This window comes from Eucyclogobius newberryi, unplaced genomic scaffold (assembly GCF_026437365.1).
Source record: "Eucyclogobius newberryi isolate DKJ021-1_F unplaced genomic scaffold, fEucNew1.0.hap1 SCAF_13, whole genome shotgun sequence".
In the NCBI taxonomy this organism is placed as follows: Eukaryota; Metazoa; Chordata; class Actinopteri; order Gobiiformes; family Gobiidae; genus Eucyclogobius; species Eucyclogobius newberryi.
Genome location: NW_027315757.1, coordinates 25,442,735 through 25,687,199, shown reverse-complemented (window position 1 = coordinate 25,687,199; position 244,465 = coordinate 25,442,735). Strand labels below are relative to the sequence as shown.

Below are 244,465 nucleotides of genomic sequence, written 5' to 3'. Positions count from 1 at the left end.
ATTGAATAGTATACGGGGCCTGGGCAGCTTGAATTGTTGCTCCCACTGATAATCTTCATAGCCCGGGCTAAAAACACTCTGGACCAGATTCAACTGCAGCAACAGTGCTGAGCAGGGAACAGTGGGACACCAAAGCCATTGTAGGGCAGATGGACCTATGAACATAATGCAGAGCAAATATCTTCATAATGGTTATATGGTTGCTTCATAATGATAAAGAGCATGGTAGCTGCTCAGTGTGTCTCACAAACTTTTAATGTTGCTTAAAATAACACATCTTGTGTCTTAAATTTCACAACAGTGACAGATGAGCATCGACATAGTTCACTCCTTTTACAGACCAATAAACAAATCCACCAAAATAACATGTTTACTGCTTTGCTTACATAATCCGCAGTATATGTTTGCAGAATACTGTATGTAATAGTAATACATACTGTATGTAATAGTAATACATACTGTATGTAATAGTAATACATATACACAATTTATTGAACCACAGGGAAAATGACATGGACATATAAATGATACTTAAAGATAATACTCAAATAATACAATATAATAAATCAGAACTAGCTTTGTTACAGCTCTGAAATAGGTTGTTCATCTATTTATTTATGTATGTATTTTTTTATTCAGAGTGTCTCAGTTTATCTTTGACTTTTATAAATAAACATTTTAACAAGGAAATGCAACCTTTCTTCAACCCACCTCATTATTTTCTTATAAACTGATGGCATCTTCCTTTTTTCAAAGAGACACAACTGTCTGCTCTTGCTTTCATGTTCAACAAATCTTGTGGTTTCAAAGGTTTTTGTTAATTGCGTGCCTATAGCTGTATGAAATATTAATGTCCGATAATAAATGATTCAGCTTGCACCAGGGCCTTGTTCTGCAGGCGACTGAATGCACATAGTGGGCAGAGGGCGGTAGAGAGTTCCCCTCCTGTAGCCTTTATGGAGAAAGAACCATGCCTTTTTCCACATTTCAAGTCCACACTCCCAGCCACAGGTATAAACACAGAGATAATTCCATCTGTGCGTGCTGCTTTTGTCTGCGCCAATGAGAATGAGCACTCCTTTATGTTACAGCCTCTTGACCACACAGGTTTGTCCTAGAGAATTACAGATGCAATACTCAGCGGGTTCAGAGAGTTCATTCTGAGCTCTAGGCAACTTAGTATTTGATATGTTTGAGTTTCAGTGTCAATTTGAAAGCCTTTTTATTGAACCATTCACTCTCCTAAAAGCTCACACATTCATCCACTACAGACATGAGTTAAATGTCTTGCCCATGGGCACAATGACACCAATAGTAAACCACAAAGCCTCATAAGCTTATGTATGTTGTTTAATACAGATGGCCTTCAAGGAAAAAGTACATCATGTGTTGATAACCAGAGAAACTATTTTAACCTGTACCTTTAAAATGTCTGGCTATAAGATCTGAGGCACTCTCTATACACAAATTAAAATGTATATTATTATTATTATTATTATCATTGCCATTTTATTTTTCTGTTAACCCTTTTATTTATTCAAAGCAGAACATTTACTGTATCTGTAACTTAGATTCTCACTTAAATATCTGTGGGTTTTGAAGTGAATTAGTACTGTTGCCATGGCAAATAATTAAAAACAAACTATCCATTGGGTAAAAGTTCTCAAAATGTCCCCTATAACAGGAAGTTAAAACCCATGAATACTGTGTTCCTGATTAGATGTTGAACTCATCTTTGCTTACTCTCTTGGTCTTTGCTCGTCCAGTGCGTTTCATACAAATACCATGTGACGACTGTATCGGTTGATCATTATAACTGCTCTCCTGGCCCCAGCTGTGTGTTTTATTGATGTCTTTATGCTCACCTGACCTTTCTCAACCCGCCTCTGACAACAGCGCCCTTGTCTCGGCTCACACCTGCGGATGGCACTTGAGTCAAACAGAGATTTCAACATAAATCCACTCAACTAAGTCAATGCGCCTTCTGTCCTTCTTCTGTCATCTGCTTTGGTCTTCAGCAGCAGCCGGTTTCTTTTCCCTTGACACTATGGACTGTCAGCAAACAAACCCAATGCGTTTTTCTTACAAAGTGGCATGCTTGAGAATCTCTTTTTGAAGAATTTTGCTGGCGTAAACAATGTCAAACAAACTCTTCACCAGCCACAAATTGTCTGAAAGAGGAAACCGTTTATGGGCTGCCCGACAGTGTTCTTTGGGTTAAACATTAGCTTTGCAATGACCCTCTTTATCTGAGCAAGATGGATTGGACTTGAGGGAACCACGAGCTTTCCTACAGGTCCCGAGTCACTTCCTAATTGCTGGGTCTGCCCTGAGGCTTCAACTTGTGTCCATCCCAGGGGGAGAATTAACCATTAATTACTCACACTTCATGCTATATCGATCAGGGACAAGCCACAGGCCCCCAAACAGTTCATCTGTAGCATGAGTTAGTCAAAGATGTATTCAGGTAATCTCAATCCTGAAGAACAACCCCTCTATTCAATTTAATAGCCTTTAAGTCTTTGAAAACGGATTGTCTTGTTGCAGGCAAACACAGGGACCATTGACAGAGAAACGTGTGTGCAGAGTTTTGCTAAAAGAGTAAGGTTGTCAGTTTTATCTAAGAGCAATGGGGCGACACGTTGTGCTGTCAAAAGTTCTATGAAGACCCTGTATCTGACTAAACGGCACAAAACCGCAAGATCAGGAATTCACGCAACTAATAAATATGCCGATTTATACAGAAAACTATAAGTAAACAATATATGTATCAGTTAAACGGCAGATTAAACTTCCCAAATCTCAGAACAACTCGCTAAGACTTTTCTGCTGTGATTCATATCAATCATCATAATCCCAATAAAATAATTAGGCTAGTTGTCTTAAACGACTAATACAAGTAGGTAAGACTCCATTGATTGGTTAACTGACTAAACGACTAAAGGCCTACAGCCCTAAAGAGCACTGACGTAACTTTTTTAAATTGTGTTTGTGTTAATTATTATTACATGTGTACAATTGAAAAGTATCACGCGGTGAGGAAATGTAATGTAAAGGTTGATTGTACACTACAGCCAAGATTAAAGAACTATTACAAGATTATGTTATACCCTTCAATGCCACCACTTTTAATTTAGAGTTTTAATCATGAAGTAGATCAAAGTGACCACTAACAAGTTGTGTTTTAACAGGAACTCGAATCTCCTTTACCCTGAAACCTCATCTGAGAAGTGTCTACGCAGGAGCTCCAATGTAATGTTTTTTTATTACAGTGTAAAGGCTTGTCACATTTATTTTAAGTACTTGGGGACAGCAGACTATTGACAAGACATTGGTCTGTTTTGTAGGTGTAAACAAAAGGACCAAGTCTGGAGATGTCCTTGTATAAATGCTGCAATAATAGCTGCTGATGCTTGATATTGATAGATCCATTAGACCTAAATTGGCACTGCAGACACAGTAACCTGACTGTTGATATGAACATTTAAAACTTCAAAAAGGACCCTATACCGAGTTTGATACCACTACCATGCTTAGCTCTTTTTAAGGGCAAGGCATTTTCACATTTTCAGCACAAAATAATAGTACGTTTTTTTTATTCAACCCAGTGGTCTTAAACTAGTTCTGAGAAAACGTAAGATGATTCTAAAACTGTTCAGGAATTGTCACATTTTGTTCTGTTACTGCACTGATATTTTTTTCCAATAAATATCTAGTTTTTATTCTGTTTTAGTATGTACAACTCAATAAATGTGAAATAATCTAGAGATTTTCTTGTTCATGGTGGTTAAATATCTATCATCATTTGTTCACCTGGATAATCCAATGGATTACAAAATAAATAATATTAAGAATTGTTGCTGCATTAACTATTCAAAATAAATCTTTGGAAAGGCCATAAAGAATGAAACCAATGAATTTGGATCCTGAAAATTCCTGGCTCAAACATTAAACTAAGAATCTAGTCCAAAATTATGACTTAAAACTAAACCTAAGCAATTATTTTAAAAAACGTTGGCGCACACACAAATATCTTCCTATAGCCACTAAAAGCGCTCAACATTTTGAGCCGAATACTGTCCAGATATGGTTGGAGAGCAGAGGAGACGTTGTTTTGACTGAGTGAAATGGGCCTCACTTGACATCAGCAGACCAGACCTCAGACTCATATGACCCAATGTGCGGCGCTCACAATGCGAACACTCATTGAGCAGAAAAGAGTTCACATAATAGGAAAAAGACTGTGATTTTGTTCCCTGGCTCACTGTTAAGGCATATATGGCAGTGTAATTAAGTCATCTGATTCGGTCCTTTTGGTGTGACAATCAGGGTTTCACGAAAGATTAACTAAAGTAAAGATGCAGAAATGTATTTAGTATTTGTTTAAGGAAAGGCTACTCACCAAAAATGTGTTCTAGTGTAATGTGTTTAAATACATCAATCTAAATCTACCATTATGACGCGCTTTACGGTGAAAATGTTAGACTGAACAGGTCTCATGGTAAAGAGTCTACATCTATCAACTTTCCATTAGTGTAAAAGAGTGAAGTAACAAGGGCTAATCGTTCAGTTTTACTTTCATGCGTTCTCTTCCACTTAATCACCCAATTCTTGCTTTCAGGCTTTTGGCACAGTAATCACTTCAGCAAAAAGCCTTTTTATCATGTGATTGTGCCCCAGATTTCCTCCGCATTTTGTGCATTGGAGAAAACATGTTCCCTCTCTAATGCTTTTGGCTTCTGCTTGTTAGCCTTTAATGAACCCAATCATACAAACGGGTAACAGGTTAAGGCTAATTTAGATGATTACTCGAGGGCAATTTAACATCTTTGCCCTGCCTTGACTAACGTTATGTGTGCTTTAGAATTCGAAAATGCATCTTGTTTTAGTTCTGTTTTCCTTAATCTGGTGATAATTACACATTTATATACTCTACTATCTGATCTCTAAAAAAGTAGGCTTCTATTGCCATTGCCAGGGCTTTGAGACCTGAATAACTGTGATTAGAACAGTGGAATTGGCTTCTGCGTTAGGCTTCTGGCCAATTGACTTTATATGAAAACATTTAATATGTTAAACTGCTCCAATATTATGACTTTCAACAGCACCTACAGGCCTATTTCTGTGTAGCCTGCAGCCTATAGAACATTTCTGTGAGCTTTCTGCAGTGCCATCCTTCTTGATCATGGACCCCTGACAGTCTCCAGATGTGGCTCCTACAAGTTCTCCTACCTGCCAGCAAGTAGTTTCTTTAAAAAAATACATGATATGTTTTGTTTTTAAGTAGGTAGTATTTATTATGACATACTTAGATCAGAATTTTACATTTTGTGCATTGCAAATCCCAATTTACCTGTTTATAGGATTAGAAAAGGGCTCAGTGACATTTTTGAACTGTAGTAATCTAATGATGAAGGAACACCATTTTACACCTACAAGCACCACGCCGTGTCCGCACAATAACACAAACGCGTACCCCTCCTGGACTGAACGCGGCGATGAGGATATCGCTTAGTCACCGGCGTAAACCAGGCGTAAATCATGGCGTGATCCCGGAGAAGCAGCGCCTCCCTGCGCACCGCCATTGGTCGGAGCTCCCCGTCTCCGCGGCCCCTTCTCCACAGGGCGGGGCCGCCTCTCTCCGCACACCGAACCGGGCGACAACCGGCGGAAAAAAGCAAACTTAGCCCCGGCTCGCTCCATGGGGCAGTGTGTGGGAACACCGTGACCGCAGGAGGGACCGCGCACTTCGGCCACAGCCCCCAGCACCGCCCCGGCTTCCGCGCTCTCGGAAAGTGACTCCGCGTAAACGTAAGAGCGCGTCTCGTGCTCTGGACACATCCCGCGGGGGGGAAAGACGCGCGCGCGTGTAGGGTCCAGTGCCATCGCTTGTCAGCATGATGTGACCAATCATTCCCCGCTGCCGGAGGAGGACATTCATTCAAACGGGATTGTGTTTCCCCCCACACACTCACACAGTCGGAGAATACGAGAGGCGGCTGGTGAAAAGGGTAAGTTGTGACATTACTGCATATTCTCGCGGTGGTGCGGCGTCTCTCTCGCGTGCGGCGGCGGCGGCGGTGTGTCTCTCTCGCGCGCGCGGCATACGGAAGAGACGGGCGAGCACAGGCACCTCCAGCGGGATAAACGAGCTGCTACTACGGGGCGCTGCGTTGCTTTACCTCGCTGTCATTGACGGGTCCGCGGCGCAGGGTCAAGAGAGCAACGCTGACTTCACAATCACATGGCTCGCTTAAATGCACCGCGCCCGGGTCCTTATTATGGTAAAAAAAATGTGGCAATTAAAAGTCTAGCGCAGGCCCTGTCATTAGCCCAGTGTGTGTGGCACATACCTTACCACTTGCTCTCAGAATAGACCAATGAGACACAGGCACACACACTTTTGAACTTGAGCCAATTCATTCATAACGTGTAACCATTTATCACATAGTCCAAATGGCACTTTTCCCACTCCAGACAGTGGATTTGATATGGAAATTACGACCAAACATGACTATTTTGAACCTGTTTGGATAAGGCAGTGGGTCACATGTGTTTTAGTCACGCCATTTCTTCTTCTTCTTCTTCTTCTTCTTCTTCTTCTTCTTCTTCTTCTTCTTCTTCTTCTTCTTCTTCTTCTTCTTCTTCTTCTTCTTCTTCTTCTTCTTCTTCTTCTTCATCACCTCCTCCCACTCCAGTTGAGCATCAGTGTAGTAGGACTTAAGGCCCTACATGTGTTTCTCTAACTCTAAAACTACAGGGTGTCACGCTTCCTGTCTCTGACCACACTACAATGGCATAACTTAAGGCCTAAGGTATGTTGCCTGCACTTGGTGGTGGTTCACATGGCGTGCCCTGATATTTACGGCGAGTCTGTGCCCTTTATGGAGATTGTTGTAGCAAATAATTGGGATTTTGTCCTTGTGTGTAGGGCTGCTTCATGCGTGACCTGTTTTAGATTTGTTTTGGTGTTGGTTCAGTCCTCGTTTAGTTCAGTGTGGCTGTTGTTGTGGTGGCCGCGCTCGCTCGCCCACCTACTTGGAGGTTTGTGGTTTGATTCCAGCTCAGACCAAAGCATGTTGTTGTTTTTGTTGTTGTTGTTGTGGTGTCGTTTGGCAAGATGCTTTACCCACCTTGCCTGGATGCGTTGAGTGATTGGTGGTGGTTGAAGTGGCCAAGGAGTTGGTTTCACGTGACATCACAACATTCACAATAATCTCAGGGGAGGGCAAACTGCGGCCCGCGGGCCACATGTGGCCCGTTTGTCTTTATAATCCGGTCCGCCAAACATGCCAAGTAATATTAAAATATGAACTTGCCCTTAGGCATCTGTCTGCACTTGTATCCTTAATATATTTGACGTGAAATGAATTAAATAATAGATAAAATAGCCTATAATTGACAGAAAAGTGATATTTTATTTGATATTTAATTTTTTTGATTTTTTTTTTTTCACACCAATGATCGTGGCCCTCCGCTACTTGCCTGGATTCGAATATGGCCCTCGGAGGAAAATAATTGCCCACCCCTGCTCTATAGTAAAACTGAGTCCAAATGGTGGAATTTAGACTTAGACTTATTGATCCTCAAGGAAAATTACTTTTGCTGTTAAACTGTCAGAGTGCAGATTTGTTGACCCGTTTTATGGTTGATATAATGAATTACTGGGCTCATCAACATGAAACGAAAACTGGCACGAAGTTCAACGTCTTCTTAATAATAAGCTAATAATACAAATAATAAGCTTTAGAAAGTGCCATTGGTCAATTGATTGTTGTCAATTGAAAATCATTTAAGATTTAAGATTACTATGGCAAGTTATTTTGAGTTCCATTTGAAATTATGAAAAATAATTCTTGAACATGAATGTCACCTTTAGTGCAGTTTTACCACTCTTTTTTTTTAGAGCTACTTTAATTCAGGCTTTAGGTTTGTATTGGTTAATTCTTGTTTTGGATTGTTCCTTTAGTAGTAGTAGTAGTTCCTTTAGAGCTCCAGAGAACTGTCTTAGTTTTGGTAAAAGGGGTTAAGTAGAAAATTGTGGTCCGATCTCCATGAGCCTGCACTTCATATTCTCTAAAATAAATGCACATTATCGGCTTTTGGAGGGCCCCTTTCCTGCCCGGGTAAACGCGAAGCCCCCTTTACTTCCAAGTGCCGAAGCTTTGGTGAAAAAACAAACGCACCATGTCTCAAACTGACTCATCCCGTCACAAAAGGCCTTTGAACGCATTGGACACTATGGACCACCTCTTTGTACTTTGACTCATCTGAAAAAAAAAACCTCTGCGTCTTTACAAAATCGTATCCCATTGTTTTTTGAAACTCCTGACTCGCTGGACTACAATGTGTAAAGTGCAACCGAACACTTACTGTATGAGAAACTGCTGAGTTATTTTGGCAGACGGGACATTGGAGCGCATGGCCTGGTTCTGTGCCCACAGTGAAAGCCTGTCACATGGCGAGCGAGGGGGTATCATCATGGCTGGAGGTGATGTAATCTGACTGATAAAGGTGGGCCATCTCCAGCTTTAATCCGAGACGACCCCGGAGACACAGGCAAGAGTTGTAATACGCTGGTTATTACCGTAGTTGCATAATACGGAGCATCACGCAATATATTAATAATTCATTTTATTTGTTGGCGCCTTTCAAGCCCCTTGAGGACACCATGACGCAAGTTAAAACATGGCCAAAACAGGACATTACGAGACACAAAGTTACAGTGAACAGGCTGATTTGACAGGATTTTAATATAAGTATACAGTCCCTTTTGTCAGTGAAATTATTAGGCCCGAGCCCCAGCAGGGCGGAGGGCCTATTGCACCCTGCAACTGTCTGACCAAACATGCGGGCGCAGCCCGCATGTTTGGTACCCCGTCGCCCCTGGCAAGTACAGTGAACTAGCCCATGCCGAAGGCATGGATCATGCATACTTACTCCTGCTATGACAGAAATAGTCAACAATGAGTGAATTCAGCGCTTTGAGCTCTAATTTGACCCCCTGAACATGCTCAAAAACTCACCAAACTTTGCCCAAAATTCAGAATCGGCGAAAAATTAGATTTTTTCTGGGCCATTTTTTGTTTCGTTAAAAAATGGCGCGACAGCGCCACCGACAAAAGTCAAAATACATTGCGCCTATGGGAGACGCCCCGAGGTCAACTTTGTCTTAGAGCTACGAATTTCGGGACACGCATTCCTCTTGTGAGGACAAAAAAAAAATATTATTGTGGCCACGCCCCCAGACTTACCCTATGCCCGCCATCTTCCTTTGAAAATGAAAACAAGCTGTGTTAGCCATTTTGTTCACGTCAAACTTTGACGAACTCCTCCTAGGGCGTTTTGCCCACCGACTTTAAAATCAGCGTACGTCCTCTGGACATGTGGGGCATCTAAAGTTATCCAATTTTTTGAGATACCTTTTACGGTCTGTGTGCGGCGCAGCCGCAAAGTTGGACAACTTATTTTGGAATATTGCAGATCTAAAAAATTTTCCCATTTGATCAAAACAAGTCCGATTAGGATCAAATTTGAATCAGTTGTTAAACTTTCTAGTTTGGACCAGTTTAGGCTGACAAAATTGAAATGGGCGCGATAGCGCCCCCTACAGAGTGACCTTTAAATTAACATTGAAGGTCAAAAATTAGTTTTACCAACATTTTCTAAACTTGACCCAAAATTCTATTTTGGCGTCCTGATCAAAAAAGCCAATCAGACAAATGCCTTAATTTTTACGGCGTAGTCGTAGCGATGACATAAACCTCCCATGTTATCCCTATGGGAAAACCGCTAAATCTCTCGAATATCCACATTTTTCTGTTTCACACTTTAACGAACTCCTCCTAGTGCGTTTTGCCCATCAACCTCAAAATCGGTGTACGTCCTCTAGACAAGTGGGGCATCTAAAGTTATCCAAATTTTAAGGATAACATTTACGGTCTCTGTGCGACGGAGCCGCAAACGTTTCCCAGAATTCTGACTATTTGGCCTTCAGAGTGGCCTATAAACAATAGAGTTTTTCCAAATGACATGATATTTTGCACAAAATTCTAATTTGCCATCCTGAAGTATGAGAGCCAAAGTCATATTTTGTACGGCGTAACCGTAGCGATGACAGAAACATCCCATGTTATCCTTATGGGAAAATCGCAGAATCGCTCAAATCACCACATTTTTACGCTTCACACTTTAACGAACCCCTCCTAGTGCGTTTGGCCCACTGATCTCAAAATCGGTGTACCTCCTCTAGACAAGTGGGGAATCTAAAGTTATTCAAATTTTATGGATAACATTTACGGTCTCTGTGCGACGGAGCCGCAAACTTTTCGCAGAATTTGGACTATTTGGCCTTCAGAGTGGCCTATAAACAAGAGTTTTTCCAAATGACATGACATTTTGCACACAATTCTCATTTGCCATCCCCAAATTAAAAGTATGGGAGCCAAAGTCATATTTGGTAAAGCGTAGCCGTAGCGATGACAGAAACATCCCATGTTATCCCTATGGGGAAACCGCAAAATCTCTAAAATGACCACATTTCTACACTTCACACTTTAACAAACTCCTCCTAGGGCGATTACCCGATCAAGTTCATATTTGGGGAGAATCATCTACACAAGCGGAGCATCAAAAGTTATCCATATTTTGATTTTAAGTACTAGGGTCTCTGTGCGGTAGAGCCGCAAATATATGTCATAAATGGGAAAAACGCCAAATCCTTGAAATGTTCACATTTATGCTTCACACTTTAATGAACTCCTCTGTGGGCAATAGCTCGATCAAGCTCATATTTGGGGAAAATCATCTACACAAGCGGGGCATCAAAAGTTATCCATATTTTTATTCCAAGTGTCACGGTCTCTGTGCGCTGGAGCTGCACATTTGACCGATATTTGTGTTCATTTGCACTGGTTAAGCACAGCATTGTACATGTACAATGTGTCGCTGTCTTAGTTCTTAGACAATTGCGTTAGCGCCATCTCTGTAAAATGCAGAGAGCAGAGTCGGAAGGCCGGCGGCCCGCGAGGGCCGTTGGATGCCGCTTGCGGCTTTAATTTATTATTATTATTCTTTTTTTGTTGTTTCCACACTTTCACTACGGCTGTGTAATTAATTAAACATGAATAAAAAGCATTACTTAAACTGTAAGCCTTTTTGCCTTTTTAGTCGATTTATTTATTCATGGGGACTCATTTTATTTTCTCAACAGCAGAAAGGAGAAGGCGTTTTGCTGGAATTAAGGAAGTGAAATGTGACTTTTAGCTACCCTTTCGTATGAAAACGCGGTTTACTGGCACATCTTTGTTTTGTGTGATATTTTGTGTGCAGTTCTGGTCAGAAACAGCCGATACCTCAAGGGCCTATATTAAATAAAAATGTAGTTAATCGACAAAGGCTTTCTTTAGTCGTCTACAACCCTAATGATTACAATTGCTTCTTCAATCATTAATAAAAATGTATGTGATCTGTGCTTGCTCTTTCACTCAAAAACAAATAGTTAGCATTAGATATAGTACAACTGACTTATGATATATTGCTTATAAGTCGATAATAAAATCCCAAAACTAAAAAGAGGACTACCTGGCCAATTTTAAATATCTTTTTTTTGGTCATATTGCATTCGCCGACTACTGTAAATATGTGGGTTACGCTGTGCAGCGGTTTATTTGCTTGTACGTGGGCTGAGGTATTCTGGAGAGCCGAGGCAGGTGGAACATCAGGACCTGTGCGTGTGTTGACTGGCTGGCATCGTGGTGGTATGTGAGGTTTTTGGGGGACTTTAGCGTGACTCACTTCGTGGTATCTGTCTGTATCTGTCCGGCCCAAGTGCGCCGAGCTCCACAAACGCTCCACGGTTGTTCCCTCTTCAAAGGACGGCAAAAAGCAGGTGTGGGCGTTCACATTGTCAAACTTAATTCAAACCAAAGTCCAGTGAAGCAGGCGCGCACGGTTCCCTGTGGCACCAAATGTGTGTCCTAATCACTTCAAGATGCCTTTTTTTTGCACTCTATCTACAAGCACAGGACACAGCAACCAAACAGGAACGAAGTCTCTTTGATCCTCTGATGATGAGATGACGGACATTTACCAAAACACAAAGCCACCATGTTTCCTGGGAAATTAAGCGTGTGTATCTGTGCACCCTTTTGCAGATGTGCTCTTTGTGATTGTAGGTAATTTTGCGCATTAGTCTTGACGGCACATGAAAAGAGCGCCATTGAGCTGAACACTTCCATGTGTGGAGATTACACGCCGTTAATATGTATAACCCACGGCTCTGACAAGTACATCATGTGTCACTAGTGGAGGCATCAGCTGTTAACACTGTAATTGTGGATGACTAATAACAAGTCTGATGCCTGTTATATGCATTACACTCATATATATATAATATACTCTTGCACTGTATTGACAATAAATCAATTGCCACTGGCCCAGAAAGTGAAATGTGGTGCGAAATTTAGCTAACTTAAAGATTTCAGGGAGAAAAAAAGAAGATAAATTTAATTGAAACCTGTTAATTCATTAAGTGCAACTATTCGATTATAGAGATAATTGTCATCATGTGCTATGAAAAGAGGTTTTGTGGCTCAGACAAAGCAAGAATTATATTAAAATGACACCATATTGAGTATACACGATTGAGACGCCCTCAAACATTACTTTTTATTATTATTATTATATTATTTTTGCTTTTCATCAGGGTTCGAATTTTATTCAAACATCTTATAATGACGGACCTTTCACTATTCAAACAACTAATCCATTAATCAAAACTAAGAATAATTGATAGAAAAATGTTTGTTGCAGCTCTAAAATAATGTATTTAAGAGTCTCCAGGAGCAAAGTAAAAAGTAAATTTTAAAAAATGCATTCAGTCAACAACTCAACTAACATAATACCTCAAGCACTTTCATATTTTTAGATCCTTGCATAAAAGTTTTCTCCTACGTTTTTGTCACGTTTCTTTTGTGTCAGTGTCGCTCATAAATCACATCCTGGGTTCTCATACATTCTTACATAATGGTTACTATTGAGTTGTGTGTCTGTAATTACAGCAGTGTGCGCTTTGTAAGAGATCTAACAATAGTTGAGGCTGATTTGTGGATGTGGGGCACGGCCGCTGTGTCTGAGGAGGTCAAACATGTTAACCGACTGGTTCTGCATACTTCCTGACATAATATATTTGTTACCGTTTCCTACCACTGTAAACTCTAGCTGACGGGCTGAAAGAAGCATGTCAAGTATGTTTTAAGAAAAAGAACCCAAAGCAAACTGTGGATGAGTCAGTTACAATCTCAATTCAAAAGTTGGAATGCTGTAGCTAGGACTATAGTCGACTAAAAATATGACCCAAACGATGAAGTTTCTCTAAGATCGTACCATGAATCTGACCCAAACTGCACTCACAAGATCACAAGCTCAGGGAGGTTCACACAATAACAACATGTAAACAGAAAAGTACAACAGATAATAACAACATATTTATACTTAAAAAAATGAAAGTATTATATCTGATATTCCAGCTAACTTACATGCCTACTCCTGCTCTCCTGCTGGTGTGTATATTTTTTTACGGTGAATATTAGGTTGATTTGTGACTGTTGGTTTGAAGATAAATAATACAAAATAAGTATATCAAGTATATTGTTTTTAGTTTTAAAAAATCTACAAAAACTGCTGATTAAAATTAAAAAAGTTATGTTGTAAAAAGTGATATTTTGGGATTTTTGGGTGTCATTTTCATGACATCTTGCATTTGTTTGATGATTCAATTCAAACGTATTATGTTTAAATACATTTCAGAGGGATTTGCATCATATTCTATTGACTATTGAAATTATAGAGATATACATTTTTGTCAATATCGCCCAATCCTAAGGTCGACCAATGAATAAACTAAATACCAAAGCCTTACAGCCCTTACATGCTATGTAAAATGTATATATATAGTTTCAAATTTCTTTTTCAACCAATGTTTTATAATGCTATTCAGCCACATCATATAACCTGTACTGGAAATCCCTAAGAATTGCAGCTATAATTTGTCATTAATCGAAAAAATATGTATAAACATTACAGTATTTTATCATGAATACAAATAAAAGCATTTGAAATGTGTTACTGGTGATGCTTATGACTGTTATTGCGTGACCTTAAATATTGTGGGATTCATGCGAAACCTGAATCGATGTTGTGTCTGGTGCGTGTCTAATATGGCCTGTGAGCTGATTGCAATCCAAGCAAACATTGATTTTACCCAGAAGTGCACTTTTCTGTCGCTACGTCGACGGATCTATTGTTCGTTGTGAGTAGCCGTTCTTCTCCTGTGGCGGCCCTGAAGTTGGCAGTCCGTTCTGCGATCTGGAAATACTGGATGTTCCTTGAGCTTCCCTCCTCAAAGGCCGGCAGCGTGACTCACGGGCGCTTGCGTTCCGATTGTCCCATGACACTTTGGCAGCGGTGGCCATCTTGGTGCGGTGAAGTCACTTGTTGATGTAATGCTGAAATGTATTCTGGTACCAACTCCAGGTCTCTCTCCGCACTCGCCCCGTCACGCACTCTCTCGTTCGCTCCCCCCCGTCTGCCAACATGCCATACACCTCCTGTCTCTCCCTCCGTCAGCACCTCGTCCGTCAAAATGCAGACTGCCACGTGAAGCCCCCGTCACAGCTATCAGCACAGGCTTGGATGCAACTTGTTGACAAAAACACAGATTACAAGCCATTGTTTAAAGGGCTGCACGGTATTGACAATGATATGACTGTTAAGTGCTGCCATAACAATATTATTGCAATATGGTAGCTAGGGGTGAGCCATATTGACAAAAATGTATATCTCGATAGCAGACGATATGACTGTATGTCAAGCCAAACGTCAACAAAAATGTGTTAAAGCATGTATTTAAACATATAAGTTGAGGTTTGATAATCAGACATATGTGATTTGTCTGTAAAACTGATCACAAAAGTGCGGAAATATCAACTTTTATATATAGTGAGTATACAACATCACTTTTTTCATTTAAAAAAAATCAGCTCTTTTTGTAGCATTTTTTGCTATAAAAGAAATACTTCAGATGAACATTTTGCATATCTTCAAAACAATATTCACAATGTTCGATGTCAATGTAAAATTCGATATATTGTCCACCCCTAATGTTAACTTAGGGGTGGACAATAACTTTTTGACACAATCGTTCCAGTTTTATAATAGAACAAATACTGTATATTCACGCTACAATTTATTAGTCAAACTATCAGAATAAAAACATAACTGAGACAAAACCAACATCAAATCAAGGTTAATTCTGTCTGTAAAAAGCATCCAGCCATTTTAATTTTGTTTATATTATTTGATATGGGACAGTGAGTGCACATTAACTAATGTGCAAATGCAGGCTCATTTTCCTCCGTTCATTATATAAAACCGTACATTTCTGTCAGAAGATTTTGTCTCGTGTTATAACAACATATTTAGTTTGCTGTGATATCGATAATTGCATTTGCCAATAGTGAGATATCGATACCTTTGCAATACAATGTACAGCAGTAAGTGTTTCCACAGTTACTTGGCTATATTAGGCTCATTGTGTATAGGCTGTTTTGAGGAGTAGCTTGACGTCTTATTGGCATGTTGTCTGGCTCTGGTTAACCCCAGGGCAAAGCTTATGGGACTGTGGGAACGCTGTGTGTTTTTTCCCACATGGTTAATGCGTGTAGAAAAACCACTGCGGCCTGTTGAACCTTGAGTTTCCTCTTGCAGAATATTCCAAGTGTGAGAGCTGTCAAACGCGCAGTGTCTGAAGATAATCCGGTAAATGCATCTTCATCTACTCGAGCCTGCGGGCAGTAACCTATACATTAGATGTTTATGTTTGTATAGTAAACCAGGCGACGTCTCATGAGGGAGGTTGGGTTTCAAAAGTGCATGGCAGTGTTGTTTAATGTTCTTTGTGTGGTAAAAAAAAGTCAATTTAAGCTTTCAATGTGGCAAGCAATCGAATTTAGACGAGATCAAGTGGCTGTGATTTCTAATTACATTTCTATGATATGATTTGGTCCACAGACAGTCAGTAAAAGCATGTGGTGTTGAGAAAGTCTGTATCGTTGAAATGTTTTTGAAAGCCATTTTAATTTGTTTTTAGTAATCAGCCAGACTCCTCTGCATGTATTTGACCGGGTTTTGTCACAGTTACCAATTTTGAATGCTTACGTCTACCTTGTTCTTCACACTTATTTAATACATTTTTTCAATATGTCGGCTACAGCATGTGACTCTGTACTAGTCACATGCTAGACCTAGAAAGTGGCAAAATTGTCTCTCCCGTTACTGTCATTCCTGTTACCAAACTATTGATTTAAATTGGACAATCCCATACAAAAAAATGAAAAAACACTTTTGACATGGGCCTTAAACATTTTTGTATGAAAAGAGTAATCAAACTGCCTTTATTTTTTTCTTTTCAACGTTGAAAAGGCATAGATTTAGCAGGAAAAACACAAATAATGATGTCACGTTAGGAGTGGTGCTGACATGGAACTTACAACTACAATCCATATATGTTGATTTACAGCCCACCTCTCTAAACAACACACTACTGACAAAGCACAACACATTACATAGAGGACTCACACGTAACAACATCTGCAACTTTAGACCTGGCAACCTTCCAAAATGATTGTTAAATCAGTTTACATCAGGTCCCAGCATTGGCATGGGGGAATGGTGGTGCGGTTTTAAATAGGATGCCCCGCCCTCATGCACACACACACACACACACACGCACGCACGCACACACACCGATGCCCTGAGGCTGCATATCCTCCTTTTACTACCGTTCTTCTCTCCTTTCCCTCAGCTGAACTTGCACAAAGTTATATCTGGGCAGTTTCAACACAAAATGACAAACCACGCGCCGCACACTCTTCTCAGAATCAGGGGTGTGCTCTGGCCCACGCTTTTCGGAAGAGGTGGATCCCGCAGCTTCTCATTCATTTTGACTTCCAAGTGTTTTTTTTGGGCATTTTGGGAAAACCTGAACCCATGACTTCCTTCGTTCTCTGTTGCCTTCTACTCTTAAGTCGCGTGCCAACTTTCCTCATGGCCTTTGCCAGAGTTGTAACGCAGCGTGCCAGGGATATTACGTAAAAGATTGCGGTGCCCATTTTGATCACACCCACCGAGCTACAATGGAGGCATTATATACGATGTGCTGTAATTTACTGCAGTCGCTCGACAGAACTTATGGAAAAGGGTGTTGTACATGGAGTAGTGCTGTAATTCTAGAAGAGTCTCCCATTCATTTTTATTTGCAGACAAAACTAACTTTCTCTGTCATTATTGCCCACTAACCAAATGTTTTGCAGTTCAGTTTTTCTGCTGCCAGTGTCCTTGGAACGAGACACTTCACCCACGTCGCTTGTGTAAGTGTGTCAGTGTGACTGGCAGTGCGTGGAGAGGCAGCCCACCAACACAGTGTCGGAATGAATAATGCGCCAAATTGTAAAGCGACTTGGGCCTTATAAAAGCATTACAATGCTCACTACTATTGTATAAACTTCACGAGTCCCAATGTGCACGTTTACCACTTTTGCACTTGTTTCCTGCACACTTGTAGTATTTAATTTCCAGTATAATGTCTGTTTTTAGATGGGAATTTCTTCTGATGATGGTGGTTTTGCAAGCCAACAAGACTAAAGGTGCACTATGTAACTTTTTGTTGTGGAGGTTCCGTCCTGAAGCTGTTTGTTATTGCTTTGCCTAGAATGATTCACACTATGGCATTAAACCTATCTATCGCCATGAAGACAGGCAAGTGAGACGCATCCAGGCCAAGTTACAATTCAGATCTGTGGAAAGAGAGCCTGTTAATAGAAAGAATGAAGGCTTTTTCAAGGTATTTGATCGATAAAAACACCTGTTACTGATGAAGGAGGGGACTAGACACGTGATTGGGTCCACAAGAATGAGATTTTGACAGTATATATATAATAAATAAATAAATTGTTCTGTTCACTTCACAATTTTGGCCTCACAATTGTTTTTTTTCCATCTTAATTTACTATTTTTTTGATGTCAATATTGCACTGCTTTTTGAAACTACTGCTTCTGAATTCGCCGGAGCTTGACCTTCTTTTGTCCATGCCAAAAGTAAACAGTAAAAAAAAAAAAAAATCATCCTCGTGGCAGTCAGGTTGAGTACAGTCCTAGTTAATGAATAAATGGAAGAAATGTTAAGTATAATTGCCAGACTGTGGAACATACGTAGGCAAAGCAATAACATCTCCATTGAAACCAGGTTGCCTACCCTTACAATGTGCACCTTTAATGTGGACCAGACAAAAAAAATAAAAATTAAATTCGATCTAATTTATAAAAGCAGTCTGCACTGTGAGTTGGGGGAAAATCTGACTTTATTTTCTCACAAAGCCGAATTGTTTTCTTGAGTTAAATCAGGACTAAGTCAGGCCTCGCCGCCCCCCGCCCCCCCGTCTGTCTTTAGACCTGGGACTGTCCCGTAGGACCCGCCGCAGCCTTTTCCTGTGCTTTTGTCAAGAGTTTTCCACTGATCTCGAGGCCCAGATGGACGACTTCATTCTTCCTTCTTCCTGCGCGGTCATCCATCGCAGTAAAGTGCAAAAATGTCTTGACAACAGGGAGTTCCCCACAATTAACCACACAGACTTTCATAATACACCAAGACAACGAGATGAAGCCAAAATGTAATGTTTTATTGTATATAGTTTTCAGCTTCCTGTTTATAGGCAATGTTTTGATGATCTTTGACCATTCAGAAGTTATTTAGTGCTTTGGTGACGGCAAATTTTCCATCACTTTGAACTCCATGGACCGGTTTTATTCTGGGATCCAAGTTTGTCCTTCATAATTTATGGCGCCCCACTTTTTACACATTTGGGAGTAACTGTAGCATTCCCTGTCCCTAAACAAGTCCGCTGGGAGTGTGAATGGTTTGGGTCTTTCTGGTTAAAGAGATAAATGAACGTGCAGAGTAAGTAAACTGCAATTAATGATACATTGTCTACCAGATTATAGCAACTGACTCAAATTCAGTTTGGATTATGGATGTTGTGATTTAGCAAGAACAAGCAGATGATTGATTGATGTGCTCTTTCCAAAATGTGTTCAATTTGCAGCCATGACTAAGCTCCAACACTTTTGTTTAAGCTTTAATGTCAAAAGGCTAAATAGATTCAAAGCTAAGCTAAGGTAGTTTTGTAATGTCAAACAAACATATTCACCCCACCCTCAAATAGAGAGAGGGCCCGGAGGACTCCAGGTTTCCAGACGTTGGCTCAGCTCCTGTCAAATTAAATTTTCCTTCCTTTATTACTGCAAACCGTAATTTATGTGACAGCGTGTGTGCCGTTGTGACGCATGCACTGTTGATTTTGAAGCGTGTCCTTGCTACAGACACTAGCGCACACACCTACACAGGCAAAACACTCACACACACATACGGATGGATTCATTGCACGCCTTGGGAAAAATCAATGCGGCCAATCGACTTATTTGTGCTCTGTTTTCTAGGGCGCGTCTCCCAAGGATACAGTTTGTGAACACGTGAGTGAATAGGTCTTTGTAGTGACTTCATAACTGTAGTCATGTTTCAAAAGACTTTTGGATATTGAAATGTGAGTGTTGTCATGAGATTAAAGCAGTTGATCTAAATGCGTTATCATATGTAAATGTTAAGGCTGCACTATGTATACATATTGATATCGCATTATTGTAAAATAAATAAATTAAACCCCATTCTCCACAAAGTTCTCCATCCAACAGAGATGTAACCTTTTTTGACTGCAAAATGTAAATATGGCACAGGTTATTCATGATTTTGATTTCAAACTTTCTATGCACTTTATACCAATTTCAGTACCACAATGACTTTATTGTCATTGTGGTAATAATGCTCTCTTTTTAGAAATCAGACTGACATTTTCAACACAAAATAATAGTACTTCCTTTATTATACCATTTGGTCTTATATCTCGTCTTATTAAGCTGAAGCATATTCTGTTTTTTGTTAATTCAGTGTCGATGCTTGTTCAAATAAGTATCTAATGTTGATACTAGTTTTAGTATTAGAATCTGACTTTTGATACTATTGACATTACGTCCAACTTTAGCCTTCTTTTGGTATTTTTAGTTTGATATTTTGCCACATTTATGGCATGCATGTACATTTTTGTTTTCAATTAAATTAACCGTCAAACATTTTGTCATAACACAAAACAGTTCATATTCATGGACTGCAAATTGAAACTAGCTATTTAGCTTCGAATTTAAGTTACAACATATCTGTTTTTTTAGCTTAATGTCTCTCAATTCATTGTCACTTCAAATAAAGACTAAACTAAACCATAGAATTCTGCATATTTTTCTCATGCAGCACAAATATAAACATGTGTTTTGGCATTATGAAAATCTATACTTTACTATATTTCAGAGCTGCTCTTTGAAATTAAGCTGCATCTTTCCCTCCATTAAAGCTTATTCATTGTGTCTCAGACCTAAAGACACATTTCTTCAATAGATCCACCTTAAATACACATGGTCTACTCCAGTGACATCTGGCCAGCGTTACATCCAGAGCTGTAATTGTCTTCCGGATGTGATGTGTTTGTTTCTGAAGTCCCAGCGTGTATGTGTCCTTCTGCATGTAAGCGGGCGCGTGTTGTTTCCGTGGACGCGTGGACTGGATCACGGTGAATGCGTCCATTTCTGTGAGGTGTTTCCTGACCCCCCCTTGGTCCTGCTCTGTTCTGCACTTCCTTCCTCAGTAAAGTAAGCAGTAACTTGACCTCTCACAGAGCTGGTGGTCGAACGAAGTGTGTGGGAGCGAGGGAGGATGTGACATGACAGCACTGATAGCTCGCCCTTTGTGCTGCGGTTTTAATCCTGGTGATTGATTGAATTGCAAATGTAGATCAGATAGTGGGTCGGCTTTGGCGTTCTGTTGGTGAAGAGGAGCTAAAATTGTCATCAAGAAGGAGTATACTAAGTGTTGTTACATCAAAAGTTAATATTATGCTTGTGCAAGCTGACTATTACTGAAGAAAATTGTGTTTTTTGGTAAAGGTTCGCACATTCTCTAAAACACAATTACTTCCACTGTTGGGGGTGGTCTGTTGGTGAATATTTTGATATTTCTTTGGAATTATCTCGATAACTATATTCATATTTTAATAATGCATCAGTAATGTGCAAAAATGTGCCTGTAAATGACTTGGTTGAGGTTAAATTTAGATAAGATAAGATAAGATATTCCTTTATTGTCCCACATGGGGAAATTTCATTGATGCAACGCAGGTAGATACAGAGGTAGATACAGAAGAAAAGAACAGATCACTTATAGGAAGTTTGAAAAACACTCTCAGTAGAAGATCTCTTATAAACAAAAACTCCTATAGACAAAACCTCCCATTTCCCAACAAGGGATGGAGGGGAAAAATAATAAAGATAATAAAGATAAAAAATAAATAAATAAATACCATTGCATGTGATCACGACAGTAATTGCACATGAATATGTGTCACGACAGTAATTGCACATGAATTGCACATGAATTGCACATGAATTGCACATAAATTGCACATGAATCACGACGGTAATTGCACAGTAGGACTAACAGTGTTTGTTATAAAGTCTGACAGCAGCAGGAAGGAAAGACCTGCGAAACCTTTCCTTCACACAGCGAGAGTGGATCAGTCTCTCGCTGAAGCTGCTCTCCATTTTTTATGTGAAAAAAATTATCACACAAAACGTGAATGGACCATAAATTTAACCACAAAAGTGCAAAAATATCACTTCATTAACTTGTTTGTAAGATTAAACTAGACAGCTTTTTTCTTTTTTTTTTCCGTTTATTTTCGTTTTTTTGCTGTCATTTGTAATATTTTTGTTTTACTTATTGGCGACATATTCTTGATATTCTATAACAAATGCATCCTGCATCCCTTTTTCCATGTATCTCCCACTGTTATGACATTAAACCTATCTATTCAGAGACCCTAGACTGTATATAGAAGAGTTACAGGTGAGATCTGTGGCGAGGCGAGCCCATTCACAGTAAGAATGCATGTTTTCAAGGTGTGGGTGCTGTAATTTTAGTTTGACCATTTTTGTAAAGTTTATATTTATACTTTCTGGTTGAACATGGGCAGCAAATATGACATGGGTAAATATAATTCAGAATAAAGTTTATTGCCATTTGTCAATAAACAGGATTCACGGACATAGGAACTTGTCCTTGCAGTTCGGTGCAACACAAACATCAAACACTGAACAATTAATACAAAAACAATGGACAATAAATAACTACCGGGTATTAAAAATAGGTAAGTAGAGTTATAAATAGACATGATGTGTACATAAAATAAAGTATGTAGTGCAATGAAAAGTGAACAATGAGTGTAAAGTGCTTAGGAAGTGTTCATGAGTACAACGGCAGAGGTAAAGAAACTTCTTATGCCGGGAGGTTCTGGTCCGGATGGACCGTAGCCTCCTGCCTGAGGGGAGTGGCTCAAATAGTCATGGGTGAGAAGGGTCAGCTGTGATCCGACCTGCACGTCCCAGAGTCCTGCAGACGTACGGGTCTTGCAGAGATGGAAGTTCGCAGCCGATCACCTTCTCAGCAGAGCGCACAATGCGCTGCAGTCTCTGCTTGTCTCTGGCTGTGGCTCCAGCGTACCACACGGTGATTCCACAACTGTTACCTAGCAACCATACTGAAAACAAGAGCCAAATCCATATAAATCACACAATAGTTATGATTTGACAAACAATACCATATAACACCTCTATTTCGTTGAACGATCGTTTAAATTTGTTCTGTGTTTTCATTGGTAAGTCACATATTGATGACATCATGGAGGGAGTCTGTTTTAGAACTCGGCTCTACTTCTTGAAAAAAAAAAAAAAGCTCTACTTACTGTAATTTTAAACTTTTATTTTTTTACATTTCTTAACAAACTGCTACTTCACAAAAGTAAAACTATGATACATATTTACCACATGTTCTATACCACCAAACCAAGTCATTAGAACCTTTAATATAGACTTAAATGTCTTACCAATTAATATCACATTTTTAATGATAAATGTATGCAGTGAACACACATTTGTAGTCTTAAGTATTGAAATAAAAAAATAAAATTAAACACGTAACTTTGAAACGCATGGCCACACATGAGTCAGCCAAATTGTTGCTACGTCAAAAATCATCCATTACAATAAAACCTGTGGTCAGCATAACTCATTAGCCCCTGCAGCTTAATAGCATTAACGTGTCTTGTGCCTTGCCGTGATGATTAACCGCTGTGAATTTGCTTCGTGTGTCGTTTCTATTGCCTGCGGACATTTCAGGCCTATATCTCGCAATTCGGCGGACCGCACAATGACCCAGCCTTGTTCCGTCTGGGTCCACGTCGAGGCCACACAATGCCGTCTTTTGTAGAGCTTGATTCACGCTGATATCGTGCTGGAAACTATTTAGATGGGGATCACATGTTGTCAGGGCACGCTGTCTGTCTCCAAGACTCTCCTCTTACTCACTTAAGCGGAGAATGTCAGGCCTCCGCGACACAATACGGCGCTTGTGCTGAGTCCGTGGGGCTCTTTCGGGAGGATGGAGCTCTGTGAGGACCATGGCTGGCGTATCTTATGCAGTTTGCTCTTTAAAGTTATTTGTTTAAACTTGTCCAGGGTCAAAGGGTAAAAAACACTAGGCCTCACCTGACACAGCCTTAAGCTACACATTGTTTTGCTTCTTCTGAGCTTGCGAAGACAATTTAGCCGTTGATAATTGTCTGTTGCCGCCACTACCATCACCACAGGGTTGTCCATTTAAACTTGACTGAAGTATTGATTCTAACACAAAACGTTTGGTTTTGATCAATATCAGAACAAATGTGAGACCACATGGTAATATTAAATAAACTAGCATTATGTTGTGTTGAAAATTACATACTAATGTCTAAAAAAAGTGCGTTTATATTATCTTTGTTGTCTGTACTTTAGACTACTAATACTACTACAACTGAAATACTACTACAGTAAGCTACTAAGTGTAAATTGTTGTTTTTTTTTACATTTTTTATTGTGTTGACCCTTCGCTGCTTTCTTTTTGCACCGAAAAGGAGAAAGGAAGAGCATGTCCTTGGAGATTTACGTTGTGGTTAAAGTGGAGTGGGTGGTTAAAACCCAACTCTCCAAAACACAACGGCAACGATCATTTCACCCTGTTTGTCTTTGCTGATTCATTGTAAAGACATGTAAAAAGTCTGATTGTCGTGACAGGACCATCAGATAGGGGGATGTGTGGTTTCTTGTTGGCAAATTGCTGATGATGAAATGATTTAAGACGTTTTTGCAAAGTTGCATTGCTTGTAACTTCAGTGCCTGTAATATAAAACTGAATAATTGCTTAATATGTTTTATTTTCGAAGTAGAACCATCAGTGTGCGATATTAAACAAAGTCCCGCTCAGTTTGTCACCACACTGTGCTCCAGTCCCAAACGGACTCCTGTCACAGTGACGTGAACTCGTAAACGTACGGTAAATTGCCAACGGTAAATTGCCCCCAGTGACTGATTGTGATGGTGAATGTTTGTCTGTGTGTCTCTGAGTTAACCCTGGGGTTGGCGCCAGTCATATGCAATAGAAAATGAATGAAACTTCAAAATCTCTGCAATTGCGTACGACTCGGCCTGACAAATCACACGGTGCACATTTACGGCCGCTGTATAAAGGCCACAACTGTCTTTTTTCTGAGGTTTCACGCTCTTGTTACGCTTCATTTACGCCATTAGCTTTCCTCGTCTCGCACACATCCTTCGCGGGGACTGTTGCAGTTGTAGCGGTTGTTTCCAGCTGCTGCAAAGTCAATAAAGGATAACAAACAAACGGTGTCATCTCTTTATCTGTAGGTCAAGCCGGTAAATACGATTCTCAGAGTGACCTATCGAAGCGTAGCTAGTTGTTTTTGATTCTAGGTATATTTAGCCTGCAGCCAGGGAGTTTTTACTGTCAGCTGCTTCCTCGAGATTAGAGGCACAGACGCCGTTTTGGACCCAGACACAAACCAGATTTTACAAAGTGAGCATCATTTTTCCTCAAGACAGATTTGTGTTATCTATCTGCTGCCCTGAGCTAACAATAGCAAGACAGGAAGCTCTTGGTCTTGGAGTTTGTTTAACAACTGATATTTTTATTAGATCAGGCTACTTACTGAAGTTTGGTGATTAACTGTAATGCTGTATGGTTTGTTTACAATACAGTTCGGTTATTAAGGGAAGAACAGGATTTATGTGTGCAATTATTCTTCACAAGTAAGATTATTGAGGCATAATTATATTTAAAACAAAATTATATTTCCAGGAATTGTGTACTATAAATAAGAAATAAGAAAGAAAATAGTGACCGAGAGAAAGCTCATTGAAATACACACTGTAAATAGTTCAAAGGACCTTGTCACAATTTTTCCATCATGACATGTAATAATTGATCGATTGCACATAATATTTTGAAATATATTACTATTTTTTAAGAACCAAATACATTTTGACTATAGTATTTCGTATTATCATCAAAACAGTGAAGGTGTCACATGTATTGCACTATAAGTTGCACCTTTTTTCATAGCTTTGGCCGGGGTGCGACTTATACTCCAGAGCGACTTATGTGTGATATTATTCGTTATTTTCACAATGGCAACAGCATTTCACATGTTGATTATTTTCACACTGACAACCGAGGAAGATTTTGGGAAATACTGATGCTTTGGTAAACTTGTTAGTATGTTCTTTATGCTATAGTTATCTAAATTACTGTTAATTTGTTACGTTAACATACCAGACACTTACGACAGTTCATTGTCTGTGCGTCATGTAGCTGAAGGTGTTACGTTAGCATACGTTCATCTATTCACCATGTTCTCTAATCTGTTATTATTTTAAATAGCATTTCAAGATGAAATGTCTGTTCTTGGTCTCGGATTTTATCAAATAAATTTCCCCCATAAATGCGACTTATACTCCAGTGCGACTTGTATACGTTTTCTTCTTCTCTATTATGCATTTGTTGGCTGGTGCAACTTATAGTCCGGAAAATACGGTACATACATACATACATACATTTCTTACTATATGTTCGGCCACTGACGTAACAAAGACTATCTAAGAATTGTTAGGCTGACGTCTCTCCTTCTTGTATTTTAATCTTCCTTTGTTTGTTGCACTTTAACATGTCCATCCAACAGTAGACAGACTATGCAGCTGCTATCTGTCTGTACACAGAAATGTTTGGTAAATAATTGATTTGTGCTGAACGGCTAAATAATTAAAGCGCAGAATTAGCCTTGCCCGTGCTAACGATTTACCTGTGAGTGTGGCAGTGGAGTTCGCCCTCCGAGGAGCTATTCTCAGCTGTCGATACACACCCTTCTTGGATGGCTATTATATCTATGTCTGGCCTTTGCTTCATAATATTTACGTCCTGTGCAGGATATTGCAGTGGCCTGATAAAATAAGCATTGTGCTCTTCTCGGCCTCGGTTCAGGTGGAAACCCGAGCCTCTGCAGTGAAACTTTGATAGAGGACGGATATTGCGGCTGTTGGAGATAATGCACGTTTATGAAAGATGTCCGAAGGGTTTTTATGCTGTATTCATCACTGCTCTATATTCATTTTTGCACTGCTTTGCCAGGTATTGAGGAAGTCTGTGTAAATTAAAACCCCAGCTTTACATTGATGACTTTTGTTATCTGCCCTTATTGAAGTGTGCCAGCTGAAAGAAATGTATTCATGAAGGTTAAACAATTAAAATTAAATCAAAAGTGCTACAGTCAAAAGCTTCAAATATTCAGCTGATATTGTCATCTATAAAAACAGGCTCCAGATATAATCCAGACAGTTGCAATAAAAAAAAAAAATCCAAAATCATTTATCCCTACAATGCAAAACGTTTAGATGATTTGTATTGTAGAGTTGATGAGCGGTTCACTTAGCAACCATTTTCATGTCGATTTTTTTAAATGTGTAAGACACTGTGTCATCAAAATGTGCCCTTCGGGTTTGTCATTGATAAATAATGACACCATTCAAAATGTGTTAAATAGTGGTGGAAAGAGTACTGAATATTTGTACCAAAATAAAAGAACAATTACATTCATAAAACATTACTCAATTACATGTACAAGTACTGGGACCAATGTACTTAAGTAAAAAGTGCGCATAAAAAAACAACTAACCATGAGTACTGGTTGATGATGATTTTAGTATAATTTCACACCAGTCTTTTATATAAAACTTGATTAAACAAACAGTTTAAAGCAGAATTAAGGCAATGCAGTCATGTTTGGGTGTTTGTCGGTTTACAAATGAGCCGAGACAGAGGTGAGACAGCTGCACATCTGGACGATTAGGACAATTACATTCTAAAATGATACTTAATTATAAATACAATACAGTGAACCCTCGTTTATCGCGGGGGTTACGTTCCAAAACGAACCCGCAATAGGCAAAATCCGCGAAGTAGAAACCTTTATTTTTTTACAGTTAGTATACAATGAAATACTCGATAAAACATTGAAGCTCGCGCGCGCCGCTCTCACCGATGTGTCCCGCAGCTCACACGCGCTCTCACCGGCCTCGCAAACTTCAATTTGGCAAGCGGTTTTACGTACGTGTACATATTAATCCATAACGTTATTGACACAGGTAGAGAAAACGCGGAGAGACTGTTTAGCCAATCAGAATGCAGAACACAATGCATGATGAAAATCCGCGAAGCAGCGAGACCGCGAAAAGTGAACCGCGTTACAAAAGAATGTACAATTACTCAAAAAATTGACTCAATTACAGTAACGTGAATATTTTTTTAATTAGCTAATTTAACATCCGCAGTTGAAAGTAAACTATGTCATTACGTAAAATGTTTGTTATGATTATAGTGAGAAGAAATATCACAGTTTAAAGATGAATTACGATTATAGACACTGTGACCAAGCAACTGTGAAATCCCTCAATCGTCACCATATCACGACAATTTGACCAGCTTTATAAAACCAAACTTTCTGAATTATAAAGGAAAGTTAATGTGACATAAAATACCAGGCAAAAAACAAAACATTTAGGTTAACATTTTTGAGCATATTGAACCCTTAAGAGATTAATCACAATCAAATCGAATTTTAATAGACACAGACAAAAAAAGGCTGCAGTCTAGTACCAAAAATACCATATTTTCCTCAAACAACAACACTGCTAACACTGTTGTTTTTATAAGATAAGATAAGATAAGATATTCCTTTATTGTCCCACATGGGGAAATTTCATTGGTGCAACGCAGGTAGATCCAGAGGTAGATACAGAAGAACAGATCACTTATAGGAAGTCTGAAAAACACTTTCACTAGAAGATCTCCTATAGATAAATAAAAACTCCCATAGACAAATAAATAAATACCATTGCATGTGATCCCGACGGTAATTGCACATGAATATGTGTCACGACAGCACATAGACTGCACATGAATTTCACAGTAATTGCACATGAATTCCAACAGCAATTGCACATATGACAGAATTGCACATCAGTATTAGGTTAGGTCAGTATTGCGACGGGACAACGTGACGATCTCCGGGTAAGACGACTGTTCTCCGCAGTTTCATGAGTTCCTCCTTTGTGGAAACGCGGTACGGCGCCGGCCGGGGGGCGGGGGCGGGGCCGGGGGACTCAGAGCCAAGACACATCGCCACGACACGACGAAAACACTCAATCCAGCCGAATAAAGTCAAAACAAGTTAATTTAAAGCGATTCCAGTGCGTGTCCCGATCGTTCGTGAAGTTCCTCTTTCATATAAACGTGTATATAAACGTGTACCGACGACACGCCGTACTTTTGCGCGGCCGGAGGGCGCGGGGGGGGGGGGGGGGGGCTGGTGGGCTCGCTCGGAGCTAGCTCACGTCACAACAACACAACGAACGCAACGAAAAACGCTCAAATCCAGCCGAAAAAAGTCAAAAACAGTTGAATTAAAAAACTATTCCAGCGCGTGTCCCTATCGTACAGTAAAATAGAAAAAATATACTAACTATATTTACAAAATATAGGAGATAAAGCACAATAAGTGTGAGAAAGAAGAGAGAGCGTTTACACCGGGCTGCCAGCTGTACCAGCGCCTTATGACGATGCGATGTGATGTTATCTGTAAAAACATGTCTTTTTTGCCAATTATCCTGGCCAAATTCAAAATGCGAACGTTGAAAAGAAATCCAATTATCACAACACAAATCTAATTGCAATCGCAGTGTTTGTCAGAAAAAAAAATCAATTCGATATTCCCCCCAAATCATCCCGCCCTTGCAGAAAGATAAGAGTTGTCCTCCGATATTTAATGAGCTCGTGAGACTGAGTTTTGCAGGTTGGTCATCAGAACAATCACCGAAGCAGCCTGTCATCCAAAAGAATAACAGAGGAATATTTTTGTGCGTCTCTCTCTCTCTCTCCTGCAGTATACGTGTCAAACGGAGAGCCAAAAATAGACTACGCCACATGCACCAGTCTGCTGTTAGGAGGCCATTAATACTTCCATGAGCTATTCATAACGCTGGCAGAGGGTCCTGTCATTTAGTAAACACTGTTATGACAGGGAGAGGGGTGCTGGCTGCCGTCCAAATTCACACAAAAAAGGCCCAAGGCTCAAAAGGTTATGTCTCTGTAGTGAAAACGCCTCCTTCGTGTGCAAATAGGGCGCTGGAATAACGTTAAAAAGTGGTCCCGCTCGTCTGCACGGAGCGCGTCAGCCGTGACATTTGATCCCGGGGTCAGCTGTGCCCGATATTCCTGCGGCCTCTCCCGCTCCCTGTGTTTTTTAGTGTTTGCTGTTTTGGTGTGGCGGATTCTCACATGTCATTGGGTCAAATCGGATGACTTACTGGCACCGCAACTGGAGATGGCGAGTAACGAACGGCATTCACTTGGGCAGCGATTTCAATTAACTGCACCAGGAGTAATTTTGTTGTGTACTTTTTAACATTGACAGTTCTACGGCTGTCGTTATTAATTATCTTTGTAGTAGACTTATTTTTTTGATTAGTTGACCAGTCAAACGATTATTTCTAGTGCACGTCGAGGCTTTTTTAATACGTTGTCAAGCAATTGAAGGTTGAAATATGGAGACTGGAGGCTTCTGGATAGAGAATATTTACATTTAAAGTGAATTACTTATGAAAATGAGATCTTGTTTTTGATATAAAAGGTCAACTAGGATTCTTTTTTATAGTTGACTAATCAAAGATGGTCACAAATTAACAGTGGCAGCCCTAACTTATGGTAATTAGCTTGCAATAAAAAATATAATAAATAATACAAAAAAATGAAGTTTTTAAAAACTGTTTAAGTGCTTCTGAAATGCATATCATTATTGTTATAGTTTTGAATTTCATAAAGATTCAAATGACCCGAACCACATTTTTGTCAGAAAAATCACAATTAAATATTTGACCAAAATTGTTCAGCCCTAGTTTGAAGTGACAAAAAATAATAATTAATTAATAATTTTTGCATCATCTCGATAACAATATTCCATGAAGGTGTTAAAATGTGCCTGTACATGTGTTGATTGAAGTCAACGTCTCGTAAATATACACTTTATACCATTGTTTGTGAGATTACATCACACGTTTTTGTCTCTTTTTTAGATCATGTTTGTTTTTTTAATCATAGACGATACATTTGCTATTGTAATTTTGAACAGCTACAAAATAAAAATTCCAGTATTGTACTTTTTTCATTATATCCTCATTTGCAAGCACAGAAAGTTTCTGAAAATGTGTATATTCGAGTTTGTGATTAACTGAATTTGCAGATGACACGTTTTGTCTCTGCTCTTCTACTTTTTGGCTTCTCCGCTGCACGTCTCCTCCCTGGCCTACTTTCCCTTTCCAGAGTTAGTAACAGTGGGGCATTATGAGTTGACATCACCTTGGCTAATATTATATTCTGGGAGTGATCCGAGTGTAAACTGACGTGCCGGGCCCTTCTCAGTCGCCTCCAAAAGAGTCGAGATGTTACACCAGTGTCATAATTGCTCCCCCGGTGAATATTAAAGCTGTATCAGAATCTACTTTCACAACTGCTTTAATCACCTGCATTAACAACTCCGCTGCCGTCTATATTTATCCCCTGCTTCAGTGCTCCTAATCCAAAGTATCAGATTCAGGATAAAGGTGCACTATGTAACTTTACTGTCGTGTGAATGTGCCACGGTATGACAGTGAACTTAAGCATTTATGTCATAATGTGGTTTTCTTTCCTGTTTTTATGAAGATTTACTCAGATATTTGTCAGGAAATATGATTTATATGAAAATTATGACTTGTGACTGCTAATGTAATATTCAGATAATATAATATCATAATCATCTTTTTTTTATATAAAGCATCTTTACAAACAGCATTTTGAAAGTGCTTACAAAATATGATGTAGAATTTAGAAAGAGTGCAAAGAAGGAGATAAAATATATAGAAAATATATGTTTGATTTATTTATTTTTTATTTAACCTGGTAAAAAAAAGCAAAGATAATGTAGAAGTAACTTTAAAGATGTTACGGATGATACTGATGCATGTAAAGCCTTGTAAAGTTATTTCCGGACACATAACATGTTTTACGTCAACTACGGCCGAGCGATATTGACAAAAAGAAATACCGATATTTTTGGGGGAGAATCCCGATGAGCATTTTTACTATAAACAATATACTTCGAATTATTGCATATCTTCAAAACAACATTCACAATATTGTCTATATTTTGATATTTTGCCCATCTTTTTGTGTAACCAATGTCAGCTTGGATCTTCTCACAGTAAATGATAGGCCTATACTTAAACAGATATAAATGCTGCTAAAATACTTTTTTATTGCAAACAAGTTGGTTTTGGCTGCACAGCTTTAAGGATAAAAGACATAGATTTTTACAAAGTCTTAGTTTCCGGTTTGTTTTTCCGGTTTGTTTCTCACCATTGTTTGCATTTCACATTTTTCCCTTTGTGAGACGTAAAAAACATTGAAAGAATTGATAGTAAATGCATTCAGAGGAATACCAAATAACAAAAACACCATTCTAAAAGGATGTGGGCAAATATAAGTACCGGTAGTAAAGATTTTAAAGTGCTTTAATATACCTCGGTCAAACAATGTCGGAATGTAAGATACAGGAAGCACTAAAAACACATGGAGGAATGAGCCGAGGCCCAGGATGCACTGCGCTGTTTCCCTGCAAATAAATGAAGTTGAAGTTGTGATGGAGGGGAGAGAGAGTGTATTTAGTGTAAATTAAACTGGCTTGAGTGTAGGGCAAGAGGCAGTAGTAGGGTTTGCAAAATAGAGCAAGGAAAAAGCACAAGTACAAACAAAAAGCAACACACAGGATCCATATCAACTGTCAGCCCATGATCCATGACTGTCAGGCATAAACGAGGACGCATATGTCATGTTTATTCATTAATTGTTGCAGATAGTGACGTTTGAGAACTTAAAACGGCGGTTAATTACCCATGTCCACACTCAAACACAAAAACTTCACTTTAGTTTTCTAAAAGCACCGTTTTAAAAGACATAATCCTGTGGTTATGTGTGGGCGAATTGTAGAAAAATGTATGCGTTTTATCAGATACTACGTGTGTACATGGCAATAGAATCAAATGTCATAACATCATAACTTCATCATTTGTTTGGAGTTGTATTTTGATAGATGCATGTTTGAGTAATGTATGCTGAGAAAATTTCGATTGTCACCTACCCCCTATCTCTGCCCCCTGTACTTACTTGCCGTTTTTCAAAAAATAAGACTCTGATGCTCATATAGGCGCAAAAAAAATTTCTTCTTTAAGCGGTCAGAATCGAATGAACTTTATTGTTTGGTCGATTCTTAGTTGAAGCCTTACTTCAGAGTAGAGATCTCCAGATTTTTCAGTGAATCAGTCACAATATCATTATAGAGCTAAAAAAATCTAAACTGTGAGAATCGTAGGCAGCAAAAATGTGTTATTTCAGTTCAATATATTGTCCCAAAAAGTCAAACTACATGTAGGGATGCCAAGATTATTCGGTTAATTGTTAATTTTGTGAGTTCTCTTTCTTTTCGTTCTTTTAAAAAATACATCTAAATGTTAAGTACTTTTTATAACTTGCTGTTTTTGTCCTTTTGTTTTCTCATTCAGACAGTTACATTTTGTTAAGCTGGTAACAAACTTGAGAAATAGTCATGTTTTCAGACGAGATTCCACACATTCACGGTAATAATCTTGAATAATTGTTATAATGTGATGTTTTCGTCTCACCACAATCATAACAGTAACATCAAATACTTCATGACATCCCAACTACATCTAAAATACCTTTCATCTGGCTTTTAATGTGACAATATCATTACTTTTTACATTCAGAACGTTTGGTTTCATAAAGCTAGACTTGTGACTGAAAGCAAATGAAGGCTTTCACTGTTGATTGGTCAAAGTGCCGACCATCATCAATAATTAAATCGTGATGTACCTTCTCACTTATTGCAACATTAAAAATTGATATTGTGACACCTTTAGTTTAGAAGTAACTGAGAGCAAATAGTTGTCAGCAGCAGCTTGTGCGTCAAGAGATAAGAACGAGGAAACGTCTGTTAAATCAGTGAATTAAATGACACAGCTTTATTTTTTCCAGTTTTAACCTTGCTCTGGTCAAGTAAAGCCCCTCTTCTCGCCACACGCTCGGACCCTGTTGTGGCCAAGCGCTCCGGGCCCGTCTGACTGTACCGTCCCCTCCTGTCCGTGAGCACAGCAGTGGACCGTAGCCAGCTCCTGCCCGCTGCGGCGAGTCCTCGTGCGGTCGTGCGGTCGAGCGCTCTGCCGTCTCCCCCGCTTCGGTTTCAGCCACGGAGCTCCGGGAATGTGTCCGTGGCATGCGGCGAGATTAGCGATGGCCCTGGTCAGAGGAATGCGCGGAAATATTTCACGGGAACATCTGAAGAACGCCAGAATCACGATTGTAAAAAGTGACCTAGCGTGCTGTAGTAAAGGTGAACAGATAATGGATATAAACTATGAAGGTTAGAAATTCACAGTTTAGATCATGGAGGAATAATGCTAAGTGGTATTTATTGTATGCTACTGAGGGCAAATTTGTAAAAATGTATACCTAGATTCTACTGTAATTTCTGGACTATAAGTCGCACCGGAGTATAAGTCGCACCAGCCAAAAATGCATAATAGAGAAGAAAAAAAACATATAAGTTGCACTGGAGGATGAAATGCGGTTGCAAGTGTGAAAATAACAAATAATATCACATATAAGTTGTTCCGGAGTATATGTAAATATAAATATAAGTACAAGTCGCACCCCGGCCAAAACTACGAAAAAAGGTGCGACTTATAGTCAGAAAATACGGTAATCAAAATAAGATAATCAAAACTTAGTCTAGTATCAAAACTACATTCTCATTTGAACTAGTTTTGATATTTAAAGGTGGTATGGACGATTTTTTTCAGCAAATTTTTTTTTAGATGCGATGCGCTCCGTTGCGCTAATAAACAAACGCACGTGTGTGTTGTATCAGTCCGCACGGGGGAGTGCGCATGCGCACTTCCGCCTGCGTTCTCAAATCGCCGAAAAATCGTCCATACCGCCTTTAATATTAAAATAATGAATTCCTGGATAGTCTTGGTCTATATCAGAACTAGGGTTGTCAAAATATCGACAATAAGACTAAAATACTAAAACATGCTAAAACATTGGAAATAAATAGTGCCAAAGCTAAAATAAATCACACAAACAAGTCAAAATTTTACCTTTCCTGAACAGTATTAGAAAGATCTTGAGCTTTATCGAAATGGCAATATCAAGAATTATGTTTTACTAGTTTACTAACTATTGTGTAAAAAAGAGCATTCATTAGATATCTTTGCGGTATTGAGTTTGGTATCGGGTATCGAACACTAATCAGTATAAGACCACATGATAATTCTAAATAAACTCATATTTTGTCTTTAATTGTGTGAAAAAGAGGGTATTTGATTATTATTGTGGCATTGAAATCGAGTATGAAGCTCTTTCCTTTCTACTGAGTCACATAACATTTCAGTATCAGATCAACACTAATTGCGTGTACTCAAAATGTTGACATTTTATAGCATTTTTGAATTCCTTTGAGAAACGTACACACAATAGACAGATGTGTAACTCTCTGTGCCGCTCTCTTGTTTTATCTCACAAAATAACTGTTAAATTGTGTTGCTGCTTAATCTTTCAGCACTTTGTTGCGTGTCTTGTTTTCGCGGTGCTGATAAATGGCTTGGGCAGCAGAGATTTAATGTTCTCCTCCGAACCAAGAACCAGAGCGTTACAACAAACTGTAGTTTGCCAAAGCATTCTTAAGTAATCATACAATCAATCAATCAAGCAATCTCTTACAGTTCTGTGCAATTAGTTAACCTTTATGTGAGTTCGAGATTCAGTATTTTCTAATCGCGAACGATCAGCTTGGGTCTTTTTTATCCAGGGGTCAATCTTCTGTCTGTAAAAGCGTTTTGTTTGGCGCAGTTTTGAACAGTTTGAAGGAAGAAATTTGAATTTTGTTGTGTTAAACTGCAATGATTAAAAGTTTGTATTGCTTATAATTGACAAAGAACAGCGAGTGCTTCCGGGATGATTCAGCTGTACTCATCCAGGATCAATTGGAAACGTACAATAGAAAAAATCTTTATTATACAAGGGACATTCCATAATCTGTATACCATATTTTCGCACCGGAATATAAGTCGCACCAGCCAAAAATGCCTAATACAAAAGAAAAAAACACAGATAAGTCGAATTTTTTGAGGGAAATTTGATCAAATCTAGGAGCAAGAACAGACATTTCATCTTGAAATGCTATTTAAAATAATAACAGATTAGAGAACATAATGAATAGGTTTACGTGTGCTAATGTAACACCTTCAGCTACATGACGCACGGACAATGAACTGTAACGAACTGTGGTAAGTCTCCAATATGTTAACGCAACATATTAACAGTTATTCAGATAAGTATAGCATAAAGAACATGCTAACAAGTTTACCAAAGCATCAGTTTTACCCCAAATCACTAAATCCACTGATTTCTTCTTCCTCTGTGTCACTTCTAAACAACTCCACAAACTCCGGAGGTAGAGGAAGTGCCGATTCTTCTTCTGCGTCGCTTAGAGCCTTGATCGCCCTCTTGTGGTTGTCAGTGTGAAAATAATCAACATGTGAAATGCGGTTGCCTGTCTGAAAATAACTAATAATATCACATAAAAGTTGCTCCGGAGTATAAGTCGCACTCCGGCTAAAACTATGATTTATTGTCCGGAAAATACTGTAGTTTATGTTTAGTAAAGTTGTATTTGATTAGTTTTTAAGAAGACGAATATCAACACAGGCATTTTTTGGGTAATATTTCCCAGCCCTAATCTCTTAATTTTATTTCAGCTTTAGCTTTTGGGTTCATCCTCAAATAGCTGGTGGTATTTCAAAAGCGAGTTGTTGAGGGCCAACTTAAAAGCCTTTGATGATCCTTGATGTAGAATGCAGGCGTCTGTTTTATGTATGAAAGCGTGTGAGACTGGAGAAGCAGGGCCTTTTTTTGTAATCCTTTGTGTGAAGAGATAGACAAAAAAAGACTGCTGTTATTTTCTTTTTTGCATCGGCGTCTACAAGGTGCCACTTAGGGCTTTTATCTCTCTATCTCGTCTTCTGTTTCGCTCACCGCTCCACCTGTCCCAGCTGCACGTCTTTTGTTCACTCCTTTCTGATGCACGACTGGAAACCATTTACAAAGAATAAAAAACTCACTACGCCTCAGATTTATATGCAGATTATAACTCTGTGGACAGTGGCAAAGTATTAGTTACGTATGTTTTTGTCCTTCTTGTTTAGGGCCTATTTTACCTAGACTGATGGAAATGACTTGAAAACAATTCTAAAGAAAATGGGGTAAAACTATTGTAGCTTAAAGTAGTGTTTTGATTTGAAATTGCTCGACACGCAATTACATTTTTAAAAAAGACAATAGAAGATAATTGGGATTCATCAAGATTAATCACAATCGTTGAAGAAAGTACCATAATTTCCTCCTTAAACAACAAATTATCCAGTCTTACTTTGTAGTAGTTTAGATCTGTTAAACATGTGCTGGAATACATGCAATTATTTTACTAGTTTGTGAGTTTATATTTGAGTCCGTTTGTCAAATCTTCTGGATGAATTTAAAAAGTGAATCCTATTATTAAAGCATACATTTCATGAGTTCATTGGGCGAGATTAGATTAGTAGGAATCAAAGTAAAATTTAAATGGTCACAATGACATGATGATTACATAATATCTTAAGGAAATATCCTCATTATGTTATGAATAACGCTATTGATAGAACTTAATCAATAATCATAATTATTCAGATCAGGATTACAAATGCTAATAATAATAGTGACAATATTAGAAGCAAAATTAGGGATGTGCCGATATGGATTTTTACTTTATTACTTTTACTTTTATCACTTTTATTTTTTATATGCGATATCTGGCTTGCTGCTGTTGCCGTAATTAAATCCATAGCAAGACCCACAAAACAATTTTAAGTTAAAGTTAAATTCACAAATGTACTTTTCACTTATCAGTATATAAAAACAATCAATCGATAAATAAAAATAAATGACAAAAAATTGCACCAGGATGTATTTCTCTGGGATATAAAATAATTTGATGCATGATTGTGTAAACATATACAGCCATATTTTCAGCCTAATTTCTCATAGTTTCCAACTCAAACCGCAATTTTATATTTTTCCCAAATTGTGCTGCCCTAGAATGTAATTTTCAACAAAAATAATAGTAGTTAATAGACAAGTTAACAATTATTCGATGGCAAAATTAGTTTCAATAATCGATTTGTTGTGATAAATCGGATTAACTACAATTTTCCAGTGCAGTGATTCTGGCGTGACCGTGTAGCGGAGGAAGCCAGTGTAGCGAGGTACAGCAGGGCTACAAGGGTGTTTCCCCCCCTCTTTAGATCAGAATCAAAGTCAAAACAAATCTCCGTGAAGTAGAAAGATGTAATCGTCGTTGTCTGAAGAATGTAAATCTGAAATCCCAGCGTCGGGAATGTAATCACTGTGGGAAACCTTTACATGCAGCCGATGCTCAGACGTGTGGCGAGTGCCAAAAGGACAATCACACTCAGTAATGTTGGAGATACTGTAACCGTGTGAAGGCCAATAAGCAAAGCAGTCTGGTCAGTCATTTGAATGGTTAACTGTGTGTGTTATTGTACTGTGTGTGTGTACTATTTCACTTGCAAATGTGATCAACGGATAAAATGAGGGCGTGACTTTGAGTCAAAAAGCAGAATTCAAGTTCCTCAAGTTTGTGACCAGCTTTACAAAATGTAACTCTCTGAATGACAAACTAAAGTTTGTTTGTTATTGTGACAAAAACAGCCAGACTACAGATTGTCGGGACGGTTCCGTATTGATGTATTGGTTCCGGTATTGGTATCGGCCTTTTCTTTTTTTCCGAGTTAAAGTTGGAAACTATGAGAAATTAGGCTGAAAATATGGCTGTATATGTTTACACAAGCATGCATCAAATTATTTTATACCCAGAGAAATACATCCTGTTACAATTTTTTGTCATTTCTTTTTATTTATCGATTGATTGTTTTTATATACTGATAAGTGAAAAGTAAATTTGTGAATTTAACTTTAACTTAAAATTGTTTTGTGGGTCTTGCTATGAATTTAATTACGGCAACAGCAGCAAGCCAGATATCGCATATAAAAAATAAAAAGTAATAAAAATAAAAGTAATAAAGTAAAAATCCATATCGGCCCATCCCTAATAGATTTATTCGAAATGACTTAATTTTGCTTCTAATATTGTCACTATTAGTATTAGCATTTGTAATCCTGACCTGAATAATTATGATTATTGATTAAGATAAGATAAGATAAGATATTCCTTTATTGTCCCACATGGGGAAATTTCATTGGTGCAATGCAGGTAGATACAGAGGTAGATACGCTATTGATAGATTAAGTTCTATCAATAGCGTTTTTCATAACATAATGAGGATATTTCCTTAAGATATTATGTAATCATCATGTCATTGTGACCGTTCAAATTTCCCTTTGATTTCTACTAATCTAATCTCGCCCTATGAACTCAGGCCTGAACGCTGAGTGTGAAGTGATTCAGCGAGTCACGAGCCGCTGGTGTCAGAGTGTCATGTTGAGGAGGACTGAGAGGGAACAGGTCTTACTTTTATAGTTTTACATTGGGATCCGACCAAAGGCATTACAGGTCATTGAGGAAAAGCTGTGATGACGGTTATAGCTTGTTATTGCTTGTTTTTGTTGTAGCCTCCACATATTTTAATAGGCTTAATTGTGAATATTCATATATCTTTGCACGCCAAGAAACAGAAAGTATTTAGCGCTTATTAACTTTACTTTCAAGCAATAAGTTGTGTTTAAACCGTGACAAAACTATAGGTCTGTTTTGTTTCAAGCGAAGAAGCTTACATTCCTTCAGTTACGTAGTTCCCACACACAAAGCATTATTTCAAGTTCTCTTTTGTCTGCCACCCAAATTGCTTTTGTCACGAACATATAAAGCTGTCAAAATACTTCACCCACTTGTTCCATTCTCTATCTCTTAGTCCGTCCAGCTTAAAGACGAGGCTGTAAGCGAGGCTATAATTGCCTTCAAACGATCACAAATTCACAAATACCTAACGCAGGCAAAAACGAGATGTGTGGGAGAGGAAACAGTTTAATGAGCTTTTGTCTATTGTGTGTTTATTGAAGTCGAAAAACTGTCTTTGTAGTTGGAATTTAGGAAAATTAAAACACACAAAAGTACCACATTGTTTAACAGTGTCATCCCTGTGTGTTTGTATCACGCTCGAGGCCCACAGTTACTGGCACTGACCTCAGCACTACATCATCTGAAGAAGCATGTCATTATGAGAGTGATATGGTGAAATCTAAATTTCCTGTTCATGACAACCACCAAACATACAAGATGAAGCCTGCAATTCTGAGCCTTGGATAGGTACATCATTCTGGTGGGCTGACACTAAGGCTGTCATTGAGAGTTTCTTAAATCATTATCAACTAAATAAAGGCTTAAACATGGTGAATGAAGGCTTCTAGACAGAGAATATTTATTTCAAAAGTGTATTGTTGAAAATCAGAAAACAGTTTATTCTTTTTTGACATTTTCTCACATTAATATTGTTGCTGTCTTTGTAAAAGGTGTTTTAAAGCGAGCAAAATACTGACTATGATTATTTTTCATAATTGTCATCGGGGACAAATTTTGTAAAAATCACGTGGCATTTGCGTTCTAAACAGTTAAGCAATTAATCAAAAGACTAATCGCGAGATTAATTAGACAATTAGAAAAAATATTGTTAGTTGCAGCCCTAAAAACACAGATTAATACAAATACAAATACCATCACCACAGATTAAAATACTGTACACTTGTGTTAAAAGCCAACATTTAGATCTGGGCACATTTAATAACAACTGGTTTATAGTTGATTAATTGCAGCCCTAGCCCACACTACTTGTCATCTATATGTTTTTAGGTAGTACATTCTTCATTTTAGTGTCGCCAAAAAGAAGTATGACGAAATAAATGCGAGCTGGAAATAAAACTAGCAGTAGGACACGCTTGTTTCCTCCAGATGTCACTTTCCCTCGTCTGATGAAACCGTTGTGACAGCCGCACAGACTCAGACTCATTTCAAAAGGAAAGTCGTAGTCAAGCATGTTTCAAATTGGCCTTGTTTCGCTGTTTGCTCCTCTCCTGCTCCCTCCCCCTGGTCAGATCTGCTCCACATCAGGATCCCCGCTGTTTGAACCGATGGCCAGAGTAATTAAATGTCTGGTGTTCTGTCCGCGGGGCAAGAGAGGGTGCTATTGGTGCAGCGGTGACGGTGATGCAGGTGGCAGCGGGTGCACAAGCGAATTACATTTGCATGATTTGGTGATAGTCGGAGCCAGTCGATGACAGGAGTGGCGGTGTTCACTTGTCGGGACCGTTTGACAATGATTCTTTATTATAAACTGGTTCAAAGCAACAGATTTTTGCAGTGAAACGTTTTGGGATGTCATACATTGTTGAGTTTGAGTTGAAGAGTTCAAAGAGGCATCCACTTCTGTGTATCGTGCTTTCACAAATAACAATATAACCAACAGATGAACATGATACTGATGTTTGTATTAATTGAAATGCTTGCAAACCAGGAATTTCTTAATTATTTTAAAAAAAATCAAGTTGAACAATTTAAGTTCTTTTGACAATAAATAATTGTATCCACATTAAGCAAAAAATTATGCCGCTTATTGTCATCCAAGTTGAGCATTTTTAGGTCATTTTTCTGTCATTCCTGCTTTGCTTTGAGTGATAAAACCTCTTTTCTCAGCACATGACATGTCCAGATAACGATTATGTGATGACTAAATAAGTTGGCGATGATTTCAATAATCAATTCATTTTAACCGAGTAAGGCAGGTCGATATGACAAAAAAATGTATCACGGTTATTGTTATGTACATTTTAGAAAAAGGGTTCACTTTGCTTGGCATGTTTTAGGCTTTGCAGTGACATAAAATAGTCATTTTTGTCATGGTATTTTTGATTGTTGCAATATTGCTCTTTTGTTTGTTTGTGTCACAGGGATAAAAGAAAAAACTGATTGCGAATACGTTACAATAACTACTGCTTTTGAATGACTTTACCGGCACAAAAGCACCATGTCACTGATTTATTTCTCTTCACTCTGTCATTTTTTCAGTTCTAATTCTTTTATATTGAATTACACAGTCTCGTCTGGTTGTCTGACTCTAAACCAGACTGCTTTGCTCCAGACTGCTCTAATCTGGGACCAGCCCAATGACACTGAAGACGTAACGTTATTAAAGCGTCGTAGACAAGTAGACCTCAGCGTGACAAAGTGAATGATTTATGTCTCCTTTAACAATACCATATGTCAACAGTCATTGTAGCGCAGGCAGTAAGTGTCAGTTTGCGTTATTATTGAGCACATGGAGTGAGCTGACTGCAGGGGTCGGGTCAGTTTTGAGCATTTACACACTGGAGATGATGACCCTCTGTGGCTTGCGTCTGGGGTCTTTCTTCCTGCTCCACTGAGACGCCCTGACGACACTTCCTGTCATCACGCGGCTCTAAAACAGGAGCCTGTGGTGCCTGAAAAATGGCAACGCAAAACAGATGTTACAAAAGCAAAGTACGCAGTGTTTTGAGGAATTGTGAGATATAATCAACAACATTGTCTGTGTTCCTGTAAAGCTGTAAAGCAGTTTGGTATTACTATTATTAAAGATGACCTATGTAACTTTTCTGTTGGGATTTCGCCACCTGCTTGTGTCGATGAAAATCGTATTGCTCTGCCTGGAATATATCAAAATGTATGATTATTGTGAGAAGAAATGTCACATTTTTATGATTATTCCCCAATTGTCGACAAACAACATTGAAATCCTTAATCTGCTTTCTTTCACAAGTCTAGCTTTATGAAATCAAACTTTCTGAATGAAAAAGTAATGATGTTGTCACATAAACAGCCAGACAAGAAGTACTTCACATGCAATTATAATTTTTGTTAGTTTTTTCGACCATATTTTGCCCTGAATAATCGTGATTATCGATTGGCCGAATGATCTTGACTTCACTATTTGCGAGATTTGTAATGCAGTTAATATCGCTTCAATAATTTGCTGTTCTACACGACCCTGCACTCAAATGTAGCGATAATGAAGGAGCACAGTGACTGACGGCAGGACTTAGATGGTGGCACTGTTGAATAGCGGTCTGTTGGTAACAAGGCCACAGCCACAGGGAGCTGGCTAATGGCTGGGTTTATGGAGAATCTCCTGCAGCCAAGCCTCGTCATGGGAACGCATACAAGCTCATTAAAGCAGGGCTGCAGTCGACTGAAGAGGTTCTCAGTCAACTAAAAACACACATCAAGACAGTAATAAAATACAGGCCTTCGATGCCAAATTGCTAAAATTACATGCTGTTTGTTATATTGTTGCTTTTTTAAGTGATCACAATCAAAAAAGTTGCATTTAATGGGATGTTACGGCTCCCTCTTGTGTGACTCACTTTGCATGTTTTGTTTTAGTCTTTCATTTACTAAGGATGTTGCGTATTAATAAGCTTCCGTGCAGTTAATCAGATTTAAAACGAGATTGAAATGTTTCTAATTGTCAATCATCAGCTTGTGTCCTTTTAATCGAGAGCATGTGGTTTGGAGCAGAGTTCAGACTGTGGAGGAATAAACGTAACTATATTTGGGATAAATGGCACTGATTAAAAGCATTTACCCTTTACGTTCAGGAATTTCATGTCGAAAGCCATTTTCATTTGTTTTTAAAAAGACGACATGCTGCTGATGGTGCAGTGGTGAAGGGCGTTGCACACGTGTGATTACTGCCATCACAGAGGATGTGGGTTTGATGCTGGGCCTCGACCATTTGCAGAACGTCTCGCCCCATTTCACGCAACAAAGAAAAAAGTTTTTAAAATGTATCAGTCAATATAAGTTTAACATTTTAGATTTAAAAATTGTCATACCGCTTGCCCTAAGCTAAAGTTCCCATCTGTTGTCCCTTTGGCATGAAACACAAAAACGTTACAAACAATAGAATATCAATAAAAGGAAACCACCTCTTCAACTGTCTTAAAATTATTTAGATACTAGGCTTTATAAATGTATGATTGTATGAATGTATGCGTATGTGTGTTTGGGCGATTTCTGACGCTTTGACCCTCTTCTGTGTGCAGCTGGCAGGCCTGGGGTGGGACAGGGACCATGGCTGAAGCGCGGAGGGAGAGCACGAGCAGCCTGCAGAGGAAGAAGCCTCCATGGCTCCGGCTGGACATCCCGACCGCTCAGATGTCCCTCGATGAGCCCCCCACTTTTGTTCAGGTCGATACACATCACAAAAACACCTATTTTAAATATTTTTCTGTTCCTAATAGTGTTAAAACAAAACGAAAAAAACAATAACAGATTGTAATTGATACTAATGTTTTATCATTGGAACAGGTAGTAACAGTTATTCTCATGAAATCTTACAGAGGTTTGTCACATTTTGGTTGAATCTTTTTATGTAGTGTGACCAAAGGATGATATATTTAAAAGAAACTTTAAAAAAATGCTATTATTAATCTTAGTTGAAAATTACATTGTATTACAGTATATTAAGAATATCATTTTCAAATGAAAATTGAGTCGGTGTTCTTTGAATAAAACTTTTGAGGTGTCAAAAATTGTATGTTTTCATTGAAGTTAGTTTTAAATGTTAGTATTGTGGCAACACTATTTCCTAGTAGACTAAAGAAATACACTGTTGACTATTGGCATACTGCGTGCATCAATTAATTGACTAAAAGAGGACATGATGCTGTCAAATGTTCTCAAAATTATCAGGATTTTAAGCTAAAACTACTATGTGCACAGAGAGGTATTAGTAAACAGCATCTTCATAAGTGAAAAGGCAGATCAAATACCAAAAACTCCAGATAACCGCATGCTTTCTCCTTTCTGCTGTGCTACATATAAATCATTAAATCCTTATAAAATAATTAGTTGACTAAGAGACCACTGACAGATGAAACGACTAAACGACTGAAAAGCTGTGTTTGTGTTGTGCTGTAGCCCACGAAGAGGCAGGGTTTCCTCCGCAGCATCAGCATGCCAGTGGAGACGGTTCACCTCCAGTCTCCGCCGCGTGACTTCTTTGACACCAGGCGGCCAGTGTTACAGCGGCAGTCGTCCATCACCCAGACGATAAAGAGGTAACGACAAGCAGCACTCAGCTACTGTTCTGTGAGCTTTACTGTGTGCTACTGTGTACTGCGAAGAGTTTTCACATTGGTAAACACAATACAGTTATTCTTACGCAAAACAAAAGGAAAAGCCTATTTCGCAGTTAGGCTGAATCCAAATTCTAACCCTTTAGTCCTTCTTCTTTGCCTTTAATGAACAAGCATCTGCAAATAACTGTAGCAAAACTTCGCAAACTACTATTTTTTTCTTCTAGTTTCTGCGCTTTTAAAATTTTTTCTGAATTCCATCACTTTTGGATTAACATCACATCACTATAATAGGGCCGCAATAATAAATATATATACCGTATTTTCTGAACTATAAGTCGCACCGGAGTATAAGTCACACCAGCCAAAAAGTGCATAATAGAGAATAAAAAAACATAATATAAGTTGCACTGGAGTATGAAATGCGGTTACAAGTGTGAAAATAACAAACAATATCACATATAAGTCGCTCCCGAGTATAAGTATAACTATATGAGTATAAATATTATTATAAGTCGCACCCCGGCCAAAACTATGAAAAAAGGTGCGACTTATAGTCTGGAAAATACGGTAATCATGAATTACTGACCGTTAACAGCCGTCAGTAATTGTTATCAAGGCTGTTTTTTAATCAAAGAAGAGTGTACATGTTGTGATTTTAGCTGGTACAAACACTATACAAACACAATATAGATAATTGTCTGAACTTTTGAAGAATCAAGAAGATAATTGCCAGTTACTATAGTAAAGTAATCACTGGTCGCAGCCCCACACCTTTCCTCGCACTGAAGTCTTTGCCTAACTTTGCCTCTGTCTGCATGCAGCTCTGCACACTTCAGCTGCCCTCTTCACTGCCTATTGTCTTTTCTCTCCCTCTCGTCTCCCACTCGTCTCCCTTCTTCTTCCTCTTCTCCCGTGTCTGTGGCCTGCTTTGGCGGTCGCAGCAGCAGGAGAGTGCACTTTGAGCGGATTAACACAGTCCCCATAAAGGGCCAGCGAGCTCTGCGCCGCAGCGTCCGGAAGCACCACTCTCTGTCTCGAACACTGCTCAGGTACGACAGGGAGGGGAACGTCAAGCTGCTGCTGTTGTTTGCAAACGCTCTATGGGCTCATATTGTTTCACTGTCTTATGAAAATACATGGATGCATTCTAGATTTGGAAAAGTGCAAATGACTGCAGTTCTTCACATTTAAATAAAGTTACTTGTTAATATTATGCAGATACTCGTTGGGGCGGGCGATATTGTTAAAAAATGAATCATCCCGTAACGATATTCAAACTATAGAATGTCAATCCAACAGAAATGTGTTAAAACATGTCTTTATTTTTTTTAGTTGAGGGTGAACTATCAGACAAATGTGAAATGTCTGTAAAATTAATCACAAAAGTGCAGGAATATCACCCTATACACTTATTTTAAACAACATAACTTTGTTCATTTGTATTGTTATTTCTTAATTTATTATAAATTATATACATAATATTCAAATGTTGCATATATTTTTGCATAATAATGTGTAATAATGTGTCTAATGTAGATGTTCAAGTTAAATATTTGATCATTTTATGTGTATTAGATGAAGAAAATATAATGCAAGCATCAATAATGAAAATTGAACATGAACATTATCTAGAGTTTCGTCTTCTGTGAATCATTGCCCCAAATAAAGCTGGGCTAAAATAATAACAGGAACCAAAACAACGGTAACTCTTACTTCCTGTTAGAAATTCCTCTTAATTTGAGTAATAGAAACATCCCGCCTGGTCTTGGGAGAAGCTTCACATTCTTATCCACATCTGTGCAGCAGAATTCCCCGCTTGACATGCTCATGGTTTGAGTCATAGTCTCATCTGACATTGTGTGAAACTGTTGTGCCAAATTTAGCTGGGATTGTTGTCATTTAAAACGTGCTGCGTTTAAAATCTGATAATTGATTGATGAAGTTTTACATGATTGAAATGTCATGTAAAATTAAAATGAGTTAATTCTGATTCTGACCACATTTGCACAGGTTTTGACATGAATGAATTAAATGGCAGTGCATGATGTAAAAGGCTTTATACCTGAACTGGAAGAAGCTAAAGCCAGGCACAGGTTTAAATGGGACGGAAACATGAGTACTATAGATTGTAACATTCAGTCATGACAACGTACATGTTTTAATGAAGTAGCGTATGCGTCTATTAACTAGACCTGTCACGATAAGTACTGTATCAACTTCAGTATTTAAAAGCTGGAGCATTATTTTGGTGCGTTCAATATTTATCTTGTGTGCTAATTCTTTGCACATTTCTGTTTGTTTTGCTTTTTTTTTGTGTCGTATGATAAGATTTGAACTGCAAAGAGTGAAATAAATAACTTCAATGACTTATTACCCAGTCTAAATAACCACGTTGTGCTATTTATTTGTTACAGTTTGTGTTTTCTTTACGATACAGTTCTTAGAAAAGAGTTTACTGGCATTATCCTGCTTTAAGATTATTGTCTCAGCGGCATAAAGCAGTTTAACTAAGATCATTTATCGTGATCTGTAGCAACGTAGTATACTTCAACATGTGTTATCGTGACAGGCCCGTCTTCATCCACCCGCAGTTATCCAATAGCAGACAGAACAAGTAACCGAAACTAAGAAGTCCACTCAGCGGTTTGCAGTTATAAAAAAGAAAACTCTCCACATCTTCCCTTTGAAGACCGTCTCCACTTCCTGCCCACAGGAAAGCCGCAGTAATGATGTTTACTCTGCTAGTTATCAACTTTAAGGTCAACAACCTCAATACAAAGAGGTGCCGCCGCGCATAAAACACGTGGAGCAGTCTGTAATATTTCCACAGCAGAAAAAAAAGAAAGAAAGTGTAACCCTATCTTCATGTCCTGCGAGTTTACTCCTGGTTTTTGTGTGTCCTGTCAAAAACATGCCCAGACTAGTTTCCTTCATAATATTGGCCTTGGACACTTTCACATTTTGCCATTTCAAGTGTAGAGCCACAGCTGTCAATGCCTTTATTATGATCGAGCGCCGCGTGTTCAACTCACTCGTAAACAACATTGATCTAACCCGTTTATGTTTGTTGCCTCAGGGGCACGGCGGACTGGTTTGGGGTGAGTAAAGATGGCGATGCGACGCAGAAATGGCAGAGGAAGAGCCTGCGTCACTGTAGCCTCCGATACGGGAAGCTGAAGCCGCAGGTGATCCGCGAGATGGACCTGCCGAGTCAAGACAACATCTCGCTAGCCAGCACCGAGACCCCGCCGCCGCTCTACGTCCCCTCGTCCCAGCATGGGATGCAGAAGGTAAACACCACATTGGGGTCAGGTTTGAGCCTAGGTAATACAACAATTTCAAGCAAATTACTATGATCAATCCCGTCATATTTATTTCTATAGCACAATTCATACCAAAGCACCACGCATAGTAAGCCTATTTTCATCCTATAGCGGATTTAAATTGTTTTTCTTTTTGACTTTATATAGGTTTATATAGGTTTTATCATTGTTCGTTGTTTTATGTCGCACCGTATCACCAGAGCAAGATCCTATGTTTGTGAATTCTGTTCATTGACAATGGCAATAAACCTTTTTCTGATTCTGATTCTGAAAGCAGATTAAAATCACAATACAATATAAACCATAATACAAAAAAATATCAAAAATAAATAAATACTGAATGAGAGAAGGGCGATATTGACACAAATTAATATGTCAAAAAATGTGGACAGGTGCTCTTCAAGTGACGTGAGAGATAAAACGACTGAATCTAAATGTGCAAAAAAGCAGTCCACCTTGATAAAATTCTGTAATAAAATAATACAACTGTAACATGGACAGACAGTTTCAACACACACATATGCACACGTTTTTTTTTAGATAGCCCTTAAACTTATAAATTGACGTTTAAGTATCAGACAAATGTGAAACGACTGTAAAATTGCCAACCAAAACACAGAAATATAACTTTATGCCTTAATTATAACATACATTTTTCCATTTTAGTTTTTAATCTGCTCTTTTTGCATATATTCAACAACAACATTCACAACATTATCTATTTTGATATATTTCCCACCTTACTTTGGGATTATTGCTGTTCTTCATTACAGCTCTTTTCCCTGCTCACTCTACTATTTGTCAGCCTATTTAATGCGAACATTTTACCATTTTCAGTAGTGTGAGCCTCAAGAAAAGCAGAACCGAAGCTTTTAAATGTAGATTTATGAAACATCAAATTTAAATCGTTATGAAATTAGACAGTTATGATATGTTTCGCTATATCACCCACCCACTTTATCTCACTTGATCTTTTATTGATTTATGTCCTCTGGTTTATGTTTAAGCCATGAGGTAATTCTTCTACTCCGCTTTTAGCTTTTCCCCTTTAAGACAAATGATCAACAATCAACAAATGTTACGAGATATTAAATGTGACATAACGGTGTCATTTGAGTAGAAAACAACCCCCTCAAGCGCAGCGGTTCTAGAATTGGACACTAGCTTTTGGTGTTGTTTCAGATCTAATATTAATGCAGTCATGTGTTTGAAACGGCTATATTTGCAAACGCTACGATTGTTCAAGTATCAAGATTTTCTCTGCATACAACAAAATATTATGTCAGCTTATTATGCACAAAACCTGCTAACCCCATAGTTCATACTTTAATGTTTTCTCAAATGTTAAAGCTCCTGTGTGTGTTTAAAATGCCTACATTGCTTGCCAGATTAGATAAATTAGATATTGTTTCCCCAATTTTTTTTGCCCTTTCACCTCAAACCGTCATTATATCATGCAGACAAAATATTGTAATATCAATGTTGCAATGTCTTGTCACCTCTTTGTCGTCTAGTTCAGAAGTTGGTCACACAATGGGCACTTACAACGAAGAACTGTGAATCAATTAAGTGAAATATAGCTTGGCACAGTTCATAAGGCCTCAAAGCACATGAGTTTAAGTCTCTCAATCAAGAACTGTGGACAATATCAGAGTTCACAGCACTTTTTTATAAACAATATACTTGATAGTCACATTTTGCATATCTTCAAAACAACATTCACGGTATCTCTACATTGACAAGTCAAACTAGTGCAAAAGAAAGGGTCTTAATGCGTCTGTTTCATGTTTTCTTCAGATCGTGGACCCCTTGGCCCGCGGGAGAGCGTTCCGTATGGTGGAGGAGGTGGACGGGTACAGTGTTCCTCAGACGCCCATCACCCCCGGGGCGGCCTCGCTCTGCTCTTTCACCAGCTCTCGCTCCGGACTCAACCGGCTGCCCCGACGACGCAAGAGGGAGAGCGTGGCCAAGATGAGCTTCAGGGCGGCAGCGGCACTGGTCAAAGTAAGACACAAGGCACAGTAAAAGATTAGAAGTTATAGTAGAGTTTTTCTCTCTTTGGTTGAAAATATTCTGTTCAGGACGCTACAAAATGGTAAAATATTTAGAATGATATTATAGTGTGAATCCGTTACCTTAAACTGGAATGTTTTCTCAAGGTACACTATTGTTCCCTGGTTTAAAATCAATGAGTTATATTACTGCTTTATACTAATAAACTTAATACTCAAGGGTGGAAATTAGGTAATTACAAATACTCATGTTACTGTAGATTTTTTGCCAGATTTTTGTACTTTTTTGTAGATTTTTGAGGAGTTTTTAAACATGTATTGTATAATTACTATAACTGAGTTTCTGAATTCTTTAATTGACCAGCTTTTCTATGAAATAATGACGTAAAATACTTGTGTTAAAAAAGTAACTGGTAACTTAGTATTATTTGTAGTATTTCAGTAGAATTTTGTATGCAGACAATTTTTTTAATATATTTTTTTACTATTACTCAAGTACAGTTTTGACAAGAGTTTTATTTGTAATTTAATACATTTTTAGCTATGTAATTTTCAGTTCTCTTTCCATTTCTGGTCATTTTGGTCTGCACAGTGGGACATTAAGCTGGTGTCACACAAATATTTATATGTAATTGCAAAATTACAATTTTAAACAGACTTTCACAGATTTTAAATTGAAATGAAATGATCTTGCAATGAATAAACTATAACGATAATACATTTATTTTTATATAAGTGTTATTTACACTTTACACTGTGGTGTTTGCATGGTTATTGTGGTTGTTACGGCTCAAAATGTTATAGAAACCTTGATCTGAAATTAGAAAACGTCAGTAAATGTGCCTTTGTAACTTTTGAAACACATATGAGGAAATACCACAGAGAGCATTCGGTGTGATTCAAACATCTGTGTGTTGTCGCAGGGTCGGTCGTTTCGAGAAAGCACTCTGCGAAGAGCTCATCGGCGCAGCTTCACTCCGGCCAGTTTCATGGAAGAGGATGTGATGGACTTTCCTGATGAACTGGACACATCCTTTTTTGCCAGAGTAAGTGTGAATTGATGTCGAAGCTCGCAGAACGTGAGCTACAGTCGAATTGCACAAATCTAATATTGTTCTTATCATAAATCCAGTCACAAATCACTGTACTGTGCTTGTATTTGTTTGTCCTCAGTCCAGATAAATGGAGAAGGGTTTGTCAGGAAGGGCATCTGGATTAAATGCCAAATTGAAATGTAAATATCAAAATGTACGAACGTAGAAAAACATCATAAACCACCAAATTACATTAAATATATGTTTTATTTTATTATATATATATATATATATATATATATATATATATATATATATATATATATATATATATATATACTCGGGATGTGCATTATATTGCAATCAAATTATTGTGTATAATAATTTGAGTTGGTGAAATTATAAAATTATTATGTTATGCAATTATTTAGATATTTTAACGGATTTTTATTTATTTTTTATCTTAAAACACAGCTCAGATAGCAAACATCTTCTACCCCCTGTTACATCCCCATCTTTTTCTCTCTACTTCTTCTGTCTTGTTCATTTTATCTGTATATTAATGTGTATTGTACGTGTTGTCCCCCCTGTCTGTAAATACCCCCCCTTTTTTTATTATGTTCAGCGTCTTTGGGTCACTGAAAAGCGCTATATAAATAAAAGTTATTATTATTATTATTAAACAAACAAAATCAAGACCTCCAATAATAAAACTAAAATGACGTCTTGTCCAAAGTCTGTCAAAAAGGTTAAGTTTCAAATTAAGTCTGACTTTTTCCAGTTTTCTAAGGTCAATGTTATAATTTGGTTCCAGTCCGTGATTTTTGGTGCAGTTTGAGTCATCACTTTTTTGTAATGGCCTTTCCTGCAGCCAAAAGTATATATTTGGACTTTTTTATAGAAACAAATATGTTGTGCCTGTAGAAAATCTTTATAAACATGTTCTCCATTGTATAGGATTCTTGTCTTGGTTTATCAGTTCATATTTTAGTCTTCTCTCAAACATTTATGCTCCTGGAGGTGTTGACATTGTGCACGCTGAACAGAATCCTACTTTCTACACATATAATTGCAAATCAAATCACAATCGCACTACTTGTCAGAAAAAGTGCTATTAATTTCCCCCCTTAATTTTGCAGCCCTAATTTCTACCTCCTTTTTCACACAATAGGACAATATGATGCAGGAGGAGATGTCCACATACGCTGACGAGGTCTTCGAGTCCCCCTCTGAAGCCGCCATGAAGGACGCGGAGCCCAGCGCCAAAAAGGACGACACAGAGCTGACGGGCAGCGCTTTGGGCAAGTCTGAGCTGGAGAGAAGTCACCTCATGCTGTGAGTGTAGCCGCTTTAACACGCGCTTTACATTAACACAGATTTACCGCGCAACATGTGCAGCCGCAGATAAGTCCACGGGTCACTGAAGCGCTGACCAAGGTCTCTTATTGAACAAGCGAATCAGACCCAACTTAAGCCCTTCATCAACTGAATCTAATGTACAATGTAGAGAACATTTCACATTAAACACATTGATTGTTCCATCAACTATTAAAATTGATTTGTTTTAGGAAAGGCCAAAATTGTCCTATTGTGAACAAAATTTATACATACAATATACATGAAAATTGAAAGAACTGAACTTGAACCATCAATAATAATTAGAGGTGGGTAGTGTGACCAACCTGTGTAAATAAGTATGAGTAACGTTACTTTAATATAATATTACTCCAGTAGAAGTAAAAATGTAATGGCTCAAATAATGTAATTAAGTAAGAGTAAAAAAGTGTTTGGAGAAAATTTGGAATGTTTAGACGTAAAATGCATTTAAAAGCTGATTTATAATAATAATAATAATAAATATAGCCGCAAGCGGCAATGATCGGCCCTCGCCACGCCGCCGCCACGCCGCCGCCACGCCGCCGCCACACCGCCGCCACGCCGCAAGAGGAGGGGGCGCTAACGCGCCCCAATTGTCCTTTTATTACGCCTACTGCTGAATCTGTGACGCTGTCACATCTTCTCCCCTTTGTTTTACCATCAAAAAGCAATTTTATTTTGAATTCTTGGCAAAATGTGCGGCTTTGCCGCACAGACACCGTGACTCTTTGAATGAAAATGTGGATAACTTTTGATGGTCTTGAAGATGAGTCTCACCAAATTTCAGGTTAATAGGGCTGACGCCCTGGGAGGAGTTTGTGAAAGTCTAAAGTGTAAACATGTTCTGGCGATTTCCCCATTGGAATAACATGGAAGGTTTCGGTCATCGTTACGGCAACGCCATAACAATTATGACATGAGTCATTGACTTTTTTGATGGGGATGCTAAAATTGAGTTGTGTGTCAAATTTCATATAATTTCGCAAAACTAAACATTTAACCTCCATATAAAATCTGTAGGGGGCGCTGTGGCGCCAAATGAATTTATTTCACTTCAAGTGGGTTTAGGGCAAAGAGTTTAACAACTGATTCTAATTTGACGCAATTCGGACTTTATCTGCGCAAACGGCAGAAATTTTAAATATGGGAGATTTCTGAAATTCTAGCTACAGTTTGCGGCTTCGCCGCACAGAGACCGTGAGAGGTATCAATGTAATTTGGATAACTTTTGATGTCCCACTCCTCAGTAGCATTTTCACCAAATTTCAGCTTTTTAGGGCCAACGCCCTGGGAGGAGTTCGTAAAAGTACGACGTTTGGAAAAACTCCAAAATCATGTTTAGCCATTTTTGAAGCAATATGGCCGACATTTGGTTGGGCGGACGGCGTTGCCGTAATAATATTTTTTACTTCTCTTGTCACCATCTACCTCTGCGCCAAATTTCATGATTCTACGATCAGATTTTTTTTGGGTCATTTCCCATCTCTCAATGCATTTTTGGTACATTTGGGGGCGCTGACGCGCCAATTTTTTTTATTTTAGAAAAGGGAAATAGCCAGAATGTAGAGAGGCACGATTTTTAGAGGTGTGCAAATTTTTGTGACTTTTCGTCAATGTTCACTGGGTGAAAAATAGGGGGGTTGGTCCCGAGAAGAAGAAGAAGAAGAAGAAGAAGAAGAAGAATATTAAAGCCGCAAGCGGCATCCAACGGCCCTCGCGGGCCGCCGGCCTTCCGACTCTGCTCTCTGCATTTTACAGAGTTGGCGCTAACGCAATTGTCTAAGAACTAAGACAGTGACACATTGGACATGTACAATGCTGTGCTTAACCAGTGCAAATGAACACAAATGTCGGTCAAATGTGCAGCTCCAGCGCACAGAGACCGTGACACTTGGAATAAAAATATGGATAACTTTTGATGCTCCGCTTGTGTAGATGATTCTCCCCAAATATCAACTTGATCGGGTAATCGCCCTAGGAGGAGTTCGTTAAAGTGTGAAGTGTAAAAATGTGGTCATTTTAGAGATTTTGCGGTTTCCCCATAGGGATAACATGGGATGTTTCTGTCATCGCTACGGCTACGCTTTACCAAATATGACTTTGGCTCCCATACTTTTATTTTGGGGATGGCAAATGAGAATTGTGTGCAAAATGTCATGTCATTTGGAAAAACTCTTGTTTATAGGCCACTCTGAAGGCCAAATAGTCCAAATTCTGCGAAAAGTTTGCGGCTCCGTCGCACAGAGACCGTAAATGTTATCCATAAAATTTGAATAACTTTAGATGCCCCACTTGTCTAGAGGAGGTACACCGATTTTGAGATTGGTGAGCCAAACGCACTAGGAGGAGTTTGTTAAAGTGTGAAGCGTAAATGTGAACATTTCAAGGATTTGGCGTTTTTCCCATTTGTGACAGTATAATTGCAGCTCCACGGCACAGAGACCGTAGCACTTAAAATCAAAATATTGATAACTTTTGATGCCCCGTTTGTGTAGATGATTTCCCCAAATATGAGCTTGATCGGGCAATCGGCCTAGGAGGAGTTGGTGAAAGTGTGAAGCGTGAAAATGTGGTCATTTTAGAGATTTCGCTGTTTTCCCATTTCTGACATATATTTGCGGGTCCGCCACACAGAGACCGTAGCACTTAGAATCAAAATATGGATACCTTTTGATGGCCCGCTTGTGTAGATGATTTTCCCCAAATATGAGCTTGATCGGACAATCGCCCTAGGAGGAGTTTGTTAAAGTGTGAAGTGTAAAAATGTGGTGATTTGAGCGATTCTACGATTTTCCCATAAGGATAACATGGGATGTTTCTGTCAACGCTACGGTTACGCCGTACAAAATATGACTTTGGCTCTCATACTTGTATGATCAGGATGGCAAATTAGAATTTAGTGCAAAATGTCATGTCATTTGGAAAAACTCTATTGTTTATAGGCCACTCTGAAGGCCAAATAGTCAGAATTCTGGGAAACGTTTGCGGCTCCGTCGCACAGAGACCGTAAAAGTTATCCTTAAAATTTGGATAACTTTAGATGCACCACTTGTCTAGAGGACGTACACCGATTTTGAGGTTCGTGGGCAAAATGCCCTAGGAGGAGTTCGTGTGAAAGTGTGAAACATAAAAATGTGGATATTTGAGAGATTTTGCGGTTTTCCCATAGGGATAACATGGGAGGTTTCTGTCATCGCTACGACTACGCCGTAAAAAATAAGGCATTTGTCTGATTGGCTTTTGTGATCGGGACGGCAAAATAGAATTTTGGGTAAAGTTTAGAACATTTTGGTAAAACAAATTTTTGACCTTCAATGTTAATTTAAAGGTCACTCTGTAGGGGGCGCTATCGCGCCCATTTCAATTTTGTCATCATAAACTGGTCCAAACTAGAAAGTTGAACAACTGATTCAAATTTGGTCCTAATCGGACTGGTTTTGATCAAATGGGAGCAATTTTTAGATCTGCAATATTCCAAAATAAATTGTCCAACTTTGCGGCTGCGCCGCACACAGACCGTTAAAGGTATCTCAAAAAATTGAAAAACTTTAGATGCCCCACTTGTCCAGAGGACGTACGCCGATTTTGAAGTCGGTGGGCAAAACGCCCTAGGAGGAGTTCGTCAAAGTTTGACGTGAACAAAATGACTAACACAGCGTATTTTCATTTTCAAAGGAAGATGGCGGCCATAGGGTAAGTCTGGGGGCGTGGCCACAATGATTTTTTTTTTGTCCTCACGAGAGGAATGCGTGTCCCGAATTTCGTAGCTTTACGACAAAGTTGACCTCGGGGCGTCTCCCATAGGCGCAATGTATTTTGACTTTTGTCGGTGGCGCTGTCGCGCCATTTTTTAACGAAAAAAAAAATGGCCCAGAAAAAACAAAATTTTTCGCCGATTCTGAATTTTGGGCAAAGTTTGGTGAGTTTTTGAGCATGTTCAGGGGGTCAAATTAGAGATCAAAGCGCTGAAGAACAAGAAAAATAATAATAAATATAGCCGCAAGCGGCAATGATCGGCCCTCGCCACGCCGCCGCCACACCGCCGCCACGCCGCAAGAGGAGGGGGCGCTAACACGCCCCAATTGTCCTTTTATCACGCCTACTGCTGAATCTGTGACGCTGTCACATGTTCTCCCCTTTGTTTTACCATCAAAAAGCAATTTTATTTTGAATTCTTGGCAAAATGTGCGGCTTTGCCGCACAGACACCGTGACTCTTTGAATGAAAATGTGGATAACTTTTGATGGTCCTGAAGATGAGTCTCACCAAATTTCAGGTTAATAGGGCTGACGCCCTGGGAGGAGTTTGTGAAAGTCTAAAGTGTAAACATGTTCTGGCCCCATTGGAATAACATGGGAGGTTTCGGTCATCGTTACGGCAACGCCATAACAATTATGACATGGGTCTCATTGACTTTTTTGATGGGGATGCTAAAATTGAGTTGTGTGTCAAATTTCATATAATTTCGCAAAACTAAACATTTAACCTCCATATAAAATCTGTAGGGGGCGCTGTGGCGCCAAATGAATTTATTTCACTTCAAGTAGGTTTAGGGCAAAGAGTTTAACAACTGATTCTAATTTGACGCAATTCGGACTTTATCTGCGCAAACGGCAGAAATTTTAAATATGGGAGATTTCTGAAATTTTAGTTACAGTTTGCGGCTTCGCCGCACAGAGACCGTGAGAGGTATCAATGTAATTTGGATAACTTTTGATGTCCCACTCCTCAGTAGCATTTTCACCAAATTTCAGCTTTTTAGGGCCAACGCCCTGGGAGGAGTTCGTAAAAGTACGACGTTTGGAAAGACTCCGAAGTCATGTTTAGCCATTTTTGAAGCAATATGGCCGACATTTGGTTCGGGGGACGGCGTTGCCGTAATAATATTTTTTACTTCTCTTGTCACCATCTACCTCTGCGCCAAATTTCATGATTCTACGATCAGATTTTTTTTGGGTCATTTCCCATCTCTCAATGCATTTTTGGTACATTTGGTGGCGCTAACGCGCCAATTTTTTTTATTTTAGAAAAGGGAAATAGCCAGAATGTAGAGAGGCACGATTTTTAGAGGTGTGCAAATTTTTGTGACTTTTCGTCAATGTTCACTGGGTGAAAAATAGGGGGGTTGGTCCCGAGAAGAAGAAGAAAGAAAGAAAGAAAGAAAGAATAATATTCCGATGCGAAAACAATGTTTCCCATTTTTCAAATATCATAAACTATACATTTTCGGAAAGCGCTCGCGCTTTCCTACCTCATGGTGTGGGTCCCTGGTCACTGACGGGTACTTTCGATAATTTTGAGTGGGCTCCGCCCACTTTGTGTTTTTGGCCCTCTATACAGTAATAATGTTCAATTTTTGCATTACATGCTTATATGCACGGAACATGCAAGAGATGGGGAACGTATTCGTGAGCTACTTAGCGCAAATGAGTGCTTTATATGGGGATGACGACCGCTTCGCGGTCGTCATCCCAATGTAAAGTGCTCGTTTAGTGCGAACTTTTGCACGGGCTTCGCCCGTTTACAACGGTAATGTTCCATTTTCCTACAACTAATTAGTATGCACGGGGCGTGCATGAGTGGAGGAGTGCGTTAGTGAGTGTTTGGAAGTGGGCGAGCGCTTCGCGCTCGATTTCGTGCACACTACGTGCGCACTTTCGCAGCCGTGCTTCGCACGGCCTTACGAGATTAATAGGCCTCTCGCCAGCTTGTGGCGCTCGGGCCTAAATATAGCCGCAAGCGGCAATGATCGGCCCTCGCCACGCCGCCGCCACACCGCCGCCACGCCGCAAGAGGAGGGGGCGCTAACGCGCCCCAATTGTCCTTTTATTACGCCTACTCCTGAATCTGTGATGCTGTCACATCTTCTCCCCTTTGTTTTACCATCAAAAAGCTATTTTATTTTGAATTCTTGGCAAAATGTGCGGCTTTGCCGCACAGACACCGTGACTCTTTGAATGAAAATGTGGATAACTTTTGATGGTCCTGAAGATGAGTCTCACCAAATTTCAGGTTAATATGTCTAACGCCCTGGGAGGAGTTTGTGAAAGTCTAAAGTGTAAACATGTTCTGGCGATTTCCCCATTGGAATAACATGAAAGGTTTCGGTCATCGTTACGGCAACGCCATAACAATTATGACATGGGTCTCATTGACTTTTTTGATGGGGATGCCAAAATTGAGTTGTGTGTCAAATTTCATATAATTTCGCAAAACTAAACATTTAACCTCCATATAAAATCTGTAGGGGGCGCTGTGGCGCCAAATGAATTTATTTCACTTCAAGTAGGTTTAGGGCAAAGAGTTTAACAACTGATTCTAATTTGACGCAATTCGGACTTTATCTGCGCAAACGGCAGAAATTTTAAATATGGGAGATTTCTGAAATTCTAGCTACAGTTTGCGGCTTCGCCGCACAGAGACCGTGAGAGGTATCAATGTAATTTGGATAACTTTTGATGTCCCACTCCTCAGTAGCATTTTCACCAAATTTCAGCTTTTTAGGGCCAACGCCCTGGGAGGAGTTTGTAAAAGTACGATGTTTGGAAAAACTCCATTTTTGAAGCAATATGGCCGACATTTGGTTGGGCGGACGGCGTTGCCGTAATAATATTTTTTACTTCTCTTGTCACCATCTACCTTGGCGCCAAATTTCATGATTCTACAATCAGATTTTTTTTGGGTCATTTCCCATCTCTCAATGCATTTTTGGTACATTTGGGGGCGCTGACGCGCCAATTTTTTTTATTTTAGAAAAGGGAAATATCCAGAATGTAGAGAGGCACGATTTTTAGAGGTGTGCAAATTTTTGTGACTTTTCGTCAATGTTCACTGGGTGAAAAATAGGGGGGTTGGTCCCGAGAAGAAGAAGAAGAAAGAATAATATTCCGATGCGAAAACAATGTTTCCCATTTTCCAAATATCATAAACTATACATTTTCGGAAAGCGCTCGCGCTTTCCTACCTCATGGTGTGGGTCCCTGGTCACTGACGGGTACTTTTGTTAATTTTTTAGTGGGCTCCGCCCACTTTGTGTTTTTGGCCCTCTATACAGTAATAATGTTCATTTTTTGCATTACATGCTTATATGCACGGAACATGCAAGAGATGGGGAACGTATTCGTGAGGTACTTAGCGCAAATGAGTGCTTTATATGGGGTAAAGTGCTCGTTTAGTGCGCACTTTTGCACGGGCTTCGCCCGTTTACAACGGTAATGTTCCATTTTCCTACTACTAATTAGTATGCACGGGGCGTGCATGAGTGAAGGAGTGCGTTAGTGAGTGTTTGGAAGTGGGCGAGCGCTTCGCGCTCGATTTCGTGCGCACTACGTGCGCACTTTCGCAGCCGTGCTTCGCACGGCCTTACGAGATTAATAGGCCTCTCGCCAGCTTGTGGCGCTCGGGCCTAATAATAATAATATTTTTAGCAAAAACAATATAGCCGTTTCCACTATAACAACAAATTATACATCGTTTGAAAGCTCTAAGCCTTCCCGATGCCGCCATGGGGTGGAATCATCATTACGAGCGCTTACGCGCTCGTCACTCCCTATTCCGTCGGGATGCCCCGCCCACTCCCCATAGACTTCCATTGATTTGAGCAGATACAAGCATGGCCCATGCCTTCGGCATGGATTCTCGCATACGGGACGATGCCAGGAGGGTTTTTGAAGGAATGCAGCGCTTCGCGCTGCTGTTGTCAACAATTAGTGAATGGGCTACGCCCATTCACTAATTGTTGACTATTTCTGCTGCGCTGACTATTTCTGCTGCGCCCGCATGTTTGGTAAGACAGATGCAACGCTGCCTTCGGCAGCGTTGCGGGAGCAATAGGCCCTCCGCCCTGCTGGGGCTCGGGCCTAATAATAATATTTTTTAGCAAAAACAATATAGCCGTTTCCACTATAACAACAAATTATACATCGTTTGAAAGCTCTAAGCCTTCCCGATGCCGCCATGGGGTGGAATCATCATTACGAGCGCTTACGCGCTCGTCACTCCCTATTCCGTCGGGATGCCCCGCCCACTCCCCATAGACTTCCATTGATTTGAGCAGATACAAGCATGGCCCATGCCTGCGGCATGGACTCTCGTGTACGGGACGATGCCAGGAGGGTTTTTGGAGGAATGCAGCGCTTCGCGCTGCTGTTGTCAACAATGAGTTATTGTTGACCATTTCTGTCATAGCAGGAGTAAGTATGCATGATCCATGCCTTCGGCATGGGCTAGTTCACTGTACTTGCCAGGGGCGATGGGGTACCAGTTGCAACGCTGCCCCTGCTGGGGCTCAGGCCTAAATATTCAGATGCGAAAACAATGTTTCCCATTTTTCAAATATCATAAACTATACATTTTCGGAAAGCGCTCGCGCTTTCCTACCTCATGGTGTGGGTCCCTGGTCACTGACGGGTACTTTCGATAATTTTGAGTGGGCTCCGCCCACTTTTTGTTGTTGGCCCTCTATACAGTAATAATGTTCAATTTTTGCATTACATGCTTTTATGAACGGAACATGCAAGAGATGGGGAACGTATTCGTGAGCTACTTAGGGCAAATGAGTGCTTTATATGGGGATGACAATGTAAAGTGCTCGTTTAGTGCGCATTTTTGCACGGGCTTCGCCCGTTTACAACAGTAATGTTCCATTTTCCTACTACTAATTAGTATGCACGGGGCGTGCGTGAGTGAAGGAGTGCGTTAGTGAGTGCGCTCGATTTCGTGCGCACTACGTGCACACTTTCGCCGCCGTGCTTCGCACGGCCTTACGGGACTAATGGGCCTCTCGCCAGCTTGTGGCGCTCGGGCCTAATAATAACTTTTATTTATATAGCGCTTTTCAGTGACCCAAAGACGCTGAACATATATAAAAAAAAAGGGGGGGGTATTTACAGACAGGGGGGGACAACACGTACAATACACATTAATATACAGATAAAATGAACAAGACAGAAGAAGTAGAGAGAAAAAGATGGGGATGTAACAGGGGGTAGAAGAGTAGGCAATGGGATATGGTATGTGCACAGATTCTGATATTTCCAAAAACTCAACACAACAATGGTAAAAAGACATTTCTATATCCGTAGGTGGAAGAAGTGCAAATGTGATGATAATAATGATAATGTTGTTCACTTGAAACTTTTGTCACTTGTAGACTTACTCACAGGTGGATGAGTATTATTACTGAAACAAATCGTAAAATTACTCTGGAAAGTATAGATTCTTCAAGTAAACTATTAACTAAATAGGACAAATTATCAAAATATGGTTTATACACAACAACAACAACAACAACAACAATTATGATCATGATTATTATTAGCACTTGTAATGATTTGAATTTCCTGTGTCTTTTCCAGGCCGTTGGAGCGTGGGTGGAGGAAAGCCAAAGAGGGGGCTCCCATCCCGCCGAAGGTGCCTCTGCGTCAGGAAGTCATCAGCACCTACGGGCAGCGGCGTGGACAGAGGATCGGACTTCCAGTGAAGAAACTGTTTGCTCGAGAGAAGCGGCCGTACGGGCTCGGGATGGTGGGGAAACTCACCAACCGGACGTACCGCAAACGCATCGACAGCTACGTCAAGCGGCAGATCGAGGACATGGACGACCACAGGTACAAACGCGTCGATTTACTGTCCATAACTTACCATTGAATTGAGTTAAGACGCGTTCATTTGTAAATACTAAACTAGGGCTGCAACTAACGACTATTTTGCTAATTGGTTAGTCTAGCAATAATTATTTCAATTAATCTATTAGTTGTATATACGATTTTTATATGACTAGTAAACGATAAGTTGACTAGATGAACTAGTTATGAATCGATTGCTAACTTGTTTCAGCCCCTATACTACATATTAATAATTGAGTGTATTTTACAGGCCTTTTTTCACTTACTGGATCACCTCAGTCCATTTACTCATCACTATTTTGGCCATTTGCATCTATGGTTTTGCACCTGTGGGTTTTTCCCAACACGAGACTGTTGATTCTGTAAGTTTACTAGTCACTATCAGCGAACTGACAAAGTATTGATGTATAATGTGTTGATTTCATATATTGTATTGTATTTCTTTTAAAGGTTTTAAGAAACAAAGCTGTGTATGAAAATGTCAAGTTTGTGCAGCAGGAGAACTTTTGGATTGGGCCTAGTTCGGTGAGTAAATTGTCCATTAACAACCACAATTACAAACGACTTTATGTATTTATTTTCTGACCTGTCTAATTGAAGTCAACACAATTTAACATTTTATTTACAACAGTTTTAAATCATTTCTTAACAAGGCCCATATCAGGATTACACCAGATCTAACCCGGCTCAAACAGGGACTAAACTTGAACAAATTCAGTCCAAAACCAGAACAAACTCTAAATAACACTTCCTCCCAAGCACCACGTTTTAATACGTTAAATACTGTTTGAGAATCATGGCTCGTGCGCACATTTTTCTGTTGATTTTTTACAACAACCGTCTTTACTTAAGAGTTTAACCGTCTCTTACAGGAAGCCCTAATCCACTTGGGGGCCAAATACTCTCCGTGCATGCGTCAGGATAAGCAGGTGCACGATCTTATCAGGGAAAAGAGAGCGCTCGAACGCAACTCCGCCTGCTGCGTGCGCAACGACCGCGCCAGCTGCGTCCAGACCACGGAGGAGGAATGCTCGGTAACGTCAGCCCGCTTTTTAATTATCTGAATCCTCACCTCATTAACTCGCTGCAGATTAAACACTGAGTGCCTCTCTCGTGTGCTGGATTCGCAGAGTACGCTCGCGGTGTGGGTGAAGTGGCCTATGCATTCCAGCACTCCACTTTTAAACGGGAAAGTCAGACAGCATGGCTCAGTCTGCCGTCAGGATCCAAGGTAATTTAATATCACCTAGAATATATTATTTTCTCAACTAGAGTTCCATTGCAAAAGCAGATATGTCCATTTGGAAATATTGTCAAGAAGTATTTTCCTTTTCAGTTGCATCTTCTACAGATATAATGTGGATTTTGTCAAGGAGGGATTCAAATCAAATCAAATCAATTTATTTTTGTAAGGCCCAAAATCACAACAACAGTTGCCTCTGAGGGCCACAGGGAGAAATGAATCAACAATGTCTGTGGTGGCGATGGAGTCAGACAATGTCTGTGGTGGCGATGAAGTCAGACAATGTCTGTGGTGGCGAGGGACGATGTCCCAGGGTCCTCTGTCCTTAGACTCTCCTTCTCGGCCAGGAAAAACTACAAAAAAAACCTCTTTGGGAAAAAAGCGTAGAAACCTGGAGGAGGTCCAGTGAAGGAGAGATCCGACTCTCACAGACGGACAGACGGACACGAGGAGACTGGAGCTGGACCCACTCTTCAGGCAGAAGAGGGACCGTCTGAGTCGAGCTGGACCCACTCTTCAGGCAGATGAGGGACCGTCTGAGTCGAGCTGGACCCACTCTTCAGGCAGAAGAGGGACCGTCGGAGGCGAGCTGGACCCACTCTTCAGGCAGATGAGGGACCGTCGGAGGCGAGCTGGACCCACTCTTCAGGCAGAAGAGGGACCGACTGAGGCGAACTGGAGCCACTCTTCAGGCAGATGAGGGACCGTCCACACAGGGCAGGGACCACTTCACCAGGGGAGGGGCATCTGGGTCCACAGGTCCTCAGGAGTGAGAGAAAGAAAAGAAGGCGGTGAACAGTTTGCAAGTGGAATCAAAAAATAAATATTGTTTGATAGCATAAGTAGTCAGAAGAAGAAGAGGATAGTGCTCAAGCTGTCATACTTCCTCCAGCATAGTTACTCCTAGGGCAGCATAGCTGAAGCTGTGGGTTTATCTTTCTGTTCCTAACTACTCTGACCATAAGCGATTTCGAAGAGGAACGTTTTAAGCCTGGACTTAAATGAAGAGACTGTGTCAGCATATTTAACATGGGTCGGGAGCTGATTCCATAACACAGGAGCTTGGTAGCTAAACGCTCTACCTCCTACAGTACTTTTAGAGACTCTTGGCACCACCAGAAGGCCAGCATTCTGAGAGCGAAGAGCTCTGTTTGGATGATATGGTTCTATAGCATCTTTGAGGTAGGATGGGGCCATGTCATTTATGGCTTTGTAGGTCAAGAGTAGAATTTTGAATTTGATTCTGGACTCGACGGGGAGCCAGTGAAGAGACTTCAGCACTGGCGTAATGTGCTCTCTTCTTTTTGTTCCTGTTAGTAATCTTGCTGCTGCGTTTTGAACCAGTTGAAAGCTTTTTATGGAGCTTTTAGGACACGCTGCAAGCAGGGAGTTACAGTAGTCTAATCTAGTCGTTACAAATGCATGGATAAGTTTTTCGGCATCACTTTTAGGCAGGATTCTTCTGATTTTGGCGATGTTGCGCAAATGGAAATAGGCTGTTTTACAAGCTTGATTTATATGAGCTTTAAATGAGAGCTCCTGGTCAAATAAGACTCCAAGGTTTCTTACAGTAGAACTGGAGGCTACACTGACATTGTCCAGTGTGACTATCTGCTCAGATAGAGCGTCTCGTAGATGCTTAGGGCCAAGCACAATGACCTCGGTTTTTTCAGGGTTAAGAAGCAGGTAGTTTAGTGTCATCCAGGTTTTTATCTCCTTCACACAAGTACTAAGTCTGTCTACTTGATCGCTCTGATCAGGTTTCATTGATAAATACAGCTGAGTGTCGTCTGCATAGCAGTGGAAGTTAATGTCATGCTTTCTGATAATGTTGCCTAATGGCAGCATATAAAGAGTAAACAGAATTGGACCGAGTCCCGAACCCTGTGGCACACCGTAAATTACTTTAGAGCTTGGTGAGGAGCTCTGGTTTACATTAACAAATTGGAACCTATCAGATAGATAGGATTTAAACCAGCTGAGGGCTGTTCCTCCAACACCTACATCACATTCTAACCTCTGCAGTAGAATGTTGTGGTCGATGGTGTCAAACGCTGCGCTGAGGTCCAACAGAACCAGGATTGAGACCAGTCCATCGTCAGCGGCTAATAACAAATCATTTGTGACTTTAACTAGTGCAGTTTCAGTGCTGTGGTGGGCTCTGAACCCTGACTGGAAAACTTCAAATAAGTTATTGTCCTGCAGGTGGCGACAAAGCTGTTTTACTACAACTTTTTCAAGGATTTTAGAGACGAAGGGAAGATTTGAAATAGGTCTGTAGTTTACCAATAGGTCGGGATCTAGATTAGGCTTTTTCAGAAGAGGTTTAATGACTGCATGTTTGAAGGACTGTGGAACATAGCCACTTTCGAGTGAAGTATTTATTATATTAAGAATAGAGTCTATAATTAGGGGAAGAATGTCTTTGAGGAGTCTGCTTGGAATGGGGTCTAGGACACAAGTTGAGCTTTTAGAGGACATAATGGCTGAAGTTATCTCTGCTTGATCAACAGCTGTGAACCTTTCTAGGTTTACAGGTGGATTTATATGGGACGTTAGATTTACAGCTTGGGCTAGTTCAGGGCTAATAGCGGGGGTAATTTCATCTAATTTATCTCTGATTGTTTTTATTTTATTGTTAAAAAATAGGAGGAAATCATCAGAGCTAAGTGTAGCTGGGATTGAGGGCTCTACTGCACTGTGACAGTTTGTTAGCCTAGCTACAGTGCTGAAAAGGAATTTAGTGTTACTTTTGTTGACTTCTATTAGATTTGAATAATATCTGGTTTGGGCCTTACGCAGAGCCTGCTTATAGGGCAGCAGGCAACTTTTCCATGCTTTTAGGGATTCTTCTGTGTGAGAGCGACGAAATAATCCCTCTAACTTTCTAACTCTTTGTTTATGTGAACGCAGTTCTTGGTTGTACCATGGGGAGGCGCGCTTTGGCCTAATGACCTTCTGTTTTAACGGCGCGACAACGTCAAGAGCAGACTTCAGAGAATTCATGGTCAAGTCGACACATTGATCACTTAAACTGGGACTAAAACTGTTCTCATCAGGATCACATGACATGTCACTGAATATTGGCTCTATTATTTCTTTGAATTTTGAGATAGATTTTTCAGATATTGTCCTTTTCATTATAACTTTATTTTGTGGGACTGGGTGATCTTTAAGAATAAACTGAAAGGTAATTAGGAAATGATCTGACAATATAGGGTTTTGAGGGAGGACACTGAGGTCACTAATCTCTGTTCCATACGTTAGGACAAGATCCAGAGTGTTCTTGTGAGTGTGAGTCGGTTTATTTACATTCTGAGTGAAACCAATGCTGTCTAACAAGGCGCTGAAGGCATTACTGAGAGCGTCATCACTCATGTTCACGTGGATATTAAAGTCTCCAACTATAACTATTTTATCCCAGGCTAACACTAAGTTTGATATAAAGTCAGAAAACTCTGTTAAAAACTCTGAATAGGGACCAGGAGGTCGGTAGATAACTATGAACAAAACTCCTTTTTGGTTTTTCATATTTGGACATGTGATTGACAGCATAAGGCTTTCAAATGAGTGAAATGCATTGTTAGTTTTAGGGCTCATGAGTAGGCTTGAGTGGGAGATCACTGCCACACCACCACCTCGGCCTGTGCTCCTGGCAGTCTGAAAGTTAACATGGCTGGGTGGGGTGGACTCATTTAGTCTGACGTAGTCGTCTTGTTGAAGCCACGTTTCAGTTAGAGCTAGAAGATCTATGTTATAGTCACTAATTAATTCATTAACTAAGAGCGATTTGGAGGAAATTGCTCTAATGTTTAGCAGTCCACATTTTACGTGTTTATTCATTTGTGTATTTGTGATTGTTATTTTCCTTAAGTTATTTGGTCTGACGCCTGAAATATTTTTTCTGAGATGTGACTTTTTGGCATTATTTGTACGAGGGACACGAGGGACACGAGGGACACACACAGTCTCTATCTGTCTTGAATCTGAACACTTCACATGTAACAGAACGGGCGAGAGTTCAGCGACAGAGGAGCGTCTTGAACTGCTGCTCTGCACCTGGGGCTCATCCCTAGATGGTCACTTAACACGACTAAGACTATCGGTCAAATTCCGAACTAATAGGGATGTACCCTCCGAAGTCGGATGGATGCCATCCCTGCGTATGAGCCCGGGCTTTCCCCAAAACGCACTCCAGTTATCAATAAAGACAACGTTGTTTTGAGGGCACCGTCTGGATAACCAGTTGTTGAATGCTGAGAGACGGCTGTACAATTCAGCATTGATCCGATTGGGCAGGGGACCAGAAAATATTACAGTGTCCGACATCGACTTCGCTAGGTCACACACCGCGGCTACTTGAACTTTGAGCACCTCTGATTGTCTCCGCCGGACGTCGTTACCGCCTGCGTGAACCACGACTCGCCGGAAACGGGTCCTACTCCGCTTTAAGATCCTAAGGTTTCCTTCGATGTCACCCATTCTGGCCCCCGGGTAACACCTAACGCTAGCAGCTGGCAGCTTCACGTCTCTAACAATAGAACTCCCGATTACAAGAGTTTCTCTCGTGTGTTCAGCGGGCGTGTGATCGCTGAGGGGAGAAAACCTATTATAGACGTGAAGCTCACGGCGCTCTGAGGTTCGGCGCTTAGCGCCTTGTCCCCTCCGAACTGTCACAAAATGGTCCCTATTCTGTTCCTGGTCTAGTCCCGGCTGCACGGGAGACGCTGAGGATTGAATCTTATTGTTGTTTAATAAACAATATATAATCTTGATTGCCATATGCAGAGTAGGGGAGTCACAATATCGAGTTTTAGCGCCATAATTATTGTGAGAAGAAACATCAGTGAAAGTCAAATTCTTCATTTTCTACTTAATACATACAGAATACATTACTGTTCTATTAGTCTGTGACCAGTTTTACAAAATCACACTTTCTGAATGCAAAAGTAAAGTCAACAGCCACATAAAACGCACAAAACATGTAGGTTTGCTTTTTTGAGTATTTGATGTATGTAACATGTACGGTATATTTTTTTATTTCAATTGTATTTATTTTTTTAACACAGGGAAAAATCTCAATACGAGCAACTCTTTTTCACGAGTTCCCTGTTCAATACAAAACTCATAAAACAAACAGAACTGAAAACCTTGATTGATTAAATTCTATTCTAAAATAGTACAATATAATATATTAATTATATTGTGGCCTGAATAATCAAGATTATAGATGAACCATATCATTTGGCACTACTAATACAGAGTAAACAACTGTAAGCCTTCAATTAGGTTTTTAAAATGGCACTTATTTGCTTTTACAAAATTTAATGTATAAAGCAGCAGGAGTAAGTTTGCTCTTTTTTTTCATACTTCTTTTCAGTCATTATTTACCTAAAGGTGCACTTGAAGATGTTCAAGTGCACCTTTAAATTTATGGGATTTTTAGATGTCGACTTTGATGTTAAAAATGCAGATTTTAATGTTTTGTCTGCAGGATATGTCTAGAGCCTGCTTCTGTGTCGCCGCACGAATGGCCAGATGACATCACCAAATGGCCAGTAAGTTTGGTTTTCACTTTACAAATACGTCTCTTTGCATTCGATACCCGACGTTTACGATATAATCAATATTGTGAAGTCCTATGTCGTTATTAATTCAGTTTTTCTTGAACGGTGTGCTATTTTTGGTTCAAATGAGCTCACATTTCCTGGACCACCTTTCAAAACCTTAAAGCACGACAGGTTCTCAGTTTTTTCTAATTATTGTTCGTTTTTCAGTGGGATAAGACATATGGTAAATGTCTGTCATAGTTTTACAACAGTCAAGTGGCAGTTTGTGAGGACAAATCTAACTAAATAAAAGTGGACAATTTCAGAAAATAGAATCCTTCATCAATAAGCGACATCCCATCGAAAAATTCGGGGACAATTTCCACGCAACGGACAACATTTTTGAAAAGTTTAAACATGAATTTAACCAAATAAAGCCATTTCAAGTATTATTATTATTTGCCAAATCATAACTATGGGTGAAGTGTCTGGGGAGAAGGAAATCTGGGAGTCCCTGCTTACACTGCTGCCCCCGCTACCCGGCCCCGGATAAGCGGAAGATGGTGTCATTTATATACATTTTTGGCCCTTGTTTACTGTATGGTTGCTAGGTAACAGTTGTGGGATTACCTCTATGTCCCATCTGCTGTGGAAGTAACATAATGAACGTCATAAAAATGGTCGAACTGGAGTCAAATTGGTCAAATCTTTAGTTAAATGTTAAATAAAATGACGTTCACTACATTCTAATCTGACCGTTCATACGCATTTAAACATTACGTGACAGACTTTTTGCTTTCCGTCCCAGATTTGCACCAAGTACAACACAGGGAACCACACCAACCTGCCTCACATCGACTGCGCCATCACCGGGCGACCGTGCTGCATCGGAACCAAAGGGAGGTGAGTGGACGTGCAGGGCGAGCGTTTCATCTCACACAGAAGAGGCGTCCTGCTCACCAAATAATGCCACATATCTCCACTCTTAAAGGTGTGAAATCACGTCTCGAGAATATTGTGACTTTATGAAGGGCTATTTTCACGAGGAGGCCACTCTCTGCTCTCAAGTAAGTCGCTTTCCTTTGGACTCAAGCCTCAAGTATAACATGTCTGCACTTTGTGATGAATTTAACCGACATTTCTCATCTGTCGGATAATTAAACCTGATTTAAACACATTTAAAGACACGTTTTTACACATTTTGTTTGGATAATATTGTCCGACTATTGTTGTCATGAAAAAATGTATATTACTTTTTGTCCGTTTCATCTACCTCTTATTAAAACAGAAACATATTGCTGTTATTATTTTCAACTTTTCTTGCCCCACTAGGGAAATTAGAAGAACTGAAAAATGTGCAGCACCTGTCAACACATAGAAACCATTTAAAGAAACATACACAAAACAAATATTATATAGAAGGTGACATCCTAATAAGCAAAAGAAGACATATATAGAATGTATTAAACACAGAGACACGTTTTCCACATATTATATTGTATTTTAAGATAAGATAAACTTTATTTGTCCCACAATGGGGAAATTCTAGTGTTGCAACACAGAAGTATAATAATAAAAACTCAGAAAAAAAACTCTTATAATCTTATATAATACTTAATAATAATAACACTCTTATTTACAGCTGTTATATGGACAGAAAATATTGCACCAGGGATGATTGGCATAATGTCACAGTATGCTTACTTGTACACACAAATCTGTTTTATTTCCTCCTTTTTGCTTATTTTATTTGATCATATTTCATTAAAATTCTAATTGTATGAATGTTTTTATTGTATAACATTTTTTTTCTTAACTTTTATTTTTTATTGCTTTGTTTTTTATGCTACTGTGCCTATGTCATTTTCCGTTAGTCTAATAAAGTTGATCTTGTCTGATATGAAAGCCCACACTGTTTCCCGCAGGTGCACTGTATGGATGATGTCTGTGGGCTGCTCCCCTTTCTTAACCCTGAGATCCCAGATCAGTTTTACAGACTCTGGCTCTCACTTTTCCTTCACGCTGGGTGAGTCCAACTTATACAAAGAGTTTCATTACGTTGTTGATTCGTCTATATACAATAATACAATATAATTTTCTACCTTTAGTTTGTGCTGTATCATCTCGTTAGTGTCCTCTCGGCTCCTGAAGAAAACAGACAAATCAGTGTTCAAAATAGTTTTCATATCTAGAGGCAAAAACGTGGTATTGAAAGATCTGAATCAGAGTTGTTTGTTCAGTTTGATATTGTTACTCACAGCTCCTATTTCAGTAGATTTAATCATAAGCAAAGAACGCCCGATAGATGCGATTATTTTAACTTTAATATGGTTGAATAGTCACAGCTTGAATGAAGCAAAATTGCAAAGAAGATCGGATATTTTTAGTGTTACATGGTCAAAGAAATTTCTAAATGTGTTAAAGTTATAAAGAAAGAGTTGAAGTCAATAATAAAGACTGGATGTAACAAAGAAAGATCCAGTCAAGAACATATTGTGTTTTTTTTTCTCATTTTGTTCTTTGTAAACTGCAATATTGATCTAAAGTGGGGAGCTATTAATGTGGCTAAGAATTGTTTTAATCAAGCTAAAAATAGTCACATTCACTACGCGCCCATTTGCCATAATTTGTCTTAAACTTGCGGGAAAGTATTGTTAAAAAACTCTAAGCTATATTAGTTGTCAAATTGGAAAAAATAATCACAAACTATTCAACTACTCAAAGTTAGTTGCAGCTCTATATTCAATAACTTTTTTTCCACTTAAAAATGTACTAACACTGCGAATAATAACAGAAACCTTCTTTAAGAGTAAGAGTACTGCCATCTCAATGATCTCGATGATGATGCTTCTGCAGTCCACCAGAAAAATGTTGCCTTCAAACGTCTTTTTAGGGTTGAAATCTTGCTTAAAACACAACAGGACTGAAATGAACCAAAAACGTGCTGAAATATCGCTGCACACGGTGTTAGTGGGCGAAATGACAGCTGCGCAGTTCAACAATAAGAAACGTATTTAAAGCGGTGAATCTGATTGTAGATTACGCCCGCGCTGTTACATGTGAAATTGCCTGTAACCTCACTGTAAAGAAGAGCGGCTCCCTCGTCTCGCCTGCCTGTTATCTGCCTCGGGTAATTAAACAAAGTGCCCCACACCTCCAACTCATTAAGCCTCAATGAGATATGGAGTGATTCGGGCCCTACTGTTGAGAGCTTACGAACAGGGATTACCTTTCCAGCACGTGCGGGTTCTTTACCGAAGCTAACGTCACCTTTGTCACCCATTGAATCCACTTTTACTTACATAAACCGGGGACCACCCAATGGCTCTGTTGTCTTGTTGTTTTTCGCTTTCCACTCACAGACACTGACTCTAATTACTCATTTTGTCAGGGGTTATTTTGGTTGAATTGGATGTGTTCTAAAATGTAAGACTCGATGTCAATAACTAGAACCACCGTAGTAACACAGGATGTCTGTAATGGCTCATTCAAAATAGCCTTGTGTTTGTAAAAAGATGGATATATTCTTAACTTTATGAGAAAAGGGGGAAACACAGACGAGCGTGCCCACTTCTAAAGCTACGTTTGTTAAAAGAAAACGACAAAAAGGAGTAACGCACCAATAAATCTTAATTGAGGACCAAACAATTCAACAATTTTACTTTTTTAATTGCTTTCCTCAGTTATTATTATTATTATTATTATTAATATTATTATTAGTATTAATCATATTATTATTTTAATATCATTATTTTTATTATTTATTATTATTATTATTTGGTTGTATTTAGAGTATTTGTGCTTTTCTAGACTTGATGACATCTTGCTATATATATTTTATTTGTAAATGCTGCTTTTATTGTCTTGCTTTTTCTTGTTCAGCACTTAAGTAAGCGTTTACAGTTTTAAATATGCTCTATAAATAAATGTTGATTGATTGATTGATTGATTTAGGATCCTTCACTGTCTGGTGTCTGTGGCTTTCCAAATGACCATCCTGCGGGACCTGGAGAAACTGGCGGGATGGCTGCGAATATCCATCATCTACATCCTCAGCGGCATCACCGGCAACTTGGCATCGGCCATTTTCCTTCCGTACAGAGCAGAGGTGACACAAAACTACCCTCCATCATTACAGACATGCCTAATGGAAGCCGCGAGATCCATCCATCCATCTATTTTCTACCGATTGTTCCCTTACGGGGTTGCGAGATACAGTACATATTTTGACTTCCGTAAAAATAAAGCATATTCTTTTTTGACATTATTTTCAGTTAGTTATGATACTGCAATCTAATTATGGTTTTGCTGTGGAATAATCTTTACCTGGAGATTTGGAAAAGAAAACGTTAGGAGGGGAGTCTGTCTTGAAATATATGACAAATCTATATATCGTACAGAAGCGGGCCAAAGTTTTTCTAAAACCAAAGACTTTTATATAATCAGTAGGTTTGGTGATATGACAAGTATCGACAAGTATGAATCACTTTTTTTCTCATCTTGATCGATAACAATTTTCTTTTTGATTCAGTTTTAGTTTGTCTAATAAATAAATAAAAATGTCTTTCAAGACTTTACGTTTCTGGACCAAAACAATCCAGACTTTTACCATTTATGTCACAAAAATAGTCAAATATCTTCCTACAAAGTCTCAGCTCTGCTCCAAACCACTTGATTTTGCTGATTAAAAACATCACAGACCAAATCTCAATGTATTTTAATTGCTATTCTGACCCATTTTGATTGCAAATTGCACTGATACTTTGGATTTTATGTGGAAAAAACTCAGTGGGAGACACATTGTATATTTTATTTTGAGTGTGTTATTTGTGCGGTGAAGAAAATATATACCAAAGTTGTATTTAGAGCGCCCTACAAGAAATATATTTGTATTCATGCTTCAAACTGAAAAAAATAATAGAATCATTAGTAAACTTGGCTCTATCTGAAAGGCTCCTTACGTTGTATTGATAATGCAAAGTTGTCTTCTAGCGTATTCTATGTTGTCATGTTTGAATAAGCTTATGTTTACAATGAATACAACTAAATGAAATGAAAATGAAATTGCATAACAGTCACATACTACAGAATATATACTGCAATCGTGCGACTTTGTTTCTCAGACCATACCCTCCTTTTCTTAACCCTTTTTTCCCCCATTCCCAGGTGGGTCCGGCGGGGTCACAGTTCGGGATCCTGGCCTGTCTGTTTGTGGAGTTGTTTCAGAGTTGGCAGATTCTCGCCCAGCCGTGGCGGGCCTTCACCAAACTGCTGTGCGTGGTCCTCTTCCTCTTCGCCTTCGGTCTACTGCCCTGGATCGACAACTTCGCCCACATCTGCGGCTTCATCTCGGGCTTCTTCCTCTCCTTCGCCTTCCTGCCCTACATCAGCTTCGGACGCATGGACATGTACCGCAAGCGCTGTCAGATCATCGTGTTTCTGCTGGTGTTTTTCGGGCTGTTCTCCGGCCTCGTGGTGCTATTCTACGTCTACCCCATCAAGTGCGAGTGGTGCGAGTTGATCACGTGCATCCCCTTCACGGACAAGTTTTGCGAGAAGTACGATCTCAACGCCCACCTCCACTGAACCAAGGGATTTTGCAAGTAACTACTAAAACATTATATGGATGTCAGTGTATGTCTCCAGCAGGGGGCGGTGTATGTTTCCTGTGAACTATGGTGAAATGCTTGTGTTTTGTTTTTTTATCAGACTAAATATTGGATGGACTTGCTATGTGTTTACTCGCCATTGTCGCCACCGTCAAAATAAGTATATTTTCTAAGCCTCCTCGAGCTACCCTTTACATGTGAGGTTGTAGAAAAACAAAGAGAAACTTTACTCTATAACGTCAAAGATAGGTTTTATTGCAATTCAGGCAACGTCACAGATTATGCAGGGACAAAAATGTAATATTCACAAAAACCTTTGGTGCCTTGTTCAGAAAATGTACCAACTACTGCCATAATTTTGTTAGTTTGCTGAGCACTCGAATGTTTTATTTGTTTATTGCTTCTCGAGAAGTGATGGTTGTTCTGAATGTGGTAGTGTTTTAGCTACCTGGCTACTCACATGTAACAGAAAATAACAGTAAAACAAAGAACTAAACTCAAATCATGTGTGATGTGTAAGTTCCTCATTCCCAGTGTGTTTTATATTGCACAGTTAGGGCTGGGTGGGATCAGGCAAAGAATGTATGTGACTTTTCTCAGGAAATCTATCTTACTTTCACTTTCACACTTTGCTGTGATTGGTTTAAACCTTTCAGACCCTCAGAGCCTGATCTATAGAAGGATCGGTCCATGTGCGAGCGTTGAGCTGAATTAAACGGAGCACTTCATCTTAAATATGAAATACTATTACTACAATAGTAATACTAAAATTTTGAAGTTTAATGTAATACTGTAACTGTGATTAAAAATAACATCACAATATTTATTCAAATTGCCGGATATTATTATTATGGATATCAATCATTATAATTTTTACATTATGAATAACTTACCTGTTTAAACAGCTTGTATAGTATTCTACTTTGTCAAAAGTTAAATCAACAACTATCTAGAAGAGAACATCATGGACAAGTAGCTTTTCCCTGTGCAATCTGGTGTTAAGATGTTGATTAGCTTAGTTGGCGGTAATCCCAATGGTACAACATGTACCACAAGCGACTGTTGTCTTCCTTTTCATCGTAAATAAACAATATTATTGTTTACTGTCCCATCCCTAAGCACAAAAAAAATCGTCTAAAATATGTCTAATACTAACAGGTACTTTGATGAGATCTGTGTTTTAATATTTATTATATTTGTTTCATTTGGGCAACTCAGTCAAAAACATGATTCATTCCAGATAAACATATTTACATATACATAACATATTATGATACTCAAAAGGTGAAAGCAGGAGAAACACCAATAACATGCCAACCCTGTCTTACATAACTGACAAAACAGTGACAGCTTGATTGATGAATAGTTGACATTCTTGACTTTTTTTTTCACTTCCCACGCCCTCATAATCTTGGAAAATAACACCAAATTACTCTCTGTAGGTTTACAAAAATAAAAAAAGTATTTCTAGAGACAGTTCAGTATTGTACAGCACTCACTTTAACTTAACCCATTCATGGCCACAGTGACTAGCAGCGCTGTTCCTCCGCGTGTACGCCTGTCCTCCGAGCGAGTACTCCATCTCCTGGAAGTTCATGTTGGACACTGTGATGGCGGAGGAGCCTTTCTCCTTGAAGCCGGCCTTGAGGTAGAACGGGACCAGGAAGTCTTCGCAGATCAGCAGAGCTCGGCGGATGCCCGGCACGCAGCGCAGGTACTGGAGGTAGCGCCACAGCAGCACGGAGCCCTTGCCCTGCTGCCGACAGTGACGGTGGACCGAGAGGACGTGGATGTGGACCGTCGGCGAGTCCGGGACGTGGCGCGTCATGGCCTCCTGGGAACAACGAGCAAAGGAAAGTGAGGCAAACGTGCACAACAGATTTTTATCCTTTTAGTATTTTTGTCAACTTTAATGTCCCTATATGTGGTTTTAATCCGACGTGGGGCAACTTGTCTGGAGAAACTGACCCTTGTCTGCTACAGGAAGATTAAACCGATTGGTAACATCCAACGCTTGATCAAGAAACCAAACATAACCTGCACCCTATTCTGAAAAAAACGATAGAACCTGGTCTGGTCTGCTTACTAAAAGACTCAAGTGGCCTTCAAAACACTTCATCATACTGTGTTTTATTTATGAATTTGTTTTACGTTGCATCCAGTGATATGTTCTTACTTGTGAGAGTCGTTCTTTGTCCCAGCCAGAGCCGATGATGAAAGCCACTAGCTGTCCCTCCTCGAACCATCCCACGGAGAGCTCAGGACACTGCCCGAGGAAACTGAGCACTTCATCCAGAGTGAGTGGACACTCTCCGGAGACGGACACGAACGCTGGGGATAAAGGAGGCGACATCACGTAAGTTCATTCAACCTGTGGCAACCTGCTGCGTGTAACCTCAACATTTCAACATTTTAAACTCTCATTTTAGCGTTTCAAAGTCCTCCCACCTTCTCTCTCGATCTCGAACACACTGATGGCGTCCTGTGGCGTGAGATTCCTGAACTCGCTGGCCGGTAGCGTGTGCCGTCTCTGCCGCAGCGGACTGACCCCGCTGACTGGAGTCTTCAAGAAGAAGGGCTTGAGAAAGGGCGATCCGCTGCTCGCCGGCTGCATCATCGTCGCGGTGTGTTGTTTCAGCTCGTGGTCACTTGAAGATGGTCTGTCGTCCTCTTTTTCTGCTGCCCCAAGCCTTCGAAGACGTTCACCCGGTTCTGGCTGTGACCCTCTTGTGCTGGGACGGTGGTTGTGGCGTGCGATCATAAGGGCTTGTGTCTCCTCCTCCTCTCCCCGCCTTCTTTTCTCATCCTGCAAAGTGGTCGTCTTTAAGTAGGATAACCATCAATGCACGTGTGTCCATTTCAAATAAGACTCCACATTTCAGCTTAACATTATTACCAACGTTGGAGCAGCACTTTATGCCTGTTTATAGAGACTACTTTACATTGCCACGTTTATATGACGCTAAATGTTAATTGTGTCCCGAATAAATGATATTTTTAGCTGATTGTTTCACGGTTTTAGGGTGGATTAGTCCGACCACATGTATGTCCCTGTTTGTGGTGGGCATGTTCTTGTAGACCAAGGGCATGTGGGTTAAGGAATGGCTCACTGAAATGTACTATAGACTAATTAAAAGAGAGTACCACCACCAGACCGGGGCTAAAGCAAACCAGCCAATCTTAATTAGTCCCCCGTATCACCCCAGCCTAGCCTTAATATTGTTTAACCGATTCTCCAGATATAGTCGTGTGGATTAAGGACTTGTCCTCCGTTTGGGGACAGCTTTCAACTTAGTCCTTATACCGCTGCTGTTCTGGCCGCACTGATAGTTGTGGTGGTAACTTATTTAGGTACATTATTATTTTATAGCAAGGGTTAAGACTTTTGAACATGCCAAGATTTTTATATTTTGACCAACAAAATATTGACAAATGCTGGAGCTTTAAGGATAAAAGGTGCAAATACTGGTCCAATTTGTGTCTGTCAATCTCTAGGCAAGGCAAGTTTATTTGTAGAGCACATTTCATACACAAGGCAATTGAAAGTGCTTCACACAGCAGGAAAAATTGCATTAAAATGACAAAGAAATTACAGACCACATACAAAGCATTCCAGACACTCTTTCCCATATTTATTTGACATTGCAGCATGACAGGTGTCTCCGGGATGGACACATCACTTTTAGATTGATTCTTTCCCATATCAGCGCGCTATCTGCAAACTGCACACATCTGTTTGTCTAAGGGACAAACTGACATCGAATTGCTCATTTCATCTGACTGTAATTTTGCGATCGATCAGAAATGTGCTCAAATGTTCCTGAAACAGAAGAATGTAATTTAGTTGAAGCCTTAGTTTTAACCGATGAACACTTCAGGTCCGGCCTCGATCGAGTGCTGCCTGGACGAGGCTCTGGAGCCGGTCTGTGAGGACATTGGGGGCTGTGGAGGTTCAAGGTGAGCTCTTCATAAGACTTTGAGGGTTTGTGGTGGTTGGCAAGATCATAGAGCCTGGCAACCACACCCTTCTGGTAATCTAGAACAGATGTGTGACGGTCCAACCATGGATCTATTAAATATTGGTGCCAAAAGTAGAATATAAATCTGCAGCTGCACTAAGAGACCCGCACTCAGAGGCCCAAAATTATAACTTCTTTACTATAGTGATAAAATAAATTATTATTATTTAGAACTATTGCTATGGTACGACAGAGTATAAGGACCATTCCAAATGAAAATCAAAAATGCGGGCACTAGAAAAATATAGTTGGAACAGTTTAACATTAAAGTAGTCATTTTATGAGATTAAAGTCGAAGCCAGAAGAAAATCCTAATTTTACGAGAATAAAACCTTAAAATTTCTTAAAGGTTGAATGGACGATTTTTTTGGCATAAATTTGAGGCATTTCCTCGTGGCGTGGATTAGTCCTGCCACGTATCAATCATAAAACGCACCTACCGCTCACCTGCAGCCGCGTGCGGTTCGTCCCCACGTTTCCGCGTGTCTAAGCGCATTGATCTATCATAATATAGTTCCCTCAGTGTACGGGGCAAAATGAAGACGGAGAAAGACAGTTCGAGCTGCAGAAGTGGACAGAAATCTACGGGAGACAAGAGATGCGATGCGACACGTCGCGCTAATAAACAAACACACGTGTGTGTTGTATCAGTCCGCACGGGTGAGTGCGCATGCGCACTTCCGCCTGCGTTCTCAAATCACCGAAAAATCGTCCATACCGCCTTTAATTTAAATTGTAATTTTATGAGAATAAAGTAGAAGTCATAAAAAAATTTCTATTACGAGAATAAAGTAATAATTTTACGGGATTAAAAGTAATAATTTTAAGATGATTAAAATCATAGTATTGTAAGAATAAAGTCGACATTTTAAAGTTTCAGGTATTGACATCATGTGATGCAGAAACCCAATTCACTTTCAGCACCACGGCCAGGATGAGTTCAAAGTTATCAACCCACAGACTGTTCTTGGATGTTTAGTTTGTTTCTGTGCTTGGACTTAGTCTCCATTTGTCCCTTTAATTAATGTTTTTTTTTTATTATTTTTTATTATTATTTGGTGAAAATAGTAAGACTTTTATAATTTTTCATTTAATTTAATTTAAGACTTTGGCAAAACGATATTTTAGTCTACAGAATGAACATTGCTTGATTGAGGTTCAGTTATCGCTCACACATGAATGAACTCCACACGTGCTAAAATATCACTTTATACTTCTGTTTGCAAGTTTCTGTTCATTTCCTTTTTGTCAAGCCTTTTTGACAAGTACTTCAAATTTGCACACCTTCAAATTAGTTTTAAAAAGATTTTCTTGTGAACATTGAATCTCCAATAAGCAGTTATACAGCAGTTTTTTGGAATACTGGCTACAACAATATATATTCCATCACTGCTAATAAAGTAAAACATCTATATGCGGAATCTTTATCATATGAAAACCACTCACTCTGTTATCATATTGATTTTAACAGGAGGGAATGTGGAGCAAATGTGCAATTAAAAACACATTAAACTTTACACCTCTTGTTTTATTTGGGCAGTTTAGTTTTGGGCAAATTTGTAACCACGTTCAAAACATCATGAGTCACTGGTTACAAATGTTAAAATTCAGACAAACCTGTTTATAAGAAGGTATATCTTATGGCCTGCCTCCCAATGACGTCTTAAAATTAGGTTGTTTGGGACATTACGGATTGGTTTGGCTGTTGTGGTTTGTTAAGCCACTGTAAACCCATTAACAATTTCCTAAAAACATGGTAGCACAATGAGGTGGGTGTGTCTGGTCATCCTTACTCATCTCACTGATTAATTTGTTGTTGGAGGATGTAATCTTTTTTCCTTCGCCTTTTCGTTCCTCTGTAAATGTGTCCATCAGTGTTTGCCAAAAGATCAAGGTCAGATTTATGTATTTTTCTTTTTTACTAGTATAAACGGCTCTATGGGTGACCACTAGAGGGCAGTATTCAGAGGAATTGTCAGGGATTTGGACTTTGTACAATAAACAAATGTAACCTCTTTTCTCACAATGAAAGGTAAAATGTTTTTTTTGAGCCTCATCAGATTTAACATAATATTAACTTGAACTTCAGGCAACATTTGACTAAATCTTAACTACACCACCAGATTTAAAATGGGATTATAACACCTAAACCCAAAGTAGATGATGACTAAGGCAGGTCACAAAGCAGCACAAAGAGTAAATAAAATACAGAAACGCCAATTGCTGTCCTTAATATTTAGTAGTTTATTGTTTTACACATGCGCCTTAACAGACAGGAGTTAATTTTAGCCACAACCGCACTAGGTGGAGTGATCCTGGATACCAGGTCAACAGTGGTCAAGACAATGACAGGAAGGCACCGTATCAAAGCTGAAATGCACAGAAAAAGAGGGAATGCAACATGGTTTAAACTTTTATATTATCATGCAAATGCAAGCTTATAAATCAAGAGTTTTGACTTTGCATTAAATATGTTTTGGAAAATTAAATATACATGATCAAAATCTATTGACTTAATGCATATGACATAACAGTACGATACATTTTCAATAGAACACAATAAAAAGGACTGTACAGTTTACAGTAAAAGAAATAAGTCCGATGCAACAAGCGCCGCTGTATCAGTTAAAGGCACAGAGATCTAAACAAATGGAGCTACATCACAGAAGCAGACACTCGCATGGCCACATAAACTATACATAGATCTGCAATATAACTGCACCTGTGAAAAGCAGCTTTAGCCACATCTTTGAAGACAGCTGTTGAGTAAATCTGTTGCTCTTATGGATTATTACAGTATTAAATAACTTGTTTACAGGATCAATAACTTTCATATGAGGATTTGTTTCTAGATAATAAGCAATTCTACACATGAGCAAATAAGCGTCTTAGTACAGTTATAATACATAATCACATTATTTCAAAAATTAAAATATTGTGTTATTATTTGATCATTAAGTCTTGTTAAAAGATCCAAAACCCAAACAAAACTTTAGTCTTCAAAAGCTCCTAAATTTAGTGTCACAAAATGGTCAAGGTTAAGTGTGCTTAAATGCACCACCATATCAGGCAGTGAAACATTATGTCTCTATACGTCATAAGAACGAGGAATGAAATGTATTAAGACCTACAAAAAACACTGTCAACTCAGGAATATCGATGACAAAGTCAATTTCTCTTTTCTCGACAGACTGATAAAAGATTGTGTCTTGGCTCTTGTCCAGCGATGGAGCTCACACTGGGACAGGCTGATGTTTGTGAATAATGAGACTCAGGGGCTGAGGCGCTCGTCCTCCAAACGATAGTTGCTCGTGGAACACAGGAGAGGCTGGCTGGAGCAGTTAGTGCTCTGACTTTTCAGGCTTTCAGTGGACTCAGATGACCCTAAAATGAAACCAAAAAATGCGTTCAACATAAAAGAAAGCCCATATACCAGTACAATTTTAGTAACTATGACTGGAAATAGTACAGCACACTTTAGAAAGAAAAGCTGTGGAGAAGCGGGATAGATAGGAAAGCTAACATACCAGTTACTCCTCCATACCAATGGAACATGAGTCAGGACCGAGAGCTGCCCAGAAGGAGGCAGTAGAGAGTAGCAGGATAACAGCAGTGTTAGGAAACAGAAGCAGAAGAACACACAGGTTAGAGCTAAAGCACCAGAAATGGTAGACAGAGATCCAAACACATCAAGTTTAAGTTCCAATTTGCACAACATTTAGGAAAAGAAAGTGTAAACAATATAGTCAATGCCACTGTGTTTATTCTTTATAGGCCACAAATTATTGTTTAGCTTTTTTTGTTTTTGAGAGGTTGCTCAGGATACTCAAAACATGGTCAATTATTCAAATAAATCCATTAATTTGTTTACTCAAATCCAAATTTTCTTTTAAGGCACTTATGGAAAAACCTCAACGCACACTAGACTTCCCCAGCACACATCGAGATCTTATGGTGTATGTGTTTTGTAAATTGTTACCGGGAAGAGAGAGGTCTCCAGGAGGGTCGCTCTCGGTTTTGTTCAAGCTGCTGTGCTCACTATTACAGTCCTGCAGGATGTCTCCTTCCACGGCCAGCCTGTCCTCTGGGTGATAATAAAATAAACACTGTGTAAATTCTCAGCATTTGTTTAAGCATTTGTGTATCGTGTGTCTGAAGATAAAACCTCACCGTCATCTGGAGACAAAGACTCCGCCACATCATCTGTAGCAGTATTCTGTAATGACAAACAACAGAGTCAACGCTTGTGTCCAGAACACTTTGTGGCAATTCTGTTTCATGTTGTAAAACGCACCTCGGTGGGAGCAGGGCTGCTGGATAGAAGAGTATGCGGATGGGCATCAGACATCTCCGACAGCTTCTCCTCATCCTCCTCCTGGATGGGCGAGGAGGGAGATCTCAGGGTGCTAAAAGGAACAAAGCAACACGTAAATGGCAGAGTGGCCCATGTGACAAAGCGCTGTAAGGACATCCTATTCTTTTCATGCTTTCTACCTGTCGGGAGACTTGCTGACTTTGCTCTTTTGCAGGCTGCTGTCGCTCAAATGCTCTGGAGAGCTTAACTGCCCCCTCTCTCCTCCTACTCCGCTGGTGAAATTGATCTCGTCATAAAGAGGAGCGGACGGGATAGCGGGGGACACGGACCTCAGGCCATTCAGAGCCTCCAGCAAAGAAATTGGCTCAAATCCAGGAGGAACGGAGTCCGAGCTCTGCACAAAATACACAGCACAAACTATAAGTCCATAAGATAAGACTATTTTCATTGCCGTGGATTATAAAATGCTTGCTTGATCACTCTTCCAGTGTTTTTAAACAGAACGCTTGCATTCTAAAGACTTCAATGCATTTTCAAGAGATGGCATTAGCATCAAAACATCGCAAGCTATAAAACACATAATTCTAAACAAGTCCCTCCTGGAAGAGTCCGCACAGTGGTTATAAATGAAGGGCGTCTCACTGAGTGTTCATCATGATCCATAGTTTGGGCCAGAACAGGGCTGAAGGACACAGGGGACAGAGCACCAGGTTTTTTCCTCACAGCTCTGATCTGCAACAGCGCTCTGAAAGCTGAAAAACACAAAGTACTTTACGCTTTACACATTCGTCTTAAAATGTTGACAACATGTCGCCTTCCTTACGCAGCCTGCAGATGGGGCAGTTGTTGGCCTGATAGCGAAGGGTGTCAGCGCACGAGTTACAAAGACACAGGTGTCGACAGGGCAAGATCAGAGTGTCTCTTAGGTCGGACAGACAGACCACACACTCATTACTGTTGTCACTGTTTTCATCATCTGAAGGCTGCGAAACACAAATACATAATTATGATAAGAAAAGAGCTGCATTGGAATGGATGGCATTTTGTGTAGCTCTCGTTCAGGTTCACCTTGGTTTCCTGGTTGTTTTTATTCTCAATCCCATAAATCTCTTGTAAAAGGTAGCTTACACGGTCCACCTACAAAAACAAAGTCACTTACAAAACATTTTGGAGGCGCTGAATTAAGTGTCAAGAATGCGTTCAAAACAAGATGGACAAATCTCAATACTTTACTTTATATTGCATTAAAACATAATATGAACAAAGCATAAATCAACTTACAATTTGCTTCTGTTTCAGGGGCTTGACAGAGAAGCTGCCGTCAACGTGCTGAAGGAAGAAAATATCAGCTCAAAATTATTAATTCACACTTATATTATTATATATGTACAAGTCAGTGTAATTCCCAATTCATCCAGAAGTGATCCAATGTAGAAAAAGATTCAGTTGTCGTCATCTTTTTTGTTTTTTCTAACTGTATCCAGATGACTAAGACTGAATCTTTTTTCACATTATATATGTAGAAAGTTTACACACTCGTTCAAAAGCCGCCAGAAGCACATGGGCATGCCCCAAACAATCTGTAAAGAGAAAAAAAAATACGTTGTGACTTCCTTTATCCTTTCTCTAGTCCTGAAAAGAGTGTATTCTGAACGCAATTCACAGAATTGTTAGAACTTACAACAGTTCAGCCATTAAAGCTGTGAAATAATATATTTTCATACCATCTCCTTCGTCGACCACAGCTTGGATCACCATGGGAAACACTCCACGGTCCAAGTCAAAGTTCAGCTGTAATTCAAAGAATGCATTAATTAATGAGCAATGAGGGATCAGTTGTCGTCTGCTCTCAAACACCAACAGCTAAAGTAAAATTTGACTTTTTAATTCATAAAAAGGTGACAGGCTTTGTGTAAAAAACTCACATCTTCCTCTTTCCACTCGGTGAAGTCTATTTTAAATGATGGCATTGAAAACTGTTGGCTCACACCTCTTTTATAGTGCACTGTTTCAGAAACCATGGATGGGTCCTTGGGACTGTACCTAAAGAGATGACAGAAGGATTACATAGCAACATAGTTACAAAACAACAATATCACATGCATTTTGCTTTATATAATACAATGACAATCTAATAAGAAAGAAGGAAACTATTTTATCTCATCTGACCCTGTGGTATTTATAGGAAATATGTGCATCTATTTTAGCCTGTGTTAAAACACAGTTCTCCAGATCCAACCCTGTCACTTTAGTTAAAGATATGAAACTATGCTGATGTAGGCAACATTATATTTTTGTCTGGTAATTTTTTTTTAATTGAACATATTCTTATCTATATATACATATTCTTCTTGTTGAGCATCGTCCTCAAGACCCTTACGATTAACAGAAGAGCAGCCAAGTTTAAATATCCCTACCAATTCAATAAAAACACCTCTCTCCGTACATGTCACACAAGATTTCCTTACACTGCCATCCCATTGGAGAATTCCTCAAATGCTTGGCAATACAGAGTGATGGCAACACGAGCGTCGGCATCAAAGGTGAACTCTACTCCGTACTGAACTTTGGGCTTCCCTCCTTCCTCCACCGGTGTATCAGAGTCATCTTTATACCTGGTAAACAGATGATACAGTCATTATAACCAAATTTACCCAGCATGTGTTTTACTGCCACACTTACCTGACCAAGCGTAAGGAGTCCTTTCTAATGTTTACCAAACTCCGTAGGGTTTTCACAGGCTCATGGGGCGCAGGTGTAACATATGGAAACTATTTTGCAGACATTTATAGCATCAGAACAATAGCAATGGGTGTTAGGTCTGTATGGGAAACACAGGAAGCAATGATGCGATAATTACCTGCACTGGCCGATTGCCAAGAAAGTTAAGGTCCATGTTTTCACCAAAAAGATACCCTTCTGGATGGGGTGTGTCAAATTTTTCCCCTCCCATGAAGAAATGGCTTGCAAAATAATTCCCTGAAAAACAAGAACGTCTCTGTACTTGGAATGTATTGCTGCAGCCAACAATCATTTTAGTAGTCATTAGTCAACTAGACAGCAATATTTTTTGTATTAGTTGACACGATTATGTCACTTTTGTTGAGACTTTTGTTGAGACTTTTTTGTATGGGAGTGTAAGTATGGTGACTGAAGTCTTCGAGACTGAAAATATTTACAAATAGTGTATCATTGATGGAAAATCTGAAAAAATGATTCATAATATTATACCATTGGGATATGATTAAAATAAACCTTTGTTATAAAGGGGTATGTTTGTTTGTATTTTTAGAATCGACTTAGTCCAGATTACGATGATCAAAATACAGTTACAATCATTTTTAATAGTTGAATAGTCACAATTTGATTGATTAATTGTTGCAGACCTATTGTAAATAATTCAGATTAAACAAAAAAAAAGGCGAAATGTTATCGTATTTGATCAACAAGTGTTTTTGTGGTATATCTTACATCATCAACAATGTTTTAAAGGATTATAGACATTGCTATAATTAAAAACAGGAAAATATAATAGTAATCATTGGCAACATAACAATTGTAAACACATTTATTTGCCTAGCGCCTGAATGAGGTGGTAATTTGAGTCAGAGATGAAGCTAAGGGGTAATTATTAGGATATTGGTTGGAGATCTCTAGTGAAATGACTAATTAGTGTTAAGTGGCTGACTTCGATGTCAACCAATACAGACTTTCAGCAATGCCACGCTATAATACTCACCAGATTTAGGTGGGAATCGATAAGCCGAGTTGGCCTGGATGTCGATATCCTCAACACCAGCGATTCTACGGCTTAATATGGACCCCATCTCTGAGGTTGGATCTCGAAGTGTTAGCTTTAGCTAGTTAGCCTGAAGCTCAGCGGCGAAATGACGACGAGACAACTCCTGTCGCCACGATCCCGGGTGCGCAGTGACCCCAGAACTAGTGTATTGTCACCGAAATATGTCCAAGTTAGCTATTTTAACATGTTATCGTTTGGTTCAACCGACACCGTCTCACTACGCAGCGTACTCGGCTAATGCTAACAAGGCTAACACGGAGTCGGGCTGTTGTGTTTTGCCAATGTACTGGCTTTGCCCTCAGTAGAAAGCAGCGCATCTGATTGGCTCTCTCTGCATTTGCGATAGTCAGACTTTTAATGTTAGCTAACAACAACAGATCCGCTTTTTAATAGTACTTTATATAATGCGTTTATTACATTAGATAGTTTTGTTTTGTCTGTCGGCACGAAAGTTCTGGATTTTGTTTTAGGATCACATAGGGTCCTTTTACATAGTACCAGATGTGTTGTTTCCATGTCGTGTCTATACAAGAGAAATAGTATGAATTTGAAGGTTATTTTGTTGTTTTTATTTATTTATTTTTACATGGATTTTTTTTTTACATCGAATTCAATTTTTTTGACGTCGTATTTTTTTTTACATCGAATTTAACACCGCGGTGAAGTGAATTTAACTTTCTTTTTTTTTAACCTCGAATCTTTAAATAAATGTTATCGTATTTATATACAATGGATATTTTTACTAGATTCGATGTAAAAAATAATAATAATTCAATGTAAAAAAAAGAAAATAACCTTCATATACCATTAATTATTATACATAATTATCATTTCAATATTTAACCTAATTTTTGTCTCAGCCACTTTACTTTACCTTTTCACACAATGTTCCTTGTCAAAACAGGATTGCGTGAACGAATAAATCTAATTTCATTCATGGGTTCATCTTTTTTCATTCAAAAGATAGAACGAAGTCTATGGATTAGATGTAATTTATGGCCAGTAAAATCTGACGATTAACTCTGGTAAAACTGGTGAATATGTTTATATGCACAAAATGAATCTGGCCATCAAAACGGCTTGTAACAGCTTATAACTTTTCATGATATCTCAATAATCTGTTAATTTCAGAAATCAGATAATAATCAGATTTTGGTGCTCTTATTATAAACATAAATTGTGTTAAACCCGCGTTTTTCCACAAGGATTCATCCAGCTGCCTTACAATTCATTCTATTTGACACACAATCCATTATTATCTGATTTGTTTTAATATTTTAACACATAATGGTGCCCATTGAATAATTAACGTGCCGCCGTAAAGTGATAATAAATTACGTCAGACGTAAATCCAGCGGATGTTGTCGACTGTCACTGCTGCAAAACCAATTCAGTATCTCCGTGGACGGGCTGTCAGTTTCCCGTAAGAAAGGCAGGTAATTACACTTTTATCACCGTGACAGCCGCATGAAAACAAAAGAGTTACACATTAAACCGCACCGAGATGGATTGGGCTTTTTTTGCGTGACTTCCGAGTTTTCTGTGTTTGTGTGCGCCTACACTAGCGACGCTGACCACGTAACAACATCACGAATCATGCGTATTATTTAGATGGAAACGGATCATGCACTTGTAAAATGACTCTTGATCGTTTGGTGTAGATATTGGTCGCTGTTGTAATATTTCTCAATCTCTGTCAATGTAATGAACTGTGTAATATGGTTGTTATTAACGATACGACTTCGCTAGCAGCTTTAGCTAACGTTACAACAACAAATGGCCTATCATCACTGTGTTACAATCAATAACATCTCAACATAAATTACGCACTTATAATGACAATAACATCAACAGCAAATGCAACAACGGAGTAGTCGTTTGAAATAAACCCCTTTAGGTTACGTCACAAAGTTATTCAGAGTTAGGTCTGCAAGTAGCTTTGGCTTGGATTAACAGGCTGAGGAGGATTAAACAACAACTAGCCTGGGTTATTTGGACAGTTGAAGATTTACCTGAAATATGTTGGTGCATACTTTAAATTGGTGATTCAGTGTGTTGTATTATTTGTTGTAATCATGGTGTATTCATTTTTAATAAGCAAGTATTTATTCATTTACACAGCAAAGAGATGATCTTCTGAGGCCCAAAAGCAAACTGCAAAAGAAAGGTACATTTTGAGATTGATACAATCTAGACTGAACAACTCTAGATACTTGAAGATTATGTTCATATCTAACTACTCTTCATAAGTGCATTTCTATCTGTTTTTCCTGTTGTTCTTTTTGGATAAAGCAACACACTTGACTGTTTGTGTCTTTATAGAGGCCAATAATTCATGGTATTATTCAGACCTTTTCTGTTTCTCTCTCCAGATCAAAATAATAGACATCAGTGTGGCGGTTTTCTGCATCTTCCTTGGTTCAAACATCTGGCAATTATGTCGAGTGATCCTCCTCCGCCTTATCCCGGGGGACCCAGTGCACCACTTATCGAAGAAAAGAATGGGCAAACTGGTAATGGATGCAATTGTTACACGAGATCAATTTTCAAACTGTTTAATATCTCACACGGGTTTCTCGATTGATGTAAGTTCAGTATCCATGGCTTACTGACCTGTTCTCTTTATGAATATGTGTTTTTGAAATAGTAAGAACAGCCCAGCCACAGCAAGGCCCTCCGCCTCCAGACTATGGTCCCCCTCCATATGAAGGACCGCATCCGGGGTACCTTCCTCCTCATGTTCCTGGAGAAGGAGCTATGCCCATGCCGATGCCCATGCCTATGCCTATGCTACCTCCACAAGGTGCTCATAACACATACGCCTCTTTTTAATGCAGACATGCATAACTAACCAGTTCAAAACAGTACAGAGGATTTTGGCATTCTCAACTAAACATAAACATAGTTAAAGTTACTTTCATAGTCCACCCTAAAGGCATAGTTGATAATAATAAGTGTTGTGCAATAGTTATATAATATAACCCATATCTTGGATCCCGCTCCCCTACCCGAAAATGTAAACGGCTTGTTTTGAGATTCGCTATCACGTTGGAAAGGAGAAAGGAAAAAAAGTGTTCATTATGCAAAGGGCGACATGGTTGCAGGTTGGCTAGCACTCTGGCCTCACAGCAATGAGGTTGCGGGTTCAACAGACTGGGCCTTTCTGTGTGGAGTTTGCACGTGTCTCCCTCTCTTTGGGTTTCCTCTGGGCACTCCGGTTTCCCCATTAACCCAAAACGTGCATCATAGGTAAAATCCTCCAGCTACAGTAGTCCTGACCATGCTTAGCACAAAGATCTAGAGATGGAACCCCGAGCGCTGCACTGGAGCGACCACTGCTCTTGACAGGTTGTCCCACTGGCATTAAAGGATAGGTCAAATGCAGAGGACAAATTTCCCTAGGGGACAATAAGTTGTTACTTAACCTTATTGTACATACATACAGTATTTACTTATTATTTAAATAACCTCACAAATGTTGTAGTAATATTGTAAAAGTAAAACAAAAATAATGCCTTTACTAATAGTGATGCATCATAGGTTATCGATCATGTGCAATGTACTACATTGATTATATTTATGTAATTATTATTATTATATTATCTGTGTTGTGTGGGTCATCTATTATCTATTGTATTGAATTGTATATGACTGTGCAGGTGCCCACTACCCCCCTGGACACTTCCCTCACCCAATGCCTGGACACATGGGCCCAGGCCCTGGTCCCTTTGTGCATATGGGGGGCCACACAGCCACAGTTTTGGCCTCTCCGGGAGCAGCCACCACTGTGACTGTGCTGCAAGGCGAGATGTTCCAGACCAGCCCAGTGCAAACCGTCTGTCCACACTGTCAGCAGGCCATCGTCACCCGCATCTCCCATGACATAGGCCTCATGAACACACTCTTCTGCCTCTTCTGCTTCTTCGTGGGGTAAGTCTGATGTGTAACATGAAGAGCGTGCATGAGTGCATGAGTTCAATTATTCATTTAGAGACACTATGTTGATTCTAAGGGAAGAAATACTTTTAAGTCAGAGTGGTTTCATTGAGATAAGAAAACCTTAATCTGTCCCACAATGGGGAAATTATTATTTTCAATTATTTATTTATATATATATATCAACAAATCAACAATTTATTCATACTTGTTGATGAATAAATTATTATTGATTTGAGGGATTATATATATGTTATATATATATATATATATGTTATATATATATATATATTACATATATATTACATATATATTACATATATATATATATATATATATATATATATATATATATATATATATATATATATATATATATATATATATATATATATATATATATATATATATATATATATATATATATATATATTATATATATATAATATATATATATATTATATATATATATGTTATATATAGTATGTTGAGAAGTCCTCTGGACTCTTCATAATTCTCTTCATAATTAATGGAAAGGTTAGTCACTAAGTTTCTTTTGAATATCCCAATTGGCCCATGTGTTTCAACTTGATATTGTCTCCTCTTTTCCAGGTGTGATTTGGGGTGCTGCTTGGTTCCCTGCCTGATCGATGACTTAAAGGATGTGACACACTCTTGCCCGTCCTGTAAGGGATACATTTACACATACAAGCGTATATGCTAAACACCGACAGCTATTTGATACAAACATGCACCTGAATAAACTAGGTAGACAGGCTTCTTCAGTTACGTGTTGTGTCCATAACATTGTATTCACACCTGTCCTCATTTGTTAATATTTATTGTATATATAATTTATCTTTTCTTTGATCTAATCCTTCACTAAATACCGAACCAGAAGGCGTCCACTAGGGCTGGGTATTGCCAAGACCCTCGCGATACGATACGTATCCCAATACAGGGGTCGCGATACGATACGTATTCCGATACTTGTATATTCCGATACAATTCCCTCATTACGATACGTATCCCGATACATTTTTAAAAAAGGGTCTTAAAAATCTACCAAATGGGTAATTTTTTTACTCTGGATAAGAAAATGTATGAAATTTCATGTTTATCCACAAAGTACTTATTTATAAATCCATTATGCTCTAATAACTTCATACATCCAACCAACTGATCCAAATAGAAAAATATGGAACCCATTCTAGTAAAGTACTGCATGTTTCTTGACAAACAATTGACATGGTCTGAACATGCTGCAGCAGCATCTTCTGCACTGATCAGCTTCTGATCAGGTCCACAGCTCCTTCTCACCTCGGCCAAGAGGAGCGCAGCACAAACAGCATAGCAAATGTACTATACCACCTCGTTTAAAGCCTACGGGCCACACAAAAAAAAAAACTTTTTTTAAATAAAAAAAATATTGATACTGTGACTCAGTAACGGAGTCCGTGACAATAAATCATCGTATCAAAATTTTTAACACAACCCTAGCGTCCAGTGGTAGTTGACCCACATTTGCAACTGAGCCATAATGCAAAAAGAATTGTAATTTTATGCTTTTACTGTAGGAAAGACTGTGAACACTTTACTCACTCATTATTTATTTACATTTTTAAATCTTAGAGTATTTTATGTTGAAATGCTGGTATGTCTTCAAATCATATTTTATTTTTAACAACTCCATATGAAAAACTGTGATTTTCCTTTTTTTGTTTGTATGTTTATTGGTTTTCCCCTATATCCTTTTGAATGTGAGCAAACTAACATGTTATCAGCTTGTTGTGGATTTCCCAAGGTTGCTGTTACTTGCTAAAATGAATTCTGTACTTTTTGGGCCATAGTATGACAACACAGCATTTAAATGATGACAGGCAATTAGACACTAAACATATGCACTTTAAGTTTTAAAAACAGAAACTGTGTTTGATCATTTTAATTGTATAAAAAAAGTCTGGCCTTTTTTATGAATTCAGAATGATAAAAAAAAACAGAAATAATGACAAAATGCAGCTATTAGATAAAGATTTAAGCTAAACAACAGGGACATGCATGACATTTGAGCAACTTCTCTTTAGCATCTTGTCACTCAGTGCCAGTCAGACCTCTTAGTGCCACTGTAAAGTTTGTCATAAAAAACTGTGCTTTTTGTGGCACAATCATCAAAAGACAATGTTACCTTTCTGATAAGAAACTCAAGATGCATGTTAGACTATAAAAAATGTTTTTTTTAACAAATAAAGTACACTAGTAACTTCTGTACAATTTAGCTTTAACTGAAATTTATTAAAAAAGTGACTCCACTAACAATCATTGCATAAATTCAAATTCAACAAAAGCATGCTCCAGCTACACTCACCCATGAAATTAAACAAAAACTCAATTGTTAATAACTGAATTTTACAAATGAAGATGTGTCAGAAAAATTGCTGAAGGAGTTTGAAGACAATGTATTGTATGCCATTGTGGATTATGCTGGTTTGCATTGCTTTGTAAGCGTCTGATATGTACGATGTAAGTCAAAATTGTTGAACTGTTGTATACAGTTACTATTTTACCAATAAAAAGCAAGAACATATTTTGAAAGCAGATTTTATTTCAGTTTTAGCTCTGTAACAAAGAAGTAATATCACCGGTTGAGTTTTTGAATATAAATAAAAAAGTAGACGAAGGAGCAAAGTAATATTTCAGATAATAGAAGTGCCAAGAGTTAATCTCTCCATCTGTGTCCACACTGAGCTTTACAACATTTGTAAAAGGTTGTCATGGGTTCATCTGCAGATCTGGTCTGAATCTGCATGAAATACGCCCGAAGATGCCCACATTTGGGGCAGGTTTCTGAAACAAAAGAAACAAAGGGTCTTTACAAGTTCATTCATGTATAGGGCAACCACCGGTCTCTCATTTGGTTGTTCTGCACAGCCATTTAGGCTCCTGTCCTTTGTCCCACTTATATAGAGAATGTTCTACCTTTTCAGTGGTGTCAAATGAATTCAATAAAAAATGAAATTGACTGAATTGAAAGATTTTTTGAGTGTACTGGGGTACTGAGTTGTAATATTTTGGCACCTATCGCTATTGCGATGACATATACTTCTCATCTATACTGTAATTATATGGTTTTGTTGCAGTTATGACGTTAAATTTTCCGTATGTTCCTCCATGAAACACAGCATTCAACAACTTGTAGAATTTGAGGCGCTCCACTTATTTAACGATTTTTTTTTACTAGAACTAGATTTTGTTATTTTTTTTTAAACAGAAGAATCACCTGGAGTGGAGTCCACGTTTTCCCAAGCTGCAGCTCCACCGAGGACATCATCTACCTCCTTTAGCTTTGGGTACTTTCTGTCGTTTACCTGTGAGGAAAGATCGTAAACATATTTTTCACTGTAATTCTTAAACACAAAACCTAGTTACAAATTCAATCAATGTAAAGACCCACCTTTCTTGTGATGTTATGAACGTAAGGACATGTGTTACAGGCAAATCGCATACACTTTTGTCCTTCTTCGACAATCAAAACGTTTCCACAAGTTGGACAAAACAAAAGCATGTTTCTAGTGAATTACTAACTGAAACTATTTGAACATTACCGTAATTTAAGGGGTGCAATCACGCAAATATGTTTCATTTCACCGTGGTAAACAAACGATGGCATGAGGTTGGAAACACCGGAAATAAGCTCTGTGAATGAAATAAACCGCGTTACCGCCACCTACTGTTTCGACTAACTAACGTTTGTATTTCTAAAATTATTCAATTACTACAATATCAATACATTTTATATTCCCCCCTGTTTTGATTCGACTTAGCTTAATTATCTGCTAAGATTTGGCTCATATTTGAATTGTGCGTGCTAGCGGAATAATTTGTTTTTGCCAAATGTCGTGTCGGTAATATTTAGATGTAACACACAGTGTTTAATGGTTATTTCCATGGATCTACGGTTATTTCTGAGGCTGAAAGCTTTGCCATAAAACTTTTGTGATTTATAATAGATGTAAATACGATTATACTTTACTAATAGTTAGGTAAACCAGGACAAAAAGTACACTAAATGGTTTGAGGGGACGATGGAGGAGAAGCAGAATGAGCCAGGTCAAAGTGTAAAAGATGAAAAGACCGAGGAGGACAAATATACTGTTGTGGACAAAGACGAACCCGCAGTAGACTCAGAAGAAGACGAGGATGCTCTCCCACATTCAGAAATCCTGGATATTTTTGAAGAGGGACTGGCTCGTCTGGTGCAGGACCCTCTGCTCTGTGATCTTCCCATTCAGGTCTTTAATGTTAAATTCATGTGAAAACATGTGACAGTTTAAGTATGTCATGGATTTATTTAAGTTTAGGATTACTATGTCAAGTCTAATCTATGTGGTGTGAAGGCTAAATGTCCATACATTAATCATAGAAAAATGTGTTCATCCAATAATGAAGAAATAAAATAAAATGCTTTACAATAATCTAATAATAAAAATAACTATTTTTAAAAAAACAGGGTGAAATGGGGAATGAGAGAGAAGGGAAGACGTGCAGTAAATCGTCAAACTTACGACACTGGATTTGAAGTCTTACATAGTGTGCTGTGCCTTAACCATCCTATAATATAATGCTAATTATAAAGACCCACCTTTCTTGTGATGTTATGAACGTGAATGTGTTACAGGCAAATCACATACACTTTTGTCCTTCTTCGGCAATCAAAACGTTTCCACAAGTTGGAAACGTTTTGATTATATTATTATATAATTAGCATTATATAATAATATAATGCTAATTATATTATTATAGGCTATAACTACTTAAAGGTGCACGTTGTAACTTTTCTTGAAGAAAGTCCTTCACCTGCTTGTCTCTATATAGATGATATTGCTTTGTTGTAAATGTTCCACAGTAGGGTTAGAAGTTACAAGTCAGGTCTGTGGAAAGGCAACCCTGCCCTCATTAATATTTTTTTTTAGATATTAAACCCCTGTAATTGAATAAATGCAAGATAGACAGGTTTATTGCAATACTGTGGAACATTTCAGGCAAAGCAAGAGAATCTCCATAGATACATACACCACCCCATTAGAAAAGTTACATAGTCCCTCTTTAATAAATGATTTCCTTTCCAGGTGACACTTGAAGAAGTTAACTCCCAGATCGCACTGGAATACGGCCAAGCCATGACAGTCCGAGTCATAAAGGCGGATGGTGAAGTAATGCGTAAGTTATGTGTAATGTTAAATAGATACATTTGATTTTTAGTTTGTTTTTTAAATATCTTTTTGGCCTGAAGGCTTTATTAGACTGGAAGGGTAAGCGTGAAATCCCGACACTTCGGCCGGCTGCACTTGGAGCCTGGCATACGTGTGCTGTGACTTAACCACTCGACCACCGGGCAGTGCATTATTTCAAAATGTTAATACACTGTTTATCTTTTCTTCCTCAGCAATTGTGGTGGTGCAAAATGCCACAGTCCTTGATCTTAAAAAGGCCATATGCAGATACATGGAGCTCAAACAGCAGCGTGAAGGAGGAGTCAAATATATAAGCTGGTAAGTGCTTAAATGACCTTAGAAACTACATTGAAAACACGACTTGTTGAAGAATGTGTCTCTTGTTTCTAGGCGATATGTCTGGAGAGCATATAATTTAGTGTTTCAAGGGGAAAAGCTGGAAAGTGACAATATGAGGATTAAGGAGTAAGTGTTTTTATGCACTTATTTATGCATTTCTTATAACACATGTTTCAATGTAATGAACGTGCATATTTTCTTTTTACGTTTTAGTTACGGCATCAAAAACCGAGACGAAGTGACGTTTATGAAGAAATTAAGGAAAAAGTGACCTCTGCAGCTTCCTGGTATGACGGCACCAAGTCTGTTAAGGACATCTACGAATGCCAAGTATATACAATGTGTTTTTATTTGACCAATTTGTAACTTACAACATGTATTTTTATATGTACACATTATATTATAGTTTTATTTTGTTTTCTAAATAAACTTCCCACTGCTGTTTTACTATTCTCATTTGCATTTTAAATATGAAAGGAGGAGCATTTGCTTTACATCTCTTGGTTGGTCACATATTGATGATTTGAATATCTCCCGTTCGGGGCAAACAGAAGCCTCTTTTGTCTTTTTTTAACTATATCATTACCTCGCATATTAAAATTTGAAGGCAGACACGGAACATACAGGTAACGTTTTCTCATTACTTCCATAAGAACATTTAAAGTTTCACACGGCACAATGTTTGCAAATGCCTTAATGATTTGTAAACATAATTTTATCCTTCATTTTATGCTGGAGCTAGTAATATCTATATTTTAATTTGTTTTGGTGGAAGTTACTGAAACCTACTGTGAGTTTTTGGTTGTTTATTCTGTATTAGTGATCTATTTAGTTTTTTATGCTTTATTTGGACAGCTCACATTCTATTTTAGGCTTTAAGATGACTTCAACAGAGAATGGGGAGCAAGAGACAGAGTTAAGAAATATAGTGATGAAGATGCAGCAGCTTGTTGAACGTAAAAAGATGTTGTACATCATGAAAGAGCTTAAAAAAAGAGTTGGCAATGAACAGACAGGTGAGAGCCCGTGCAATGTGTTGTTTTAAGAGCTTATTAAGCGCCATGCAAATCAGTGTATTACTGCTTGATCCACTAGACGAAACAGATGAAATAGATGAACAAGAATTAATCAACATTGACGAGAAACTTAACCAGTTGGAGACAATCAGAGCTGAACTTCAAATGAGAACAACTGGACAACTCAACCATGATGAAATTCAAAAACCTAAAAAAGGTAGGTTTAAAACATGTCACATTTTGTCTGTTGAACAATGAGGAATAATTGCCATTTTGTTACAGTTAGTTTGAGTGAAGATTCATTGCCAGGTTCAAGTTTTGAAAGCTCAACACCTCAGGTTATCATTTTGGAACCCCCACCCAACTATCCAGGTATTTAGTGATTGTTGTATATCATTTTTCTCTCATTTTGATAACAACAAACCAATGTTACTGACGTTGAAATGTTATCATTGTGGCCTTTTCAAATTAGGCAGATTCAAAATGTTATGCCATGTCATAGGTTTCGTGGGGTAATAGTGAACAAGCAACGACTCAGATGCGTATCCTTACCAAAACGGTTCACCTGGACAACGTTTTTCAGATGACGTTTTGGCTTCCATCTATGAATCTTTTCTCCAGCAGTTGTTTCAGAAATGAGAAAGACTTCTGAATGGAAGCCAAAACACCTATTCAAAAGATCCTGTCCAGTAACACCTTTTTGAATCATTTTGTTATATATTTTCACAAAAAACCCTTACAGTATTTACCTTATCTGTGCAATACAATGTTGGATACATTTATTTTAGATGCATTTGTTTCACCACAGTATTAGATCATTTAAATATGTTATCCTATTTTAAATTCTTGTTCTCATACAGCGCCTGAAGTTATTTTCAATCATCAAAATATTCAGTTTAAGCCAACCAAAACTCAGTGTCCCGGGTGCTCAGCGTTCATCACCACAAAGACTTGCACGACTGTGAGCAGTATCACTTGGCTGGCCTGCATCATGATTGCCATGATGGGGTAAGTTTGCCAACACCCATACAGCTGATTTGCATGAATAAGTAAGTTGATTTCAAACAGGTTTTTGGTTTTGTTTTAGGTGTGTTGCCGGTTGTTGTTTTCTTCCTTTCTGTTTGGACAGCTTCAAAAATACTTCACACAAATGTCCCAAGTGTAACACGCTGATTTCCACTGTGAAGAAACTTTAATTGCAGAAACGGTTGCCAAACCTTGAAGGCGATTTTTCGCCGCTTTGAGAACTCAAGCAGAAGTGCGCATGTACACTCCCCCGTGCGGACGCACAAAAAAGCCTCGTGGCTAGACGTGCGTTTGTTTATTAGCGCGACGGATCGCATCGCATCTCTCGTCTCTGTAGATTTCCGTCTCTTCTGATTCAGCTCGAACTGTCTTTCTCTGTCTTAATTTTGTCCTGTACACTGAGGGAACTATTTTATGACAGATCCATGCGCTTAGACACGGAAACGTGCTGCTTTCCTGGGGACGAGCCGCACGCGGCTGCAGGTGAGCAGTAGGTGCGTTCTATGATTGACACGTGGCAGGACTAATCGGCAGTACACGCCACGAGGAAATGAGACTCAGATTTGGGCCAAAAAATCGTCATTCAACCTTTAACCAATTAGTATTTTTATTCAGATAGTTTAATTTGATATACAATAATAACTTTGCTGCTTAAAAATATAGTATGTAAATAAAGGGTGCTTTAGAGTAAATTTAAAGTGGCACTCACTGTGTAATATTGAGAATAATCATATTTTGTATTTGACAGGGTACTCATGAAAAGGAGAGTTTCTCTCATTGAGTAGTTTCCTCTGTATAAACAATTATCCCTCCTTCTTTTGAAATGTGCCAAGAGGGAGCTAATATACAGCTGCACACTCATTTATGCCTCTTGCATATGTGTTTAAAGGTTTGTGTGTTAGACATAATATTTTATTTAGGTTTTTATATTATTTTTGTAAATTGAACAGACCAGCCTGCGTGCTGGGAGCTAATGTACAACTGCACACTCATTTTGCTTCCTACATTAAAACTAAAAATCCCTGTTCCTGCTTTCAGTGCCTTTGTTCCTGCTAATGGTGACCGGTTAATTCATGCTACATAAGCTTCACCTGAAGATAATCTTCTTTGTTAAGATAAGATATTCCTTTATTGTCCACACATGGGGAAATGTCATAGTTCACCCAGCCCTGTAATGGGCCATAGATATCCTATTGTTTGTTGTACCTGGCCATATGACTGGTCTGTGCTTTTATACACATCCAGTAAATTGAACCTCCATTTCTGTTAAATAACGCAAACCATTTCTTCTCCCGCTTAGAATCTTCACCTCACTGTCCTCAAAAAAGTGGTTTGTGGCTTGAAGATGCACGGCGTTCTGTAATCCTGAATTTGCATGCCTTCTGTGCTGATGAAACCTCTTGTGAAGTGGCTGTTTAGTCTCCCTTGTCTACCACACTTTATAACTTTATTCACTGCATTGGATAGAATACACTACCTTGCTCTGTTTTTGTGTAGGCATCTTGTCCTTAGGGTGAACCAGTTTTTGCCCTGTTTAAAATAAACAGGAATGTCTAAAAAGCCTTTGTAGTTTTTCAGACAGTCCAGACACATAAGGGATGTGGTTCTCTTTCCCTTTTGTCCTGTTTTCTGGCTCTTTTAACTTTGTTGAGAGCCCAAGCGGAGTAAACACAGGGTGAGAGAGCATTCTGGACATGTGCTTCATTCTAAACTACGTGAACTAATACCTAAACTGAGTAGTAAGTAAATAGTAAAAATATAACTAACCATTGATTTGATTGTGAGATTGATACAGGGTTTATAGTAGCGTTTGGTCTGTATTTCAAAATGGTACACATTAAAAACATTTTGCTTTTAATGTAAAGCACTTAAGAGTATAAAGCATATGAAAGAGCCTCATGTAAGCCATGTTTACAAATTTGTATAAAAGGTAAAGGTACATTACATACATTGATGCAATACAATACAATTCGGTGTTGTTGAGTTACATAATATAGTCTTCTTTCCAACGCTCAAAGTGCCACTTCTTATCCCCAAAGCGCTGTCAGGAAAAGAGTGATGACAAACGGACCACAGCGTCATTAGTGAAACTAAGTCTTGAGCTGATTTGATGGGAGCTGCAGATGTCATTGGAAAACAGCTGGAGGTGGTTTCAGACAAGAAGGTTTGTGGTCAGAGGTGGCCTGGAATGTTCATACGGTAACGTCCAATCCACCAGTTCCAAAACCTCGCATTCAAAAACGAGAGATGACTATTATAGGTACAAATGAAGCTTTTAGTGCAAAAAAAAAAAAGTGCAAACTCTGGTCCACTGACGAATAAGCTTGTCGTATATTTGAAACACGTTGAAAAATGGACCAAAGAAATGGATGAATATACAAACATGTTCTAAAAAAAAAAGAAAGTCACACAGAAAATCCATTGCTTTCTTGTCGTCCAGTACCACTCCTATGTCAAAGCATTGGTCATTTGGAGATCATTGTCACAAAGTACACATTTCTGAAAAGTACCGTGACATTTTTTTTGGTCTATTTAACAAAAGGGAATGCACGCGAGTCACTGTCCTATTCCCAGTTTAAGTGCATTTCATTGGAGTCTAAAAAGTCTGAGGAGAAAATTCCCACGTGTGCGGACATCTCTGTGAGGTCCAGCCAGTCCATGCTGTCCTCGTTCTGGATGTGTGAATCTGCAGTGTGTTCATCAAACTCCATGTGAATGCCGCTGAGGGCCGAGTGCAGCGCCTCTGTCTGCTTCAGGGCGGGGGGCTGCGCCGACGGGACGGGGAGCTGAGCGACGTGGACCACAGCCGGGGGGCGACACAGCACTGTGTTCACGGGCAGAGTGGTCACACTGGCGGTGACGGGGAGAGGCTGCTCCAGGCTGCGAGGTTCTGGTTTAACGAAAGGTAGGATTTCTGGAAAACCATTAAGTAAACATTTATTATTTATTTATTTATTATGTTTCTTAACTATATATTTATATCAAGCCCGGCCTCATCATCAGCCCGGATTTTCTTTGTGGAGACTCTGAACAATATTCGGGAAATGGTGACATTTTCTATGGTGCGTTTACACTAAATCAAAATTGTGACTTAACAAGGAATAAACCCAAAACTAAACCCGGACTAGACCCGGACTAAACAAGGACTAGAACAGGACTAAACAAGGACTAGACCAGGACTAAACAAGGACTAGAACAGGACTAAACAAGGACTAGACCCGGACTAAACAAGGACTAGACCAGGACTAAACACGGACTAGACCCGGACTAAACAAGGACTAGAACAGGACTAAACAAGGACTAGACCAGGACTACCCAAGGACTAGAACAGGACTAAACATGGACTAGACCAGGACTAAACACGGACTAGAACAGGACTAAACAAGGACTAGAACAGGACTAAACATGGACTAGAACAGGACTAAACATGGACTAGAACAGGACTAAACAAGGACTAGACCAGGACTAAACAAGGGCTAGACCCGGACTAAACAAGGACTAGACCAGGACTAAACACGGACTAGACCCGGACTAAACAAGGACTAGAACAGGACTAAACAAGGACTAGACCAGGACTACCCAAGGACTAGAACAGGACTAAACATGGACTAGACCAGGACTAAACACGGACTAGAACAGGACTAAACAAGGACTAGAACAGGACTAAACATGGACTAGAACAGGACTAAATATGGACTAGAACAGGACTAAACACGGACTAGAACAGGACTAAACAAGGACTAGACCAGGACTAAACAAGGACTAGAACAGGACTAAACAAGGACTAGAACAGGACTAAACACGGATTAGAACAGGACTAAACAAGGACTAGACCAGGACTAGCCAAGGACTAGAACAGGACTAAACACGCACTAGAACAGGACTAAACAAGGACTAGAACAGGACTAAACAAGGACTAGACCAGGACTAAACAAGGACTAGACCAGGACTAAACAAGGACTAGACCAGGACTAAACAAGGACTAGAACAGGACTAAACAAGGACTAGACCAGGACTAAACAAGGACTAGAACAGGACTAAACAAGGACTAGACCAGGACTAAACAAGGACTAGAACAGGACTAAACAAGGACTAGAACAGGACTAAACACGGACTAGACCAGGACTATACAAGGACTAGAACAGGACTAAACAAGGACTAGAACAGGACTAAACACGGACTAGAACAGGACTAAACACGGACTAGAACAGGACTAAACAAGGACTAGACCAGGACTAAACAAGGACTAGAACAGGACTAAACAAGGACTAGAACAGGACTAAACACGGACTAGAACAGGACTAAACAAGGACTAGACCAGGACTAGCCAAGGACTAGAACAGGACTAAACACGCACTAGAACAGGACTAAACAAGGACTAGACCAGGACTACCCAAGGACTAGAACAGGACTAAACAAGGACTAGACCCGAACTAAACAAGGACTAGAACAGGACTAAACAAGGACTAGACCAGGACTAAACAAGGACTAGACCCGGACTAAACAAGGACTAGACCAGGACTAAACACGGACTAGACCCGGACTAAACAAGGACTAGAACAGGACTAAACAAGGACTAGACCAGGACTACCCAAGGACTAGAACAGGACTAAACATGGACTAGACCAGGACTAAACACGGACTAGAACAGGACTAAACAAGGACTAGAACAGGACTAAACATGGACTAGAACAGGACTAAACATGGACTAGAACAGGACTAAACAAGGACTAGACCAGGACTAAACAAGGGCTAGACCCGGACTAAACAAGGACTAGACCAGGACTAAACACGGACTAGACCCGGACTAAACAAGGACTAGAACAGGACTAAACAAGGACTAGACCAGGACTACCCAAGGACTAGAACAGGACTAAACATGGACTAGACCAGGACTAAACACGGACTAGAACAGGACTAAACAAGGACTAGAACAGGACTAAACATGGACTAGAACAGGACTAAATATGGACTAGAACAGGACTAAACACGGACTAGAACAGGACTAAACAAGGACTAGACCAGGACTAAACAAGGACGAGAACAGGACTAAACAAGGACTAGAACAGGACTAAACACGGACTAGAACAGGACTAAACAAGGACTAGACCAGGACTAGCCAAGGACTAGAACAGGACTAAACACGCACTAGAACAGGACTAAACAAGGACTAGAACAGGACTAAACAAGGACTAGACCAGGACTAAACAAGGACTAGACCAGGACTAAACAAGGACTAGACCAGGACTAAACAAGGACTAGAACAGGACTAAACAAGGACTAGACCAGGACTAAACAAGGACTAGAACAGGACTAAACAAGGACTAGAACAGGACTAAACAAGGACTAGACCAGGACTAAACAAGGACTAGACCAGGACTAGGACTAAACAAGGACTAGACCCGGACTAAACAAGGACTAGAACAGGACTAAACAAGGACTAGACCAGGACTACCCAAGGACTAGACCAGGACTATACAAGGACTAGACCAGGACTAAACAAGGACTAGACCAGGACTATACAAGGACTAGAACAGGACTAAACAAGGACTAGAACAGGACTAAACAAGGACTAGACCAGGACTATACAAGGACTAGAACAGGACTAAACACGGACTAGAACAGGACTAAACAAGGACTAGAACAGGACTAAACAAGGACTAGAACAGGACTAAACATGGACTAGACCAGGACTAAACAAGGACTAGACCAGGACTAAACAAGGACTAGAACAGGACTAAACAAGGACTAGACCAGGACTAAACAAGGACTAGAACAGGACTAAACAAGGACTAGAACAGGACTAAACAAGGACTAGACCAGGACTAAACAAGGACTAGACCAGGACTAAACAAGGACTAGAACAGGCCTTAACAAGGACTAGACCCGGACTAAACAAGGACTAGAACAGGACTAAACAAGGACTAGAACAGGACTAAACAAGGACTAGAACAGGACTAAACAAGGACTAGACCAGGACTAAACAAGGACTAGAACAGGACTAAACAAGGACTAGACCAGGACTACCCAAGGACTAGACCAGGACTAAACAAGGACTAGAACAGGACTAAACAAGGACTAGAACAGGACTAAACACGGACTAGACCAGGACTATACAAGGACTAGAACAGGACTAAACAAGGACTAGAACAGGACTAAACACGGACTAGAACAGGACTAAACACGGACTAGAACAGGACTAAACAAGGACTAGAACAGGACTAAACACGGACTAGAACAGGACTAAACAAGGACTAGACCAGGACTAGCCAAGGACTAGAACAGGACTAAACACGCACTAGAACAGGACTAAACAAGGACTAGACCAGGACTACCCAAGGACTAGAACAGGACTAAACAAGGACTAGACCCGAACTAAACAAGGACTAGAACAGGACTAAACAAGGACTAGACCAGGACTAAACAAGGACTAGACCAGGACTAAACAAGGACTAGACCAGGACTAAACAAGGACTAGACCAGGACTAAACAAGGACTAGACCAGGACTAAACAAGGACTAGACCAGGACTATACAAGGACTAGAACAGGACTAAACAAGGACTAGAACAGGACTAAACAAGGACTAGACCAGGACTATACAAGGACTAGAACAGGACTAAACAAGGACTAGAACAGGACTAAACATGGACTAGACCAGGACTAAACAAGGACTAGACCAGGACTAAACAAGGACTAGAACAGGACTAAACAAGGACTAGACCAGGACTAAACAAGGACTAGAACAGGACTAAACAAGGACTAGAACAGGACTAAACAAGGACTAGACCAGGACTAAACAAGGACTAGACCAGGACTACCCAAGGACTAGAACAGGCCTTAACAAGGACTAGACCCGGACTAAACAAGGACTAGAACAGGACTAAACAAGGACTAGAACAGGACTAAACAAGGACTAGAACAGGACTAAACAAGGACTAGACCAGGACTAAACAAGGACTAGAACAGGACTAAACAAGGACTAGACCAGGACTACCCAAGGACTAGACCAGGACTAAACAAGGACTAGAACAGGACTAAACAAGGACTAGAACAGGACTAAACACGGACTAGACCAGGACTACACAAGGACTAGAACAGGACTAAACAAGGACTAGAACAGGACTAAACACGGACTAGAACAGGACTAAACACGGACTAGAACAGGACTAAACAAGGACTAGACCAGGACTAAACAAGGACTAGAACAGGACTAAACAAGGACTAGAACAGGACTAAACACGGACTAGAACAGGACTAAACAAGGACTAGACCAGGACTAGCCAAGGACTAGAACAGGACTAAACACGCACTAGAACAGGACTAAACAAGGACTAGACCAGGACTACCCAAGGACTAGAACAGGACTAAACAAGGACTAGACCGGGACTAAACAAGGACTAGAACAGGACTAAACAAGGACTAGACCAGGACTAAACAAGGACTAGACCAGGACTAAACAAGGACTAGACCAGGACTAAACAAGGACTAGACCAGGACTAAACAAGGACTAGAACAGGACTAATCAAGGACTAGACCAGGACTAAACAAGGACTAGACCAGGACTAAACAAGGACTAGAACAGGACTAAACAAGGACTAGACCAGGACTAAACAAGGACTAGACCAGGACTAAACAAGGACTAGACCAGGACTAAACAAGGACTAGACCCGGACTAAACAAGGACTAGAACAGGACTAAACAAGGACTAGACCAGGACTACCCAAGGACTAGACCAGGACTACCCAAGGACTAGACCAGGACTATACAAGGACTAGACCAGGACTAAACAAGGACTAGACCAGGACTATACAAGGACTAGAACAGGACTAAACAAGGACTAGAACAGGACTAAACAAGGACTAGACCAGGACTATACAAGGACTAGAACAGGACTAAACACGGACTAGAACAGGACTAAACAAGGACTAGAACAGGACTAAACAAGGACTAGAACAGGACTAAACATGGACTAGACCAGGACTAAACAAGGACTAGAACAGGACTAAACAAGGACTAGAACAGGACTAAACAAGGACTAGACCAGGACTAAACAAGGACTAGAACAGGACTAAACAAGGACTAGAACAGGACTAAACAAGGACTAGACCAGGACTAAACAAGGACTAGACCAGGACTACCCAAGGACTAGAACAGGCCTTAACAAGGACTAGACCCGGACTAAACAAGGACTAGAACAGGACTAAACAAGGACTAGAACAGGACTAAACAAGGACTAGAACAGGACTAAACAAGGACTAGACCAGGACTAAACAAGGACTAGAACAGGACTAAACAAGGACTAGACCAGGACTACCCAAGGACTAGACCAGGACTAAACAAGGACTAGAACAGGACTATACAAGGACTAGAACAGGACTAAACACGGACTAGACCAGGACTATACAAGGACTAGAACAGGACTAAACAAGGACTAGAACAGGACTAAACACGGACTAGAACAGGACTAAACATGGACTAGACCAGGACTAAACAAGGACTAGACCAGGACTAAACAAGGACTAGAACAGGACTAAACAGGACTAAACAAGGACTAGACCAGGACTAAACAAGGACTAGACCAGGACTAAACAAGGACTAGACCAGGACTAAATAAGGACTAGAACAGGACTAAACAAGGACTAGACCCGGACTAAACAAGGACTAGAACAGGACTAAACAAGGACTAGAACAGGACTAAACAAGGACTAGAACAGGACTAAACAAGGACTAGACCAGGACTAAACAAGGACTAGAACAGGACTAAACAAGGACTAGACCAGGACTAAACAAGGACTAGAACAGGACTAAACAAGGACTAGACCAGGACTAAACAAGGACTAGAACAGGACTAAACAAGGACTAGACCAGGACTAAACAAGGACTAGACCAGGACTAAACAAGGACTAGACCAGGACTAAACAAGGACTAGAACAGGACTAAACAAGGACTAGAACAGGACTAAACAAGGACTAGAACAGGACTAAACAAGGACTAGAACAGGACTAAACCAGGACTAAACAAGGACTAGACCAGGACTAAACAAGGACTAGACCAGGACTAAACAAGGACTAGACCAGGACTAAACAAGGACTAGACCCGGACTAAACAAGGACTAGAACAGGACTAAACAAGGACTAGACCAGGACTACCCAAGGACTAGACCAGGACTATACAAGGACTAGACCAGGACTAAACAAGGACTAGACCAGGACTATACAAGGACTAGAACAGGACTAAACAAGGACTAGAACAGGACTAAACAAGGACTCGACCAGGACTATACAAGGACTAGAACAGGACTAAACACGGACTAGAACAGAACTAAACAAGGACTAGAACAGGACTAAACAAGGACTAGAACAGGACTAAACACGGACTAGAACAGGACTAAACAAGGACTAGACCAGGACTAAACAAGGACTAGAACAGGACTAAACAAGGACTAGAACAGGACTAAACACGGACTAGAACAGGACTAAACAAGGACTAGACCAGGACTAGCCAAGGACTAGAACAGGACTAAACACGCACTAGAACAGGACTAAACAAGGACTAGAACAGGACTAAACAAGGACTAGACCAGGACTAAACAAGGACTAGAACAGGACTAAACAAGGACTAGAACAGGACTAAACAAGGACTAGACCAGGACTAAACAAGGACTAGACCAGGACTAAACAAGGACTAGAACAGGCCTTAACAAGGACTAGACCCGGACTAAACAAGGACTAGAACAGGACTAAACAAGGACTAGAACAGGACTAAACAAGGACTAGAACAGGACTAAACAAGGACTAGACCAGGACTAAACAAGGACTAGAACAGGACTAAACAAGGACTAGACCAGGACTACCCAAGGACTAGACCAGGACTAAACAAGGACTAGAACAGGACTAAACAAGGACTAGAACAGGACTAAACACGGACTAGACCAGGACTATACAAGGACTAGAACAGGACTAAACAAGGACTAGAACAGGACTAAACACGGACTAGAACAGGACTAAACACGGACTAGAACAGGACTAAACAAGGACTAGAACAGGACTAAACACGGACTAGAACAGGACTAAACAAGGACTAGACCAGGACTAGCCAAGGACTAGAACAGGACTAAACACGCACTAGAACAGGACTAAACAAGGACTAGACCAGGACTACCCAAGGACTAGAACAGGACTAAACAAGGACTAGACCCGAACTAAACAAGGACTAGAACAGGACTAAACAAGGACTAGACCAGGACTAAACAAGGACTAGACCAGGACTAAACAAGGACTAGACCAGGACTAAACAAGGACTAGACCAGGACTAAACAAGGACTAGACCAGGACTAAACAAGGACTAGACCAGGACTATACAAGGACTAGAACAGGACTAAACAAGGACTAGAACAGGACTAAACAAGGACTAGACCAGGACTATACAAGGACTAGAACAGGACTAAACAAGGACTAGAACAGGACTAAACATGGACTAGACCAGGACTAAACAAGGACTAGACCAGGACTAAACAAGGACTAGAACAGGACTAAACAAGGACTAGACCAGGACTAAACAAGGACTAGAACAGGACTAAACAAGGACTAGAACAGGACTAAACAAGGACTAGACCAGGACTAAACAAGGACTAGACCAGGACTACCCAAGGACTAGAACAGGCCTTAACAAGGACTAGACCCGGACTAAACAAGGACTAGAACAGGACTAAACAAGGACTAGAACAGGACTAAACAAGGACTAGAACAGGACTAAACAAGGACTAGACCAGGACTAAACAAGGACTAGAACAGGACTAAACAAGGACTAGACCAGGACTACCCAAGGACTAGACCAGGACTAAACAAGGACTAGAACAGGACTAAACAAGGACTAGAACAGGACTAAACACGGACTAGACCAGGACTACACAAGGACTAGAACAGGACTAAACAAGGACTAGAACAGGACTAAACACGGACTAGAACAGGACTAAACACGGACTAGAACAGGACTAAACAAGGACTAGACCAGGACTAAACAAGGACTAGAACAGGACTAAACAAGGACTAGAACAGGACTAAACACGGACTAGAACAGGACTAAACAAGGACTAGACCAGGACTAGCCAAGGACTAGAACAGGACTAAACACGCACTAGAACAGGACTAAACAAGGACTAGACCAGGACTACCCAAGGACTAGAACAGGACTAAACAAGGACTAGACCGGGACTAAACAAGGACTAGAACAGGACTAAACAAGGACTAGACCAGGACTAAACAAGGACTAGACCAGGACTAAACAAGGACTAGACCAGGACTAAACAAGGACTAGACCAGGACTAAACAAGGACTAGAACAGGACTAATCAAGGACTAGACCAGGACTAAACAAGGACTAGACCAGGACTAAACAAGGACTAGAACAGGACTAAACAAGGACTAGACCAGGACTAAACAAGGACTAGACCAGGACTAAACAAGGACTAGACCAGGACTAAACAAGGACTAGACCCGGACTAAACAAGGACTAGAACAGGACTAAACAAGGACTAGACCAGGACTACCCAAGGACTAGACCAGGACTACCCAAGGACTAGACCAGGACTATACAAGGACTAGACCAGGACTAAACAAGGACTAGACCAGGACTATACAAGGACTAGAACAGGACTAAACAAGGACTAGAACAGGACTAAACAAGGACTAGACCAGGACTATACAAGGACTAGAACAGGACTAAACACGGACTAGAACAGGACTAAACAAGGACTAGAACAGGACTAAACAAGGACTAGAACAGGACTAAACATGGACTAGACCAGGACTAAACAAGGACTAGAACAGGACTAAACAAGGACTAGAACAGGACTAAACAAGGACTAGACCAGGACTAAACAAGGACTAGAACAGGACTAAACAAGGACTAGAACAGGACTAAACAAGGACTAGACCAGGACTAAACAAGGACTAGACCAGGACTACCCAAGGACTAGAACAGGCCTTAACAAGGACTAGACCCGGACTAAACAAGGACTAGAACAGGACTAAACAAGGACTAGAACAGGACTAAACAAGGACTAGAACAGGACTAAACAAGGACTAGACCAGGACTAAACAAGGACTAGAACAGGACTAAACAAGGACTAGACCAGGACTACCCAAGGACTAGACCAGGACTAAACAAGGACTAGAACAGGACTATACAAGGACTAGAACAGGACTAAACACGGACTAGACCAGGACTATACAAGGACTAGAACAGGACTAAACAAGGACTAGAACAGGACTAAACACGGACTAGAACAGGACTAAACATGGACTAGACCAGGACTAAACAAGGACTAGACCAGGACTAAACAAGGACTAGAACAGGACTAAACAGGACTAAACAAGGACTAGACCAGGACTAAACAAGGACTAGACCAGGACTAAACAAGGACTAGACCAGGACTAAATAAGGACTAGAACAGGACTAAACAAGGACTAGACCCGGACTAAACAAGGACTAGAACAGGACTAAACAAGGACTAGAACAGGACTAAACAAGGACTAGAACAGGACTAAACAAGGACTAGACCAGGACTAAACAAGGACTAGAACAGGACTAAACAAGGACTAGACCAGGACTAAACAAGGACTAGAACAGGACTAAACAAGGACTAGACCAGGACTAAACAAGGACTAGAACAGGACTAAACAAGGACTAGACCAGGACTAAACAAGGACTAGACCAGGACTAAACAAGGACTAGACCAGGACTAAACAAGGACTAGAACAGGACTAAACAAGGACTAGAACAGGACTAAACAAGGACTAGAACAGGACTAAACAAGGACTAGAACAGGACTAAACCAGGACTAAACAAGGACTAGACCAGGACTAAACAAGGACTAGACCAGGACTAAACAAGGACTAGACCAGGACTAAACAAGGACTAGACCCGGACTAAACAAGGACTAGAACAGGACTAAACAAGGACTAGACCAGGACTACCCAAGGACTAGACCAGGACTATACAAGGACTAGACCAGGACTAAACAAGGACTAGACCAGGACTATACAAGGACTAGAACAGGACTAAACAAGGACTAGAACAGGACTAAACAAGGACTCGACCAGGACTATACAAGGACTAGAACAGGACTAAACACGGACTAGAACAGAACTAAACAAGGACTAGAACAGGACTAAACAAGGACTAGAACAGGACTAAACACGGACTAGAACAGGACTAAACAAGGACTAGACCAGGACTAAACAAGGACTAGAACAGGACTAAACAAGGACTAGAACAGGACTAAACACGGACTAGAACAGGACTAAACAAGGACTAGACCAGGACTAGCCAAGGACTAGAACAGGACTAAACACGCACTAGAACAGGACTAAACAAGGACTAGACCAGGACTACCCAAGGACTAGAACAGGACTAAACAAGGACTAGACCCGGACTAAACAAGGACTAGAACAGGACTAAACAAGGACTAGACCAGGACTAAACAAGGACTAGACCAGGACTAAACAAGGACTAGACCAGGACTAAACAAGGACTAGACCAGGACTAAACAAGGACTAGACCAGGACTATACAAGGACTAGAACAGGACTAAACAAGGACTAGAACAGGACTAAACAAGGACTAGACCAGGACTATACAAGGACTAGAACAGGACTAAACACGGACTAGAACAGGACTAAACAAGGACTAGAACAGGACTAAACAAGGACTAGAACAGGACTAAACATGGACTAGACCAGGACTAAACAAGGACTAGACCAGGACTAAACAAGGACTAGAACAGGACTAAACAAGGACTAGACCAGGACTAAACAAGGACTAGAACAGGACTAAACAAGGACTAGAACAGGACTAAACAAGGACTAGACCAGGACTAAACAAGGACTAGACCAGGACTACCCAAGGACTAGAACAGGCCTTAACAAGGACTAGACCCGGACTAAACAAGGACTAGAACAGGACTAAACAAGGACTAGAAAGGGACTAAACAAGGACTAGAACAGGACTAAACAAGGACTAGACCAGGACTAAACAAGGACTAGAACAGGACTAAACAAGGACTAGACCAAGACTACCCAAGGACTAGACCAGGACTAAACAAGGACAAGAACAGGACTAAACAAGGACTAGAACAGGACTAAACACGGACTAGACCAGGACTATACAAGGACTAGAACAGGACTAAACAAGGACTAGAACAGGACTAAACACGGACTAGAACAGGACTAAACACGGACTAGAACAGGACTAAACAAGGACTAGACCAGGACTAAACAAGGACTAGAACAGGACTAAACAAGGACTAGAACAGGACTAAACACGGACTAGAACAGGACTAAACAAGGACTAGACCAGGACTAGCCAAGGACTAGAACAGGACTAAACACGCACTAGAACAGGACTAAACAAGGACTAGACCAGGACTACCCAAGGACTAGAAAAGGACTAAACAAGGACTAGACCCGGACTAAACAAGGCCTAGAACAGGACTAAACAAGGACTAGACCAGGACTAAACAAGGACTAGACCAGGACTAAACAAGGACTAGACCAGGACTAAACAAGGACTAGACCAGGACTAAACAAGGACTAGACCAGGACTAAACAAGGACTAGAACAGGACTAAACAAGGACTAGACCAGGACTAAACAAGGACTAGACCAGGACTAAACAAGGACTAGAACAGGACTAAACAAGGACTAGACCAGGACTAAACAAGGACTAGACCAGGACTAAACAAGGACTAGACCAGGACTAAACAAGGACTAGACCCGGACTAAACAAGGACTAGACCAGGACTAAACAAGGACTAGACCAGGACTACCCAAGGACTAGACCAGGACTATACAAGGACTAGACCAGGACTAAACAAGGACTAGACCAGGACTATACAAGGACTAGAACAGAACTAAACAAGGACTAGAACAGGACTAAACAAGGACTAGACCAGGACTATACAAGGACTAGAACAGGACTAAACACGGACTAGAACAGGACTAAACAAGGACTAGAACAGGACTAAACAAGGACTAGAACAGGACTAAACATGGACTAGACCAGGACTAAACAAGGACTAGACCAGGACTAAACAAGGACTAGAACAGGACTAAACAAGGACTAGACCAGGACTAAACAAGGACTAGAACAGGACTAAACAAGGACTAGAACAGGACTAAACAAGGACTAGACCAGGACTAAACAAGGACTAGACCAGGACTACCCAAGGACTAGAACAGGCCTTAACAAGGACTAGACCCGGACTAAACAAGGACTAGAACAGGACTAAACAAGGACTAGAACAGGACTAAACAAGGACTAGAACAGGACTAAACAAGGACTAGACCAGGACTAAACAAGGACTAGAACAGGACTAAACAAGGACTAGACCAGGACTACCCAAGGACTAGACCAGGACTAAACAAGGACTAGAACAGGACTAAACAAGGACTAGAACAGGACTAAACACGGACTAGACCAGGACTATACAAGGACTAGAACAGGACTAAACAAGGACTAGAACAGGACTAAACACGGACTAGAACAGGACTAAACAAGGACTAGACCAGGACTAAACAAGGACTAGACCAGGACTAAACAAGGACTAGACCAGGACTAAACAAGGACTAGAACAGGACTAAACAAGGACTAGACCAGGACTAAACAAGGACTAGAACAGGACTAAACAAGGACTAGAACAGGACTAAACAAGGACTAGACCAGGACTAAACAAGGACTAGAACAGGACTAAACAAGGACTAGAACAGGACTAAACAAGGACAAGAACAGGCCTAAACAAGGACTAGACCCGGACTAAACAAGGACTAGAACAGGACTAAACAAGGACTAGAACAGGACTAAACAAGGACTAGAACAGGACTAAACAAGGACTAGACCAGGACTAAACAAGGACTAGAACAGGACTAAACAAGGACTAGACCAGGACTAAACAAGGACTAGAACAGGACTAAACAAGGACTAGACCAGGACTAAACAAGGACTAGAACAGGACTAAACAAGGACTAGACCAGGACTAAACAAGGACTAGACCAGGACTAAACAAGGACTAGACCAGGACTAAACAAGGACTAGAACAGGACTAAACAAGGACTAGAACAGGACTAAACAAGGACTAGAACAGGACTAAACAAGGACTAGAACAGGACTAAACCAGGACTAAACAAGGACTAGACCAGGACTAAACAAGGACTAGACCAGGACTAAACAAGGACTAGAACAGGACTAAACAAGGACTAGACCAGGACTATACAAGGACTAGACCAGGACTAAACAAGGACTAGAACAGGACTAAACAAGGACTAGACCAGGACTATACAAGGACTAGAACAGGACTAAACATGGACTAGAACAGGACTAAACATGGACTAGACCAGGACTAAACATGGACTAGACCAAGACTAAACAAGGACTAGACCAGGACTACCCAAGGACTAGAACAGGACTAAACAAGGACTAGACCCGGACTAAACAAGGACTAGAACAGGACTAAACAAGGACTAGACCAGGACTAAACAAGGACTAGACCAGGACTAAACAAGGACTAGAACAGGACTAAACAAGGACTAGACCAGGACTAAACAAGGACTAGACCAGGACTAAACAAGGACTAGACCAGGACTAAACAAGGACTAGAACAGGACTAAACAAGGACTAGACCAGGACTAAATAAGGACTAGAACAGGACTAAACAAGGACTGTTCTAGTCCTTGTTTAGTCCTGTTCTAGTCCTTGTTTAGTCCTGTCAATTTAGGACACTTTTAATGGCCTTAATAAACCATATACAAAGAATTATTTATGGCTAATTATTAAGTGTTACTGTTGTATCTGCCAGTTATTGTACAGTATATAGGCTAATGTTTTTGTTTGCATTTTAATTTAAGCAACCAAATTCAGAAAACGTAGCATTTCATTATATAGATATAGTGCACTACTGGGATATTAAAGTGAAAATAAAACTAACATTCACCAACTCATCATTTGAAACTTACGAACAATCTTTGTGATCAATAAAGTACCTATCTATCCCTTTGCGCTGATTCAATATCGCTCAATTCGTTTATTTTCTCATTCTAAAGCAACTTACGTTTCCACACTACACATACTTTTACTAACCTCCAGTTTCGATCAGCACATCAAAAAGGTCGTCCATCTGCTGACTCGAGATGGACGGACACTGAAAGGCAACAGTGAAACAGTGAAACAAGACGGTCGCGTTGCAGTTTCATGCATTATACATTCACTCCCCATAGTGGCAAGCCATTTTTGTAGCCACAACTGCCCTGTGGTAGATGAACGGACACTTGGCTGCCAATCTGACCAACATCACTCACACATTATACATAATAAGTGCCCAAACTAAAAACGTATTTGTTCATAATTGCCTTGAATAAAACTGTACAGGGATTTTTATTTGTATTTTTTATGCATTAATGTGTTGTCTGGGACTTGGATACAAACACTGTACATGTTTATTGATTGATTGATTGAACTGTCCACTCTGCGCACACTTGTTTACCTGTGCGATCAAGCCGCGCGTCTGTTTAACGGCCTCTTCGTAGCGCGGTGGGTCTTTGGACTTGTGCCGCAGCAGGAGCAAAGACGCCTCGCCGCGGGCCTGCTCGGACGAGGACACAAGGACACAATCGTTTACATGCAGCAGTGTTTGGGATTTCGGAGATGATCGCGTTACGTACCTTGGCCGCAGATGTTTGGTTGGAGGAGAACGTGCTGAGGGCCGCTGCATCTGTCCACGCCTGCACAAATATTTACACTGGTCAACAACACACGGCTCCACCGAAATGGGTTCAGTGTGGTTCAAACGAGCCTTCTGCAACTGCTTATTCATGGTCATTCCCAAACAATTAGCTGGTATTTAGCTGTAAATGATAATGTAAATGCTTGCAGACGTTCCAGGACGAAAGGTTTGGAAATGTGCACTAAATTATCAGAGTAAACAGAAGAAGCCTGTACATCATTTGTTTATGAGGAAAGCTTATTAACCTTTTGCAATCAATGTCGTGGCAAATAAAAATGAAATTATACCCAAATTACATATAATTTTATAATGATTAATAATATAAACAAAAAACATATGCAGTGAAATTACAAAAATGTACACAAAGTATTTGTTCCCTTTTTGCCAGTAGAGTAAAAACATGATAAAAATGATAATAATGAGCATAATAACACTTTGCAGATTATTATCATGTGATTATTATACTTTTAATTACCATGACATTTCCATCCTATTACCATGCTAAATTTGTGCTGTTAAGTTTTATTTGTAAGATTAAATTGAATAAAAGAGGAGGATTTATTAGAATTCTGGATAGTCATGGATCTGGATATTATGGATACATTTTCTGGTACATTTTGGCCATGTATTGCCTATCTACTCAACAGTAATGGGTCTGGAGCCGTGGTTCCTGGGGCTCTGTGCCTGCTGTTGCTAAATCGGGTGCTGGTCTCAGATCAGATGGAGCACAGAGGGCAGACGGGCCGCTACTGTCGACACCTGCTCCTCCAACACGGACGAGACGAGAACCAGGGCATTTCATCACCAGCTCGACTACAGCGCCGGGGCAATGCACGAGCGGCTCAAGACTGGGCAGGAAACTAACAGGAACACCACTGTGACTGACTGTATTCAAATCCTCGGTAAATCATTTATATATCTGTTTATCTCTCATAGTTTAAGCATTTCTTATAAGAGATGAGTCAGTCAGTGAGTTCCTGTGCAGTGAACCATGTCTGACATCTGACTCTAAAAATAGAAACAGTCTATTATTCAAATGATAAACAAATTATTAGCAAAATGCACTTCCTTTTTTTGATGTATTTGTTCTTTATATCATTTTTTTTCATTTTAAGGTGTTGTTGACTAAAACTCTGAATAAGCTATAGTTTATGTAACATTATCTAAAATCTAAAACTTCTATAATTGAACTTACAAATACAAAGTCAATTTTCATGTTGAAAAAAGAAAGAAAGCTGTGAGGATTGTCATCATTCTGCATATAATTAATCGATAAAACAGATATTTCTCAAATTTAGAGCACTAAAATTCCATCTCAATACAGCATTGTTCATGTTTAAAGTTAGAAAACAACTTGTGCCTGAAAAATCATTGTGTTTGTTTGAAATCAATTAAGCTAAATATGATCTAAGAGGAAAGTATAGTTACAATAAATGTAAAAAATAAGTTTTTGTGTTCAAGGGGTCAACTTGTGGAATGGTCTAACAGATGAACTTAAGAGGAGTAATTCTATTTTCCATGAAAAAACTGTTCAAGAAAATAACATATCAAAAATATAAGATGAAAAATGAATAATGTATTTGTGAAATCTGTAAAAGATAAATACATTCTAATGGAGATGGCGTGATTGGTTGATTTTGTTTTATGTAAAATTACGCAAAGACATGTATGCCTCAGGTACTCATTTGTTTTACTCATTCAAAATAAACTCATATAATATCATAACTTTTGTGTCTGTCCAGTGCAAGAGAGTCTAAGTGGAGTCACTGTATGAAGTGGACGTTTGGCGCCAATGTCTCCACTCCACATTCGGTGCCAAGAAATCATTTTTGTTGAAGCTGGAATCAATTTATTAATTTAAAATAGCAACATGGTTGTTGTTTAATTAGATTAAGGTTATAGTTTTGTGCAGCTAGTGGAGTTTGTTCTGATCTAGCGAGATTTTGTCAATACAAAATAAATGCATCCAAAAAGGTGCACAATGTAACTTCCATGGAAATGTTGTTGCTTTGCTCAGGAATGTTCCACACCGCGACATCAAACATGTTTAGATTTATGACCCTGCTCACAGTAAGAATAAATGTTTTTGTGAGCAATAAAAATACAATAAATGTTATAGATAAGTTTGATGCAATACTGTGAAAGTAATAACATTTCCATGGAGGAGAACCAGACATTTGAAAAATAAACAAAGTTACAACTAAATAATGAGCCTAACGTTTTACTCTTTCACCTTCTGAGCAGTGCCTCGGTGGTGTAACTGTGCAGAGACGTGTGTGGCGTTTGGTCCTGTATTCTGCACCAGTCCTGGGGGAGATGACTCCGGGTTGAGTAAATTCATGGACATTAGGACAGGATTGGCGATGCTCATCTGCGTGACCTCTTGCTTGACCCCCGAGGGCGGGACAGGACACATGTTGGACGAGCAGTTTGAAAGTGTAATGAATTCCTCTTTGACCTGGATGAGAGCGGGACATGACGCGGGAGGTGGGGAGTCGCCCTGTTGAAATCTCTTCTCCACCTCCAGCTGCATTTTCAGCTCCTCCACCAGCCTCTGCTCCTGCTCCAGCTTTCTCATCAGCTCCTCAATCTGCCGCTCTTTCTCAAACAGGCGCTTGTCCTTGTCCCCCTCTTTCGGGCCCTCGGCGGGACCGTCCTGAGCCTCGGGTGGGATGCAGTCTTTGAGGCCCAGTTTGGACACTTTGGTGGCGATAGGCGACACGGGCGGACTGAGTATGTCCGCACGGTTGTCATGGTACGACCGGAGTCTCTCGATCAAATCTATCTTAGTCCCAGAAACAGGCAAAGTGCGCAGTTTCAGCTCCGTCTTTAGTTCAGCGACCTGTCAATCAAACAATATGCACAATGCCAATCAAAATGTGTACATAATATAGACAATACACACTAGAGTTTATATAGTGACATACTGTACAGTTTGTTTTTGATCAATGATGTAGATGTAGGAGAGGGATAAAATTGACAAAAAAAGAATATCCCAAAAAGAATATTCAGATGACATTATGTAAATCCAACAGAAATGTGTTGAAACATCTCTGACATCTTTAAATGAATCTGTGAATGAATGAATCTGTGAATCTGTGAAACCACTGAAATATTGCTGAATTTATTTGGAAGTTAATATTCAATTTGTCCATTTTCACTTTGAATTGGCTCTTTTTTCAGCATTTTTATTATAAACAATATACTTTAAATGAAACTGAATGAAATATTTACACATTCTCTAAACAACATTCACAATATTTAAAGTAATTTGCCCCAATACCCAAGTTCATCCTCTTAGTTTGGTGGACCCATAGTCAGTTAACTTTGAAATTCTTTAAATTTATCTATCTTAGTGCCAGAATTAGTTAAACATTTTACTTTTACACATTATACTATCTACAAAAATCACTAGGTTAAGTTTTATCAATTCAAAGTATGATAACCTAACTATATGAATACACTGATGACCTCACCTTCATGTCCTCCAGATTGACAGGTAGCTCCGTCCTGTGATTGGTCGGGTTTGGAAGAGGGTTCAAAGATGCGCCGTTTCCACTGCAGCAGCTGCTCTGTACTTCAGACGTCTGCCTGAAAAGAGGGAGTAAAGCCCAATTTTAGAAACTATTACCCATTAATCACAATAAACTTCTGTGTAAGAAGCAGGAAATGTGAAGTATTCGAGACACAGAGCAGCTGCTGGTCTGGACGGTAAACCAGGTGGGACCGAATTGGAATCCACGTTCGTCTATTTACGTGTGAATAAAACCAATTCACGTATTTGTTGTGGCACCTGTTGTGGGACATTTTAAGCAACTTAAATGAGCAACGCTGATAATTGTGTTTCTGGACTTAATTGTGCGCTTATCTCCACATCCTGAACCAGAATCTTAGTCAAGATGTATTGGATGTATAGGAATGATGGGAAAACTTGAGGGAAAACACACAAACTCAAAACAAAAAAGGCGGAATTTAACCCGTGACCTTAACAAAACCCACATTCCAGAAGACATCTTACTTGAGAGTTGCAGGTGGGACGGTGTTATAGCTGAACTGCTGCTGGCTGAGTATCTGTAGATGTAGAAACTGCTGCTGCTGCTGAAGGAGACGAGCGTACGCCGAGTCCATGGGCACGTCCTGCTCCTGTTTCTGATGTGGAGGAATGTACTGGTGATACTTCAGCTTCTTCACCCGCGGCTTCGGCTCTCTGCTCTTTTTACTGCGACTCTTTTCCCCCTTGGCTCTGGCGAGGCTTTGCTGCAGGACAGAATGTAGACTTCTTTTTAAACCTGCTTGACGTTGATGCACGCAGACTGACTGACTGGACAGGATGGCAAGTGGTGCGAAAGAGTGGTGAGAGACATTCGGTGGATTGTCAAGACTGGAAATCAATCAGACAGCACTGAGGCCAGGGCAGAGCCTAGCCAAGCATATATCTTCCACGTTGTAGATAAACTGGGGGGGTAAAGATAACAGGAGGCACAACTCTGTCGGAAGCTTTAATCTGATTTTTGTTTTCACACAGTTTGACCATAAACTACTTTTGTTGTTGTTGTTGTTGATGTATTCATTCATTGAGAACCACAGTATTGATCTAAAACAGCTTAATAACAGGGTTTATTGACTTCCTGTTTAAATCTGCAGCACTGATAGGCCACGCCTCTTCGTAATGGCGTTTCACTGTAGTGAGCAGCAGAAAAGGGCTGTTTCTGAATGTATGTGATAATAAAGAAAGTACAGGACTTTGTGAGGAGAGGAGAAACTTTTCAAGACATTTTCTGAGCATTCAAGCCTCAAATGCAGGACGATACATTATTATTACTCAAACAGACCTGAATCAATCACAATACAACTTTGAGTAAACTATGAGGAAACACATTATAGTTAAAATGTTAGAAGTGCCTAAAAGTTGATTTTGCACATCTAAAACTTATGTACGTTCATAGTTAAAGGCTCCAGATTTGATTAAAAAAGGTCAACTAATGAGTGCTAAATATGAATATGGATTTGCTTTGTTAACACTGGACAAAGGACAGAAATGAAGTTATCCAGCAGTAGCTAGAATAATGTAGAAGGACATTAAGACAAATGAGTGATGAAATCTAATCCAGATGGAGGGAAAGAAAAATAATGTTCATAATGGTAACATATTTCTGGAGGGATTAATACAAAGTTAAATGAATTGACATTGTTGAAGCAAATGACGTCTAAGAACCAGCCATGAATTCAGTAGAACTGACATTGTTTGTATAAGGTGGGACGTTTGCAATATCAGGAAACTGGTACAGAGCCGGCTCCCTTTTTCTTTTAACACCTGAGATCGCAGGATGCAGATGGAAAGGGCTTGGCGTATTAACAAGTCACACAGCAGTGATGAAAGCTGGGCCTGAGGTGGACTAACCCCAACCAAAAACGTTCAATTTATCTTGCTCTCATGTTCCAGGGAGGATAGCGGCGCACTGATAAATGTCCAGACCACTCTCCCGTCCTTTGATTCCTGGCTTAGGTTTTGCACAGCCTGTCATTCGAGCCTAATTGAAGACAAACTCAGCCTGGCACAGAATAAGCACTCGAAATCCCCGTTGTCTTTGAACTCAGCAGTGAATAGTGACTTTTAGTTCACCCCTAAAACGATGTGACTGTAAGTATGACAAAACACAGGCCTGTATCTTTTGACACGACACGTCGCGTTACTTTTCTAAAGAAAACACACAATAAATCGGAGTCGGAGCGAGAGGTTAATGCCATGAACGATGTGTGCGACACGCGCGCCACGAAACAAAATACAAAATCATTACCGCAAGAACGTGGTTGGAAGGTTTGATGTGGTCGTGAAGAACGTGATACTTATTGGAAACCTGATGATTAACTGTATGTTATGACCTAATTCAGCTCAAATTACCAAAGGGCTTTTGAAGAAGTTGAATTTGAAAAGTAAAGTTGTTTATACAGTATGTTCTCATGTTCTTTAAGAAATCACTTGCATTGTTACTGTGGCAGGTTTGATGACGCAACAACGCGTGCACAGTGTAACTTCTACACTATGGCTAAAGTAAAGTAAAGCAAGTAAAGTAAAGTAAAGTAAAGTAAAGTAAAGTAAAGTAAAGTAAAGTAAAGTAAAGTAAAGTAAAGTAAAGTAAAGTAAAGTAAAGTAAAGTAAAGGAAAGTAAAGGAAAGTAAAGGAAAGGAAAGGAAAGGTAAGTATGGCATTAAGTTGACCTATCTTTCATTTGTGATTGTTTATTGCCGAAACATGCATTATTACTAGAAGCAGTGTCACCACAGTCCACAGATTAAAGTTAAACTGTGGAACATTCTAGGCAAAGTAATAACATCTCCATGGGGGGAAGCAGAAATAGCCAGAAATGTTATTATGCCTCAATTGAATTAAAATATAAAAAAAATGAATCAAAAAATGAAAAAACAAACAAAAAAAGAAAAAAACAGACTTCCTATTAATTGGTTTGCTAGACTCACCTTAACCAAAACTGGACCTGGTGTGAGTGTCTGAACCGACGTAGGTCTTGGAGAAGTATTCTGACAATTGCTCTGCTTTTCACTGCTGCGTGCTGCGTCGCCCGCTGACTGTGCCTTAGGTGAACACTAGGAAAAACAAAGATTCATGCTATTATTTCACGTTCTGTCGATGAAAGACACCATCAAATCCTGAATCTACCTGGTTGTGGGGGTTACAGGAGGGTGACTGTGCGCCGTCCTTGTCTCCACTTTCTTTTGAAGAGCTGGAGCTGTCAGACTTTTGGCTTCTCGGTGAGGAGCCATCGCAACTGTCCTCGTCAAAGCTGTACACGTCTGGAGTCTTAACGCTGGCCAGCTCAACGCCTAAACAGAAGACGTCATTGAGACCAAGGACCAAATCCACAAGAGACAACACAGTAATTATGACTGAGATAAAACACTGTAGAGACTAGATATAGATCGACTCCTGCACAAAGAAATAAAAGCCTGACAAAGCCCACAAAGGCATGTTTTTGCACATTTTGATTGATTGTTCAAATTGAGATATTACTGATCTGCCAAAGGTATGTACCATTTCCAGCCTCTTTGCCCTCAGGTTGTACGGGTAAGATGTTCTTCTCCACTAGCTCCATGGGTCCGGGCCGCTGGGAGAGCTTCTCATTCAGAGAGTCAGCGAGTCTGGCCCTCTTGAGTCTCAGCTGTGCAGCCTGGAGCGACGAGTCTGCTTGGGTCTCTGTAAACATAATGAACATCAGCTCTGCAGCAGAAAAATGTAATACTGTGTTAAACGCTAACACGCAGATGTTGTGTGTGTTAAAGGCAAAGCTGTAAGCAGTACTGAATATCTATGTGCATGTAAAAGACCTGAATTAATACACAATCCCATGTAAGTTTAAGAGCCCAAAATTACTACTACCACTGTTTTTACTACAACCGCCACTGTTTTTACTACCCCTACCACTTTCACTTCACCACCGAGATGGAAAATACTTTTAAGGGAATTAGCTATAGAAAATGCAATTCCTTTCCAATACATTTCTCAGTCAGAGTGACCCAATAATAGCAGGCAATGAATAAGATGTGAAACCTTCCCCTCAATGGGGAAATTCCAGTGTTGTGACGCGGAGTTCAAGAACAGCAGGAGAATAAAAATAAAACAAATATGCAATAAAAAAATACCAGAATATAACCATTTGACTAGAATACTAGAATATACTTTGAATAGATAGATAGATTTGTTAAGATACATAAAGGCATACAAATAATTGAATACAACTGTGCAAGTAGAATGAAAATATAAGGCTACAAAATTATTACGTACGATATGGCTATGACTATGTACAGTACTGCATATGGACAAGAATAATCATGTGTCTTATCAGGAGCAGTGATGGCCGTTACCTTGCAGGATGTGCATCCGGACCAGCGCCGAGCGTTCAGGTCGACTGCACAGTTTATGCTTCAGGAAAGTCCCAGTCTGCAATAAAATGTCATATTTACACGAGTCTAAACACTGTCAGGTTCTATGTTTTGTTGATGATTCTGCTTTAGTTAAAGTCTCACCCGCGCTCTCTCCAGGCTGCGGATCTGCTCATGAAAACCAGCTGGGGCTTTCAGGGCTAAACAACACCAACAGCAAGTATTATATTTTTATTTTGAGTCAGAATGTCATACTGGCCACAACAAAGACATATTATAATGATGTCATGTGAGAGATAACTTGACCTTTGCTTAAATGTTGTTGTTAACAACCCACAGTCTATAATAAACAGCCTTTTGTTTTCCCTCGCTTTGCACATGCATAAACTGACTTGCAATAATCCAGTAGTTGTATGATCTCTACTAGAGGCAAACTTTTATTTTGTTAACATTTTGGCTTCGTCCTTCTGTGATCGCCAAAGCAAGAGGAACAACTTTTTTTTTTTTTATTTGGAGCCAGCACAATTTGATTTGATGTGTGAATCGGGATGTCACAGTATCAACGTTTGGTGTTACAATTATAGTGAGAAGAAACATTGCAATTTTAAAATTACTACCACCAAACAACACTACAATCCTCAAATTGCTTTAATTTGCTAAGTCTGGCTTCATAAAATCAAACTTTCTGAATGAAAAAGTAATGATATTGTTACATAAACGGCTTCACATGTAGTTTTGTGGAGAACAGATTGAAGTGAAATTACTATTGCTGCCTACAATATTATCATTTACTTAGTCCTTGCAACTATATTATAATCTAAATAATCAATTATCGATTAACCACATAATCTTGACATCCGTATGTGTGAATAGTAGAAAGCATTTGTTAGTAACTTACTACACATATATTAAACTTTAAGATTAAATGTACATATATGTATCTACCTCTGTATCTACCTGCGTTGCAACAATGAAATTTCCCCATGTGTGGACAATAAAGGATTATCTTATCTTATCTTATCTTATATATATAAACCAAGAGTGGTGTATACATTTGTCAGTTTCCAACCTTTTGACCTTGGAGAGCTACTTTTACAAGATGTCAGAGCGCTACTTCTGTTAACGGTCGTAAGAGTCTATAAAAATAAAGCGCTGACAGCAAGCTTTTGATGGGATAGAATTAGACGCCTATAAAATTAACCATTATCCATGCGTCTAAACAAGTATACTATTACAACCATAGGCATGTTAATGTCTCGAGCCACATGTTGGCGACCTCGACCTCGAACGTCACCAGTTGTCCCTGTTTAAACATACAGTTACGTCAATACAATGGAAACCTCTGCGATTACTAATAACCGACTCATCGTGCGTCCCGTCACCTCTGCTGGGATGGGGGGCTGTTTGCTTTAGCACATTGCGAGAGTGGCGGGAGGGGGGGGGATTGTGAAGAGTGTGTCAGCGCTGAAACCAAAACATTCCTGACGGAGCAGAGACCTAAGCACATACCTGACATAAGCTCACAAGTGCAGACTGCAGGGGAGGAAGGGTGCGAGTTTGAGTGGTTCATAAGCGTGAAAGGTCTCCTCTGATGGGACAATCTGTGGCTGTGACAGCGGCGCTAAAACCTGACCATCACATTCATAAAATAACGAAGAGGAAGGAAGACGCGCTCTTCAAAAAGGAGTGAACTTCTTCAAAATGTTGGCCCCCGATGCTGGTGTCACATCGTCGCTCAGAATATAAATAGTGCAATCGTTTAAGAGCTTTGAAATACTTCCAAATGCGCTTCTTCTTGTCTGCAGCGTTTTCGTTTATTGCAGCGTACAGAGTGATGCTTGATTTATGTATTTGTTTAACAGTAGGACACTAGCTCATGACCTGGTTGACGTGATATATATGTCTACAATGTGTACTTTTTGCAATCGTGAAACAAATCAATGGAGGTTAGAAGTAGAATGTGTAAGCGATTTCCTTTTGAATCTTACTCACGTGATATAATGCCCTGCTCAACCAGCTGCTCTCGAGTTCGTCTCTGCTGCAGACAAAACTGGAGAACTACAAGACACACACGACAGATAAGTCTAACAAACCTATTAAAAGGAAGTCTGTTTTTTCTTTTCTTTTTCCACTTTTTGATTCATTTTTATATTTTATTCCAATCGAGGCGTAATAATATTTCTGGCAAAGTTAAACCAACCAAATCCACTGGTTATTTGAAATGTTCTCTTTATGTCAATTTACCAAAACTTCAATTCGCAAAATCCAAATGTAGCTTCAAACTGAGTATTACAAGTACGTGGGGCTGATTGAGCTGCTTTTTGAGCTGGTTCCAATTAGGGATGTCAAAATTATTCGGTTTATTGATGATTGTGATTAATCAGGTTAGAATATAATCATACAAATTACAGAATGATAAATTGCTGAAATTTAAGACGCAATAATGTTGTTTTTTTGCTGTTAATGTCATATTTACTTTATTCTATAATTTATTTCACAAACCTGCTCTCACACTACAAAAATGTATTAGACAATGGGAACCAAGGGACATGAAAGATTTCCCCGTTGTGTGGTCAGTATGTCAATAATTGTAATTAATAATTAAAAAGTGATGTTTCTTCTCACTTTAATGGTCCAATACAGGGCACATCCCATAAATCCAATGCAAATCACGAGAGACTTGTCAAAATACAAAGCTGTTCTGACCCCAGACAGACTACAAAAAAGAAAGAAAAACACTGAAAAGAATAAATTATGATAAACTTAGAGTGGAAGTGGATATCTTTAGTAATCACCAAGTAAGATTCCCTTAACAATTCAAAGATTAAGAAACCACTAATGCCTCTGATGAAAGCTCGGTGATGCACGTCTGGTCAATACAGTGTCCGACTATGTGCAGTTACAGCTGATAAGTTATGGGCGTACATCAAAGTTGAGGCCACACGTACTGCCTCCCCCCCAGTCAATATAAACTACACCGAGAGCGGAGTTAAAACAGCTATAAACAAAGCAGCGTGGACATGATTCAAGACAAAAACACGGATTAGAAAAGAAGGCCCCAGCTGATAAATGAGGTGCAGTCTTGGCAATGTTCACGCCGCAGCGAGAAAGGGTCCAAGTTTGCATACACACTTTTGCACTAAATCAACTTTTATTGTTGGCCCTCGCGTGGAATTTCAACGTGTTCCTCTGTGTTTCTAATGATGATATCACACAACGGGATAAAATGAACAGACGGTGATATCGCTTTAGTTTCAGTTCTAACTTCTAAGCGAGTGGATCATCTACTAATAATAGGTTTGTAATGTCGGAGTGCTTAGAAACGGCTTGCAGTCCCAGGCCAGGGTGATGTCATGACCATAAATAACTTCTTGAGCGCTGCATTACACATGAAAGTAAAAATGTATTAAACAAGAAGAACTACATACGGAACTGCCATAAGTGGATATACGCACAAGAACAAGAAACGTGGTAACCCTAATTAACATATGGAGTATTTACAGGGTTAGTTTGGCCCTTGAAAGGTTTTACGGGGATTAAAGGGGAAAAAGGCAGCGATTCATGAACTACGATAATATCTGACCTAAAATTGCACTGTTTAAAATAGTCTTTTTACATCTTCTTGTCTGGGGAAACAATATTTTTAAACCAACTATCGTCAGAGCTTATCGGTCATTAGTTGCTCTGGATTCTCCAAAAATAATAATAATAATGTTATCAGCCACGAAAAAACAAAACCAGACCAGTAGATCCCTTTTTATCATAGCAACTAAAACTGTAAGATTATCTCTTTCCGACAGTCATTGTTCTACTGCATCCAGCCTGAAATACTGTAAATAAACTAGAATAAACACGTCATAATAACTACACGTTTAATAGCCTTAATAAAGCATGAACAAAGACGTCAACAAATAGTTTATAAAGAATGATTCTGTCTTAGTAACTACTTCATTAATACCGTAACCATCACCGTAATCTCTCTACCCCGTTGTAAAGTAGTTACTAACTTTGTTCATGCTTCATTAAAGTTAATTGAGGCGTAGTTATCATAAAGTGGTACCTCAAATACATATGTTTTTGTGTTATTTTCCCCCACCACAGTAATTACACTATTCATGTGTTTCAGTCAAATGATTCCTTCCTGGTTTGAAGGATTTCGTGAGGACCTTTCCCCATTCAAATGTAAATAATGTTTACATTTGAATCGCCATAATAACGTTGGACTACTATGTCAAAGCTTTGAAATCATGTCCGAAACCCAGAGCGGTCATCCAAAGGCCCGCCACCCCATCATCCTGTACTTTAGCAAGACCCTAATTCATAACAACAACTACAGAACGCTAACAAAATGCAAACACAAAGTACTAGTGTGCAACATAGCGCTACCATCATATGCACACTATCATTATTGGAGAGACCAATGCAGACACAGTGTACTCTTATCATTGCTATTTGCATGTTTTTGGTTCGTTTAAACTTTATGCAGTTTTTAAGGGAAAACAGCGCCTCCCTCTCCCGTCTCCAGGGAAGGACGCTGTGTCTGAACCAGTCTCACTGAGTCACACAAGCAAAAATAAACGGGACAGCTGTGAGAACAAGTCCTGGGAACCACCAAATTTAGGGGCAGTTGAGGGGGCAGGAAGGGGACCGTGGACTGGTGGGTAGTCGGGGGACGCACAGCCATCAGGACTATGGGACACAGTGTTTTGTTTTTGCTTGTTTTCTATAAGTGTATAAGTGGATGTAGTGAAAATCTGTACCCAAGGGAAATTACTACAGAATATCCCTCAAAAAGGTACACTATATAACCTCTCTGGTGGAGGGTACACGTTGCCTGCTTGTCTCCATAGCGATGTTATGGCATTAAACTGATTTGACTTGCAATTATTCAATTATGGGTATGTTTATTGCTCAAAAATACCTTTAAAAACACATTCTCACAGTGAACAGCATGGCCTCTCCACAGATCTGAACTGTAACTTGGCTGGTGGCAAGCCAAGATAGATACATTTAATTTAGGGCTGTATTACTCGACTAATCCTTTTGTTTAGATTATAAAGATTCATGGGACTAAAGCAGAAAGGAGAAGTCTAGAGTGACTTAGTTGAAGATTTGGTATTTTTTGCTATTTATATATTTTAAAAAAGGAAGATTAAACTCATGATGCACAGGTTTACTCTTTATAAATACATTGTTTCCTAATCTATTTTCTGCATATATATTTTTCAAATCGATACATAAAGATAGTTTTGAGAGCTTTTGCCACGCTCAGTTTTAACTACTCAACCAGCAGAACAGAATGTTTTTAGTCGACTGCAGCCCTGGTTTTAAGCCTTAGTCTGGAACATTCTACGCAAAGTTATACATCATAGAGACAAATTGTGGCAGACTTCCCACCAGACACGCTAGTGCACATTTAACTTCTCATTTAGAGACATTTGCATTATTATTGTTCCCCAATCCTTGCCTGAGTGACTACCTGTTCCTATAACTAATACGCACACATAAGACATCAGAACTGGCTTTTTTGTGTGTTTTTTTGTATTGCCATTCAATTTGACAGTAATGAATGCGACATGGAGCGAACTTTATATCAAAACCAAGAAAAGCCACAAAGAATGCAGGGTTTCATTTGTGCGTCCATCCGCCTCTTTGGGGGTCAAGTCTGCGGGGGTCACTTGTCAGACTTGAACCCTGGCTAACCTGCCCATGATGCAACCTGCCTGGCTCACGCCGCAGCGAGGTAAACACAAGGTAGCAGTTGATGTAATCTTTGATCCCACACCAAGATCCCGGAGGTCTCCTTTTTTTGATTTTCATTTGATTTTCGGAAGAAAGTCAAATACGACGAGAAATATGTTTGGTGCGGTTTGCTCTCATGCTGCTATGACGGAGCTCATGTTAGTTTAGGCTGAGTTTACTGCTGACTTTATGATTATAAATATTAAATCTGCCAAATACAACTATATTTAGCGGAGATTAATACGACATATCAAGAGAAAAACAAATAGAAAAGGGATATTACAAATCAGTGTATCTGGGGTTGAAACTAGCTCATAGTGGAACACAGCCATAACTCTGCAGTATCCCTAATACAAAGATATATGGAATACTTAAGTGCACATGCCAAAACGAATATGCACACGTTGGCTACATCTGACTTTGAAAATGTATTTATTCAACACATATTGTACTGCAAAAAAAAAAGACATGTACAAATTAGGTTAGGTTACTCTGACCGCCACATACCACAGACGGTACGTGGCGGTCGGATTTTGATCAAAATGATAAAGGTCATTAATAAGCCAAGACATTTTATTACTGTACTTTTTGTTGCCAATCTGAATCATTGCTTTGCTAAAAAGTTGGTGAAAAGCATTGCACTGATGATGGAAGCAGGTGCTGTAGGTTGTAGTTGTAGATAAGATGGGTGCAATATTTACCATTAAGGAGTTTCACACTGTCATTCCAGTAACTTTCTAAAAATACTATTTTTTATACTTATTGGCAGGACTTTAAAATTTGAATTATACCTCAAATGCTAGTCTTGACACACTTATCTGAAAAGGGGCATTATTGAGCAACTTTCTCATGCCTACGGTAACCAAAGCACATTTTTTAATCTATCCGCCACCATTTATGTCAATATGATTATCCCTTATTCCCTTTTATCAGTAAACTGTTAGCTCTACAGCAAAATGACAAATGGCCCTGATTCCGTGATAAATAATGGCGGGAAAAAGCATTGTTTTGTTACTTAAATGTAATCAGAGAGCTGGCTTGTTTGCAGGCACTAGACAGGGGCACATTTTTCCTTGGCTGCAGCCTTCAACCCGAGTGAGTGGGCGTGTCCTATACGCACACACTTTCTTTGCCAGTTAGAGCTATTTTTAGACCAACGATAAAACTGTGATTACATCGTAATAAAGAAAATGTAACAAGGAACATGTAAGGCAGCGTGATATGCTTAAAGAAATAGTCTTTATTTTTGTGAAAACCATATTGTATGGAACTCTTTCTTTTCTTCTATTGTAACTTTGAGCACAGTGTGAATGACATATAATATAACTGACATAGCAGATGATGTTCCTTCTTTATTCATAATTGAGAGCAGCAGATACAGGAACAAACAGACCAATTATATTTATATTTACTACAATATTAGTACCAATGTTCTATCAATTTAATAAGATAAGAGAGCTTTCATTTGTCCCACAGTGGAGAAAATCCAGACATGGTTTATTAGTAACTAGTTCTAACTAATTTAAAGGTGGACTATGTAACTTTCCTGGTTGGGATCTTGTCTCCGTGGAGATATTGTTGCTTTACCAAGTTCCACAGTATGATATTAGTTTTATCTATCTTGTTCGTGCTATTATTGCTCAAAAATGCCCTAAAAAAGATATATGTACTCTCAACTCTCTCCACAGATCTGACATGTACAATTGGCTTAGTGGCGTCACCTGCACGTCTTCATGGAGATTTTAAGAGTTTAATGCCATACTGTGGAACATTTCAGGAAAGTTACAAAAGTGACATAGCGCACCTTTAAGTTAATCCAACCGCTTTTGAAAAAAACTCAAATCTAAACAGTCACAATAATGATTTGAATATGCAGTCATATTTAAAACTATAGTAATTGAGGAACCATTTGTCTGTTTCAGAAGAAGCAGGTTATAAATAAATTATACATCACTGCATTAGACAGAAAACTAAAGTATATTTTAAACTTCTACCAGTTGTGGGAGAACACTTGCCTAAGCCCGGTTTGATGGTTTAATCATCTACTGCCCTGTCATTTTCAACATCCAAAACATATTAAAAGTACACATTGCAAATCATTGGCTCCATTATGAGTTGGTACCTGTTTTGAACTTGCCCCTGCAGATCGGGGGGGTCTCCACTTGAAGGCAGGCCATAGGGGACAGTGGTACGGCAGACGTCCAGCTCAGGAGTCCCATGGAGCGAAGAGGCCGGCCCGGAGCAAATCACTGCCCAGCGAGGAGTCACCGAAGGCAGCTACGAAACCACCGCGAGCCAGTCCCTCCTCTCTTTGGCTCCGGCTTGGCCTCAGCCGACCAAACTGTGAGTGTGTCGGTCTAACGTCAGAAGGAGGAGCTGGAGGGAACACAACAAGTCTGCTGAAGTTAACCCTCGCTGGTCTCGCTCTCTCCTTCCCCCTCAAAGGAGTCAGCCCCACGAGAACTTTGTGTACGAGTTTTGGGATCCAGGAAATTCTCTGACAATCTGTAATATCAAAAGAAGAAAAAGTTGGAAACACAAATCTACGGCCAAGACTAAAATGAACAAGATTTTGTCCTGAGGGAAAATAAAAAGCAGCTTAACGTTGGCAGTGGTGGAAGAAGCACAAACGTGTGCAGAAAAATACTCAAGTAAAGGTTTTGTAGTCAAAAATCTAGTACCTGTTTGAACATCTATTTCACACAAATAAATTTGTGTGAATTAAATGTAGTGATTTTGATAAAGAATTGTTGAGATCGTTGGTCAATTCCTTAATTTTTGTAATGATTTTTGATGTAGTGTTTTTGTGCATATTTTAAATTGCTCAGTTCTGGGGCTTAAACTGAAAACCTTTAAGCAGAAAGTCACCATCAATGTGCTTAAAATAACTCCTCAAACCAATGTTCTCCTTTTTAAGTCCAGTTAAAAATAAAAAAGTGGAGTGAAAAGTACAGAAACTTGGCCTCAAATGTCGTGAAGTAAAAGTAAAAAGTATCCACTGTAAAAACTACTGAAGTAAAATACAGATATCTAAAAGTGTTACATAAGTACAGTACTGTTAGTTGAGATTAAATTAGAATTTGTTGTTGATTTTATGTACAGGCTGATCTACAAGCCCTTAAATGACTTAACAGTTTTATTAATCTCTTTCAGAATTACTTGCACTGAAAAAAGTGAAAAGTACAAATATAGTTTAAACACACTGTTGAATACAGCAACATTTGCTGAAAAGAGAAAGCAAGAGCGTATATTCACTCGTGGCTTGATGTGGGTAAAGAAGCTAAACAGGAAGTGAGATAACGAGGAATTAAGGGCGTTTTTTTTGTGGGACGGCTCCACGAGGGCAACAGAGTGCAACCCTTAGATGTCAAGGTGTAGCAACACACTGGCTTTTCTTATTCTTTCACTTATTCTTACTACACTGAAGAGACAGACAGATTTCCAAAACTAACTGAAGAAATCATAACAATAAATAGAAATAAACTCTCTAATGTGCAATGTTGGACAATGATTTTAAACTTTATCATCATGGTCAAAATTCACAAATGTGTTTTTTGGTAACATGGTATATATAACATACTATATACTACTATATACTAAAGATGCTAATAGTAAAATATAGTAACATTTAAAACAATGTCCAATAAAAGGGATGCATGAATAAGAAATAAAATTAACTTAGAAATAGAAAAACAAAATATACAATCAAGAATTCAACACTAAATATCACATCTTTTGAATGGTTCTCAAAACGTGGCCTGTAAACAGGAAGCTGAACTGGCCATAGAAACAACACATAGTTTTAAAGCTGACCGCATGCACCTGTCCAAATTTCCATTTTCAAATCGTGTGCTGTTCTTCCCATTCTAAGAAATCATTTAAAAGTCAAATGTTCAGTTTGACCTGAAACGATCTTAGCATGACTTCTTTTTCCTCATAAATATTGAGACTACTGTACATTCAGGGAACTGTGGTGAAAAGAGCATAACTTCAATCAAAACCTTTACTGAAGAAAGGCATTTACTGAATAGTTTGTATTCTTATTTTGGATATGAGTGTTGGAGAGGAAGATGTAGACGTTGCATACTAGAGAGAGTCCAGACTAAAACTACAATGCGAAGACAAGCTAAACAAAAGGCTATTATTTGAATTTACTGAATTGAATTATCACAACAACAACAAAATAAGTGGCAAGTTAACCGAGTTGCTTTGTATTCATAATAATACACGGTCATCCATTTCTTGATATACTGCGTACAATGTTCTGCAAATATAAACTATTTTTCAAAAAGAAAAACATGTCTACAATGCCAACCCGATTGTGTTACTGGCTCCAAAGCTCTTCTAATCTAACTCAATGACTCATAACACAAACAAATTGTTCAAATCAACTTGTTTTCATGAACTGGTTTTGGTCTTAAATGGCCAAAGGGTGAAGTGAGGGCAAAACTGATGGTTACGTTATTACTATTACCCAGACATCCAGAGAATCCAATTTACATTGTTTCTCATGGTTTTTACTGGATAGTCTGAAATGGTCTGGCTCCCTGTTATTCCCCGGAATTATTGTCCCACCGTGATCCTCGATATATCGCCATAAGTCATTTTCGGCGTAATTTCCCAAACTACAATCTTGTTGCTTGTTTATAGAGAGGAAACTTGTTTACGCAAATCATTTGACATTTTGGCTGTTTTGATTAAAAAGGGTGTATTTCATTTTGAGTTTGTGCAGGTCGTGGTTTAACAAAGAAAAATGTTGTTAAAATGTATTGAGTTCTTTAGAAAATAGTGATATATCGTAGCATGAGCAATATATCAATTATCGCAAAATCGTGATATTATCGTATCTTGTGATCGTGTATCGTGACTAGCATCGAATCGTGAGGTGATTCCCCGCCCTGGTCCAGAACAAACTGAGGGTGTATAAGAGTTTCAACTTAGTGCAAAGACAATATATCTTCCACTAATTACATTATTTTACATGCTCAAACACTTATATCCTAAATATGCCCAGGTCAAAGCTGAAAAGCAGAGGGGACCGAGCGTTCTCTGTGGCGGGGCCCAGGCTCTGGAACAGCCTCTGCATGTTTAGAGCTGCTGAGACTCTAGAGCAGTTTAAATCCTTGTTAAAAAACTACCTTTTCTCTCTGGCCTTTTAAACACCGACTGAGTTGAGTCATTATTGTTTATTAACTTCATGCATATTTAATTGCTTGTACCCTATATGACGTATTGCACTTTGTTCTTTTAAAGTTGTGCTTTCTAAATAAACATCGATATTGATATTGATCCTATTACAAAGATATCGCTACGCTCTTGTAAGTCTTCTCAGGCCATTGCAAACAGCACTACTCTATCATGCAATAGATGAAAGGAAAGAAAGAAATAAAAATCACATCACACATTCATTACTGTTCATTTGTTCGACATTATTTGTTTTGTTTGTTTGTTCCTGTGATTGACTGCAATACATGAGTCACGTCGATTTGAAAGAGTCAGAGATTGCATAATTTTCCGTGCAGACCTCCCACGACACAAAGCGGTCCTGTAATCTCGCCATAACAAACGTCAGGACAAAGTCTTTGGCTGGATGGTACACAGCTGTGGTTCTACCTAATTATGTACGAACATTAAGGCTAAAGAACGGCCACCTACTTCATATTTATGTGTAAACAACATTGACCTTTTTGGCGTGAAGAATTTGAATCAAAACAATTCTCTTAATTTTTTTTTACGATGTGTTTGATTTACAAATGCTCGTAAAATAGCAGGGATTTTTCATGAATCCCTTGTGGTAGATTATTTTATGTACAACAAATAAATGTATTAGTTATGAGTCTCTAGAGTTGTTCAAACTTGTCACTTTGGCCGTGAAATTGTTGTTTGAGAATGTAATGTTTTAGTTGTGTTTACAAAGTAGTTCAAAAGTGATTTAGGGTCATTCTAATTTTTGGCATTTTTACATGATGATGTTGATGTTTTGTGTCAGATGCGCTTTCCTTACAAAATATTGTAAATAATATATAATAATATAACTCTATTGTGGGACAATTTATGTGAGATCGATTTTTCAATGTGCACTATGTGCCGGTAACTTTTTTGGTGGAGGGTGCGCCGACTGCTGGTCTCCATGGAGATGCTTTGCCCGGAATGTTCCATAGTATTGCATTAAACATATCTATTTCCATAAAGACAAGCAGATGATTTCACCAGACCAAGTTGCAGGTCAAATCTGTAAAATAAAAAAAAAAAGATTTATTTTCCTCATAATCATTGAGCTCAGATATGCATTATTGTTAATAAAACATCTGTAAATTGTTGCGGAGACAAGCAGTTTTGGCCGAGGTGCGACTTATACTTATATTTATACTTATATACTTATACTCCGGAGCGACTTATATGTGATATTATTTGTTATTTTCACACTTGCAACCGCATTTCATACTCCAGTGCAACTTATATATGTTTTTTTCTTCTCTATTATGCATTTTTTGGCTGGTGCGAATTATACTCCGGTGCGACTTATAGTCCGGAAAATACGGTAGTGCTCCTTTAAATAAATCCACAATAAAGATATCAGGCAAAATTGGAAACCCTGCCACAAAAATAGTGGAAAATCCGTGCTTAGACAAACCATTTAAACGTGCTCTGCCAAAATCCACTGATAAAGCCACTTCACATCAAAGCATGCACTCTTCTCTATCTCTGTGAACAACATGTGCAAAAACATTAGGCTGCTTTTTCCCCAAAGTCCATTTGTGACAAACAGTGAGCAAAGAATAACAAGATCAGCGTAAAAACGATGTAATCCCCTCTCCATTCTGCACTTAAAGGCTTAAAGAGTCATCCTGCATTTTTTTGATGCTTTGGGCCATAATCAAACTCAGGTGCAGTGATAAAAAGTCATTTATACGGCTCCACTCCCTCACGCGTGTTTACTATAGAAGCCAGGCTGTGTCAAATTCCACATGGATCCAGCTCTATTTGGGCTCTGAGTAAGACCAGGTATGCATGAGAGGGGTCACACAATGTACTGCAAATGTGTTTATTGCAGCGGTGGAAGAAGTACTCCAAATACTGTATTATTAAACTACTGCTACTTATAAAGGATTGAAATAACCCAATATAAAACTCATTATTTGATTTAGTAATCAAATAATAATTTTCTGAACGATACACAGATTCCGAATTATGTCATGTGCTGCGTAATTACACCAAAAATGTAGTGTTTTTGATGGAAAACAGTTTTGTCTGTAATTGTACTGTATCAGGACCTCAAGCATCATCCCTGTATCGGTAATGTCAATGTCTCATATTCACAGGCCTTTCGCGTTCTAAACAACTAATTGATTAATTGAAAGAACAATCCCCAGATTTATCGATTGCCAACATAATCATTAGTTGCAGCCCAAGGTGGGTTATTCCAAATAACATCACTCAAGAAACAGAAAAGTGAATAAGTCTCATGACTGCAAGTTGACAATTCAAAATTAGACATAACTTTTGTCTTAAGCAGACTTACATTGCTACTACTAACTACTAACTATTACTACCTACTACCTACAACCACCTACTACGACTGACTACTGACTACTAATATTACCTACTACTACTACTACTACTACTTCTAGTAGTACTAACCACTACCACCTACCTACTATTACGATCTACCACTAATTTCTACTATTACCTACGACTATTCCTACTACTAACTACTACCACTTACTTGTACTGACTACCTACTACTACTACTACTAACTACTACCACCTTCTACTACTACTGATTACCTATTACTAACTACAGCCACCTACTGACTCCTTACTACTACTCAGATCCACCATCTACTACAGTTTCGATCTACTACTATTACCAACCAACTACTACTAAATATTACCAATTACTACCAATTACTACCAATTACTACCAACTACTACCAACAACTACTGACAGCTACTACTACATACTGCTACCAACTACCACAACCTACTTAATACTATCAACTACTACAACCAACTACTACTATCAACTACCACTACAACCAACTACTACTACAACCAACTACTATCAACTACCACTACAACCAACTACTACTATCAACAACCAACTACTATCAACTACCACTACTATCAACTACCACTACTACCACTACAACAACTACTACTATCAACTACCACTACAACCAACTACTACTATCAACTACCACTACTATCAACTACTACCACTACTACCACTACCACTACCACTACCACTACCACTACCACTACCACTACCACTACTACTACTACTACTACTACTACTACTACTACTTTTGCACTACCTGCTTCCGAAGAGTGCACACGCTTTTTTGCTCGCTCCGCTTGCTATTGCTGCTTTCCTTATTTATTTTGCTTTTTAATCAGTTTTTGTCTTCCAAACATTTTTGCTTTAGACTTTTTCAAGTAAACCAAGGATTTTAAGAACATTTTTCCAGTTTTAACGACATATCTGACGCCAGCGACATGTCCGGGAGAAGAAGGGAGAACTGTGAACGCTGTCGGAAATATCAACAAGAAATTAATGAGCTGAAAACACGGATATTTGTTTTGGAATCTGAAAAAGTTCTTCACGATACCATTCCTGTGTCAACCGATGGTAAGAAGAGCACACTTTTTACAAGAAAAACTGCTACTTTCAACCTAAACCGCAGTGAATCTGTGTCGTTTCCAAAACTGTCTAAAAACCAGAAAGACCAGGCTGTTTCTTGGAACAAACTTGGAGCAAAGCCTAAACGATACAAATATAACGTGAAGTCACCTAAAATACAGCTCACCAACAGATTTTTACCACTTTCAGAGATGGAATTAAATGAAAAAAGGAAAGATGACGTGGCCAAAATACAGCGAGGAGGATCTATGCCAGGAGCCAAGGTCACGCAGATTGTTTTGGTTGGGGACGGCGCGATAAGTCACGTGACGCATGAAAAGATAAACACACATTATTTTCCAAGCGCCACTGTTTCTGAGATAACGTCACTCCTTCCAAATATTATGGCTAAGCATGGAGGAGCTAAACAGCTGATTGTGCACATGGGTGCAGTGGACATGCGGCGGGAACAGACTGAAGTTTTGAAAAAAGACTTCTTGAAGTTATTCGACGTGCTTGATAAAATGGAAATCAAAACATTCATAAGTGGACCTCTTCCAAACATCGACAGGAGGATAAACAAGTTTAGCCGGCTTCTTCAGCTGAACACATGGCTGTCCAAAGAGTGTTCCCCGAGAGGACTACACTACATTGAGAACTTCTATCTATTCTGGAAAGACCTGTTTAAGAGAAATGGCCCCCACCTATGCAGAGGTGGAGTGAGGGTGCTGACAGAGAACCTGCTCCACGCTCTGAGGCATTGGACTGGGCCTGGACAGGGTCCTGAGCAGATAGTTAGAGAAGAGAGGAATGAGAGAAGAATTCCTGCTCCATCAGCCAGAGACCGAGCCAATGTTTCAACATCAAAAGCACCACAACCTCAGCCTCCACCAAAGGATTCATCAGCAGCTGCTCCACCACCACCAGCAAAGGATTCAGCTCCAGCTGCTCCACATTCACCTCCACCGCCTCCAGCAAAGGAACAATCTTCAAAGGCCTTGGACCCATCTGTGACAAGCCCAACAACATCCCTGTCATCGCCCCTGCCTTCACACCAGCCCTGGGTTCCCCCTGCAACATCTACTCCCACTAAAGATTCATCATTCTCCTTCTCATCTCCACTCTCACCCATGGGCCTTCCCAGCCATTTTGAAAGTCTGATCAAATCAGGCATTAAGATGGCTCCACTCACGCCCAATATAGCAAGGGCTATGCCAATACTTATCAACTCTTCACTGCACAAGCCGACTACACCAACAAAAGCCCCACCACCCATCCCCCCTCGCCTCTCACCTGGTCCCAAACTCTCCTTGGCTACAAAAGCCCCACCACCCATCCAACCTCGCCTTTCACCTGGTATCTCCCATAGCTAGGATGCACTGGGTCTCAGCGTTGCCGGGACTTATTGTCACATTAAAAATCAAACCAACCCGGGGCCCTATGTAAAAAGAGCCCCCCCTAGTGCTATTTCTGTAGTCACATCATCACACAGATGGAAAAACAAAATGCGAATCAGGCCCAATCTGAGAAATGTGATTCATATTCCCTGTGAAAAGATAAAGCCCAGTCTCACTGAAACTAGTCTGAAACTTGCTGTGCAAAATGTCAGATCCTTATGTAACAAATCTCTCTTAATTAATAATTTTATTTCTTCTTTTAATCTTGATTTTATGTTTTTAACTGAAACATGGCTTGACAAAAACACAGGAAATGTAGTTCTGATAGAATCTGCTCCACCCAACTGAATCTGAAACACAGGAAAACAAAAAAGGGGGTGGAGTCTGTGCTGTCTTTAGAGATGAAATAATTACCCGCAGGTTGTCTTTTGGGGTGTTTTCATCATTTGAGTATGTATCCTTTAAAATGGAGCTAAAACGGTCTCCATCCATTCTCTTCATTGTTTTATACAAGCCTCCCCAGCACTGCCAAAGTTTTATTGATGATTTTACTGAGATGCTTTCAGTCATATGCACAGACTTTGATGGTTTGGTCATTACAGGTGATTTCAATGTGCATGTTGATAATATTTGTGACAGAAACGCTAAAGAGCTTGATGCTGTCCTTGAAACCTTCAGTCTTACTCAGCATGTGAGAGGCCCCACCCACAGCAGAGGGCACACTCTAGATCTCATAATTACAAAAGGGGTAAATATTTCAAATGTTAATGTGATCGATGTTGCTCTGTCTGATCATTTCTGTGTCTTCTTTGACCTGTCTGTTTCTCCCCAACCTCCGGTTGGTCCTGCAGTTGTTCAGAGGAGACACATAAGTGATGGCACAGGTGCACTGTTTATGGAAATGATAAACTTTGAAAATGTCTCATGTTCTAATGTAAATGATTTGTTGAACTCTGTTACATCTAGTGTTTTGAATGTTCTGGACACCATCGCCCCTATAAAGGCTAAAATGGTTAAAAATAAGCAGAAGGCTCCGTGGAGAAATGATGATTCGGTCAGGGCACAGAAAAGGGAGTGCCGCAGGGCCGAACGGAAATGGCGCAAGTCAAAGCTCCAGGTTCAAAAAGAGATTTACAAAGAAAAGCTGAACATGTACAACCTAATCTTATGTAGAACTAGGGAAAGATATTTTTCTGAAATAATTGGAACCTGCAGTAACAACTCGCGTGTCCTGTTTGCCACAGTAAACAGATTAACAAACCCTCCAGCTCAACTGCCGTTAGAACTCATTTCCACATCCAAGTGTAATGAGTTTGCATTATTCTTTAATGACAAAGTTCAGGGCATTAAAAATGCTATAAATCCGACAATGCAAAAAATTACCCTAAAACCACCAAGACACTTAGAGCTAACTCACTTTGCACCAGTAACTGACAAAACTGTCCATGAGATCATCACCAGTCTGAGTTCATCTACATGCTGCCTCGATGTGTTACCCACCAGATTTCTAAAGTCTGTGCTGAACAGTTTGTTAGCACCATTCACTCACATAGTTAACATGTCGCTTCAATCTGGAACATTCCCAATGTCTTTGAAAACTGCGGTCATAAAGCCTCTCCTAAAAAAGAGCAGTCTTGATGCCGCAGTACTGTGTCATTACCGGCCTATCTCTAATCTGCCATTTTGGGGCAAAGTCCTTGAAAAGGTTGTTTACCAACAGCTCACAGATTTCCTCTTAATAAACAACTCATTTGATGTTTTTCAGTCAGGTTTTAGACCTCATCACAGCACTGAGACTGCTCTTGTCAAGGGGACAAATGACATCCGCCTGAACACTGACACGGGCAAAGCCTCAGTCTTAATTCTGTTAGATCTGAGTGCTGCTTTTGACACTGTCGATCATGGGATCCTCTTACAGAGACTAGAGGACTGGGTGGGCATCACTGGCACTGCCCTAAACTGGTTAAGGTCCTATCTGGAAGACAGGAAGTACTTTGTTGAAATTGGTAGCTGTGTCTCAGACCACATGACCCTGACCTGTGGAGTGCCCCAAGGGTCAGTCCTGGGTCCCCTTCTGTTCAACCTCTACATGCTGCCGTTAGGTCAGCTGATACGCAGTGAAAATGTGTCCTATCACAATTATGCAGACGACACTCAGATCTATGTTTCACTATCGGCAGGTGACTATGGACCAGTAGATTCACTCTGTCACTGCATCCAACAGATCAGTGTGTGGATGCAAAACAACTTTCTCCAGCTGAACTCAAACAAGACTGAAATAATCGTTTTTGGCCCACAGAAACAAAGAGAAAGTGTTAGCGGTCACCTCCAGAGTCTCGCTCTAAAACCTACAAACCAAATTAGAAATCTGGGGGTAATAATGGACTCAGACTTGAACTTTAATAGCCACGTCAAATCAATAACATCAGCAGCTTTTTACCATTTAAAAAAACTTGGCAAAATCAAAAATATAGTGTCAAAACCAGATTTAGAGAGACTTATCCATGCGTTTGTCTCCAGTAGATTAGACTACTGTAACGGCCTGCTCACTGGCCTCTCCAAACGAGTTGTAAAACAGCTACAGTACATCCAGAACGCTGCTGCTCGGGTCCTGACTAGAACCAGGAAGTATGATCACATTAGTCCTGTTCTCAGGTCTCTGCACTGGCTCCCTGTGGCTCAGAGAATAGACTTTAAAGCAGCTCTGCTTGTGTACAAGTCTCTCCATGGCCTAGCACCAAAGTACATCTTGGATATGTTAGTGCCATATGAACCATCTCGGACTCTGAGGACCTCAGGGACCGGCCTCCTGCTGGTGCCCAGAGTCAGGACAAAACATGGGGAATCTGCGTTTCAGTTTTATGCAGCTAAAATCTGGAACAGTCTTCCTGAAGATGTGAGACAGGCTTCTACTCTGACAATGTTCAAATCTAAGCTAAGAACAGTTTTGTTTAGCTGCGCATATGACTGAAAGGATTTTTTCTTTGCACTCTTCTCTTTTGTTTGTGATTTTATTAGTTTAGAAAATCAGTTGGATTGATAATTTTTAATTTAGTTAATTTTATTGTATTTCTGTTTCTGTAATTTCTTTGTGATTTGAATGCATTTTTCCTGCTGTGTGAAGCACTTTGAATTGCCTTGTGTATGAAATGTGCTCTACAAATAAACTTGCCTTGCCTTGCCTACAACTACTACTACTACTACTACCACCACCACCACCACCACCACTACCACTACTACTACTACTACATCATCATATTCCATTTAATGTGCAGTGCAGCGTTTAGAGCGCTGCCTTTTAGCATCAGGTATCTTACATAACACTTGGATCACATTTTGATTGAAACCATGGCCAGGAATGTGCCCTACGGACGGGAGGCTCGTCGTCATGGCGTACTGTTCTTTCTGCCGACATCCGAATTTATGGGAGAAATCTTCAAATAATTGCAGACCCCGATGTCAAAAGAGCACATTTTGAAATAAAAGTGGATATTGGTTCTCACAGGGGAGTCGCCAAAGCACATACTAGCGCTACATCCCATGAAGGCCATTACAGATGGTGGGAAAGCCAGAGGGAAATCCCATAAGGACTGCAGCCCGCTTTGAAGCTACTACACGCTGTTGCCACCAGAGGCTAAATACATGTGGCAAATTCACACAAACACCCAGTTACAAATGGCACACGCTGCTTTGACAGTCGTTTACGTGTGTTGCACTTCCAAGACAGGCATTACGGTCACAGTATTTACGCCGCCCCATATGCTAGAACGGTAATATCAAGATTTATGGGCATAGGATTGACTGATGGTAATATAAGATGTGTTGTGTTAACGTCGGGAACTCTGATGTACTGATTTCTCAAAGCTTCTGGTAGCCATTCAGAAAGGCCTCCGAGATTTACTCTGACGTTCGGTATCTCCTCCGACCGATCTGTGATGTCAAACGTTGTGGCAAAGGAGGGTTATTTTAACTTAAGTTGAACCAGTCACAACATATCATCGAATCACTGGATCCCATCAGAGCAAAAATGTGCGTTATGGATAGGGCTGTCACAAAAATATTGATAAAAACTGATACTAACCAGTAACAATGTTGAACAAATGAGTAGAAACAGGACAAAGTTGGACCTTTCTTGAATGGTTTTGGAATAGTTCAGTAAAAGACAATTATTTTGTGTTGAAAATGTCAACTCGTGTGAAGTTGGCTCCTTGTAGTGTCCGTTTCGCTCGAAAAAAGGTGTCTTTGTGTTTGTGCATCCTCCATTTTTGACATTTATAAGTTATTGACTGGCGTGCACAAATGCAGAACCAAACTATTGAATTTATTATCGTTACGGTATTGAAATCGGTATTGAGCCTTTTCCTTTGTATTGAAATTGAGGTCGACATTTTAGTATCTTAATCGCACCGGCTAAGGCTAAATGTGTTATTATCAACTTTTAACAGGTCAAGTATCACATTTCTATAAGGCAAATGAGTTAAAAACTGAGGCAAACTGGTATGTTTTATGTGCCTGGCGACAAGGAGGTTAAAAAAGAAGATTTTGAGGAGTTAAGCCACAAAGTCTCAGTGTCCATGGCTTATATTAGTAGACTTACTTAGACTCTTTAACTTTAAGGGGAGTTTGAGTTGATGAAACCTGCAGATAAAAGCCGTAAGTCAGCTTGCGGTTCGCACCTCACCTAATTTGGTTCAACTTTCTTTGCCATACCGCTACTCAACACATTTTCATTTACCCTTTCAAACGCTGCGCACTACCTCCACCGCGGTTTATTATCATTGTCATGTCATTTATGATTTGAACGCAAGTAATGGTGAATGCCTTCATGCCAGTTGTTTCGTAAGTTGTTTGTTTCCCCGAGTGGTCGTGATTAAAAATGAAAAAGAATACAATTGAGCAACATTGTGCAGCTTTAGTTGAGAAAGATCCCATAGAGAGTTGTGGTTAATTTGTCATTGTGAAGTTTATGCATGCTTATCCACCTCCAGGACGCCACTAATCTAACACATGTCGACTTTATCAGCCTATGCATCTGTACTCATCCGAAATAAGGGAAATAACTCGTTTCTGTAACTCACGTTGTAATTATGCAATAAAGCAACTGCATATATTTACAATGAATAATGCCAGTGCTGAAACAAAAGGTTTTATCATTCAGGGATAAATGTTCGTACTAAGTAACTGGATTAAAATGGTTACACTGTTAAATTACCATTGTTTACTAAAAGGGTAAAAGTACAATTAGGATTATGTTGTCTTAATGATACTTACTATAATGGTCTTTTACGTAACTATTCTTCTGACCGTGAATGACCAAGTTTGAGTTATTTTTGTCTGGTCGAAGCAATGAAAACACATGACACATTATTCAGCTATTAGCCCAGGAACACAATCCATGACCTGCTGCTTAAAATAGCCAATTCATAGAGAACTTTAGCAGCTGGAACCGATACTATTAAATAAAAAACAACAACAAAGCAAAACATGGATAGAACCCCCCGTGTCACCGCAATCTGGACAACATACAACATGCACCTCCTTCACACATCCTCTCACATTCCTGGACGTCAACAAGCGTGACTTTCCCATAATGAACACGCAGTATCACCGGGCACTGGCCAGTTCTCAGCGGGGGGTCGTCCCGGGGTCGACCACAGACAGAAATAGGCCCCTGTTTGCTCGCTGGCACTGTGCACTGTTGTTCTGCTGCGAGGCGAGCAGAAAAGGGGACTGGAAGTTTGGTTTGGGGCAAGAATGGAAAGCTGGCGATACGGTGCCCTGCAAGATCAAAACAGAGAGATCAAAATATATACTCGTGTTGGTACTAGTGTCTATATTAGGCCTGAGAAATGCGAGATACGGGCAAATGATGAGGGAGAATGTAATGTTATGGCAATATGACCGCAATTGAGCAACAGAATATTACAGATTTAGTAGGTTGTCGGATAAGAACTTTGATAGACCACTTTCAGTTTGTACAAGCTAAGATATATGATGTAGGGTGAAAAGGATAAGCAAAAGAGTTGAGACTAAACAATAAGTGGTAAATAAACAAGTTACGCCTACTTGAAAATATTACATTTACCAATTTTATGACATTTATGACATTTTTAGGCACGTTCAACTTTTAACTTGTGCCTCTGGTGATTTATGTTTATTGTATGTTTATTTATTGTTGTCCTTTTTCTGACTTGCTAAAAAGCTGATAAATTGTTTTAGAAGGAGCATGGGAATTGAATCGAACTTTCTGCTTTAGGAAATACAGGGTTCATTAACACGTTCATGGAGGATAATGAACTTAAAGTCAGATTTGTTTCTCAGAGCTGCTATTAGAAGTTAGCACACAAGTTAGCACACTGTAAACATAACACTCACATTAGAAGTTTACGTTTGTAACATGCAACTTGAGTTACTGTTTCCAAAGAACCACTACAATGGGGAGTTGAACCACAATGTTTTCAGCTTGGCAAAAGTCAAAGAATGCCATTTAATTGTGAGATTTACAGGACACGAAGCGCATATAGATGTTTTCTCTTTGTCTATTGATTATACGCCAGTTACCCTTGTTTTTGATACAAGACTGCATTGTTTAAACCTCCAACAGTGACGCAAACAGACCTGACTGACACCGTGGAGCTGCTTCCACACTTACACGTCAAACTGAGGCAGACGCTTTTTTCCTCTCACCTGAAATCACCCAAATGTGAGCTAAAGGTGAGTGTATTTATCGGCATCTAACCCTGACATCACAATGATTTTGGAGCCAACTGCGAACCGACTTTTACGAGTGTAATATGGGAGCCCGAACACGTCACCGCTCACACAATAAAACAGGAGACTTTGGGGAGTAGAGACATTTCAACAAAAGGTCAGTGTTGATAAATAAGCAATGTTTTGGAAGTGAGACTAAACCATTGCACTTATCTAATGGTCCATGAGTCATCCAACCATAAAAGTCTTAGTCAATTAAATTTGCTCCACAAACAAATTTTTTAAAATCAACCCACAATCTGATACGATTCTCAGTGGATTGCATAATGATGTAATGGATGCAGTAACACTTTGTATTTTAGTTTAAAAAAAACAACTGGAAATCACTTTCTGTGTTTTATTTCCTTTGATTAGATGACAAGGAGTTCATTTTAAGTGTGTTGTTTGTTAAGAAACATACAGATAAAATAGGAGAATAAATAGACAAAAAGTACAGAGAGAATGCAATCCATCTGTAACTTTATTTTGTAATATTTTCTGTGGGGATAAATAATAAGGGGTGTGCAACTTTCAGACAACCATTAAAAGGTGTTAAACAATGCTGTAAACATTAAAGAGGATGAACATTTACCCCTGAACGAGTAAATCCATGTGCACAGTCCAAATCTTGACACTATTTATCATGCAATGACACGTTGCTGTAGCTTTTCTTCTGCTGCATGAACAAAATGCACAGATGCACATCGCCCTTTACCGCTGCACTACGACCATAAGTGAAAGCAGTGTTTGCATTAAGAGCTACTGAAGCACAGTCAGTCCACTAGACTTTATGTAATACAATCACCGGTTTGTTGCTGCTGACTCAAGAGGAAAGCCTAATACCTAATGTCATCTGCGGCCTTTACATTGCATTAAACGTAGAGAATGTGTGAGCTCTTTCTTCTAATGGCATTTACAGAGCAAATATTAAGCCTTGTGATGAGTGATACCGTGAAGTAGTCAGACAAACAAGGATTTAAGGAGTTCCTGAGCGGTAAACCCCCCCCCCCCCCCCCAAAAAAAACACATAATGTAAAATGACAGTGAACGCACCGCACTTATGCTGAGGCCTCGAGTCAGTGATTGGCACCGCACGACTTTTCCATGCCTGAGTGGAAAGTGAAAAACCACCGCGGCTTTTCACTTCAGACAATTTGTACAACTGGAAATATGTGGAGAACACCTCACTGCATCATGTAACTTTTGGAATCACACTTTAAACTTCGTTACAATTGGTAACTGTACTTTCAATACAATATACATACTGTAATTCATTATGTTAAACTAATAGAAGTCTTTTTTTTAATGGTAAATAAATATAATTATCACTCAGTATTATTATGTATTAAGACTTGATAGTTGCTTTTGTCCTCGTTGCCCTGTAGCCTATACATTTTTCATTCATTTGTTGTTGTAATAGCAGGTAACAACAACAGTGTAACTAAGGCCTCAGACTAACAAGCTGCTCTAACACAGTCCAGACCTCGGAGGAACACTTAACCACTGCAACAATTATTTAAGCATAAACAAAGCTATGTTGTTTTTATATGCATACTGTAGCAGCCTATTCCACAGAGCAGTAATCAAAGTCCATGTGTAATGCTTTGCTTAGGAGCTGTCCCCTGTTGCCAGCCTCCCATGCTCTCACTATACTCACACCCACTGTCATCTCCTCGCAGCGGCCCGACTTCCTGACTCTGTGCTCTGGGAAACTGAAGTTACCCTGATTACGGACATTTCCTTCCTCCTCCACTGAAGCAGCAGCAGCAGCAGTAATGGCAGGAATGGCCCCAGTATTTACTCTGAGCCTGGAGTGGTAAACTCTAAATCCCACACCCACATGGCATCTGCTTCAGGGCCCGGAGGGGTCAGATGTGCCTGGGAGAGGGCCTGCATTTGTCCCGACGCAAAACATGAGGGAGAGGGCTGTTATTTACATCATACGGACAGTTTAAATGTTGAAGCTATTTACGCAGCATGGACTGGATACTGGTTAATGCACACACCTACAACAAGACCTTTAAATGCCTTTAATTTCAACAATGAAAACGTAACATGAGTCACAATACAGCCTATAGTATATTAAATAAGAGCATAATAATATGCCTTTTCTATTTGCTTATTATTGCTTATATTTAACCCATCTTCATTTCCATGCTCTCATTAAAAGTGTAAACTTTCTCTATTTAGGATTAACTGCTATAACGTTACACTGAAAGCTATTTTAATTTTTTTTGTGTGGCTATAAGTTTAGTTAAAAAATGCACCACTAGGGGGCAATATAATTGCATATTCTTTTGGGTTGTCATCAGCAACAAAGTAAAATTAATGTCTCTGTTTTTCTATTGGGAATGATTACAATACAAAGCTTACACAAACATTAGAATAACAATAGATCAATACGGTATTTCTCTGAAGAAAAGCAATAAAAATGGAACAAAGGGATATTCCCAGTAAGTTTCAAGTTATGAAAGCGAGTCATTTAGACACGCGTGTACTCCAAGAGTTTCAGGACATAATCCCCCACCCTGTTGTCCTCTATCACGGCACTGAAATGTATATGAATCTGTTTGGTCTCGCTTTAGTGCATATCCACTCTTCTGCCTCTGTCCAAATGATCCCAGTCTAGCCTTTCTGAGATTCTGACCTAATGGTAGTGATCTCGCAGGAGGCTAACTTTATAATATTCATTTCTGGTCCACAATTTCTTATGGGGGACACATGGTATAAAACTTTAAGGTGACTTTAACCATGTTATATTAATGTTTTATTTCGATTGATTCATGCATGTTTAAATAGTCCTGCATTTTCAGGCTTAAGTTTTTCACCTACTATACCCCCCTATCCCTGCCCACAGCCCTGTACATAGTTACAATTATTTAAAAAGGTCTGACACCAGGTGGAGCAATTAAAAAAAAAAAAAAAAGGAAAATTTGCTGCTCGCTACAGTTAAATATCACTATCATCACTACTAAGTTTTTAACAGGATGATTAGGCCGTCTGAGATAAATATTGCTGTCTAAAATGAAACAAAGTAAAAAAACATCTACATATGTTATAGTTCAATATAAAATACCAGAACAAAAAATCACATGTCTTCTTTAACCTGTGTGACCTTGGGGCCCAATTTTTTCAGGACAAAGTAATATTTTTGTGTCCCTCAAGGTGGTGCTCGTTGCCCTGAACCTTATAGTTAAAAATGAATGACTGTCGTTTATGAATTTCAATTTTCAAGATGTTTAAAAGGTGTATGTCCATTTCAATTAAATATACGGCCTGTGGGTTGGAATTACAAGTTCAGTTCTTGCATCAAGACTTTTGAACAGTAAATACCACCGGTGGCTCTGATGCAAAATACCTGAAAGTTGGGCCAAAGTGACTCCCCTGTACTTGGATTACACTGCCATCTAGTGTCAAAATGACTTTCAAGTGTGCATTACAATAATGGGCATGCATTTTTCTACTTTTCCATCCTGCTGGGACCGCTCACAGAAGCGCATAACGAGAGAAGCCACAGTGAAAACGCCAACATCCCACAGCCTGTTAGTGGGCTGATTGAGTCCAGTAGATGACCCATTTGGCTCAATAAAAATCCCCATTGTATCCAGAGCAGCATCTGGTGTCTAAAAATATGATGTATCCAATGCTTAAAGTACTATTTCTCTGCAGTAATTCTTGCAACTCACTCAGAGCCACAGGGAATGGCCAAAGTTGTCCTCCTGAAAGAGTCAATAGCCTTTTTTAAAGTTGAAGAAATTGCCTCATGTTATGGGTTAGGGTTAGGTTAAGGTTATGAATACCTTTACACTTAATTATAGTAAGCCAGTGTAACATTTATATCTGTCCCGGGTCTGGTAGTAATATCCCACTATAAACCCACTATAAATAATGACAGAATAAAATGTTACACTTGCACTTTTCCTACCACCACCACAAAAGCCACACAAAATAACAACAAAAAGTATTCCTAAAAACTACAGGAAGGCTACGGGCTTGAAAATAAATGTTGATGTTTTAAGATGATGGTTAAGTGGGAACAAAATGTCAGAACCAGACGACTAAGATAGAAATAAAACGCACCGATCCAGCGTTTTCAGTCCCAATAACGATGTTGATACTTTGGCTTTGTATTCACTCTTACCTGATATTCAATGTGTAACAAAACAGATCAACATTTGAGGCAAAACCTTCAAGTAACAACAGAACAGCTTTGTATGAATAAAAGATAAAACATTACGAGACTTTCTCAGCCAACAACGACTTGTAAATAGTCTCATTACATCAATATTATAGATACAACCAGGATATCGACTGGACCCAATATCCAATCCTGCATTTTTCCCCTGGATCTGCACAGTATCGTATTGGTGCGTCCTAAAATAAAACCATTATTTGTATGTTTACAATATTTACTCCTAAGATTTGGTGCCAAAAATAAACTGTTTTCACAAGGGAGCTATATTTTCCCACATTGAGCTGGGAAGACCTGAGACTTTCCTTGGAAGGTCAAATATAGCCCCATTTGAGTGTATCTGTGCCAGACTCTCCCTGTGTGTTTGAGAGATCAGCTTTAGCTCCAGTGAAATGTGCTGGGCCTGAAATAGGTCTGATCGAAGAATAGTGTTTCACATTTCATGGCGCAGGAGACCGACCCAGGCAGTTAAACCCATCACTGGTGTCCTCTGTTGTTCCCCACTCCTCCAGCGAGGAGACACACGGCCCAAGGGCATTTGAGGCCAGACAGGTTCAGATAATAGCCAATAAATAAATAAGTTGGTTTAATCAACTTAGGCACGCTAGTGACCCAAAGAATACATCTATTCTTAGGCTTTATGGTAATAAGAGTGAACAAGTGCCCTATTACAAATACTTGGGCATCTGGATTGATGATAAACTCTCTTTCAACAAACACGTACAAGAGCTGACGAATAATCTTAAAGCCAGATTGTCATTGTTCTTTAGAAATAAAACGTGTACTCCTCTGAATTGTGGACAACAGTTAATCCAGGCTACATTTCTTTCAGTTCTAAATTATGGTGATATTATATACTCTATGTGCATTCTACAGCAACAGTGTTTAAACTTCTGAACTCAGTTTATCATTCAGCTCCAAGGTTCAGCTCTAAGGTTCAGCTCTAAGGTTCAGCTCTAAGGTTCAGCTCTAAGGTTCAGCTCTAAGGTTCAGCTCTAAGGTTCAGCTCTAAGGTTCAGCTCTAAGGTTCAGCTCTAAGGTTCAGCTCTAAGGTTCAGCTCTAAGGTTCATTACAGGAGAAGGAGACAGAACTCACCACTGTGAATTATATTCTAAAGTAGAATGGCAATCATTGGATGTGAGAAGAGAACAGCACTGCATTTTGTTTATTTAGAAAGCTCTCAATTATTTTACAATCTCAGAATCAATATGGAGCTAGGAAAAAAGGCTTTCAGAAACTTTGCTCCTGATCAATGGAAAAAAACTCAAAGACTTTTAAATTAACTGATTTTATGTCTTGTATTTGATTATTATTATTATGTATTGGTATTTTATCTGTATATCCTGTGTTTGTTTGTATAAAATGTAATTGTGTAAATGTGTTTATGTGTTAACAGGGCGCTCTTGTAAATGAGAGCGTGCTCTCAAGAGCCCTCCCTGTATACAGAAAGGTTATAACATGATAATAATACTAATCACCATAGGGAAATATTCATCATCATTAGGATCAATTCAAACCACCGGAAAATGCATATACTCACCTCTATGACAGGTCTATCTTTGCATAGTTACAGCTGTCAAAAGAATTGATGTCCAGACACTAATCAATACTCAAAGTTGTAAATAAATAAACAGGGCAATATTTCCATAAATCATACATTTTCTTGTCCTGAAAAGTGGAATGGTCTTTTTGGTCTATTGAAAACAATATCAACTATAGAACCTTTATTTTGAGTCAAAATTGAGTATTAAATATGGACAACACTAAGGCCTTTAGTCATAGTCTTTAAGGCAATAGTCGTTGTGTCATGCATATTCAAGCTTTATTTCCCTCCATTTACAACCGCTGCAACCATGAACTACTCATATTTACAAGTACTTTGCCTCTTTCATGTCTAAAAATAGGACACAAAATCTGTGCAAAATTGAACAAAATGGGCATTTAGTGGGCTGCCTCACCTGGGAACGCGCTGGACTCACTCAGACACCGCTGCTTCACTCCAGTCCGAAATCCCTGGGAAGAGTGCCAGCGCTGCCAGCCCATTTTTGGCTATCTGTGAAATGGCAGGTCTACAGTCTTTGGCCCTTCAAGCGGCTAATGTCCCCTGCACAGAGAGCATTGTGGCCCCCCTTCTTCTTTAGCCTCGTATCTGGGTCTCACATAATGGGTTTCTTTCTGAAAAGACAAGGTGAATATAGTCAATGACATCTGAAAATAACCACCTGCAGCTCAAACTCTAGAAATGACAACCGATGTATGAACTGTGCAAATGATACTGGTGTTGAAAAGGTGCAGTAAAGCGACGTGGTTAAGTGAGCGCATTAACTCGACTCGTCGTCAACTTTAAAGGCTAAATAATATTACCATTTGAGAACAATGAAACGGCAGTGGCTTCTTTGTATTCTCCGATTGCCTCCTGTTTGATTGAGTTGCCATTGAATATATTTTCTTTGACTCAATACATGCTGTAAATGTACCTCTAATGTTGCACGTGTGAAATGGTATTAAAGGTGCACTATGTCACTTTTTCTGGGCTGCTTCACCTGCTTGTGTCCACGTAGATGTGCTGCTTTGGCGGTAACGTTTCACAGTATGGCATTGAAGTTATCTCATCGTAACCATAGCGCCATCAGGCCCAGTTATAGGTCCGATCTGTGGAGAGGCGACCCTACTCCCTGTAAGAATGCATGTTTTTGGGTTTTTTTTCGGGGCCAGCATTACAATAGCTCAGAATTTAGTCCCAGTTTAACCAAGTCTAACCCAGTTTGATGTGGGCCAAGGGCAAAAGTAAACGCCCCCTTAAAACATCTGTTATTGAATAAATGCAAAGGTTTTAATGCCAAATAGTGGAATATTCCAGACCTATAACATCCCCATGAAGACACCCGGGAAAGTTACAATACATAATGCACCTTTAAAATTAAACATGGCAAAATACTATATGTACATTTGATTTTATGATAACAATACACACGTTTTAAGATGATTCGTGTCAATACAATATATATAAAAAGAGCATGAATAGGTAGTCTTTGAAAAATACTTTTGGTTGCTGCACTCATGCAAAAGTGAGTAGATAATTGGCCAAATCCAGGGAGAAATGTAAAAAAACACTCTATTCAAGAAAGGCACAGAGGAAAGAAGACAAACGATTTCTTAAAAGTAGAGTGCTGAACGTTAGGATGATTGACATAGCAGTTAACAATAATTCTCTCAGAAATCTGTAAGACTTTTCTGTTACTTTCTTTCCCACAGACACAGAGCTCATTTGACAAAATACACAAACAGACCAAACATCAATAGAGCCATTACAATAGACATTTGAGTGCACTCAGCGGGACCCGTTGTTCAAAATATGTAATGGCTGAGAAAATCCACACGGCTCCTTTCACGGCGACGTCAAAGGTGTTCGTGCAGTGGGTGAGTGCGGTCGTGTTCCGGTGCAACAGTGCAGTGACCCTGCTGTTAAGTTCTTACAGTTAGATGTGCAGAGTCCTCGGATTTTAGCCGTTTTTAGCAGTGACCGTGTTGAAAAAGCCGGTGCATAATAGGTTGAACGATGGATTGATGTGACAGTAATAACAGACGAGGATCAACATCTCAGTTTTTGACAGTTTTCGGTTTCTTTTATGAATGTTCGTCAAGCGCTGTTCAAATGTAAGTGAGTGGTCTGTTGTTCGTCCGGTGTATTTAAAAACTGTCCACGGTTTGGTCGTTCATGACAAAAGGCTGCGGTGGTGGAGAGAGTGTGAATATGAGGTCAATAGCACTCGAAACAGCATCCATGACAGGAAATTAAAATGCACGGATAAACAAACTTTCCTCTCCGGTTTAAAAAGACTTCTGACAGTATTTTGAATGTCTTTCCCGTAACACACGTTCTGAGATTTGGAAGAGTTTCTTAGTTATTTTTGTGGTGGAGACGCAGACACCAGGTGGGCACTGTTGGCAACGCATGACAGGTGACCTCAGGTTCAACTGTTTCTGGTGGTACTTTTCGACTTTCAAGAAAGACAGGACGGTTTAGAACTAAAATTAGATGAACATTTCACTCACGCCTGTACTTAGAAAAGTTGAAGGTCAAGCAGTCATTTTCCTAAGACACCTGCTTTTAAAGATCCTGAGAGACTGTTAAATATGTCATGGCGCAAAAGGTGCTGTAACAAAAGCAGATTTTTTTTCGTTGAGCAGATACTTCAAAACTTTCTTTCAACTACACACAAGTCTGGAAAATTTACATTTATTCGGGCATAAAAAAAAACACGTTCCCATCTTTATTCCCAAATCGGATTCTGCTGAAACAGCTTATGCGGATACCATGACAAGCACGTATTCAAAAGCTAAATTAACTAATTACAAGTCTGACTCAGTTCAAGCTCTTTTGAAAATCCTCATTTCATCTGTCCAAACCTCACAGCTAATGAGCCCGTCAGGTCTTGGAGCACTTTATCAGCTACCCCCCGCGCTCCAACCACAACGGCTATTTTCCCTGTTACCATGACGACGTCTCTGCCTCCCGATTGTGGACAAAAATGTCACGGCGAATAGTGTCGCTGATTGAAAACCCATGGACAGTGAGGAGAAGCGCGTCCTACTTGTGTCCGCAAATGAGTCTTTTGAGAAGCAAAAGGCTGGTCTCTCTAATCTATGTTTAGAGAAAGTGTGTCGGCCTCGTCTCGCTGGCCAATATTGTGCCGTCATTCTACATTAGTGAAAGGAGCTGACGGTGGAGCCACAAAGCATGACAGCTGTGAGAATGGTGCACTGTCAGGGGCGTTTTGCGTCCTTCACAGATTAAATGGGAATAAATAGCATCGGTGGCATCATCAAGAGTTGATCTGACTGGAATGTTTTAATTTGAGACGCTGCTGCATTGTGGTCAAAAAGATGTTAAACTGTAAGATGAGAATGCAAACAAATGAAAGTTCTTATTCCGACCTCAGTTACTGTTTGACTTGACGTACCAATGGGAAAAATACTTCTCAAATGAGTTATTAAACGATCAAACTAAAAAACTAATGTCCTGAAAAGTCAATGGGGAAAATGAACGTTGCTCTTTATATTTCAGATGCCCTCCCAGATACATCTCTACGACATTCATCTTGGCAAACGCAATAAGCTGGTTTGTGGATAAGGGTGTGTGGAATTATAGACGTATTATGATAATGAGATATTATGAGCTGCTGTAATAATATATCGCATTAGTAATATTTTTCTAAATTATTTTTAATTTCGTTGCTTCTTCAGAGAAAAGGAAATTATTGATTGTTAATTAAAAGTGGGTGCGTTTCATATTGAGTTTTATAGGTATAGTGATTATACCAGGAGCAAAATTTGGTGACAAAATCTATTCTCCAATTTGTCCGATAATAATGGAATTCTTCATGCAAACATACTTAAAACTGTTAAAAGAAGATGAAAAGTTCATTAAGATTACACAATTTTAAGTGTATTTATTCTCCAGATAAAGGAAAATTACCACATGCAACTAAACCATACTTCATTATAGTGTTTCTCCAAACAGCATGATGCCCAATTAACAGAACTTTCTAAAATGGACTCCATGAGTGCACTGTAACCCCCCCGGCTCTGGTATAGCCTGACAAAACTCTTTCCTTTGTGTGAACACTTAATTAGGCTCTCTCTGTGTTGCTGTAGAATTACAGCACTCCTTTTGGCCACCTGCGCCCTTCACAAACGCACCGCGATATTGTGGTTTGTGCCAATACACGCTTTCCAAGATGCACCTGCAAAGGCCACATATCACGCTGGTCTGCTTCATCCAACCAAATATGAACAGATTTAATTAGCAGTGTCAGAAAAAAGTTGTTGTTTTCTATGAACACATTTAACACAAAATCAACATAACACATATTTGCATGAATATTGTAAAGACATTAACAAGCTGACCTTTAACCCAAATGTCAAATAGCATATGTTCATGTGGAATTCATGTTTGTAAACGTTAGTTAGGGTATTCTTGGAAGATATAAGATATTCCCTATGTATTGATTAGTTTGACCCAATGTGCACTGAAGAAAAAAGTACCAGTAAATTCCATATGTTTTGTTTGAAAAGTATCTTCACAGATCTCCTCTAATTCACTCCATGTCATCTCCTTTCTGCTGCATTCCATAATCAATTTCCATAATATCCATAATTTAAAATCACTATAAAATAATAAGTAATTGACTGCTTGATTGTTGATTGACTAAGACCATTGACTAAACAACTTAAGGCATTCAGCCCTGATGTTATATTTTTGTGTTTTGGAGATACCATGTCCACTGAACATGCGGTAAGAATGTCAACTATAATAAAATCAGATTAAAATGTCTCCACAAAAGTCTCTCACCTCTTTCAAACTCCAACAATAATAGAGCTGATACATTCTCCTCCTTCTTTCCAATATAAAGACAAACTCTCCCTCAGGGACAATGTGCCAACTATGATGGGAGCTTTCAAGCTGATCAGACTTGATAAATAAATAAATAAATACATTTTGGAAACTAGTTAATTCCCTGATGATTCATGATGTTGAAAAAACTGAATAAAAATAGTCCAAAAGCGTTTTGTTGTTGTCAGATGGTTGGATGAGCAGGGAGTGCTGCTGCAGGACTTTATACAGTATGTGAATACGAAATATAGTAAAGAAAATAAAAAGAATGATTTTCTTTTTAAATTGTGGATCTTCATTTGTTCATTTTATAAGATTAAATAGAACACATTCAAAATTTAAAAGTAACCAACACTATCAAATCACTGTAAAGTGTTTTTTTATTGGAGTTGAATGTGTATTTTGGTCCTTCACGATTAGATTGACAGTCAGTTAATCTGGTATTGGGTGTAAAACAATGTGCTGCCCAAGTATTAAGAATAGACATGTATTGTGAAGTTGAGACACACATATATAGAGTAATTTGTTTAAGTTGAGGCTGCTCTTGAGCATGTGTCTTGCTCTCACAGTAACGCCGCGCTTCAAGCCTGTAATTAGGGCTGTCTTTACCCGCGCTCCCTCCTCTCTCTGTTCTCTCACTGCCGCGGTCTGAGGAGCGCGTTTCTTTTACGCACGCGGCAGAAGCGCACGAAACCCTCAGTGGAAAAGCGCTCGCTCGCAGCTTTACGCATGGACGCGGCGCAGCGGGGGGTGCGCTCGTTTCACGCGCGGCTTCAGAGCTCCACCGCGGGATAGACACAGCGGCAGGATGCGCCGGTACCTGCTCGTGTACTTTCTGCTCAGAGTCCTGCGGTGCGATGCGGAGGGAGAGCCGGGTCACGCCGACGAAGACGACTTTTTGATCGGGTACAACGACTCCGCGGAGGTCGGAGCGTCGGCGGGTCCGCATATCGAGGATAAATGTCGCGGGTACTACGACGTGATGGGCCAGTGGGACCCGCCGTTCGTGTGCAGGACGGGGAACTACTTATACTGCTGCGGCACCTGTGGATTCCGCTTCTGCTGCGCGTTCAGGAGCTCGAGGCTGGACCAGACCACGTGTAAGAACTACGACACGCCGCCGTGGATGATGACGGGGCGACCGCCGCCGAAGGTCGACGTGGCCCTGGACGCCTCCAAGGATAAAACGAACCTGATCGTGTACGTGATCTGCGGAGTGGTGGCCATCATGGCACTGATTGGGATTTTCACTAAACTCGGTCTGGAGAAGACGCACCGGCCGAACAGGTAAAGTTATAAGTGACCACAGAAAGTCAGGACTTATGGTGCGTAAAACAAGTCATAATTGGCTTTTGCATAGGGTAGAGTGTTGTGCAAGGTGTTATCTATTGAGAGAGACAAAAGGCATGGATTCAAGAAAGTTATTGTCTTAGAATAATAATAATCTATAATAATAATAATAATAATAATAAATATAGCCGCAAGCGGCAATGATCGGCCCTTGCCACGCCGCCGCTGCCACGCCGCAAGAGGAGGGGGCGCTAACGCGCCCCAATTGTCCTTTTATTACGCCTACTGCTGAATCTGTGACGCTGTCACATCTTCTCCCCTTTGTTTTACCATCAAAAAGCAATTTTATTTTGAATTCTTGGCAAAATGTGCGGCTTTGCCGCACAGACACCGTGACTCTTTGAATAAAAATGTGGATAACTTTTGATGGTCCACCCCTGAAGATGAGTCTCACCAAATTTCAGGTTAATAGGGCTAACGCCCTAAGAGGAGTTTGTGAAAGTCTAAAGTGTAAACATGTTCTGGCGATTTCCCCATTGGAATAACATGGAAGGTTTCGGTCATCGTTACGGCAACGCCATAACAATTATGACATGGGTCTCATTTACTTTTTTGATGGGGATGCCAAAATTGAGTTGTGTGTCAAATTTCATATAATTTCGCAAAACTAAATATTTAACCTCCATATAAAATCTGTAGGGGGCGCTGTGGCTCCAAATTAATTTATTTCACTTCAAGTAGGTTTAGGGCAAAGAGTTTAACAACTGATTCTAATTTGACGCAATTCGGACTTTATCTGCGCAAACGGCAGAAATGTTAAATTTGGGAGATTTCTGAAATTCTAGCTACAGTTTGCGGCTTCGCCGCACAGAGACCGTGAGAGGTATCAATGTAATTTGGATAACTTTTGATGTCCCACTCCTCAGTAGCATTTTCACCAAATTTCAGCTTTTTAGGGCCAACGCCCTGGGAGGAGTTCGTAAAAGTACGACGTTTGGAAAAACTCCGAAGTCATGTTTAGCCATTTTTGAAGCAATATGGCCGACATTTGGTTGGGCGGACGGCGTTGCCGTAATAATATTTTTTACTTCTCTTGTCACCATCTACCTCTGCGCCAAATTTCATGATTCTACGATCAGATTTTTTTGGGTCATTTTTCATCTCTCAATGCATTTTTGGTACATTTGGGGGCGCTGACGCGCCAATTTTTTTATTTTTGAGAAGGGAAATAGCCAGAATGTAGAGAGGCACGATTTTTAGAGGCGTGCAAATTTTTGTGACTTTTCGTCAATGTTCACTGGGTGAAAAATAGGGGGGTTGGTCCCGAGAAGAAGAAAGAATAATATTCCGATGCGAAAACAATGTTTCCCATTTTTCAAATATCATAAACTATACATTTTCGGAAAGCGCTCGCGCTTTCCTACCTCATGGTGTGGGCCCCTGGTCACTGACGGGTACTTTCGTTAATTTTGAGTGGGCTCCGCCCACTTTGTGTTTTTGGCCCTCTATACAGTAATAATGTTCAATTTTTGCATTACATGCTTATATGCACGGAACATGCAAGAGATGGGGAACGTATTCGTGAGCTACTTAGCGCAAATGAGTGCTTTATATGGGGATGATTCGCGGTCGTCATCTCAATGTAAAGTGCTCGTTTAGTGCGCACTTTTGCACGGGCTTCGCCCGTTTACAACGGTAATGTTCCATTTTCCTACTACTAATTAGTATGCACGGGGCGTGCATGAGTGGAGGAGTGCGTTAGTGAGTGTTTAGAAGTGGGCGAGCGCTTCGCGCTCGATTTCGTGCGCACTACGTGCGCACTTTCGCAGCCGTGCTTTGCACGGCCTTACGAGATTAATAGGCCTCTCGCCAGCTTGTGGCGCTCGGGCCTAATAATAATAGAGACGTTAGGCTGAAAAGGGATGGCAATGAAGATAACATAGTGGCTTAGTAACAGCAGGATTTGTAACAGTAATAAATGGCTGAAATAGGACTTATAAAATAAGATTATGGTGCGTAAAACAAGTCATTATTAGCTTTTGCATAGGGTAGAGTTATGTGCAAGGTGTTATTTATTGAAAGAGAATAAAGGCATGGAATAAAGAAAGTTATTGTCTTAGAATAATAATAATCTATAATGATAATAGAGTTGTCAGGCTGAAAAGGGATGGCAATGAAGACAAAATAGTGGCTTATTAACAGCAGAATTCGTAACAGTAATAATTGGCTGAAATAGAATAAGCGTTTATTAGATGTGCAAGAATGATGGTATGTTCAGTTTGTTAAAAATCCACAATAATTGCCTGAAGTATGTTTGTGTCACTCTGGCAATTAAGTGTGATTTGTTGGTGACTTTTTCCAGGGCTCTTGCAAATGTGATTCACCACTCTGAAAATGATGGTGCAGTTGGGCAACACTACGAGAATTTGCAGAGCAGAATGAACAGCCTGTGTAAGTATAAGTATTGGTGTTTTTCGTTGTTTTATTTGTTTCTCACTCTTGCCACAGCACAAATCCTGAGTGAGGCATTGTTTTGAAGCTCTCCCCAACTCAGACTAAACTATTATAACGTGTGTACACCCTATTTATTTGATTTATAACACACTAATGATGCAGAGTGTTAAAAAGTTCTAATTTAACACACCGTATACCAGAGTTTTGACTCGCTGTACACTTCTTTTGTAGAAAGACTGCTGCGGTTCACCCTCTACTTAAACATTACTAAATGACATGCAAAAAGTGTATACAATGTCTGTGTAAATGTATGGATTTTGAAAGTCATTTTAGTCTTTTCTTTGCTCAGGCCCACTCCAAAATGATACAATTATAATATTAAATGATCAAACCAGGTCACTCAGATTGGATTTGGCCCACTTGGCAACATCAATGTTTTATGCTACACTACAGCAGCTTTTACTTGACCAATCCTGGCTCAACAGCATCTGATTAGAGTCTTATTACGGTAATTGCGTTGTGATATTATACATTACAGCTCTGGTAAAATAAGTATTTCTATTATATCCATGTAATGCTCTTAATGGACGGATGGGATTGAGGAACATGCATAATTTAAACACAGTCAACTGGTCTAAATTTCCTTCAATGTGTGTAGCAATCAAAATGAGAGCATGTGAAGGCGTTGATTACACTGATTGTCTTTGTGCTTGTACCGCTCTCGAATCTAAGATAAAATCAAAAGTGGGACCGGATTTACGATTTAGAGTGAGTTTTCGATACAGAGCAACACAAGCACTGTAAATACAAGTTGAATGTGAGCCCTGTTGACTGTTTTTATGGTAACACAGGTGTAATCACGCAGTCACAGACTCCTCAGGTGGTTTCTGAGTTAGAAATCTGTTTTTTCTGACTTCGGTTATAATGTGTGACTTTTGTGTGACAAATAAGGAGCAACTAAAGGTGTTAAAACCAAAACTTAAGGAGGGGGAAACCTAAAAAAAGACAAAAAATAAATTAAATATCAATTTAAACCCCTTGTTTTGTCAAATGTTTTTGTTGCCCTTGAAGTACTGAATCCACCTCAGATGCAAACTAACATATATCTAGACTGTATAAATTGTGATCAAATTAACACACCCATGCGTTTTAAGTCAATACCAATATTTGGGGTTTGAGTATTTATCATTTAGGGCTTGGCAATTATTATTAGATTCAGTCATTTCTTTAAGGTTATTTTATTATAGTAAAAGCAGATGGTTTTGAGCGGACTTCAGACTTTGAAGGAAGAAATTTGAGTATTCAATTGTGCTAAAAGACATGGATTAACACTGAAAGCCATTTTTTTATTTTATTTAAGAAAAATATAAGATGAGAAAAGGAAAAGAGTGATTCATATTTTTGTCCGACCATATCTATACCCAATAACAACAGATACCAGTGGAATAACGCAAGCATCTGATCCAAACTGATCCACATATGGACCTTAATAAGTTTGTTATAATCAGTTGATTGGCCTAAACCGTAACCAAGAAACTGAAGCGATACAAAGCGATAAGAGTACAATTATTCTAGCAGTATTGTCGCTTTGGAGGTGTGGAAGGTGATGGTGTGGAAATGCAAATGCACTTGGAGAAAAATAAATTATGGGATTCTGAACTATCACCACCAATTATTATTTTTTGACTGTAAACCAAGATTTATGGAGGCACTTGACAACACCAGCTTCATTTCAAAGGAGTGGAGACGTGGACACAGATGGGAGGAGCACAGTAAACAGTTGGGAGCATTGGACAGCACAGCCTCTCCACATTGAGGCACAGAATCTTTACTATCCATCCTCTGCAGAGAAACAAATACATAATAAGAAGAACTGGTGACAGCTCCCAGCTCGGCGCAGACAAACTGGCTTCTACCTGTCTCTAACTTAGCCACACTTCATTAATGGCTTTCTACAGATAAGACAGTGTGCACTCATTGAATGACAGAACTCTAAACTGGTCCACACATTCTAGTGGGAGAAAACAATTACAGTTATTTTGGCTGGTACTGGGATGCCTTGTCGATTAAAGACACGTATTTGTGGCTTAGACTGTACACTTATTTTGATTGCTATTTTTTAACTAAAAGTAAAGGAACCATATTTCATGCAGACAGTGTTTTGTATAACTATGACTGACTTAATAATAATAATAGAAATAGCTCAGTGTCAGTGGCCACCCAGTGCGGAAATACAAGGAAGTAGTCAGAATATTCCCATTAGTAACAGGGACAAAAACTTGATTAACCAATTCAGTCTCTGAGTATTTTAGTTAATGTTAAAAAATAAAGAAGATTTAGGTTTATAAAGTGCCCTTAAAGTCACATAAAAAGATAAAGTACAGCTCATATATAGCATCTGCAGGAGAACTAGGTTTTGTCTTGACAAATGAACATTAAAAGTAGTCAGTACATAATATTAGTCTTCTCTTTGCACCATTTTGGAGCAGATGATCCCAAAATATACTTGAAACGTTTTCCGGGGAGTCTAACCTTACGAGTGTGCAGACACTGCCCTAGTTTAGTGCTTGACTTTGACAACAATAGAGTACAAGTGAAACCTATCTCCATCCATCTCCATATGCAGGTGGGTGACAGAGGACTTCAGAGACTCTGTGTAAAGACACTGACAATAGACGAGACCTTTAACTGGATCACATACATCAGAGCGTGTCCCTGTGCCCTACTTATCAATCGAAAAAAGTGGAGCAGAGCAGTGTACATCGCGACACAGACATTTAAATGCTAGGTCCCAAGTTGAGCTAAAAAAAAAAGTGTGGCACGCTTGGATAAATAAAGTATAATGAGCATTGAGACTAATTGGCTTTTTGGATATTAGCATAGCATCTATAGCATTATATAACATGGCAGAAGGCTGATAGATCATGATTTGAGTTCTACATATTCAGGTATGTTTGTGAACTCGCAAATATAATAACACATATAATCTGTTTAATTATGAAACAAAACACTATTGTTTTATATGTGTATGTCCTTGGAATATATAAAACTGTCATGACGAAACGTGTCAAAAACTGAAAACACGTGTCGAAAACCGAAAAAAATACTGCATTTTAATTAATTACACTTACAAGTGAGAATAGAGATGACATTCGACTTGTGAAGGCCTCATAATTATGTAGGAATTAAAACAACCAACATTTGATATTAAACTACCAGCCAACAGTACATTTTTAAAATATTTGATATTATGATTTTTTTGCTGTAGACTATCATTGTGACAGGTCAATGATTATTTCATCTCAGCAGCACGTGCATATAATTTTTTTCCTCCCAGTTCTCCAGTTATTACAACGCACCTGACAACAGATATTTACAATAATTCCCATAGCACATGAAGGCAGCATGACTTTAAATGACCTTCTACACCTGTTCCATCTCCTCAGCTCCTCAATGCTTGACCTCAGAGAAACATACTTACAGTCAGTCCTTGGTATTGTTTCATCATTGATAGTTTGAAACTCATTAGCATGATTAAGTTTGCTACTGACCAGTGGGGAATTGGTGCCTCATTAACCTACTTTTGGACTAAACTGTGTTATTCAGACACAGTTTAGAGCAATGACCCAAGGCTTTTTTCAAGATAGTTTGCTTGTCTCCATGGAGATGTTAATGCTTTGCCTGGAATGTTCCATACCATTAAACTTATCTATCGAAACACTACCAGGCCTGGTCTGATCTGTGGAGAGACAAGGTATTTCTTAGCAATAAAAACACATGTAATTGAATAATTGCACAATAGATACGTGTAATAGCTTACTGAAGAACCACGTTGGCAAAAGAATTGCATCTCCATGGAGACAAGCTGTTGGCTGACCCTCTCCAGCAGAGAACTTGCACCTTTAAACATTATCACTACATCTCATTGTGGTGGTGCTGAGGCTCCATGGACACAGTGAACATCTGTGTGCTCCGTCATGCCAGCGCAGGAGGCAGGAGGCCAGCCTGTTCATGACTAACCCTTTAATTTAGCAGATGTCTCCTGTAGGATTACCACAGTCTTACAAAGAACAGTCATGGCCTCCCAGCTGGCACCAGAGGAAGGTCTTCTTTAGTGAGAGTGGCACTGGGGATACATCACCCTTTATCCATCCATTTATGTTATTGAAACATGTCTGGTTCAGTGTGCAGTGTGTTGCTTTTCTGCCAACTGCTTTTCTCCATGAAGATGTTATTGTTTTGCCTGGAATGTTCCACAGGATAGAATTAAGACAAGCGGGTGATATGTAACAGATCAGATCTCTGGAGAGTGTATGTTAAATGCGATACTATGGAACATTCAGACAAAGCAATTATATCACCACAGAGCAAGATGGAGCACTTCAAAAATGATTACAGGACTAATCTTACACAGCATTAGAATGACAACAAAATGGGACACATCTCTATCAAAAGCAGCAGGTTTGGTAACAGCAGTTGTCTTTGTTAGTTTGGCCGACACAGCCAAGACTTCATCCTTTGCTGAATCACCTGTGGCCGGATCTCCACCTTTCCTTTTCTGGACGTTTTTTATTTACATTCGCCTCTACAGGCTGGAATACCTGACAAAAACTGCAATCAAGATACTCTGCCTCCGAGCCTGGATAGTCATCAATTTATATTGACAGATAGATTATTTTTCATCACTGTGAACACATGACAAGATAGACTTTCTTAAATACTAAAAGCCATTAAATCAGTAACTGTTGTAGAAACAGTTTGAGTTATAGTCATCTGGACACTGTTTTTGAAACAAGATGTTTAGACTCTCATCCAAGAGTCATTCTCAATCTGTGGATCTAGTCTGAGAACTCTGTAATATTTATCCTACTTTGAGCTGCGTAAACCGGCAGGACAGAACCTCCTGATAATAACCTGTCCTGTTTATTTGTTTGCTCTGTTTTAAACTTTCCCTCAAAATATTCTTCTTTGTTACTCTAACAGTCCTGTAATGGGTCATATAAATCTTGTTAGCTGGCTGCAGCTCCCTCACCTGATTAACATCTGAATGGCCAGGGCTGCTGCTGCCCCATGGCTTCAAAATACTGCAGTATATTACGGGTAAATTAAATCTTAAACCTCCATTTCTGTTTAAAGAGGGATTCCCTTTTGTAACAAAAACCGCCTCCTTAACTCCTCTTTCAAAACATCACTTTTCCTGCTTAGTATCTTCACCTCATTGTCTTAAAAAGAGTGGTTTCTGGCTTTAAGAGGAAGATGCAAGGCGCTCCGTAATCCTGATTTGCGTGTTTTCTGTGTTGATACAGTCCAGATGACAACAATCTAAATATTTTTCCACATTGGAACACTCCTGGGTGAATGAAGGATTACACTGACTTGTTATACACATCACCAGTAATCATAAAATGCACATGCAAACCCTTTGTATTCATGGGTTTCAGGCAAATCATTCCTTCCTGATGTGAAGGATTTTGTGAGGACCTTTCAAAAGATAGAATATTTCGATTATTGCCATGTCAAATCCTTCAAATCAGGAAGGAATCCTCATGCCTGAAACCCATGAACATATAGGCTACATTTAGTGCCTATGATCTGAAGTTGAGGTTGTCTTGTGTCTGTCTCGGTTGAGTATCGCAGAAAAGTGAATGGACTGAAAAAGGAACCAAAAAAAGTCAGAAGTAGCACTTTTTATTTATTCACTCATCATTTTGCAACAATTTTAAATAATCTGTATTCTAAGCAAAAACAATTTAAAACAGTGGTGGAACAACCCAAAAAGCTGCTGGATCACTACTGGTAAATACATGTATCACTCTATTGGTTCAGAATACTTTTGGTTGAAGGTTTTGTATTTTGCATCTTCAAGTCTCCATTGGTTTATTCACATTATGCCACCTGAAAATTCAAAGCATCAATATATATCGTGACGGACTTCTTAGCAACACACATATCAAAATATGTTGTGAAACAATAATTGACCTGCTGCATTAAGGCTGAATCTGCTGAGCTGAACGGGTGAATCATTCATAGAACAATTGTATTCTGATATTAAGGACATTGCGAACAGGAGATTCCGTGGATTTTTGTTATTCTACGTGCTCGAAACACAAATGTAATTGTTTGAAGACAAATGAAATGCTCGCCTAATATTATAGTATATATTTCACCATCCTCTAGTTCATATTTTTTTTATTTTTCCCCCCCAAACAGACAATGATCAACTGAACAACTCAAGCCAAGCCTCCACGCTCATACCTCAGCCGTACCCCGTCCCAGACCTCACCAGCCCCTACGACCACCAGCTGCCAGTCAAAGACATCAACACTTACGCCACGCTCAAGGCTGTCGGTGAGAAGAAAATAGGAGTATTTTAAGTTTAATTAACAGACACAGATGGTTCCTATCTCCAGAAATCTGTTAGTTAATCCTGTTGGTATTAAAAGACATCAAGTGACACCGTGAGAATATTTATAGAAGTTTGTTCTTTATAATCAAAACTATTTTAAACGTCTTTTGATGAGTAATAATAGAGATGATGAAGGAAAATCAGTGGGCAGAAAAGGCTTTGCGAGATTAAAAGAGATGAGTAAAAATATTTTGTCTGAAGCTATATTTGGAGTGTTGGAGTTTAGTGTTTGGTGGGGCATGTAATAGAATAACACCTTCAGTTGTGGAATCGGCAATCAAGAACGTTATGGCTCATTTTAGACAAACAAGTATTTTGTAGGAGCAAGATATCTGTGAGAACTATCTGTGTAATAATCATCCATGTCTTGCTTATATTGTATACATATTCAATTAAACTGTAGGTAATTGGAATAAAAGTTATACACTGTAGAGGTTACGTGGGGAGAGACATGCAGGAATATTTTAAGCTACAAATGTTTCATGCTTATGACTTCAGTTAACAAGCAAGGATTTAATATTTTAGGATCAAATAATGATTAGTAGGGTCAGGAGACATAAGTCCAATGTAAGTAATGATTAAGCAAGTAAGGAATCTATAATACAGAGTGAACATAAATGATTACATGTTGCATTAATGTACATAAAAGATGTTTAGAATTGTTTCCAAAACCTGAACTTTTACATAACCTAGAGTAAAACTAGACAAAATAGAATATTAATTAACATAAATGTATCTGTCAATTTGCTCTCTCAACAGATCCCAACAGCTATAAACCAAATTTGCCCATAAAGATGTTTCATTATTTCATTTAATCCACCTAACATCCTTAGATGAATATAAGACATTATAACTTCACAGGGTTTTTTTACAAAAAGCTTTTTACTCCTTTAGGGATATAAAGATAATCCCTTCAAGTGTTGTACTTAACAAGACTTTGTCAACGTTTCAACACCAAACTATTTGGCAAAAATATAAGATATACAAAATCCCCACTGTAATTTTTTGCAATCTACCAGTAAACAAAAAGAAGACAGAGACATTTAAACCTATGTGCAATTTTACCCATTAAACTCGTTATTTTAAACATCACATGATGAAAAACATGTAATACAAGTTCCCCTTTAATATATCAAAATTCAAGCTTTTTTCCTATTCACCTCCAGTGTGACCTTCAGTGACTTATTTGTGTACAATCTCACAGGACAAAAAGCATTAAACTTGGGACCTTGGGTCAGTTTTTGGGACCATAATTCATCTAGTCTTGGTAGCACCTTAACTGACTGCTGTCCTGTAATCGTCCCTTTTAACAGTACCAATAAAACTAAGCGTCATTCATAATCTTGTTGTGGACATTTTTTTCAGCAGAGAAGGTGAACCTCTACAACTACAGACAGCAGTCACTGGAGATGTCCCTTAAAGGCTGCCTGCCCATGGAGTCTCTGGAGGAGCAGGAGCCCAGTAACCCGTACAGCCCGCCCCGGAACCCCTCACTGAAGCAGAGCCGGCACAAGCCACGCCCGCCGCGCAGCCACAGCTCTCAGTCCCTGTACTACAGCAACAACAGCCCTGCCCTGCTCCGCTCCTGGGACAGTCGCGACACACTGGGCCTGAGACAAGCCTACACACCTCAGAAACTCTGCGTGATGGAGAAGGAGCTGCACACCACGCGCTACATGCCCCCGCAGCCGTACTTTGTCACCAACAGTAAGACAGAGGTGACAGTGTGAGCGGTTTACAAGAGACTGCAGAGTGTGGATGGGACACTCGGTCGCCAAGAAGAGGAGTGCAATTCAAGGATTCTGGCCCTGGATTTGGGTGGAGCCAATGTGTACACTTTATATTGTCCATGGATGCAACCACGCACTGGTTTGGTTTGAAAATGAAGACACATTTTGCATCAAACTTGGTATAATGTTGGTGTAGTTTGTTGATGTAAAGGTGTTTTTTCTTTCACCAAAGGCACCAGACAAAGTTGAAAGCTTTTAGACAGTGATGTTAGATTTGGTTTTAAGTTCCAGTCAAAGTGAGATGTAAAGTGCGACCTGTCTTCACGTGGAACAGCTGGAACGATGCTGTTAAAGCACAATGCAATCTATATCTGCAGTGACATATTCAACACCTGCTTTTTTGTTTCACTATATCACCACCAACTGTTGATAATAATACTATACTGCAAGAGCTCACGGTAACCAGCATGATTACGCTCAACATAGGGCAAAAGACATAGTCATATTCTGACATACACAATCACTACTACTGTCTGGAACTTTTCAATGATCAAAACCCGAACTTGAACATGTGAAAGAAAACATATTATTGCAGTTACATATATCAATCAAAAGTCAACAAATCCAGTCCTAGATCTTTCAACCACATAATATTTTAACTACACAACTCAATTATTTGAATGTGATATTTGTTACAGATATTGCGGCAGTTGATACTTGTACTTCTATCATTATTCATCATATTTCACAATATTAATGTTTGTTTACACAGCAAGACCATCACTTTTGTTGTAAGTATGTTTACTTACAACAAAAGTGATGGTCAACATTCAGCATTTAAAAAAACTTGAACTAGTCTGGGTCATGTGTCAAAATAAAACTAAAGATTTGGGTCAACTACACACTCGTCTTCAAATGTATCTCAAGCTGTTTTCTTGTTGGTTTGTGACTAGAACTGAACATGTTTGATCATTGTCTCACTGACTGAGGCTCTATACATGTAATAAGTTGAACAATCATGTTTATGAACTTATTTTAAATTATAGTAAGAGAATGGAAAAATGCAAACCCTCAACATGTATTGGGTATTCATTATACCAAACAAACTGTAAGTGTCAATTAAAGTAATTATTTATACCCAACGGTTGGTTTTATATCTAATTCTATGCTGCTTTTTCCACTTAACCTCACTCTCTTGCTAAGGTGTAGTCACTGACCCTATCAATGTCAAACAATTTACCTGGGAAAGCACCATGGGACTTCATCATGACCACCTGGTTCATGGATCATTGTCGATTATGTGGAAATCGCCAAACTTTAATTATTGTCTTATTTTGATGTAATTTTCCTGTTTACAGCGTGCTCTGTTGGAAGCACAGATTTTGATACACCCCTGAGAGCGCTGTCATTGTTCTGAAGATGCCGGGAGACTTTCTTGTTAATTAGCCAATGATGTTTCCTTGCACCGGGATGGTTCCCTCTGGAAATTTAATCAGCACAATAACCTAATTCAGACACATACGGCGCAGCCTAGACACGTACTGTGATGTCCAAAACACTCAGACAGGACCACTATGGCAGACGTTTGAGTTTGTGATAATTCATTAGCAAAGAAAAGTATTCAAAGCACTTTTCTTTTATTATTCCTTCAGACAATTATTGTAAATACAGACAGAAACGAAGCAGAAAAATAGCCCGAAGTTGAGATTTTCTTGTGCCAGGCAAATGCACTTTTTAATGTAAATGTAAACAGCCTGATAAATCAAATGCAAAGAGTTATAGGAGCAGTAGCAAGCAGAAAATGTGAATAATATTTAGTGATATTATCATTAATTACATAGCCAAAACATCCTGCAGATGTATGAAGATGAGTTCCAGACAAACCTATCAAATAATCCCTGAAAACAAACTATGCAGAAAGAGCAAAACTGCAAACTCAACACACAAATACTATACCTTGTTGCTCTGTTGCTAAGAGCATCAGAATGAGAACACTTGTTCAGAACATTTCATAAACTGCTCTACAGGGATTCTATTAACGCTGTAACCGTTTCAGACTAAAGTATGTCATCAAAGTTAAGGGAACAAAATAGGCTATATATATAACTGAGATTATTCAAAGCTCACGTCATCTCAAATGTAGACTGGGTGAAGAAAGACATTTTGTAACTACACATTAAACAACAACAACAACAACAACAACAACAACAACAACCGTTCTGCATCTCTCTATTGAGCGAAACAGGATCAATTCAACGTACAGATTTCACATGATCTCAGCGACACATGGTGCTAATCCGGCGTGAATGCAGCCGGCCCAGTGCGCTCCGACACTTCTCTCATCACAATGAACCACAACGACACGAGACGCGGCCCAGATCTGAGGCTACAGCGGCAGAAAGACTGGGACGGATTATGAGTCAGGCCCAGCGGAGAGATGAAGCTCTGCGACGGCCGAGACCAGATCCTTGAAGCCTCAGACGAACTCCTGATAATGCCTTTGTGAGGAGTGTAACGAAAGAGTTTATATTTTCCGTTGTCCTCTATTAAAGCTATTCATTTACTTTTGCATCTGATGGAAAGTTATCGTATTCTCCGGACCATAAGTCGCTCCGGAGTATAAGTCGCACCAGCCAAAAAATGCATAATAGAGAAGAAAGAAACATATATAAGTCACACTGGAGTATAAGTCGCATTTTTGGAGGAAATTGATTTGATAAAATCCAAGACCAAGAACAGTCATTTACTCTTGAAATGATATTTAAGATAATAACAGATTAAAGAACATGATGAATAGGTGTAAGTATGCTAACGTAACACCTTCAGCTACATGACGCACAGACAACGAACTGTGTGTCTGGTATTTTAACGTAACATATTAACAGTTATTCAGATAACTATAGCATAAAGAACACGCTAACAAGAACCAAATCATCAGTTTTACCCCAAATCACTAAATCCATTGAATTCTTCTCCCTCTGTGTCACTTCTAAACAACTCTGCAAACTCCGGTGGTAGAGGAAGTGCCGATTCTTCTTCTGCATCGCTTAGTTGTCAGTGTGTAAATAATCAACATGTGAAATGCGGTTGCCAGTGTGAAAACAGCGAATAATATCACATATAAGTCGCTCTGGAGTATAAGTTGCACCACAGCCAAAACTATGAAAAAATGGTAGATGTTTTTTTTTATTACAACACAACGCCAAAAGTTGGACAGGACAAGTGAGCGTTGGCACACTGAACGCTTGCAAACATTTGTTCCTCGTGGCAATAATCCAGCTATTATTATGACTGCTGGCTGCTCGCAACGTGATAATTGTTTAGCGTGTAATCACTTTGGAATCACAATCACGTTCCTGATATCATTAGTATACATTTTCTGATCCCATGCCATTGCTCTGTGTTATCAGACTTGATTACATTTACATATGTCTCAGTGGTGAAACATGCGTCTGTCAGTGAAAGAACCACCTGCTGCACGTTGCATTATCAGCCGTACAAACAGAGCCACAAGTTAAACCACATTAACACGCAGGGCATTTGTTATAAGCTTTCTTATCAAAAACATTTTCTCTTTTTGACTTATTCATTGTTGACTGTTTTATGTTGCACTGAATCACCAAGACAAGTTCCAATGTTTGTGAATTGTGTTCATCGACAATGGCAATAAACCCTTTCTGATTCTGAAAAACATTTAATGAGCACAAACACGTGTAGGTTTTTTAAATTAAATCAAGAAAACACCTTTCAATCATCTAAAAAAAAAAGGAAAGAGATTTGCTTAATCAGTCAAGTAATTTATTTATCAATAAGAAAGCAATCAATACAATGTCTTTTGTCTTCAGTATGTTTTATATCAATTCAAGATCAAAAAACATATTCTGATTAAGACCAGCTAGAAAAATACATGTATAATAACGAAGTGATGTATTTTTTATGCGTCAAATTTAAATGCTTGTACTTGCAGTCACCATCATTAGGAATAGATGACTTAATTTAAATTCCATCATGTATTTGTAATGGATACCAGGGACTGCAGCCATATTCCAGGTGTGAGGCTATAGCAGCGGTAACAACTGACAGAATATTGTATCTAGGTCAATCAACATGGTCCATATTACTGTAAGATTATTTTAACATAAATCTACCCTCGGTCTCTTGTCCACGTAATGAACAGAACCAAGGAAAAGAATGGGATCTGAATGTTCACACAGAGATGCAGACTTCCATCTCCGGAGACACAACAATGGGTCTGTTCAACTGGCAGAAAGAGAGAGAGAGAGAGAGAGAGACAGAGAGAGAGAGAGAGAGAGAGAGAGAGAGAGAAAGAGAGAGAAAGAGAGAGAAAGAGAGAGAAAGAGGGGTGGAAGAGAGAAAGAAGGAGAGGGAGAGAGAGAGAGAGAAAGAGAGAGAAAGAGGGGTGGAAGAGCGAAAGAAGGAGAGGGTGAGAGAGAGAGAGAAAGAGAGAGAAAGAGGGGTGGAAGAGCGAAAGAAGGAGAGGGAGAGAGAGAGAAAGAGAGAGAGAGAAAGAGGGATGGAAGAGAGAAAGAAGGAGAGAGCAGGAGAGAGAGAGAGAGAGAGAGAGAGAGAAAGAGGGATGGAAGAGAGAAAGAAGGAGAGAGCAGGAGAGAGAGAGAGAGATAAAGAGGGGTGGAAGAGAGAAAGAAGGAGAGAGCAGGAGAGAGAGAGAGCTAAAGAGGGGTGGAAGAGAGAAAGAAGGAGAGAGCAGGAGAGAGAGAGGGAGAGAGAAAGATAAAGAGGGGTGGAAGAGAGAAAGAAGGAGAGAGCAGGAGAGAAAGAGGGAGAGAGAGAGATAAAGAGGGGTGGAAGAGAGAAAGAAGGAGAGGGAGAGAGAGAGAGAGAGAGAGAGAAAGAGAGAGAAAGAGGGGTGGAAGGGAGAGAGAAGGAGAGGGAGAGAGAAAGAGAAAGAGGGGTGGAAGGGAGAGAGAAGGAGAGGGAGAGAGAGAGAAAGAGAGAGAAAGAGGGGTGGAAGAGAGAAAGAAGGAGAGGGAGAGAGAGAGAGAGAGGTGGAAGAGAGAAAGAAGGAGAGGGAGAGAGAGAGAGAGAGAGAGAGAGAGAGAGGTGGAAGAGAGAAAGAAGGAGAGGGAGAGAAAGAGAGGTGGAAGAGAGAAAGGAGAGGGAGAGAGAGAGAAAGAGAGAGAAAGAGGGGTGGAAGAGAGAAAGAAGGAGAGAGAGGGAGAGAGAGAGAGAGAGGGGTGGAAGAGAGAAAGAAGGAGAGGGAGAGTGAGAGAAAGAGAGAGAAAGAGAGAGAAAGAGGGGTGGAAGAGAGAAAGAAGGAGAGGGAGAGAGAAAGAGAAAGATAGAGATACTGAAGCTTCTATGGACAACTGGACAAAGGCATATTTACACATTCATTATTATTACACGTTATTAATTACGTTGCCAGAATAAAATGGAAATTATTTCCAGGTTATAATCATATATTTTGTGACATAAACATTTCAATAAACTTTCCAAATATGCAGGAGGAAGTACTTTGGTGGTCAGGTGGAAGATATTTGTCCCAAAGTGTTTTGTTGTTAAGATGTCATTTCAGCTTCTCAGTTTTACCTCTGCAACATTAGCATTAGCGGTTGTCATGAATTTCCATAAACAAATGTACACAAATGGTATGTTTGCATTATCCGACGATGTTAATAATGGGGGAGAGGCTTACCCAACAGTATTATAATAAATAAATGACAATTCCCTGCAAAATGTTGTTAAAAACTGTCAAAAGTACAATCCAAAACCCATCAACACACTGTATGTCCATCATAGCAATTGCTTATACGAAGAAATCACAGTTTTGGTTCTAGTACAAGAAAAAGCTCTGGCAAGCAATAATAAAAAGTACGCTTTCTGTATTCTTTCCCTCAAATGTAGTAACTATGCTTTGTTGTCATCTTCGTGCATTTGAACAGCGCCGCTCAGACAACCGACTGTCACAATGAAATGATGAGAAACGACGCTCTCGGCCGCCGCACGCCGCACTGGACACAACTGTCGCATTCGATTCAAAAACAGACTGGAGCAACATCTTTCAGACGTCAACGCAGAGACAATACACTCCTCTCTCCACGCAGTCATTCACTCCATGCAGCTATAGATATTCGTAAGTTCAACTGTCAAAAAAAAAAATATTAAAGAAAAAACACCATTTAATTAAGGCTTCAAATGGATGTAATGGCCATGATAGTCTCTGAGTCTTTGCAAGGCTTTTCTGCACTTATCCAGGCGTTCAAGGTCAGAAGATACCGAAACACGCCTTGTAAATTATAAGTCCTGAAGAAGCCCTTCTCCTTTTGTTCTAATAAAGTCGGATTGTTTGAAAGATAATGGCTTTCTATTTTAAATGCCAGAGCGCCTGGGATGCATACATACCGTATTGTCTGCACTATAAGGCGCACTGTCAATGAATGGTCTATTTTCGATCATTTTTCATATATAAGGCGCACCGGATTATAAGGCGCACTGTCAATGAATGGTCTATTTTCGATCATTTTTCATATATAAGGCGCACCGGATTATAAGGCGCACTGTCAATGAATGGTCTATTTTCGATCATTTTTCATATATAAGGCGCACCGGACTATAAGGCGCACTGTCAATGAATGGTCTATTTTCGATCATTTTTCATATATAAGGCGCACCGGACTATAAGGCGCACTGTCAATGAATGGTCTATTTTCGATCATTTTTCATATATAAGGCGCACCGGACTATAAGGCGCATTAAGCGAAACAAAACGTGTACCACACAAATTGGTTGGAGGTCAGTAAGCACAACCAGAATGAATCTGTATTTAAGGCGCACTGTCGTTTTTTGAGAAAATGAAAGGCTTTTAACCTGTTACCACCCACCTATTTTCGCCCTGTGCACAATGGTTGGACATACCCAAATGGCATTGCTTATTAAAAGAGGATCTTATGTTCCACATGCAAGTGTGATGCATAATTAGAAAGCTTAGGCCTTCTAGTTTCTGCAGATGTGCACATGAACACTGTCAGGGCTTCAGAACTTACACTACAGAGGCCCAAACATAAACAAAACATCCTTTTTTAGTCTCGCCTGAATATTGTCAATTTGTAATGGTCCTGAGCATGACATACTTCATTGTGTGCATATGCTGTTCACTGTACATGATGTTTATCTTGTTGACAACAACTGTGTAAAGTTTCAGAGCTCTAGGAACAGGCATTTTGGTGCTGTTGACCTTTTTGTATCAAAAAGTATATTCGGAACAAGTGATCCAAATATGTGCCAACTGTGCCAAACTGTTTTATTACAATTTTAGCTCCTCTATGATCATAAAACATACATTTTGATGTTTTGTAGGCCACTAATAGCAATTATAACCGCTAAAAAAAAAATATGTGAAAATGTGTAAATATGAGTTTACCCATGAATTTCCCATATAGAGGTAAAAAAAAAAAAAAAAAATTATAATATTTTTATTTTATTTTTGTATTGGTATAATAATACATACATCTCACAAAATGCACGTCCAAAAGGCTAATAAAATCAGAAAACGTTATGCGCAAAATCCTGCCGAGAAATCTGGCTCTTCACAGCCTTCCCGGAGCCTTACGCACGTGAACAGGGAGAATTCTGTGTAAATAAACCCTTTGTCCCGCCTATCAGGAAAAAGGTCTCCTGACTGGCTAGAATAATATGTCACTCAAAGTCTCCTGCGTGCCTGCTAGCAGAAGCTAAGGGCTAAAAACAAAGATGGACGCGCGCTTCGGAAGCGCCGAATTTTTTTCCTCCGGAGGCTGTAGCAAACAAACCCGGTGACAGAAAAATTCGTGGATGGTCTCATTCTGTAGGAAACAGTCTAAGGAAGAGATCGATGTCAAACACTATCGTATAAGTCAAACAGGTCATTTGTTATGGACGGAGAAATGCGGCGGACAAGCGCATTCTCGTCCTGTGAGAAACGAAGAAAAGTTTGTTTACTTGACAATATCTCGAAATCGGATAACTTCAGGAAAAATACAAGTGGATATTGTTTTTCAATGATTCCTTACGGACAGACTGAGTACAAGGATGTACAGAATTAAAGCCGTTTCGTCCGTCATAAACAGCAAACAGGTAGGACATGCGTTTGTAAAAGTTGAGACTTTCTCACAAACTATTGGCAATTGCTTCTTGGGGCATATTATTCAATGTAAATCAATGACATATTCGTTTTGTTGAGAAAATAAGCTTTAAAATGATGTATGGCTTGCTGGTATTGACCACGGAAATAAAAGTGATGATGTAAGAGAATATTTGAGATATAGAAAATGTTCGCCGGCGGACAGGTGGGTGGTAACAGGTTAAGTGCGCCTTATAGTGCGGAAAATACGGTAGTTTCATTTCTAACAGTTTAAAAAAAAGGGACCTAATGCAGCACTGCCATCCTCGTCTGTGTTTACCATTCAAACTGCTGTCAGAAACTATAGGCTGTATGAAGTTCCTCTTAGGCAACACGGTCTGAATTTACTATCATAAAAACTGAGGCAATTTAATGTCTTAGTCACAAATAATTGATATAACCCAGTCTTTGGATGGTGGCAAGAAGAACCCAGGATTAAGAACCAACAATACTTTTGCATGGAGGCCAGAACGCTAACCACTCTACCACAATACATGGATAGAAAGAATACTGGAACATTAGAAAGATAAAAACTCTATTTTCAAAGTGCTGTTTTGCATAAACTTTAAAGCACATAAATGTCTGCAGATTTATTGTCTGTCTGGGTCCCAGCACCAGAGCTTTACCGTTATCTAATTAATAAACATACTTCATCTGCAGTTCTCTCGCAGACAAGTCGCTTTGATAAAAATATTATAAATAATACACTAAATAGAATGACAACATGTGTTTTAATGCTAATTGGCGTGAATGAATGTGTTCTTAAGAAAGACTCCCAGGAATGTAGACAAACAAGATATGTATACAGTTGAAATAGAACTTCTTTTCATTTTAATGAGTTGCAATTGCCTATCAGAGCAAACAAATCAGTCACTTTTAGCTTGGATGAAATACTTATATGTATTTTAATATAATGATTTTAAAGCTGCAGTAGAAAAAGCTCTGTATACGTTCTTTACATAGCCACACCGCCCTCTACTGGCAATGAAGAGCGTGCAACTGGTGGTTCTCAATTTTGACTTCATTTCACAAGAGATCTGAAGTAGTTAAGTCTATAAATATACTGTTTATGTTCATTTGAATCAATGACATTTAGCTCTAATCTGATGTTATCTGAAATTGGTTGACTGGTTGTACTTTAGAGCCTGGCAGGTTCACAGTTGACTAAAAAGAACCCAGATACCAAGTACAAAGTAAACATTAAGTTAGTCATTACAGTCATACATGTGATTATAAAATGGACCTCATGCACCGGTCCCATCCTGCACAGTGTCAAAATGATTATAATCAAATACCTGTGCATATGATTATTGGATGTGGCCAACATTTACCGTGATGTTAAGATCAAAAGACTTGTGTTATCTCGACTTCACTGAATCAGTTCAGTTCTTCAGGAAGTGGACTCAGTGACTGAGCTTCTGTAAACATCAAAGGCCATTCACAGTCACCAGAGATACACAGTGCAACCATGGCATGTGACATAATACCATAGCAAAATATACAATTATACATGAAATACACAAATCACAAATAATAATAACAAATTAATGGTTGTTTAGATTTTCTACACTTTAGTTTGTTTACAGCTCTCATAGCTGTCATTCATCAGAGCAACATATTTTATTGTTTATTTATTTAATCATGAGCTACTTGTCTATTTAAAAATCCTAATACCAATGATATTATCATAAAACAATGGTGAAATAATTTAATTGAAAAAGTGAATCCTTCCAGTTTATTGACTTACTGGAACCATTGAGGGCTTGTGGAAGGGGCAGGCTTCTGCACACAAACCCACGCACAAGGGTCAGCCATCAGAGTTTGAGCTTGTAAACACTAAATCAAGACCAGCAGCTGCGAGGTAAGGTGTATTTAAATTGACAAAACCCATCATGGTGTGATTCTGCTCTGTGCGTTGACTGCATACTTGTTTTTTTAAATATCATTTTAGTATGAAAGCCATTGTCCTGCTGGTGCTGTTGGCACAGGGTGTCCTGCGTGTGCAGTCCACCCCGGACAGCTCAGCGGAAAGGGGGACAGAAGAGCCAATCCCATGTTCAAAGTCATGCACTTGTCTTTACGATGACTATAGCCTGGAGCTCAACGTCTACTGCAGCTTTAAAAATTTGACCCAGGTCCCGATTGACATTCCAACGTCTACCCATTCACTTTGGCTCGATGGAAACTTATTCTCATCACTCCCTGCTAACACTTTTAAAGACCTGGCCAATTTGGATTTTCTAAACCTGCAAAGCGGACAGCTGGTCAACATCGACACTCAGGCCTTCCGAGGACTACGATCCCTCGCACATGTCCATCTTGAGAGAAACCGTCTGAGAACGTTGCCGGCTACAGTTTTCCAGAGTACACCGAATCTCGCCTCTATGAGTCTTCACAATAATCTGCTTACTCGCATTGAGGAGAGACTTTTCGCTGGACTGTCCAACATGTGGCTCCTGAACCTGGGCTGGAACTCAATCCCGGTGCTCCCCGAGACGGCCTTTCAAGACCTCCACGGCCTGCGAGAGCTGATTCTGGCAGGGAACAGGCTGGCTTACCTGCAACCCCAGCTTTTCCAAAACCTTGTCGAGCTAAAAGAGCTGGATCTGACCGGCAATTCCATCAAGGTGATCAAAGCGAACGTGTTCATCAAGCTTACCAAACTGCAAAAGCTGTACCTGGCTCGGAATCAGATTGTGACAGTGGTGCCCAGAGCTTTTATGGGCATGAAGTCTCTGAGATGGCTAGACCTTACAAACAACAGACTAACAACGTTGCATGATGATACTTTCTTGGGTCTTCATAGCATACACGTGTTACGCCTCTCCAATAACACCATCACCGGCATACGTCCCAGGACTTTCCGTGACCTGCAGTATCTCGAAGAGCTTCGGCTTAGCTACAACAGAATCCGATCTTTGGGAGACAGGATCTTCGAAGGACTCGGACATCTCGAAGTGCTTGAGCTGGATCACAATCAAGTCCACGAGGCACAAATGGGTTGTTTCGCTGGGTTGTCCCACGTCGCAGTAATTAATCTTTCTGGGAGTTGTTTCGTCACACTTCCAGACCAGGTTTTCAAAGGTTTACCCAAGCTTCACAGCCTCCATTTGGATCGAGGCTGCCTCACCAGAATCACATCGCAAGCCTTCACCGGACTGTCTGGCCTACGACGGATATTCTTACAACATAACAACATCTCAGAGGTAGAACATAACAGCTTCGTCGACATGGTGATCTTATCGGATTTGGATTTGCGTTCGAACAAACTAGAGACGCTAACTATCCAAACGTTCTCTGGGCTGAAAAATTTGGAGTACTTGCTTCTGTCTAACAATGAATGCCGACTGTTTGCGCTGAATGACACAAAGCGGGTTCTCCCTAAACTCCGATATATTGACCTCAGAGACAATACCATGGCTAACTTGATCCCGGATTTCCCATTGAGCATGGAAAAAATCCTCCTCTCCGGAAACCCCTGGAGATGCGACTGCAGCGCTCTGCCACTCCGAGAATACAGCCAGAGGAATACTTTGGTTGTGCCTCGACAACTTGAGACTCATGCGGAGGGCGAAGAACCAGATAGTACCATTACGATATACAACAACATCACGTGCACGGGCCCACCTCGCCTGGCTGGACAGGACCTACGAGACGTAAACAGTGAACATTTTCAGACCTGTTAATTTGACGGTTACGTTTGTTTGAAATCACAAAACTGGAGGAAAAATCAAGAGAGCGTTACACATTTCACCTACAGAAACTGCTATTTAACTATAATCTGGTGCAAAACATCTTTCTTTTTATGAGCTTAATATCTTTGTACACTGTCCCTTCAAATAAACACTAAACTAAACTATAAGGATAGATATACTATTTAGGATTAGACTGACATGATAAATGTGCACTTTTAAAGATGTTTACAAATCTATAATGATTTTGTTTAAATGTTGTAATATGTTGTGCAATATATTCCCTTTCAGATCTCTGATTAAAATACATTTTGGTCTGGGGAATTTGTGATTGGCTTTTTGCATTCGTTTTCACTGTTGTTCAAAGACATTGAGCAATAAAATAACAAGCATGACACAATTTATAAGATGTCATTATTTTCACTGCAAGTAACACACACAAAAAGACAGAACATACAAACAAAAATGCAAGAAATGTTGCAGGGAAATGTTGTAAATTTAGTAGGAATCAGAATAGCAGACGCGGAGCTGGACATTTTTCATATAATATACTCACTTATTGGCCATTGCTTCTTGTACTGACGCTGAATCACAGGCAGGTACTTTTCCGACAGCCCCTGAACGAGTGAAGGTAAAGTTTGCGTTGCCATGGTACCCGCTGAGCTTAACAGCACGTAAACAAAACAGAAAGTTAATCACAGCTCGAAGAGCTCAAACGTACCTTTTGTTTTAACACTAATGTTAATCATTTCTTCTGTGTGACTAAAAGTAATGGACGGGAGCCTTTGGAGGTCAATATTAGACAAAGTGCAGCCGCATTTACCCTCCATTGATCCGGCCTCATCGGTATGTAGCAAAGCAATCTAATATTAAACTTACAGTTTGTTGTTTTCTCATACTTAGTAACAGTAGCTTGAAAGAAAGATGAATGAAATACCCACATCTTAAATATGATTTGACCTGCAGTCTGAGGATGAAGGTTGTGCTGATATATTTCAAAGACCGTCTGGACTTTGTCTACAACTTCCTGATGAAGGAGACACGTCTTCAGCAGGAAACAGCAGCACGGTTATAGAGGTATGTCAATGTATTTTGTATAGTTATATAAAGGTGCACTGTGCAACTTTCCTGATTGGGATCCTGTCTCCATGGATATGCTATTGCTTTACCTGGAATGTTCCACAATGTAGCATTAGACTTCTATCTTACATGTATTCAATAACAGGTGTTTTTATTGCTCAAAAATGACTTGAAAAACGTGTACTCTCACAGTAACCGGGGTCGCCTCTCCACAGATCTGACCTGTAAATTGGCTTAGTGGCGTCAGCTTGTCTTAATGGAGCTATATTTAAGCCATACTGTGGAACATTCCAGGCGGATAGGCAAATAGCAGACCCCATACACAGTGCACCATTAAAACAGTAGATTTGTTCCGTTTAACACAATCTGATGTAAATGCAGGAGCCACTGGAAGTGATCAAACCTCAAAACAAACAGAGTCCTGACACGGCTTTGGACTCAAATGAAAGAAAACACAGCCACAATAATGACATTGTCCTCTCATTTGCTGTACGTACATTTGATTATACATTTTTCACAGAACATTACATTAAAGAGATAAGAAAGTAAAATCATTCATTGTCACAGAGGCTCGAACAATTTGATTTAAATTTCTTCCAAAACACCAAACGAGACGAGCTAATCCAGCCGCACCGTGCCACAGTTGACATGGCGGATGGATATGCAGGCAAGTACAACTGTCTTATAAATACATTTCATACAGATGCTCTAAGAAAATGTTCTGTACAGATGGAGACAAGGAAGATCAGCACAAAATTATCATGGCAAAACTGGCATCTTTCTGTGAGAAGACAATAAACTCACCTCAAAATCCAAAGTCAGTGAATTTATCTTTATGAATTGTCTTTTTATTGCATCATTTTAAACTTTGCAATACAGGAAGGACTACATGGGGAGCGCATTAGAAGAAAATATGGTGGAACAAGTCAAACAACATCCAACTGTTTACACGGATTTGAAACGCTCCAGACAGACATCTACAAAACCTGTCAACAAAGAAGCAGAGCCAGCAAACGGCCCCAGTCCGGTTCATCTGGGAACGCAGACAAATGACTGGTAAGTGAGTCATAATCTTGCATCTTCGCTTTCATTTGGACATGGTTGTTTTCTCCTTATAGGAAAGAAACTGGAAAAAGCATGCTACTTCGAAAAATAAGGGAGAACAATCAAAGAAAAAGAGAAGTTAATACAAAAGCAGGAGATGAGAAAAGCGAAGTATGCGGTAAGGAATCTGCAAAGACTACTAATATATACTACTTCAAAACCCAACCAGAGAGTACATACCGTTTATGTGTCACCAAACGTGAAACAGAAAGTCTGAAGAATGATGAAGTATCTAAGAAACAAAGGTATGTTGTTCTGTCTCGAGTAGAAGAAAAATAAACATCTTAAGCCTAATTATGTATTTAATTATGCATTTATTTATTCAGAGATCATCACCTTAAACAATTTCAACACACTGTAAAAGAGCTGGAGAAATATCGGCCAACAAAGTCTGTCGGACAGAAGAAACCAGCGGCGGAAAACACCGATCTTCTTTGTGATATTGTAAGTGTGATTGACAAGAAAAAAATCTAATTAAAGGCGATCAAATAGTGTCAAATCGACTGACGTTGTTTCAGGAAGCCTCCCATCTTGAACCAATTCCAACTTTACCAACTGATATAGGGAATGATGGACACGTGCTGCTGATGGTCAATCTCTCCAGTCCTGGGACGGTTACTGAGCGAGGACGCAGCAAAAGAAGGAAAACCAACGCTACTTTAACCGAACCGCAGATTTATAACACTTTAGTGACTTGGCTTCTTTCATTGGTTTGTATTCAACACTTTTGAAGACATTTAATTGTTTTTTTTTAATCTTTGCTTGTGTTTTTACCAGGTCGGACCTAGCGCTTCAGGTGCTATCGATGCTAATGCTAATGTACCGTTCTGGGTGGTTGGACTGCAGCAGCTTTGGACAGAGAACGGACTAGCTTTGTACGCCTTAGTCGCAGCCAAACAAACCTATACGCAACGGGTAACGGTAAAATGATTTAACGACGATTACTTTTTTTAATTTTTGAACCGTTTTGAAATGATTCTCGCGCTTCGTTCCAGAAAAAGGACTCAAGCGTTCACGGTCCGTTCTACGACCGCATGAATAGGTTTCTTTCTGAGACTTCGCTCCACGTTATCGCTCACTGGCTTCCTCGGTTAAACGGCATCACGGGCGATGCCAACGACACGTACAGCGCGCCCATTTGTCTCCCATCGTGCGGTTTAAACGCTTTCATCACGGCAACCTCTAATAAAGAAGTGAGTATTACGTTCTATTTTGATTCTCTCTGGATTCGTGGATTATCTTATTTTACCGTCTTTTCGCTTTGTCACTTTAGGTAATCGGCAGAATATTCGATCTCAGTCCTGGGTTTTTCTGGCAGACGTTGGAAACTCCAGGCGTTGAATGTAAAGGAAGAGAGACAACACAAGAACTGCATACAGAGGTGGGACTGTACATTAAGTACCGTATTTTCTGGACTATAAGTCGCACTGGAGTATAAGTCGCACCAGCCAAAAATGCATCATAGAGAAGAAAAAAACATATATAGGTTGCACTGGAGTATGAAATGAGGTTGCAAGTGTGAAAATAACAAATAATAGTATATTAGTATAAATATAAGTATAAGTCGCACCCCGGCCAAAACTATGAAAAAAGGTGCGACATATAAAATACCGTAAAATACCGTAGTCAACTAGACAGTGTTTTTTTTTTTTTTTTTTTTTCAATTAGTTAGATTATTGTGTCTTGGAGATTTTTATTTTTACAAATTTTACTAGATAAAGCTCAAATTTGCCAAATAGAGACTTCTTAATTATAGATAATATTTAAAAATGATATATAATACATAATTGACACTCTTCTCGTCGTTTGATGAACTCTTTGCGATAAAACCTCTTTTCCTAACAAATAGTGGGTGTCATTGTCCAGTGTGCATGGTCCAGATAACGTTGAATTATTATCAAAATAGTCAACAATTATTTTAGTCGCCGATTAGTCATTCCGATTAATTGTTGTAGCCATACAGAACATCTAAGGACAATAATGGGAATGTATGTTTTTAACTTGAATTTCTCTTTAATATACTGTAGATATCCATTACATTGGGTCATGAAGACTTCTACAAAGACCCACTGGTCACACACTACGCCCTCCAGGCCATCCTCGAGTCAGGTTTAGACATTTGTGGTTTAAGACTCCTTTATCCATCAGCCGAGCCTCTGCCTGATCATTTTGGTAAAAGAAAACATCCGTGTTACTTCATTTTCTGCATGTTTCGACAATGCTAAAAGATGCACTTGCAATCCTTCAGGGTGCAAGTCCTTCCTTCAGAAAGGTCGGCGCGTCCTTGCCGTGGCGGTCCGTGGCCCCTTTGCCCATTCGTTATTGCGCGGCATAAACAGAACCGTGCAGCGCCTGGTTAGGAGGAAGACGGTTGTCGCTGCTGGAGATGACGACGAGGAAGAGTCTTTGCTGCTGTTCACTCCACAACAACGACAGCAGGTCCACAAAGAGCTGTGCCTGTGGTTTTCCGGGAGACTTGTCAAAGGAAGTGGAAATGACCAGGAGGAGACGTTTAAAAGGTTTGTTGTCAGATGATAAATAACACACAGTTAAACCAAAAAAAACTCATACACCGGTCACATGTGGGGAATCTTTTTTAACAGATGTTATGTTAAAATGCTACGGGTTTTAGTCAATATTCCAATCGTCTTGTCTTTGAAGATGTTATATGTCTAAATATATATGCCTGGATGTCTATATAAATATATGCCTGCATGTTCCACTGTATTGCATTAAACGTATCTATCTCCATGGACGCCACCGGTCAAGTTACAGGTCAAATCTGTGGAGAAGTGTCCCTGCTCGCAGTAAGAATGCGTGTTTTGAGCAATAAAAACATTCAGGCAAAGAAATAACATCACTACCAGAAAAGTTACACAGTACACCTTTAATAACTTTGAATGTTGATTAAATATCTTTTTATGTTTGGTTTTTCGTAGCAAAGTCGAGGTGGTTCCGGAGGATGCATCCTTCCTGTGCGCTACAACCAAAGGTCTCTTATGAACAGTGTTAGATCTAGTATTTGGCCAGTTTGCTGACCCTCTCTTCTCACTGTCCAGCCGACATTGTCCTCGTGGTGTCACCCCTCGTTCCTCCACGTTGCTACGGCCTAACGCTTTCCACATGCGAACATCGAGGATTTATTATCCGAGGGTTACAGATAATGGAAATCGATAATGATAGAGCGTCACAACTAGGACTCACCGGTCAGCAAGTAGGAGTTCATTTCAGAATCAGAAGTGTTATGTTCTCCGCACTATGAGGCGCACTGTCTATTTTCTTTTTTTTTTCATTTTTATTATTTTTTTATTGAAAGAATAAACACTGACCAATCAAAACATGTGCGTAAATAAAGATACAGTCCAGTAACATTGTCAAAAGAGAAGAAAAAAAAAATTAAAAAGAAAAGAAAGTGTGGAGTGGGCGGTACCAGAGAAAATACAAAGTGTGTGTTGTTTGAGTTTACCGTTTTTAGAATAATGCATCCAAATGAAAATAAAATACAAGGTTAGAGCACACCTGATCCATAATGTGAGTCCCATTTCGTATAGTTTATGTCGAATTTGTCCATTTCCAAGTTCAGTCTATATGTGATTTTTTCCATTTTCTGTATGTCCATTATGATTTCGGTCCAGTCCTTTATTGTTGGTGCAGTTTGTGTCCCGGCCGCCAAAAGAATCCTCCAGAGATATCGAACGGTCTAGTTTCGACCATTTTTCATAAATCAGGCGCATTAAGCGAAACAAAACGTGTCAAAGGTCAGTAAGCAAAACCAGAATTAATCCGTTTATAAGGCGCACTGGATTATAAATTGTTTTTTGAGAAACTTAAAGGCTTTTAAATGCGCCTTATAGTGCGGAAAATACGGCATACATTTTCATCCACAGCAATATCTCCATAAATATTTGTGTTTTGTAGGCACCGATCTTCTGCACATCAGCTTCCCAAAAATGCCTGGTGTTGATACTGAAGAAGGAAAACGCACAATGTCACAGCATTTCTCTTCCAGCAGGTATGTAAAAGTTCGGTTTCTGTGAAGTGAATTATACGTAATTTAATCAGTGTTTCGTCGTCGGCATTTGTCAGCTCTTATGAAAGAACTCAAGACGCACAACCTTCTGACCTTCCTGCGACCCCGGGGTGATGTTCAAACCGCACAGACATGTTTGTGTTTCCATACGGCCCCCTACAGCAACAACATGTATCATATTTATGGTATGAAAGGTATTCTTAGTGTCAATTTGTTCCTTATTTACAATCGCATTTACACTATGTTTTCTAGCTCAGCCGGCTTGGGCAGTCCCAGATCCTTCCACTGTGGTCCTGTCCGATCAAAAGTGTGTCGTAGACCTGGAGCTGGACGAGGTGGTGGTTTTGACTCTGTGTGGACAGGACATGGGCCAAGGTTTGGGCTTCTTACACCGAGCCCTCACACGACACGGTAGGAGAAAAGGAGAATTAAAGTGTTTTTACGTGAGTACTACCTACTTCAGCAATGTAAGCTACTAGCCGTTTTCCGTTTTGACAAGCTGCTGCCTAAAACGATTAATCTGAAAAAATAAATAACGATTGATCATGTTATGTCTGACAAGAGGTGGTAGAGTAAAAAAGAAAAAAATGAGAGGAAAAGAAACGTTACTTTAAATTAACATTACTTGAGTAGTAAAAGTAGAGTAAAAAAGCGTTTGGGAAAAAGGACCACAAAAAGGAGAAAAACTAAATAATAGCCGAAGAAGCGGCGCAAGAAACATAAATGTCCAAATAATTTGATATTGCGAATACCGTATTTTCCAGACAATAAGTCGCACCTTTTTTCATAGTTTTGGCCAGGGTGCGACTTATACTTATATTTAATCTATATCTAACCCTAACCCTAACCCGGAGCGACTTATATGTGATATTATTTGTTATTTTCACACTTGCAACTGCATTTCATACTCCAGTGCAACTTATATATGTTTTTCTTTCTTCTCTATGATGCATTTCTTGGCTGACTTATACTCCGGTGCGACTTATAGTCCGGAAAATACGGTAAAGCTTTTGTCACTCGTAGACGTACTCACAGTGGGAAAAGACACCAAAATGAGTACTATTTCTTCAATAAAATGGTTATTCAAGTTGGAGTAAAAGTATGCTGCTGTAGTAAACGTACAGTAACTTATCCCTTTTCCCTGATACTACTTTATTGATACTGCGCAGGGTTTGATCTGCTCGGTCTGAAGAGGCTGCAGGCCTCGAGTCGACTGCAGGCCCTGGAAGTGAGCCCTTATGAAGTTGGAGAGAAGTTCAGCCGCAGCGCTCTGGTCACTCTGACGTCCGGCCCGGCTCTGGTGTGCGCGCTGAAGCGGAACAATGCTGCGTCCGCGCTGAGGAAACTTCTGCAGAGCCATCCCAGTGGAAACTTAAGTATTTTAATGTCACCCACGCCTCAAGTGACAAGCAGGCTATGTGCACTCTTCTTCTTTGAGCATGAGATTACTTCTTGTAAGTAGAGGTGGATACGGTGCACACTTCCCAGCATTTATTATTTCCCCTAACAATGATTATAAAAACCAAGTGATTCAATATATATGTTGGTGTTTTTGCTGTTTTGTGTAAGAAGCTCAAATTGAGGACAAGATGTATAGTATTCTTAAGGGCTGTAGTACTTGAGTATGAATGAACGGCATCTTAGAAATAGATATCTAAGGAAGGCATGAATCAAATGCAATGGTTGGTGTAAATAAGAAAGTATATCAGTCATTTTAAATCACATTCATCTTAATAATACCACCTAAAATACTATGCGGTTAATACATTTGCATATTTGTGTACATTCTCTAAAATCTCTATAAATTACTGATTAATTTGGTGGATCTTTTCCATTATACAAATGTTGTAACGTGACCTTTGTATCACCAAATGGACAGTGTTGTGCTTATTTACTAGTTTCAGAGTCCCTGATACTCCCTGCGCAAAGGGACGACTGCAGATAGTGGACGACCTGCTGGACACAGGCTGCCATCTAGTGGAGGGAAGGATTTCTATGTGATCTCTAAGCAGCGGATGATCTAAAACACTAGGATCTGTTCAAGTCTAACATGCCACTGTATCTTAATTATGTAATATTTCCTATTTTCCTATATCCTATTTTTGCCTTGAGCTAGCCAATAAACCAGGGTATTAGAATTTTTCGCATATATTAAAATATAAAATAACATTATATGTCGGCATAATCCCTCATTCGTCCAGGAGTGTTCCATTGTAGAAAAAGGTCCAGTTGTAGTCATCTGGATTCAGTTTTATAAAAACTAAACATCCAACACTCTCATCCAAGAGTCATTGTCAATATGCGGTCTAAATTTGCAGATTGACAATATACACACATGTAAAAGATTTACATACGATCTTTGTTTTTGATATTTCTAAAAAATAAAAAAAGCAGAGACAAAAACACATTTCAGATGAAAAATTATTTTAATTGTCAATATGATGAATTTTGTAAACCATTGCATAACTGTAGTGTAACAAATATCAACTGTTAACAAACTAGTAAACCACTACAGAAAATATGCCATACACAACCCTTGATGTAGAAAAGATCTAATATACTAAAAGTTGCATCTATTTTGTGTTCACAACACAAAACCGCATTAACCAACAGTTATTTCTACAATAATCATAGGATTTCCTACATAGCCATAGTTTGTTACAAATAAATGTTGTCTTAACCCACTGGCATCAAGTTAAGTTTATCGAAATGCTAACTTATTACATATTCTGCATCAGCATTGCTGCATATTCATGAAAAATACATCTTTCTACTAAACTGAGAAATAGAAACGTAAATCTTTATTTCTATTCATTTTTATTTAATAGCAGTTCACAACTAAATGCTACATCATAATGAAATTTACTGCGCTCCATAGTATTCCAGTGACCTTTTATTTAAATATCTAATTTAGAACAATACATTCAATATTTTAGGGCTTCAACGCAACAAAAAAATCTAAACAAAGTGGAACATTTGCTTCCATTTTAAAAGTATCATGTTTGACAACACCTGCAACATTTTGACTTAATTTGAACAGCTCCTTATGCTATACTCATACATGTATTGCATAAATGTTTAGGCTCCATTTTATAATATCTAAAACAAAAAGACAACATAACAACTAACTAACATAACTAACAATAATGCAAAATCGAATGAGCTATTCTGTTGCAGATCATAACAACACTTCGATTACAGTTCATTTACAAAATTTCCCCCATTTGGTGCTTTTCTTCATGAAAACGGTTTCAGTTCCCGTATCAAAATCAAACTGTGTACTTATGCATCGTGTATTGCTGTGTTTTATGGCATGGCAAACACACACTGCACCAGCTGTTAAACCTTTTCCCCGAACACTCTTAAGTGGTCATAATGCAAAGGGGGCATTCACGTTTTTAGAATCAAACATTTTAAGGCACTGTAATTTTGATTCAGATTTTTTTTTTAAACGACTCCAACTGTAATAATGTAATATAAAAGCTAAATTTCAAACAAGGCACAATCTAAGCATTATGGGTGATTGGTCCTTTGAAGAAATCTACGAAAATGTTTTTTTTTTTGCACGGTTTTCACATTCCCAAGTACAGCACAACAAAAAGTGCAGTTTTTTTAATCTTGTATTTTTTCTGCATCTGCCATTGATGCCCATCACAATCATTTGCCCCCTTTCATTTTACACAAAAGATGACCAATTTGGACCACCGCTTGAAGACATGGAAACCCAGTCAGATAAAAGAGCACCTTACAGTCACTGTAGGCCAATTAAAACATCAGAAAATGCTATGTACCAGAAAAGACAGAATAGGTTCCGTAAAGCCAACCAACAAAAGTTACTTCAATATGATACAGTATTGAAGTTTATATGGCCACTCTAGATAAATACATGTTCATTTTCCTTCACTGTAGACAGTTACCCACTCTAACCTCATGCGGTCAGCACGAGGTCTGTGATCAAATCTGCCATAAACACCGCTGTATATTAACCCAACAGAAATGAAATGTACACTACACTTTTGTGACAATCTGGCACGTGCTTTTGATCAACTCAAATAATAATAATTTTAACCAGTCAATTTAAGGTACTAGGTGATTCAAATGTTCTAAATTTGCCACAAATAAAATTTAGGAAATGTTCTGCAAAGAAAGGAATATTACAGGTCTTTGGTAAAACTGTCCAGTAACATAAACCGGTGGCATAACTCTTACTTTTAAAGGTTGTATCCGTCTCATTGCATGATGCAGTAAGATCCAATCCAAACACACCTAAACTTTTACAAACTGAGCTGCCCGTGACCTCTGACCTGCTGTTAAAAACTACAGGCAAAGCCAGACTTAATTCACAAACATACACCGCTTTTTGCAATACTATATTTATATAAGTGAAAATGTATTATGTTAAAGGGTAACCTTTCCCTTTAAATAAGATTTACAGAGCTACTTGAACACCACTTTGGTTTGTTTTGAGAAATTCACAAAGACATCATTCATTTAGTTGGCTTCACGGGCAAAAACATTGACCAAAAGACCTCGTGAAACAGCTTTACAGGGAAACAATGCAACAAATACACACTAACTTGGAATTACTTGAAAAGGGATCATCTAAAGCAGAACAGGTCTATGACATCATTCTAAGCCATTGTACTCAAACAGACGAATTACACAGAATAACAATCTTAATTTTCATAGTTTGTGGAATCTGAGCTGTGGATGCACAACATTCAAACATCTAAATGTGTTACAAGAACTACAATAATACCTTTTTCAGAGGCAGCAAAGCTTGCTGAAAATTTAAGCCGTTACTACTCTAAAAATAACTCCATACAAATATTCTGGCAGTGTGACACAGAGCGATTATTTTTAGCTTTTTTTCTTCTTTTTACAACACATAGCTGGTTATTATATCGCATAACATGCAATACCAGAAGTGCTTGGTCAGCTTAATGATGTATTATAATAGTAAGATGTAATATGTGAAAATACTATCACCTTTACATATTTGTCCTCTGAGTTGTGTAATTGTCATTTGAGTGTATGTAAACAATACATCTTCCTATAGTTATAAGAAGCAAAAGGTATACCTGGAGTTAAATGTTCTATTGAATTTAAAGCAAGAATAAACACAGTAGAAGGTCATTTCAATTAGACTATGCACAAAGTCTATGCAAAATATAACAGGTCAACACACAATTCTTCATTCGATGCCGAAATATGTTACAATTACAGTTGTCGTCTGTTTAAAAAGCATTTTTAGATGTTGCTATACTCTATTTGCATACTCCCTAAATTAAATTGTCAAAACTAACTTGACTGAAGCTGCACCAAAGAGCACCACAGCCTAGGAATGGATTTGGGTTGAGGGCGGGCTCTTGGAGAGGCTGAAGTCAGAACACAGGCTCTGACAAATGTCCGCTGTTTACATGTTTACAATGATCTGGAGCTCAGACAGATGATTGCCCAAATTCACTGGCTTTTCTCAATAAACATGTTGTGTGCAGAGGCCTGTGCACAAGCTTCAAATATTTGTGTTTGCGTCGACAAATTTACATTTATTTCCTTTAGAACTATGGCAAGGCACTTTTGAAATATGTTCTATTCAAGGTCAGGAGGCTATATACTGTATATGTATTTTAAAAAACCTCGCCATTTTCGGCAGCTAGTACATGCTCTCTAATAGATAGGCTATAGAAATCTTTACACAGCAAAACTTAATGATTGAATAACAGCTTTAACATGTAAAATGTGCCTTACTGATATTACAGCTGCTGGTTATGCCTAATATGCTTTGTAAATTTGCACTTATTTGATTGAAATTTAAAAAATCTATGAAAAAGCATTATAAACTATGTAGTATGTTCTGTGAAATCTTAATACATAGAACCATGCCATGATTTACAAATAGAAAACAAACAAAACAATCAAATTACTTTTCACAGTACACACAAAAGCTTCGGACAATAGCTTATAGAAAAAGTATAAATCTACAAAAGACAAAAAAGAATACCTAAAAAGCAGCTTAAAGCAAATGTCTAAACCCTTAACATAGTTCCACATTAACAAAGTGCTTAAATAAGAAAACAAAGTTCTTCAGAAAGTTGGTCAATATTATGATGGCTGACTGAATGGCTTTTTTTTAAATGTTTTTGTTTAAATGTACTACACAATTTGAATTCAATAGGAAAACCAACTAACATGTAATGTCTTAACAACCATATTAAATAATTGCCATGACAATGTTCATTTAGCAAAAGCTAAATCTCTTGGAAATCACCATCAGTCAAGCATCATTTAATATCTAATAAAAATTAACTGTAGAAAACTGACATTGCTATACTGTATATAAAATGTAAATATACATTAGTAGTTTTCAAAGAGCTATTTTTTTAAATAGTACCTTTAATCATTACATCACCATTTTAGTATTTTTGTTCTACAGTAGGGGCATTCAGCTTTACTAGATGCACAGTTCTCACATAGTACATAATGTTGGCAAGGCTGCAGAACAACGCAACGATCATGCTTTTGGCAAACTATACATTTCTTTGACTGAAGCTGATATATTACCTGTTGGAGAAAAGAAGAACGAGTATCAGCGGCGATCTTGAAAATTACAGTTCATGCAGTTGTTGCTTTCAATTGAGCATGCTTCATCAAACACAGTAATCCGAGAAGTGTTTGGATGCTACAAGTGCAGTGCTGTGTGTGAACGCGCCTTTCTTACCCCGTCTATTAGATCTAGATCATTGCGCAGTTGGCTCTGGAGAGAGTGGAGCTTTGACAAAGGAAGCTGCTCGAGCTCTCCGTAGCTGCGCAGGAGAGGGGTTCCCGGGGTGTGACAGAGTACGTCAAAGTCCCCTTGGAGCTCCTTCAGCTTACGCTGGGTTTCCTCCCACTTCTGCTCTGCCAGCTGCCGCTCCGCCTCAGCTGCTTTTGCTTGTTCCTTTGCTTCATGCGCATCTTTCCGACAGGCTTCACAGGCCTGAAACGTCCAATAGTGGTCAGAACAAAGACCAGATACAAAGTAAGAACAAGGCATTTGTGGTGGCTGACCTGTTTGACCTGATGCCAGGCTTCTTCCCATTGTTTGATCTTCCTTTTGGCTTCCTCCAACTCTCTGAAGAGGCGGCTCACATCTGCACTGCCTGCTGAAGACGTCAGGCTGCTGTACACTGTGGATGGACTGGAGGAAAAGCTGCCACTTGCAAAATCCCAAATGCTGCTTGATCCTCCGTTCAACCCTACGAAGTGTAAAGGAGACATATAATGCTATTACCTTTAACACTTGTTAGAATGGTATTTCCTCATCATTAGTTTACTCAACATTGTATTTTGATTGATTCATACATGTTTGAGTAATCCTGTGTTGTTCTGCAACTGAGGCTAGATTGCTTCAAAAAATCCTATTTTAACCTACCCCCTATGCATCCCCATACTAATATAATTGCAATTATTTTAAATAATTCTATTACTAAGCACAGGAAGCAGGAGTCCCTCCAGCCTGTCCTGTGTCTTCCCCAGGGGCCTTTACCCAGAACACCTTTACCCAGGGAGACGTACAGGAGACTCCGGAACAGATGCCCAACCCGCCTCAGCTGGCTCCTCTCCACGTGGAGGAGCAGCAGCTCTACTCCGAGCTCCTCACCCTATCTCTAAAGGGGGCGCACAGCCACCCTGCAGAGGAAACTCATTTCGACCGCTTGTATCTGCATTCTTGTCCTTTTGGTCATTACCCATAGCTCATGACCATAGGTGAGGGAAGGAACCTAGATTGACCGGTAAATCGAGAGCTTTGCCTTTCGACTCAGCTCCTTCTTCACCACAACAGTCCGATGCAGCGACCGCATCACTGCAGACGATGCACCGATCGGCCTTACTAAGCCATTTGAGATCTATATTGCCGTTAACAATATGTTAGTTAGTCAACAAGTGCCAATATGTCTCCTTTAACACAAACAACTTTACTTGTACAAGGACGTATTAAGCGTCCATGGAAGTTAAGGAGACTAATCAACTTGAATCACATCACAACTTACCCAAATTCTGAGATGAAGAATTTGGCGTTCCCAGAAGGCCGTGCTCCTGCTTGGCCAACATGGCTGCAGAATGATTTTGCTGATTTAGTGCTGCGGACAAGAGCGACTGGGACAGGGAATGGGAGAGGGAGCTCAAAGGTGAAGTAGACAGTGATGATGAAGAGTTAAATGAGGACGAGCGCCCAAGAGAACCAGGAATGTTAACAGGAGCAGATCCGCTGAGCATGCGACGACCTGCAGGGACACAAGTATTTACATCAATGCAATAAGGATCTTTTGTTATGTCTAACTATCCAAAGTTACGGAGCACTTACTTCCCAACCCCATATTGTGGTCCTGCTCTTCTAGCTCCTTATCAAGAGATGCAACATTGATGTCACTAAAATTGAGGTCTAGGGCAGATCCTGAGGACAATAGAACTGTCAATACATGTGGTAATTGAGGGGACGTACACGTAACCTCTACATACCTATGACAGACTCCACTGTGTTGCTCCCGGGGTAGAATGGTGTGGCTTTTGCATTCATGGTTGATAAGGTGGTGGGTGAAGAACTATCAGAGCCAATACTGGATGCTAAACTGGATGCGATACTGGAGGTAAAGCTGGATGCCAAAGCATTAACAGCTGAGAATACAGTATTTTGTGTCTAAAAACACACACAAGTCAGATTTTACTCTTAAATAAATGTAATTAATGTATTTATTGACATATAGTGATGAACGACATACCCTTTCTTGGTCCATAAATTTTGCCTCCCCTTGACCCTTATTCTTAATCTAGACAAACAAAAAGATTAATTGTAGAAAAAAAAAATCTGTATCATCTAGACTCTGTTTTTAGAAAGAAAAAAAAACACGTTTCGATTCTCATCCAAGAGTCATTCTCCATCTTGGATGAGAGTTGAAACGTTTTGTTTTTCTAGTTGTGATACAACTGATTTTTTTCTACAATGGAACACTCCTGGACGAATGAGGGATAACAACGAAAAAGGTCAATTGTATTTTCTACTTGTAGAATCAAAGAGGCGAGAGTAGAAATTTACATGATTTACATAAATAGGATGACCAAAAAACATAAAATAGGCTACTTAGATCACTGGTAAAATACTGTGTGTGGACTGTGTTTTAAAGTTACTGAGAGTCAGTCAGTGTACCTGATCCTCACGTTCAAAGCCTGGTGCTTTGGGATAGTTAGACATCAGAGATGAGACACTGGATGTGGCGGACTCTGAGCATAAACTATTGTTAGTTAAAGATTTGGGCCGACTGATGGAGCCAATCGGGGATAACAAACTGTCGTTTTCTGAGCTGGTGGTTAAAGTTGAGCTATTTGAACATGAAACCTGAGGGGAAGAAGTGGACACAATGAGTAAAATGATCAAAAGAAAAACAAAACAATGTTTACCCTGAAACATAAAAGAAAATCATAAAAGGAAATCAGCAGTGTGTGTCTACATATTCTATTCATTAAAGTAATACTGTACTGTATTATGTATAGTGCAAGAATTGATTATCTATTGTAATAATTTTAAATTTGATAGTTGATAAATGCACAGAAAATAACGCTTTAGTAAAATAACAAATGCACATGAATAAATGCAATGATGAATGATTCTATGTGATGGGAGGGGAAACATACACTTCCAACACCGTTGCTACTGCTGGTGCTGGAGTTGCCCGCACTGGTCCAGTCACTGGTGGGACACTCTGAATACTGCTGGGACTGAGAGCTGGACTGTATCGCTGTCAGCAAAGAGCTCATGGTCTCTTCTGTAGAGGGTATTCCTGGTATAAAATATAATTAATATGCATGTAGCCAAATCATAAAAGCATTTTATATATTTTGTATTAAAAGCCTTACTTTCTACATGTGCAAATGCACAAAAGGGTCCTCTGGGACAGTATCCAGTTTGCCTCATATCGTTGCATTTGGTTGATTTATAGATCTATTGTATGGACAAAATACATTATAATGTAGTGAGTATTCAACACACAGGTGCTTTGATTCATCAATTATAAAGAATGAATTTGAGAGCAAGAAAAGTCACTCACCTCAGGGTGAAACTGCTGCTCTGTGCGAGAGTGACAATACTGACAGCTGTCTCCACTGTCACACTTTGAGGGCTCGCCCCACTCATCCCCATGTTTCACATTTGGACACGGAGTTGACCTGCACTCACAGACAGATCCAGGTCACACTCTGCATGTCTGCACAATCTTTGACTTAAGTAAAAGAGCTTTCCCACCTGTATTTGTACTTTCGAGGATTTCGTCTTCGATCTCTACTGTTGTGGTAATGGGGACAGGCATAACCTTGTCTGCATAGTCTAGGGGGCTTAGTACACTGGTCTGTTTTATAATTGGCTAAAACAAAATTGGTATCTGAAAAGGCACAAAAAAGGATGGTCATGGCTGTTCCACTATGGAAATATTGTTAGTTATAGAACAACGACCGTATACTGTTTTATATGCACACCTTGCCATCGTGGGTCTTCTGTTAAGGTTTTTTCAATCATAGCTTGACTTGCTAAAACACCAGGCTGCAGGTCAGGGATGCCTTCACCTGAGCCCAGCTGTCCATTTTGAAGAGCTTCTTGTGCTTGTATCTCTCTGTGTAAACAAATGTCATTAGATGACATTTATTTCAGATACAGCGAATACATTTTTTCAGAGCTTATAACAGTTAGGTTGGTGTATGTCACCTGATATCGTAGACAGGAGGCCGGAGGTCGTGTGGCCCGTGAGCAAATGCACAATGGAGTCCATTCTTCACACAATGCCCTCGAGCATCGGTCTCGTGGATACAAGTGCCTGTCTTGTAATAGCGGAGATGGTACTTGCGCTCAGTGTCACCAGTCGTCCGGTGTAGATACGGACAGCTGTAGAAGCACAGAATGCAAATATTTTAACATTTATAAATACATTAGAATTACAAAAAAAATGATATGTTCAGCATAAAGCAACAATAAACAAGTAATCTTTAAAAAAATGTAGGGCTACATCTAATAATACATTTTGCCTTGCTTGAAATCTCAATAGAGACAAAACACTTTCACACAATGTAATTACTTCTCAGTCCAGGTCAAAACAGCTCTCCATGACCATTGCATTGCTCTCCATGACCATTGCATCTTAAAATAATATCTGGTTTATTAAACACCACCCTTTATATTTCCATCTAGAGCTGCAACTGTTTCTATAGCAACACATAAGGCCTTCCAAAAATAACTTCCATTAGCAACGAGCTATTGTGAGGTCTACAGTCAATTACTTGAGACAGAGCTATTTTTCCAGCACTTTCATTTCAGAAGCAAGCTCATTTTTATCTTGCCACATACTGTAGTGGAATTAGTAATTTATATTAAAAATGTATATATATATATTAAAAAGTGTGAAAATAATTCAACCACCATGCAAACTGTGGATAATGCAAAAAGATTTACCAAAGAATTTACAAAAAGGCCTATCTGCACAATTGTATGCATTATTTGCATCAATCATCGTGCTATTTTTTTTTTAATATATACTACTATTATAATATATATACATTTTTAACTGGGAAAAAGTCACACTCAATTTGTCTACTATAGTGCACAGTGTTTAAATCAATGTTTCTATTCTTCTGCTGTCCTTGAATTGTGCCTATTATCTCATCTTAACTCCTAATATAAATGTTTCATGTTTTTTTTAATCAGTAAAACAGACTGTAACATAGAAAACGCATCAACAAGTCAGTATAGCCTCAAATCACTAGCCCAGAAGCAGCAGAAAGCAGTGGATGTTGATCAGCTTATAACATTGTAATAAGTAACGTTGATCCATTCCCCAAACACACACAAGTGCTTCAGAAACAGATCTTTCCTTTTAGACAACAATCACTGCACGTAACGACCACCTCCACATGTAAACACGACCACCTCCACATGTAAACACGACCACCTCCACACGTAAACACGACCACCTCCACACGTAAACACGACCATCTCCACACGTAAACACGACCACCTCCACATGTAAACACGACCACCTCCACATGTAAACACGACCACCTCCACATGTAAACACGACCACCTCCACATGTAAACACGACCACCTCCACATGTAAACACGACCACCTCCACATGTAAACACGACCACCTCCACATGTAATGACCACCTCCACATGTAATGACCACCTCCACATGTAATGACCACCTCCACATGTAATGACCACCTCCACATGTAAACACGACCACCTCCACATGTAATGACCACCTCCACATGTAAACACGACCACCTCCACGTGTAAACACGACCACCTCCACGTGTAAACACGACCACCTCTACATGTAAACACGACCACCTCCACATGTAAACACGACCACCTCCACATGTAAACACGACCACCTCCACATGTAATGACCACCTCCACATGTAATGACCACCTCCACATGTAATGACCACCTCCACATGTAAACACAACCACCTCCACATGTAAACACGACCACCTCCACATGTAAACACGACCACCTCCACATGTAATGACCACCTCCACATGTAAACACGACCACCTCCACATGTAATGACCACCTCCACATGTAAACACGACCACCTCCACATGTAATGACCACCTCCACGTGTAAACACGACCACCTCCACGTGCAAACACGATCACCTCCACCTCCACATGTAAACACGACCACCTACACATGTAATGACCACCTCCACATGTAAACACGACCACCTCCACATGTAATGACCACCTCCACATGTAAACACGACCACCTCCACATGCAAACACGACCAACTCCACATGCAAACACGATCACCTCCACCTCCACATGTAAACACGATCACCTCCACCTCCACATGTAAACACGACCACCTCCACATGTAATGACCACCTCCACGACCACCTCCACATGTAACCACGACCACCTCCACATGTAAACACGACCACCTCCACATGTAAACAGGACCACCTCCACATGTAAACACGACCACCTCCACATGTAAACACGACCACCTCCACATGTAAACACGACCACCTCCACATGTAAACACGACCACCTCCACATGTAAACACGACCACCTCCACATGTAAACACGACCACCTCCACATGTAAACACGACCACCTCCACATGTAAACACGACCACCTCCACATGTAAACACGACCACCTCCACATGTAAACACGACCACCTCCACATGTAATGACCACCTCCACATGTAAACACGACCACCTCCACATGTAAACACGACCACCTCCACATGTAAACACGACCACCTCCACATGTAAACACGACCACCTCCACATGTAAACACGACCACCTCCACATGTAAACACGACCACCTCCACATGTAAACACGACCACCTCCACATGCAAACACGACCACCTCCACATGCAAACACGATCACCTCCACATGTAAACACGACCACCTCCACATGTAAACACGACCACCTCCACATGTAAACACGACCACCTCCACATGTAAACACGACCACCTCCACATGTAAACACGACCACCTCCACATGTAATGACCACCTCCACATGTAATGACCACCTCCACATGTAATGACCACCTCCACATGTAATGACCACCTCCACATGTAAACACGACCACCTCCACATGTAAACATGACCACCTCCACATGTAATGACCACCTCCACGTGTAAACACGACCACCTCCACGTGTAAACACGACCACCTCCACGTGTAAACACGACCACCTCCACGTGTAAACACGACCACCTCCACATGTAAACACGACCACCTCCACATGTAATGACCACCTCTACATGTAAACACGACCACCTCCACATGTAAACACGACCACCTCCACATGTAAACACGACCACCTCCACATGTAATGACCACCTCCACATGTAATGACCACCTCCACATGTAATGACCACCTCCACATGTAAACACAACCACCTCCACATGTAAACACGACCACCTCCACATGTAAACACGACCACCTCCACATGTAATGACCACCTCCACATGTAAACACGACCACCTCCACATGTAATGACCACCTCCACATGTAAACACGACCACCTCCACATGTAATGACCACCTCCACGTGTAAACACGACCACCTCCACGTGCAAACACGATCACCTCCACCTCCACATGTAAACACGACCACCTACACATGTAATGACCACCTCCACATGTAAACACGACCACCTCCACATGTAATGACCACCTCCACATGTAAACACGACCACCTCCACATGCAAACACGACCAACTCCACATGCAAACACGATCACCTCCACCTCCACATGTAAACACGATCACCTCCACCTCCACATGTAAACACGACCACCTCCACATGTAATGACCACCTCCACGACCACCTCCACATGTAACCACGACCACCTCCACATGTAAACACGACCACCTCCACATGTAAACAGGACCACCTCCACATGTAAACACGACCACCTCCACATGTAAACACGACCACCTCCACATGTAAACACGACCACCTCCACATGTAATGACCACCTCCACATGTAAACACGACCACCTCCACATGTAAACACGACCACCTCCACATGTAAACACGACCACCTCCACATGTAAACACGACCACCTCCACATGTAAACACGACCACCTCCACATGTAAACACGACCACCTCCACATGTAATGACCACCTCCACATGTAAACACGACCACCTCCACATGTAAAAACGACCACCTCCACATGTAAACACGACCACCTCCACATGTAAACACGACCACCTCCACATGTAAACACGACCACCTCCACATGTAAACACGACCACCTCCACATGCAAACACGACCACCTCCACATGCAAACACGATCACCTCCACATGTAAACACGACCACCTCCACATGTAAACACGACCACCTCCACATGTAAACACGACCACCTCCACATGCAAACACGACCACCTCCACATGCAAACACGATCACCTCCACATGTAAACACGACCACCTCCACATGTAATGACCACCTCCACATGTAATGACCACCTCCACATGTAAACACGACCACCTCCACATGTAAACACGACCACCTCCACATGTAATGACCACCTCCACATGTAATGACCACCTCCACATGTAAACACGACCACCTCCACATGTAAACACGACCACCTCCACATGCAAACACGATCACCTCCACATGCAAACACGACCACCTCCACATGCAAACACGATCACCTCCACGCACACAGAGACACAAGGAGGAGATGTGGGGGGGACTTACTCGTCTCCATCGGGGCAGATTCCTGTGGTCTCGTCGTATTTCGTGCAGTAGACGTCCGGGCTGTAGTTAAATGTCCCGTCTCTACGTCTGATGGGTCGCCGTCTTCGCTGGTTGAGAAAATGCCAATGAAAGCACGTGAAGGGTCTGTGCTGCGTGCACTTGTGCTGAAGGAACAAGGGGCACTGCTCTGTCCTAAACTCCTTCAAATATCTGCAACAACGACCAAACACACCATTAATAATTCAACACCGTACTCGATAGACGCTTATTTAGAGTGTTCTTTTTCAAAAAATGAAGAGTGTGAGTGTTCAGAGTGTCGCGTCTTCTACTAGTCTCGAGCAACAAAATATTTTAGGTCACCAACGTTAGCTCCGGATTCACAGATCAAAGTACGCAAAGAACGCTGCGTACCAGTTCTTGCGGTGTCTACGCGTACGTCAGTAAATGTGCGTAGCAAGAGGGGAACTCAAAATAAGGCCGAGCTATTTACAACCAGTCTGCGTTAGCGAGTTCCTGGCTAATCATTTAGCAGCCCAAGTTGTCGCACTAAAATTAACAGGATATCGCAAAACACGACTTGAAGTGTCAAAAATAGTCGCAAACCATTCGTACGGCGTTCAAATAGACATTCGAAGACCTGAAGGAGGCTGTGTTTCTTAGATTTGGAGAAATGTCGGAGCGTGGAGTCGCTGTTTGCTATGCAGCGTTAGTCACAAAGCAAGGAAAAGCACCATGTTTCAACGCACGCACTAGAGTTGAGGAATGTAAGTAATACAAATGCACAATTACGCACATGCAAAAAACAGATACTGTGCTAAACGCGGTTATTGTTAAGTTTACTTGCTTTACTCACGTATAGTGGGTAGGTTTCTCGGTTTGAGGAGACGCATTGGCCGCCGTTTTCGAAACCGACGGCATTTTCAGTCAAAACAATGAAATGCGCATGCGCCCAGATCTGTTGCTCCTGTGCACGCACGCACGCACACACTTACGCACGCACACACATTACGCACGCACTGTGCAGGGGGCGCTCCAGCTTAGCAGGAAGATTTTCTTACTGAATCAATATACTTGTGTACTGTGTGGTAAACATGATTTCCTGCAATAAATGTAATTTATCAGTGGGTTTTCGAATGACTAAATCCGCCCTTCACAATAACGCCTGTAAGTGCGGATCTTCACTTCTCCTTCCATTCATAGTGATTCAAAGTGATAAACTGTTCAATTAGCCTAATGTTAAACCAATGGAGATGGAGACTATTCTAACACTATAGATTGATAAATGCACATATATATATATATATATATATATATATATATATATATATATATATATATATATATATATATATATATATATATATATATATATATATATATGTTTTGCTTTTAATAGCACTCTAAACCACTCTGGTTCTAGACAAAGCACATCTGTTCAGTGCAACTAGCCCTTCATTGTCCTGCAATCCAGCAGGGGTTTTAAATGTACAAATGCAATTATTTTTCTTATCCATTATTCAGACACCTAGACCCACATAGCACTCTCCCTTGTAATTATTCATAAGACATGGCATATCGAGTCCTAATTACTTTAACTGCCCAACCAGGTTGCCCCTTTGTCTGGAAGTTGTGCATAACATTCACCTTAATTTGTTTTATCACTGATATTTTGGTTTCAAAGATGTTCTTATCAGTAAAATGTTTCATGGAAATGTTTTGTGTCAGCAGGAGTTAGGGGCATACCCCTATTTAATTGTTTGATGTTGGCTTCTGGCCACCTCTTGTTTACCAAAGCGGATCAGCTGCACAGGCCCTAGTCCTCCTTTCTGCTCACCTCAATGCAATGTTCTGACGGCCCTGGTGGCTGAGAGATGCAGCAGCCCCTTTTTCATAGCACATCAAATCTCGACATAAAATGTTCAAAATGGGGCTGTAGTAAAACATGAAATGCCACATTAGGGTTTATAACGCATTACAGGGAGCTTATTTAAATGTGTTTGGAATAAGGAGGTAAATACAGAAGGGGGTGGGGAGTACGCGATTGACATGTTCTGTGAGCACCCTCATGGTAGACTGTAGCACCCTCTTAATCCCTCCTTCAAAAAAAGTCTGGGTGAAACTCAGCCTACTACATTTTCCCACACAATTACTTCTGAATGTTTATAAGAAGTGTTTTGGTACTTTTACTATGGTGGCCCTAGAAGTGCAAAAAACACATACATCAGAATATTTATACAAAAAATCTGATCATAGTCACAAAATAGCCAAAATATTTGAACAGAAAACTTGGTAGCACTTTATAATAACTTCACTTATTCCTGGCTTAGTAAAGCATGAACAAAGACAGCTAATTGTTTATTAAGAATTATTCAGGCTTAGTAATGTCTTAAGTAATTCTCTCACCCTAACCTTATTTAAATCATTACAAGGCCTTTGTTCATGTTTTTTTTTTTAGGTAAATTAACGTGTAGTTTTTATAAAATGGTACCGAAAACATTTTATTAAAAGGTGCAAACAAATGCAGTGGCAGCTCTGACTCCCTGGGCCCACTGGGTAAGGTGTACTTTATTGTTTGCATAGGGAAACGTGACATTGGAAGAGCCCGTTTCATCTAAAATGGTATCAGAAGTTTGTGTATCACTTGTGCACATATATCAGCGCTTATGTGCATGTTCCGTTTTTGAGATTTGGATCAACAATGCACAAATGTTTCACACCATTTTTGAGAAAAACGGACACTTGAGGAGGATGAGCCAATACCCCATCAATAATCTCAATATCTCAAAATGGACCGTGCACAATTGCTGATATTGTGTGTGCACAAGTACAAACATTTGACACAATTTTGGCATGAATTGGACACTTTGGGGCTGGATGTCTTCCCATGTAAGGCCAGAACTGCCACTGTGTTTTATTTTGTTTTAAATCAACCCTTTGTTGATATGTTTCGGTCATTTTGTGAATGTTCACATTTTTTATTTGAAAGTTTGACCGATGCTAAATGTGTTTGTCACCTCTGGGCCACCATATTTTACAGACTCTTCCCATCCTCACTGCCCTAAACCTTTTGACAAATCATATTGCCATTCACTGGTAACTATTATCGTTGACAAAAGCCCATTTAATGCAAATTGATGTGTTTACCTTGGTCACCACCAGCACCTGGCTCTTGCTATACCATCACCCTAACAAGAGTGGACACATTATGGGGACAGTAAGACACTCGTGCTACACTTGAATGCAATTCTAAAATCATCTGCCATCTATTGAACTTTGCAAAATATATTTCAAAAAGCAACAACACTTGGGTGTGAACCTATTTCAGCTGTAATGCTTGGAAACTGTTTAAGGAGACAAATTTAGACCTTGACATGCTGTAAAAACAGGCACAACAACATGTTATATTTACAGTGCATGTCTTTCTCACAAGCTTTTATTAACAGACCCTTTTTTGTCAGTTAGAATTAATAGACATAAAGACATTAAATGTGCTGATACAGAAAGGTACTGTAGTGAGAGCATTATTGGTGCTTTTGTTTTTGTTCATGGAGCTGTGGAGGTCAAACCTGGGTCACATCACTCCGGACTGACAGGCCTAAATTCAAACTGTTTCTGCAGAAGCGGTTGACCACTGACCAGTCGGCCTTCTGCTTGACAAAAAGCCTCAGCTTGTCCCTGAAAGTTTCTCCCAGAAAGCTGTAGATGATGGGGTTGAGGCAGCTGTTGGAGAAAGCAGCAAGGTTGACAATGTGCCCTGTGAGGGGGTAGTCGTGCCACAAGGGGGCATCTGTCCTGTGGGTCGGATCTGCAGTACCCTGCAGCAGCTGGATGCTGATGAAGACGTTCTCGGGCAACCAACAGATGAAGAACACCAGCACTACCACCACAATCATACGCAGGGCCTTCTGTCGCCTGGGCCACAGTCCACGATGCTTCTGAGATTTCATTAGGATTCGGCCAATCAGAGAGTAGCACAGGCCAATAATGGAGAAGGGAACCAAAAAGCCAATGGTGACCTCCAGCCACTGGATCTCAAACACATTAGCAAAGCAGAAGTGCAGCTCCCCTCGGTGCTGGGTCTGCACTATAGTGAAGGGCAGCAGAGTAGCCAAGATGGACGCCATCCATATCAGGCCACAGCTCAATTTGGCGTGCTGCATAGTTCTCAGAGGGCTGCTGCTCACTGAGCTGGCTAACGCCACGTAGCGGTCAATGCTCATCCAGGTGAGGAAGAAGATACTGCTGTACATGTTGACCTGCAGAAACAGAGACATGAAAGTGCACAGCACTGCATAGTCGTAATACTTCTCATTCAGGTTGAAAACCTCAATGAGGGAGTCCGCTACTAATATAAGATCCGCTGCTGCCAGGTTCACAAAGTATAAGTCTGGGATGGTCATCTTCTCTCTGTGGTTCAGATTGACCACAAGGATTAAGATGTTACCAATAAATCCAATAGGAAACAGGAGGATAGTGTACATACATGACAGGAAGAGGCCGATTATGTAGACCTGGTATTTGTCAGGGTCCTCAGTCACTTCTGTTGTGTTGTACTCTGTAGTATTTACATACTGTGTACTGTTTGCATATATCCAGAGCAGAGCCGTGGTCTGCTCTTCCATCCTGAAGATACTCAGGCTGTCCTGTGTCCGTAAGTACCTCTACATCCTCAAACCCAGTTAGTTCCCAGCCATGGCACACACACAGCAGATTCATCAATGCACAGTGGTCATGCTGACTGATGTCAGATCAGTTCTAGGGTTCATGGTTTCATGCGATCATTCATCTTCTGTTAGGTCCCAAATAAAACATTTCCATTATTTAAAAACATTGTATCCTCAAAATCCCAAAGTCACACGGTCAAGACGCTGCAAAGACGCCTGTCTTTGCTGACCTGGTATGCTTTCTACCTTGTCTCTCCAAGTGCATTTTTATTCAGCAAGACACAGTTGGCTATGCAGAATTAGCAGCAAGCTGCAACACAGACAAGAGAAGAAGCATAATTCAAGAAATCTGTTATACATTACACTGTGCAGACAAGCAATTTTTTGTTTAGTTAATTTTACTGGTGCTACAGCCTGCACATTAACATTCAATGGTCACATTTAAGTAGATGCATTGAAACCTTAAGCCAATCTAAACTTACTTCACTCTCTGCTCTGACCTTATGAATATTGACAGTCAAGAATGTCATTAACATTAAATATACCCTGTTTGAACTTACCCCTATGTATTTATACAACCCATATTTATCTATACAAATACTATGCAGGTCTATAGATATCACACCTGCATGCACAGCTACATGTTGTCTTCAAAATACAGTATATATTTTGAAAAATTAGCCGGGAAATGCTCTGCCCTAAAGAGTGCTGATTGTCTAATATAGTGAGATTCATTGGCATTCGGAAACGTCTTACATCTCTCTCCATTTTCCGAGAATTGAGGGACTATGCAATTTGAGCATTGCACCACATACATTTAGGAATAAATAGAAAAACAAATAAGGGATACGTGTTTTTGTATAGCTGTATCTTTTATCTAAGTGAAACGCAACACAACAATTACACATAAGATAAACACCAAGAAGTCTTATTTATGATGCTTGAACTTTATCAACCCTAAAGGTCATGACCTCTCGAAAGTTGTACTGAGTCAAATAAATACACGCAATTTAAACAGCAGGTTTTGAATCATTAAATATAGTGCAGGAAATCAAAATATGAGTTATTTGTATAGTAAAACATATCAACAGAAGTCTAAACTAATAAGAATAGCTTACCTCATAACCTGTCCTTGTCAGTGCTCTCGTCTGTTCAGCTGGACACTCAAACATGTGGCAGTCCCAAACCACGTCTCCTGCTCCACCTGCTGCTGTTGGCCCATCCTTGTCTGGACAATACAGAGCGGAGGGGTAGGGTGGGAGGTGGAGGAAGAGGAGGAGGGCTCTGCTTTGTCTCTCTCAAAATAAACCATAACACGACTCCTTCTAATCACCTTCAAACCAGTTTAGAGAAAACTCGAAAAAAATTAATAAATGTCAAACTAGCCACACGCACTATTATGGCAAAATGTGTATCCTCAATTTAACGGTGCACTAGTAACTTTTTCTGATAGTAGTGGCGCAGGTGTGTTAAAAAAATTAAATAAAACGTGAATTCTCCCATTCTTCTTGAAAGTAGGAAGGAACTTGGCGTCACCTGTCTGTCCTCTTTCAGATCGTTACATCTAATGCCACTGGAACATTCAGGAAAAACCAAAACAAGGACAAGGTTTCCTAGTACATCTTCAAATTTACTATAGAAAACCATTTTTTTGTCAATTTATATAATTTATTTTACTTCTTAAACTTTTGTTGTTGTTGCAACTTTAGAAATGTCAGTTATAGCTACAAGAACGGTATTTTATTTTCAATGAATAACACATTTGTAAGTAAGTTAAATATTTTCTATTGAGTATGTGATCAATAAGCTACATTGTATTATTGCTTTTATACATAATCATACAATAGATAATGTAAACATGACTCATAGTTTATTAAAGGAAGGCTCCCATTTTGTGAGTTATCTTGAAAATGTAGTTAAAGGGAAATCAATAGATACAAACAACCTGAGGCCTAAAATGTTGACCTGACTGAGGAGTTCACCATCAAAGCCAATAAGGAGGAAACAGAGCAGACTCTGCAGTGCTCTGAGGACACGGTCACATCTACATAATATAAACTAATACGTCTCAGACCAAACACAGAATAAAATGTCTGTCTGCGTGCCCGACTCTTGTGGGTGAAGTAGTTTATTTATCATGTTTACGTTACAATCTATGGTCTGATTTGTGGTAAAGAACATACAGTGAGTACCGGTGGTCCACCTCAACGTGCTGATGCTACTGTACCAAATTAATGTCATGATTGAGCCTAAACAGTTGCATAAGAGATTTGTACGGTTGTGTAAAAGCAATATTAGCAGCATCAAGAGTGTTTTTTTAAACTTCCTATATTCTGTGATCTGTCCTTTTCCTCTGCATCTACTGCGTTGTATCAATGAAATTTCCCCATGTGTGGACAATAAAGGATTATCTTATCTTATCAATAGCCTACTGCAACTTTGAATGTAAAAACTCTGAGAGCATCACTAGAAATGTATGTTGATGTTTTACTGACTGACTGTGTCTGGTATAATGTATTATTATATTCACAGAGCCTGTTGAGGCAGTGCCTTGTGATATGACATTAAAAATAGGCCTTAGGCAAACATTTGAAGAAAATATAAGCCATTGTGACAGGGTAACCTTTTTATAATGTACGTGATAGTTGGGTCGTTAATTTCTGTCATCTTGAAAAATGACCGTGGTTGGATGTTATGATATTGAGCACAAATTGATTATTGTCTGAAACTACACAGACAGTGAGGCAGCTGGTGGCCTGCAGCCTCATGCACAGCGGGCTCTTCTTGAGTAATTAGAACGGTTGCCATAGCAATTATCAATTGTAAAAAGCAAAGCATTATAATTTTTGAATGGGATAAAGTCTTCAGAATGTCTCAAGGTAAGATGAAACCTATAAATAGTGGTCTGGTTGCAGAGATTGTCATCTGAAATTTAGTACTTTTAAGCAAAAACTAGTTAACTAGTTAATAAATTAGTTAATAATAATAATCATTGAATAATGTATTAATATTTCTTAGCATAAATATTAGTTAATAATAATAATTGAATAATTAATATTTCTTAGCATAAATATTAGTTAATAATAATAATAATAATAATAATAAATATAGCCGCAAGCGGCAATGATCGGCCCTCGCCACGCCGCCGCTGCCACGCCACAAGAGGAGGGGGCCCCAATTGTCCTTTTATTACGCCTACTGCTGAATCTGTGACGCTGTCACATCTTCTCCCCTTTGTTTTACCATCAAAAAGCAATTTTATTTTGAATTCTTGGCAAAATGTGCGGCTTTGCCGCACAGACACCGTGACTCTTTGAATAAAAATGTGGATAACTTTTGATGGTCCACCCCTGAAGATGAGTCTCACCAAATTTCAGGTTAATAGGGCTGACGCGCTAAGAGGAGTTTGTGAAAGTCTAAAGTGTAAACATGTTCTGGCGATTTCCCCATTGGAATAACATGGAAGGTTTCGGTCATCGTTACGGCAAAGCCATAACAATTATGACATGGGTCTCATTGACTTTTTTGATGGGGATGCCAAAATTGAGTTGTGTGTCAAATTTCATATAATTTCGCAAAACTAAATATTTAACCTCCATATAAAATCTGTAGGGGGCGCTGTGGCTCCAAATTCATTTATTTCACTTCAAGTAGGTTTAGGGCAAAGAGTTTAACAACTGATTCTAATTTGACGCAATTCGGACTTTATCTGCGCAAACGGCAGAAATGTTAAATTTGGGAGATTTCTGAAATTCTAGCTACAGTTTGCGGCTTCGCCGCACAGAGACCGTGACAGGTATCAATGTAATTTGGATAACTTTTGATGTCCCACTCCTCAGTAGCATTTTCACCAAATTTCAGCTTTTTAGGGCCAACGCCCTGGGAGGAGTTCGTAAAAGTACGACGTTTGGAAAAACTCCGAAGTCATGTTTAGCCATTTTTGAAGCAATATGGCCGACATTTGGTTGGGCGGACGGCGTTGCCGTAATAATATTTTTTACTTCTCTTGTCACCATCTACCTCTGCGCCAAATTTCATGATTCTACGATCAGATTTTTTTTGGGTCATTTCCCATCTCTCGATGCATTTTTGGTACATTTGGGGGCGCTGACGCGCCAATTTTTTTTATTTTTGAGAAGGGAAATAGCCAGAATGTAGAGAGGCACGATTTTTAGAGGTGTGCAAATTTTTGTGACTTTTCGTCAATGTTCACAGGGTGAAAAATAGGGGGGTTGGTCCCGAGAAGAAAGAAAGAAAGAAAGAAAGAAGAAAGAAGAAAGAAGAAAGAAGAAAGAAGAAAGAAATATAGCCGCAAGCGGCAATGATCGGCCCTCGCCACGCCGCCGCCGCCACGCCGCAAGAGGAGGGGGCGCTAACGCGCCTCAATTGTCCTTTTATTACACCTACTGCTGAATCTGTGACGCTGTCACATCTTCTCCCCTTTGTTTTACCATCAAAAAGCAATTTTATTTTGAATTCTTGGCAAAATGTGCGGCTTTGCCGCACAGACACCGTGACTCTTTGAATAAAAATGTGGATAACTTTTGATGGTCCACCCCTGAAGATGAGTCTCACCAAATTTCAGGTTAATAGGGCTGACGCCCTGAGGGGGAGGAGTTTGTGAAAGTCTAAAGTGTAAACATGTTCTGGCGATTTCCCCATTGGAATAACATGGAAGGTTTCGGTCATCGTTACGGCAAAGCCATAACAATTATGACATGGGTCTCATTGACTTTTTTGATGGGGATGCTAAAATTGAGTTGTGTGTCAAATTTCATATAATTTTGCAAAACTAAATATTTAACCTCCATATAAAATCTGTAGGGGGTGCTGTGGCTCCAAATTAATTTATTTCACTTCAAGTAGGTTTAGGGCAAAGAGTTTAACAACTGATTCTAATTTGACACAATTCGGACTTTATCTGCGCAAACGGCAGAAATGTTAAATTTGGGAGATTTCTGAAATTCTTGCTACAGTTTGCGGCTTCGCCGCACCGAGACCGTGACAGGTATCAATGTAATTTGGATAACTTTTGATGTCCCACTCCTCAGTAGCATTTTCACCAAATTTCAGCCTTTTAGGGCCAACGCCCTGGGAGGAGTTCGTAAAAGTACGACGTTTGGAAAAACTCCGAAGTCATGTTTAGCCATTTTTGAAGCAATATGGCCGACATTTGGTTGGGCGGACGGCGTTGCCGTAATAATATTTTTTACTTCTCTTGTCACCATCTACCTCTGCGCCAAATTTCATGATTCTACGATCAGATTTTTTTTTGGGTCATTTCCCATCTCTCAATGCATTTTTGGTACATTTGGGGGCGCTGACGCGCCAATTTTTTTAATTTTAGAAAAGGGAAATAGCCAGAATGTAGAGAGGCACGATTTTTAGAGGTGTGCAAATTTTTGTGACTTTTCGTCAATGTTCACTGGGTGAAAAATAGGGGGGTTGGTCCCGAGAAGAAAGAAAGAAAGAAAGAAAGAATATTAAAGCCGCAAGCGGCATCCAACGGCCCTCGCGGGCCGCCGGCCTTCCGACTCTGCTCTCTGCATTTTACAGAGATGGCGATAACGCAAGAACTAAGACAACGACACATTGTACATGTACAATGCTGTGCTTAACCAGTGCAAATGAACACAAATGTCGGTCAAATGTGCAGCTCCAGCGCACAGAGACCGTGACACTTGGAATAAAAATATGGATAACTTTTGATGCTCCGCTTGTGTAGATTATTTTCCCAAAATATGAGCTTGATCGAGCTATTGCCCACAGAGGAGTTCATTAAAGTGTGAAGCGTAAATGTGAACATTTCAAGGATTTGGCGTTTTTCCCATTTGTGACAGTATATTTGCAGCTCCACAGCACAGAGACCGTAGCACTTAAAATCAAAATATGGATAAGTTTTGATGCCCCGTTTGTGTAGATGATTTTCCCCAAATATGAGTTTGATAGGACAATCGCCCTAGGAGGAGTTTGTTAAAGTGTGAAGCGTAAAAATGTGGTGATTTGAGCGATTTTGCGATTTTCCCATATGGATAACATGGGATGTTTCTGTCATCGCTACGGTTACGCCGTACAAAATATGACTTTGGCTCTCATACTTGTATGATCAGGATGGCAAATTAGAATTTTGTGCAAAATATCATGTCATTTGGAAAAACTCTATTGTTTATAGGCCACTCTGAAGGCCAAATAGTCAGAATTCTGGGAAACGTTTGCGGCTCCGTCGCACAGAGACCGTAAAAGTTATCCTTAAAATTTGGATAACTTTAGATGCCCCACTTGTCTAGAGGACGTACACCGATTTTGAGGTTCGTGGGCAAAACGCCCTAGGAGGAGTTCGTGTGAAAGTGTGAAACATAAAAATGTGGATATTTGAGAGATTTTGCGGTTTTCCCATAGGGATAACATGGGAGGTTTCTGTCATCGCTACGACTACGCCGTAAAAAATAAGGCATTTGTCTGATTGGCTTTTGTGATCGGGACGGCAAAATAGAATTTTGGGTAAAGTTTAGAACATTTTGGTAAAACTAATTTTTGACCTTCAATGTTAATTTAAAGGTCACTCTGTAGGGGGCGCTATCGCGCCCATTTCAATTTTGTCATCATAAACTGGTCCAAACTAGAAAGTTTAACAACTGATTCAAATTTGGTCCTAATCGGACTGGTTTTGATCAAATGGGAGCAATTTTTAGATCTGCAATATTCCAAAATAAATTGTCCAACTTTGCGGCTGCGCCGCACACAGACCGTAAAAGGTATCTCAAAAAATTGGATAACTTTAGATGCTCCACTTGTCCGGAGGACGTCCGCCGATTTTGAAGTTGGTGGGCAAAATGCCCTAGGAGGAGTTCGTCAAAGTTTGACGTGAACAAAATGGCTAACACAGCGTGTTTTCATTTTCAAAGGAAGATGGCGGCCATAGGGTAAGTCTGGGGGCGTGGCCACAATAATATTTGTTTTTTGTCCTCACAAGAGGAATGCGTGTTCCGAATTTCGTAGCTTTACGACAAAGTTGACATCGGGGCGTCTCCCATAGGCGCAATGTATTTTGACTTTTGTCGGTGGCGCTGTCGCGCCATTTTTTTAGGGAAAAAAAAATGGCCCAGAAAAAACAAAATTTTTCGCCGATTCTGAATTTTGGGCAAAGTTTGGTGAGTTTTTGAGCATGTTCAGGGGGTCAAATTAGAGTTCAAAGCGATGAAGAACAAGAAAAAATATAGCCGCAAGCGGCAATGATCGGCCCTCGCCACGCCGCCGCTGCCACGCCGCAAGAGGAGGGGGCGCTAACGCGCCCCAATTGTCCTTTTATTACGCCTACTGCTGAATCTGTGACGCTGTCACATCTTCTCCCCTTTGTTTTACCATCAAAAAGCAATTTTATTTTGAATTCTTGGCAAAATGTGCGTCTGCCGCACAGACATCGTGACTCTTTGAATAAAAATGTGGATAACTTTTGATGGTCCACCCCTGAAGATGAGTCTCACCAAATTTCAGGTTAATAGGGCTGACGCCCTAAGAGGAGTTTGTGAAAGTCTAAAGTGTAAACATGTTCTGGCGATTTCCCCATTGGAATAACATGGAAGGTTTCGGTCATCGTTACGGCAACGCCATAACAATTATGACATGGGTCTCATTGACTTTTTTGATGGGGATGCCAAAATTGAGTTGTGTGTCAAATTTCATATAATTTCGCAAAACTAAATATTTAACCTCCATATAAAATCTGTAGGGGGCGCTGTGGCTCCAAATTAATTTATTTCACTTCAAGTAGGTTTAGGGCAAAGAGTTTAACAACTGATTCTAATTTGACGCAATTCGGACTTTATCTGTGCAAACGGCAGAAATGTTAAATTTGGGAGATTTCTGAAATTCTAGCTACAGTTTGCGGCTTCGCCGCACAGAGACCGTGACAGGTATCAATGTAATTTGGATAACTTTTGATGTCCCACTCCTCAGTAGCATTTTCACCAAATTTCAGCTTTTTAGGGCCAACGCCCTGGGAGGAGTTCGTAAAAGTACCACGTTTGGAAAAACTCCGAAGTCATGTTTAGCCATTTTTGAAGCAATATGGCCGACATTTGGTTGGGCGGACGGCGTTGCCGTAATAATATTTTTTACTTCTTTTGTCACCATCTACCTCTGCGCCAAATTTCATGATTCTACGATCAGATTTTTTTTGGGTCATTTCCCATCTCTCAATGCATTTTTGGTACATTTGGGGGCGCTGACGCGCCAATTTTTTTTATTTTAGAAAAGGGAAATAGCCAGAATGTAGAGAGGCACGATTTTTAGAGGTGTGAACATTTTTGTGACTTTTTGTCAATGTTCACAGGGTGAAAAATAGGGGGGTTGGTCCCGAGAAGAAAGAAAGAAAGAAAGAAAGAAGAAAGAATATTAAAGCCGCAAGCGGCATCCAACGGCCCTCGCGGGCCGCCGGCCTTCCGACTCTGCGCTTTCGACTTGATAAAGATGGCGCCCTTATTGTGTTGGATTAAAAAAGAACTTGACAGACGGCGACACAATTGACATGGCCAATCCAGTGCAAATGAACACAAGTGTCGGTCAAATGTGCGGGTCCGCCGCACAGAGACCGTGACACTTGGAATAAAAATATGGATAACTTTTGATGCCCCGCTTGTGTAGATGATATTTCCCAAAGTAAAGCTTGATCGAGCTATTGCCCACGGAGGAGTTCGTTAAAGTGTGAAGCGTAAATGTAAACATTTCAGAGATTTCGCTGTTTTCCCATTTCTGACAAATATTTGCGGGTCCGCCACACAGAGACAGTAGCACTTAGAATCAAAATAAGGATAAGTTTTGATGCCCCGCTTGTGTAGATGATATTCTCCAAATATGAGTTTGATCGGACAATCGCCCTAGGAGGAGTTTGTTAAAGTGTGAAGCGTAAAAATGTGGTGATTTGAGCGATTCTACGATTTTCCCATAAGGATAACATGGGATGTTTCTGTCATCGCTACGGTTACGCCGTACAAAATATGACTTTGTCTCTCATACTTTTATGATCAGGATGGCAAATTAGAATTTTGTTCAAAATATCATGTCATTTGGAAAAACTCTATTGTTTATAGGCCACTCTGAAGGCCAAATAGTCAGAATTCTGGGAAACGTTTGCGGCTCCGTCGCACAGAGACCGTAAAAGCTATCCTTAAAATTTGGATAACTTTAGATGCCCCACTTGTCTAGAGGACGTACACCGATTTTGAGGTCGGTGGGCAAAACGCACTAGGAGGAGTTTGTTAAAGTGTGAAACAGAAAAATGTGGATATTCGAGAGATTTAGCGGTTTTCCCATAGGGATAACATGGGAGGCTTATGTCATCGCTACGACTACGCCGTAAAAATTAAGGCATTTGTCTGATTGGCTTTTTTGATCGGGACGCCAAAATAGAATTTTGGGTAAAGTTTAGAAAAATTTGGTAAAACTAATTTTTGACCTTCAATGTTAATTTAAAGGTCACTCTGTAGGGGGCGCTATCGCGGCCATTTCAATTTTGTCATCATAAACTGGTCCAAACTAGAAAGTTGAACAACTGATTCAAATTTGGTCCTAATCGGACTTGTTTTGATCAAATGGGAACAATTTTTAGATCTGCAATATCCCAAAATAAGTTGTCCAACTTTGCGGCTGCGCCGCACACAGACCATAAGAGGTATACCAAAAAATTGGATAACTTTAGATGCCCCACTTGTCCAGAGGACGTACGCCGATTTGCAGGTTGGTGGGCAAAACGCCCCAGGAGGAGTTTGTCAAAGTTTGACGTGAACAAAATGGCTAACACAGCGTGTTTTCATTTTCAAAGGAAGATGGCGGCCATAGGGTAAGTCTGGGGGCGTGGCCACAATAATATTTGTTTTTTGTCCTCACAAGAGGAATGCGTGTTCCGAATCTCGTAGCTTTACGACAAAGTTGACCTCGGGGCGTCTCCCATAGGCGCAATGTATTTTGACTTTTGTCGGTGGCGCTGTCGCGCCATTTTTTTAGAAAAAAAAAAATTGCCCAGAAAAAACAAAATTTTTCGCCGATTCTGAATTTTGGGCAAAGTTTGGTGAGTTTTTGAGCATGTTCAGGGGGTCAAATTAGAGTTCAAAGCGATGAAGAACAAGAAAAATAATAATAATAATAATAATATTTTTAGCAAAAACAATATAGCCGTTTCCACTATAACAACAAATGATACATCGTTTGAAAGCTCTAAGCCTTCCCGATGCCGTCATGGGGTGGAATCATCATTACGAGCGCTTACACGCTCGTCACTCCCTATTCCGTTGGGATGCCCCGCCCACTCCCCATAGACTTCCATTGATTTGAGCAGATACAAGCATGACCCATGCCTGCGGCATGGATTTTCGCGTACGGGACGATGCCAGGAGGGTTTTTGGAGGAATGCAGCGCTTCGCGCTGCTGTTGTCAACAATGAGTGAATGGGCTACGCCCATTCACTCATTGTTGACTATTTCTGTCATAGCAGGAGTAAGTATGCATGATCCATGCCTTCGGCATGGGCTGGTTCACTGTACTTGCCAGGGGCGACGGGGTACCAAACATGCGGGCTGCGCATGTTGCAACGCTGCCTTCGGCCTTCGGCAGCGTTGCGGGAGCAATAGGCCCTCCGCCCTGCTGGGGCTCGGGCCTAATAATAATAATAATATTTTTAGCAAAAACAATATAGCCGTTTGCACTATAACAACAAATTATACATCGTTTGAAAGCTCTAAGCCTTCCCGATGCCGCCATGGGGTGGAATCATCATTACGAGCGCTTACGCGTTCGTCACTCCCTATTCCGTCGGGATGCCCCGCCCACTCCCCATAGACTTCCATTGATTTGAGCAGATACAAGCATGGCCCATGCCTGCGGCATGGATTCTCGCGTACGGGACGATGCCAGGAGGGTTTTTGAAGGAATGCAGCGCTTCGCGCTGCTGTTGTCAACAATTAGTGAATGGGCTACGCCCATTCACTAATTGTTGACTATTTCTGTCATAGCAGGAGTAAGTATGCATGATCCATGCCTTCGGCATGGGCTAGTTCACTGTACTTGCCAGGGGCGACGGGGCACCAAACATGCGGGTGCCCCGCAACGCTGCCGAAGCGTTGCGGGAGCAATAGGCCCTCCGCCCTGCTGGGGCTCGGGCCTAATAATATTCCGATGCGAAAACAATGTTTCCCATTTTTCAAATATCATAAACTATACATTTTCGGAAAGCGCTCGCGCTTTCCTACCTCATGGTGTGGGTCCCTGGTCACTGACGGGTACTTTCGTTAATTTTGAGTGGGCTCCGCCCACTTTGTGTTTTTGGCCCTCTATACAGTAATAATGTTCAATTTTTGCATTACATGCTTATATGCACGGAACATGCAAGAGATGGGGAACGTATTCGTGAGGTACTTAGCGCAAATGAGTGCTTTATATGTAAAGTGCTCGTTTAGTGCGCACTTTTGCACGGGCTTCGCCCGTTTACAACGGTAATGTTCCATTTTCCTACTACTAATTAGTATGCACGGGGCGTGCATGAGTGGAGGAGTGCGTTAGTGAGTGTTTGGAAGTGGGCGAGCGCTTTGCGCTCGATTTCGTGCGCACTACGTGCGCACTTTCGCAGCCGTGCTTCGCACGGCCTTACGAGATTAATAGGCCTCTCACCAGCTTGTGGCGCTCGGGCCTAATAATTGAATAATTAAATAATTAATTACTTTTTTTCTAACTATTATTTGATTTGTATAGAAGAAACCTAAATACAGCTCTTTATTTAATGCATTACACATTATTACATGTATTCAGTCAATTTAATTTTCACACCCTAAAGGCAACACACAGTTTGAGTATTGTGCTGTGATTCCACTTTTGTACACTGTGTGGCGCACTAACCTAACAAGTAGAGATTCAGCTCGATTCAGAGTGACTCTTTAGAAGGTAAACTTAGACAGAGGTAAATGTAACTATACCTTATACATGAGAAGTTTGTGTAATCAGCTCGATTATAGCTGCTACTGTTGTAATATAGAACACGGTTTTATTTATTTACGTGAATGCAGCAACACACACACTTAATTATGTTGACCATCATTTTAATAATACTTTTCATTTTGTAAAAAGCAAATTTAGTCAGTCTGCAAAAACAAGTCTCTGCTCTCCCATAAAAGCGTTACAGTGTTGTTAATGTGAGTTAGTGTGATTGAACTGCTGTGGTGCAGTGAAAAGCACTGCTGCTGTGTCCAAGGCTCTAATGTCAGGGAGATGTTTTCAATCTTTTCATGAGACATGGGAACCTGAACCAAATATTTTTTTTATTTTACACATTTTATTCAAAGTTTACAACAAGTTAACCAATTTACAGATTTAACATTGCCACAATGGAATATTGTCAGCAAATGCATATTTAGGAACGTGCAATTCTCATGTTTAGTGGCACACTTCCATCGCTTGGTAAGAATTCGAAATTTCACGATTCAAATTGAAATAATCTGAGTCCAGAATTTGAAATTTCACGATTCAAATTTATATAATCTGTACTGTATTTTCAATGCATTCAAATGATTTCCTTTTGCTTAACACCTCTATCATATTCATATTTTCAAATTCTCACATTTAGTTCCCTTCCACTGTGCTTCATTTCCCTTCAATTATCACGTTGGTTTAAAAATCACCTCCCCTTGGCTTAAACTGTGTAACTTAAACACAGCCAAACTTGACCCACATTAGGAAAAACACTGGTGGTCTTAGCCTTTGTGTGAAACTTGTGCAACAGCCAAATCAAATATTGAAAACCACAATCCAAAGGGGCTGCCAGTGCGCCGTGCTGTAGGTGGTCTGTGTTCACGGGACCAGACCAGACTCATAGTTTTGGTCTGGCCTGAAGTTCTGCTCAAGGAAAACATGGTTAGTGTAAATGTGGCACGCTAGGAAGATGTTCAACTGAATACATTGGCTCTAATGTGCTTAATATACTAAGTTTGACTATCCAGGGATTCAGTACACACAAACAAAAATAATAATGTTTTACTGAAGCATTTTTATTCTTTATTCTACAGACTTCATTATAATGTCATTATCAACTCCAGATGTGCAATACATGTAAGCCCCCTAAAAACACAATTTACTGCCAGCTTTCTGCATTTCTGGCTCATAACCTGTTCCAAACACATTTTATATTGTGTAATTTAATGTTAAACCAGATGTAGTTGGGCTGAAGTCAAAGTGAGGTTTTATTATGAAACAAATAGACGCACAAAATTTGCTGCTCTTGTTCCTAACACTACTTTGAAATAAGCCTACAACTTTTGCCAACTAGCCAAAGTATAGAAACAGGAACAAAAACAAAACAAAAATTCTGAAGTAAAAGTATGAGTAACACATGCAGGAATCTACTTAGAGTCTACATGACAGGTTCTCCGTTTTTTCTAATGATGTCTTCGTTTGGTGGGATAGTACTCGTGTTAACTATTTATCATAGATTTACTTCTGTTCAGTCGCAGTTTGTAAGGACATTTTGCAGAGTTTTAAAACTGAAATTTGTGATGTCATCAAAAGGCGACGAGCCGTTGAAAACACAGAGACAATTTACACTTAACTGACAGTTTAAACGATCATTCAACACAGTAAATATGTTATATGGTATTATTGTCTGTCAAATAATAACTACTGTGTCATTTATAAGGATTTTGGCTCTTGTTTCGTCGGACCGTGGAAGGAATACTTTGAGGACCTCCTTAATCCCTCAGTCACGTCTTCCGAAGAGGAAGTAGAGACCGGGGACTCGGAGGCTGGCTCGTCCATCACCCAAGCTGAAGTCACTGAGGTTGTTCGCAAACTCCTCAGTGGCAGGGCTCCGGGGGTGGATGAGATCCGCCCTGAGTACCTAAAGTCTCTGGATGTTGTAGGACTGTCTTGGTTGACACGTCTCTGCAACATCGCGTGGCGGTCGGGGACCGTGCCTCTGGACTGGCAGACCGGGGTGGTGGTCCCTCTGTTCAAGAAGGGGGACTGGAGGGTGTGTTCCAACTACAGAGGGATCACACTCCTCAGCCTCCCGGGTAAGGTCTATTCCAAGGTACTGGAGAGGAGAATCCGACCGATAGTCGAACCTCGGATTCAGGAGGAGCAGAGTGGTTTTCGTCCCGGTTGTGGAACACTGGACCAGCTCTGTACCCTCCATCGGGTACTCGAGGGCTCATGGGAGTTTGCCCAACCAGTCCACATGTGCTTTGTGGATCTGGAGAAGGCTTTTGACCGTGTCCCTCGGGGTGTCCTTTGGGGCGTGCTCCGGGAGTGCGGGGTCCGGGGCCCTTTGCTCAGGGCTGTCCGCTCCCTGTATGACCGGAGCAGGAGCTGTGTTCGCATTGCCGGCAGTAAGTCAGACCTGTTCCCAGTGCATGTTGGACTCCGCCAGGGCTGCCCTTTGTCACCGGTTCTGTTCATAGTTTTCATGGACAGAATTTCTAGGCGCAGTCAGGGGTCGGAGGGTGTCCGGTTTGGGGACCACAGGATCTCATCTCTGCTGTTTGCAGACGATGTTGTCCTGATGGCTCCATCAAACCCGGACCTGCAACATGCACTGGGACGGTTTGCAGCCGAGTCTGAAGCGGCTGGGATGAGAATCAGCACCTCCAAATCCGAGGCCATGGTTCTCGACCGGAAAAAGGTGGCTTGCCCTCTCCAGGTGGGTGGGGTGTCCTTGCCCCAAGTGGAGGAGTTCAAGTATCTCGGGGTCTTGTTCACGAGTGAGGGAAGGATGGAGCGTGAGATTGACAGGCGGATCGGTGCAGCGGCTGCAGTGATGCAGTCGCTGCATCGGACCGTTGTGGTAAAGAAGGAGCTGAGTCGAAAGGCAAAGCTCTCTATTTACCGGTCGGTCTACATTCCTACCCTCACCTATGGTCATGAGCTTTGGGTGAGTGACCGAAAGAACAAGATCGCGGATACAAGCGGTCGAAATGAGTTTCCTCCGCCGTGTGGCTGGGCGCTCCCTTAGAGATAAGGTGAGGAGCTCGGCCACACGGGGGGAGCTCGGAGTAGAGCCGCTGCTCCTCCACGTCGAGAGGAGCCAGCTGAGGTGGCTCGGGCATCTGTTCCGGATGCCTCCTGGGCGCCTCCCTCGGGAGGTGTTTCAGGCATGTCCCACCGGGAAGAGGCCCCGGGGAAGACCCAGGACACACTGGAGAGACTATGTCTCTCGGCTGGCCTGGAAACTTCTCGGGATCCCCCCGGAGGAGTTAGAGGAAGTGTCTGGGGAGAAGGAAGTCTGGGAGTCCCTGCTCAGACTGCTGCCCCCCGCGACCCGGCCCCGGATAAAGCGGAAGAAGATGGATGGATGGATGGATGGATGGATTGGCTCTTGTTTTCATTATGTTGCTTTGAAACAGTTGTAGAATGACCTCTACATGTCATATTTGCTGCTCATGTCCAACGAGCAAGTACAATTATAAACTTTACAAAAACTTGGGACAAATAGGCAAAATGTTCACTACATTTAGTAAAATGTGTCATCTAACCTGTCATATAGACTTTAAGTAAATTGTAGTATCTTTTAAAAAATTAACTTTAAGAGTTAAAAGATAAATCATTAATTGTGGTGATTTTGATAAAGAATTGTGTAGATTTATGTACAAAAGTAGCAATTCCAATGTATTTCCCATTTTTTTTGCATATATTTTTTTCCAGGGTCTTGAAGTCAAAAGTTTCCCTCAATACGCGACCATTAAAATGCTCAAAACGAACCATATCTACTTTTTGGTCCATTTAAAAGTGTAGTGGAGTAAATATTCCTGCTCTCAAATTAAGTGAAGTAAAAGTACCCACTGTAAAATGTACTAAAGACCAACACATTTTAGTACAGTACTTTTCATTTTGTACTTTGTTACTTTACACCACTGGAAAAAAAAACATTACTACAGGTACACTATTTATATTTTTATAACCACATGTACAACTGTTACCTTGTATACGATAAAAAGGTGAGAACGTGTTGAGCTTGAGCCCTCATTTTTGACAGTGACCTGGTTAAATGCAAACTACATTAAATGACAGATTAAATAGACAAATATCTACTTGAATGAATCTAAATGTTTGAAGTGCTGAACTTATAATCATATGGAGAAATCCCATCGCTTTTACATCTGTTCTCCTATACAGTACATAACGAACTTGCTGTTTGTCTCCGCGTATAGCTTTATTATCAGATGTGGCCTACGCGGCATTGTTTTTCCTGGAAACTACAACAATATCGGATTGTTAGACGCAGCGAAGACTAAACAATCCCCAGAATGTGAGGAATGCTGCTATTTTTTCCGAGTCTGAATGGCGTGGTTACAGGGCCTCGCCGCAAGCGATCTGCCTTATACCACTACAACATGGTGGCATTCATAAAACATGCATGTCAACAGACTCAACACAACAGCTCAGTCTTTGCTTTCTGCCCAAATATCTTAACATTGGTTGGAAAAGTAATAGCGTACATAGAGGGAAATGTTTCATGATGTTGTTGTATTGAGACAGCTGATTATTGTTGATTTTCCTACACTGGCAGAAATAGTTGTTGGTTTATAAAAGTATGCCTGGTGGAAAACCTGAAGAAAGCATCTAGTTTCCTTGTTTTTATTAACCCCTAATTTAGCGATGTATGAAATTAAATTAAAATAAATAAATTATGTTGAGATTTGATGAAATATAGTAAGGAAGTAGAAGAGCATTGATTTTTTTTTAATATATAAGCCTAAGAATACCAACTATAACAACTATATTTTCCATTATTATTAGTATTATCTTGTCTTACACTAGCTGTTTTTTATTTTCTTTTAATATTTATTTTTCCCCTCCATTCCTTATAGGAAATGAGAGGTTTTGTCTATAGGAGTTTTGTTTATAAGAGTTCTTCTATTAAGAAGTGTTTTTTAAACTTCCTATATGTTATCTGTCCTTTTCCTCTGTATCTACCTGCGTTGCAACAATGAAATTTCCCCATGTGTGGACAATAAAGGAATATCTTATCTTATATTTTAAAATTGTGACCAGAATATCAGATGAACGTGGCTGTTTTATCAATAATGTATACATATCATACACACAATTACTTCAACATCAGATGATTTGACATTCAACATTACCACAACTGAAAAATGAGGAAGACACGGCAGTGATTTTCACGTTAGTTTATTGTTTAATCAGTCTTTGACTCACGTGAAAGTCGATTACTTACAGAATCTAAATATATCTCTCATGAAATAACACTGTACGTTTGAAAGAGCCTGGTCTCTGCAGGACCATTATTCACATACAATATGTACACATTACTCTGTACTTTAAACATACATGCACCCAGTCATCACATCTGAAGGTGCGTCGGATTCTTGAGGTTTTTTGAATAATAGCTCGAGTATTTCTGCGTCATTATCGATACACTTACAGAAGGTGTCGGCCCCCGTGGAAAAGCAAACTCTAATCACGAACAGTAATACGAGCTGTTACTTTCAACAAGTTTCTTCACTGAGCTTCATTAGAGAACGTCTAATAATAACGGATATCGTGCAGTTCATTTGTGGGTGAAGGTATAATTAGTGCTGCCAAAAAATGTGTCTGAACTGGGAGTGCAGAACAGACTGTATGGATGGACTGGGACAGAAGCTGGCAGTGGTTCAAAGGGACGTGTCTGCTTAGCCGGGACCCGATCATTTTACTCACTTACAAACATATTAGCATCCCGTTTTAATCTTGTATGATTGTCCTTCAATGTTGTGTTGTGTGTGGACTAACATGACATATTTAGGTAACGTTGTATGCCATTTTGAATTGTGTGTTTAATAACAAGTCATCATCGTTTCAAAATAAAGAATAATTTATTTATTGTAAATGCTTGAAATAAATACCTACTTTTTGACAGTTGGTTAGGACTGACACACACGCAGGCTTCTCCTGACAGCGTACTGTACTGGTGTTTGCCTTTATGGTGCGATAAGAGACATGAAGGGGGATTTTAAGCTCACATGATCAGACGCCTTTATTTCCCTCATCAACAGTTGACCCGCTTCCACTGTTTGCATTCAAATCCTAAATAAATACCAGGACTTTGAACTGGCTCCAAGTAATGATTAACTGCTTCATATGCCGTGATTTTAGGAGCAGCAGCTACAGTAGGATATGATGGATGTTTAAAGTTAAAAAGGAGTCACTGTGTATTGAATTGAGGCTGACACTGTAGAATTAACTGGTCAAAAGTACTGTAAATGAGAAGGCCAGTCTTAAGAAACAAGCTCAATTCAATGGACACTTTCTATTGATAATCAGAACAAAGCAGCCTCTAATTCGCTCTTCACACAACTAGAATTTGGTGGGAGCTTAAAAGGCAATCCTCTCATATTTAAGTGAAGGTCTGTGGCAGTGTTTGCGCCGTTGACATTTTTCCACCGTACAAGACCTTCTCAAACACTCCTACAATGTGGGGAATGTACAAAATGCTCTTCTTCTCACATCATAGACTTCACACCAGTTTATAAAGAGACTTTGTAAAGCAATGACAGAGTATCACTGAAGTGCTTCAATACATGCAATATCAGCAGCGATCATTAGAAGTACAGTATAAGAGTTATGGCCGAAAACCTGATGTTGAATGTTCTTGAATGATGACAAGCTACCGCATTTTACAAATTAAAAAGGCCAATAATATAGTACACCACTTTCAAAGTGTTAATTTAAACACAGGTTATAAGCAATCAATACATGAATACACTACATTTTATTCAAGTGATAAAGGTATCTAGTTTGAGGGAACATTTTCTATAATGGTCAGATAATATTTACGTTTACATTTATGAATGAGTAATTTCCTTCTTCAAGTATTTATTATTATCCTGTAGTTGAAATAATGCCCGGTGAACATGCGCTAAAAACATGCAAACCTAAAGGTTGTAAATTAGACATGCGCTGGAGTGAAAGCCGATATTCTGATTGCGAGTCCTCGTTAAAAGCATGTTTCCTTCATGGTCAGCTGCTGCTGTTTGTGCCTAATGCCCTCAAACTAGAATCCTAGCGTTAGCTTGTACCAAGCCTAATAGCACTTAGTGGTATAGCTTGTGTCCTCACTGCAGAGCTGCATTTATCAGATGGACCTCTTACAGGTGACAGGAAATTCCACAGTCTGCTTTGGCTGTAACGGTCCAGAGCTGGGCTCCACAGGCAGGTCTCCAGTGGACTGTGGCTATAGAGCAGAGATAAGTGCTGCTGGGGTCAGAGGGTCTCCCAGTGGGTGAGCTCACGTCACCACCTGCTGCACCGCAGAGCGTTCATGTGGGCACGACTGGTCTGAGCAATGCAGCCTCCGCAGCAGCCGCTGGAGTTTGTTTGAGAAGTTTTTATTCATTTGTCGATACATGAGCGGCATGGCAAAGCTGCTGGAGAAGGCCAACAGTTTGGCCACACATCTGAGGAAGTGATAGGTGGGATAGTGGTGTCTGTTACTGAAAGAGCCCGAGTTCCCAGCTATAGTGTGCACTAACAGAGTCATGTAGTAAGGGGTCCACAGCACAAACTGGACACACACAGAGGCCAGCAGCAATCTGTGGATAGAAGGGTCCAGGCGGGCTGAGTCCTGGTCCAGAGGGGTGGACTCCTTACGAATCCGTAAAATGAGCACAAATGCATAAAGCACTGCCACTGCTGGGACCACATACCCAATAAACATCATGATGGCATCCGCCGCCTCCTTATTCTGCATTTTGGAGCACTCGATCATCTTGGTGGAGACGTGATTGCAGACATAAAAGAGCAGAGAGGAGAAGCTGGTGAGCACAGCCCCGCCCCAAATGAATCCACACACGTGTTTCGTGTTGTAGACACTGGACATGTACGTTCGAGGCAGCGCCCGCTCAATGTAGTAGTCTAGACTGAGTAGCGTGGTGGAGTACATAATGACCAGTGAGGAAATGTTGAACAGAATCAGCAAAGTGATGTACACCTCGTTATTGTACTCCCAGACAAACCAGCGGCTGAAGCTAGAGCTCAACAGCTCCACCGGGGCCACCAAGTTAAGCACCAGCCCCGCGATGGCCATGTTGACAAAGTAGACGTCTGGCATCGTCATGGACACCTTATTGGACAGGTTGACCACCACCAGCAGCACGTTGTAGCACAGCCCCAGCGGGAAGCACACCAGGAGGTAGACAAGGGAGAGAATGGAGAGGATGAGCCCGAGGTCGTGGCACAGCTGCTGGTCCACACTGGAGTCTGTCTCATTGTAAACCAAGCACATCCACATCGCGGGCTCCGACACGGGCTCCTCAGCACGCCAACTGCAACAAAAGAGGCCATTTAACATTCAAAGAGACAGATTTTTAATCACAAGGACACAAGAAGTCTGTATTTTCCTGGTTCAAAATGTAATCCGAAGACAACGCCATTTCCCCCGTTCCCGCCAGACGAGCCCGCACACCGGTAAAAGTAATGTGTAGTAATGGTGTTTACTGAAATAGCCCCGTCCCTCAGTGCAGTCCGGAGTGGGCCGTCACGTCAGACACGGCCCGGCCATTATCCCCGGGTAACACTGTTAATTTCACTCCACTGCCTCTCACTGGCTGAATGCGAACACCTCACAATTCATTTCAGCTCCATTTGCTGGCTCTGCCTTCAACCCCAGGACCAGAGCCACACTGTCCTGAGCAAATGAGGCCCTTTAAAAGAACAAGAGCGCGTTTGTTGTGAACTCCTCTCCTACTTTTGCATTGTGGGCAGTTGTCGTCTTTCATTAGCGCCTCCTGTATGAAGGCCACGGTCAGGGCTTTCCACATGACTAACTCGCCCGATAAGAGCTGCTCTCATCTGGGTAGAAACTTGAAGTAGCTCTGCCTCTCTGTTCCGGTTGCAGACGCTCGGGAATGTGGTGATGGACAGATTTATGGCGGGGATATGAGGAGGTAGAGCCCAAGGAGAGTTCAAAGTTTAGGGAAGGGTCAGCGAAAGCAGCAAGAAAACACAGGATGAATGACGGGCAGCTCAGACTGAGGAGAAGTCCTATTGCATTATTGATCAAGGTTGTTTAAAAGGTAATTCACTGTTCGTTCTACACTGTCCGTCGATTCAGTTTACATTAAATGACTGGAAGAATGCAAAACTGACCTGAATTGTTCTTTTGGGACGAAATGATTTGATTGACTGAGGAAAATCAAATCATTTATAATTAGGTCTGCAAGATATTTTGCACCAAGAATAAAATCGAGATTGGATTTTGAATGGTCGCAAATACAGCAGTTATTTAAGGAATCATAATTTCCTTTTGGGTGTAAAACCTGCCAACGCTGTTCCATATATCTTTACAAACACACAAACAAACAAACAACAAGTTCAGCAGTTCATATTTCAGTCTCGTCTCAAATAGGGAAGTCAAAATGAGTTGGTTAATTGATATTCATGATTATTCATGTCACAATATAATAATAAGAACTAAAAAATAAGAATTGTGACCAAAAAAAAGAAACATTATGAATTTTAAATGACTTCAACTACTTGTTTTCTGGCTATTTTTGTCAGAAATATCTTATTAAGTCTTCAGAAAGTTGAATTTTGTAAAGCTGGACACAAACTTGAGGAAAAGTAATGTGTTAAGACTACGGGAATGAAATAAAATGAAAGATTTAATAAAGAATAAAACAAATAACAACCACAGCAGCTACAGCAATGTGTCATAAAAACAAAATCAAACAACATGCAGCCACATTGGTATATTAAAGTCAATAATCTTATAAAAAATGTCCATCTTGTAGACGACCAGAAAACACAAACGCATTTTAATTTAATGCGAGTGGTTCAATTCCTAGTATATTTTCTACATGTGGGAAAATTACAATAGGCTAGATTCTGGTTTAGAAGGTGAGCAACAATACCAGAAGAGCAGAGGAACATTCTTCCATTCACTTATGTAACTCTCCACTTCAGAGGGGCTGTTTTGGCCATAAGCCCTGAGACACACATGCACAAGCCCTCGGCCTTGGCCCCGCCCATGCCGCACTCTGATTGGCTGTAATCATACTATAGTAGAGGAAGAAAAGTGTAGGGTTACTCTTTACAAAGGCCTGTCTAGTCCAGGACAGGAACAGCGGTCTGGCCTTTTTGTAAACACACCCTACAACAACAAGCAGCCCAGTGACTCATTCACTGAACCAGGGCTTTACGGACAAGGCATAATTAGCTAATGGTCCCACTAAGATTATCTAGTCTTTTCTTGTTTGCTAATGTGTTTGTGGGTTTTAAGAGTAGGCCGTCATAATAATTGTCCAATTAGAAAGCCAACATGGAGAGAGAAAAGTTTCATAACCAAAAAAGTAAATGGACTAGTCTTGGTTTGAGTTGTTCCTGCTGATTTAGTGCTGATTTTGTCCTAGTTTATTCCTTGTCTAGAGCAGGTTTAGTTGTTTTATAAATAGTCTTGATATATTTAGTCCTGGTTGATTACGTCCTGGTAGGATTGTCAAAAGTATCACAAATCAGATATTAATAGAAGCTAAAGCGATAGAAACTAGATTCTCTTTTGAGCTATTTTTGGGATTGAATTTTAGTTTTAACAGTTTTAGAACGATCTTGAGCTTTTCTGAACTAGTATAATAAATCCAAACGTTAACATAAAGAAAGTACTCTTATTCTGTGCTGAAGATTACAGTTTATTGTCCAAGAAAACCCAGCATTTGTTCTATAATTGTGTTGTTAAAATGTGAAAACCTTCTCACATTCGGTGCAGCTCCAGTCTTTCCCGCCTACTCTACCTTTCATCACCTACTGTACAAACGAAACGACTTGAAGAGGGGTTTGCTGCTGATTATAAAAGACAGAGAGCGGCATTGTGGGTAACTAGTCCCCTTTCATTAGCGCCTGCTTTATAAAGACATATCTAGCACCCTTTCATTACCACATTGACACCCAAAGGCAGTTTCCTACCGTAATCAAGACCTAAAGAAAATCAAGTACAGGGCGCCCATCTGCAGCTATTAAGCCCCGTTCGAAAGCAGCGAGGTTGCGTTTTATAACCAGCGATGCTAAGTTTAGCTGATGAGAAACCTGCCGATCATGTAATCAGGAAGGAAGGAAGAATGAGACGTCAGCGGGCGAGGTATCGAGTTTTTGAGCAAGCACTTAGAATTGGAAAGTCGAACGAGGACACTGTTTAAACATGCATAGTATTGATTCAGAGGTCAAATTCAGGCATTTAAAGCTGTAAACACAATACTCTACTCTCCCAAATAAGAAAAAAACAAAAATATGCATTGTTTTTTTTTGTCCTCGAAAGCTTTACCACTTCAAATCCAATTGAAAAACAAACATCAACAGCGGAGCCAACGATCAAAAGCGTTACACAACTACAGAGGGAGTTGTGGGTTTCTTTCTCAATGGGTGGCTCTAGGGACCCCAGAAGTACCTCACGGTTTTGGCTGAGAGGAGTCCGGAGCACAGCAGCTTGAACGCAGGCCTCCAGAGAATCAAAGAGTGATGGTTTTTATTCAACTTTTGGAGATGTTTGAGTAAGAACAAAAATAAATCCCCTCCGTTTCGTAACGAGGAAACGCATCCTTCAGCACGTCCGTATGGTGGTTTTTTTCTAATGTTGTCAAAGTCCAATTTAAAAGGCGATGTTAAGATAACCTAAGCCAATATGGTAATCTGATATCCGTCGTGCCATTGTGGTTGATAAATTAAAGTGACGTTGGAGTGAAGTTCACAAAATACACTTCAATTCACAATGTGAACACGCAGCCACATCTTCAGCTTCATTGGTGTCATATTTAAATGGATTTTTAACCCACTAAACTGTTTAAAAAGGCCGAGCATAATCTGTGAGTGACCGGCAGGTTTAGACAAAATATTGAAGCCAAGTATAAAAAGAAAATTCAACATCGAACTGATACCGATGTATGCGGAGACAAAAAAAATCCAATATAGTAATAAATGCTAGGATTTCGACCAATACTAGACAACGAGGCGCAATAATGACAAAAGCTGCAGTTTTTCGAGGTTTCGACACAACAGTATTAACTCTATACTCTCCTCTATACTCTCCTCTATACTCTCCTCTATACTCTCCTCTATACTCTTCTATACTCTTCTATACTCTTCTATACTCTTCTATACTCTTCTATACTCTTCTATACTCCTCTTTACGTGACAGACATGCATTGATATAAGTAAAGACAGTATAATTACAGTAAATCCATCTTACAATATGGATTTATTCACACGTATATCCTTGAACAGCTACTTCCAGTCCCTCTCCCCCGTCAGTCCACTCCCCGACAGCACAATCGGCCTCGGTGTTGTTCACGAAAAAAACACAATGCTTGAGGTTTGCATATTGTGCCAGCCAGCAGCCCGTGATAATGAAATCTCGGGAGTTTTTTATTTTTTCCCCTGAAGGGAAAAACAAGTGGCGACAGGAAAAGTCTATTCTTCGCCGCATGTACTCTCTGCTTCGGCGTGAACAGAAATGATCTTCTTTTTTGCGCTGTGCGGCGGAGATGAAAGTGATTAGGGCGAGAGCGGATGTCGGACATCTTCTAAAATGGTTTCATTACAGTGAGGTCATTTTAGCATGTTACAGTGTCACAGGCGGACTGTAATCCACCTTCAGCTGAAATGCACCTTGACGGCGTGATTGGAAAAGACGAGAAAATAACACTTCTTACCACATCTAACTTACAGGAGACGTATTTTTCACATCATTCTAAAGTGGAATCTTGATTGTGATTCATGCATTAGGAAATCTCATATCATCCTGCATTTGAAGAGGAAGTGCTGATATTACTGTTTTCATCGATCCCTGTCCAAAAATGCAGACTATGGGTTGTATACAAATGTTCAAAGAAACACACACACACGCTATTTAAAAATCCACCGCTTGCCACTGTGAAACGCCAGCAGCAAATAATCAATTTTGTCATTTTAAACAGAAAGCAAATGGACAGGTTTGTTACATTTCCTCAATATTGTGTTACAATAAACACAAAACAGCTAAAGAAAATTGAAATGGAACCTACCTGGGCGACTGAGGGTCCATCTGTCTAATAAACAAAATGTAATATAAAAAGTTTCCTTACTTACTAACTTCTCCACCAGAGACGTTACAGTTTAAGTTTTAGTACGTCCACGTTTTGGCTTTGTTCTTGTGCTTTTATGACACTTTGTTTGAGCTTCCTGGTCAGTCTAAAGAGCTTCAGCCTAAACATTCTGCGACTACGAAACGTCTGAGGAATAAAGTCTGGCGGTAATGCAACACTCGGATGCCAACCGCCATAAAACAACAACAACAACAACAACAACAACATTCTGCGTGCTGGTGATTTTTTTTTTTCCTCTAAAGATAGAGTCACAGAGACACAACTAACCGTAATGTGGTTTGTGCAATTCGCGTTTGGAAACTTCCACTTGCAATTTTGCATCAAACTTTGACAAAACAAACGACCTCCCACGTCCTTCAAACTATTCAAACATTTGGATTCAAAAAAAGGAGAAATGCACAGAGCTGTCAAGAGAAAGAGGACAAAAAAAAGCAACAACCCTCCTGCTCTTCTTGCACATGTCGTTACTGCAGTTGTGTGTACGTGATTAAGCCCCATGTGAACTTTTGTGCACTACTCAATGTCAAACGTGGTTAAGTGAAATATTCCCGGAGGGTGGGAGGCCCCGTTACAGCACGCTCCGGCCCCGCCAGAAAAACACGCTCTGTTTTTTTTTTTTTTTTGGAGTGACGCACGTGTCCTTGGCGTGGTGGAGTTGTGAATTCAGATCTGCCTGGATGGGAGTAGAGTGACATAGCGCTGTAGCCCACACCCCTCGTATATCCTTACTGGAATTTACCGCCTTTTTCTCAGAATGTACCCGGTGATGTCACGAGACCCCCCCCCCGTGCGCGTACGTATCCGAGCAGAACTACGGTACTACAGCTGAAATGAAAACAGCGCTCGCATGAGTCAGTCTTGTTGTGATTCTGCAGAAGTGAGGTGGGCCTTCTTATGACTGGGTCTCGCTCACTGAGAAGGAAGCTGAGAGGAATCATCGTTTTCATGTTTAAGCAAGGAAAAAAAACATGCGCGTTAAAACAAAATGACCACATTTTCAAACTGCGAAAAAAGGAAGTATAGGTGTTTTATTTTATTTAATGTCTAACTAGTTCCTAGCTCTCACAAACTCCTATGCACGTCGCTACTTTTCACTTTTTCAGATGGTAAAGTGCAACTCTGAGTACATTTTAGCGACACTTGTGAATGTATGAGTCAGATTGCTTATTCTTTCTGTTTAATTTGTTTAATCAAGGGGTCAACAGTCAGTAAAGGTATGTTGTTTGGCACAGTTTGGACTTTGGAGGAAAAAGTTGGTCTATTTTTAGTGTCAAACGGCACTGTGTTTATGATCACAAAATCAATACTGAGAGACCCTTTTTTTTAGCTAGTTTCCAAAAAGAAACAAATTAATTAATAAAAAAAAAAAAGACGATTATTATTTTTTTGAACCAGCTTGACTACAGCGCTTTATTACAGGTTTGCGATCGAGAACAATACTTTATTATTAGACGCAGGAAGGGTGCAGCGGTCTGATTGTGTCACAAAAGCATATTTTACAAGGGACTATCAGGGAAAACTATAAATCATGATCATTATTTCCTAAACATGGAGCATAGTAAGGCCATGACCTGAAGTTTAGTTCAGGCAGACTTTGTTCATGTTTAGTCTTTACGTTTTGACCACTGCTTGACTTGTAAAGAGTATCCATACGTCATCATAGTGTCAGTGTAATGTATCATCGTAGAATACAGTTTTCAGTTTCAGTTTGTCCTGGATCCCTTTGAGAGCGGGTAACGTCAGTGAAACTATCATCTCCGACACTGGGAAGTCCACCGCAACCAGTTTTACCAGTTGCATTATTGAAACAAAGCATTTTTACTGTCGCCAACATTTCCTTTGATGGAACTTCCAGCGGGTTAAACGGGGATTACCGAGAGTCTGGCTCAGGGCCGGGAATTACAGGGAATCACTGGGAATCACAGGGAATCACAGATAATCACTGGGAATCACTGGGAATCACAGATAATCACTGGGAATCACTGGGAATCACAGGGAGTCACAGGGAATCACAGAGAATCACAGAGAATCACAGATAATCACTGGGAATCACTGGGAAAGAGAATCACTGGGAATCACAGGGAATCACTGGGAATCACTGGGAATCACAGAGAATCGCTGAGAATCACAGAGAATCACAGAGACTCACTGGGAATCACTGGGAATCACAGATAATCACTGGGAATCACAGAGACTCACAGAGACTCACTGGGAATCACTGGGAAAGAGAATCACTGGGAATCACAGATAATCACAGAGACTCACTGGGAATCACTGGGAAAGAGAATCACTGGGAATCACAGATAATCACAGAGACTCACTGGGAATCACTGGGAAAGAGAATCACTGGGAATCACAGATAATCACAGAGACTCACTGGGAATCACTGGGAAAGAGAATCACTGGGAATCACAGATAATCACAGAGACTCACTGGGAATCACTGGGAAAGAGAATCACTGGGAATCACAGATAATCACAGAGACTCACTGGGAATCACTGGGAAAGAGAATCACTGGGAATCACAGATAATCACAGAGACTCACTGGGAATCACTGGGAAAGAGAATCACTGGGAATCACAGATAATCACAGAGACTCACTGGGAATCACTGGGAAAGAGAATCACTGGGAATCACAGATAATCACAGAGACTCACTGGGAATCACTGGGAAAGAGAATCACTGGGAATCACAGATAATCACAGAGACTCACTGGGAATCACTGGGAAAGAGAATCACTGGGAATCACAGGGAATCACAGAGAATCACTGGGAATCACCGAGAATCACAGAGACACAGTGGGTCCCTCGCGATGCAATACGCTTATGCATGGTTTATTGTACGATAATATCACAATTTTGCGATACTCGATATATTGCTCATGATATGCTACGATATATCACTATTTTCTAAAGAACTCAATACATTTTAACATTTTTCTTTGTTAAACCACATTTTTGAATCATCAAAACAGGTCAAATGTTTCCTCTCTTTAAACAAGGAACAAAATTGTAGTGCGGTCATAAAATAATTCAGGAAATGATGCCAAAAATGACAATATAACAATAAAACAGCCCACGACATCGATACTGTATGACCAAATTTGGTACATAATTTTTCATGGGGAAATGTGGACAATAAAGGAATATCTTATCTTATTGATATTTTGGCACACCCTAGTGTTTAATAAACCTTTCATCTTTATTTATTACCATAGCTGTCATATATAGAGTTTGCCTATGTCCTACAATTTTTATCAAACTTTTACTGCATATAGAACTTTGCATTATCACTATTTCTAAAACACAAAGCTGTCAAATTGCTTGCTTGAATGTGTCTGCAGACTATTGTTCCAGGAAAGCAGCACATTTTCCAAAGTGTTTTCTCATTTCTGGTGCATACTAAAACATGACAACATTTAACAAATTCAAATTATTCAGCTTTCACTGGCTGATTATAATAGCAGCCATTAATTATTGGGGGCATTTTAACTCTACCAAAAAATACTGCTGCCTTAAAACCTGGATTCATTTAAGAAAACAGAACATTTGCAGATAAGTCAAATGCTGTGGTTTCATTTAAGATTGTCAAAATTACTTAGAAATTGTAGTACTTTAAGTTGTACTTGATGAATAATTCATAATCTTACTTGCTTACATACTTACTAATAATACTTGACGGATAATTAATATTGTAATTCCTGTTTTGCAGATACAAACTTAATTTTGTGATTAAAAATACAGCAAAAACACTTGATTAAAATGGAGAAAATAACTGAAACTTGCAGTCTTATCTTAGTTTAAGTGATATTTCTGCATTTGCCCATTACATTTTACATTGTCTTAACTTTTGTCTGATACTTGAGCCTCAACATCACAGTTACAGACACGTTTTAGCACATTTCTGATGGTTTGCTAGAATACTGTTAAAGACAATCTAAAAAATATCAAGATTTTTGTCCATATTGCTCATACTTACACATTCTTTTCAGTCCTTCTGATCATTTTGCCACTTCTACTTTTAGCACCTAGAACTTTGTCTACGTCAATGTCTAGTCAACATCCCGACAGAATCTCCTACGCAAAGCTCTTAATGCACTTTGCAGAGGATGGACAGTGTCATGTTTGCAGTTTCCCCTCATTACCTGGTCACGTTTAGGTCACCTACGTCCGGTCTTTCCGCCTGCCGTGCCGGACTGCCAGAGCTAGACCCAAGTTCAGTCAGTGGCCAGCACAAAGCCGGCTTACATCGATTAAGCCCGAGCACACACGCCCATGTCCACAACACTCACATGGACCAAGCAACGATAAGAGCAACGTCTTCACTTACAAACCAAAGTTTCACTGTCCACATTATGCTGGAGGCGTGTAAGCATCCATCACAACACGGGCTAAGACTGTGCTTGTGTCACCGTGCGGTTTCAGTGTGGACAAATGTGCAGACGATTAATGTCACAAGGAGTTATCATTTCAAAGAGGGATTTATGGATTTTAAAAGACACAGCCAAACTGTAAACGTAATGTCCCATAGACCGATGACTACAAAATGACATGTTTACATCACAAGATTATTGTATTATGAATGCACTGAGACACTTACTTCAAGTTCATTGTGATGAGAAGTGCATCTGTGGCGGGGAGGAGAATGTTTAATCAGCAAATCTAAGCATTTGCACAATAGGGGTGTCTCCTAGAGGCTTTTAATGCAGACAGAGCACAAAACATCTCATGACCTTTTTCTGTATGGCCCACGTTTATCGCTGATACAACTTAACCCCATCAGAAGCTGATAGTTTTGTGCTGTTTTTTTCCTATCACAATCCTGCTGTTTTCTGAATGAGTCTGCAGCTGAACACACAGTCGTAATGAACCCATATCGCGCTCTCTTTATTTTGGTGCAGACATTGTGTCTTTCCATCACACTTGACTGAGCAGATCAAAGCGTGGATAGCTGTCACGGTTCTGCCATTATACGAGCATTTCCACGGCTATTGTTGCCCAAACCAAAGCGGCTCACACTAGTTTACTCTAACAGGACTAGTGCTCCCCGAAATCATTTACAAGTCATAACTGAAGAGAGAGAATAGAAAGAAAAAGAAAAGAGTACATTTGGAGTAAACCTACCAGAAACGTATAGCTCTGGCTCTGTGACCAACCTACGGAGGCATTTGGTTTGGATGTAGCGTTTCCATTGGCGTCGCTCATTCGTTTCATTTGACAAACTCGTCCAAAAATACGCGCTCGCACTTTCTCCGCCCTGGTAAAGCCTCGAAACGGCCAAAAGTGTCGCTTTACTGCATTTCGGTCCCGTGCGGTCCTCCACCATCAACTTTTCAGCCGAGACTTGTTCTGGAAAGGGGCCGTCCGTCCGATGCACACTTTACTACGGCTGGAGGAGCGCTGCTGGTGCTGCCGCGAGCTGTGTACACACACACGTGACCCTCCCCCACCGCCGCGCGCGCGGCTCCGGTGCCAGTCCTGCGCTCCCATTGGTCAGCCACTGTGGAGGTGGGACACAGCGGGGGTACTGGAGGGGAGCACGCGCGCGGGCACACACACACACACACACACACACGCACACACACACACACGTTCACAAACACACACACACACACACACACACGCACACACACGTTCACAAACACACACACACACGCACACACACGTTCACAAACACACACACACACGCACACACACGTTCACAAACACACACACACACGTTCACAAACACACACACACACGTTCACAAACACACACACACACGTTCACAAACACACACACACACACACACACACACACGTTCACAAACACACACACACACACACACGTTCACAAACACACACACACACACACGTTCACAAACACACACACACACACACACGTTCACAAACACACACACACACACACGCACACACACGTTCACAAACACACACACACACACACGCACACACACGTTCACAAACACACACACACACGTTCACAAACACACACACACACGTTCACAAACACACACACACACACACACACACGTTCACAAACACACACACACACACGTTCACAAACACACACACACGTTCACAAACACACACACACACGTTCACAAACACACACACACACACGTTCACAAACACACACACACACACACACACACGTTCACAAACACACACACACGTTCACAAACACACACACACACACACGTTCACAAACACACACACACACACACACGTTCACAAACACACACACACACACACACGTTCACAAACACACACACACACACACGTTCACAAACACACACACACGTTCACAAACACACACACACACGTTCACAAACACACACACACACACACATACATACACACACACACACACACACATAAAAACTTTACTATTGGATTTTGTGTGTTTGAGAAGACGACTTGAGGCTTTAGTTTACATCTAATCAGACAAACACACCTTTAACGCTCTATAAGAGAAAGAAGTCTCAAATAACGTGTAACCCACCCAGAATAAATCATATATAAATGTGTCTTTCTACACTTGATGGTTGTTGGTTTAATTGCAAAATAAAGTGGTCCCATTGTCTCCTCACCCTTTCTTCTAATGAAATGTCTCTGTGTTTGTGTTTTTAGGCCATTCAATTGATTTGTCTTTTGTCCTTTTAGTCATTGTTGTGTAAAACTCTGAGTTTCTCTGTTGTGGTCTATATTTTATCCGTGACAGCTGATTGCCACATTAAAGGCATAGACAAAACATAAACATGCCAAAACTACAGCTAAACTATTGCCAACATCAAAGTATGACGTCACTGTGAACAGTGTAGAAGAAAAGCTAAATTAAATAAATGTAATCACCCTCACCAGAAATGTTGACTTTAGAGAGCCTCCATTGACCTGTTATTACTACTGCAATACCATCTATAGCTATTATTACAACTAATGACACTTGTATTATGTGAAAGTATATTTCTTACTTAGGCAACAACAGCTTAAGTCAAATAAATGTGTGTCCCTGAAAAAGCAACACAACAAACTATAACAAGCGATGTTCAATTCAGTTCAATAGAGCAATGCGCTAAAGAGATTACAGTTCATCTAAAACATAATTCTTTTTTGGTACAAATCATAATCCGGGACTACGGTGGATTTATCTTGACTTTACATACAATACATACTGTCTTCAGACCATGCTGTGATGTGTTGTTAGTGATTTCCTCAGCACCGCCCAGCAACTTCACCACTGATAAACTGTTCATTGTCTTGCAAATCTCTCAGCAAATACATCCGAGCAGCAGACCTTTGGCGAGCAGTTCATTTCAACACATGCTGCAGGACAACAAAAGGTGTTCATTAGCTCAGTATCATCTATCATTAGTTTCCTGTTTAGCATCTGGGACCGAATTGAAGGCGAAGGAAGAACAACAAAGGCTTAAACTACGAAGCTGAAAGTTGCTATTTCCAACCGGTGTTTACTAAGATCTGTGATGAAAAAGGAGACACTTTGGGGAAGACGTGTTGCTATGGTGTGAGAGGAAGGTGTAAGAATAGCATTTCCAATCATCATTCGACCGTTTCAAAACTAGCTCTGGCTGTCTCGGTTGATGTTTTTTTGTAGAATAACCCAAAACCATATGACTTTAAAAAACAACAAGTTTATCCCACTGCTTTAATGTGTATGTTTCCTTGTGTGTACTAGTACTTGCCACATACGAACCTACAAATAACAATATTGAATTCTGTCTCAGTATATGTATCCATGGAGGTCAGCCTCTTATAAAAGCACTGCAGGCCAGAGAGGAAGTCTTCCACTAATCAATATTTGTACCTCTGCTTACTTATCTGACATTCCTTGAGGCTATCTTAATGTTTCGGATAATGCAATTCACAGAAAGACATTTGGGATGGAAGTAAAGGGGGAGCGGGATGGAAATGCCAATAAAACATTTGATGGTTTAGCTAAAAGTTCATCTTAGCCAGCCTTTCGAGACCAGTTGTCCCCGGGCGAGACACTTTACCCATTGGTCGTGACCGGCAGGGCATCTGAGACAGGGAGGAGCTGATAGAGAGAGAGCGTGAGAGAGAAAAGCTACATTTATGAATATCAATATTTTGTTGCCGGTGCATGGCACAGAGATACCATCAGATTTCATTGCGCTGTGTTTATAGCTCTCCTCTACTTTTAAGCTTAAGAGAAAGTTAGGGTTTATTGTTTGGGGCCAAAGAGGCTGCGGGTCTTAGGACTAAATCACACTTTATCCCCAATCAGCCTGTCAAATCTGGACCTATTGTTGGGCGCTTCTCGCTCGTTCTCGTACTTTCTGTTCCCCACAGACTTTAAAGGCAGCGCGACAACATGGACCGTGGCTTGTTTACGAATTAAAGTCTATGCCCGGGCTCTGGATCCATACGGTATTGCACCAGATGGCCACATGGATGTCCTGCTAGTTTAAGGATGATGATTAAATCCTCTTTCTGCGGCCGGATGGAAATTAACAATAGTCTAATCGCATAAGAACATCACCATAACGCGGGTGATGATACGGTGTGATATAGTGTAGTATTGGTGGGAGACGCGACTCAAAAGTGACCCGTGCGGCCCATTAGCGGAGGCCAGCGCGCCGCCGTCCTGCAGGCACATGTCTCGGAGCTCTGAGACGTCGGACGTTGAGCTCATTAGGTGTGTGTCGGAGATTACTGCGTCCAGCCACAGCCCTCCTGTCACTGAGAGGTCTGCTCATTTACATAATGCAAACAGGAAGTGCGGCGACGTCGCTCGGTATTGCTGTACTCCAATCACGCCAGGTTTGTTGTTTTCATGTTGTGTGGAAATGGGTTGGTGTAGAAGCAAAGTGGGAGCATGTGTCGAGATTATGAGCCTATTGCGTTGGTTAAGATGTATGTTAGAAGCTCGATATCTTATTTATTGCTACATATACAAAAGTGTAAAGCAACTTTGAGGTTCTGGAAAACCACTATATAAGACTAATAGATTATTTTTAATGTATGTCTTTAGTCCTAACCAGTAATACAAGTTTATTAATCTACTGTTCCTAAACAAATTTAACTTAATACACAAAATTTAACAGATGTACCGCAAAGCTAAAGACCAAAAGCAGAAACTGTTCCTCTGTCTGTTCCTCTTTTCCAGGAAAGCTGCCACAAATGCATTTAAAAACTTCCCATCTGCAGTATATAAATATCCCACAGAGCCATGACATGAAGCATTGTGACAGTCTGTTAATAATCTACATGGACAGTGATGCCTTCAGCGTGATGTTGTTTGTGATCTGCTCTGTCATCCTGTCAGAGCGCTTCCTGGAAACCGTTGTCCCTTGTGGGGACGAGTCGTTGTCGACACCAACTGACAGTATTGCGGTTTACTTGTTTTTATTTGAGACAGTGATCTGATTCTAGACTTGCTTTTTGAAATGTTGTTTTTAAAAATCATCTGCTTCATAAATAAATAACATAATTGTTTCCCCTTTCACTGATACAGTTGCCTTTTTACTGTGGATATGGGTCACAATCTCAGTTTGAGATTCATGTTTGGTCTTTTGTGTGTGTTTTTTTGTTTTATTTAAAAAAAGAGATAAAGAATAAAAATAAACTGCGAATATGACAACCAAGATATGATGATGTATGCATAAAACCAAGCTTGTCTCATAACCTGAGAATACAATTAGAATAGTTTATATGAAAACGCATGCCATTAACATATTCATATACTTGCAATATGTAACTAGTAATACAATTGGTCACCTGGTCATGCCACACCACATTTACCGTATTTACCGGACTATAAGTCGCACATTTTTTCATAGTTTTGGCCGTGGTGCAACTTATACTTATACTTATACTTATACCCCGGAGCGACTTATAATATTATTTGTTATTTTCACACTTGCAACCTTATTTCATACTCCAGTGCAACTTATATGTTTTTTTTTCTTCTCTATTATGCATTTTTTGGCTGGTGCGACTTATACTCCAGTGCGACTTATAGTCCGGAAAATACGCTATTTAACATTTTGTGCTACAGAATGCGAAATGTAGCTCTAACCAGTCTTGAAATGTATAATCTTCCCCCATTCAGTATGTATTGTAGTAAGTATTCAGATATGCTGCCCATAGCAAAAACACATGGCATAAGTCAAATACAAATCAAATGTTCAGTGATGTATATATTGAACTTGGCGTATAGGATTCTACTTGGGCCAAGGCTGATGACGGCGTGAATGCCAATAGCTACATGCAGATACATACAATAATACCAGTGCACTAGGTCTGCAGCGTTCAGCAGGAATCTTCCACTAAATGAGAAAGACAGTTCATGTTTTCAGAATGGGTGTGTCAAAAGGCAGTGTTGTAATAGAGGTGGTGCACTCTAAAAACATGCAGCCTTCCACCCAGTGTCCTGCTCTGGGCCTGTTCCGGGTGAAAAAGAGCGCCCCGACCTTGCCTCAACCCTGTAATATATCTTTTTCAATAACATCCACCTCGGCTGTATGCTTAAGCAGTAGTTTTATGGCACGTTCCATAGATTTTCTGTGTCTCTCGGGGGGAATTTATCACTTGCCTTTCTACACATAATGGGATTCCAAATATGGTTGCAGCAAAAAGGAAAGTGCTTTTAGCTTTTATACAATCATGAAAACTGTCCTCTAATCAATGAGTGTCATTTTTCAAGTTCTTAATATCATGTTTTGGAACAAGCTGTCTTTGTCTTTACATTTGTTATTTTGTAAATGGATTAAAATACACACAGAGGATATATCAAATGGAAGCCAGCTCTCACTCAGCTGTTTTCTCTTACTGCAGCCCCATAGTCAGAGGAAGCAATGCAAATCCTCTTGGACCTACTCTTGTTAAGAATTTACAGAAGCTAAACCCTTTTGTGAAGCCAATCACATTTCTGCTTAGTGTCCATGTTTTATAATGGACTTTCTCATATTTGGCAGTGGCTCAAGTGCAGGCAGAAAGTGTATCATGTAAACATCTCGACTCAAAGTCAAGGTTCATTGTCCTCCTGTTAAACTTTATGCCCTTCGTCAGCCTTTCTTTGAAATTGACCAAGATAATAATGGGACCAAAGTTTTGTCTTTGTCATAACTTTATCATCCTACCGAAATTAGATTTATCCATCTAAATTAGAACAGTGTGTAATAATCAAAGTTTCAGCAGCAGCTACGTTAGCACAATTGAATCCATTGTCCTACGGGAAAAACATTTAATATTTAAGACAACAACTGACACATAACTTGACATTAAACATTAAACATTGAATACATTAGACAACAAACACAGAATATGAGCAACGAGCCCAAATAAAAAGCATAAAATCATGTGGGTGCATTTTAAGATCAGTTTTTAAGGTTTTTGCCGAAGGCAAAGCATCTTTAATTAAAAGCATCAGTAAAAAAGGGTGTATTTTTCAAAGTTCTTCATATATTTCACTTATGATTGAATACAATATAGTTGTTGCTTGTTTTTGTAGTACTGCAGGGGATCAGAGAGTGTGGCCCCCAGTGCTGCAGCTCCATGGGCCCCTGCTCTGCTCTAAACCTCTCAGATTATTGTTGTGTGGCTGAGGCAGAGGCAGCAGTGGCACTGGGCAGCATGGCCCGGCCCGGAGCAGATCTGAGGGATTAGGGCCTGTTTTGGAGGATAGAGAGCTGTGGGTGACTGTGCACACACAGCTGTGAGTTTGTGTGTTTCATAATGCTTCGGCCTCTGGCTCGACCTTAGAAACTGGACGACGCGCAGGAACCTGGACATTTCTGCGGTCAGTCTTTAAAGAGAAAGAGTACTCCGATCAACACATTATGAGCAGCAATGGGTTTGGATTGAGTTTGTTTTAATATGACTTTTACTTTACAGCAGCTTCAACAATACTCACTTAAAGAAATGTTCAAATAACCACTTTACCCCATGGAGCTCAACAGTTTTGGTTAATGGCTTAATCATTTTTTTAAGGAATTATAACCCATCTACAAATGCTAGAAACGGTGCTTATCAACAAATAACTGGTTCCTCAAAAATAAATGGAGCTCGACATAAAAGGATAGGTTACTCTTTTGTTATTAGTAACCACAGAGCTGACGAGCCCAGAGCAAGCTTTCAATTATTTATATACTTTTTTACCCCGGAAAGGCTATGGGAAAAATGAATGGAAAATATACTTCTGTACCCAAGTGGTGGGCGGTGTCCGAGCTCCATATAGGGGCTATCAAACATAATCAAATAGGTTTTAAAGGTACGTTGCATAACATTTTGGTGGCTTTTGCTTTGCCTAGAATGTTCTACAGTATGGCATTTAACGTAT

The 244,465-nt window shown here is 39.9% G+C and overlaps 14 protein-coding genes across 18 annotated transcripts; 7 read left to right on the top strand and 7 right to left on the bottom strand.

Moving 5' to 3' along the window:
* The first annotated feature begins 5,909 nt into the window (after positions 1 to 5,909).
* rhbdf1a (rhomboid 5 homolog 1a (Drosophila)) lies at positions 5,910 to 75,231 on the top strand. 2 transcript variants are annotated; one of them, XM_072443060.1, is made up of 19 exons: positions 5,910 to 6,011; positions 43,919 to 44,063; positions 44,796 to 44,935; positions 45,898 to 46,005; positions 48,033 to 48,246; positions 50,077 to 50,283; positions 51,215 to 51,337; positions 52,497 to 52,660; positions 62,059 to 62,310; positions 62,579 to 62,690; positions 62,779 to 62,853; positions 63,201 to 63,362; positions 63,459 to 63,559; positions 69,066 to 69,129; positions 69,929 to 70,023; positions 70,112 to 70,187; positions 71,046 to 71,146; positions 73,075 to 73,228; positions 74,287 to 75,231. In XM_072443060.1, the coding sequence occupies exons 2-19, from the start codon at positions 43,947 to 43,949 to the stop codon at positions 74,704 to 74,706; spliced, it is 2,685 nt and encodes an 894-aa protein (XP_072299161.1). In that variant the 5' UTR covers positions 5,910 to 6,011; positions 43,919 to 43,946; the 3' UTR covers positions 74,707 to 75,231. The 2 variants fall into 2 exon arrangements, with proteins under 2 accessions (XP_072299161.1, XP_072299162.1); XM_072443061.1 differs by lacking the exon at positions 45,898 to 46,005.
* Positions 75,232 to 76,224: 993 nt separating this feature from the next.
* On the bottom strand, positions 76,225 to 77,346 carry aanat2 (arylalkylamine N-acetyltransferase 2). The gene is made up of 3 exons (XM_072443844.1): positions 77,178 to 77,346; positions 76,906 to 77,060; positions 76,225 to 76,563 (listed from the first exon to the last, which is right to left on the bottom strand). The coding sequence occupies exons 1-3, from the start codon at positions 77,344 to 77,346 to the stop codon at positions 76,225 to 76,227; spliced, it is 663 nt and encodes a 220-aa protein (XP_072299945.1).
* Positions 77,347 to 81,148: 3,802 nt separating this feature from the next.
* On the bottom strand, positions 81,149 to 87,141 carry mgrn1b (mahogunin, ring finger 1b). 2 transcript variants are annotated; one of them, XM_072443059.1, is made up of 17 exons: positions 86,803 to 87,141; positions 85,924 to 86,042; positions 85,746 to 85,834; positions 85,532 to 85,678; positions 84,989 to 85,106; positions 84,788 to 84,854; positions 84,600 to 84,643; positions 84,345 to 84,392; positions 84,132 to 84,200; positions 83,887 to 84,046; positions 83,706 to 83,815; positions 83,243 to 83,457; positions 83,043 to 83,154; positions 82,919 to 82,964; positions 82,728 to 82,832; positions 82,276 to 82,319; positions 81,149 to 82,132 (listed from the first exon to the last, which is right to left on the bottom strand). In XM_072443059.1, exons 1-16 carry the CDS (start codon positions 86,888 to 86,890, stop codon positions 82,279 to 82,281), a joined length of 1,578 nt encoding a protein of 525 aa, XP_072299160.1. In that variant the 5' UTR covers positions 86,891 to 87,141; the 3' UTR covers positions 81,149 to 82,132; positions 82,276 to 82,278. The 2 variants fall into 2 exon arrangements, with proteins under 2 accessions (XP_072299160.1, XP_072299159.1); XM_072443058.1 differs by lacking the exon at positions 82,276 to 82,319.
* A 1,869-nt stretch (positions 87,142 to 89,010) lies between these two features.
* Positions 89,011 to 93,384, top strand: cdip1 (cell death-inducing p53 target 1). Its single transcript, XM_072443056.1, has 5 exons — positions 89,011 to 89,032; positions 89,238 to 89,378; positions 89,513 to 89,668; positions 90,525 to 90,795; positions 91,414 to 93,384. The coding sequence occupies exons 2-5, from the start codon at positions 89,303 to 89,305 to the stop codon at positions 91,523 to 91,525; spliced, it is 615 nt and encodes a 204-aa protein (XP_072299157.1). The 5' UTR covers positions 89,011 to 89,032; positions 89,238 to 89,302; the 3' UTR covers positions 91,526 to 93,384.
* A 1-nt stretch (position 93,385) lies between these two features.
* polr3k (polymerase (RNA) III (DNA directed) polypeptide K) lies at positions 93,386 to 94,498 on the bottom strand. The gene is made up of 3 exons (XM_072443057.1): positions 94,253 to 94,498; positions 94,079 to 94,166; positions 93,386 to 93,645 (listed from the first exon to the last, which is right to left on the bottom strand). The coding sequence occupies exons 1-3, from the start codon at positions 94,361 to 94,363 to the stop codon at positions 93,518 to 93,520; spliced, it is 327 nt and encodes a 108-aa protein (XP_072299158.1). The 5' UTR covers positions 94,364 to 94,498; the 3' UTR covers positions 93,386 to 93,517.
* Positions 94,499 to 94,845: 347 nt separating this feature from the next.
* On the top strand, positions 94,846 to 96,754 carry snrnp25 (small nuclear ribonucleoprotein 25). The gene is made up of 5 exons (XM_072442172.1): positions 94,846 to 95,090; positions 95,928 to 96,018; positions 96,245 to 96,350; positions 96,423 to 96,497; positions 96,585 to 96,754. Exons 1-5 carry the CDS (start codon positions 94,884 to 94,886, stop codon positions 96,640 to 96,642), a joined length of 537 nt encoding a protein of 178 aa, XP_072298273.1. The 5' UTR covers positions 94,846 to 94,883; the 3' UTR covers positions 96,643 to 96,754.
* A 334-nt stretch (positions 96,755 to 97,088) lies between these two features.
* Positions 97,089 to 98,645, top strand: LOC140357662 (uncharacterized). Its single transcript, XM_072442171.1, has 5 exons — positions 97,089 to 97,387; positions 97,467 to 97,604; positions 97,670 to 97,759; positions 98,248 to 98,395; positions 98,475 to 98,645. The coding sequence occupies exons 1-5, from the start codon at positions 97,210 to 97,212 to the stop codon at positions 98,581 to 98,583; spliced, it is 663 nt and encodes a 220-aa protein (XP_072298272.1). The 5' UTR covers positions 97,089 to 97,209; the 3' UTR covers positions 98,584 to 98,645.
* A 1,541-nt stretch (positions 98,646 to 100,186) lies between these two features.
* On the bottom strand, positions 100,187 to 152,912 carry mrtfbb (myocardin related transcription factor Bb). Of its 2 annotated transcripts, XM_072443054.1 has the most exons (15): positions 152,747 to 152,911; positions 131,948 to 132,330; positions 126,076 to 126,141; positions 124,228 to 124,283; positions 124,066 to 124,141; positions 123,236 to 123,397; positions 122,864 to 123,027; positions 122,665 to 122,790; positions 120,206 to 120,444; positions 119,664 to 119,778; positions 118,421 to 119,029; positions 116,126 to 116,185; positions 115,948 to 116,046; positions 115,545 to 115,605; positions 100,187 to 101,327 (listed from the first exon to the last, which is right to left on the bottom strand). In XM_072443054.1, the coding sequence occupies exons 2-15, from the start codon at positions 132,042 to 132,044 to the stop codon at positions 100,978 to 100,980; spliced, it is 2,280 nt and encodes a 759-aa protein (XP_072299155.1). In that variant the 5' UTR covers positions 132,045 to 132,330; positions 152,747 to 152,911; the 3' UTR covers positions 100,187 to 100,977. The 2 variants fall into 2 exon arrangements, with proteins under 2 accessions (XP_072299155.1, XP_072299156.1); XM_072443055.1 differs by lacking the exon at positions 126,076 to 126,141 and having other exon boundaries at positions 152,747 to 152,912.
* A 5,081-nt stretch (positions 152,913 to 157,993) lies between these two features.
* Positions 157,994 to 169,551, top strand: shisa9b (shisa family member 9b). Its single transcript, XM_072443843.1, has 4 exons — positions 157,994 to 158,472; positions 160,838 to 160,926; positions 167,140 to 167,277; positions 168,701 to 169,551. Exons 1-4 carry the CDS (start codon positions 157,994 to 157,996, stop codon positions 169,063 to 169,065), a joined length of 1,071 nt encoding a protein of 356 aa, XP_072299944.1. The 3' UTR covers positions 169,066 to 169,551.
* Positions 169,552 to 178,960: 9,409 nt separating this feature from the next.
* On the top strand, positions 178,961 to 180,935 carry igfals (insulin-like growth factor binding protein, acid labile subunit). Its single transcript, XM_072443051.1, has 2 exons — positions 178,961 to 179,066; positions 179,157 to 180,935. Exon 2 carries the CDS (start codon positions 179,158 to 179,160, stop codon positions 180,889 to 180,891), a length of 1,734 nt encoding a protein of 577 aa, XP_072299152.1. The 5' UTR covers positions 178,961 to 179,066; position 179,157; the 3' UTR covers positions 180,892 to 180,935.
* Positions 180,936 to 184,115: 3,180 nt separating this feature from the next.
* On the top strand, positions 184,116 to 188,636 carry LOC140358793 (dynein axonemal assembly factor 8). The gene is made up of 10 exons (XM_072443842.1): positions 184,116 to 184,274; positions 184,355 to 184,462; positions 185,109 to 185,253; positions 185,330 to 185,600; positions 186,021 to 186,073; positions 186,141 to 186,295; positions 187,000 to 187,093; positions 187,168 to 187,296; positions 187,364 to 187,522; positions 188,281 to 188,636. The coding sequence occupies exons 1-10, from the start codon at positions 184,116 to 184,118 to the stop codon at positions 188,571 to 188,573; spliced, it is 1,566 nt and encodes a 521-aa protein (XP_072299943.1). The 3' UTR covers positions 188,574 to 188,636.
* A 4,747-nt stretch (positions 188,637 to 193,383) lies between these two features.
* On the bottom strand, positions 193,384 to 203,351 carry unkl (unk like zinc finger). 2 transcript variants are annotated; one of them, XM_072443049.1, is made up of 16 exons: positions 203,235 to 203,351; positions 202,382 to 202,591; positions 197,847 to 198,023; positions 197,621 to 197,754; positions 197,391 to 197,526; positions 197,197 to 197,314; positions 197,006 to 197,090; positions 196,784 to 196,929; positions 196,299 to 196,487; positions 195,874 to 195,921; positions 195,614 to 195,791; positions 195,459 to 195,548; positions 195,145 to 195,378; positions 194,162 to 194,349; positions 193,833 to 194,090; positions 193,384 to 193,675 (listed from the first exon to the last, which is right to left on the bottom strand). In XM_072443049.1, exons 1-16 carry the CDS (start codon positions 203,297 to 203,299, stop codon positions 193,520 to 193,522), a joined length of 2,412 nt encoding a protein of 803 aa, XP_072299150.1. In that variant the 5' UTR covers positions 203,300 to 203,351; the 3' UTR covers positions 193,384 to 193,519. The 2 variants fall into 2 exon arrangements, with proteins under 2 accessions (XP_072299150.1, XP_072299151.1); XM_072443050.1 differs by lacking the exon at positions 196,299 to 196,487.
* A 2,448-nt stretch (positions 203,352 to 205,799) lies between these two features.
* gper1 (G protein-coupled estrogen receptor 1) lies at positions 205,800 to 208,267 on the bottom strand. The gene is made up of 2 exons (XM_072442169.1): positions 208,164 to 208,267; positions 205,800 to 207,355 (listed from the first exon to the last, which is right to left on the bottom strand). Exon 2 carries the CDS (start codon positions 207,001 to 207,003, stop codon positions 205,942 to 205,944), a length of 1,062 nt encoding a protein of 353 aa, XP_072298270.1. The 5' UTR covers positions 207,004 to 207,355; positions 208,164 to 208,267; the 3' UTR covers positions 205,800 to 205,941.
* A 15,928-nt stretch (positions 208,268 to 224,195) lies between these two features.
* On the bottom strand, positions 224,196 to 237,553 carry gpr146 (G protein-coupled receptor 146). The gene is made up of 2 exons (XM_072443048.1): positions 237,272 to 237,553; positions 224,196 to 227,342 (listed from the first exon to the last, which is right to left on the bottom strand). Exon 2 carries the CDS (start codon positions 227,306 to 227,308, stop codon positions 226,307 to 226,309), a length of 1,002 nt encoding a protein of 333 aa, XP_072299149.1. The 5' UTR covers positions 227,309 to 227,342; positions 237,272 to 237,553; the 3' UTR covers positions 224,196 to 226,306.
* Between the last annotated feature and the right edge of the window lie 6,912 nt (positions 237,554 to 244,465).

Bases quoted from the DNA above. Each gene is read 5' to 3' on its own strand.
- rhbdf1a (XM_072443060.1), top strand. From the start codon at position 43,947: ATGGCTGAAGCGCGGAGGGAGAGCACGAGCAGCCTGCAGAGGAAGAAG. The intron at 48,247-50,076 runs GTAAACACCACA...TGTTTTCTTCAG, and splicing joins CCCAGCATGGGATGCAGAAG to ATCGTGGACCCCTTGGCCCG. The intron at 69,130-69,928 runs GTAAGTTTGGTT...TTTCCGTCCCAG, and splicing joins ATGACATCACCAAATGGCCA to ATTTGCACCAAGTACAACAC.
- aanat2 (XM_072443844.1), bottom strand. From the start codon at position 77,346: ATGATGCAGCCGGCGAGCAGCGGATCGCCCTTTCTCAAGCCCTTCTTC. The intron at 77,061-77,177 runs GTGGGAGGACTT...CTTTATCCCCAG, and splicing joins GTTCGAGATCGAGAGAGAAG to CGTTCGTGTCCGTCTCCGGA. The intron at 76,564-76,905 runs GTAAGAACATAT...CGTTGTTCCCAG, and splicing joins ACAAAGAACGACTCTCACAA to GAGGCCATGACGCGCCACGT.
- mgrn1b (XM_072443058.1), bottom strand. From the start codon at position 86,890: ATGGGGTCCATATTAAGCCGTAGAATCGCTGGTGTTGAGGATATCGAC. The intron at 84,644-84,787 runs GTATGAAAATAT...TTCTCTTTACAG, and splicing joins TGTGGTCGACGAAGGAGATG to ATTGTTTGGGGCATGCCCAT. The intron at 84,201-84,344 runs GTAAGTTGATTT...TTGTTTTTGTAG, and splicing joins CCCTGAAACAGAAGCAAATT to GTGGACCGTGTAAGCTACCT.
- cdip1 (XM_072443056.1), top strand. From the start codon at position 89,303: ATGTCGAGTGATCCTCCTCCGCCTTATCCCGGGGGACCCAGTGCACCA. The intron at 89,379-89,512 runs GTAATGGATGCA...TTTTTGAAATAG, and splicing joins AGAAAAGAATGGGCAAACTG to TAAGAACAGCCCAGCCACAG. The intron at 89,669-90,524 runs GTGCTCATAACA...ATGACTGTGCAG, and splicing joins GCCTATGCTACCTCCACAAG to GTGCCCACTACCCCCCTGGA.
- polr3k (XM_072443057.1), bottom strand. From the start codon at position 94,363: ATGCTTTTGTTTTGTCCAACTTGTGGAAACGTTTTGATTGTCGAAGAA. The intron at 94,167-94,252 runs GTGGGTCTTTAC...CTTTCCTCACAG, and splicing joins TTCATAACATCACAAGAAAG to GTAAACGACAGAAAGTACCC. The intron at 93,646-94,078 runs GTGATTCTTCTG...CTTTTGTTTCAG, and splicing joins AAACGTGGACTCCACTCCAG to AAACCTGCCCCAAATGTGGG.
- snrnp25 (XM_072442172.1), top strand. From the start codon at position 94,884: ATGGAGGAGAAGCAGAATGAGCCAGGTCAAAGTGTAAAAGATGAAAAG. The intron at 96,019-96,244 runs GTAAGTTATGTG...TTTCTTCCTCAG, and splicing joins GGCGGATGGTGAAGTAATGC to CAATTGTGGTGGTGCAAAAT. The intron at 96,498-96,584 runs GTAAGTGTTTTT...TTTACGTTTTAG, and splicing joins GACAATATGAGGATTAAGGA to TTACGGCATCAAAAACCGAG.
- LOC140357662 (XM_072442171.1), top strand. From the start codon at position 97,210: ATGCTTTATTTGGACAGCTCACATTCTATTTTAGGCTTTAAGATGACT. The intron at 97,388-97,466 runs GTGAGAGCCCGT...TTGATCCACTAG, and splicing joins AGTTGGCAATGAACAGACAG to ACGAAACAGATGAAATAGAT. The intron at 97,760-98,247 runs GTATTTAGTGAT...GTTCTCATACAG, and splicing joins ACCCCCACCCAACTATCCAG to CGCCTGAAGTTATTTTCAAT.
- mrtfbb (XM_072443054.1), bottom strand. From the start codon at position 132,044: ATGGGACTCCTGAGCTGGACGTCTGCCGTACCACTGTCCCCTATGGCC. The intron at 123,398-124,065 runs GTAACGGCCATC...TTATGTTTACAG, and splicing joins CCGGATGCACATCCTGCAAG to AGACCCAAGCAGACTCGTCG. The intron at 101,328-115,544 runs GTTAGTAAAAGT...ATGGTTTTCCAG, and splicing joins TGTGCTGATCGAAACTGGAG to AAATCCTACCTTTCGTTAAA.
- shisa9b (XM_072443843.1), top strand. From the start codon at position 157,994: ATGCGCCGGTACCTGCTCGTGTACTTTCTGCTCAGAGTCCTGCGGTGC. The intron at 160,927-167,139 runs GTAAGTATAAGT...CCCCCCAAACAG, and splicing joins GAGCAGAATGAACAGCCTGT to ACAATGATCAACTGAACAAC. The intron at 167,278-168,700 runs GTGAGAAGAAAA...CATTTTTTTCAG, and splicing joins CGCCACGCTCAAGGCTGTCG to CAGAGAAGGTGAACCTCTAC.
- igfals (XM_072443051.1), top strand. From the start codon at position 179,158: ATGAAAGCCATTGTCCTGCTGGTGCTGTTGGCACAGGGTGTCCTGCGT.
- LOC140358793 (XM_072443842.1), top strand. From the start codon at position 184,116: ATGAATAGGTTTCTTTCTGAGACTTCGCTCCACGTTATCGCTCACTGG. The intron at 186,296-186,999 runs GTAGGAGTTCAT...TGTGTTTTGTAG, and splicing joins TAGGACTCACCGGTCAGCAA to GCACCGATCTTCTGCACATC. The intron at 187,523-188,280 runs GTAGGAGAAAAG...GATACTGCGCAG, and splicing joins CCGAGCCCTCACACGACACG to GGTTTGATCTGCTCGGTCTG.
- unkl (XM_072443049.1), bottom strand. From the start codon at position 203,299: ATGCCGTCGGTTTCGAAAACGGCGGCCAATGCGTCTCCTCAAACCGAG. The intron at 197,755-197,846 runs GTGACATACACC...TTGTTTACACAG, and splicing joins CCTCCTGTCTACGATATCAG to AGAGATACAAGCACAAGAAG. The intron at 194,350-195,144 runs GTAAGTTGTGAT...TACACTTCGTAG, and splicing joins TTCTTCATCTCAGAATTTGG to GGTTGAACGGAGGATCAAGC.
- gper1 (XM_072442169.1), bottom strand. From the start codon at position 207,003: ATGGAAGAGCAGACCACGGCTCTGCTCTGGATATATGCAAACAGTACA.
- gpr146 (XM_072443048.1), bottom strand. From the start codon at position 227,308: ATGTGGATGTGCTTGGTTTACAATGAGACAGACTCCAGTGTGGACCAG.